Source organism: Pinus tabuliformis, chromosome Q, assembly GCF_031772625.1.
Source record: "Pinus tabuliformis cultivar Carrire ecotype Pingquan chromosome Q, CPIR1, whole genome shotgun sequence".
NCBI lineage: Eukaryota > Viridiplantae > Streptophyta > Pinopsida > Pinales > Pinaceae > Pinus > Pinus tabuliformis.
Window position 1 is genome coordinate 840,152,122 of NC_142296.1, and position 288,358 is coordinate 840,440,479.

At 40.0% G+C, this 288,358-nt stretch overlaps 1 protein-coding gene and 1 pseudogene across 1 annotated transcript; both read right to left on the reverse strand.

Annotated features, from left to right (window-relative positions):
- Positions 1-2,430: 2,430 nt before the first annotated feature.
- On the reverse strand, positions 2,431-129,289 carry LOC149222211 (uncharacterized). Its single transcript, XM_089383061.1, has 5 exons — positions 129,154-129,289; positions 128,622-129,055; positions 20,540-20,623; positions 2,893-2,980; positions 2,431-2,564 (listed from the first exon to the last, which is right to left on the reverse strand). The coding sequence occupies exons 2-4, from the start codon at positions 128,899-128,901 to the stop codon at positions 2,922-2,924; spliced, it is 423 nt and encodes a 140-aa protein (XP_089239187.1). The 5' UTR covers positions 128,902-129,055; positions 129,154-129,289; the 3' UTR covers positions 2,431-2,564; positions 2,893-2,921.
- An 8,341-nt stretch (positions 129,290-137,630) lies between these two features.
- Positions 137,631-138,264, reverse strand: LOC149222212 (pyrophosphate-energized vacuolar membrane proton pump 1 pseudogene; annotated as a pseudogene).
- Between the last annotated feature and the right edge of the window lie 150,094 nt (positions 138,265-288,358).

The following is a 288,358-nucleotide window of genomic DNA, read 5'->3' on the forward strand; positions in this document are numbered from 1 at the left end:
ACCTTCACAATACAGTTATGGATGGAAATTGCTCATTATTTTGGGCTCAGGTTGATGACACATCCTACTGTGCAAGAAGCTTTGATATGGTGGAGCTCTCAGGAAAAAAGGTTTAGATCTATTCCACAACTTCTTCTATGGTATGTATGGAAGTGGAGGAATTGTTTAGTTTTTCAAGAAGGGATGGAAAGCTAGACAAGATTATATCTTTTTATTCTTCACTCCCTACAAAGAAGTCTGTTAAAAAAAAATACAAAAACAAATCCTCAAGGAACAATGCAGTTTTACAGATGGGCTTCCCACGGGCTTTTTTGATGGGGCTTCTCAGCAGGGTACATGTGCATGTGGTGTTTACATTGAAATGAATGAGGAGCAGAAAATTTCCATTTTTTGGAATGGAGGAAAGGGAACGAACAATAAAGCTGAAGCAATGGCTTTGGCTGGTCTCCTTCATTTGGGCACCTTTTTTAATATTCAGAACCTTCATATTTTTGGGGACTAAAAAATCATCATTGATCATGTGAAAAAGAAATCAGTCATAAACCTCCCCATTTTATCAGGGTGGATGAACAGGATAGAGGCTTTATGGAACAGGAAAAAGGACTATAGCATTAATCATGTAGACAGATTACAGAACCAGAAAGCTGATAGTCTGTCTAATAAGGGATTAGCAAGCCAGCTTGACATTTGGAATATGGAGGTACAAATGGGCTCGGACACATTCCAGATAGAAGATTGCTCTTGGCCGGGTACTTGATCCACTCTGATTTTGGTATCTATCAGGTATTTTTCCATTTTGCCAGTCGATTTCTACCTTTCGGCAAAGGTATGATATCTTTACTATCTCTTGATTATTCCAAACTGGTTTTCTTCTTGTTTTATATCCTTATGAAACAGGAGTTTATCCTGGAGTTTTGATGTTCTTTCTGATGCTCATACATATATTCTAGTATACATGTCGGGTCTTTGCCTTGCAATGTATTTTTTATCTCGGTATGATCTGTATTTTCAGTCTACTATTCCATGATGCTGTTAAAGCATATCTCTTTTGTATGTAAATATACCTATATTAATACAAATACTGCTTATTTTTCTTACTGAAAAAAACAAAACCAGCAGATGGACCATGGAATGGAAGAAACAAAAGGCATATACAACTCAGAATGGGAGGTATTTGGGAGGGGAAGGTAAGAAAATTCTGGACATGTAGGGAAGAATCAAGTACCTTCCAGAACCAATAATAAAATATGACTGCAGTATTGTAGAGATGCAAAAACACAAAACATGTCAAAACATACCGTTTAGCAGTGGAGAAATGTAAAGAAATAAGAAAAACCGAAGGGGAAGTTCTGATAGTACCACCTAGCAATATTTCAGTTTAAAGAGGCAAAAGGAAAGGTTTAATAGTTGTGTATGTGATATCTTTTAGATACACCCGCCAACTCTCAGTTCACCAAAAGTAATCTTACTAGAAACTAGTTAAACCTCCTTACTAATAAAAAAATTGATAAATTTAGTTCCACAGACCAATCTTCCTAAATGTTGATGGAGGTGAGAAATACTCATTTCTTAATTATGGATTTCGCCACTTCCCTTTTAGTTGCTTGGTATTGGAGAAATCACTGACACCCAATTAGGAGAATTCTTTGCTTACAGACCAGAACTAGCTTCAGCCTCTGCTGATTCCAATGGACTGTACCTTAGTAAGTATTTTGTAGAGTACATCCTTCGTCTCAGAACTTGCTGTTGAATTTTTGTTGCATAGATCTCCTTAGAAGTATTCCCCGCTACATCCAATTATATAAAAATATTATTTTTTGGATACACCGTACGGAAAAGGCACCAAACATGGAGTAATTTTTATGCCAGAAAATTAAGTGATTCTTTGAAACTCTTGTCAAATGTTCATTGCCAATCTACAGACCGAAGAAAAACCAGGAAGAAGAGATTGCTCATCCATTTTATAACCTTTGCGTCTCCTTCGATCACAGAAGTTCATAAAACTTTTCCAATACAAATCGGTACACTTGCAATGACAATGGTAAAACATCAGACCAAGTTAATTATTAAGGACAAAAGAGCAGCTCAAACCACTTAGCAAAAACACAGTAGGAAAAATATTTCAAAGTTGAATTCCATACGATTATAAAAGTAGTGGAAGTTGGACAATAAGTACATATAATTCTTTGCAAAAGTGAGGAGTGACTATAATCTTGGATAATAACCAAAGGACTTCAATATACCCTTTAAAATTTCAAAAGGTGAATTTAGTTAGCTCATTCAATAGTCATGTAATCACATTCACGCAAACTTAAGTGAATGCAGACACATATCGTATGTATTCAACTGCTGGTATGAAGTACCATTGCTCAGTGATAGAGAGTTCACATAAAATTTAATTATTGACTAGGGATTAACAATCAAATGAGATTGAGAAAGACCATTCACAATCATGGAACATAATGCAGTAACAGGGGTCCAAAGATAATATACACATACATATAGCAACCAACTTACAACTGTCCTTCGGATAATCATCAGTTCCTGACATCCCTTGATACATCCTATCAATCAATGAATTAAGTTGATAAGTTGATTCGCCACTTAAACAATGACATAATTCACTCCATGAACACTCGAAATGAATTTGCTTTTGGTAATATCTACAGTATTTACGGTTCAATTTAATAGGAAAACTATTATTAAAATTTAAAACACACCATTTATGATACCTTCATGATGAAATATAATTACAACGTTAACTATCAAAGAAGCCAACCGATTTCCAAGCATTCTAGTCAGAACAATGCTTCAACATAGCAGTTGGCTACCTGGTAAAATAAATCATGTCAAAATGTGGCTAGATCATTCCAAGGTTTACAATGGAAGTACCTTTTGGACATGATTGCGTTTAATTACTCCTAGCTTGAAACAGCTCTCTTGAAGTTCTCACGGAATGCTTTTGATAGCAAAAATAAAACTGGACATACCAAACACCAATTTTCAGATTATTGGTGTTTTTCTTAGCATGAAAAAATAATAGAAGCGCCTATGGCTTATCCTCAATTGCAAAAAAAATGGCAAGTAAAAAGCACGGGTTCAAGAGTGAAAGCCACTGAAAATTGCATAAACTATATAACCTTTTGAAGTAAATACTTCTGGAAGACAGATCACATGCAACAGTCAATGAATTTTTTATTCAGCAGAGATGATCTAAGTAATGTATTTAGTACTAGCAAAGATAATACTAGAAGCATATTTTCAACAACAAAAGGAGACAGATTTTGATTATTATCTGAACGGATGAAAGTTTAACAAGATTGTCACTAAATGGAAATAATTTATCTTTCCTAACCATCCTTCCTAGTCCCTTGCAAACAAGATAAAAGCAACCCTATATCATCTTCCGTTGGGCAAGGATAGCTTTTAGTCAACTGATTATGTAAGAGTTATTGTGATACACCTCATTTGGTGATGCATGCAAATTCACAATAACTAATGCAAGCATTGCCTTTGTTTCCTTCTAAAATGGAAAATAAACTTTAACTATAATCCCAAGATGCCACTAATTAGAAAATATTTATTATGCATCCATCCCTAATCATTCTCCAATGCGAAGATAAGAAGTAACAATTAAAATAGAAAAGAATAATCCATCCCTAATTATTTTCCTACGTGAAGGGATCATTCTCCCATGTGAATATAAGAAGTGAACATCAACCACTCCTTATCTCAAATGGGTATGGTTGGATTCCCAGAACTAGTGATTTCAAAAATCTATTTTAACTTGTATTATACGGAATAATTTCATCTAAATGCTACCTTTTGGTTTTAGAAAAAGAATCTTCAAGATATATTATATATTTTGATTTGTATTATTGATCCAGGTGGATATTGGTGGCCACCCCCCAACACTGTCTCTTTCAGTTTTTCGGTATCCTTAATTGTAGCATAGTTTACAATTTTTAGCATTTTTTGGGTCCTGAACTTCCAGAGCTGTTTTGAGGCCCTAAAAGGCGTTTTTAGGGAAAACAGAGAGACCGAAAATGTCCCAAACCGGCCTGCCTACTTATTTTTGGCTTTCTCTTCGAGATCTTCGAAACGGGGTATTATGATAGCCAAACAGAGATCGTATGCCAAAGTTATGACCCCAGGAAGTTGATGTACCAATTTACCCAAACGGGGCCCACAATTTCGACGCTTCATCTCCTAGGGTTAGGTTTTGGATGTTTAGGATTTTCCATTCTTTTTGAATAATAAATAAGCCTTTGAGCCTCATTGCAACAGAGTTCAAAGGCATGTAGCCGCCACGTCTCTCCTCAAAGATAAGCTAACATCGCCCGAGCTATCTTATCTCCATTCTGTTTGTAAGCATAGTTCAGTATTTTTCCATTAATGAAATGAAGTGTTTTTATGCCACATCTCTGTGTTTATGATTATATCGGTAAGTTGTTGCGTTCCTGTTTAAGTTTGGATCAGTGGTATCAGAGCGGTCTGCTCTTTCTTTGTTTTTCTTTGCATGTCCCCAATGAGGTCAGGGTATAAGGAATTAGGGCTCAATCTGGTTGAACCATTGCAAGATTAGCCTCGCAAAACCCGACGACCTCCCATGGCGGAAGAAAAGAAAGACGAGGGGGCAGAAGATCCTTTCAAAATGTTGCCCGAATAAGCTCTCGAGCGACAAAGGGACGCAATGACGGTTAACTTTGCCCAGATCCTTCGACGGCTACCCACAAGCGATGCATCTTCATCCAGCAACCACTCTGGAGGTGCCACTCCTTTTAAGGTACAAGTTAACTTCGATATTCCCATATTCGAAGGCCTGATAGATGCAGACGTCGTAGATAAATGGTTAAATCTATTGGAAGGATATTTTTCAGTTCATGACTTTTCCAATCGGGAAAAGATTACGTTTTCACTTCTCAAAGCCGCCCCACACATCAAGGACTGGTGGGAAACCTACTATGAACAAAAGGACAAGAGTGAACCCTCGTTGTTTTCAGTTGCACCCACTTGGAATTCTTTCCGAGACGCCATCAAGGAACAGTATTACCCTGTCAGGAGCTATGAAGATAAATACATAAAGTGGACCACGCTACGGCAGGGAAGGGACCAAGATGTGTCGGAGTTCACAAATACTTTCCATACCCTTCGCACGAAGCTGGGTATCAAGGATACTGAGCGGCATTTGGTGCTCAAGTACCGCAGTTGTCTACACAAGTACATCCAGGACGAGATGGAGTTCTTGGACATTTCCTCGCTCAGCACAGTGTATTGGTACACTGTAAAGATTGAGCAGAAGTTTAAACAGAAGAAGCGGGACTTTGGAGCTGCGAATCCAAAGCAAGGAAAAGGCGCCCCCAAACCATAGAAAAAGGGACCAAGCCAAGGCGAGGCTACCCAAGACAACCCACCGAAGCCACAAGCAAAGAACAACACCACAAAGATGAAGAAGGACACGGGAAAATGGTGTGAGTTCCATAAGAGCTCCACTCATAATACAAGTGAGTGTCAGGCCAAGCAGTCACTGGTGGCCGAGCTGAAGGCTTCCGAATTGGACGAAGGTTCCGACTTTGAATCAGAACCCGATAAGGGGAATGACAAAGGGAAGCAAATCATTGATGCGAAGCCCAGTGCCACCGTAGCCACCACAAAGATCCAGAAAATTGAGCCTGAAGATCCAAAGGAGGGGGAACGCCTCTTCCACTCACAGATGTGGGTGAAGGGTTCTCCGTTGCAGTTCATTGTCAACAGCAGGAGCCAAAAGAACCTCATTTCAACAGAAGTCGTGAAGCGACTGGGCCTAAAGACTACAGCACATCCATAGTCGTACACCATTGGGTGGCTTCACCAAGGATGAGATCTTCGCGTCAGCCAGCAATGCCGCCTTCCCTATAGCATCAAGCCCTTCACGGATGAGGTATTGTGTGACGTTGCTCCTCTTGAAGTTTCTGATGTATTGTTAGGACAACCATACTTATGGAAGCGACATGTTGTATATGAGTCTAGACCTCGCTCTATGATTATTACTTTGGCTAATAAGTTGTACAGGATACCGGAGGTAGCCCCGCCTACCGCCATCTCTTTGATCACTGCAAAGCAATGCAGTAAGATCATTTCCCAGACCAGGAAATTCGTTTTCCTTATGATTCGCCCCCAAGGCAAGAAGAAGGTTGTGGCCACGGCTTCCAAGCAGGCTCCTCTACACAGCAGCAACAGATGGACAAGGTCATGGAGGAGTACAGGGACATTTTCGCCTCACCCACAAGGGTACCTCTGCACTGTCAGGTCAAGCACTCCATCGATCTAACCCCGGGCGCGCCGCTGCCCAATGGACCAATCTATTGACACTCTGTTCTGGAGAACGATGAGATCAAGAGGCAGATTCAAGAACTACTGCAGAAAGGGCACATCAGGCCAAGCTCATCACCCTGTGGGAGCCCGATTGTATTGGTACAGAAGAAGGATGGGACCTGGAGACTCTGTATTGACTATCAGGCGCTGAACAAGATCACTGTCCGGAATAGGTACCTAATCCCGCAGATTGATGACCTTCTGGACCAGCTCAAGGGGGCCAAATATTTCAGCAAGATTGACTTGAAGTCAGGTTATCACCAGGTGCCTATCGAACCCTCCGATGTGTGGAAGACTGCCTTCAAATCCAAGGAGGGCCTTTTCGAATGGTTGGTCATGTCGTTCAGATTGATGAACGCCCCTGCAACCTTCATGAGACTGATGGACGACATCTTGCAACATGGTGGTGTATCTAGATGACATCTTCATCTTCAGCCAGATTTGGGAAGAACACCTCCACCATATTCTGCAGATCCTTCAAACCCTTCGACAACACAAGTTGTGTGCTAACTTGGAGAAAAGCACCTTTGGCATGACCCAAGTTCAATATCTGGGGTACATCATTGATGAGAACGGCGTACGTGGACCCATCCAAGATACAAGTCATTCAAGATTGGCCAACCGCAACCACTCTAACAGAGCTCCGCAGCTTTTTGGGTCTTGCCAATTTCTACCGCAAGTTCGTGTTGGGGTTCTCTCATATCGCTTGACCTTTAAGTCAAGTCACCAAGGGCGGAGCGAAAGCAAAGTTCTTTTGGTCGGAAACCCAGCAGCGAATGTTCTCCAAGTTGAAGAATCGTCTCTGTTCTGCACCAATGCTCACATTACCAGACCTGCAACAACCATTTGAGATTGAGACAGATGCCTCTGACTATGCTATTGGGGTAGTTCTTACTCAACATGGGCATCCAGTGGCTTACCACAGTGAGACACTTTCAGACATAGTCTGAAAGTACCCCACTTACGACAAAGAAATGTACTCCATTGTGCTCTGTCGTTAATGGAAACATTACATTCTGGGGAAGGAAACGGTCATCCACACAAACCACCGGCCTCTACATTTCATACAGACACGAGAAGTTGCAGATCAATCGCCATCAGAAATGGTCCACCTATCTGCAACATTTCCATTTGAACATTAAGTATAAGAAGGGCAGCACCAATAATGTCGTTGATTGCCTCAGCAGACCACCGGTCATGGCGCTGATCACTGTGCTCGACTCCTATGGGCACGAGACATCGGGGTGGCCGCATGTTTACAAGAGCGATCCAGAATTCGGCAGCATATACCAAACACTCCTGGAAGGGAAGAAAGTTCCAAATTTTCACCTTCAGGATGCACTGTTATGCCACTTAGGACACATGTGTTCCTTCAAGTGAGTGTGCCAAGATAATTTGGGAGGCGCACTATAGTCCGGTCGCTGGACATTTCGAAGTAAAGAAAACAGTGGCGATATTGCAGAAGTATTTTTATTGGCCGAAACTTCGTCGGGATGTTGGGAAGTACATTAGATCCTGCACCGCCTACGCCATTTCCAAACCAACCATCAAGAAACAAGGCCTGTATACTCCTCTACCTACTCCTAGCCGACCTTAGGAATCTGTCTCCATGGATTATATGTTGGGCCTTCCTTCTACTAAGCACGACAACGATTGCGTTTTCGTGGTCGTCGACAGACTCTCTAAGATGGCCATCATGGCGGCCTACAAGAAGAGCATCTCAGCAGAGACCACTGCTAAGCTCTTCTTTGAGCAAGTGTGGATACACTTTGGGATCCCACAGTCCATTATCTCAGATCGGGACAACAGATTCCTTAGTGCATTTTGGTCAAGTCTCTGGTCGATGTTGGATACAAAACTCACTAAGTCCATGGCTTTCCATCCCCAAACTGATGGCCAAACAGAGGTTGTCAACAGAATGATCGTACACATTCTGTGCATGTACAACTCAAAGCATCCACGCACATGGGATGAAAGTCTCCCCTATGTCCAACACAGCTACAACAGAGCTCTCCACAGCTCAACAGGCCACAACCCCTTTTAGGTAGGGTTGGGATTTCAGCCATTATGCCCCATTGATGTGGCCATACCATTTACAGCCACTCAGGTAGATTCGGCTCACGTGCAGTCCAAAGCTGAAAGGGCTAACAGCTTCATTGAGCGCATTCAACACATCCGCCAACAGGTCCATGATATATTGGACAGATCCAATGCTAAGTACAAGCAGCGCCATGATCAACATCGAGTGCCGCACAAGTTCCAGGTGGGCGACAAAGTTTGGCTTCATTTGCAGAAAGAGCGCCTTGTTGGGCCCCACTGCAAGCTTCGCCCACTCCGATATGGGCCATACACCATCACCAAGGTCGTCGGTGACAATGCCTTCGAGCTCAACATCCCACTGTTCCTTGGTCTACACCCAGTGTTCAATATAGATCGCCTTCAGCCATACTTCCCACCATTATTGGACACATCTGACATTGCAGAACAGCTCACACCAACAGAGCTAAACCCAGACTGCATGGAACAGGCCACAACTGATCAGATCATGGACACGCAGATTAAGAGCACTCACCAGCAAAATATCCAACTATATCGGGTTGTCAAAGCTGGCCAACTCCTTCACCAAGGGAAGTGGCTCACCAGGGACCAAGTTCAACAAAAGTTTCCCCATCTCATGGAGGCACTCAATGCCATGGGGACCATTGCTTCCTAGGGGGGAGGAGTGATCCAAGTGGATATTTGTGGCCACCTACCTATTCCACTTGGACCCCCAACACAATCTCTTTCAGTTTTTTGGTTTCCTTAATTGTAGCACAGTTTACTATTTTTGACAATTTTTCGGGTCCTAAACTTCCGGAGCCGTTTTGAGGCACTAAACGGTGTTTTTAGGGAAAACAGAGAGACCGAAAATGTCCCAAATTGGCTTGCTTGTTTGTTTTCAACCTCACCCTTCTCTTTGAGATCTTCGAAACGTGGTATTATGATAGCCAAACAGAGATCGTATGCCAAAGTTATGACCCCAGGAAGTTGATGTACCAATTTACCCAAACAGGGCCCACAGTTGCGGTGCTTCATCTCCTAGGGTTAGGTTTTTGGATGTTTAGGGTTTTCCATTGTTTCTCAATAATAAATAAGCCTTTGAGTCTCATTGTAACAGAGTTCAGAGGCATGTAGCCGCCACATCTCTCCTCAGAGATGAGCTAACATCACCCGAGCTATCTTATTTCCATTCTGTTTGTAAGCATAGTTCAGTATTTTTCCATTAAGGAAATGAAGTTTTTTCTGTCGCATCTCTGTGTTTATGATTATATCTGTAAGTTGTTGCATTCCTATTTAAGTTCGGATCAGAGGTATCAGAACAATCTGCTCTTTCTCTGTTTTTCTTTACATGTCCCCAATGAGGTCAAGGTATAAGGAATTAGGGCTCGATCTGGTTGAACCATTACAGGATCAGCCTCCCAAAACCCGACGACCTCCCATGGCAGAAGAAAAGAAAGACGATGTTGATTTGGGGTAGCATCGGATGCGCTCTAAACAAGAAAATTGGTGGAGAGGCTAAAGCACATGAGATCTCCAAGACCCAAAAATGGTTTGGGCAAATTCTAACCTGTTTGAGAGATATTAAAATAATTAATATTTTTAATGGAGTTCATAAATCTAAACTTAGAAAAAATAAAATATTAATGGGTATTAATATAAAACTGGGTTAGAAGGGTCCAAAAGTCATTGATCTGTTGATTTGGGGTAGCATCGGATGTGCTCTAGCAACAAAATTTGGTGGAAAGGCTAAGGCACGTGAGATCTCCAATACCCAAAAAGGGTTTGGGCAGATTCTAAACAGATCAGGAAATATTAAAATAATTAATATTTTTAATGGAGTCCCTAAGTCTAAACTCAGGGAATATAAAATATTAATGTGTATTAATATGAATCTATGTTAGAATGGTCCAAAAGACATAGTTCAAGCCAGATCTAATCTTAGCCATTGATTAGGGACTTAATCTCGGTCGTTGAGATGTCAACCGGAAAAATATAAGAGGAGGCTTGAGGAACACTTGGAGAGTATACCAGAGTGATCAGTCATTCTATTCTCTAGAGCGGGGTTTGCTAAGTGAGATAGAATCAGTGATCGAGAGAGCAGCTGAGGGGCATTGAGTACAGAGAAACAGAGAAGGCAGAGATTGCGTCGAGAGAGCAGCACAACAGCGAAGGAGAGTGACGCAGAGCCAACGAGGGCTCACGCAGGGCCACGCAGAGGCAGCGAAGTGTTGTGCAGAGCACCAGAGAGGCCAACGTGTCTGACACAGAGGCCCAAAACGCTGACGCAGGGCCTTCTGGGGCTGACGCAGGCCAAGAAAGGCTAACGCAGGGCGAGCGTGAGACATAGAGGGGCTGACGCAGTCCAGATTGGGCAGACGCTGGGGTTGCAAAGCAGTTTTGTGCTGAGGAGCTGCCGGAAGGATTTTCTGGGGTTTCAGCCAAGAGATTTCTCTCAAACTGTGAGGTATAGATGCTAAGGAAATTCTCTGTTGGGTAGGCCAATTTCGGCACCCAGATTGTACTCTGATATTGCTCAATAAGAAAACCCTCAGATAGTTACACCGATTTTCCCGCATTGGGTTTTTCCGGGGACATTGGTCCAAAAATAATGGTGTCATGTGGTGTGTTTGTTCTTGTTTCTTTTAGTTGTTGATCTGTAATATGTTGAACATGCACTGGTGTTTATTTTCAATATTTACTTTGTAAATAACTTGTTAAAGAAAAATAACAAGTAGGTAGGAATAAATCAGAAAAAGTGTATGAAGGGTTTTTAAACTAAGTAAACTTAGAAACTTCAACATGGTATCAGAGCGTGATTGCAGATCACAGGAGGACTAAGAGACATCAGCGGAGCGGAGCAATAGCAGCAAAAAAACAGTTGTCTTGAGGTGGCAGACGCTGTTTCTAGCAGCGCAGAAGCCAAGGAGTGTGACGCAGAGCCAGCCAAAGCCACGCAGAAGTCGGGAGCTGCGCAGATCCAGCGAGAACCACGCAGAAGAAGTCGGGAGTTGCGCAGAGCCTCAGAGAGGCCAGCGTTGCTTACGCAGAGGGCCAAAGGGCTGACGCAGGGCATCCCAGGGCTGACGCAGACCCATCTGGGGTGACGTAGAGCTAGCGTGAGGCAGAGGGGCTGACGCAGTTCACAGAGAGGCAGTTGTTGGAGTCTAGAAGGCTGCAGAAATATTGCAGAGTGGAGTTGGTGAGGTATTGTAGTCAGAACAATCCCTGACAGAGCAAGGCCAGAGGAGTTGTTACTGAGGGTTTCTACCCGAGGAACCTGGATCAGCAGTGCAGTTGCACAAGACAATCAGAGTAGGGGGCATCTCGACAAACGACAGAAGGATTTCCAGGAGGGAAATCAGGACTCAGAGGGAGTCCAGAAGAGAACTTCTAGATGGGAAGTAGAGACTCAGAGGAGTCGAACAGAGAACTTCCAGGAGGGAAGTAGAGGAGCATCATGGCACTACACGGAGTAAGAGACCAAGATAGACTGGACGGAGCATCGAACTTCGCAGTCTGGAAGGCCAGAATCTTATCAGTGCTTGACAAGAATCGTGTCAAGAACTTTGCCTTGAAAATTATAGCTATCCCAGTCGACCCCAATGATAACGACAAGTACGAAGAGGTGACAGCGAGGACCAAGTGCATTATCCTTGACGGGGTCAAGGATCATGTGGTACCACATATAGCCGAGAAGGAAACGACAGTGGAGATGTGGGGGCTCTCAAGAACCTGTACCAGCGTACTTTTGTGCAGAGAATAATGTTGCTCGAAAACCAAATGAGGTCGTATCAGATGAAGAAGGGTCAATCGATTGACACCTTCCTCGGAGGACTGAATGAGATCCGAGACCAATTGACTGCTATAGGAGCGACACCGAATCAGAAGCTTATGTGAGGATAGCCCTGAATGTTGTCTCAGAAGATTGGGAAGTGTTTGTCCAGAGTATCCTGGGCAAAGGAACTCTCCTACTGTGGGACGAGATGTGGGCAGCTCTTCGCCAAGAAGAGATCAGACGGTAGTCGAAGATAGGTAGCAGCAGCAAAGGGATCAAGGTCAAGGAGGAGGAGGAGGATGTGGCCCTAGCATCCGAGGGAAAGCAGGAGAAGCAGAAGAAGAAAGATCTCTCCAAGATCAAGTGCTTCCACTATGGGGAGATGGGACATTATGAGACCCAGTGCCCAAGGAAGAAGAGTAAGGGAGAGTCTTCTGAGACTAAGGCAACGCCATCACGGGCAGAGAAAGAAGTTTTTACAGACGATGACTGTGCCATGAGTGCACACGCACCACTTGAGCAGAAGTGGGGAGATATCGAGCTGTAGTCAGATAGACTACAGGCGATGAGGGTCAGGATCCTCGAGGTACCCAACCTCTTAGATTAGACCTTGCTACGGGATCCCCAACGAGGAGTAGCAGGACTGGCTGAGTGGGTAGAGACGGATGCGGATGGAGCGGCAGAGAGAGCTACAATGCAAGAGTCCCAAGACAACACATAGCTAGTAGGCTGCAGCAGTGCGAGAGGCACAGGAGTGTTGCACCAGTGCAGGAAGGCACAAAGAGGTGTGCAACAGTGCGAGATGTGGGGAGTTGTTGCAGCAGCGTAGAGGTCAGAGAGAGGGAGCACTTGTCAACAGCAGAGGGAGCTTCAGCATCAATGGGTGTTTCTAGTCCAATAAGGAGGTCAGTTGGGAGATCAGTTACTTACTTCTCAGTAACTGAGTTGCAATGTAGCAGTGAGCAGCACGATGCAACATGATGAGAGGAGGTGCAGTGCAGATGCAGTGTTGGGAGAAAGGACCAACAGCAGCACAGATGCAGAGGGAGTTGCAATGCAAATGCAGTGCTGGGAGGAAGGACCAGCAGCAGCACAGATGCAGAGGGAGTTGTCGTACAGATGCAGCAGTGGCAATGGCAGAACCATGGGCAACAGTATAGGAGGCAGCAGTGCAGAGGATGTTGGGCAGGAAGGCCTAGCATCAACACAGGTAGCGATGCCGGATGATCAGAGTAATACTCAGTGAGGAGTATTGCTAGAGCACAGTCTTCGCTAAGAGGGAGTGTTGATTTGGGGTAGTATCGGATGTGCTCTAGCCACGAAATTTGGTGGAAAGGCTAAGGCACATGATATCTCCAATACCCAGAAAGGGTTTGGGCAAATTCTAAACAGATCAAGAGATATTAGAATAATTAATATTTTTAATGGAGTCCCTAAGTTTAAACTTAGGGAATATAAAATATTAATGTGTATTAATATGAATCTGTGTTAGAATGGTCCAAAAGACATGGATCAAACCAGATCTAATCTTAGCCGTTGATTAGGGACTTAATCTCGGCCATTGAGATGTCAACAGGAAAAGTATAAGAGGAGGCTTGAGGGTCACTTGGAGAGTACACCAGAGTGATCAGTCATTCTATTCTCTAGAGCGGGGTTTGCTAAGAGAGATAGAATCAGTGATCAAGAGAGCAGTTGAGGGGCATTGAGTACAAAGAAACAGAGAAGGCAGAGATTGTGTCGGAAGAGCAGCACAGCGGCCAAGGAGAGTGACGCAGAGCCAACAAGGGCTACGTATAGGTAGCCAAGTGCTGCACAGAGCACCATAGAGGCCAGTTGTTTGACACAGGGCCAGCGTGAGACAAAGAGGGGCTGACGTAGTCCAGATTGGGCAGACGATGGGGTTGCAGAGCAGTTTTGTGCTGAGGAGTTGCCGGAAGGATTTTTCGGGGTTTTAGCCAGGAGATTTCTCTCAAACTGTGAGGTATAACTGCTAAGAAAATTCTCTATTGGGTAGGCCAATTTCGGCACCCAGATTGTACTCTGATATTGCTTAATAAGAAAACCCTCAAATAGTTGCACCGATTTTCCCGCAATGGGTTTTTCTGGGGACATTGGTCCAAAAATAATGGTGTCATGTGGTGTGTTTGTTCTTGTTTCTTTTAGTTGTTGATCTATAATATGTTGAGCATGCACTGGTGTTTATTTTTAGTATTTACTTTGTAAATAACTTGCTAAAGAAAAATAACAAGTAGGTAGGAATAAAACAGAAAAAGTGTATTAAGGGTTTCTAAACTAAGTAAACTTAGAAAATTCAACAGGATCAAGCCAAATCTAATCTTAGCCGTTGATTAGAGATTTAATCTCGGTCGTTGATGGACCAACGAGAAAAGTATAAGAGGAGGCTTGAGGGTCAGTTGAAGAACATACCGAGAGAGATCAAGAACTCAATTTTCTTGGGCAGGGTTTGCTGAGGAAATTGAGTGAGTGATCTGAGTTGCAGCAAAGGGGCGGTGAATACATAGCAGAGAGGCAAAGTTAGTACCAGGAGGATCAGCGTAGAAGTCGGGAGAGGTTGACACAGAGCTAGTTAGAGGCCATGCAGAGGCATCCAAGAGCTACGCAGAGCCAGAGAGGGCTAGCGTGTGAGACGCAGAGGCTCCAGAGGCTAACGCAAAGCCCAGAGAGGCTGACGTTGGGCCAGAGAGACTGATGCTGGGCCAATGAGATTGACGCAGGGCCTAGAGGCAGCGCTAGGAGATTTTTTGTGGGACAGATTGGAGCTGGAGAGTTGGATAGGGTGACGCAGTCCCTATCAGAGTGACACGGAGCAGCAGAAGTTTCATTGTTGTTGTGGGATCGTTCATCCGGTGATTTAGCCGAAATATCTGTCTCCGACTGAAAGGTACTACTGCCGAGGGCATTCTCTATTGGGTGAGCCATTTCTGGCACCCAGGTTGTATTCTAAAACTGCATAATAATAAAACCCTCTGAATAGTTGCACCGGTTTTCCCGTATTGGGTTTTTCTGGGGACATTGATCCAAAAATAACGGTGTCACTTGTGTGCTTGTTTTCTTTCAATTGATGATCTGTAGATGTTGATACTATACTTGTGTTTATTTTCAGTATTTACATGGTAAATAACTTGTTAAGTAATTGAACAAGTAGGAAGAAATAAACCAGATAGTACAGGAAGAATTTCTAACGGGTCAAACTTAGAAATTCCAACATGGTATTGGAGCGTGGTTGCAGATCAAAGGATACCTGAAGGCATCAGCAGAGCAGAGTAGTAGCAGCAGAAAACAGTTGTCCCGAGTGACAAAATTTGTTCCTAGCATAAAGCAGTAAGGAAGGGGTGACGCAAAGTGCCTGCCTCATCAGTTCAAGCCCGGAGGAGGATCAGCGCAGTGGCAGAGAGGAGCAAACCTGACCTATGCAGTGCCTAGTCATCTTTCTCAGCCAGGAAGGATTGACGTTGTGGCCAGGAGGTGCAGATTTTGCCAATGCCAAGATTGCGCAGAGCCTAGAGGCTCAGTTCTTCTAGTTGCTGAGGAATAGGGGGCTGCGGATAATTTGCGGAGCGAAGCTGGTGGGAAACTGTGGTCAGAACGGTACCTAACAGGGCAAGACCAAGGAGGAGGGATTTCCAGAAACGAAATCGAGACTCAGAGGAAGTCAAACTGAGGACTTCCAGTGGGGAAGTGAAGAGACTCAGAGGAGTCGGAAGAAGAGCAGCAAGATGGTAGTGAATGGGGGTTAAAAAATGACTTATAGTCCCTCAAAAGCCAATTTTCCTAATGTTAGTGGCAAAAATTAGGAAAAAATTCAAAAAAATGAATAAATGGAAAAATTTAGAAATTTTTCCAAAGTCAAAATAAGGCAAACAAGTGACAAGGAAAATTGAGGGGAAGTCAAAGGTGATGTGGCAGTTACATGGGGCCCACCAAAAAGGCGCTAGCTCAATTACAACTCAAGTCAAAGTCAAACTGGGCCCACATTGAGTTCATATGTATGGCCAAAAGTTCACCTTGATATAATTCAAATGTTATGGATTAAATGTGATGGAGTATAAGACTGAAGTTTAAACTTTAATAAAGTGGGTGGGGATTGGAACCCACCTCAACCATATAGTCTATGTAGGAGGCAATCAAAACAGATTTATGTACATGCCACTAAAGATTCAACGCAAAGAGAAAAGAAGGTTCCACGCAGCAAAGGAAACTCCAATGCAGCAACATGATATTACACAGCAGATTTTTGAAGAGATATTTACGCTGCCAATCAAGGAGACAACTCCACGTATGGGCAGATTAGGTACACATTGGCAGTCAAAGATCAACACTACAGCAAGGGAAATCAACGCATGGTTCAGATTTTGTAATAGCAGATCTGATTGCTATTATTTTGGGAGTATATCTCCACACAACTTCACATCCTTTACACTTGTACGCACAGTACCTACCTTAGCCTCTACGTAACAGCTAGTTCAAACTACACGCAGATTTGGAAGGGGCTGTGTTATTTCAGTTAGTGGGGGACATGTGTCAGAGTTTGTCCCCCCACAAAATCAGTCAAGAGATACATGTTGCTAAGTTCATACGCAGAGGCAGCTTGACATCGTATTTTGTGGGGATTGCATTGGAGTTTACAGCAGTTAACTAAGGAGTTGTCTCCCCATTCCACCAGCATTTATACACATGGCAGCAGTGAGGATGTACGCACAGGCCAGCAGAGGGTATTCACAGCAGTTTGATTTCCACACTTCACAGTCACATTGCCACTTGAAACTTGACTTGGTCTTTGGGATTGTCATCAAGCTACACTTATCACTTGGTTTCTCCATTGGGATCATCTCCCATTTTCTTATTTATATGAGTCTTGAGCTCTCATTTTTGTATCATAGAATGAGCTATTGGACTTACGGAGACTCTGTTGGATTTTGTATTCATCTTTCATATAATAAAAGAGACTTTGGGGTACTATTGTGTTGGCGTTCTCCTTCCATTTCTTGAGGTGATGTTATTTCAATTGTTGTGCTTTACATTCTACATGTATGTTGGATTATGCTAGTTATCATTTTGCTACTTGTTTGGATTAACATATGCAAGCTATCTTGTATGGTTTTTGAGTTAGAGAAATACTCTAAGAAGAGGAGCACTAAAAGATTTCTGGTGAAATCTCTAGCCTTCTCCTCCGTTGTATAATCTAATCCCTTATGATTGCTAACATCTTTTTCGAAGTGTGTAGAGATCTTTAGATTTGGTTGAAGGATTCACTTGGCCATGGGGTAGCTCTCCAATAGACAAACTAACTCCCAAAATCAAGAATAGAAGGACCCAATTGGTTTGCCTCAAGGATCTCATCAAACGATTTTGAAAGAAGGAGTTTCCTTTCCTCTAGCCTACTAAGATCACATAAATTTAGATTAAATATTTTTCTTGATCAATATCTTGTGCTTTCAAGGATTTAATTTGCTACCTAGAGCATTGTTTTAACTAGACAAGTATGGAGTACTTGCATGTCTTGATCTAGTTCTTGTACACTAATTGTAGATTATCATTTTGACTCTTCCATGTCATCTTTGTTTCCATTTCAGGATTGCTTTGCTTTCAATTTTTGAAGCATTCTATTTTTGTTTTAAGCAAAATACAGTTTCATTTCTTAAACAGCAAATACTTGGAAGGCACTGGTTGTTTATGTATTTCATGCTTATCTTATGATGTTTATTGCTCATATCAGTTTTTGCTTATAAAATCGTAAAAAAATAATCTATTTAACTCTAACAATTCTCCTAGAAACTCACACCTCTTTTTAACTTAACTTTTCATTAGGGACCACCCCCTTAGCTAACCAAGGAGATAGCTTAAACGGAGAGAGTCGGGATTAGTTTGACAGCCCCTTCTCTAAGTTCCCTGCCACCAACCACACCTTGTGGGGTTGAAGGCTTTTCTCATTGACTTGTAGGTAGGTGTAGGCGGCAACGTCAACAGACCCAATGGACAAATGTGGACCCGAATGGGAAAACACTAAAAAGGGGTTAAAATGGACGGAGGGGAGTGAGATATATGTTGTCTGGAAGCGGGACCACGCAACCAAAATCAGGTTTTCCATGTAGTGTGACTCCTAAGGCTTGTAGCCCGTAAAGGAGATCCCATGGGACTGGGATACAAGATTAACCACCAAGTTGAGGCAAGGGAACACGAGTTTAGTCCAAGCCCATTCTTTCCGCCGAATCCCCCCACTAATCCAAGTTCAAATGTGCCCAAGAAAAGCAAGCATAAACACCCAATTAAATAATGAAAAATCATACCTTTGGGGTTGGAAGACCCACCTTCAAACATATGATCATAATAGATAGGCAAAGACACAAAATGGTTGGCTCAGGTGGCGGAGAATGGTGGCACATCTAGCTATCTGGTGGCTGCAAGGGACTACTAGCTGCCGGCTGAAGACAAATCCAGGTGAAAATTTCTTCTATAGGGGTCACCCACTGGTGGTGGGTAACAAGTCCCATTGACCTATTTTTGTGGTCATTTGTTGAACATTAATATAATTATCTTACCTTATCTATCTCAGGGAAAAAAAAAACTGGTTTGAATCAGATTCAGAAAAGGAAATGCGAGCTAAGCTGTGATAGCAATCAGTGTTATTCATGTGTCTGTATCACTCCTTATCATAGGCAGGTTATGGTTTTCTGTTGGTAAGGTTAGTACAACCAATAACGGTATCAGTAGCTCTGAAGATCCAATGTTGTACTGGGAGCTCTCCTACAGAAAAATGCATTTAAATAAAGATTTTCTTAAACCTGTCTATGGTAGCATTATACAAAAACGACATTAATTGTATGTACTAAAAACTGAAAATCATGGAAGAACTATGGATGTCAAATTAGAATTTTGATTGTCACAATACACTACATCTTAAATTTGAAGATCTTCTATCCTACATTCATATGTCCTTAATTATGTGTTCCAACTATATATATAATTGAACATGAAATTGTATCATGAATGTTGAATGGCATCCTTGTACCTGCACCCATATATAATATGTATAATTGAATCATGAATGTTGAATGGCATCCCCATACCTGCACCCACACCCACAAACCCTGGCTACCTTGTCTATCGCATAAGATTCAGTTTTTAATTTTTGCAAATCAATAGAAAAATTATTTGCCATATCAGTGTTTGTGTGTGCATGTGTGCAAATTTGTAAATACTAAAATTTTGGCAAACTTGACACTTGCATTTCAGGTAACTAAGCTTAAAAACGATACATGGATTAGGTGATTAGTTGAAGACTAAAACTAAAGGAATTGTGTGCCTTTCTTAAAATCTTTACCAATTCATGGAATTGACTAACCCCTGGCAAGGACTTACACTAGGTTGCATTTATATGATAAGAGCAAGGAAAACGTTTCTTATTGTTTTCATTATGATATGTTTCCTTTTACTTGGAAATGACAACTATGCTTTCTTTATACATCATTTTCACTAGATTTGCTGGTAAAGGTTTTAAATCTCTTTGGAAATATTGAATTAAGTAATGTGCTCAAAGCATCAATCAGGCATGTGTGGCTGCTATCTTTTGGTGGTTTATACATGATTTGTTCTTCTTTGAGAAGTTATGCTTATCAATCATAGTAGCTTGCCTTTCTCTTTTCTCTAAATACTTGTGTATTACAGAAGTTATTGTTTGGCACGTCCCTCTAACAACTGTTTCTGAGCCCATGATCATCACTAGGAATGACCTGTGAGGAAACAACCAAAGGTCACGCTCGATTCAGCCAATGGTACAATATCCAACAAATAGTTGGGATGCCTCATGCCAAATCGGCTGAACAACGGTGGCATTTGTCAAATTCCTGGGAAAGGTAAGAATGAGAATAAAAGATACATAAATGCAGTGATAGATTACGCAAGTACCTAATATCAATTGGGAATTGATCCTTAGACACTTCAAAGATGATTACGATACCTTAAGCCAACATAAAACCCAGGGTATGATTATCTCCCAACATAACAGAAATCTCTAAAGACAATCTGAATCTGTTGTGCAAAATTTTGTTCCAAGCATACATAAAAACACATTTCCAGCAAAAACAAACTATATAGAGCCTAGACACATTTTCCAGCAAAAATCTTGTAAATTAAAACAAATAATTGGCAGAGTTGATGACAGTAAATCTATATTTAACAAGTACAAAAAATGTCTTTATATCTTCTATCTCCAGAGAAGGATAGTGGCATAAATAGGAATTGGAGGGTACATTCATGGCATGTTACTACACATTGTAGCCAATAGAAATAGAAGCTACTAAAAAAATGTAAGGTTAGCATCCTACTAAGGTAAAAGGATAAGAAGAATACCTGGCCAGATAGCTGTGAGGCCAACTCGATTGGCTAATGTGTCAGAGTAAACTGTCCGTGAGAATCCTGATAGGAACCGGATAGCTACAAAGAATGCAAAAGTTTAATCACCATGTGTGATTTATATGATCAATACATTTAAAATACACAAAACAAAATCTGGAGGCACAACTTCAAGAGTCATGCTTTGTACAGAGGCAAGCAAGGAAAAATATCATGAATCTGCCGATAAGATAAACAAATAAAGTACATAAATGTCAAACAGCAAGCATAAATCAAATACTTTACTGGTCTGCTTAGCAGTTATTACTTAAATTAGATGGAGTTCTTCAGAAAATGAAGTTAGAACAAACAAACTAGATTCAAGTTTCCAAAGAGGCCTGTTGAAACTTGAGACACCTATTTTGGAACAGGATTTATTTCTACATTCTGGGGGGCAATTTTGGTGAAGACGGAGCCCATTTGTTTTGATAGAAGACTTAGGAGTTAGAGGCAAGTTATTTTTATTTTATTGTGTTTTGTTAATGATATGTGGAGACCATCCACATAAGAAATACGCACTCTCTAAGCCAATGACTCACAATGCATAAGAGCGAAGAAAAGGCGGGAAGAAAGGCTCCATGAAAGTTATAAAAGAAAGGCAGCACACTTCATTTGGCATTCTTGGCTTATTGAATTTGATTTTGTTGCTCGAGTTGTTTAGCCAGGTCACTTGTTGTTTAGCAAGAGTTTTACAAGCGGAGAACTCACCCTTTCTTCCAGGGACTTCGAGTGCCACCCTAGAGAGGTTCATCCATTATCACATGGAGGAGATTTGTAGAGAGATTTCTAGCATTTGTATTCAGTTTGCCCCAACAGTGCGTATTTCTGGAGGACGCAGTAGTGTATCTAGTGTGGCCGTTGCAGCGTTCTACCAAAGGGCTATTGCTTGCCGGGAGAAATAAGGGAAGTAATGGTGGAGTTGATTACTACATGTCTAGAGTGTTTGAGGAGGATTTTGTTGGTGTATTAGCAGATAGTGTGCTTCAGCAGAATTGGAGGGCGTAGGGCCTTTTGGGGATCGATTTTGGAAGGTCAAAAACAGGCCAAACCATTTCTGAGTTTTTTTGGGTTTTTGACAAGGACCCCAGCTATAAATTTGCAGAATTTTCTGAACACCGGAGGTTAGGTTTTCAGCCATATCTTTGCATCAGAAAGTGCAAAATTGCTAGGCACTACATAGTGCCTTTTGGGGGTTGATTTTGTGAGGTCAAAATCAGGCCAAACCATTTCTGGGTTTTTGTGGGTTTTGTGAGAGGAGTCCGTGGCTAAAATTTCTAAATTTTCTAGGCGATATTCAAACTTGAAATCCTGATTCTTATAACAAGGCAAATTGCTAGTTAGCTGGGGAATTTGCACCATTTTGTGGGTTCGACTTTGGCTTGGAGATAGGCCAAACCCTTTCTGGGTTTTCTTTGGTTTTTGGTGGAGAGCTCAAGATTAATTTGGTGGAATTTTTTGAGCACTTTTGGAGGCTCAAACAGGGGTTTCTTCCAGCCAGTAGTTGCAAAATTTCTAGGGCCAGCGCAGAACATTGAGAAGTCTTTCCTTTGCATCCGAGCAGCATTTTTCTCACTTGGGATTGTCTAGCTTGCTTTGGCAAGCCAGGTGCACACATTCCATGCATTGTACTCTCCTTTGATAATAAAATGGCTCAGTTTGGCGCAATTCTGGTGCAATTTTATGGGTGTTTAATTGTTGTCTGAATTTTTCTGTGTCATATGTGTATTTTGCTTGTTTAGCATTGTTATTTCCTTTTTGGGACATTATAGTAGTATCAGAGCCATAGTCTTGGCTCAGCCTGTGGGAACCCCTTCGTTCTATGACAAGACCAAAAAAAAAAAAAAAATCATGGGATCCAAAGAAAGATTAGAATCAACCAACATGGCAATAACCTTGAATGAGGTGATTAGGATGAAACAAATGATGATTGATATGGGGGAGAAGTTGATTCATTCCGCAATTGGGAATCCAGACATTATTGCAATTGATGTGGAGTCATTCGAAGCAAATTGAAGGGCATACCAATCGTTGGGTCATAACATTCAGGCGTCCCTCTCTTTTTGGGAGTTCTATTAACTACGAGGCATGCACCAACCAATGGGGATTCAATGGAATTATGTCGGGATGATGGAGAGGATTAAGGAAGAATACGAGAGTTTCAAGGGGCCATTGTTGGCAACGAGATAGTTGAGCATACACTCGTTGATGAGATGCCATCTGTTGTTAAGGTATCTGTTGATGAGGTATCTCAGGTTGTGACCAAGTTCACAAGTAATAGTAGCGCACCACAGGTTGATGAGGTGTTGGGAGCAATGTCACATGGTTCGGATTCGAGTTTGGATTCGGCAATGATTAGGTTTGGTTTGAGTTCAAATTTTTTGATGAGGTCCGGATGAGGTTTGCCATTAGGTTCGTCTATATTTACATATATTAATTTAAAATGAATTATATGATAAAAAGTAAGAAATCAACATCAATAAACATTAAAAATGCTATCACGGACATGGAAACTGCAAGGAAAAATTACAAGCTTGAGTTGGAACATGAAGTTATGAGTTTTGATCTATGGACTTGGTCAAGGGCTATGAGGTTCAATGAGGTTCGCCGAACCTCAAAACTTTTTGAAGGTTCGCTAAAATTTGAACTTCAAGTTTAAAGTTCGACGAACCTTGTGACATAGGCTGGGAGACATCTCCACTGTTGATAAAGGAGCCAATAGGTACAGAGCCACCCAGATTTATGACAGAGTTGTCGGACGACAGTCACCAACAGCTGACTGGTGAGCATGTCTTGCATGTTGGGTTGTCTATGGAGGAGCAGTCGGAGGTTCGTGTTGAGTCCCTGATGGAGGAGGATGTGCAACCATCCTTTGGGCTAGCCATTGATGAGGGGCAACATAGAGACCACACATTGGTATTTCAGCACAATTTGCTTCAGAGGCACACTGATGGGATCTACAGCGTTATTAGCCCACCCCTATGCATTAGATTGAGAGAGGCGGAGTTTTCTAGACATATCAGAGGGGATGACCAGGTTAGCAGCACTATTGGGTCACCTTTGCCCATTGGAGAGAGGGAGACAGAGCTACCTAGTCAGATCTCATGTGTTGACCTGGATAGCGGGATGAGACGATCAGAGTTGCACAAGGTGCAACATCCGCATGTCAGGGTTGTTCTATGTGCGGGAGTTCGTGCATTTGATCCCTCTCTTGGGGTTGGATGGCGAGAGATTCTGAGTTGGTACCTGGTGGAGTGGATTGGACTCATGGAGATGGTCATACTCTGGAGTAAAGCTCAATGGGAGCTCTTAGACACCGAGGGCACTGGAGGCCCAGGTTGGCATAGGGATCCAAGTGGAGCTCCCTATCTGATATCAGACATGCGGGATGGCTATGGCATTGATGAGGTAGTCTACCCAATGATGGAGCACATCCATTCCCTAGGGGAATTTCAGTTGGCGTTAACGGACAGGCGGTTTATGAGTAGGCTCCATGGATTGTATTGGCATGTTGGTTGCGTATGGAATCGCAAGATGATTAGCATTCTCTGGCAGGCGCTGGTAGTAGGAGGTGGCATGGGTAGGCCACCGGACCGAATATTGTATAGAGATGATGTTCTCCCGTTGAGGTTTAGGACTCAGGGTCACAGAGGATCAGCACAGCAGAGATATCCCCTCTAGCAAGAGTGGAGTTAGGGTGCTCAAGTCTACCAGGATGGACGAGGGGACATCTCGCGTGTCATGGTGGGGTCACTAGCAGAGTGGCGGACACTTTGGCACATACGGGATACCATATGTTACAAAGTTGTATGACAGTAGGCAGTGGTACACAATGTTGATTTGGGGTAGCATCGGATGTGCTCTAGCCACGAAAATTGGTGGAGAGGCTAAGGCGCATGAGATCTCCAATACCCAGGAAGGGTTTGGGCAGATTCTACACAGTTTGGGAGATATTAAAATAATTAATATTTTAATGGAGTCCCTAAGTCTAAACTTAAGGAAAATAAAATATTAATGTGAATTAATATAAAAATGCGTTAGAATGGTCCAAAAGTCATGGATCAAGCCAGATCTAATCTTAGCCGTTGATTAGGGACTTAATCTCGGCCGTTGATTTGTCAACGAGAAAAGTATAAGAGGAGGCTTGAGGATCACTTGGAGAATACACCAAGAGATCAAGATTTCGACTTTCTGGGGTTGGGTTTGCTGAGAAAGTTGAGAGAGTAATCAGAGTTGCAACTGAGGGGCAGTGAATAAGGAAACAGAGAGGCAAAGATAGTGTCAGGAGAATCAGCGCAGCAGCCAGGAAAGTTGACGCAGAGGACAGAAGTCGGAATTGCCGAGAGCAGTCAGAACTGCCGGGAAAGATGACACAGAGGGCAGAAGCTGGAACTGTCGGGAACAGCCAGAACTACCGAGAACTGTCGAAACTGCCAAGAACTGTCGGAACTATAGGGAAAGCTGAAGTAGAGGGCAGAAGTCGAAATTGTCGGGAAAGCTGAAGCAGAGGGCAGAAATCGGAACTGCCTAGAAAGCTGAAGCAGAGGGTAGAAGTCGGAACTGTCGAGAACAGCCGGAATTGCCGGGAAAGCTGACACAAAGGGTAGAAGGGGCTGACGCATTCCATAGAGGCTGGTGCTAGGGCTTTCCGTGGGGCAGATTGGAGCTGAGGAGCTGCTGTAGTGTTTATCCAGGGTTTCAGCCAGAACATCTGTCTCCGACTAAGAGGTGCTACTGCCGAAATTTTTCTCTGTTGGGTGAGCCGGATTTGGCACCCAGATTGTATTCTGAAATTGCTTAATAAATCAAACCCTCAGATAGTTGCACCGCTTTTCCCGCATTGGGTTTTTCCGGGGACATTAGTCCAAAAGTAACAGTGTCATTTTGTGCTTGTTTCTGTTTCCTTTAGTTGATGATCTGTAATGTGTTGAGCATGTAGTTGTGTTTATTTTCGATATTTACTTTGTAAATAACTTGTTAATTAAGTTTATGAGAAAAAAAAAATTCGGCATAAATCACACGATAATACCTTTGTCGACGTGTTCCTGACGATGAACCACACTTGTTGGTTCGAAACGCATCAACAAATGTATTATCATGTGATTTACGCCGAAAAACTTTTTCTCATAAACTTGATATGGATCACAGCAGCCTCAATTCAACAACTTGTTAATTAATCAGAACAAGTAGGAAGGAATAAATCAAAAAGTACATGAAGGGTTTCTAACAGTTAGACTTAGAAATTCCAACATGGTATCAGAGAGTGGTTGCAGATCACAGGAGAACTAAGGACATCAACAGAGCAGAACAGCAGCAACAGAAAATCGCTGTCCCGAGTGACACAAGATGTTCCTAGAAGCAAAGCAGCAAGGGAGGGGTGACGCAGTGCCTGCATCATCAAGTTCGAACCAAGAAGAGGTTGCGCAGAGGCTGAGGGAGGCAAAGACAGGCTCACGCAAAGGCCAGGAGGGCTGACGTAGTTGGCTGTGGAAGCTAGTTTGTCAGTGCTAGGACTGCGCAGAGCGTAGGAGCTCTCACCTTCAGGCTGTTGGGGTTTAAGAAGTTGTGGGTAAGTTGCAAAGTGGAGCTAGTGGAGTACTGTTGTCAGAACAGTACCTAACAGGGCAAGGCCAAGGAGGAGGGAGTTGCTCCCGAGGGTTTCTAGCTAAGAAATCCGGATCAGTGGTGCGGCTGCACATACAATCAGAGTGGGGGGCATCTCGACATGGGCAGAAGGATTTCCAGGAGGGAAATCGGGACTCAAAGGGAGTCCAGAAGAGAACTTCCAGACAGGAAGTAGAGAGACTCAGCAGGAGTCGAACTGAGAACTTCCAGACGGGAAGTAGAGAGACTCAGCAAGAGTCGAACCGAGAACTTCCAGACGGGAAGTAGAGAGACTCAACAGGAGTCAAACTGAAAACTTCCAGACAGGAAGTGGAGAGACTCAGCAAGAGTCGAACCGAGAACTTCCAGGCGGGAAGTAGAGAGACTCGGAGGAGTCGACAGAGGAGACAGATGATGACTGTGCCATGAGTGCTCACACGCCACTTGAGCGAAAGTGGGGAGACATCGAGCTGTAGTCAGACGGACTACAAGCGATGAGGGGCAGGATCCTCGAGGTACCCAGCCTCTTGGATTACACCTTGCTATGGGAGCCCCGATGAGGAGTAGCAGTGCTGGCGGATGTCGGTAGAGACAGATGAGGCTGGAGCGACAGAGGGAGCTACAGTGCAGGATTCCCAGGACAGCGTGAGGCAGCAATGCAAGAAGAACGGGAGTGTTGCACCAGTGCAAGATGGCACAGAGAAGTGTGCAACGGTGTGAGATGAATGGAGTAGTTGCAGCAGCGCAGAGGTCAAAGAGGGAGCACTTGTCAGCGACAAAGGGAGTTTTCAGCTTCATGGGTGTCTCTAGCCCGACAGAGATGTCGAAGTTGGGAGATCAGTTACTTACTTCTCAGTAACTGAGTTGAAGTGCAGCAGTTAGCAGTGGCAGTGCTATGGGCAGCACGATGCAGCAAGATGAGAGGGAGCTACTGTACGGATGCAGCAGTGGTAGACTGGTAGTGCTATGGGCAGCACGATGCAGCAGGATGAGAGGGAGTTGTCATATGGATGTAGCAGTGGCAGTGGCAGGACCATGGGTAGTAGTACGAGATGCAGTAGTGCAAATGATGGGCAGCAGGTCTAGCATCAACACAGGGACTGATGTCGGATGCTCAGGGTGATACTTAGTGAGGAGTATTGCTAGAGCACAGTCCTCGCTAAGAGGGAGTGTTGATTTGGGGTAGCATTGGATGTGCTCTAGCCACGAAAATTTGTGGAGAAGCTAAGGCGCATGAGATCTCCAATATCCAGAAAGGGTTTGGGCAAATTCTAAACAGTTTGGGAGATATTAAAATAATTAATATTTTAATGGAGTCCCTAAGACTAAACTTAGGGAAAATAATATATTAATGTGAATTAATATAAAAATGTGTTAGAATGGTCCAAAAGTCATGGATCAAGCCAGATCTAATCTTAGCTGTTGATTAGGGACTTAATCTCGATCGTTGATTTGTCAACAAGAAAAGTATAAGAGGAGGCTTGATGGTCACTTGGAGAATACACCAAGAGACCAAGATTTCGACTTTCTGAGGTTAGGTTTGCTGAGAAAGTTGAGAGAGTGATCAGAGTTGCAGCTGAGGGGCAGTGAATATAGAAGCAGAGAGGCAGAGATAGTGTCGGGAGGATCAGTGCAGCAGCCGGGAAAGCTGACGCAGAGAGCAGAATCCATAACTCTCGGGAACAGCCGGAATTGTCGGGAACAGCCGGAACTGTCGGGAACTACCGGAATAGCCGGGAAAGCTGACGCATAGGGCAGAAACCGAAACTGCCAGGAACGGCCAAAGCTGTCGAGAACTGCCAAAAAAGCTTATGCAGAGGGCAAAAGCCGGAACTGCTGGGAACAGCCGGAACTACCGGGAACTGTCAGAACTGCCGGGAAAGCTGACGAAGAGGGCAGAAGAGGCTGAAGCAGTCCCCAGAGGCTGACACATGGGTTTTTCGTGGGGCAGATTGGAGTTGAGGAGCTGCCGGAGTGTTTATCGAGGGTTTCAGCCGGAACATCTATCTCCGATTGAGAGGTGCTACTGCCGAGATTTTTCTCTGTTGGGTAAGCCGGATTTGGCACCCAGATTGTATTCTGAAACTATTTAATAAATCAAACCCTCAGATAGTTGCACCGGTTTTCCCGCATTGCGTTTTTCTGGGGACATTAGTCCAAAAATAACGGTGTCATTTGTGTGCTTGTTCTTGTTTCCTTCAGTTGATGATCTGTAATGTGTTGAGCATGTACTTGTGTTTATTTTCAGTGTTTACTTTGTAAATAACTTGTTAATTAATCAGAACAAGTAGGAAAGAATAAATCAGAAAGTACATGAAGGGTTTCTAACAGTTAGACTTAGAAATTCCAACACACAAGACTGCACAGAGTCAGGTCATAACGTCCAGTGTTATATAGAGGGATGTGGCCTGATGCATACAGACCCAATTCTAGGCCATAGCACCCAGTGGTGTGCAAGGCTATGTAGCGAAGAGCAGTGGCCTGCAGAGGAGCATGGAGATGCATGGCGGTAAACCACAGCATGTCGATTTACACTGTGGAGTAGGAGGAGTAACTCGCATCGCATTGAGGACATGCAAGGAGTGACAGGTGCAGTGACACAGGATGGTCCAGGATGGTATAGTCGTAGCCTAGGGTATCAAGTGGCGTACAGGGACAGGTTGCGGCATACAGTGGCATGTCGAGGAGTGCGATGGTACTTGGTGGTATGCAGTGACACATGATGTGGCGCAGCGAGCTCTTAGAGCGTTGCCTCCAGGTAGACTTATGTACAGGGACAGTAGGTGTACCATTGGGCACAACTCACCAAGGATCGATGAGGACATTGTTGAGCATCTAGGGACACCACGTTTAGTGGAGGAAGGGCCTCGAGGGGCTTATCAGCAGATCTGAGGTGGAGAGAGGATCGTCCGTAGGATTACTCTTGAGCATTCCGACAGACTCTTGATCATACTCTTTAGGACGTACCCACCCATCATCGTCTGGTGTTTCTTACAATCGCAGAGGGTTTGGTTGTTGCCCTTTGACACTCTCCATTCAGGCAGCAGGGCATGGGAGGCTCACCCTAGGCAATTGGATGAGACACTGCGTGTCATGGGTCGAGAGGAGACTCTCCAGTTGAGACACTTGGTAGGTGCATGAGTTGACGGTTACAGTGTTAGGGATGGCATGGTTGATTGTCGAGGTAGCATATGTTCCACCCCTAGGCTCACACTTAGGGAGGAGACCGAGAGGGAGTTACATGGTGTTTTTTCAACTGGACAGCTCGAGGCGTTAGGTGGGCAAGAGGTGCGGAGGATGATAGTCCTTGTTGACAGGATGATGCATAGGCTTCCGGCAGTACCCAGGAACATCATCAGGAGTTGGGATAGCAAATCTCGCTGTGTGATTTGGCAAACATAGAGCAACTAGATATTCACGGTACAGGTTCTTGATGCTTGGTCCCTGCCTATTGGATACCTACAGGAGGCAAAGACAAGGCACAGAGGGGTCCCAACAGCTAGCAACATATCACAGCGACAGGGGGAGAGGATTGGGGATTGTGGACCTCCAATATGGTTATGGGACCCAAGGATCAAGTGGATTGGTAGGATACTCCACTCCTCAGCGAGCATGGTCAGGATAACAGGCAGACTGATTCATTCACAGGCGGACACATGGGGGATCACTGAAGCCCTCACCATAGGATGAGGTAGGTTGTGGGTCTAGATTGGAGCTAGCCATGGAGTGATAGGCGCTGGCACTGTTGAGTCGCTTTGGCAAGATTGGCCTAGCCTCGATCATCGCATAGATTATGGCCGAGAGTTATGGGAGAGGAGGCTCTGGTACGAGCATACTAGGCATTCAGTCATGACCAGAGTGATGTCGACAGGATAGGTTCCTTCTGCGACGAGCAGCGGATTCTGGCATAACAGGGCTGAGCAATTTAGCTACCCGTAGAGGTGAGTTGGTTTCTACAGGGAAGGGTCATCCAGATCTTCCATTTGGTTTTAGAGATTCGTTGATGGTGTGGAGAACTTCACCGGTGTGGCAGGTTGATGAACAAGAGGAGATCAGGGGATGCCCGGGTAGACAAGGGTTCAATCCCACCAGGATTGGATTGCATCTTCAAGAGTTTACTCTTGTAGTGCATGAGATGGCCTACTCAATAGGGGAATTTCAAGAGTTGGGCAGAGTCCTACATTATCATGATTCTCTACTTATTGCTAGTATGCAGAGGGCTTATGGTACCTATATATGGTTGGATAGTGAGTGGAGCATGGTGTGCTTCACATTGATTAGGATGGCTTGTGATCCTGGTATCAAGGGATTTCTTCATGTCGGGATAGTGCTGAGATTGGGCATGACTCAATGGTACATTTGGGACCCTGGTATTATTGGTGGTTACAGTGGTGATCAACAGTCAGAGAGGGCACTTGTTCAGGCATTGCTTGAGGACAAGCAATTTTTGGCGGGGAGGACTATAATGTCCCTTCCTAAATTATTTTGGAACAAGATTTATTTCTACATTTTGGGAGCCAATTTTGGTGAAAGGCCCATTCGATTTTTGATAGAAGACTTAGGAGTTAGAGGCAAGTTAATTTTATCTTATTTTGTTTTGTTAATGATATGTGGGGACCACCCACATAAGGAATACGCACTCTCTAAGCCAATGGCTCGAAATGCATGAGAGGGAAGAAAAGGCGGGAAGAAAGGCTCCATGAAAGTTATAAAAGGAAGGCAGCACACTTCATCTGGCACTCCTGGCTTATTGAATTTGATTTTGTTGATCGAGTTATTTAGCCGAGTCACTTGCTGTTTAGCAAGAGTTTTCCAAGCGGAGAACTCACCATTTCTTCAGGGGAATTCGAGTGTCACCTTAGAGAGGTTCATCCATTATCAATGGGAGGAGATTTGTAGAGATATTTCCAGCATTTGTATTCAGTTCGCCCCAATAGTGCGCATTTCTAGAGGATGCAGTAGTGTATCTAGTGTGGCCATTGCAGCATTCTACAGGAAGGCTATTGCTTGCCGGGAGAAATAAGGGAAGTATTGGTGGAGTTGATTGCTACCTTTCCGAAGTGCTTGAGAAGGATTTTGCTGGTGTATTGGCAGATAGTGTGCTTCAGCAGATTTGGAGGAAGTAAGGCCTTTTGGGTGTCGATTTTGGAAGGTCAAAACCAGGCTAAACCATTTCTGGGTTTTTCTAGGTTTTTGACAAGGACCCCAGATATAAATTTGCAGAATTTTTTGAGCACCAGGTATGGGGTTTTCAGTCGTATCTTTGTAGAAGACAGTGCAAAATTGTTGAACACTACGTAGTGGCTTTTGGGGGTCGATTTTGGGAGGTCAAAATCACGCCAAACCATTTCTGAGTTTTTGTGGGTTTTGTGAGAGGAGTCTGTGGCTAAAATTTCATAATTTTTCACGCAATATTCGGACATGAAATCCTTATTCTTATAACAAGGCGAATTTCTATTTTGTGGGTTCGACTTTGGTTTGGAGATAGGCCAAACCCTTTCTGGGTTTTTCTTGGTTTTTGGTGGGGAGCTCAAGATTAATTTGGCAGAATTTTCCAAGCACTTTTGGAGGCTCAAACAGGGGTTTCTTCCAGCCAGAAGTTGCAGAATTTCTAGGGTCAGTGCAGAACATTGAGGATAAGTTTTTCATTTGCATCCAGGCAACATTTTTCTCACATGGGATTGTCTAGCTTGTTTTGGCAAGCCAAGTGCACACATTCCATGCATTGTACTCTCCTTTGATAATAAAATGGCTCAGCTTGGTGCAATTCTAGTGCAATTTTATGGGTGTTTAATTGTTGTCTGAATTTTTCTATCATGTGTGTATTTTGCTAGTTTATCACTGTTATTTCCTTTTCGGGACATTACACTTGAGTTGCTAAATTCATTTGTTAAGACTTTTTTATCAGTGAAACAAATGCAATAAAAATTACCCCTGAACATTCAAAAACCACACTAACTTATTGTTCTTTTTATTTTACTCCAATAGTAAATGGTTTAGGAGAATTTCTGAAATTAGTATTCAGGTTATCTACACCACCTGAAATGTTTTTTCAGGTTAATATAAGCTGCTATATTAGACCTTAAAGTTTTGTTACACTAATTTTTTTCATATGTGAAGTTTCAGTTTGAATGGAAGTAACCAAAATACCTACAGCAAGGCTCTAAACAGGCTTGGACATAAATATAGGTCTCCTTGCATTGTAACATTCACATACCTACATGCATGATGAGACAAAGTCAATTTTCAGAAGCCCAGAAATACGCTAAACTACACAGAAATATGCTACTAAGTGATAAGGTCTGCTGCTAGGGCCTCCTGTAGTGCCAGAAAATTTCAGGAAATTAACCTCGAACTCTCCTCAATATACCCAGAATAACCCACGAAGGAATTGTGCTTAGGCTGACCCCGAAAATTCGGTCCTCTTTTGTCTCTATGGCTCTGCTGTTGGGAAATTCAGCCCTCCTTTCTATCCTGCTGCAACTACGCCCAAAATGGATGCAAACTCCAAGCAAAGGCTCTCTCGGACTCCTCCTCAAACCTCAAGCCCAAACTCCCTTCACAACTCAGCTCACAAGTAAGCCTCCTACAAGCACTACGCAATCTCTGCGCTGTTGAGTCTCCTCCACGCAAAACTCGCACCCCACTACTGGAACAACTAGAAAAGGATGGAACTCCCTCCTCGCGCTGGCACTCGAAATCCACCGAAGCAAGGGTTGAGATCTCCACTCGGAGACACGTGTGCTAAACAGCACTGCAGACTTGGCTTCAACTCAAGCGTGCTATGTCAAAGATAATTTCTGAATAGATGATTGAATGACCAAATGAGTGCATTCCCTTCCTTTTTGTCAAGATGCCTCCAACGCCCTCATGTGGGCTTTCCTCCCACCGAATTTCCCCCAAGGCACGCGTATTCTCCATGTGCGCTAAAATTCTCCAAGTGTGGCGCCCACGCTCCACTAGGGGCTCGATATTCTCCTTCTCCTCTAATGTTTGAGCTTTCTTTTCATCAAAATTCGATGTGGGGTCTCTAAACCCACATTTCCCAAGTGTCAACATGAATAAAGAAAAAATTTATCAAAATTGATATTTCACTTAGCAATAATGCTAAGTGGGAATATCACAGGTGATTTGAATATAGAATCTTAAGGATGAGCCTTATCGATTTCCCTAGTATCATAGATTGGGCCTTTCCTAACAGGAAAATTGATCACTTCCAACTGCCCCTCCTTATGCAAGGGAAAATAAAATTTCTCCTTCCTAAGGGCATCAATGGATATGTCATCATAAATAATACCCGAGAGAAAGGGAGGACCAATTTCAGCCTCATCCTCCTTGTCGGTGTCGTAAATGGGAGCACAATCAAATTGAGGACCAACAATTTCCCATTTCTCCTTTTCAATATGGAAGTAATCTCCAATATCATCTTCTAAGGGGCAAATGGGATCACCTTCCTCAAGGTTCTCAAAAGGAGAGTCATCAAGAGTAATATCCTCGAGAAAGGTAAGGTTAGTCTCAACTTCATCCTTCCCAAAATCATCCTTTTCGTCATGTGGATCCAAGGAGGATTCGTCTTCTTGCTCATTACTTAGATTCTCAATGTCTTGATGATGGTCAATGAAGGCTTCCTCTTGGATGCTTAATGTGGGGCATACTTGAAAATGTCTAAGAAATCCATCAACGAACTCCTCAATAGATGAGATGCTCTTAGGTTCATGATCATGCAGCCATGAGTTATGACCATCTAGAGATCCCATCAACAACAACATAAGGACATCTTGGTGAACAACATCCTCTCTTGAAGCATGTGCATTAAATCTTTCTACATGGTCAATTGCGGAGAGTGGATCACCATCAAACATGGGCACCCCACGTACCATCCTTCCCGTGACATGATTAGGGTGCCCAAGGATGCTAGCAATGTCCAAAGCAGGAAATTTATCAAAGAAAGACAACCTATTTGAGATATACATGAAAAATATGTAGGAGTTGATAGGGTGAACTTAAAGATATTGAGAAACCTAGGGCATGGATAGATAAAAGAATTCTCTACTTGATAATTGCTTGTGATATACTTTTACTTCTTAGCTTATGATCTCTTCTTCATTATATTATTATTGTGTTCTTTTCATCAAGACAATTACCAACAATAAAAGACAAGTGACACATCATATAGGCTTGTCAGCCAGTGCCAAAACCTCTCACCTCTTGAGAGAAAAACCCGATCAAAATTCTTCTTCTAGATCTTCAATTGACAAGTACCAAGACCATAACACAGACCCTTGACTCTAGTATCCTCCCAAGAACCTTGTCATTAACCTTGATGCTCTACCTCTTCCTTTGACTTCCTTCTTGATCTCGAACTGCTCTTCTCGGCTCCTTGCAGAGAAACTCAGTCTCTATTCTTCACATTGCTTAGCTTCCCTAGAGAACCTTGGTCTCTAGGCTTTCACTGGTCTCCTCTAGAGAAACTTGATCTCTAGATCTCAGTCACCCAGAAGAGTCCTTCTCTTGCTGCCCCAGAAGAAACCCTCCTTCGCTTGCCCAGAAGAAACCTTTCTTCACTACCCTAGAAGAATACCTCCTTCACTTGCCTAGAAGAAACCTTTTCTTCACTACTCCAGAAGAATACATCCTTCGTTGATCCAGAAGAACCTCTCCTTCGCACTTCCTAGAAGAATTTCTCCTTCGTACTTCCCAAAAGAATCTCTCCTTCTTAGACCCCAGAAGAAACCTCCTTCACTCTTCTTCGCACTTCTCTTTGTAGCCTTTCTTATTCGCTCTTCTTTATCGAATTGTTTGTCGAATGGCTTGTCGAATTGCTTGTCTTCGAGTGAGGTCGAGTTAGGCTATATATACACTTCTTCTCATGTCCTTTAGGCCGACATGATAGTTGGAGGTTAGGTCAATTTCTTCTAGCATGTTCTACCATCATTGTAGGCCGACTTGAAAAGGATGAGTGACAAGTTCGTGGAGGATACTTTACATAGACAATATTGAGCTTTTACAAAGTGTAACATGACTTCATTACATGACAATGATTCTACCATCTTATGACTAGATGACAAATAATTCTTAAAGACTCTGAATGGGAGTCGACTCAAGAACAAAATCCCTTGCTCATGAAACCCATGAAGCAAGTCAATATAATAGATTTATTTTTCTTCTTTACATCACATTACATAAAATCATAATTACATGTCATTGTGAAGACCGAACCTAGTTACATTTTTCAACACTCCCTCTTAACTAGGGAGGTATTCATAATGGTACTTGGAATTTCTCAATCTAAAGAATTTCTCATAAAAAGAATTCAGATTGGTAACTCATTTGTATAGCATCATATCAACCAACATTGTTACATAGCAAGGCCTTGACTAACAGCTCCTTATATCCACAAGATCTGAGCTCAATGCTGGCAAGACCAATGATTTATAGACACCCTCATCATTGTCTCTCTCGGAACATACCCGACCAGGGTTCTCCCAAGATATGTTCTATGAGGACTATTCTTATCATGGACTCCCCATCCCTCAAAGAATATCGGTGCTCCACGACTACTCTTCCATTGGATGCCCTATCTCATCCCCAAAGAGTATCGAATGCCAAATGATTACCCAATGCTCCATTCTGTCTTCCTAGGTGAAGACCAAAATGTCATGTCTATCTCTCCCTCTCACATAAGGAAAACATATTCCAATAAGGAATGTACTCATTCCTACCAAAAAGGAATGTACCTAAGCTCCCTCTTGGCTTAGGAATTTCCAAGTTTCTTCCAAGTAAGAAACTTCTTTTTCCAGCTCCCTCTTAACTAGGGACCTACAGTAGCTTCTCATGTGGAACAACCAACTGCATTAAGAACTCCTCTTTCTTCGATGTCATCAATTTCTTTTGCAATGGAGTCTTCATCTTTTGGGTCACTTTCATAGGGCACAAACCATCCATCACTTTCATCCATAAGTTAGTCATGTCCTCATCTCATCAAAAAGTGATCCATCAGATTTTCCATCTGGCCTTTGCTTTATGTCATTCTGCCTTCATGCCATATTTTCTAGAAGGATCTTTCATCCTTCAATATGGTCCTTTTGGAAGCCGTCCACAGATCTTCCCTTAGGCATCCCTACATAAGCCCATCCAGATATTAGTTCAAAAATCAAATGAACACTTAAATGAAACATCACCTTTGTGATGGTCTTTCATCATGACATCTTCTTGTAGGTATCAACACCCTGTATGCACATTGACACATCTCCCATATTTATCTATTCTCAAGGGTCTCTATCTTTTTTTGACTTTCATCAAAGTCTTCATATCTTTCCAAAAGATATTCTAGTCAAATCTTCTTGGACTTCGGATGTTGAATGCCTTCTATCTTTGTTGAATATTTCACGATCTCTTCCTTTCTTTTCACACTTAATTCCCAGGAGCTTCCAATCAAAGTTCCTCAATTGTAGTCAGCTTCTTCATGATTCATATGAGAACATATTATGTTGATTTCATCTAGTGCGACTTATGTTTTTCAAATCTTTCAGAGGAGGAGATCCCTTCTTCTCATCGTCATATTTCACAAGATGGAAATAGTGATCCATATTATCTGCAACCATATGACATGACTTTCATAATAATCTATGTAAGCATACATAGCTCATATTTTCCTTCGGTCATCCAGATATCTTGTAGAAGCTTTATTTGAACGAAAGGACTTTATCCTTTAGACTTGCTTTCTAGCTATGTCATCATACCATCATCCCTTGAATCCCATGAGTTGGAATTCCTGATGAAACTTCTTGCTTTCCTTTTAGATCAGTGAATCCTTCAATGAGGATTCCATCATAGAAACTTGAGGATCTTTCATATCCTCACCCAGCATATGTTTCCTTATTGACTATTGTATGATGATCCCAGTCGATGATGACCTCTACTTCTTTCTATTTCAATGAGGTTTCCAAGAGCTCTCATTCTTTGTACTCAATAGAATTTCTTCCAGACATTATTTTTGCTACTCATGTCACGAGCTCTTACTTCTAATGTTTCTAACACGATGCTATTTTCTAATTTGATGCATCCTATTTTATATACATTGCTTCCTATCTATAATTTACAAGTGAAAAGTACCTTCTAATGAAGAAGATCATCTCAATCATAGTAGAGATCCTTTCGCTTCTTCCTTCTTAAGCTTCTTTGTCTCAGGTTCTTTCACTTCCTTAATATGGACTTCTTCCCTGTCCCTCTTGCATTTAGGACAATCTCTTCTATAATGCCCAAATTTATGACAACCATAGCATCTTTTCTTAGCCATGTTCTTCTTCTTTTTCTTTGGAGGATCAAACTTTCCAAATTTCCCTTCTCTTCTCGTCACTAATTGATCCCTTCTATCTGAGCTTTTCTTACTTTCTTTCTTCAACCTGTCTTCTTCTGCCTTGCAGAGAGACCATAATTTGATGAATGGGATGGCTTCCTCTTCACTAGTAGATATGAGGTTACCTTGCTCATCAGTCAATGCATTTAGAATAACGGAGATTATTTTGTTATCAGATACCATCTCTCCTAGATCCTGCAATTGCCCTTTTATTTGAGATGTTTTTGAAAGACACGATGATATCCCTTCATCCTTTGATACCTTCAATTTATATAGATCAGATCTAAGTGATATGATCTTTTCTATCGTGCTCTTAGAGAAAAGTTATATTAGCTTATCATATATTTCTTTAGATGTCTCCAGCTCGGCTACATAGGAAATGAGAGGATCTTTGATAGACTCCTTAAGGAATTTTTGAGCCTTGAGATCCCTTTCCATGCATTCAGATAATGCTTGTTCTTCGGATGGCTTGGAGACCTTTCCATGGACATGATCAATGACTTCATTTACTTCGAGGACTATATCTATCCTTCTTTTCCATACAAGGAAGTTTGATATCCCAACCAACTTTTGGTTCTCCTTGAAACATGAAGTCATTTTTACTAAATTAGATTATAATAAAAAGTACTTACTTGTGAAGATAGAATCTTCAACTTGATGATGAACTTGTTGCTTTAGATGCTCCCTTCCAAGTGAGATCCTTTGCTTCAAGAATCAATAGGGAGAAGGTTGCCTTTTGATCTAACCTTCCTTAGATTTGAAGAGCTTCCACTTCTTTGGTGATATATGATCTCTGGAGTGCTTCTAGGGTTTTGGTCTTTCTTCCTGCTTCCTTCTTGAAGATAATTTCAAGACTCTTGTTAGTGTACATTTTTCAATCTAGGGTTTTGGTCTTTCTTCCTGCTTCCTTCTTGAAGATAATTTCAAGACTCTTGTTGGTGTAGATTTCTTCGATCTAGGGTTTTGAAGATCTTGCCCTAGATAGCCCTTGAATCTGCTATGATCCTTCTATGAAGCTTGATTCTTGTGTGTCAACTTGCTTTGAATGCCCCTTTCTAACTTCAGCACCTAAGCTTTGATTCCATGTTGAGAAATATAGGGCATGGATAGATAAAAGATTTCTCTGCTTGATAATTGCTTATGATATACTTTTACTTCTTAGCTTATGATCTTTTCTTCGTTATATTATTATTGTGTTCTTTTCATCAAGACAATTACCAATAATAAAAGACAAGTGACACAGTATATAGGCTTGTCAACAAGGACCAAAACCTCTCACCTCTTGAGAGGAAAACCCGATCAAAATTCTTCTTCTAGATCTTCCATTGACGAGTACCAAGACCATAACACCGACCCTTGACTCTAGTATCCTCCCAAGAACCTTGTCACTAACCTTGACGCTCTGCCTCTTCCTTCGACTTCCTTCTTGATCTCGAACTCCTCTTCTCGGCTCCTTCCAAAGAAACTCGACCTCTATTCTTCACACTGCTTCTTCTCGGCTTCCCTAGAGAACCTTGATCTCTAGGTTTCACTAGTCTCCTCTAGAGAAACTTGATCTCTAGATCTTGGTCACCCAGAAGAGTCCTTCCCTTGCTGCCCCAGAAGAAACCCTCCTTTGCTTGCCCAAAAGAAACCTTTCTTCGTTGCCCTAGAACAATACCTCCTTCGCTTGCCTAGAAGAAACCATTTCTTCACTGCTCCAGAAGAATACCTCCTTCGTTGATCTAGAAGAACCTCTCCTTCGCACTTCCTAGAAGAATTTATCCTTCGTACTTCCCAGAAGAATCTCTCCTTCGTAGACCCCAAAAGAAACCTCCTTCACTCTTCTTCGCACTTTTCTTTGTAGCCTTTCTTCTTCGCTCTTCTATATCAAATTGCTAGTTGAGTTGCTTGTTCGAATTGCTTGTCTTCAAGTGAGGTCAAGTTAGGCTATATATACACTTCTTCTCATGTCCTTTAGGCCGACATGATAGTTGGAGATCAGGCCTACTTCTTCTAGCATGTTCTACCATCATTGTAGGTCGACTTGAAAAGGATGAGTGACAAGTTCTTGGAGGATACTTTACATAGAAAATATTGATCTTTTACAAAGTGTAACATGACTTCATTACATGACAATGGCTCTATCATTTTATGACTAGATGACAAATAATTCCTAAAGACTCTCAATGGGAGTCTTGACTCAAAAACAAAATCCCTTGCTCATGAAACTCGTGAAGCAAGTCAATATAATAGATTTATTTTTCTTCTTTCCATCACATTACATAAAATCATAATTACATGTCATTATGAAGAACGAACCTAGTTACATTTTTCAACAAAAGATGCCTAGAAAAATGTTTGCTTCACCCTACAAGCATCAACCTTAAAGTTCACTGATGAACTAGGGCTTCGTTCTTCCAGTGGTGTTAAGTTGAGGCAACAATGGTATGTTCTATACTTTAGAGAAATTTTACTTCAATTTCTTTATGAGCCCAATATCAATTTCAGTTTAGCAATCACATAAACATGTAAGTAAAATGTTGATAGAACATAAACATAAACAGTAGAAGACAAGCCAAGACAAGAGGACACAAGATGTAGCACCAGCCAAGGACAAACCCCAACGTAGGGAAACCCTTGATCAAATCTTCTTTTAGTCTTCAATAGTTCAACAGAGAGAGATAGTACAATTTACAAACTCTGATAATTTATAACAACAGCAAAAGAGCCCTAACCAGAAAAGTCAACGTTGGTCAACAGGGCAGATTTGACCCTCAAAGATTCGGTCAACTTCAGTCAACTTTGGCCTCCAAACAGCAAGATGAAACAACCCTCAAAACAATCGAATTCTGCCCAGTCAAAGTTTGGTCAAACAGTCAACCTGCGTTCAGCCCTAACCATAGTCAACATTGGTCTAAACTCCTCGATTTTCATGCCCAGAATTGCGGCCTGCTTAGACAGGGATTCCTCACCCAAACCAAAGTCAAGACAGGTCAACGCAATCAAATAGCCTCCCAACAGCTCGGTCAACGTTGGTTAATGCAGCGAACAGAAACCCTAGTTCACACGTGTGGAGAGAGTGAAAACTGCCTTGGATAGTGTGCCCAATCACAGGAGGAGAGAGCGATATGTGTGATGAGATGATGTTGAAAATGACTTGAGGTCTCCTTTTTATATGCAACGTTGAGGATGAATTGGGGGCTTGTGTGCCTGTTTTGCTTGTTGGCCAACTTAGACAACTTGTCCATAGTATAAATAAATTTATATCTTCATTTGTACATGTCAGAATCGAATGATCTTTAGATCAATCCTACACCTCTCCGAGAGAGGAATCTAATAAAAATATCAGCTGTCATAAATAAGATGACCCATGTGGAGTTTGGCCCTAGTTTCCAACTTTAACACTCTCTCTCAACTAGGGAGAACTCCACCTACTAATCCATCTGCCAATACATACCATCTCTGCCATCCATGCACTACTATACACTGCTCTGCTCTATTGAACTATGAATAAGAAGAAGTGATCGAGAATGTATCATACCATTCTCTATTGATACGAAGTCGGTCCCAATCAAAAGAGAGTGTCTCATACTGCTCTTACTGACTCGAAGTTAGTTCCCATTGATCCCAGATCAATATCAGACATCCTAGCATAGGGAGTACGGCAGTACACGATGCATCCATCAATAGTACTATGGTCACTATCCTCATTTCCCTACTCATTGACCAGATGAGAGGTACTTCCCACGAGGCCCAGACTGCATGGGTAGGATGTCTCGACAGGAGAAGGATGAACCACTCGTCTTGCTCACATGTCGCCAAGGGGTATCACGGGGGAAGGATGAACCAATCACCCTATACACAACAAACCACTAGGGGAAGGCTGAAGCACTCACCCTATGGTTTCTCACCGCTCTAAGAAGTACCCCAAGCCCCCCGGAGCTCAATGTCCATCTAATACAGGACCCTCATAAGAGGGTCTCTCCACAACTCCAAGTCTTTCACAGAAGGCCAAGAATTTCACCTTCCCCAAGGGCTTTGTCAGAATATCGGCAACCTGCTCATTAGTCCGCCTTATTGCTCCTCGTTGGACCATATCCCGGATAAAGTGGTACCTGATATCTATATGCTTGGAACGATCATGAAACATGAGATTCTCTAATAATTGGATCCCACTCTAGTTGTCGCAAAAGCTCACGGTGGTATCCAGCACATGTCCAAATAGATCACTAAAGAGCTTCCTCGACCAAACAGCTTCACAGGAGGCCATACTAGCAGTTATGTATTCGGCCTCGACAGTGCTCAAGGCAACCGATTTCTGCTTCCTGCTCATCCAAAATATCGAAGTAGAACCCAAAGAAAAATAGCATCCAGAAGCGCTCTTGCGATCCACCACATTGCCAGCCTAATCAGCATCAGAATAACCATGTAGCCTCACATTTCTGGTAGGTATCTCAGTCCATGAGTGATTGTGCCCCGAAGATATCTCAGAAGATTCCTAGTGGCAATCCAATGTATATGATGAGGCTCAACCATGTATTGGCTCAATGTGTTAACTACAAAACATATGTCCAGACGGGATTTCACCAAGAACAGCAGTGCTCCTATGAGTTGATGATACTCAGAAGCATTTCCCAATTCAGGTCCAGCAGCACTACCACATAACTTCTTACAGTTAAGTTCCATCGGAGTAGTTACAGGTTTGCAGTCCACCATCCCAAATCTTTCCAATATCTTCACAACATATTTTCCTTGAGAGAGGAAAATTTCACCTGGCTTTTGCTAGACCTCAAACCCTAGGAAATAGTGCATTGGTCTTAGGTCCTTCATCTCAAATTCAGAAGGAAACTCTATCTTACATTTGTGAATAAGAGGGTCTGCACCTGTCAGAAAGAGGTCGTCCACATAAAGTACCAAAATGAGAGGTTTATCATTTTCAACCTTAAAGTAAAGGTTCGGATCGGCTTCACTTCTAGTGAATCCCAACTTCATCAGATAGCTATCGATCCTCTCATACCAAGCCCGGGGTGCTTGCTTCAATCCATAGAGAGCTTTCTTCAACCTGCATACATGAGATTCCCGATCATGAACTTCAAACCCCTCGGGTTGTTCCACATAGACTTCCTCTTTGATTGAACCATGCAAGAAGGCGGTCTTGACATCCATCTGATGTAGGTTCCATCCTTGCGAGGCAGCAAGGGCTATGATCGAGCGGATGGTGTATCGGGCAACAGGTGTAAATATCTCATCGTAATCTACACCTTCCTTTTAAGAGAAGCCTCGAGCAACAAAGCGAGCCTTGAACTTTTTTGCACTTCCATCAGCTCCATGCTTGATTTTGTAGAGTCACTTAGAAGTAACAATCGTATTGTCTTGGGGTCTAAGGACCACATCCCAGACATCATTCATCATAATTGACTCGTATTCTCCATTCATAGCATCCTTCCATACTTGTTGCTTCACGGCTTCTTCGAATGATGAAGGCTCATTTGGAATGATAGTGCTCATGGTGGTCAAATATCCTTGGTACCTGTTTGGCTTCTTGCTTTCACGGAAAGTCCCCCTTGGTGTAATGTGCCTCTCAGCATCTTCGAGAGTCTCCCTAAGCCATGAGGGTCTCCTCTTGGAGGAGGAAGGCTCATGAGGGAGTGGATCAATAGGATTCATAGGTTCATCAACATCAGGCATCGTTTCGTCCTCTTTTTCACCCTGATTTCCTGTGTCAGCTTCTTTGTCCTTCATTAGGATAGGAAGGTTGTTGATCTTCCTGAGGGCCATATCTTCATTGAAGGTGACATCATGACAACTTCCTTTTGACCAGCGACATAAATTCTATATCCCTTAGAATTTTAACTATAGCCCACAAAGATTCCTTTCTTCCCAGATGCACCCAATTTGCTTCTTTTCTCTTTCGGCACATGAAAATATATGGGGCTTCCAAAAATTCTAAAATGAGAGACATCGGGTTTCTTACCAGTGAACATTTCTTCGAGAGTCTTGGAGTCCAATGCTTGTCGAGGGCATTGGTTTTAAACATACACAATTCTTTGCAGCATCACCCCATAGAAACATCGGAAGGCCTTGATCATGAAGCATGGCACGCATAGCTTCTACAATAGACCGATTCTTCCTTTCAGCCACACCATTTTGCTCGGGAGTTTATGGCGTTGTAGTCTCCCTCTTAATGCTAGTTTCTCTGCAATAATCTTGGAATTCATTGGATTCATACTCAGTCCCATTATCAGTCCTCAATATCTTGAATTTCTTCCCGGATTGATTTTCGGTCAAGGCTTTGAAATGTCGGAACCAGGCGAACACTTCATCCTTCTTCTTCAAGAAGTAGATCCAGGTCTTGCGAGAATAATCATCCACAAAGGCAAGATAATATAAGTATCCTCCAAAGAAGTTTACGGGCATCATACCAGATATGTCGAAGTGGATCAATTGCAATATGCCTATGGTCTCGCTATTACTTGAGGGTAATGGTCCCCTTGTAAGTTTTCCTTCGACACATCCAGACATACACCTTCATGCTCTAATTTGAACTCGGGCATACCTGTCACCATCTGTCTCACATCGTTAGGGCCTTATAATGAAGATGTGTGAACCTCCAGTGCCATAGTTCAGATTATAGAGATGTGTCGCAATACATGGCTCCCAATGGACTTCCTCCAACTTGATACAAACTGTCAACCCTGAACCCAAGAGTAAAAGCATCCTTGAAATTTCTTTTCCAAGCACGTACCTTTCCATCGATAAAAGCCGCCTTGAATCCTTTATCATCCATTGCTGAAACAGACACCAGGTTCTTCTTGAGATCAGGTACATATAGTACTTCTTGCAAATGAATAGTGTTACCCTGATTCAATTGAAGGGTAGCATTCCCTAATCCCTTCACGGGATAGGTGGCATCGTCTCCAAGGATGATCTCCAAGTTTGTCTCCTTTTCTATCAAATTAGAGAGGGATTTCTTGTATCCGGTGAAGTGCCTTGATGCACCACTATCAATAAGCCAATTTCCCAAAGTATCTGGAGGAGAGGCAGTGGAGAGGGTCGATATAAGATAGTACTCTTTTTGCTTATTGTTAACAACATTGGATTCATCATACCTGGAGTTCCTTGATTTCTTGGAGGGTCGACCATTTCCTTGATGTCCCGCATTCCTTTTTCCTTTGCCATTGGACCTGCCATTCCTTTGATCGTTGTTGTTGTTGTTGAAGTTGCCCCTGGAGTTGTTATGATAGTCATCATCTCGAGGTGTATCCCTTTTATTATGACACTCCTTTGCATAGTGGCCAAACTTATTGCAAACAAAGCACCTACCCTTCCTTCCTCTCTTAGATCCAGGCTTTCCATGGAAATGACCTTTGGAACCTGTATTATTCCTCCTTTTGGCATGAGTGGAGAATGCAGTGGGGTTGCTTCTATTAGAAGGCATTTCTTGCTCCACCATTATTGTTTCTTCTTGAATGCATCTCGACATCAATTCTTCGAACCCTGGAACTTGATCATTGTTCAGTATAGTGGTTCTAAATACATACCACTCAGGTGGGAGTCCTCCAAGGGTGGTGAGAGTAAGTTCCCTGTCAGGAATGACTTCTCCAATCGAGAGTAGATCATTCTTGATCTCAGTAATCCTCAAGAAATAGGATTGAATGTCCTCGTCCTTTCCCTTCTTAATATCCTTCAACTTATTCTTGAGAAAGAGAATTTGATTAGCATTACTAACCTTGAACATGTCGACCAACCTGTCGTATATCTCCTTGGAGGTCTTCAATTCGGAGATATAGGCCACCAGATGCTTGTCAATGGAATCCCTAATAATCTTCTTCGCTTTGACTTCAGCCTTATTGTACTTGGTCTTTGCAGCAGTCGGTGCATTTGAAGGAGGCTCAAGGATTTTACCCTACACATAATCCATCACTTCCTTCTCTTCCAAGGTCAAATCAAGAGACATCTTCCATCCATGATAGTCAGATTTATCATGGAGCTTGTCTTCAATCGGGAAGTAGGATGAGGAACCCATTGAGTCTTTTGTCCTTGTCCAACTATCTTTGTCTTCACCTCAGCTCTGATTCCATGTTAATTTTAGGCAACAATGGAATGTTCTATGCTTTAGAACAATTTTACTTCAATTTCTTTATGAGCCCAATATACATTTCAGTTTAGCAATCACATAAACATGTAAGTAAAATGTTGATAGAACATAAACATAAACAGTAGAAGACAAGCCAAGACAAGAGGACACAAGATGTGGCACCAGCTAGGGACAAACCCCAATGTGAGGAAACCCTTGATCAAATCTTCTTTTAGTCTTCAATAGTTTAGCAGAGGGAGATAGTACAATTTACAAATTCTGATAATTTATAACAACAGCAAAAGAGCCTTAACCAGAAAAGTCAACGCTGGTCAGCAAGGCGGATTTGACCCTCAAAGATTCGGTCAACTTCAGTCAACTTCGGCCTCCAAACAGCAAGATGAAACAACCCTCAAAACAGTCAAATTCTACCCAATCAAAGTCTGGTCAAACAGTCAACATGCGGTCAGCCCTAACCATAGTCAACGCTAGTCAAAACTCCTCATTTTCGTGCCCATAATTGTGGCATGCTTAGACAGAGATTCCTCACCTAAACCGAAGTCAAAACAGGTCAATGCATCAAGTCAATCCAGTGAAACGGCCTCCCAGCAGCGTGGTCAACGCTGGTCAAAGCAGCAAACAAAAACCCTAGTTCACATGTGTGGAGAGAGAGAAGACTGCCTCGAATAGTGTGCCCAAACACAAGAGGAGAGAGAGATATGTGTGATGAGATGATGGTGAAAATGACTTGAGGTCTCCTTTTTATATGCAACGTTGAGGATGAATTGGGGGCTTGTGTGCCTGTTTTGCTTATTATCCATAATATTAATAAATTATATCTTCATTTGTACATGTCAGAATCGGACCATTTTTAGATCAATCCTACACCTCTCTGAGAGAGGAATCTAATAAAAATATCAGTTGTCATAAATAAGATGACCCATGTGGAGTTTGGCCCTAGTTGTCAATTTTAACAAATGGAGTCGCCGATAATGTTATGTCAATATGTCGTATGGGGAACAAAACACATATTTCGTGTCCCCGGAAACGGCGCCAAAATGTTACCGCTCAAACTAGCAGGGGTCCTAAAAGGGGATCCTTGAAAGGTTATTACTAGGCTAAAGGTAACAATGGAGCGATAGCCCACTGTCACCTCGACTAAGGCTCCCTACTCTTTACGGATTTTCACCGATGGGAAGAGACTCATTATGATAAGGATCACGAAATGGATGGACCAATAATAGGGCGAGGGGTAATTCTGGAAGCCTATTCACAAGAGAGGCTCAAATATGTGGCTTGCTTGTCTTCAAAGATAAGATGGAAGGCTCTCTAGGAAGGGCTTGGGGAAAATCTCTAGGGTTAGTCTTTGAGTATGTGTCTTATAAAGGAGATCCGTAAGTCCTAGAATTCTTGTGGAAACTTGGGTTCCAGGTGATCTTTGAAGAATTAACCTTGATAGTGCACGAGACCACACGGGACCAAGTGGACCCGAGGTTCAATCAAGGGGATAGGATTTAGCAACCAATAATATGCCTAACCTAATTAGGGAGGGGAAAGGGATCAAGGATTGAATTTTCAATGAAAGGCAATGCAAGGATCCCAGTGAGGTTTCTAGCCTAACGGAAACCAAGGGCAAGAATTGGTCTTCGAGCTAGGGCCTACGATATCTCAAGATCTCACAATCAGAATCTCATGAAATTTGCAAGGCTTCTTGAGGACACACAGATGCAGTTGTGGACCAAAAATCGAAGTATTTAGATGGCTAGATCATGGGATAATCAATTCCCTAAGTGACCTAGAGGAATAGACCTACAGAAGAGGAAAGGGGAGAAGGAAAATAGGTTTAAGGTGATCACCTTTGGGTGGACCAGTGCCTAATCCTTTGGGGAGATTGGATTCAAGTAGAATTAGGACTATGGACCTTTGAATGTTCTAGGTCAAGGGGGCCTCAAAGTCAACTTCACTTGGAAATAGACTATAGCAAAAGCATCTTCAAAGACTTTACACTTCGTTTTGCAAGGTAAATGGCTTGTCAAGATGAATCTCAGTAATAAAACATCCTTAGGAACATTCATTCATTATACATGGCCCATATATGAAGCGTTCGCTATCCAGAAACAAAATTTCCACAACTTCGCATAAGAGATGCAACAAAGAAGCCCAAGTATAGTGAAATCGCAGCAATAATGTATGTGACAAAATTAGAAAGAAAGAATAGCATTAAAATGTACTTACATGTATAAGATTATATCCAACCATCCTAAAATTTGCCATCAAGAAGCTCCAAGACATGAAATTTATCCAAACATCAAAATTCATTCCATGCTCCAAAAATTCATCCTCCAAGAAGGATAGCGAAAATCTCTAAAGAGATACTAGTTCCAAATCCAAGGGATGAGGATAAAATGAATCCTCATCACTTCTATTTATACACTTCTAGTGAGTTCAATTTAGCTACTTGGGCCTACATTACCCCCTAAAAAAATAATGTGCAAAACAACTAACTTTTGGTGACAAGCCCACCAAACTAGCTCATAAACAAAAGAAAAAGCCTCTCAAGAGGTCGAATGATCAATAATACATGTTGTTGGGCCTTCTAAGAAGCCTGATGAAGTCCATAAGTGCCACAATGATGAATAGGACTCCCAAAAGTAGTGGACAAGGGGTTGGCCCCTTGTTCTCAAAATAATAAACCTGTGGTGCTCCCAATGGGTGTGAGGGCACACAGGTAACCTCATGGGCCTCCAAGTAGGTCGAAGATGCCTGTAGACCATTTGTAAGGGTTAAGATGATGTTGTAAGTGATGCCACATCAGCATACATGTTATAAGTCATCTTCCAAGTGTATGGTACGACTGTTGATTTGGGGTAGCATCGGATGTGCTCTAGCCACGAAAATTGGTGGAGAGGCTAAAGCACATGAGATCTCCAATACCTAGAAATGATTTGGGCAGAATCTAAACAGTTTGGGAGATATTAAAATAATTAATATTTTTAATGGAGTTCCTAAGTCTAAACTTAGAAAAAATAAAATATTAATGTGAATTAATATAAAACTGAGTTAGAATGGTCCAAAAGTCATGGATCAAGCCAGATCTAATCTTAGTCGTTGATTAGGGACTTAATCTCGGTCGTTGTATTGTCAACGAGAAACGTATAAGAGGAGGCTTGAGGGTCACTTGGAGAACACACCGAGTTGATCAAGAATTCGATTTTCTAGGGCAGGGCTTGCTGAGGAAATCAAATGAGTGATCAGAGTTGCAGCTGAGGGGCAGTGAATGTAGTAGCAGAGAGGCAGAGATAGTACCGGGAGCATCAGCGCAGAAGCCGGGAGAGGGTTGACTCAAAGCCAGCTAGAGGGCACACAGAAGCAGCCAGAGGCCACGCAGAGGCAGCTAGGAGCTACGCAGAGCATGAGGAGGGCCAACATGAGAGACGCAGAAGCTCTTGAGGTTGACGCAGAGCCCAGAGAGGCTAACGTTGCGCAAACGTTGGGCCAGAGAGGCTGACGCAAACCCTAGAGGTTGACGCTGGGAGATTTCGTGGGGCAGATAGGGGCTAATATCTATCTCCGACTGAGAGGTACTACTATCGAGGGCATTCTCTGTTGGGTGAGCCATTTCTGGCACCCATATTGTATTCTAAAACTACTTAATAATAAAACCCTCAGATAGCTACACCGTTTTTCCCACATTGGTTTTTCAGGGACATTAGTCCAAAAATAACAGTGTCACTTGTGTGCTTGTTTTTCCTTCAGTTGATGATCTATATGTGTTGAGACTGTACTTATATTTATTTTCAGTATGTACATGGTAAATAACTTGTTAATTAACAGAACAAGTAGGAAGAAATAAATTAGAAAGTACAGGAAGGATTTCTAACAGTTAGACTTAGAAATTCCAACATGGTATCAGAGTGTGGTTGCAGATCATAGGATAACTAAGGGCATCAGCCGAGCAGAGCAACAGCAGTAGAAACAGCTGTCCCGAGTGACAGAAGTTGTTCCTAGCAGAAAAGCAGCAAGGAAGGGGTGACGCAGTGCCTGCGTCATCAGTTCGAGCCGGGAAGAGGATCAGCGCAGTGGCAGAGAGGAGCAGACCTGACCTATGCAGTGCCCGGTCATGTTTCTCAGTCAGAAAGGATTGACGCTCGTGGCCAGGAGGTGCGGCTTTTGCTGGTGCCGAGATTGCGCAGACCCTAGAGGCTCTAACCTTTAGTTTGTTGGGGCTTAGGAGACTGTGGGTAAGTTGCGGAGTGAAGCTGGTGGGGTACTGTGGCTAGAACAGTACCTAACAGGGCAAGACCAAGGAGGAGGGAGTTGTTGCCGAGGATTTCTAGCCAAGAAATCCAGATCAGTGGTGTAGCTGCACTAACGATCGGAGTGGGGGCATCTCGACATTGGCAGAGGGGTTTCCAGGAGGGAAATCGAGGCTCAGAGGGAGTCACACCAAGAACTTCCAGGAAGGAAGTAGAGAGACTCGAAGAGTCGAAAGAGGAGCAGCGAAATGGCAGTGAATGGGGTAAGCGGTCAGGACAGACTGAACAAACCCTCAAACTTCATAGGTTGGAAGGCCGAGATCTTGTCCGTTCTAGACAAGAATCGTCTCAAGCACTTCACCTTGAAGACAATAGCGATCCCAGTTGACTCAGCTGAGAACGAAATGTACGAGGAGGCAATGGCGAGGGCCAAAGCATCATCCTTGACGAGGTCAAGGACCATGTAGTACCACATCTTGCCGAAAAGGATTCGACAAATGCGATGTGGGAGGCCTTGACGAAATTGTATCAGCATACTTCCGTGTAGAGGAAGATGCTACTAGAAAATCAGTTGTGGTCATACCAGATGCAGAAAGGAGAACAGATAAACACCTTCCTCGATCGATTGAAGGAGATCCGGGATCAGTTGACTTCCATATGGGCCATGCCGGATGAGGAGATGTTGGTAAGGACCGCATTGAACATAGTCTCAGAGGATTGGGAGGTATTTGTCCACAGCATACTGGGCAGGTCGACCCTTCCAGATTGGGAGGAACTGTGGGCGACTCTTCGTCAAGAAGAGATCAGAAGGCTAACCAAGGTGGGAAGCAATAGCAAAGGGGTCAAAATCAAGAAGGAGGAAGAGGAGGATGTTGCCCTAGCATCTGAGGGAAAGCAGGAGAAACGGAAGGAGGACCTCTCCAAGGTCAAATGCTTCCACTCTGGGGAACTGGGTCACAATGCAAGCCAGTGTCCGAGGAAAAAGAGCAAGGGAGAGGCTTTTGAGACCAAGGTTGCTCCAGCAAGGGCGGAGAAAGAACTGGAGACAGATGATGATTGTGCCATGAGTGCTCATGCGCCACTTAAGAAGTGGGAAGATATCGAGCTGTAGTCAGACGGACTACAGGCGATGAGGGGCAGGATTCTCGAGGTACCCAACCTCTTGGATTATACCTTGCTATGAGAGCCCCGAAGAGTAGTAGGACTGGCGGATTTCAGTACAGACAGATGCAGATGGAGCGACAGAGGGAGCTACAGTGCAGGAGTCCCAAGACAACGTGAGGCAGCAATGCGAGATGCACAGAGTTCTTGCAGCAACACAGAGGTCAGAGAGGGAGCACTTGTCAGTGACAGAGGGAGCTTCAACATCGGGAGTGTTTCTAGCTTGACGAAAGATGTCAGAGTTGGGAGATTAGTTACTTACTTCTCAGTAACTGAGTTGCAATGCAACAGTTAGCAGTGGTAGTGCTATGGGCAGCGCGATGTAGCATGATGAGAGGGGTTGCAGTGCAGATGCAGTAGTGGTAGTGGTCGGGCCATGGGCAGCAGCACGGATGCAGAGGGAGTTGTCGTACAGATGCAGCAGTGGTAGTGGCAGGACCATGGGTAGTTGTACATGATGCAGCAATACAGAGGATGTTGGGCAGCAGGGATAGCATCAGCATAGGGACCGATGCCAGATGATCAGGGTGATGATCAGTGAGAAGTATTACTTGAGCACAGTCCTCGCTAAGAGAGAGTGTTGATTTGGGGTAGCATCGGATGTGTTCTAGCCACAAAAATTGGTGGAGAGGCAAAAGCACATGAAATCTCCAATACCCAAAAATGATTTGGGCAAAATCTAACCAGTTTGGGAGATTAAAATAATTAATATTTTTAATGGAGTTCTTAAGTCTAAACTTAGGAAAAATAAAATATTAATGTGAATTAATATAAAACTGAGTTAGAATGGTCCAAAAGTCATGGATCAAGCCAAATCTAATTTTAGCCGTTGATTAGGGACTTAATCTCAGCCGTTGAATTATCAACGAGAAAAGTATAAGAGGAGGCTTGAGGGTCATTTGGAGAACACATCGAGTTGATCAAGAATTCGATTTTCTGGGGCAGGGGTTGCTAAGGAAATTGAAGGAGTGATCAGAGTTGCAGCTGAGGGGCAGTGAATGTAGTAGCAAAGAGGCAGAGATAGTACCGGGAGCATCAGCACAGAAGCTAGGAGAGGGTTGACGCAGAGTCCACGCAGAGGCAGCCAGGAGTTGCGCAGAGCCTGAGGAGGGCCAGCGTGGGAGACGCAGAGGCTCTAGAGGCTGACGCAAAGCCCAGAGAGGCTAACGCTGGGCCAGAGAGGCTGATGCTGGGTAGACATTGGGCCAGAGAGGCTGACGCAGACCCTAGTGGTTGACGCTAGGAGATTTTGTGGGGTAGATAGGGGTTGATATATGTCTCTGACTGAGAGGTACTACTGCCGAGGGCATTCTCTATTGGGTGAGCCATTTTTGGCACCCAAATTGTATTCTGAAACTGCTTAATAATAAAACCCTCAAATAGCTACACCGGTTTTCCCACATTGGGTTTTTCCGGGGACATTAGTCCAAAAATAACGGTGTCACTTGTGTGCTTGTTTTTCCTTCAGTTGATGATCTGTATGTGTTGAGACTGTACTTGTATTTATTTTCAATATTTACATGGTAAATAACTTGTTAATTAACAGAACAAGTAGGAAGAAATAAATCAGAAAGTACATGAAGGATTCTAACAGTTAGACTTAGAAATTGCAACAACAACTATGGGGTTGGCTGGGCATGGGGAATCAGGGCATCTTCCTCGTCTAATAGGTGAATCTCGAGCAATCTCTGGGAATCCATGGAGTGTTGTCTACTGCTGTGGAGGTCCATGACTCTTAACACACACCTTACATGTGCCAATGTAGCCCTCGAGAGGGTTAGGACCCCGTATAGGGAGACCAAACCCAAAATGAAGACCATTTGCAATCCTGCATAAGATCCAATGTGTCCCCTAGCCTTCCAGTACAACAAGTCATCAATGGCATGCCTTTCCATAGTGGGCTTTGGCATGTGCTAATGTCTCCAAGCTCCAAATGGGGTTAACCAAGTATCTTATTAGGTGGTTTCTACCTTTAAAGGGGATAGTATGTCCAAGGTACATCCTTCAAAGGGTGTTGGCATGTGATAAAGAGAGGAATGGAGTAGGGAATGAAAAGGGGCCACCCTGGGCCACATGTTGGGGTACTAGGGTATATAATGTATAGGAGGGGGCAATCGTGGCACATGAGGTGCCTCGGCCTTGATTTTTCCACCCTTCTTTATACGCCTTTTTCCTTTTATGGCTTTTCTTTGATTAACTTCTCGGGGCTCAAGGGATAAGAGCATGATGTGTAAGGTATAGCAGTGGATACCCTCTTTAGGGTAGGGCGGTTCATTTCCCACCAAGGGTTGGGACAATCAGTGGTCCCTGAATGATAAAGGAGGCTCATTTAGGGCCTATAGGAGCCAAAGTGATGGCCATGATAATGGGGTAGAGCTCATGTATTAGCTTTTGCCCACATGCTAAATGTGTTTGTCCCGCCATCTTTTGCATTTTGTGGTACATTTTCCTGTTGAATGTGACCAATTATGCTTTTACTTTTATTTTCAACTGCATCAACCTCTGGGGCATCGTTCCAAGCCCGACCCAAGGCATGGGCAAGGGGAAGGGGAAGGCTAACCCTATGTGGACCCAGTGGAGGAATGTGGACCTAGGTGGGAGGAATGATGAATGGGGTTATAATGAGCAGAAGGGTAGTTATATATGTGGATGAGGGAGCGGAACCACGCAACCAAAATCAAGGTTTCCCATGAAGTACCATCCCTAAAGCCCAAAGGTCAATAAAAGAAATCCCACAAGACTAGGGTCCAAGGTTAACATCCAAAAGAGGTCTAGGGGACAAGAGCATAGACCTAGCCCACTCTTTCCACCTAATCCCCCATTAATCCAAGCCCAAAAGTTTCCATGATAAGTAAACTACAATACTCAATTACCAAATGACAAGACATACCTTCAAGTTTGGGAGTCCCACCTTCAAACATAAGACCATGACAGATGGGTGAGGGACCACATGGATGGCTCAGGTGACGGAGAAATGGTACAAAGAGCTAGTTCGTGGTTGCAAGGGGCTGTTGGCTACCAGCTGAGGACCAACTTCTAGAAAAAAAAAATAGGGATATCACCCACAAAATGGTGGGTAACAAGAACCTTCTTTGAACCTCCATGCACAAAAAGGAAAGCCAAAATCATAACCCTTAACTAGAACTTCATGCCTTTGACAATAGTGCAGCGAGAAAGCACAACGCAAGGAAGAAATGCAGTAAAATGGAGAAGCGCAGCAACAACTTACGGTGATAATGATATGATGAAATCTTTGATGTGACCTTGCAACTGACTTGACAAGACACCACTTAACTCGACTCAATGATGAAAAACCCAAATCCATTATTATCTTCACTCATGACTTGAATGACACATTTTCCTAAACTTACTAAAACTAGACCCTTTAAGACTTTAACTTGATTTTATTTACCACTCAAACTTTAATATACCCTATTGACTTGATCTCAATGAGATCATAGCAACACCTTACAAATTTACCAAAATAATAAAAAGACTAAGCTTGAATTTGATTACTATAACATAGGACACTAAGAGATGCTAATATTGAAACCCTAGTCTACTTAGGCTTGTTGATGAAATCTAGAATTCCTATTCTTTTGATGTTTTGGTATTGTTATGATACAAACCCTAGCCCTTTAAGGTTTTATGTTAATATACTATGTATTGAAACCCTAGATATTTAGGGTTTGTGAACAAAGCCCTTGTAAGTGAGATTCTAAGAATGAAACCCTAGGTGTATATTGGTCCGATCAAAACCCTAGTCTGAATGAAATCATTGTATACCAAATTTTGATATATTGATGTTGTGTCTTGGGTCTACCTAGTCGATATTGTTGTGATATGCTAGTACATGATTATGAAATCCTAGATATGTATATATGCTAACCGAATTATTGATGCTCATAGTTTGTGAATTCTAAGATTTATAACAAAACTTTAGTAAAACACTGATATTCTAGGATATAATGATATTGCTTCCAATATGATTTAGTTTTGTTGATAAAATTTAGGGTTCGCAACAAACCCTAGTAGAGTCTAACATGATCCCTTTGATGCATTGCAGAACTGATATCTAAGGCTTTATGTCTCAAAGATGGAGTCTAGGGTTTGAAATATATCATAAAAGAGGTTGGCATACATCTTTGAAAGTAATATTGAGGCCCTAGATATAATGAGACTAATATCTTGATTAAGTTGCTCGTAGATAAAGTCTAGGGTTTATGTATAGATTATGTGTCTTGTAACTAGGTTGCAGTGCTTGATGTCAAAAGTTTGATGTTTTGATGCTTCCATTATATTAACATAATTAATTTCATGCTTCTATATATTTGTATTTGGTTGTACTTGCTATTAAAGTTTTGCAGGTACATAATCTTCAAGATGATAAAGATGCTTGAATGATATTAATAAGCATGATGAAGGAAGTTATATAAACCTTGATGCCGCCATGAAAGGTTCTCCGATGTTATAGAAGAAGGAAGCAGTTGATCTCCCTAAGTTGAGAGGGAGTCAGGATAGAAGAATATCTCCCCAGTTGAGAGGGAGGGCATATTATGACAATGAATACCTTGAAGTAAGCAAAAGTACTATTGATGAATATGAAGTTGCAAACAAAAGACTTGAGAAGATCTGAGGATGTATTTGGTGTTGCTGAAGAAATGAAAGAAGAAAGCTTCCGACAAATTATATATGAATAACTTGATGATGAAAGGAGGATCAAGATTATTGAGGACCTTGAAGGTTTGTGTTTACTTGTATATATATTTGAAATTTTATTGTTGATTGGGGTTTGTACAGGTAAATCTCTCCATGAAGAAGGATGAACACTTGAGAAGCATGCTTGGACAAATGGATATATCTAGTTTATTAGGGAGAGTTGAAGCATCTAATGGTGGATTCTTGGGAGGACATCTGGTCGACCTATGTGTTGATGTCTAGATCCCGAAAAGGGAGGGCGGCGTTGGTCTTGGAGCTCTAACCTTGGATACTGTTGACGGTGCTAGACCCGCCAACATGTCAAGGGGATCTCCTCGATAAGAAGTCCCAATTAGACCTCAGATCGTTCGGTGTAGGAGTCCCAGCAGTGGATCGTAAGGTAATGCCTTGACTGTGATGTCATACAGAGGCAAGTAAGATAACTCTGTCAGTAGCAAGGGTGTGATTGATGCAGTGAGTCAAGGAAGGTGTATGAGAGGTTTTAACACTTCGAAGGGAGAAGGAGGTGAAGGTGAGTTCCAGGTTGAAAGGGATCAGTCCCAACTCGGCTAGGAACACACAACACAAAAGGACATGCACAGCTTCTAGCAGAGCAGTCCACTCGGATGCGGCAGTCACATCATACAAGGTAAGATAACATGTACATCACTCACGGATCATTCCGAGACGAGTGCGACGGTTGTTACAGCAAGGTTCATGTGAAAGGTTTGTTTGATGTCCGACAGAGCAGTTGCCATGGACAGCGACAACATTAATAACATATCCAACACATTAACAACAAGATTCATATAATTGCATGTGAATCAGTTCATACACAAGTACGTAAGTTAAACAACATATATCACTAAGGCAACCGAAGCAATCCAACTACAATAACAACATATGCATGAAAATGTGTTGGCTCTTATTATATAAAGAAGTGTAAGTCACAATCATACAATACATCCATGTAAACCTACTAGCCCCAACAGTGGAACATTACAGCCACATCCGCCTGCTCCTCCAAAGAGATGTACTAGCTCCGTGCAGTGGAGAAGCCAAGGCGCATTACAATACTATCCAAGCCTTCTTCAAGATAGTCTTAGTAGAAGCTTGGCTGACCAAAAGCCTTTACAATGAGTTATGAGGGACTATTTATAGCAAAGGGTGGGGTGACCCTTGACATTCCCCACTGTGACAGTTTAACTACCCTCGTGACTCTTCACCTACTCTATAGTTGTTACATCCAACCATTGACACTTGACTTACACTCGACATGACTCAACATTACAATATGCACATGTACTCATGTGAGACAACATGGCTTGAGCAAGCCTTGCAAGACATCACTGACACTTGGTCCACTGTGATGAGACCAACTTTTTGACATGCTTGTGATGGTGAAGGTGGTGAGTTGATGCCAAGCTTGGTCGTCCGTGATGGTGTGCATGCACCTCATGGTGACATCTTGTGAAGTGAACTCTTGCCTCCATTGCAACCGGTGCATTGGTTCGCCCCCTTCATCCAACTCGTCTTCTAAAATGCGCATGGTCTTCTTGGGTACGATTGAACCGGCAACACAATGATGCATAGTGTCTGTGTTGATATTCAAGTGTGTGGTGGTGGTCATGCGCATCAACTTGTCGAAGTACATGTTCAACCCTAGTTGGACTTACTTCTTGTCTTCGCCTTGGTGAGTGTGTTGAATGGGTTGGATTACATGTGTGCGCTCAACGAGATTCATGCTATTGAATCCTTTGCATGCGGTCAACAACATTGCTCACCATGTTTGCTCTGTGTCAGCTGTTGGGATGGATCCTTAACTTTTACGAGCACAGTTTCATCCGTGAGTGCATGTTGCGCCCACTGCTGTTCATGTTCCTATTGCAACTCATTCGTCTGTCTGTGCAGCTTCATGTTCTTCCTGAGTTGCTGCTTCAGCACATGCAACTCCTTCTTTGTTCCATCTTCTGCCTTCACGCGATCTTCATGTCGCGCCATCACTTCATAGCCGAAGTCTCCAAAGTTGCTTTCATCATCAATGGACCTGCTTGAGCTTGCAACCTTGTTCCACCTCCGTGTTGTCAACAACCCTCCTCTTGCATTCGTTGCATTTGGTATGCTGTCTTCAGCTATTGTTCATGATGTTGCTCGTTGTGATGTTGCTGCTATCATATCTTGATGTCCTTGTCTATGAACAACTTGATGTCTTCGTGGGTAGGCAAGTCCATGGACACTTGATCGACTGCATCCCCAAGTGTGCTCTGAACGGTGTCTTTGTCTCTGCTCTCCTGAAAACCATTGTACCTGTACTACTGAGAGGCAGATGAACACTTGGGATACCTGGAGACATGGCAACACTCATGGCAAGCAATCTGTCATTCGAAAACCAAAATGAACATGAGAACTGACTTGCAACATACCTAGGTGCATGATCATGAAGGTTGTGCAATTTCGGTCGGAGGTCGGGAGACCGACTGCCAAGACTGCACAAGGCACAATCTGGGTTGTTGGGAGACTGGCTGACTGCTGGAACTGCGCAATGCACAGTCCAGTCTGGTTGCTGACCGCTGGGATTACGCAATGCGCAATTCCAGCTGGGAGGGACTACTAGCCTAAGGACAGATTTGCGCAATTTCTTGGACCAAGCAACCATTGTCCTCCAGAAATGCGCAAAATAGTCTTGGAGGCCAGTGCTGAAAAGGAATGCGCAAATCTGGAGAGGAAGGTGAGCCTTCCTTCCCCATATTGTGCAATGCAGCCTTGGTGAAGGCAGAGTCCAAGCCAAGGTTGGCCCAACTCGCCGACGGGCAACTGAAAGTAACTAAGACAGTAAATGCATGGCGACACTAAGTGATAGCAGAAGTGATTGACAATGCATGCAAAACATGAATGAAATATTCAGCAAACAGATCAACATGCATGTGGATGAGGCAGTTCGTCGGTTGGGCGAACGTCCGTGGAAAACAGTTTCATGCATGCGACAGCAGTGAGATAGCAACAAAAACTGAAACAGAGCTAGGACAAGCTAGTATATATGTAAATGACAGCAAGCATTCAAAGAAATCAAGCAAACAATACTCCCACAAGCGAAAACACAAAAAGCGACAAAAATGTAGCATAAGGCATGGGAAGTGGGCTTACCCCAAAACAATTGGTCTAAATGTGTCGACTGCTCCTAGATTTGATGTGGGATATCAGAGTTGCAAGGTTGATGTGAGGAATGAGCTCTGCAGCGTCTGGTTGATGAGTTTTGATAACATCGAGGTTGTGACATGCATGCCACGAATCTAGGGGAGGTTTTAGAATTGCCCCTTGCATGTAACCTTCAACTGCTAAACATAGATCCCTGAAACAAGGGATGTCTTTGCATGCTGCCTTGGGAGAAGCAGCCCATGCATGCAAGTCTGTTTTGCTCAGTCCTGGAGGGAACCAGTCAACTCCGGTGCGCATGCAAGAGACTGCTCGACTGCTGGAGAAAAAATGTACATTTCTGGCTGGGAGCTGCACTAGCTGCCCAGGAGATTTGCGCAATTTCTAGGCAGAGAAGCTGGTTGCTGCCCAAATTTGCGCAAATTCTGGGTTGAGCAGCCTTGCTGGGGAAATTTGTGGAAATCCTGCTGGGAGTGTTGGCAAGCAGGATTGCGCAATCCTGGAGCTCAACAGGCTGCCAGAGAGGATTGTGCAATTTCTAGAGGGAAGGTTGGTTGCCCTCCAGAAATGCGCAATTTTCAAAGGGAAGTTACTCAGCCTGCAGCTGGAACAAGTCCAGGTGAACAGCCTGTGAGGTGAATGGATCAAGTTATGACCGACAGGCTACCTTTGTGCAAGAAAGACACTGAAACTTATGAACTTGACGAAGCAAGGAAAATTGCTGTGAAGGTTGGAAAGGAGGCTCCAAAACGAGGCTAAGGCAAAATTTTGGAGGGTGGTTGTAGCCGCTACAACAGATACGCACCTAGATCTCTGGGTTGATCATTAGTTAGTAAGTCTGATGGTACCTAGACTGGCTGAAAGCTTTAGTCCATCTTAGTCCCACCCGGATAGATAACCCTAGTCAGGTATCTAGTCTGTGGCACTGAGTGTGCCTGAACTCTTCGTAGTTCATTTTGGAGATCTTCCATGTACCTCTATATAGTTATGAATACCTCCCTAGTTAAGAGGGAGTGTTGAAGAATGTAACTAAGTTCGGTCTTCATAAATGTATTTAAGTCACAATATAATGTATTTGTCAAAAGAAAGAAAATGAAATTTTATTATTATTAAAATTGACTTATTAAAGCATAAATTTCATGCTTGGGTCAATTATTTTTAGGTCAAAGCCTCCATTGCAGGCTTTTAGGGTTTGTGTTAAGTGTCCTTGTCCATGTCATAATGTAAAGAACCCTTCTTGGGAATTATTTGTCAAGAAAGAAATTTATTTTATATTAAAATTAGTCTTCTAGGCCTCCTCCACCAAGTCGGCCTCAAAACTGGACAAGTCAACCTAAAACTGGGCAATAGAATCACTATATAAAGGCAGCAACTCGACCTCATTTGTCACACACTCACAAAAAGATCGATCCGCAGTTTATGGGCTTATAGAAAGTGTGAATTTCAAGGAAGAAGGAGAAGAAGGATAGTGAAGAAGAAGAAGGTCTCTCTCAAGCATAAAAGATCGAAATTTTCTCTCTTTCCCACACATGTGAAGTTGTGTAGCTACTGGAAGGGGGCCGAAATTCTGTTGTTAGGGGTTGAAATTTTGCAACTGGGAAGTCAAATTACTAGATTGAAGCTGCTAGATAAGAAGAAACTACTATATCATCTTAGAAGGTTGACTTAGTGGAGGAGGAAAGTCTATTGGTCTAGGGTCTTGGTCCGTCTCAATTTGAATTACATGAAGAGTTCTTGACTGGGTTGACTGGGTTTTCCCCTATATAGGGGTTTTAGCCCTGGCTGAGTGCCTATATCTGGTGTCCCTAATCTTTGTGTTTTGGTTTTGGTAATTGCTTGATGAACTAAGATAAAAAGGAACATAAGAAAATCAATAAGAATTCAAAGATATCACAAGTAATTATCAACTAGAGAAAATATTTATGCCTTTCTGATTTTCTAACATTTCTCACGACGTCTATTTCCTAGGGAGCATTTTTGTATGAATTATCTGCATTGTCCTCCTATAACCTCCTTGTCAATAAATATCCATATCTTCACTATTCTACCCCTTAAAATCATATACAACAACATGTTTATATCAATCGACAAAGCCGATATGTTATCCAGATGTTTGATCCATGGTACCTTCTTGTGCATGTGTTGCATTCTGGAAACCATAAACAGAATAGCGAGGGGTGTCCCTATGGTTTTGAAAACCACCAAGGTGTTGTTTTTCCATGATACTGGAGTCTAGGTTAAAATCTTACAATCATTGACACTACCAATCCAAGTATCAAAACAAACTACTTTGCATAGCGGAACAATATATAGCAGTGAATCTAATAGTGCACAAAATATATAGACTTTTTACAATCTTATAATAACCCAACTTCATTATATTAATCAAACTGATAATACAGTCTAGGGTTCCCGTACCAAGGATAATGGCCCCCATACACCCACTAGTAGAAGAATACAAGAACAAGATACTTTGGCGATCTAGATGATGTAGTCGACGATCCTAGCTTCTCTTGTCTATAACCACTCCCCTCCCACATTTACCCAATTTCACCGCCCTGTCAGGGTAAACATGAGACGAAGAGTTACTATGACATGACCCGACCTCCAAGCTCCAATTAAGGAAGTGGGGCCTACAAACTAACCACAAACTGACAACTCACAACATCCCTCAAGGCTACAGGACACTCAGGGGCCAAAGGACCACCCCAGGTGACCAAACCCTGAGTTGGGGCTCTTTTTCACTGACCTAGACTCCCAACTGCATGCATGACAAGGCTTGGGTGTAGTTATAGGCCTCCAACCACATGCACAACACTATCTCCATGCGGTTATCACCCAACTTGCCAAGTTCAGAGGGTGCAGTCCTAAGATCTGAGTCGCCTTTCGAAGTCAGCCTCCAGACCACTGCCCAGAATTGCCTATAACTTCTCAGAATGATAAATGACATAATGACAAGGCTAAACATACAAAATTGAGTCAGAAACTTGACCTAGACATACCAGAACATACTAGGCATTTCATCAAACACATGGCAGACATGTAAGCTACAGGTCATGAATGCACATCTTATCATATTAGTCTGAGATTCATCTAAGAACCACCAAGAAGGCTCTATGCCCTCTCCACATAGTTGCAACAACGCTTATTAGTCCATACATTCATCAACCAATCGATAACTAAACAATTCATGACAAGAGCCATAGATAATACACATCATATAACCAGCATATAACTAGAAAATAACCAATATAGAAACCATGGCAACTCAGCCATAATATCACCATCATAATCACTATGCTCATAGATCACAATAAGGAAATGTCTCACATTAACATATGAAAATACCAACCAAGTCAGGGACTTCCACGTACCACACAACCATAGATTGGGTTGAACCAAATCTCTCTTTTAGCCAATCACCCTCGCGCCATATTCCAAGCATGAATGTGGGATCTCATGGAATAAACCAAAACAAAACCAAACCAAGTTTTCTAGAGGCCAAACCACCTCAACCATCAACAACAGTGATTCCACCTCCACGGTCGGACATCACTAACACCAACCAAATCAGTCTCTACCTAAGTTGTCCAGGGCTCCAGGAACTAATAACTCAACCCACAGCATTCCAGGGCTCCAGAGCGTTTGTCCAACCCAACTCAAGAGAACTAGTAACTCAACCCACCAAGGGTTCCAGAGTGTTTGTCCCAACCTAGGCTCCAGGACTAGTAACACAACCCAAGTTGTTCCAGGGCTTCGAGAGTATTTGTTCCAACCCACAGCCATAAGGACCCTGAGAAACCAATTAGAAAAAACAAGTGAAAAAACCCATAACACCATGGCTATCCAAGAAATGGCAAGTCAAGACTAAAAACCATTGTCAATCCAAACAAATCTCCATGCCAATGACAGCACATAACCAGAAAATCACATGCATATACCATGCATCCAGGAATCAGCAATGAAATCACACATGCAACCTATTACCTGCCAAGCAATCTAGTTGTCGCTGATAATCCAATTGTTCCCTTGTGCTTTCCTGCTTTCCTTTGCCTTCTTTCTCTAAATCCAATGTATGCCAAAGTACTCCAAGAATGCTCCAAGAATACTCTAAGTGTGCAAGAATGTGAGATAATGAGAGAATGAAATGGGAGCTCCAAGAGTGAACTGAAAAAAGTTGTTAACTGATCCTCAGAAGCCTTTTTATCATTAAGGCCTCTATTTTCTTCATTTTCCTTCAATTTCCCTCTCATGCAAATCTATCTCTTCACCTTCCTTTTCTCCTATTTTCCTTTATTTCATAAACAAAATGTCAATTATTACCACTTTGCCTTTGCCAATTTCCATAGCCATTAATTAATAACAAGTGATACCCCATCACTATGTTTTTCCCAACATTCAGCTTGGAATACATGTCCCATGACCTTGGTCTTATTTTATTTACATGGAAAATCAAACAGGGGTTATTACATTGTCATACCCTGAACACACTACAGGTCCTTCGCTCCCGTTCTGCAGCATTGCCTCTATCAATGCACCAGCGCCTTTAGGCCACTGAACTCGACTCTCCAATCTGCCCTCTAATGGATCAAAAGTCCATCTACAACCAACACATAGGGTCTCCACGCTCACTAACTTCTCCTTAGTCCTTCAAGGACACAACCCTTTTGAGACTTCTTGCCCACTATTGCACCTCAACTACTTGGGGACTTCTTCCCATTAATGTCTTCGTGCGCTGCCTCCAATGAAGACAAACATAGGGCAGGAGGGTTGCCACCTATCACTGCTAGAAGTCCTCCACCAATGAATTTGGGCTACAAACTGCTCCTCTATGACCTCCTTCTTTTGTCCTTCAAAGATTAGTCAGTGAGCTCATCAATTTTGTCACTCCTAATAGACCTAGTGTCCTTCCTAAGGTTTTCACTTAGGGCACATAAGGCCACTTTCTAACTGCCCTCCAACAATCCACAAGTGTCCTTCCAACTTCTGTCTAATTTGGACCTATCCACTAGCAACAAAATCAACTTAGGCACAACCACACATACCTCATGAGTCTGTGTGACACTGTTGTAGGTTTTGTACTTTGGTTAGGGTTGATAAGATGGTCACTTCAGCCTTGTTCCTGCTCCAAAACCACTCTACTCAGCTGTGACTCCCCTTAATACTCATGTCGCTACCCTTCGCTAGCCCTTAGGGTTGGTCTGCACCCTTTTAAGGCCTCTCAGCCCCCTCAACTAGGCTAGTACAGAACCTCAGCCCCTCCTGCTCCTATAGTCCTGAAGTGTGACCTAATTAGGAGAGGATTTTCACCAGAAAACACCCACCAAACTGCCCAGAAACACTAACAAAAATACTCGGCCAGCTCTTAACTAAATCTACCCATCAAACATAGAAAGAATAACCCAAAACAAGTGCCTTTCCTTCCCTCACTGAGCTTCAGACTTCTACGGCCTATTTCAGAGGTGTGCTACTATGAAGATGTTGCACATTGGATGATTTTTCAAGCCTCAATGTCTCACATATTTATATACTTCTCATGTGGCGTCAACGAACTGTCCATGGGCACACTTTAACCCCAGCCACAAACCCACCAGCATACACAAATAAATTAATAACTTCATTTTTACATGTCCTTTTTCCATGATTTTCGCATCCCTTAGCTCCTTTTAGGGTCCTCTATCATCTCCAAAGGTCACATGCCAAAATCTCCCTGTGGTTTCACACCCACAAGCTTGGGTGCAAAGCCCACACCTTGGATTCTAAGCCAACAAACCCATTTTGTGGTGCTTTTTCTTCCAAATCCCAAACCCTAGGCTTGGAGTATCTCCCAAGCTACCAAAATCAACACTCCCTCTTAGCAAGGGAGGTACTTCCAAGACTAGGAAGTAACACGTCATCATCACAACACTCATCCAACTCCTGGCACTCATAACTGCAGCAAACCTTGGTATGACCTACACCCTTCCCGAAAGTGTCACTGTATTAGAAGCCTCCTACTTCTTCTTCTTCTCCTAAAACGCTTTCAGGTCTTTCCATGATTCCTTCTTGCCAGATGTAGAAGTACCCTTACTCCCCAATAACCACCCACTCTTCTTGGGTTTCACATTCTTTCTCTGAACATGCAAACTCCCTCTAGAACTTGGCTACCTCTAAACCTCTCGAACCTGGACCTTCTTCTCTGGAACCTATGCCTGCACCTGTTTCTCTGGAACCTATACCTTGTTCTCCTTATTCTTCCCATGATATATAGGCTTGCCCGTCAGCATATATAGACCATGCTCTCTAACTCCAATCACAACACCTGCGGAGTTAGAGCCTTTGGGCCTAAGTCTCGCCTTCCCACTCTAGAACAGCACCTCAAACCCCTTATGCTTGATCGCTAAGACAGACATCACGTTATATCTGAGTCCTGGTACAAACAGTACATCCTGAACTTGCATCACCTGACCTGACTCCATCCTAAATGGCACAACACCTGATCCCCTAATCTCCTTCTGACTCTTGTCACCCAACACCATGTGCAACTTCGAGTCCCACTCAGCTAGAGTCTCGAACACATCCTGTGACCCTATCATATGCTTCAATGCACCACTATCCACATACCATGCAGCCTCATCGATGGTACCCTGTGAGAAATGAGAGATCAAAGCAAAGTCCTCATTCTCCAATCTCCTGGAGAGATCACCTATCTCAGCAGAAGTGGCAACACTTGTGACCTGCTTCCCTTTCTTCTTCTCGTTGTCTCCCTTCTTCATCAGACACTTCGTCGAAAAATGACCCATCTCGCCACAATTGAAACACTTGATCTTACTCACGTCCTTCTTCTACTTGCCCTTCATTCTCGCTGCAAGTGCCATGTCATCATTTGAAGCCTTCTTGTTCGGATGAAGATCTTCATCTCGTAACTCTTCCTAAATGAAGTCATCGCACAACCTGTTCCAGTCTGGCAACTTGTCCCTGGCAACGATCCCCTTGATGAACGACTTCCACTCTAGAGTTAACCCCTTCAACGCAATCCTCACCATCTCGGAATCTGAAACAATTTCACCGAAGGCAACAAGCTCATCTCGAACCTGAGACAATCTCGTCAGATACGAAGTCACCCCTTCACCCTATATCATCTTGGTGGCCTTCAACTTGTCCTGTAATACCAATCCCTGGTTCTCGTTCTTATTCTAGAACAAATTATGAAGAGCCTCCCACATCTCATGCATAGTGTTCTTCTCGGATAGATGAGGTATTAACGTATCCTTAACACCGTCTAGGATGATCAAATTCGCCTTCGTATCCAACTCCTCGTACACTTCCAATTCCTTAGGGTATGTTGGCTTCTTGATTACTTTCTCGGCAAAGTCCTAGATCCTATTCACCATCAGAACCAACTTGATCCATTCCTTCCATGGACTATAGTTGGACAACCCTTCCAAAATGTCCTCATATCAAAGACCAACCTAGAACTTGGACATTGTGTGAACCCTTCAACAACAATGTGACCAACTCCCTCTTAAGCGGTACTTCATTCTGCACACTCTGATTCACTAGCCCTTCAACATACTTCTAATACCGTGTTGTTTTTCCACGTTACCGGAGTCTAGGTTAGAATCTTAAAATCACTGACACTACCAATCCAAGTATCACAACAAACTACTTTGCACAGCGGAACAATATATAGCAGTATATCTACTAGTGCACAAAATATACACAACTTTTTACAATTTTACAATAACCCAACTTCGTTATATTAATCAAACTGGTAATAAAACAGTATAGAGCTCCCTTACCAGGGATAATGGCCCTCATACATCCACTAGTACAAGAATACAAGAACAAAATACTCTGACGATTTAGTTGATGTAGTCGACAATCTCAGCTTCTCTTGTCATACCCTGAACACACTGTGGGTCCTTCGCTCCTGTTCTAAAACACTGCCCCTATCAATGCACCAGCTCCTTTAGTTCACTGAACTCAACTCTCCAATCTACTCTCTAGCTGATCATAAGTCCATCTACAACCAACACATAGGGTCTTCACGCCCATTAACTGCTCCTTAGTCCTTCAAGGACACAACCCTTTGAGACTTCTTGCCCACTATTGCTCCTCAGCTACTTAGGGACTTCTTCCCACTATTGTCTTCCTGCATTGCTCCAATGAAGACAAACATAGGGCAGGAGGGCTACCACCTATCATTGCTAGAAGTCCTTCTCCACCAATGAACTTGGGCTACAAACTGCTCCTCTATGACCTCCTTCTTTAGTCCTTCAAAGATTAGTCAATGAGCTCATCAATTCTGCCACTCCTAGCAAACCTAGTGTCCTTCCTAAGGTCTGCACTTAGGACACATAAGGACACTTTCTCGCTGCCCTCCAACAGTCCACAAGTGTCCTTCCAACTTCTGTCCAATCTGGACCTATCCATTAGCAACAAAATCAACTTAAGCACAACCACACATACCTCTTAATCAGGTGTGACACTGTTGTAGGTTCTGTAATGTGGTTATGACTGATAGGATGGTCACTTCAGACTTGTTCCTGCTCCAAAACCCCTCTACTCGGTTGTGGATCCCCTCAATACTCATGCTACTACCATTCACTTGCCCTTAGGGTTGCTCTGCACCCTTTTAAGGCCTCCCGACCCCCTCAACTAGGCAAGTATAGAACCTCGGCCCCTTCTCCTACGATAGTCCCTAAGTGCAGCCTGATTAGGAGAGGATTTTCACCACCAAACACCTACCAAACTACCTAGAAACACTAACAGAAATACTCAACCTAACATGAATTGAATCTGCCAATCAAACATAGAAAGAATAACCCAAAACAAGTGCCTTTCCTTCCCTCGCTAAGCTTCAGACTTCTGCGGCCTATTTCAAAGGTGTGCTACTATGAAGATGGTGCACATTGGATGACCTTTCAAGCCTCAACATCTCACATATTTATATACTTCTCATGTGGGGTCAACGAACTATCCATCGGCACACTTTAACCCCAGACAACCTAACTTGTTTGCCACAAACCCACCAGCATACACAAATAAATCAGTGACTTCATTTCTACATGTCCTTTTTCTGTGATTTTCACGTCCCCTAGCTCCTTTTAGGGTCCTCTATCATCTCCAAAGGTCACATGTCAAAATCTCCCTGTGGTTTCACACCCACAAGTTTGGGTGCAAATCCCACACCATGGGTTCTAAGCCCGCAAACCACTTTTGTGGCGCTTCTTCCTCCAAACCCCGAACCTTAGGGCTTGGAGTACCTCCCAAGCTACCAAACTTAACACAAGTAGGGGTCCACTTTTAACCAGTTGCTAACACGTCACAAAAGCGTGTTTAACAAAACAAGAAATCACATACCCCCCCCCTTTGTTAAACTATGAGCATGCAGGTGAGTCCGCTATTTAACCCCATATGTCGATCTTTGAGCACGAACACCCACCATTGAATGTTGCAAGTCTTTTATATAAAGCGCGTTACCTATTCTGTTGGCAGAAAATGCATTTCTCTTTTGGCATTAAATCACCACATGTACACATTTAACCTATGTTGCCATCATGATTTAGCGTTGTTGTTTATTGTCAACACATTGAACTTTATTGCATGAGTGAGACATATCCCACGTGAATGAAGAATAATACCAACAAATTCTTTATATTTTGTATTGCTCCCAATCACTAAAGACACAATGTGCATAAATTATGCCCCTCTTCCCATAGTATTCCGAGTGTGAGAACTCTAAGCGCTTGCATTGGCTATTGTCACTCGATAATTGGCCCTGTTTCTTGGTTGTACTCGGTGGTCTATAACATAGAAATTGGGCTAGTTGAATAAAAGACCCAATTTTTTTAATAAAATAGATAAAATCTCACATATGCCCAAGAATCTAACCAAGAAAGAAATTGGCAAAATTCGAAAATTTTAGTGAGTCCTTTTGCCAAAAATATGTTACAACAAGTTGGTAGTCATATATCACGAAAAGGGTTTGATCTTCAAAGTCCCATGAGAAGAGCCTCACCCTAAAAAAGCTATAAGCTCAATACGAAAGGCAAAATAAGAAAATAGAAAAAATTCAAAAGGTAAGATAAATCTTGAGTAATGCCCCCTCGTTATGAGGCCATTACCCCGAACCCTATGCAATGAAATGCATATTTAAAGAAAATGGACTAAATGAAAGAAAGAAAAAGAAGAAAGTGAAACAAAGAAAAAGACAAATAAGGAGTTGTAAGAAACAATGTCGATGAAAGGGTAACTCAACACATAAGTGCTCCCTCATTTTCAAAGGCACTCATGTGGATGACTATCTTAAACAACTTGGCATGATTGCATAATGGAACTCATGAAGTTACCCACCAAACCATATGATCTATGTTAAACATGCTCCTTGATTGGTTTTCCTAGGAAGTACTTCTCCTCCTAAGAGTTAACATGTGTAATAGGGGTTGACCGTGTACCCGTCATATCTTAACTTGGTAAATGGTATAAGTTCTATGAGTTATTGTGAAGTTAGAAGGTGATTCTTAATGTTTCTCTACCTAATGGCACTTACATTTGACATGACTCATTTTTTATGTTGCAATGGGATTCTAACAAATATTTTGAAGATGGTCAACCTCAAGAGCAATTATCTTTTGATAGAATGCCTATAATTTTGCCAAACCAATGCCATCAAATGAAAAATGGCCAACGTGGTCAAAATAGAAATTTAATAAAAAATTGACACAATTATGGTGCTTTTAAAATCTACAATGAGAAGATTATTGTCAAAATTTTGACCACTCGTTGGGCACCTTTAGAGGAGGTCATTGAGGCTTTTGAGGAGGTTGCTCCACATGTAAAGGAGGATGACTTGGCACTCAAGGAGAGTTTACTTGATTGGGGAGCATATTTGGGGTCTGTTGACTACTGCGTGTCAACGTGATTGGGGAGCATATTTGGGGTCTGTTGACCACTGCGTGTCAACGACCCATAGCAATACACCACCTTTTTTCGCAAAAGGGAGAGTGCTTGATCGATGTGTCCATGCCATCCAGCTATGATCATTAGCCTGATCATCATGCTATAATGTAAACCCATTCTCCATGTATATAATGTAAATAATCTCAGCAAATCCGTGTCATGTATGTAATGACCTAGGTAAACCTACTTTTCTAGTGACGATCTCCATTTTGGGAGGATTTTTGTCTCACCGATCCATTCTCTAATGGTCAGCAGAGTTTTCCTCCAGTCTTACCCCAAAGCTGGAATGGATTTTGTCGTTAGGATCTTAGGCAAATCCTAGTGTTCTAGATCGAGTCTATGTAGAAGTGATTTAAGAATAATCCTAACTATTTGGTTAGGTTATTTTATTACAAATTGCTTGGTCTGCTGGATTATATTTGTGTCACAGAATGGGTAGTTTGTGAGAGTCTATTACAATGGGTTTTCCCCCTTGTGATGTAAAAAAAAAAATATGAAAATCATGATGTAAAGTGTCTTGAGGGTTGCAAAAATAATTTATCCCCTCATAGGTTAATTAACTAAATTTTTTGGCCAAAAATTAATTAAAATCCTAAACCAAAAATTTAATTAATTCTAGGTCCTAGGTAAATTTAAATTCTCCAAAGACAAAATTTGTCGGTCCTTAAAAATTAAATTTTAAAAGGCCCAGGGACTAAGGTAAATTAATTATTTTGATAAATTTTAAACCTTTGATCCCTGGGGTTAAGTCAAAGTCAAAATTTTGGGGAAATTAACTCAAAAATTTAATTTTTGAGTTAATTAAAATGCATTTAATTGAAAAATTCGAATTTCCCCAAATATTTAAATATTTCGACAGATGAGATTAAAAGGAATTTTAATCTTCATCAACGGTCAAGATTGCTTTGACGAGGATCACTCGAACTAGCCGTTGGAGGATTTATCTTTAAATAGGAAGTCATTCGTCAGTCAATTCATCCAATCTTTGAGTCATATGCTCAGCGGAAAGCTTTTTCCTGGATAATAAAAAAAGACTTTGGGGTTAAGTTTGCTAGTATTACTCTTCATGGAAATACTGTAAGATGTGTTGTTTTCATGCATAATTTTTTTAGCCATTGATGATAGCTTCTGAAGAGTGATTTGAGTACAGGTATCTTGCTCAATCGCTGGGGTTTAAGTGATAATTTAAATTTTGAATGTAATAGCAGGTATCTCTATTTATCTTAATTTTATTATCATTTTCTTGCTCTATTTTAATGGTTGAATTGAGTTTTGCAGGAAAATCTTGATTTTTAGATCCACGGGCGTTAGGGGAAGTTTTCAGTTGGACCAGCCAACTCTCGATCTGTGTTTTTTGAGGAGCCCAGTAAAATTAATCCCGGGCTTATCATAAGATTTTTTTGTTGGTGATGCATGAAGGGTTCGAGTTAGCACCTCCTTAAAATTTATAAAATTTAAATTTTTGCACGGTATAATGACAAATCTGGCTGATTAGAGCCTGCAGTTTGTCAATTCTGTAATTATTTCTCTAACATGAGTTTTTCTGGGTTTTAGTTTTTGTCATTGTATATATTGTTTGGGTGTTTTTTGTTGTCATGAAGCTACAGATCTCAAGAGAAAATTTGTGTAGAGTTCAAATCTAAGCCCTAAAGGCTAAGATCTGGATCTCTGGAGGTTTATCAACGTAATTTTCCAAGGATATTATTCAATTTTGTTACAGTCCAAGGGTTTAAAAAATTTTAGATTTGGAAACTTTCATGAGGGTTTCAAGGCTAAAATCTGAAGCATAAAAAATATATTGACGTGGAATTCGATTTTCTAGGTTTATTTTGGGTTTCTTGAGGCTATCGTTGGCTGCCTGGAAATGCTCCCTGGATTCTTCTTTTTATTCTTCTTACTGCAAAAATTTTGAAGTTTTTTTTGGAAGGCCCACAGCCCTTTGCTGCAACCTACGTGCAACTCCTCCAACACGCAGTCATCTTCCTCCTTCGTCAAAGACTGCTCGCTGCATCTTCGAACTCCTCTCCTTGTCGCCGCCATCGTTCTCTCCATTCCGCAGCCTCCATCTCATACGACCTGCATACACAACAGAACTCTCATTCGACCTTTTTAATTTTTCATTTCACTTTTTTTATTTGTATATGCATTAGAGGTTAGGGTTAGAATATTTTTCATTTTCATTTGAAATTCGATTTTGTCTTGATCTATTTATTTTTCATTTCGATTTGTTTTAATTTCATTTTTTTATTTTTATATTCTTTTGTTTTGATTTCACATTTTCTTTTTTGTTTTTACTTATGATTTTGATTTTTTTTTTTGAAAAATATAAAAATTAAAACATTTAAAAATCTTAAAGATTTAAAAAACATTAAAAAATTTAAAAAGTCTAAAACATTTAAAATTTTGGTGACTTTAGAATGGCTAAGGAATTAAATTAAAAGAGGACTTGCGCTTTCACATTAAAAATTTTAATGTGGCCTATGGCCCATTAAAATTTCAATTTATTAACCCTTTTGATTTACTTTTGTCACATAAAAAATATTGATTTCTTCATTTACCACATTAGATTGATTGCCTAAGGGATAATTAAAATTCAAATTTAAAGTGCCTTGGTGTCATTGGTGTTAAATGTAAAATTTTAATTTTTGTGGTATTGATTTCTCTATTGGCAAGTGCAAATGATATTGCCTATTGGAAAATGATAAATTATTCTAGATCTGAGTTCTTAATGAAAATTGTTTTAAATCTAGAATATCCTGCATGTTAAAGTTTTGAGCGTTCACACTTAATTGTTCATGATCGTCACTTTGCCACATTATAAATTGCTCTGGGTAACTTGTTTTTATTTAGTCCTTGGTTAATTGAATATAAAGGCACTGGTCTATAATCATTTCCATCTTGTGGTTGTGTCTTGATTGTATTAGTGTTTAATCTATTCATCTCAGTTAACCAAGACTCATTTACATTTGTTAAGTTGTCCATCTTTAAGTCTCCTAGAGCCTGTCCCACAGGCTATTCTCATTCATTCACCTTAGGGACTACCCCCTTTGACTTGTCTAGGAGAGAGTCTAAACGAAGCGAGTAAGGATTAGAGTGACAGCCCTTACTCTGAGCATTGTCGTGGTGCCTAAACACTTTGTGCGACAACATTTTTTGGCGTCGTTGCCAGGGATAGAGTTTTTTTGTCCTTGGTCCTCACAACATTTTTCTAATCATCTAATCTTTTCCGCCATTCATTAGCCCGTCAAGCGGCACAACATTTTTTGGCGTCGTTGCCGAGGACATTTTATTCTCGGTGTTTCAACGACATTTCCTCATCATTCTTCTCATTTCTCATCTCTCATTCGAGCCAGCAAAGCCAACACTTCTTGGCATTGCCACCAAGGACCAACATTTTGGACCTTGGCTTTACGGCATTTCATATCCTTTTTCGGGTGTCATTTCGTCTCTCCATTTCTCACCATCCTAACTCTCATCATCTCTCATCTAATCCTCTCATCTTCACTTTCTGCACCTGGACATTCCGATTGGTTTCCTGTTTGGGTGGCGACTCCACTTATTCATTCATTTAATCCCAGACTATCCGTCTACCTCCATCAATTAACTTTTTCAGTTTCACCTTTAGTCTCTTTGTGAGAGATTCATGCTCAAGTGGCGACTCCACTTCTTCCATTTCTTACAAGAATTTCTACTAGAAGTGTGCTTCTTGTAGATATTTTGATTTTCTTGAGCAAGGATCTCTCTCTTTGATATCCATTTGGCACATCTTTTTCCCATCATCATGGATTATGACTTGTTTGCTCCTTGTGATTTTACTAATATTCAGGGAGTTCCACATGGCTATCCTTCTTTCTTTGGTCACGCCATCGACGAATTTCCTCCTTTTCAAGGTAACAATGTTTTTATTGTCGAAGCTCACCTTCAGAATGTCAGCCTCTGTATAAACAAGTGTCTCCCATCTTCTAATATGAAGATGTGCAGATGAAGATTTTCATTCTTACCTTATCTGGAGATGCTTTTAATTGGTATGTTAATTTCCCTAATAACAATTTTGATTCTCTACAATCACTAATTGATGCCTTTGAATATAAATATGGAGATAAAGACAAAGTCAAAGAAAAAGCTGAAGTACAGAAAACTATATAAGTTGAAAATGATTTCAAGGAGTTAATTCAAATGGTTAAAGACATATAGTTAAATCAGGCTCAAGTAAGCAAGAATGCAGAAGTTAATCAGGCTCAACTTATTAAAGATATGGAACTTAATCAAGCAACATTAACAGTTGATCATGTCAGGGGAATTAATTCTATGCAAAGCAAGTTATTAGCCCTAGAGGAAAAGATGACGATCATGGAATTTAATCATTCAGATCAAGTGACTGCCATGGAAGCAAGTTATCAAGAAGAAATAAGTTCGATTCAGAACAGATTGTCAACTATGGATGAAGAAATGACCATCATGAGATTCGATTATAATAATCGGTTAGCTACCATGCAAGCAAATCATAAGAAAGAGAAACTATATGCAAAACTACTTCATGGGCATGAAAGCAAAGAATGATAAAATTATAAAGGGCATGGAAGCTGGTCAAATATGTCTTCAGAATAAGTTATTGACCATGGAGGAAAACCATGCCAAGGAAGTTAGTGCTATGAAGGTGGAACACTCTAACCAGATGGATGCCATAACAATGGAAAAGATACAGGTACAGAAATTCCAGCATCAGTCAGAGGATGAAAGAAACAAGGAAACATCAACAGATCATAAGCCTCCCTATCTGCTGCAACAATCTCCATCTTATTATGAGGGGGTCATTTGTTCCATTGAAAAGTGGCTAATTGAAGGTGACCCGAATAAAATGGAAATTAATAAGAATTAGGTTGATGCTCACATGGTTGATCCACCAGTGATAACAAATCAGGTTCATAAAGAAGCGCAGGTCACAGAAGTCTTGAACATTCCAAATTTTCCATACAAGAGTTTTTCGGATCAAGAAGGGAGTTGTATGCCGACCGCATCATCATCAACATCACAGCTTGCTACAAAGAAAAAGCACAAGAGAAAGAGAATGAGAAAGCGGTTTGATCTATCTGATGGTCGCGAGCAGCTTGATTTTCGAATAGGAAAAAGTCTTTCCGCGTGTAGGATTGGACATGGCATATCTGAGAAACAACCAACAAATTTGCCTGAAAGCAGGCAAATGCTCAGCATGCACTACATTGAACGCATTTTATGCCATGGGGCATCCTTTGTATTGTATTCCTGACCCTACACCCTTTTATTTCTGTATTTTATTTTTGTACGTAGATGTTTTTCATGTTATTAGGATAGTTAATAAATGAAGAGCTTATATCGTTCTTGTGCTTATCGTTATATGATGATTTTTGGATGGACGTTGCTTATGTTATATTGTGTGTTGCGTGGATGCAAATTCTGGATTCTCACATTCCTCCGATGCAGCGACGTGTCCCCAAGTAGAGCCATATGTTGACCACTACGTGTCAACGACCCATAGTAGTAGACCCCCTTTTTTTGCAAAAGGGATAATGCTTGATCGATGTGTCTGTGCCATCCAGCTATGATCATCAGCCTGATCATGATGTTATAATGTAAACCCATTCTGCATTTATATAATGTAAATAATCTCAACAGATCCATGTCATGTATGTAATGACCTAGGTAAACCTACTTTTCTAGTGATGATCTCCATTCTAGGAGGTTTTTTGTCTCACCCATCCATTCTCTGATGATCGGCAGAGTTTTCCTCCAGTCTTACCCCTAAGCTGGAATGGATTTTGTCGCTAGGATCTTAGACAAATCCTAGTGTTCTAGATCGAGTCTATGTAAAAGTGATTTGGGAATAATCCTAACTATTTGGTTAGGTTATTTTATTACAAATTGTTTGATCTATTGAATTATATTTGTGTCGCAAAAATCGGTAGTCTGTGAGGGTCTATTACAAATGGGTTTTCACCCTTGTTACGTAAAAAAAATATGAAAATCATGATGTAAAGTGTCTTGAGGGTTGCAAAAATAATTTATCCCCTCATAGGTTAATTAATTAAATTTTTTGGCCAAAAACTAATTACAATCCTAAGCCAGAAATTTAATTAATTCTAAGTCCTAGGTAAATTTAAATTCTCCAAAGTTAAAATTCGTCGGTCCTTAAAAATTAAATTTTAAGAAGCCCAGGGACTAAGGTAAATTAATTATTTTGATAAATTTTAAACCTTTGATCCCTATGGTTAAGTCATAGTCAAAATTTGGGGTAATTAATTTTTGAGCTAATTAAAATGCATTTAATTGAAAAATTCAAATTTCCCCAAATATTTAAATATTTCGACGGATAAGATTAAAAGAAATTTTAATCTTCATCAACGGTCAAGATTGCTTTGACGAGTATCACTCAAACTGGGCATTGGAGGATTTATCTTTAAATAGGAAGTCATTCGTCAATCAATTCATCCAACCTTTGAGTCATGTGCTTAGCGAAAAGCTCGTGTAATCTTTTTCCTGGATAATAAAGAAAGACTTTGGGGTTAAGTTTGTTGGTGCTACTTTTCATGGAAATATTGTAAGATGTGTTGTTTTCACGCATAATTTTTTTAGCCATTGATGATAACTTTTGAAGAGTGATTTGAGTACAAGTATCTTGCTCAGTCGTTGGGGCTTAAGTGATAATTTATATTTTGAATGTAATAGCAAGTATCTCTATTTATCTGAATTTTATTATCATTTTCTCGCTGTATTTTAATGGTTGGATTGAGTTTTGCAGGGAAATCTTGATTTTTAGATCCTCGAGCGTTAAGGGAAGTTTTCAGTTGGACCAGCCAACTCCCAATCCGTGTTTTCTGAGGAGCACAGTAAAATTAATCCCGGGCTTATCATAAGATTTTTTTGTTGGTGATGCACAAAGGGTTTCAACTCTCGAGTTAGCACCTCAAAATTTAAAAAAATTAAATTTTTGTGCGGTATAATGACAGATTTGGCTTATTAGAGCCTGCAGTTTGTAAATTCTATAATTATTTTTCTAACATGGGTTTTGTTGGAGAATCTAATTCCAACCACTTGTTAGGTGTCAAAACCGTCCCTCCAAGTGTCCCAGTTTAGTTTGAGTTAGTTGAGTTTAAGTCGAGTTTAACTCCAGTCATTTATTAGTGATGTTTCCAATGTAATCTTATTTAAGTGATTTGTAATACTGAGAAGAGTAAGTCCTCTGCTCCACATTTTGTTCTCTTCAATTTTTGTCATGGTATCAAAGCTCAGCTTGTGTAAGACTCCTTGAGAGCAACAGAGAGAGATGAGTTTGCATAAGACTCCGTGAGAGAGCAGCAACGTGAGTGAAGAGAAAGTGTAAGCCTCTTTGAGAGAGCAGCAGAATTTTAGCATAAGCCTCTTTGAGAGAGCAACAGAATTTTAGCATAAGCCTTTTTGAGAGAGCAGCGGAAATTTGAAGGAGTCTGCCAAGAAGCAACAGAGAGAGAGCGAGTTCTGAAGAAGAAGGCCAAGATTTTTTTTAAATCGAAATGCGTCCACAGTAACGCATTAGAGATGTTAATCCAGTGCGTATTAGCGTAGTCCAAAAATTCAACAAACGCGTTAGCGTTACTAACGCTGAACACAACAGTCAGAAAACGCGTTAGTTTCATTTCACTCGCACAGAGCGTTAAGGTACCAAAATTCTGAAATGTCAAAATTCCGCAACCACCATTCACTCTGAAAAGTAAAGTGAAATGCGTAAGTTTTGGTCTCCAACGGAATCTAGTTTGATATTCCAAGGCGAACGGTCAAAGGTAATTTTTTTAATTACGTTAAAAGCACGTTCCATTCTCGTCCATGGTTCATTCATCGTGAAAAGGAAATCGAAGGCATAAGGTGAAAAGTCAATTTTTTTTTAAAAAGGGCTTGTGTCATATTAAAAAGTTAATATGTAAAAGAACTTGGGTGCAAAAGCATTTTATTAAAAGCCTACGTGTGTTAAAAGGTTCATAACTTGAAGTGCGATGGTATTATTTTGAAAAGGGCATTATATTGTGTAAAAGAGGTATTTTTAAGAGTGAATTAAAAAAAAGGATGTGGTGAACCAAAGGGATGTAAAAGGGAATTATGGTTTATATTTGAAAAGTTTTTTTTTTCAAAGGAAGGGTTTCATTTGAAAAAAAATTCAAAAAAAATATTTGTGAAATTTTTTTAAAGAAGGTTCACTGAAGAGTCATAGTTGCTATATTTCAAGTTTGATTTCTTTGTTGAGTCGTATTCTGTCAGCGATCAAATGGGAAAAGCCAAGAGGCTGAGAAATTCAAAGCGACTACAAGAGATGTTTGAGATCTTTTTAGATTTGGAAGCGAAAAGGCAAAAGGATCCTTTTGCATTGAAATGCATAAAAGAATCTGTCAATGACAGCATTCTTCCCCTGATTTCAGAAGCCAAGACAGCCAAGGAGGCCTGGGATACCCTTGAGAGGTGTTTTGGTCCAAGGGGGAGTATTGAAGTTGAAGATGAAGGTGGATCTATAGCAGCAGATCTACATCCAGATGAATGGATTGTTGAAACCCACTGTGCTCAGTCACACGTGGATGATGTCTATGAAGAAGTCGCAGAAGCAAGAGAGAAGGAGCACATAGATGCTCACGAACCCTACTATGCACAGCTACAAGTGGACAAAAATTTGATGATTCCAACAACAGAGCTTGTTGATGACAATATGATGATTCCAGCAACAGAGCTTGTTGATGAAAATTCGGTGAATCCAGCAAAAGAACTTGTTGAGGACAATGAAGTTGTCATTAGAACAGTCAATGATATGGTGAATCCAGCAATTAATATTGTTGATGTAAAATTTGATGAAGAATTGATGGCTAATGATGAATGGTTGCAGGTGATGCAGCAAAAACATCATATTGACATGATGTTATTTGGTGAGACAGTGGAAGACAACTTGTTTGCAACAGCACAGGTTAGTACAGAAGTCAAAAAGACAGACACAGAGATAGAGGCAAAAGCAAAGAAGGAAGCTCAGAAAGAGAAAACAGAGACAGATGCAGAAGCACAGTTGGAAGTGCAACAACTGGAAGTACAACAGGAAAAAACTCTCATTGCAGAGCAAAAAGAACAGAACCAATGTGGACCTGCAGATGTTTTTAACTTACTATTGATTTTAATGTGGCCTATGGCCCATTAAGATTTCAATTTATTAACCCTTTTGATTTACTTTTGTCACATAAAAATATTGATTTCTTCATTTACCACAATAAATTGATTGCCTAAGGGATAATTAAAATTCAAATTTAAAGTACCTTGGTGCCATTGGTGTTAAATGTAAAAATTTTATTTTTTTGGTATTGATTTCTCTATTGGCAAGTGCAAATGATATTGCCTATTGGAAAATGATAAATTATTATAGGTATGGGTTCTTAATGAAAATTATTTTAGATCTAGAATATCCTACATGTTAAAGTTTTGAGCATTCATACTTAATTGTTCATGATAGTCACTTTGCCACATTATAAATTTCTCGGGGTAACTTGTTTTTATTTAGTCCTTGGTTAATTGAATATAAAGGCACTGGTCTATAATCATTTCCATCTTGTGGTTGTGTCTTGATTGTATTAGTGTTTAATCTATTCATCTCAGTTAACCAGGACTCATTTACATTCGTTAAGTTTTCCATCTTTAAGTCTCCTAGAGCCTATGTTCCACAGGCTATTCTCATTCATTCACCTTAAACTACACCCCTTGACTTGTCTAGGAGAGAATCTAAACGAAGTGAGTAACGATTAGAGTGACAGCTCTTACTCTGAGCGTTGTCGTGGTGCCTAGACACTTTGTGCGACAACAGGGTCTTTTGACTCATTCATTCGTGTATCATGGATATTACTGTACAAGTGGCCTAACCACACTCATTAGTTTATCTACCTTTGATCTTATCTTTAGGGTTTGGAAAGAGGTCATGGTTTTAGATTTTCTTTGGCTAAAATATAGGAGAATATTATTTTTATATTGAGACTCAAGAGGGTTGCTAGACCACTTCATATAAATAGAGAAGCACCTTCCATTGCTAGAATTTGTGGAAAACACTACGTGTCTATAATTATGACTCTCCTTTTGCTATGTGGATAACTAGAGAGGATGATGTCTTAAGGATGCTTTACAATTTTCTTGGATAATCTTGAATCTAGAGTTTTGTGGATGAAATTGCTTTATTAAGTGATCTACCTTAATCTTTGTGGATTTCATTTATGAGTCATTGCAAAGTGTACTTGTGCTTCTCTTGTGTTGGTGGTGCGTGATCTTTCTTTTTTTGTGTTGAGATATCTAGGGCATCATGAATTAGGTGATTTCTCTTGAATATTAATTGCTTGTGAGTATATTTTACTTCATTAGATTAGGATCTTCTCTTTGCTTAAGTTATTAGTGTTCTTCTTCATCAAACAGTGACCAATGCATAAACATAAATAGACAAGAGACACAGAATGTAGGCTATGATCCAGGGCCAAAACCTCTAACTCTTTGAGAGTAAAACCCGCACAAATTCTTCTTATAGAGATTCCAATTGATGAATACCAAGGCCAAGACCCTTGACCTATTAGCCACTCCACAACCAAGGTCCAAGACACTAGTTCTCTGCCTTCTACTATTTTCTTCTTCTCGACTCTCCTTCCTCTTCAACCTTCTTAACACTGAGATCATCTCCTCAACAAACTACAGATACACTAGAGAATTCACTGAAACATGTCAATGTAATGTCACCAAAATGTGACTATTGTAGCAGCACCAAAACACTATGGTCTATTACTGAATTGTAGTTCCTTTATATCAATGAACTACAGTCTTATTATTGCACCAAACTATGGTCTCTTCATAGCATCGATCTATAATATCTATATACCCTTGATCGAATATTGTTTCTCTGCTGAAGTACCGAGACCTTACCTCAGAAATCCAAACTATCATTTATGTGATTGACCCTAGACAAAACTTCGTTCTCCCTTCATCTCTTCCTCGTTGTCCCTTCCATCTCTTCCTTGTTGTCCCTTCCATCAAAACTTGTCTTTGTACTAGAGATCTCTGAAATTCTCTTTGTTTTGCCCATCCGAAAATCTCAGAGAGATATATCTGAAAATCTGTCACTGTGGAATAGGTCAAGGTGCCTATTTATAGTGGTCTCCCATGAATATAAACCGACCTTTCTTTATGAAGAGTTGTGTCTCAAAAAGGTGAGCCAACATGAGTATGTTACTCCTTGAAGCCGACATGAAGAGGAGGACCTGTGCTTATCGTTGGAGGGCTATTTGACAATGTTATTGACTCATATACATTTGACACATGCCCAAGAAGGGCTCTTCATAAATGACATTGACTCTTTCACTTTAATGATGAATCCTAAGGCTCTCAATGGGAGCCATCTAAATAAAAACTCTTGCTCATGAAACACAAGGAGCAAGGCATTACAAAAATCATTTTATTCTCTTCTTTTCATCATTTACAAAGATCATAATTACATTTCATTATGAAGACCGAACCTAGTTACACTTTTCAACGCTTCCTCTTAACTAGGGAGGTATTCATAATGGTACTTGGTCATTCTCAATTTGAGGAATTTCTCATAAGAAGAATCAGATTGATAACCCATCTATATAGCATCATATCAACCAGCGTTGTCACATAGCAAGGCCTTGACTAACAGCTCTATCCACATGATCAGAGCACAATGCTGGCAAGACCAATGATTCGTAGACACCATAATCATTGTCTCTCAAGGTACATACTCCACCCGGGTGTTCACAGAGTAGGACCTACTTTTGACTATTCTTATCTTGGGTAATCAGTCCTCAAAGAATATCAGTCCTCTCCGACTACTCTTATCTTGAATGCCCTACCTCATCGTCAAAGAGCATTGGATGCCAGATGTTTACCCAATCCTCCATTTTGTCTTCCCAGGTGAAGACTAGAATGATGTGTCTATCTTTCCCTCTCAAATAGGGAGAACATATCAATTCCAATAACGGAATGCGCTCATTCCTACAGAAGGAATGTACCTAAGCTCCCTCTTGGCTTAGGAATTTGGAGGTCCCCTCTTAATTAGGGACCTATAGCAGCTCCTCAACCAACTGCTTGAAGAGCTCCTTCCTTCGATGTCATGAATTTCTTTGCTAAGGAGTCTTCATCTTTTGTGGCTTCTTCATAGGGCACAAACCATCCATCACTTTCATCCATGGGTCAGTTATGTCATTATTCCTTTCATCAAAAAGTGATCCATTAGTCTTCATCTGGCCTTACTTCATGTCATGTTGCTTCCCTTGGCAAACCTGCATAAACTCATCCAGATATTTGTTCAAAAATAAGAAATGAACACTTAAATCAAAATTACCTTTGTGATGGTCTTTCATCATGACATCTTCCAGTGTGCATCGGCATCATGCATACATGTTGACATATTTCCCAAAGATATCCATTGTCAAGGATCTCCATCTTTTCAGGACTTCCATTAGAGTCGTCATATCTTTCCGGGAGATTTCCTAGTCAAATCTTCTTGGTCTTCTAGATGTTGATTGCCTTTACCATGGTTGCATATCTCAAGATCTCTTCCTTCCTTCCTTCACACATGATATTCCCAGGAACTTACAATCAGATATCTAGTTGTTGTCAACCACCTCATTTTCATATGAGGACATATTATGTTGATTTCATCTAGTGTGACCCATACCTTCCGGAATCCTTTCAGAGGAGGAGATCCTTTTCCTTTGATCATGCTTCTCAAGATAGAGCAGTGATCCATGTTACCAGCAACAATACAACATGACTTTATAATATTGAATACAAGCATACATACCTCATTTACCTTTAGGTCATCTATGCTTCTTTCAGCGGCTTCGTTGATTGAAAAGATCTTCAACCCCTTGATATGCTTCATCTCTTATGTCATCATACCATCATCCCATGAATTCCACAAGTTGGAGTTCCTGATGAAACACTTGCTTCACCTCTAGATTGGTGAACCTTCTGATGAAGATTCCATCAGTGAGTCTTGAGGATCTTGCATATCCTTATCCAGCAAATGTTACCTTTTGACTGATGAATGATGAGCCTTGTCCTGGATAACTTCTTTCTTTTTCTTAAGTTTTTCAATGAGGTTCCCAAGAGCTATATCCTTCATAGTTGACTGCCATTGATTTTGTTCCAGACATCCTTCATGTTTCCTAGGGTGACGTCACGAGCTCTTACTTCTAACGCTTTTCTTCTTTCTTTCAACTTCCTCCACTTCTTCAGTGAAATGGACTTCTTCTCTATCTTCCTTGGTATTGCCCTTCTTAAGATTAGGACAATCTGTAACACTCATAGCATTGAATCTTAGCTATGTTATTCTTTCCTTTCGACAAATGTCTGAATTCTTTTTGCCCTCAACCTGTCTTCTCCTATCTTGCAAAGAGACCACACTTTGTTGAATGGGATAACCTTCTTATCCTCATAGACATTTGTTACCTTGTTCATCAGTTAGTGGATTTACAACAATGAAGATTATCTCATCCCAGATCTTGCAATTTAGATCTTATGAAGATAAACTTTAATCCTTTGATACCTTTAATGACCTTCTTTATCGCATCTTCAGAGAATAGCTCTTATCATATATCTCTTTGATGTCTCCAATCTTGCTATATAAGGATGAGGGGACCTTTGACTGATTTCATAAGAATCCCTTGAGCCCTTTGATCCCTTTCCATGTATTCAGATAATGCTTGACCTTCAGATGGTTTGGAGACTTTTCCATTGAAATGAATTCACTTTCTTCGAGGACTATGTCTATCCTCCTTTTCCATGCAAGGAAGTTCGATGACCCAACCAGCTTATAGATCTCCTTGCAAAACGAAGTCATTTTACTATATTAGATTATAGAATGAAAGATACTTACTTGACAAGTGAAGATGAAATCTTCAAATTGATCACTTTGATGGTGGTTGAAGAAGATGTATTAGTGCCCCTTTTGGATGATCTTCTTTCAAATGAAAATCCCTTCTTCAATAAAAGGAGATTGCTCCTTTTATGATGACAACGCCTTTAGATCTAGCTTCCTTTGTTGATGGTGATTGATGAGGATGTTTTGATGCTTCCTCGGATGATCTTCTTCAAGGGTAAGGAGGGGATCCTTGCTTCAATGAGAGGGAACTTGCTTTATAGCTTTTGAAGATGATGACAATGCCTTCTAGCCTTCAAGATACTTCGACTTTCTTGGTGGTGAATGAGTGCAGATCAGAAATGCTTCTCTTGGATGTCTACGCTTTGTGCTACCTTGCATTGTAGATCTCTTCAACTTGATGAGGGTCTTTGTGGTCTTTTGACGATGACTAGAGGATCCAACACTTTTGCTGGTGTAGACTTCTAGTTGCCTTGATTTGTAGATCTATTTGTTTTGAGTAGAAATAAGGCTTTGGCCTTCTTGAATATTTGATTGATGATCCCAAGACTTCTTTTTGAAGTAAACTTTCTTCTTTGATCTAGGATTTGATTCTTCAATGTAGATCTTTGAAATTTCGTTTTGATATCCTTTGACTTGCTTTGATGCCATTCTTGAAATCTAATCCTTGAGTGTCTCTTTGATTAGATGCCCTTTTCTTGACTTTGACACCTTAGCTCTGATACCACGATGAGAAATCTAGGGCATCATGAATTAGGTGATTTCTCTTGAATAGTAACTACTTGTGAGTGTCTTTTACTTCATTAGATTAGGATCTTCTCTTTTCTTAAGTTATTAGTGTTCTTCTTCATCAAACAACTGCCAATGCATAAACATAAATAGACAAGAGACACAGAATGTAGGCTATGAGCCCAGACCAAAGCCTCTTCCTCTTTGAGAGGAAAACCCGCACAAATTCTTCTTATAGAGATTCCAATTGACGAATACCAAGGCCAAGACCCTTGACCTATTAGCCACTCCAAGACCAAGACACTAGTTCTCTGTCTTATGCTCTTTTCTTCTTCTCGACTCTCCTTCCTCTTCAACCTTCTTTACGCTGAGATCATCTCCTCAACAAACTGTAGATACACTGGAGATGTCACCGAAACATGTCAATGCAATGTCACCAAAATGTGACTACTGTAGCAGCACCGAAACAATGTGGTCTATTACTGAATTGTAGTTCCTTTATAGCAATGAACTACAGTCTTATTATTGCACTGAATTGGTGGTCTCTTCATAGCATCGACCTGTAATATATATACATATATATACCCTTGACCGAATATTGTTTCTCTGCTGAAGTACCGAGACCTCTCAGAAATCCAAACTGTCATTTCTGTGATTGATCCTAGAAAAAACTCCATTATCCCTTCATCTCTTCCTCGTTGTCCCTTCCATCAGAACTTGTCTCTATAATAGAGATCTGAAATTCTCTCTGTTCTGCCCATCCGAAAATCTATCACTGTGGAATAGGCGAGGTGCCTATTTATAGTGGTCTCCCATGAAATAAGCCGACCTGTCTTTATGAAGGGTTGTGTCTCAAAAAGGTGAGTCGACATGAGTTTGTTACTCCTTGAAGCCGACATGAAGGGGAGGACTTGTGCTTATTGTTGGAGGGCTATTTGACAATGTTATTGACTCATATACATTTGACACATGCCCAATAAGGGCTCTTCATACATGACATTGACTCTGACTTTAATGACAAATCCTAAGGCTCTCAATGGGAACCATCTAAATAAAAACTCTTGCTCATGAAACCCATGGAGCAAGGCATTACAAAAATAATTTTATTCTCTTATTTTCATCATTTGAAAAGATCATAATTACATGTAATTATGAAGACCGAACCTAGTTACACTTTTCAACATTCTAGAATAAGCCCTTTGTCAAACCCTTGGAAGATTACTAGTGGTGTATTTCCCCTTCTAATTATATTGAAGTTTCTAAGGCACTAGAAGGATTTGTTAGGGTTTGTAGTGGACAACCCTAACTATCACCCTAGTTTCACTTACACAGTTACACTCCCTCGAGAGGAAACTTCGTTGACCCCGCCTACCTAAAAAAAATAATAGGTACTAGTCTTTTCTTATTTGGTCAATTGTAAACTCACAATTCCAAAATTTATATTTGTTTGAGGATAAATCTAAGGTTTTAACAGCCATTACTTAGTTATCAGCCATCAAAACAATAGACATCTAGGGTTTCCCTTGCATTTTTTTGACCAAAAGATCAATTTATTTGGAAACTTGCCCTACCCGGTTTGCATTACAGCCACTTCAGGGCTTGACATCTTGGTCCTTTTTGGTTGTTCTAGGCTCTTAAAATTTCACAAATTGGCAAGTTGTATACACTCTAGTTTTTTCAATGTTTTAGCCCTAAAAATCACTTGTTTATAATCTCTTTAAGTGGCTGAAACCTAACTCTGTTATAACTTGTTTACTGCTGCAATTTCTTATCTTTTATGCAAGGTTTATGACAGTCTTTAGTAATTTTCAGATATGGACTGTTTTGCCATAATTTTTCATTGGATAATCACTTAGTAAGCCCTATAAAACAGTTGTAAGTGAGAAAACCCTAAATCTGAAATTTACTTTGACTAACCAGCTAATCTCAACTCATATATCATAATCCATTGGTGGTAATTTGGGTAATAACATAGATGATCTTAGAATTGACTTTGTCTTTCCTTAGGAACCCTAGGTGCTACTAGAGAAGCCTCCTTTGTGTTGGACTTGTCCTGAAGTAGTTGTCTAGGTGATAGTGTGTAATGTCCCTGTTGACCACTACGTGTCAACAACCCATAGCGGTACACCCCCTTTTTTCACAAAAGGGATAGCGCTTGATCAACGTGTCCATGCCATTCGACTATCATCATCAGCCTGATCATGTTATATTGTAAACCCTTTCTGCATGTGTAAATTGTAAATAATATCAGCAGATTCATGTCGTATATGTAATTGCCTAGGTAAGCCTAATTTTTTTATGACGATCTACATTCCGGAAGGTTTTTTGTCTCACCGATCCATGATCGGCAGAGTCTTCCTTTAGCCTTACCCCAAAGCCGGAATGGATTTTGTCACCAAAATGTTAGGGGAGTCCTAGTGTGCTAGATTGAGTCTATGTAAAAGTGATTTGGAAATAATCCTATCTATTTGGTTAGGTTATTTTATTATTAATTGCTTGATCTGCTAGATTATATTTGTGTCGCAAAAATGGGTAGTCTATGAGGGTCTTGGTCAAATGGGTTTTCCCCTTGAGATGTAAAAAATGTAAAAAATCATGATGTAAAATGTCTTGAGGGTTAGAAAAATACTTTATTCCCTCATAGGTCCTAGGTCCTAGGTAAATTTAAATTTTCCAGAGGTAAAATTCGTGGATCCTTTAAAAAAATTAGATCTTAACTGGTCCAGGGACTAAGGTTAATTGATTATTTTGCTAAATTTTATGTCTTAGGTCCCTGGCGTTAAGTCAAAGTCAAAGTTTTGAGGAAATAAATGCAAAATTTTAATTTTTGAATTTATTAAAATACATTTAATTGAAAATTTCGAAATTTCCTCAATATTTAAAATTTCGACGGATGAGATTAAAAGAAATTTTAAGCCTCATCAACAATCAATATCGCTTTGACAAGGATCACTCGAACTAGCCGTTGGAAAATTTATCTTTAAATAGGAGGTCAGTGGTCAGTTGAGATAATTCGATCTAGGAGTCGTGTGCTAAGTGAAAGCTCTCTGTAATCATTTTTCATTTGCAATAAAGAAAGACTTTGGGGTTAATTTCTGCTGGTGTTACTCTTCGTGGAAATGCAGTAAAATGTTTTATTTTCATGCATAGATTTGCTTTCAGCGATTGATGATAACTTTATGAAGAGTGATTTAAGCATAGTATCTTGTTTGGTCACTGGGGTTTGAATGGTAGTTTAAATTCTGAATATAATGGCAGGTATCTCCATTAGATCTGAATTTTATTGTCATTTTCTCTCTCTACATTAATGGTTGAATCGAGTTGTGCAGGAAATTTTTTGATTTTGAGATCATCGGGCGTTCGGGGAAGTTTTTAGTTGGACCAGCCAACTACCGATCAGCATTTTCTTAAGGGCCCAGCTTGATTGAATTCCAGGCTTGTCATTAGAACTTCCATTGTTGATGCATGAAGGGTTTTCTCTGAAGCACCTCACTTTAAATTTAAAATTTGAAAAATATGTGTAGCAAAATAATAGATCTGGCTGCTTAGAGCCTTTAGCCTGTGAATATTGTAATTATTTAACTGGTTTTTGGGGTTTTTAGCTTCATATTTTGTTTCTGGGCATTTTGTTTTTGCCATTGCAGGTTGGAGATCTGAAGAGGAGATTTTGTTTGAAGCCAGATCTAGGCCCTGGAGGGTAAGATCTGGCCTCAGAACCAGCTCTTGCAGGGATATTTATTTCAAATCTGGAAAAAAAAAAAAAAAAAAAAATAAAAAAAAAAATTAAAAAATAAAAAAAAAAAAAAATTGTGGAGTATTTATCAGGCAAATCTGAAGCAAGAAAATTCAAAAAAATTATTAAGATCCCTAGAGAGTTTTAAGGGTTTCCTGGGCCATCTGTCTGCTGCCCGGGGTTTCATTTTCACAGAAAAAATTTAGGGCAAATTGTGTAAAACCCTCGCTAGAGTTCAGATCCACGCATAACTCTTCTAGCTCCAAACCTGCATTCCTCACGCAGTCTTCATCACGTTTCTCTCTTCTCTCCCACGCAGTCTTCTTGCTACTCCAAACTACGTATTTTCATCTCATGCGTTGTCACACCCACGTTGTCCATCTCACGCAACGAATACTCATCCGCTGCCAACCCTTCTGCACAGCTCCTTTTCCAAGCCGTCCAATCTGCAAAACAAATCTGCAACCACTTAATACGCCCCTCCAACTCTGCATTTCATTCACTATCGCTGCCATCCGCACCCATTTTTGCCTGCGTCCTCTGCGTTCATCAACAAACCAACCCACTGCCTGCTCCCATCACTCACCAGCGTTTTCGACCTGCTCTTCCTCTCACTGCTTGACCTGCGTTTTCCTTCCCCGTCGATTCCCTCACCGCCATCACCAAATCACCTACACACACACATGCTAAAACAAATAAAGATTGTTTTCTTATGCATGGGTAGGGTTTAGGATTAGTTCATTTTTTTAGATTTCATTTTTATTGTATATAGTTTATTTTAGTTCACATGTTTTAAATTTTATTTGATTAACATTTTATTTAGGAATCATTAGGTTAAATTTTATTTGATTAACATTTTATTTAGGATTCATTAGGATTCATTTTTATTTTCGTTTAGATTTTGATTTTTTGTTTTATTTTGACTTCTTAAAAAAAAATTGTTTTTTTAGTTTTGTTTTATGATTTCAATTTTATAACAAAAAAATCTATAAAATATAAAATATAAAATAAAATAAAAATAAAAATTCCTAAAAGGCATAAAAAAGGGTTAGTCTTTAGGTTTTGATTTATTTTGTTTAGACTTTCATATAAAAAAATAATAACAATAATAATTAAAAAGTCCAAAAACATTTTTAAAAATGTATAAATTTTTGAGCAAATTAGATGTGTTTGGTCACTTTAAAATTGAAAATCTTTTGTTGATCATTTATTGCATTGAGTCTTGCTTAGCAAATTGAAAAAAAGATTTTCTAAGTTTGTGGATTTAAATCTTCTTTGTGCTAAAGTTTTTGTGGTATTCGTCATAGTTAAATGTGCTTAGATTCTTATATTTAAAGATTAACTATTCGAAAGTGGTGAATCATTTTTTGAAATTGGTTAGCATTTGAATTTCATGGTTGAGTAATGAATTCATATCTTTAGAAATTTAATTGTTGGAGCATTGCTAAGTCGTTAAAATTGATCGTTATTGCTTGAATATTCTGATGTTCGTTACATGTTAGATGTTTGGCAAATATTTTCAGGCAATCGTTAATTATTTCCTAAGCAACAGCTGATAATCATTTACTTGGATCATCGATTCCATAAGGCACTAGTGTTAATTATTTAAAAAATATAATCAAGCTCTAAATCTTGTTGAGCCTTAATCAAGCATTTGATTGCCTCGCTGTGTCTCCCAAGCCGGTTGATTCCCAGCTGGTTCTCCTTCACCCCATTCATCCATAGGGTCTACCCCCCTTAGCTTGCTATTGGGAGACAGCTTAAACGGAGAGATTGAGGATCAGGGTGACAGCCCCCGATCTGAGCATTGTCGCAGTGTTTGGACACTCTGTGGGACAACAGTCCCAAATGAGAAAAATTTAGAACAAGCTATTCACATAAAATTTATCATACATTTAACAGAAGATTGCCATGTAAAAATAAGCAAATAAAGCGCTGCAATCTCATAACACAATGAACAGGAAATTCTTAGCTTTATTATATTAGAAGAACTGGGGTTTACATGAAAATACAACCCATATCGTTGAGATAAATGGCCTCAGACAGATCTACAATAATGCCGCAATTGGCCTCCAAAACAAACTGAAAAACCAATACACTACAACCTGTGAACCCTGAATGGATTCACCAAGGGAAGAGATGGGTGCTCGCCCACTCTCACTGAATCACCCGAGGGTTTCCGTCTTGGGGCTACTACTGGAGTAGAGAACCGGGTTCTCAACCTCACATACAAGAAACAATATCAAAACCAAAATGTCCCCCAATGGTCTCCTCCTCCTCTTTTATAGATTGATGGACTCCTCTATAACCTTCTATTTTATTATTATTTTAATCATGGGGCACTTTTCCCTCTTTTATTTCAATTAAAATATTATTTTTAATGCGAGAAAGGGGTAAATTGGCCACCATGTCCCCTCGGGTCATTGAAACTCATATCTAACCATCCCATCTTGTAGATCTTCTCATTCCGGTTTCAACGGGCTATTACACTTAGGTGTTCCATCAATTAATCTCCCCGGAATGCCAACTCGAGCATAATTAATTAAGTTATGCCCAATAATAACGTTGATTTTGAAAGTTGTCGGAATGCGACGGAACAAAAGGTAAACTATGCGGATGATGAAATATGCCAAGCGAATGCCATCAAATCCCATAAAAACTCCTCAAAACTCCATTGGGACCCCTGATGACATAAACCTGCTCCATTGACCTAGTCATCTCCTGCCCTGGAAATCCACCCTCGCTGTACAATGAAGAAGAATAAAAATGGGAACATGACAGTCCTCCCACCCCAAGATTGCTTGCCCTCAAGCAATTCAAATCTGTGTACCAATCTAGTGGCCCAACGCACTAAGACCCAATGCCCAGATCCCATGCAAACCACTGGTCAATGTTGCACGAAGCGGGAGCGAAGCGGAAGCGCGGAGCGCGGAAGCGTCATTTTCCAAAAATCTAGGAAGCGAAGCGTCCGCGGAAGCGTCTGCTATATATATATATTTTTTTATATTTTTTTGCATTTATACTCAAAACAAACATCCCAAATACCAAATTAATTGTAGAAGACATGAAAACATGCATATTTTTGCATAAATCAAGATAGATATGGCATCCATGATTCCATTGTAGTTACTTACTAGTACAACAATCATCTATATTCTAGCTATTACAAACATACATCAAATTTTTAAGCATATTATAAAACATAAAACATTTAAGCATATTATAAAACATAAAACATAGAGCATATTATGATTTATCTAGCAAGTGAGCAACTGTCAACATTTGTCATGTCCAAAATTCAAATAATAATGTTTACAAAATATGTCACTTGGTCACCGCCAAGCCAAAAAGGTTCAAAATTCAAATTCACAAGTCTACAAGTCTAATGAGTAATCTATGACAAAAAGAAGTAGATTGTGAATATATCTACTAATCTCTCCTCCTTCCACCACGAATAGAACGTGATGGCGGGCCTCCACGTGGTGGCAATGAAGAAGATGGTCCCTGTGTAAGTCGTGGCACTGGAACTGATGAAGAAGAACCCCCTGCTGTTGGTGTTGAACCATGGAACCTAGGAACCAAGGGACCAGATGGGGGTGGGGGTGGTGGCATATCAACACGGTCATCATCATCCTAGAATCGCTCAAAAAATTCATGCAAAAAAAAAAAAACACTAGTTAACAAAAAAATTAAAAACATGAATTAGAGAAATGCTTTATAAGGGAAAATTGGAAAATTCATACCACAATGGACATACCTGGATAAGAGCATCCTCTAATTGCTCTAGTCGCAACACTCCATCCTCCAAATTGGGCTCCTCTGGATTCTTGTCCCAAGTCAACAAGTCTTTATTAGACTTTGCATCTTCACAGTAATGGGACAACAATCGCAAGTTGTAATGAACATAAACCAAGCTCTCTGCCCGGTCTAAATTCAACCTGTTCCTTTTAACACTGTGGATGAAAGAATAAGAGCTCCAACACCTCTCTGCAGAAGAAGTGTTTACCACCTGTGATAGCACCCGCAATGCCAAACTCTGTAGAAGTGGAGTAGCCCCTCCATGCATGTTCCACCACTCAAGAGCAGAAAAATGCTCTCGATCTTGAATTGCATGCATGCTCCCAAATGGACCAGTGTTGAGCGTATAGTTGCTCACCTGTCTCCGTACCAATGCAGCCTCCTCATTATCAGGGATTAATCTACTCAATGCAGCCATATATTTTTCGTGAACCTCTCTATCTTGGTGTGGTTTTTTCCTGCTTCCCCCCCCAGGTGCTGGTGTTGAAAGCCATGATGGATGATAGTATTTAGGTGTCAAAACATATGCTAATGCATGCAATGGAATATTTAGCATTTCCCATCGGTTTTGCACCTCTACACGAATATAATTGTACAAGGTGGTATCTCTAGGCTCAACAATGTCTTTAATCTGCCCCAACATGCTATCCATTTGCTCATACACCTCCCCAATTACTGGTCGATCTGAATCTGCAAACTTGATCATGTAATAAATTGGTTTGGTGAATTGTAAAACATATTTAACCTGTGACCAAAAGTAACTGTCAAGAACAGTGTCCTTGACTACATTAGCACCATCTGTGTCAGTGTTAATTTCATCCCATGTTTCAGCACACACCAGATTAGTTAAAGCTTGTCTCACCCTCACTAGCCGCCTAAAGGTGAGGTAATAACTAGCAAATCTTGTCTTTGCAATTTTAAGCAATTGCAACTTGGAGTAAGTGCCATAGAAGTAGTTTACCCTTGTATGCCCTGTGATGAATTTAATGAGCTGCTTCCCTTTCCTGTAAACCTCAGCAATCCACCCACAATCTTTGTGTTTCACAATATCATGCATCAAAAGGTTCAATGTGTGAACCAGGCACCCAGACCAAAAGATGTGTGGATGAGTACGCTCAATAATTTTTCCTGCTGCCTTACAATTTGCTGCATTATCTGTGATCACTTGAACCACATTATTCGGACCAACATCTTTGATTGATTTCAATAGGAGATCTGCAATGTTTTGTGCAGTTGCACTGATGGAGGAGGAGTCATGACATGCAATAAATACTGCACCACTAGAAGAAACACCAAGAACATTTATCAAATGTTGGTTTCTAATATTTGTCCACCCATCTGATACAATGGATACCCCAGAATCCACCCACTCATGTGTAAAACGTGTCAAAGCTCTTTGAACCTTAGCTTTTTCTCTTTCTAATAACACTGTTCTAGCTTTCTCATAGTTGGGGGCCTTGTATCCTTTTGGGGCTTCATTGATGGCCTTTACCATGTCATGCCAATAGGGAGAGCGAAGCACATTGAATGGTACACCGCAAGCACAAAGAAAACGGACTATCTTTCCATCCACATCATCCCTCCCAGAAACATTAAGGAAATCCCCTATTGTTTTTCTACCTCCAGAGGTTGCAGAAGTACCATGAGGAGATGGGCAACTACCAAATTTAGAGGTTGCACTTGATTCAGAATGAGTTTTTTGTTTCTTGTTTTTTCGTTGTGCAGCCATCTCTATTTGGATGTATTTTCTTCTTTCTTCAGTTGAAATGTTTGGGCAAATTTGTACCCCCACAGAACCCTTTTTTTCATCACTGTCCAGCACCCCACAAAGATGCCTCCTCAGACGGGTATATGAACCCGTATATGGTTTTCCTCCATGACAACCATGAGGGCACACAAATTTGTAAGATCCACCACCCTTTCCCCCATCAAGTTTGGTCACATAGTTCCACAAGGGATTTGATGTACCTTTCCCATCTTGTGCTTCAGTGTCCCCTTCAAGTTCATCCCCTTCCTCTTCAAACCCTTCCTCCTCATCATACATTGGGTCACTACTATTAGGACCAAGTTCATCCCCTTCCTCTTCCCCTCTATTCCTCACCCTTGCCATCATTAAAACCAAGAGTGGAATGATACATAGAAGCCAAAAGAACACCATCTTGGAATATGGATATAGGTGGTGGACAACCTGTAAATAAAGGAGCAAGTAGAAACAATGGGAAAGAGTAGGAGAGGGAGGAGAAAAATACAATTTTTTTTTCAAAAAAACAAGGGAGTTTGGGGTTTGAACTTACCTCTTTAGCTCTTGTAGATGAAGTCCTCCAAGCTCTTGCTCCAAGCTCCTCCTCCTTCTCCTAGCTCCTCCTTCTTCACTCCTCCAAGGTCTCCTCTCTTCTCCTCTCCTTTCCTCTCTTCTCTTCTCCTCTCCTCTCTTCTCTTCTCCAACTCTCATAAACTCAAAGTGAGAAAATGAGAAGAGAATGGGGGCTTTATTCTTTTCTAAACTCACCCTAAACTCACCCTAAACTCACCCTAACCCACCCCCTCATGCTAAGTTAAGTTAACTTTTAAAAGAAATTAAAAAAAATTTAAGTTAATTTTTGCTGCCCGCGGGTTGCGTCCGGGTTGCGTGCGGGTTGCGTGCGCTTCCGGGCGGGTTGCGTGGCGCAACCGGATGCCCGAATCGCCCTCCGAAGCGCGGATCCGGGGCAACGCCACCTAAAAACCAGGAATCGTTTTTAAAAAACGGAATCGCGCAACCTAAAATTTGGAATCGCGCTTCACCTGGAGATTCCGGAACGATTCCGTACGGGTCGCGATTCCGGCTTAGGATCCGGGGGGGGGGGGCGATTCCTGCAACTATGCCACTGGTCCATGTCATGCCTCCAAGCTATCGAAACATGATTGGATCCTCCAATACCTGGATCCCATGTCCATCTCTGACTCAACCTGCTACGAGTAGATCCACCTAGATCCCAATGCCACCAAGAAGGAGCACAAATGCTCCATGGCTTCGGTTGAGCTATAACTCCGGTTGTGAATGTTGCTCCATCCACTACGTACCAACTCATCACCTCTCTCCAATCCAACCCTTGGCATAGACCAAGGTCAATCCCATCATGTTGATGTCGTGCTGAAATACTGATGAGTGGCCAACCCACATCCTGCTGCCAACTGAAGCATATGATATCCCTCACCTCTGAGGGCTCCTGCAATACAATGTTCCTGACTAAAAATGATTCTCCATCAAAAGGATACCAGCTCATGATATCTCGCCAATCCAATGCATGGACACCTGTGAAACTGGTCTACACTCAACTCCTGATGCTCTATGTGGACAATCAAAACATGTCCAAGAAATCCTACCTCTCCCTCTAATGGGAAAAAGTGGGCAAACTGTGCTGCAAGCCCCATCTATGTTACTCCTGGAGAGGGTTGTTGTCTGAAAATGTTGCAGCTCATCTGGCTACCACTACGTTCGTTTGCATCTCATCAATGAGTAAACCCAAAGATGTATGCACTGCCACCTCCCTCGACTGATAGGAAGCTCCACACTCCTCCAGTCCACCAATCTCCTGCAAAATTGTCCTATCATACTCCAAAATCTCCTGAAGACATGTGTCTGTGAATACAGCCTCCCTGGAGGCTACCTGCACATATATCTGCTCCACTCCAATGGTTGGCCCTAAGGGTGTCTGCTCATCCTCCATCATGGGCTCGATATAAGCCACTAGCTGTCTCTCCAAAAACGATCCATCATGCACACTATCATCTGACTCATGCTCCTCTTTGTGCTCTCTACGTTGAATCATCAGTCACTCATCTGCTTCTAGATCTCCTTCCCTCATGGGAACAATCAGTTGCTCGCCATACTCTTCTACCACACATGGATGCACATCTGGGCTACTATCACCAACTCTGCGTGACTGCCCGTGCTCCTGAGAGGTATCATCGTATGAACCCATGGACTCGTCCAAAGAAGAGTCATCACCTTGAAAGTCAGAAAGAATCTCCTCCTACTCTACCTCTATCATCCCCCCAACGTCACTCAAGCATAAGTGGTTAGGTCCCTTGCAGATAAAGCAAAGTCCCTTCCTCCTCATCCCCATTCCTGTTGCATGATCCCCCATTCCTGAGCTGCTCCTCCCTGGTCAATTGTCTCCTGAACAACCCAATGTTTTACTCAACCAACCTCTCGGCTAGTTCATAAGCAGCAGGTGGGACCAACTGTTCTCTCCTCCAACGGACAACAATCGAGACTGCAACTCCCGGCAAATGGCATCACGGCCTCGCATACATGATGACAAGATGGAATGTATGTGTGTTATGACTGTGTCAGGATGATGTTTCCTAATGCTGAAGAATCTTTGGAACATCTGCAGGATCAAACCATCAAACTCTAGATCGAACATGATGTAATATGTCCTAGTCATGGCCATAATTTTCAGAACCTGAAGCTTCTCAAATGTAGGACCCATGGAGTTATCCAAATCTTGTAAGGTGTCTACCATCAGCTTGAAGACTCCCCTCATAACATCATCATTGTAGGGAGCTATAGGGGCAGTTAGTCTCATGATGTTACTGAGACAAGATGCAACTGAAAGTCTGACCCCTTCGCAAGGTTCCTTCAAGAACTTGGGTTGTATAAGAGCAAGCATAGCTGGTTTTAGTGCTCAAATCAGTTTTCTCCCTTCTAACGGTTCACTTCAGAAAGGAGTGCATCCAGTTCATCTAATTTGAAAAGAACTTTCCATGTGACCCTCATATTTTTCAAATCAATCCCAAGTGCAAGGATTTTGTGCCATATCTCATGTTTTTCCTGCAAAATTTTTGGCTGCTCTTGCTGCAGAATAGCATGTATCCCCTTTGATCAAGGTCTGTTGTTGGTTGCTGCTGAGTTATGAAGGGCTTTCGTGAAGGTTTCATCCATGGTTTAGTTTACTGATGACAAGTACATCAAGCTTACTTATGCATGACTTTGACAATAATACTTAACTCAATAAATAGATCTCACATTTGACTAGTAGCAGACATGGCATAACACTCAACAATCAAACATTCAGCCTTTTTGTGACAAGACATACTCAGTTCTAGCAACAATACTCTCAGCCGCAATTACCAACAGCAATACATTGACATACCCACCTCATAACACACATCAAAGTTCTATAACAAGACTCAACAAACAGAGTACATGACAGTATTTATAACAAACATGACAGTATTTATAACAAACATTGATTTCACAGGTGTATATATGTATTTGGTTCTGCATCCAACACTCCACCTTCTGCAACTACAGTCTGCAAGGTAATTTTATACCAGCAATACCACATTGATCTGCGCACTAACATTGGTTATATTTTAAATTTCCTTTCGTATACTTTGGATAGCAGGGATAATTTCAGTGCCAAGCTAAAATATGCCAAATAACTTCAGAACTCCATTGATATATTTAAATCAATGTTGCATTAATCGTTATCGGGATTAAATTGGCGCGGGGAAAAAATCGGGAAAAAATCGTTTGGTACAAAAATATTCATTTTTTCCATTTTTTTTCAATTTTTTTAATATCTAAACCATCTACAACATAAAATAAATACATTGACACATAAATATGATAAAAAAAACTAATATATAAGATGTTTAATATCATTTCTAACGCTAAAATCACACATAACATTGAATCATGTCCTGAATAGTAAGTCCTGACTCCCGAGTCCCAACTCAGCCTCAAAATATCAACAAAAAATATGATAATGTATCTCATCATGTCATAATGTCATATACAATAAAATGAAAGTCTAATCCTATTGATTTCCTCTACCCCTCTTGCGAGAAAATGCCACAGCTTTCCCTTTCCCTCTAGATGTAGATGACGGTGCCCGTGTTGGTGGAGATGGCAGTGGAGTCTGATGTGCTCTAGAAGCTGAAGAATTAGAAGTAGGAGCTATAGGAGGTAGACCACGTCCTCTACTGGTGGCAGTGGTAGCCCGAGCAGGCGGTGTCACCTCCTCCTCCTGTTCCTCCTCCTCCTGTTCCTCCTCCTCCTCCTCCTCCTCCTCCTGCTCCTACTCCTCCTCCCCCTCCATTACATCCTGCACTAACCAATCATCAGCAGAATCCATGAGATGCCTCTCGGCCTCAACCCTCCATGCAGCAGTTGTGTCAATCCCATCCAATGAGATGGCATCCACATCAGGTGTCCTCTCAATTTGCCTCACCCTCTTCAGCTTGGTCTCCAAGAGCTTCTCCTCCCTCCGCGCGCCACTGTCCAAATGAGCGCATGAAAAAACCCAAAAAAACGTTATAAAACTATGCTGTCGCGACCCCCGGCGATTTTTTCAGTTTTTATCGCGATTTTTTCATTTTTATCACGATTTTTTCAAAAAATCGCAATTTTTTCAACGAAAATCGGCAACAAAAAAATTCCGACGATTTTTTCGTTTAATTATCGCGATTTTTTCATTTTATCGCGATTTAATTGCGATTTTCACAACACTGATTTACATAGTTCAGCAGAAAACTTCAGGGGAAAAATATATCAGACCTAGAAAATTTGGCCCACATTTGAAGATGGTAATATTCAATCTCAGCGTGAACAATAGTGTCTTCGCTCTCCTGGAAGTCCTCCCATTCCTTGATTGTTGACCACGGATAGCAACCTCTACCCTTGCGTCAAGGTATAGGCCCAGGTTCAATCTCTAAGAATGAATAATAAATCAGTCCTCTTTCTTGTATAACTCTATCCCCTGGAAAATTCGTGGACCAATGGACTAATAAGTATGCCAAGAGTGACAAGCCTTTCACTCTACTACAAAAATCCGCACCACTAATTCAACACAGGTTCATGCGCCAGCAATGGAAGTCATTATCGACTGGGACTGAAGAAAAACTCAATGAGAGTTTCTGTCAAACACTTGTTGCCATACTTCACTCTCTGTTCCGTCGATACCCTCAACACCAGAACTATACAGAGGTGGATTTGGCCTGCTTATTCGCTATCAATAGCAGAGAAAATGCCCAACTCGGCTTCTGGGAATTAGCACAAATTCTGGGCATAAATTTATCTTTGAATCGTGACTGAAATGTGAACCAATTGATTTCTATTTGTTCAGGAAATAAACTACTCTGTCCACAACCTCCTTAAATGACAATTTTGGCTCCCTTTTGGCACATTTATACAAATTCGGCTTCCAAAAAAAAAGACCATGGAATAAACCGCAAGGAATTATCTCGGCCTAACAGTTTGGTGCTTTCAACGTGACAATTTTTTCCTAGCGATCAGACCACACTTACAGCCATCATGGCTTCAACGGTCAGCTACTATTATCCATCACTCCTTACGCCCTTACGCCTAGGCTCATATGCACCCTTTGATTATTTGGAAATCATGTGCCAGCACAAGGAATATACGCTCTCTCTATGCCACATTTCCATGCATATTCAATCCAACTGTCGATTTCGCTCCCCCAGTCGACTGCAGGTTGCACCAGATCACATCATCTTTACACGCATTTCTCCATTTGTGTGTATAGGAACACACAAGCGCATAACTGTTCAGCGCATTCTTTTAATCTGCAGGTTACACGGTATATTGGCTATCCACCAGCAACATCAACCCACGACTGAGCCCATTGTGAACATCCTCTGACAAATGTGAACTGCGAAGGTATTGGGCGACCGAAACAATAGTTGACAGCGTTTCAGATTATTCCTGTTCACTTCTTTATGATCTCGCGGTCCCCATGCACATGGTGTTAGATCGTTGTGGTTCCACGTATGTGATTATAAACTCTGATGTCCTCGGAATTCTTGTACAATAATGATTGGCCCAGGTTGCCCTTATCTCAATGAACCTTTGAAATTTCATGGTCGACTCCTCCACCCATATCTGGACGGCTATGATGGAAAGCACGATTTTTCTTATGGGTACGCTGCTATAAATTTGACCTCCTGGTACGTGGCTTTCAGAGATTATTATTGTTGCCTCCACCAGAGAGAACTCATATGCAACTAACTCGGCCTCAGTGTAGAAAAAGGAAAGATGATGTCCCTTTTATGCACAACAATCACAGAATTCGTTCTTCAACTGGTGGCTCGAAAGTGGCTCCAGCAGCTTCAGAAGGCAGCTTGATTCCAGCTCTATTTGCAATTTGTCCCTACGAACAGATCTCAGCTAGACGGCTAACGTGGCAGTGATCTGACTTCAAGAAAGCATTATGCGTTGGCTCCGACCCTTTGGATGATGGCTCCCTGCAAACAATAATTTCCCTTTGCAGATAATAATCCACCTCTTCACAATAATTTTGAAATAGATCTTCGCAATAATTTTGAAATAAATGTCCTTCCAACTTTGCCAATTAATGTTCACCTTGAATAATGAATAATTGATTCTTTTGCTCACGACCCTCCTAATAGATTGATTTTAAGTTTGGGCACCTTCGAGCAAATGATTATGCAAGAAATAAATTTTTAACCTTGGACAGAGGAGAAATACTTCAATTTGTTACAATGATAACAATTGCGGCCTCTTCAAGCAATTGGCCTTCCCTTGATACAACGATCTACCCACATGAATTTACTGGTGGACTATAGAATGGCTCAGCTTCTTCACTGTATGAAACTCAGCATCTATAAATCTAGTGGCACATAAACCCTAGAATCATAATAGATGCGACTGAAAACTAAGAAACCCGCAGTATGAGCCAAGATCAAGGCTCTGATACCACTGTAATGTCCTAAATGAGGAAATTTTGGAACAAGCTATTCACATAAAATTTATCATACATTTAACAGAAGATTGCCATTTAAAAATAAGCAAATAAAGCACTGCAATCTCATAACACAATGAACAGGAAATTTTCAGCTTTATTATATTAGAAGCACTGGGGTTTAAATGCAAACACAACCCATATCACTGAGATAAATGGCCTCAGACAGATCTACAATAATGCCGCAACTAGCCTCCAAAACAAACTGAAAAACCCATACACTGCAACCTATGAACCCTGAATGGATTCACCAAGGGAAGAGATGGGTGCTCGCCCACTCCCATTGAATCACCCGAGGATTTCCGTCCTGGGGCTACTGCTAGAGTACAGAACTAGGTTTTCAACCTCACATACAAGAAACAATATCAAAACTAAGATGTCCCCCAATGGTCTCCTCCTCTCTTTTACAGATTTGATGGACTCCTCTAGAACCTTCTATTTTATTATTATTTTAATCATGGGGGACTTTTCCCTCTTTTATTTCAATTAAAATATTCCTTTTAATGTGGGAAAGGGGTAAATTGACCACCATGTCTCCTCAGGGCATTGAAACTCATATCTAACCATCCCATCTTGTAGATCTTCTCATTTCGGTTCCAACGAGCTATTACACTGAGGTGTTCCATCAATTAATCTCCACGGAATGCCACCTCGAGCATAATTAATTAAGTTAAGCCGAAAGTTGTCGGAATGCGACGGAACGAAAGGCAAATTGTGCGGATGATGGAATATGCCAAGCGAATGCCATCAAATCCCATAAGAACTCCTCAAAACTCCATCGAGACCCCAGATGACATAAACCTGCTCCATTGACCTCGCCATCTCCTGCCCTGGAAATCCACCCTGGCTGTACTATGAAGAAGAATAAAAGTGGGGACATAACATAGTGGCAACACTTCCATGTTACACTCATCTTTGTACCTTGTAAAGGCTTTGCACTAAGGTACAAGATTGTGTGATAACGATGCCAAAGTTGATTTTGGAGTTGCTCTTAGCCACTAATGCCTGATTCCCAACCATTATGGCAATAAATCAAGACCACTTCTTCAATAACATGGTAGTGGTTTCACTTCATTTGGCCCTTTATGATACACATGTTTCCAACAAATTCAATCTTAAAATGTTTGCAATTTGACATGCTAAAAGCAGATTCTTTAGGCCTAGTACAAATAAGACACACATCTTTGACACCCTACCATTAGGCATCTCCATTAGGATTGTTCCTTGGCCTTTGAATATGTGAACCCTATGGTATCCTAAGCAACTAACACTACTTCACTTTTATTACCATTTGTTGGACACCTAATCCGCTAAGGGTTGGTGTGGAATGTAAATAGTCAAAGGGAGTCCAAGAGCCCACTTGGTATATGGAAACCAAGGGTCATTAAGATGTATTATAAATGTATATCACTTGTGAATAAAGAAAACACATGATTTATCCTACTCTTGCTATCCACATTCCATGTATGTTTAACATGGTATCAGAGCCACGATGTGTGGCCTTCTCCCACCATTAGTTGTGTGGTCTTCTTCAAACTGGGTGCTCTGCCATTTGACCGTTAAATATTCGACCCTTTGTGCACTATTTTAGCTGTCCTCTCTGCCTTCTGCACTGTCCTTCCTTCAAAAACGTTAGATTTACGTCAAGGCGAATCTTATCAACGATATTGTAGTCGCAATTTCTGCCCAGTTCTGTAGTTGCTCTAAGAAACGCCAACGGTGACATATCAATTCACCTAAGCACTTGCAATAATTATCAATCCTGGCATACGCTCAGTCCTTTCATTTCTCTGACAATGTAGACACTTAGTCCTCATTCTCTGTGCATCGATTCATATCCTCTGTGCAAAGTTTCAATCTGTTAGTGCGTTGGTTGAATTTGGTTGAGTGCATTGTATCCATTAAATGCTATCGGGCTTCATAGAAGGTAGCGATGAAGTTGTGAGTCCTTTGTGTTATGCACCGCTGAATAGTTTGAGCAATATGCACATTGAGCCATGAGTCATTCAGTCGGTAGAACCCCTGGAATATTGTGTTAAAACTCCAGGCATAGTCGATTTTCTGTGCATTGAGTTTCGAGTAGTCTGGTCCGTACATTTTGCACCGTAATCCTTCTCCACTATCAGAAATTTCCAAAGGCTATGTTGTTGGAACACTACTGCGATTTCACCTGATGGTTCGCACTTGTATTTCAATATATTGAACCATGGATACCCAGCAACTACGCTTCGTCTCTATGTGCTGATACCATGGAGATCATTCTCTCTTGAGTGTTGAATTTGCTAGGACTGTGTGTTCCTGTGAGACTATCTTTTGAGCGTTGAAGCAGTCCTTCACTAACCCGTGCTGCTTTGGACTGTGCATTGAACGATTCATATTTTGATGGTCATAACTCCCATTTGAAAGTTGTAATCTCACACGAAGTGGTGCGTTCCTCTGCATTGATGATAGTCATGGAGTCTGTGGAATACCAAACATCGGATTACATATGCAGCGCTGTTGTTATGTTGAAACAATGAATGAAGCATTGGTCTCTATGTATAATTCAACGTGGAATGCAACATTGAGAGCAACCTTAAAAATTGCACATTCATTTCCAGTGCATTGAACAGTTTGTTGTCTTGGCTAATATATATGCATGTTGGTTGTTGTCCTATTTAAATATACAGTGAAGTTTGTGCGTTGATTCATATATGAACTCTCATACGTCATTCATTATAAGGACGTGATTGCATCTAAAATATTGGGCTCGAGCTACTGTTAATGAAAGTTGTGTTTGATGTGGTATAAAGAAATTGGGTTCTAGACTGAACGTGCCCAGGTCTTCTCACAAAGGGCCAGTTCCTTGTTCTTGTGTTGCACACGATTGTTGGAGAAGCATTAGATAGCAGGTCTCTCCTTGACATTCAAGCATTGCGGCCCTCATCACAATAGCCCTTTGGATCGTGGACCCTAGAATTGGAGCGAGATCATCCAGATTTCGCCATTGGGTGCATTACGGTGGAAGAAAATTTTGACACAGATGCAAATTGGGGAGGATTTGGAACTCACTGAGATATTAATCTCTTGAATTCTTCCATAAATAATTGTGCCATGAGATAAATTTGTAGCACAAAGAGCAAGTCGAGCTATACGTTCTACCATTGGAATTATATGTTCTACCATTCGAATAGAGCATTAGGCTGCCAGAGCTGTGGGAAGTCGACTTGGTTGGAACAGTGAAGCCAAATTTACAGTGCCAAGTTGATGCCTTTTATGATGATTCCCATTATCTTGTTGCTCGTGACTTAGATGGACACGTGCACGCTTAATCAGCCTACAAGCAAACTCATTTCAATAACAAGAGCATAGGTAAGCAGTTTATGAGCATTGAGGGCCTGGTGCACTCCAGGATTAGCGGATATAAAAAGTTGGTATTGTGGCATTCAATGCCATTGATTATAAAAGGTTGGTATTGTGTTCATGCTATGCTTTGAATATTTTCTGAAGAATGTTTGTGCAAGAAGACGTGATAATTTTGTCTTTTAGCTAGAGGAGTTTAGGGTTCAAAAGTTACTCTCGGCCTTCTCTAGGTGCTTTGAAATTTTCACATATTTCAATCACTGTGGCTTCTTTGTTCAGGTCCTATTAGGATAACGAAAATTGTTAATGCGTTGACCCTAAGTGGTGGAGTTTTTAAGTGGTGGAGATTTTGAGTGCACTATGATTTACAAATTTGTGTCAGGCTTTTATGTTCCTTAGCCTTTTTCGTTGAGGATTTTTATGTTCCTTAGCCTTAAAAGGAGGATATATATTTCAAACATTAGTTGAGATCTTGAAGCTGACACTCTTTATTTGGTAAGTTTGTTTCTTGAGATTGAAAGATGGCCAGACTAGACAATTTGTTAGAATTATTAAGCACTCTAATGTTATCTACTGCTGAAGGCACAATAAGAATGAGCAAAGCTTCTCTTGACATTAGAACCTGTTTGCAAAATGCACAAGATAAAATTGAGTTTTTGCAACTTGAGACAAAGCTACAACAAGAAGAGCTACAACAACGTAAGCATCATTCTAAATTGTTTTTTGTTCAGAACAATTTGTCGTTCCAGATTAAGACAGACTCATGTCAGCAGCAAGAATATAAAGTTCAAGTTGATTCACATTCAGTGCCTAGTACAAGAGCAGATTTGCATGCAGAAGCAGAAATTCAACCTGCACTTCCCAAGTCAATCATCAGACCTTGGGAAGAGCTTGTCAGCAACAAGCACAAAACAGGTCTTGGATATGACAAGGAGGTCTTCTTTCATAGTCCAGATATTCCAAGCCCATTCAATTTCAAAGTGTTGGGTTTCTTTATGGAAGTTCATCTTCACCTGTTTCGTAACTTGCTCCTCTGCCAAAACAGCAGATTATGAAATGCCAACATTCTAACAGAGTTGGCCATGTGAAAGATCATTGTTTTGATCTTCACCCGTGCAAGCATTGTGGTTAGTGTTACCCACCATTTTGTGGGTAATATCCCTAGGAGAAAAACTTTCTCCAAGATGGTCCTCAACCAGCAGCGAGCAGCACCTTACAACCATCAACTAGCTCATTGTGCCATTTCTCCGCCACCTGAGCCAGCGATGTGGTCCCTCGCCCATCTTCCATGATAGTATGTTTGAAGGTGGGCCTCCAGAATCTAAAAGTATGCCTCGTCATTTGGAAATTGATTATTGTAGTTTGCTTATCATGGACACTTTTCGGCATGGATTAATGGGGGGATTTGGCGGAAAGAATGGGCTAGGTCTGTGCTTCTATCCCCTAAAGTTTAAACGCCTTTTAGGAATTAACCATGATTTCTAGTCCCGTGGGATCTCTTTTATTGACCATTTGGTTCCAAGGATGGTATTTCATGAGAAACCCTAATTTTGGTTGAGTGGTACCGCTCCCTTATCCGCTTATATTACCATATTTCCATCCATTATTACCCCATCCATCATTTCTCCCACCTAGGTCCACATTCCTCCATCGAGTCCACATAGGGTCAGCTCGCCCCTTCCCCTTGTCCACACCTTGGGTCATGGCCTGGAATGAAGCCCGGAGGTTGATGCAACTGAAAAGAAAGTTAAAAGCATATATGACCACATTCAACAAGAAAAGTACCACAAAATGCAAAAGATGGTCGGGACAAAAACATTAAGCATGTGGGCAAAAGCCAATACATGAGCTCTACCCCATCATCATGGCCATCACCCCAGTTCCAACAGGTTTTATGAACCTTATTCATCATATAGGAACCCATGACTATCCCAATCCCTGGTGGGTGATGAACCGCCCCACCTTAAAGGGGGAAATTCACTATTTTATCTTATACATCATGCTCTAACCCCTTGAGCCCCGAGCAATTAATCAAAGAAAATCATAAAAAGGCAAAAGGCATATAAAGAAGGGTGGAAAAATCAAGGCCGAGGCACCTCATGTACCATGATTTCTCCCTCCTACACATTATAAACCCAAGTGTGGGCTTCCCTCTTATTAGCTATTGTTGTACCCTAGCATGTGACCCAAGGCTACCCCCTCTCATTCCCTACCTCATTCACCTATCTGCCACATGCCACCACCTTTTGACAGATGTACCTTGACTATATTATCCCCTTTAGAAGCAGAAACCACCTAATAGGGTACTTGGTTAACCCCATTGGGAGTTTAGGAGACATTGGCACATCCCGAAGCCCATTATGGAAGGGCAGGCCATTATGAAGTCCCCACCTGTGGTCCATGATTAGGTAAGTTCATTTGCTCGATTTCTCTAATGACTTATTGTACTGGAAGCCTAGTGGATGCATTGGATCTTATGCATGATTGTAGATGGTTTCCATTTGGGGTTTGGTCTCCCTATACGGTGTCCTAACCCTCGAGAGGGCTACATTGGCACATGTAGGTTGAGCATTAAGAGCCATGGGCCTCCACACCAGCAAAGTTCACTCCATGGATCCCCACAGCCATTTAGAGATTGATCATGGTTCACCTATTGAATGAGGAGGATCCACTTGATCCATCATTCACAGTCGGCCCCAGATCTACACCATACACTTGGCAGATGATCCAGGAATCCTACACCATCATCCTAGCCCTTGAGGGCAACCTACAGGCATCTTCGATTTGTTTGGAGACCCATGAGGACACTTTTGTGCCCCCACATGTCATTTGGAGCACCACATGTTATTACAAGGGGCCAACCCCTTGCCCACTGCTTTTGAGGGTCCTATTCTTCATTGTGGCACCCATGGACCTCATTAGGCCTCTTAAAGGGCCCTACGACATGCATAGAGTATTATTTGACCTCTTGAGAGACTTGCGTTTTCATTTGTGAGCTAGTTTGGTGGGCTTATCACCAAAAGGTTGTATTATTAGCACAATATTTTATTTTCGGGGCTTATGTAGGCCAAGGAGGCTAATTCGAACTCCTTAGATGTGTATAAACACAAGTGAGGTGAGATCATTTCTCATCATCACTTTGGATTGGATCTCTCTCTTCTTTAGAGAATTTCACACTTTTTGTTGAAGCGTGAATTGGAGCATTTGTGGATCAATTTTGATGTATGGTTATTGGTCTATCTTTTCTTGGAGCTTCTTTATTGGCATTTGTGAATGGTTGGATATACTCTACTGCATGTAAGTACAAAATTTTTGATGCATTTCTTTGAAGCATCAAAACTGATAGGTTGTTGACTTCAATGTAAAAATACACAAGAGGTATTTTGTAATAATAATTTATTATATATAAAAATTGTACAAGGGATGAATGTTACAATGAGGACCCACATATATATACCTAAGCAGGTGTCCTTTCGTGACTGGGCATGTCTTTTAGACATACCTTTTCACTTAACTTAATGACTTTTAACATAACCAATATTTGATTATTTAATATTTACATTTATTTTATTTATTTACTTGTTATGAATTATATTCATAACATAGCCCCTTCCTTCAGAAGCTTTGTCCTCAAAGTTGTATTGCTAACAATTTCTTCATCTTGTGTTTGTCATCTCGGCATATGTAATTCGTTGTTCTTCATCTTGTGTTTGTTATCTCGGCATATGTAATTCGCTGAAACACTGTCTGGATCCCGAGTTATTGATTTATATATATATATATATATAGATTTATTTATTTTTTGAAAAAAATAATTTATTTATTTTTTGAAAAAAATAATTTATTTATTTTATATATATATATATATATAATAATACTTTTTTTAATTAATTAAATGATATAATTAGATTAATTAATTTATATGAATTGATTAATATATTTTAATTAATTTATATGAATTTAACCGGATGGCTTACGCTTATACGCCCGAACAAAACGACACCAGTGGTTGACCGAAGCACGTCGTTTAGGACAACCCGATCTTTAACGATGCTATGTGTGTTGTTGTAGTCGGTGTAGGAGCGGAGAACTGGCCATAGGGCACAGCGTGTTGCGTGTGTTGTTGTCGTCGGTACAGGCAGACAAGTATGTGTTGTTGTCATCGGTGCAGGAGCGGAGAATGGTGGAAGCGTTGACGCTGACGGCTCGATAGACCATGCAGCAGAGACAACGAGGGGATACGCAGGTAGTTGCGATGTAACGGGGAACAACTGCGGTTGGGGAATATGGAACTTTGAATTGAAGGGCACGTGGAGTCGTTGGTGTATTGGTTGTTGATAAACGACAGCGTGTAGGTTTTGACAGAATGGTCTGTCGGATGTTCGCATCGAGGTTTGCGGACAACGTCAGGGTTTGTGGACAAAGTAGTCGATGGACTGTTTGAACAGTGCAAACAGTGGTGATAGTAGCGGAGACTGTCGTCACTGAGGCATGGTCAGGGCCACGGTGAGAATCAAGAAAGCCAATGGATATCGTGGTAGAAGACCCGCAAATATTAGGGGACGGAGCTCTAGAACCCCTGTGACGCAAAAAAATGGGCAAATGCAGTCTCATAATCAACCTATTATGATAAGACCATGCAATATTATAATAAGAATGAAATTTCATCAACGCATGATCCGTTGAAGCAAGAGCAGTCTCAGTTAATTGTTCTACAAGAAAATGTTGCCCCGTGAAGAAAAAATGGTTGGCTAAATGATTTAATGCCATTGCACAGTATGGATATAACTCAAAGGCCCTCCGCATTTTTTCCATTCCTTCGTGAATGCCTTCTGATTCATTCATTTGCAAATCCATTATTCCAAGTGCCACCAAAGCTTCCACATTTTCAGGGTCTAACTGTAAAACATGCTCAAAAGCTTGTCTGGCTTTCCTGGACTGACCCAATTTGTACCGACACAAACCTAAACCAAGTCTCATCGCTGTGGGGCACCCGGGATAAACTTGCAAAGCTTTCTTATAAAACTCCAATGACTCGGTATATCGTCCGCGGTTGAATTGTGCACATGCCCTTCCAAGAAGAGCAAGAATATTATCAGCCTATCCATCTAATACAATTTTGAATGCACCATATGCTTGTTCAAGATAATCGTTTGCTAGAAGCAGTTGGCCTTTCCAACCCAAGTAGAACGTTCATGTTTATCAATGTTGGAAGCCTTATTATAATAATGGGTTGCACGAAAGAAAATACTCTTCCTTTTCTCTCTGCTTTGTCTCAATTTTACCAATGTTGCTTCTTTCATGGAAACACCGTAAAGGTACAAGGACTTTAAATGCTAAGTTAGGGAAAGCTACATGATAGTTCCATTGAGCCAAGTGTTCAGTGGGATGATGAAGCACAGAATATACACACTCATCTTGGAAAGCACGAATTTCCAAGAAAAATTTTGGCGACTTTAATGCTATTGGAAAGTCAGAAGCTTTCCCATATCCTCTTGTTGGTGTCCTGTCCAATTCTTTACACTCTATCATATCAAAAAGTAAAGAAGCCACAGGAATAAAAATTCCTCTAGCAGAAGCAAGTGTGTTTAACATTTTAGTACATCTCAGCTTCAAAGGTGTATAGCGTGCAGTAGGCACCAAATGAGCAACTCCAATTACAATCTGATCCATTGGATAGGAAGGAGGTTGGAAGTCAATATTGTTGGCATTGGCACAAAGAAATTTAAACCAAAGTTCAAGGCAATTCATATATTTCCATCTATAAGCCTTCTCCAATGCTTCCTTGGTATTTAATGTGAGAGCATGTCGTAAAACCATTCCCAACTGTTTAATGAATGTAAATACATGTTGATAAGCATTTGATAAGTCCACTCCATAGAGTTCCACAACATAGTTCTTTAGGAACTCAATCTGTTGAAGGTTTGTTGTGTTGACAAAATATGACTTGATGAGACCCTCAAGGTCCTTCCATCGTGGAGTGTCTTTCATTTCTAAAATTGCTTCCCTCTTTCCACCTGACAGAGGCATTCGCAGCAATTTCCTGAATATACCATCAATCTCACCAATAACAGATATCATGATTTTGTTAAAGGTATTGTTGTTTACAATTGTCAAAATTGAAAAAGCATCATCTCTTCTCCCATCCCCATAGTGACATGCAGTTCTAAAATCTTGCAAGAGGCAACGAAGAGCTCCTATGTTTTGTCGCTCCTTTATTTCTTGATACCAAGCATCAACATGAGCCGCTGTGAAGACCTTTTTTGATTTCAAACTTTTGTTGTCGCTCTCTTCTAGTTGATCAGGCTTCAAAACACCTTCCTTGAGATTCTCTTTGTCTTCTTCTTATAGTCATGATTGAATTGAAGAAGTTCCTTTTCATGTTCTTTTAAACATTTCAAAAATTTAGGATCCTTCTATTTAAGCATCTCTTGCTGTTTCTTGTGCTTATCAATCTTTAACTGCAGTGTCTTATTTTGGCCTTGCAAATCATTACCAGCATCATCTTCTTCTTCTGAATATCTTCCACAAATTCACTTCTAAATATATCTAAGAAGTCATTCTCTTCCTCCAAGGGTAGACCATTGCTTTCTGAGACTATGTCCTCAACGGGAGTATCATCTTCAGTGCTTTGTTCTTCCATCTTAACTTTTGCCACAACTGCAGCATCTTTGACCTTACCTTCTGAAATTTCGGCTCGAGAATCTTTTGCAACATTCTCATCCATATCAAGACTAGCTTCATCGGAACCCTCATCTTGATCTATATCAACTTCATCGGAATCATTATCTTGATCTAGATCATCCTCATTCACATCGAGATCAACTTTATCTGAATCCTCATCTTGATCTGTATAAGCTTCATCGGAATCATCATCTATATCATTTTCCTTATTATCAATTTCCTTCCGACATGCTTTAACTTCTGCATATGATTTTTCTAAACGTTGAAATGCTTCTTGGATTTTACTAAACTGCTCCATGAATTCAGGACGTGAATGTAATGGCATATTGTGTGGTGAACAACGTTCAAAGACTCGCATGATTATATTGTGCGCTATGGCCCGATACCACTAAAGCATCAAAACTGATAGCTTGTTGACTTAAATGTAAAAATACATAAGAGTTATTTTATAATAATAATTTATTATATATAAAAAGTGTACAAGTGATGAATGTTACAATGAGGACCCACATATATATACCTAAGCAGGTGTCCTTTCGCGACTGGGCATGTCTTTTAGACATGCCTTTTCACTTAACTTAATGACTAATTAATATTGCCAATATTTGATTATTTAATATTTACATTTATTTTATTTATTTACTTGTTATGAATTATATTCATAACATTCTTGTTACTTTTGTCATATATGTTGGATGGGATTTTCGTTGTTTTAAGGCTAATTGTTGCATGCAAATTATTGCTTAATATTGTGGGATTGTCTCTATTATAGTGTTCCCTCCATGCATTGGCCCATGTAGTATGAGCAAAATCTCCTAGAGGTAAAATTTGACCTTGACAAGACATTCCTCTTGTGCATTTGAAGTATAAAAGCTGCTAGATTGCTTTGACTTGACCTAGAGGGTTTGTGAAGCAATTTTGAGGCCTCCTTGACTAGAAACCAAGAAATCTTACACATAATCAACATAGACTCCATTCTCCCAAGAATTAAAGCATTGATCTACCAAGGGTGGTCACAAAAACTCCTATTCTTTCACCTTCTCCCAAGTCTAGCCACATTGGGGTGTCTAGGGCATCAATTTCCCAACAAGCTAGCCACTAAAAAAATTCGATCTCCTAGGGTCTCCTGTGTTAGCCTTTCCTCTAGCCCTCCAAATTTGAAGACATTCCGACAGTGGAATTGCAAGAAAAGCCAAGCCCTAGCTCCAAGATCAAAGCTTGCCCTGCCATCCCTAAGGCTAGCACTTCCCAGGATCAAAACAACATCATTGAGTGAAATTCTTTCTTTGATCCTTCCCACCTTGTCTAGGGTAAGAAAATCATTGATTATTTCATACCTTCCTCATACCCTAGACCGGGTCCACTTGGCCCATGTGGTCCCGCTCCTTCAAAGGACCATTCTTCAAGAACCATCCGAGATACCAACTTTAACAAGAATTTAGGGTGTGGGGAAATCCTTTCAAAGCCTATTCTCATACACCTAACCACCCCCAAAATCCTCTTCCTTCCCTAGAAGAGCATAGTACCTTGCTTAGAAAGCAAGCAAGCTCCATCTTTCAGAATATTCTGGGAAAGTGTCTAGGTCACTCATATCCATTGACTTATCATTTGTGGGTGACTCCATATATATCGGGTCTCCTCCCATCAGTGAAAGTCCGCAAATAGAAGGGAGCCTTAGCTGAGGTGATAGTGGGCTAAGACTCCATTTTTTTCCTTTGGCCTAGCATTTGCCCTTTAGGGATTCCCCTTAGGTCCCCTGCTAGTTTGAGCGGTAACATTTTGGCATTGTTGTCGGGGACACGAGACGTGTGTTTTGTTCCCCGTACGACATATCGACATATCATTATTGGCGACTCTGCTGGAAGAACGAAGCCCTAGTTCTTCATTGAGCTTTAAAGTTAATGCTTGTAGGGTGAAGTTGTTGAAGGAAGTGTAACTAGGTTCGGTCTTCATAGTGTAATGATCTTTGTAAATGATGAAATAAAAAGAATAAAATTATTTTTGACTTGCATCATGTGTTTCATGAGCAAGAAGTATTATTCATAGGTCAAAGACTTCTTCTTGATGTCTTAAGGATTTATCATAATGGATAAGAGTCATTGTAATGACTATAAAGTCATGTTATACTTGAAGAAGCCCTCGAAAATGACAAGCACCATCCTCATTGTCACGTCGGCTGAGAAAACGAATTAAATATAGTCATGTCGACTCTAGAATAAAGACACAGTAATTCACTAACACGTGTCAACTTATTATGGAGACGAAACAACTATAAATACCCAGCTAGGGTCTACGCAGAAGATGTGTACAGAACTCAGATTCATCAGAGATTTTCGGATGAAATTAGAATGTTGCAGGACTTCGGATAGGTATAGCGAGATCTTCGCATGCAAGTACAGTGGTGCAGGAATTTCAGTTGAAGTACAAGAGTTCAGGTTCTCAAATAAGAAAGGATCTCTGTATGGGTATTACAGAGGTAATGTCTCTGTCTTCTCACTGTCTTCAATACTCACTGTTTCGGCATACTAAGACGCAGACATAGTCTCAAGAAGGATCTCGGTAAACACTCATTGTCTTGGCATACTAAGACGCAATCATAGTCTCAAGAAGGGTCTTGGTAAACACGCATTGTCTTGACATATATTATAAACACAGTCACAACTATCTCAGCATACAGTCTTGATATATTTGTGATGATAAGGATCTCTACAATCACACAATGATACACTCTATCCCAGCTTACATTCTAGATACATTCATGATCCCAGCATAGATGCAATCATGTTCTCGATGGTGTTCTAATGAAGATATCAGTGGTGTAGCAATGATGCAATAGTGACCTCAGTACAGCTCTCATTCTGTAGATCAAGATCTCGTTGTTATGTTGAAGACCTCGGTGAAGGTGCAGCAATGGTGTTGCAGCAGTAATGAAGATCTTGGTGGTGCAGTAGTGATGACCTCAATGGTGCAGCAAAGATAATGATCTCAAGCAGTGACAAAGAAGAGGATTGGTGTCTTGGTCTTGGAGTGGCTAAATAGGTCAAGGGTCATGGTCTTGGTATTCGTTAATTGGAATCTCTATAAGAAGAATTTGTGCGGGTTTTCCTCTCAAAAAGAGTGAGAGGTTTTGGCCCTAGTAGAATGCCAACATCTTGTGTTCTTGTCTCTTTTATTTTTGGTAACTATTTGATGAACTAAGTAGACACACTCTAATAATAAGGAAAGATTGTACTACGAAGAAAAAGTTAAAACACCTCACAAGTAGTTATCATGTTAAGAAGAATCGAACCAAGGAAAGAGGGAGGAACAGATCTCCACTACAATTAAGATGGCCTCCCTCAAGGGTATTATCATAGGCGCCTCGATCTTTTGTTAAAGAGATGACCATGATATTAAGATGCATCGTGGCATCATGAAAGCATTAGTGTTGGACACCTAATCCTCTATGGGTTGGTATGGAATGTGAACAGCCACCAAAGTCCAAGAGACCTTGGAATATGGAATCCAATGGTCATTCCCATGTATTATAAATGTGTATCATTGTTAATAGTAAATGCATTCACTCTTAACCTTATTTGGTTGTCCACATTCCATGTGCGTCTAACATGGTATCAGAGCCGCCAATTCTGGCCCTGCTCAAATCTGAACCACTAATTTTGTGGTCTTTTCTGTGCATTTCAATCCTGCACTTCTAAGCTACATTCCAACTGAATTTTCTGCCTCTCTACCTCTGTCCTATCTATATTCTGCAGAATGACACCTCAGTTCTGCCATTTAAATCTCTTCGCTTCCCTCTCCACAATCGATTTTAATAATAGTCATGTTTAAAATCCCTCCATACAGTGTTGTCATGGCATGGTGTGGCTGATACAGTGAGTTGGTGGGTCTGCGGGGAGAGCTAATCTACACTGAAATCTGTGTTGACTGGAGGTGTTATGCATTGAAACTAGAGGTTGAACGTTGGGCATTAAAGCCGAAAGTGCACACCATTCGGTATGTTACACCTTCCTTGGCACGTTGTATGTGGTTGGTATGCCTTGTAACACTGTTTACTGGTCAAGGTATCTAGTGGTATTCCCACACATTCATGCTTGATCCAATATTTTTATTGTTCCATTCCAAGTCTGAAGAAACTGATTAGTCGTTTCAGTACCTCTGTTGTATTGGTCGTAATACCTCTCGTTGAACAGTTTTCTACATGCTGCTCTCCCACCATACAACATTGCTCACCCCTACGCTGCTCGATGCCTCACCTGCATACCTCGGTTCCTCCCACGCACAATCGAAAACTCCCCTCTGAATGATGGCTCCTACACACAGGTGGTAAATCCACTAGTCAATACTCCACCTCCCACCACAGTTTCGTATACCACTCTGGTGCCACAATTTTCATATATCCACGTTGGTGTTAATATATCCACATTGATGTTAATATTTCCACGCTAGTGTTAATATATCCACGCTAGGGCCTCTACAGAGTCTGGTTCTGGGTTCGAATCTGATCTCGTTTGGTCTGAGAGAGAACGAGTATGCTGTCCTGTGGGATATAATTGCCCAGTAGCACACACACGAGACACCACCGGATCATTGCTCGTCGATAGTGGTCCAGAGGGTAAACGCCCAGGTGGACTTGGTGTGGTCCATGGTGAGTCATTGTGACAAGCCGAGACATACCAAAACTTCATATATAGCTACACGATGATGGACGTTGTTGTTTTACTCAAAAAATTGTTGTGACCATCGCCGGAGTTGGAGGCAAAGATTACGTTAAAGTGTGGGAAGTTGGACGAATGCCTTTTGCGTTTTACTGGCCAGTCATCCAACAGTATTTCGGCAGGGCCAATGTGTCCCCTCTGCCTAGCCATCTATTAGGCCGGTCGTCGGAGGATTCTGTCAATTTAAGAGTAGAGTTACAGTCAATTTGGAATGAGTTTGATCACTGTTCAAAGGCCTGTAATTTCTATGGCTCGACATAAAGATTCCATAAATACAAATCTCTAAGTAACCAATGAGTAACTGAGGGTCAAGCTGAGTCAAGCTACTCTCGACTCTTATGAATTCGACTTTGTGTTGACCCAAATCAAAACATATAATTTAATCTCTACAGTTGTCGAGAAGGCTTGGTCAAAGGCTTTTGAGAGGGGATATGAATTACTTCATGGGGAGGAACATAATGCAGTCGGATTTCCTACACAAGGAGCTCTGTTGTATTTCTTTATTGTAATTTTTGCTCCATGCAATAAACTGAAGTTATCAACTAAAGCAGTGAATCTCGCACTGCTCGAGATATCCGAACTATTTCATGCATAGGACTGAAGAAGGACATTCTCTCGGTGGCATCACTAAATGATTCAAGAAAAATTTATGCCTGCATTATATATTCAATGATGGTTTGATGCACAACTCATATTCTTCATTTTTGAAATCTTCAATAGTTGAGGTTTGTCTAGCCTTGCTACAGTCTCCACTAGGATTGTTGAGCCTTTATTTCTTTGCTGAGAAAATGGCCAAACTTGATCATTTGCTAGACTTATTAAGCAATCTAATCCTGTCTACTGATGACAACATAGTCGAAATCAACAAAGAATCTCTCTTTGAAATTCAAACCTGTCTACAATATGCACAAGAACAGATTGATTTCTTGTAGCTTGAATCTCAACTGCAGCAGGAAGAATTACAACAGTGGAGTCATCATTTTGAACCTGTTCCTGTTCATAACATTGAAACAAATTCCCATAAGTAGCAAGTTAATTCAGATCCAAGGCCCAATGAAGCGGAAAAGTTACATGCAGATGCAGAAGTTCAGTCTGCACTTCCCAAGCCCATCATCAAACCTTGGGAAGAGCTTGTCCATAACAAGCACAAAATCGGTCTAGGATATGACAAGGAATTGTCCTTTCATATTCAATTTGAAAGTGTTGGGTTTCTTCATGGCGGTTCACCTTCACCTGTTCCAGATTCTACTCCTCCACATTCACATCCAAAAGTTGTTAAATGCCAACACTGTGATCGAGTTGGCCATATGAAAGATCACTGTTTTGATCTTCATCCATGTGAGCACAGTCATAAAACCATTCATTCTTCAAACAGATGCTTCAAAAACTAGCCTTCTGCAAGAACAGAGATTCATCTTGGATGAATCGCTTCTTGGCAATGGGATTCAACAGAAAAGAAGATATTTCAGTCATATGTCAGAACTTGTTCTAGAGTATTGAACAATCTTGCAGTGGATTTTTCTCCATCATCTCACCTTGTATCTGACAAGGGGAAAAAGTGATGGTCATCTACAAACTTCAAAGCCACATCAAGCAAGCCTGAGCCGCAACCTGCCATACCAGATTCAGAGTTGTAGCCAGAGATAAAGATGCCCCTGAGCATGCCTTCGTTTGGTGGTGATCCTTAAACCATCACAGGTTGAGACCTCCCTTTTCAGGTTGAGGTTCTCCCTTTTTATGAGGGGTGAGACCTCCCTTTCAAAGTTGAAGGTTTTCCTCTTCAAAACATTAGGAGCACTTCCTCTAGCAGAAGACCTCAGCTTCATGCCAGATTTGGAAGAGTTCCGAGAACTGCACTAAGCATTCCAGTGTTGGTGGTCATCCTTAAACCACCCCCCCTTATACCAACATTTCAGAGAGCACATTCAGCCTAGTGATGGCATGCATTTTTGCACATTTTGTATTACAACTGTTTTCTTGGACTCATACATACCCTTTGAGATTAAGGGGGGGAATGTTGGACACCTAATCCTCTATGGGTTGGTGTGGAATGTCAACAGCCACCGGAGTCCAAGAGACCTTGGAATATGGAATCCAATGGTCACTACCATGTATTACAAATGTGTATCATTGTTAATAGTAAATGCATTCACTCTTTACCTTATTTGGCTGTCCACATTCCATGTGCGTCTAGCAATTAGAAACAAGAGCTTGTGACATCACCATGGGAATCATGAAGTACAAAATCCATAGCAAACAAACATATAGGATATAGCTCTTGGGAATCTCAGTGGACATTGAAGGAAGGGAAGGAGTCATATAGGACAAGGCTCATCATACATCAAATCAAAAAGAAAACATCTGTCGGTTGGCGATATACAAGATCCTCAAAATTCTCTTATGGAATCCTCATTGTAGGGTTCACTAATCTAGAGAGGAAGCAAGTGTTCATCAAGAACTCCAGCTCATGGAATTCATGGATAATGTTATGATGACATAATAATAGAAGCATATCAAGGGATTGAAGACACTTCAATCAAGAAAGTTGTTGGAAGAAGCCTAGATGACCTAAAGGTGAAATGAGGTATGTATGCATGTATTTAATTTTATAATGTCATGTTGTATGGTTGCAGGTAATATAGATCATCACTTCTATCTTAAGAAGCATGATCAAGAGAAAAGGATCTCCTCCTCTGAAAAGATGCAGAAAGGCATAAGTCACACTAGATGAAATCAACATAATATGTCCTCATATGAAGTATGAGGTGGTTGACTACAATTAAGAAACTCTGATTGAAAGATCCTGGGAATGGAATGTGTGAGGAAGGAAGAGATCGATATGCAACCCTGATGAAGGCGATCAACATCCAAAAGACCAAGAAGACTTGACTAGGAAATCTCCTGGAGAGATATGAAGACTCTGATAATGAAGACCCTTGACAATGGATATCTTTGGGAGGTGTGTCAACATGTATGCAGGATGTTGATACCTACAGGAAGATGTCATGATGAAGATCCATCTCGTAAGGTATGATTTGATTTAATATTATGTTTTGATTTCTTGAATAATATCTGGATGAGTTCATGCAAGGCTACTCGAACAAGAGTTGTAAGTACAAGTACAACTAGCATTCATGTGGTGGATGGAAGAAGCATGATGAGAAAGAAGTAGTCATATGAAGAAGGTTCCATATATGTATCAAGAAGGCCACTTTCCATGAAGAAAGGAATGACATGACAAACCAAGAAGGAAAGTGATTGATGGTTGATGCCCTACAAGGAAAAAGCTCAACTAAATTTCATGGCATCAAGGAAAGAAGTTGATCAAGCAACTAAAGGATCCACGAAGAAGAAGTCGCTGATGAAAAAGGAGAGTCTCTTGTTAAGAGGGAGCTCTGACAGGTCCCTGATCAAGAGGGAGCTTGGATTAGGTCACCCCTGATTAAAAAGGAGTGACAATAGTGTTTTTCTAATTCACGTGTCATGCACTAGACTAGGACTAACAGCCATAAGTCTTAGTGAAGGCCATGAAGAGAAATGTAGACACATGATGGATGTACCTTCCCTAGTTGAGAGGAAGAGATAGACACAACATTCTTGTCTTCATTTGGAAAGAAAAAATGGAGGATTGGGTAATCATCTGGCATCCGATGCTCTTTGAGGATGTGCAGGGCATCCAAGATAAGAGAAGGCAAGAGGACCAATATTCTTTGAGGGTTGGGAACCCAATATAAGAATAGCCCTAGAAGTTCATACTCAGTGAACACCCGGGTGGGTATGTACCTTGAGAGACAATGATGAAGGTGTCTATAATCATTGGTCTCGCCAACATTGTAGCTCATGGTCTCGTGGAGAGATGGAGTTGTTAGTCAAGGCCTTGCACTGTGACAATGTTGGTTTATATGATGTTATACAGATGGGATTACCAATCCAATTATTCTTATGAGAAATTCTTCAGATTGAGAATGACCAAGTACCATTATGAATACCTCCCTAGTTAAGAGGGAGTGTTGAAGGAAGTATAACTAGGTTCAATCTTCATAGTGTAATGATCTTTGTAAATGATGAAGAATAAAATTATTTTTGCCTTGCATCATGGGTTTCATGAGCAAGAAGTATTATTCATAGGTCAAAGACTTCTTCTTGATGTCTTTAGGATTTATCATAATGGATAAGAGTCATTGTAATGACTATAAAGTCATGTTATACTTGAAGAAGCCCTCGAAAATGACAAACACCATCCTCATTGTCACGTCGGCTGGGAAAATGAATTAAATACAGTCATGTCGACTCTAGAATAAAGACACAACAATTCACTAACACATGTCAGCTTATTATGGAGACGAAACCACTATAAATACCAGGTAGGGTCTGCGCAGAAGAAGTGTACAGAACTCGCATTCATCTGAGATTTTCGGATGAAATCACAATTTTCCAGGACTTTGGATAGGTATGGTGAGATCTTCACATGCAAGTACAGTGGTGCAGGTATTTCAGTCGAAGTACAGGAGTTCAGGTTCTCGGATAAGGAAGGATCTCTGTGTTTTCGAATGGGTATTACAGAGGTAATGTCTCTGTCTTCTCACTGTCTTAAATACTCACTGTCTCAGCATACTAAGACGCAGTCATAGTCTCAAGAAGGATCTCGGTATACACTCATTGTCTCGGCATACTAAGACACAGTCATAGTCTTAAGAAGGATCTTGGTAAACATGCATTGTCTCGACATATATTATAAACACAGTCACCACTATCTCAGCATACTAAGAAGCAGTCATAGTCTCAAGAAGGATCTCGGTAAACACTCATTGTGTCGGCATACTAAGACACGGTCATAGTCTCAAGAAGGATCTTGGTAAACATGCATTGTCTCGACATATATTATAAACACAGTCACCACTATCTCAACATACTAAACATGGTTACAATATTGGTATATTTATGATGATAAGGATCTCTATAATCACACAGTGATACACTCTATCTCAGCTTACATTCTATATACAGTCATGATCCCAGCATAGATGCAATCATGGTCTCAATGGTGTTCCAATGAAGATATTAGTGGTGTAGCAATGATGCAACAGTGACCTCAGTACAGCTCTCATTCATGTATATGAAGATCTCGTTGTTATGTTGAAGACCTCAGTGAAGGTGCAACAATGGTTTTGCAGCAGTAATGAAGATCTTGATGGTGCAGTAGTGATGGCCTCAGTGGTGCAGCAAAGATAATGATCTCAAGCCGTGACAAAGAAGAGGATTGATGTCTTGGTCTTGGAGTGGCTAAATAGGTCAAGGGTCATGGTCTTGGTATTCGTCAATTGGAATCTCTATAAGAATAATTTGTGTGGGTTTTCCTCTCAAAGAGTGAGAGGCTTTGGAAAGGAATTGTACTAAGAAGAAAAAGTTAAAACACTCACAAATAGTTATCATGCTAAGAAGAATCGCATTAACTCTTATTGCCCTAGATTCTTCAACAGAAGCAAGCGTCTATCAAGGCAGCTTAATTCACCCTGGCGACTCCATTATAATCTTAATATGCAAAATCATAGAAGATGGAGATTTCTCTTGGTCTTATATTTGAAAAACTCAATAACCAAGAGATTCAAGAGTTGCAAAAGAAAGTTGTGGAATATGCAGGAACTTTTCAAAATATGTTGGAAAGCATGGATATGGAATTCATACTCGCGTTTTATAGGTCGCAAGAAGTACAACTCGACGTAGTAAGGTTTGCTTATGAAGAGTATCCTAGTCGTCTCCTTGACCTTGCTCACATAACTTGTGTTGTGAATATTTTGGATAACCTCATTAATATGAAAAGGAATACCTCCTCTGGGGATGACGAAGAGGTGGATCCCAAGAGCCTCCAAATCACGCAAGAAAGGATGGATGAATATAGTAGGTCATGCAGGGAAGCAGTAAGGGAATATAATTCTAATAAAGTTTTCTCTTGCTTGTATGATGAAGCGAAGCTTCATAAGATGAAATGTGAATATAAAGAGAACCCTACTAATGTTATCCTCCTAGAAGCATACTACCAAAATCATGTAACAAATACCTTAGCCATTGTTCTTCAAGAGAAGAGAGAAGAAGAGAGGTCTCACTTGTCAACCAACCAAGATGAAGATGACCTTAAGGACCTCGGTGATGAGTAGGAAGATGAGTCGTCGTTGGGGCTGCAAGACAGGCAGGATGATTTTGAGAGCACATGTGTTGAGGACAATGAAGTTATGGAAAGTAAGGCCAAGAATGACCTTACCTTTCTCAAGGGTATCACTCCTGATGAATCTCCTTTTGAAAACCTTGAGGAAGGTGATCCCGTAAGCTCCTTGGAAAGTGACATTGGAGATTATTTCCTCATTGAAAAGGAGAAGTGGGAAATTATTGGGCCCCAATTTGATTGTGCTCCCATTTATGATACTGACAGGGAAGATGAGATTGAGATTGGTTTTTCCTTTATCCCGAACATTACTTGCGATGACATATCCATTGATACCTTTGGGAAGGAGAATTATTATTTTCCCTTGCATGAAGAAGGACAGTTGGAAATGATTGATTCTCCTTTTAACGAAAGCCCAATCTTTGATGCTTATAATGAGGAAAGCAATGAGGCTCCCACCAACCCACCTCATGACTATGTATTCAAATCACTTGAGCCTTTAAATTGTGGGGAAGGAAATCCCGTTGAATATGACACTTCGCCCTCCCCTTTGCCTTTCCCTCTTGTTCATCACCTTGAGTCTTCCTCAAGTAATTCCCTCGTCTCTTTTGATATGACCTCCAGTGACAATGCCCCTTTTCCCCTTTCTGAATATGGTGTCAAGGAAGAACCTTTCATTGAATATACTTTATCCCCTTTGACCCATCCTCAGGATCATGATCACTTCGCGACCTCCCCTCTCCGTTGTGACCATCACATTGAGAGACCTATTTGTTGCACTCCTTCTTTCTCTCACCCTTCGTTCCCCTCTCATCACAACTATGTGACATCCTCAAAGCATGATATTACAAGCAGTGATTGTGATGAGGAATTCTCGACAGTGATCATTCATTCCTCCATTTTGTACCTAGAAGGAGAGCCCTGGACCTCTAGAATGACCAGTTTTCTTTCTCCTAGGACCTCCCTCTACCTCGAATGGAGATCATATTTTCCTGCCTCTCATCCGCCATGTGACTATGTCCACATTCGATTTGGGGGTTGCTACATGAGTAATCATGCTAGCATGCATATGTATATTGATATAACGATATGTTGGTTGCACTAGCTTTATGATTATACTTAGTATTAGCCTTACTATATGCATGTTAGGGTAGGATGCATTGCATGTTCATTTTCTCATTAGAACTAACATCATATGATATTTCTCATGGTAGATTAGATGCATCTGAATTAAAATTTGCATATTTTATTTTCTGTTGATTTTATGGCCTAACATATTAGCATGTGTGATCATAAGACATCGTGAAAGCATGTTGCCCCGTGTTTTTCCATCTATTATATGTGCAGGTGACAGGTCTATGTTAACAAGAGATTGTTGGAGTTCTTGTGACCTCCCGTTCGAGTAGCTTCGCCCACTTCTTCGAGAGATCATGTCCTAGTTGAAGCCAGATGATACCCACCATTTTGTGGGTAATATCCCTAGGAGAAAAAAATATTCCAAGATGGTCCTCATCCGGCAGCTAGCAACCCCTTGCAGCCATCAACTAGCTCATTGTGCCATTTCTCCGCCACCTGAGCCAGCCATGTGGTCCCTCACCCATCTACCATGATCGTATGTTTGAAGGTGGACTTCCCGAATCTAAAGCTATGCCTCGTCATTTGGAAATTGATTATTGTAGTTTGCTTATCAAGGACACTTCTGGGCATGGATTAATGGGGGGATTCGGAGAAAAGAAAGGCCTAGGTCTGTGCTTCTGTCCCCTAGACCCCTTTTAGGAATTAACCTTGGTTTTGAGTCCCGTGCGATCTCTTTTATTGACCATTTGGTTCCAAGGATCGCATTTCACGAGGAACCCTGATTTTGGTTGTGTGGTCTTTCTCCCTTATCCACTTATATTACCCTCTTTCCATCCATTATCACCCCATCCATCATTTCTCCCACCTGGGTCCACATTCCTCCATCGAGTCCACATAGGGTCAGCTCGCCCCTTCCCCTTGCCCACACCTTGGGTCATGGCCTGGAATGAAGCCTGGAGGTTGATGCAGCTGAAAAGAAAGTTAAAAGCATATATGGCCACATTCAACAGGAAAAGTACCACAAAATGCAAAAGATGGCTGAGACAAAAACATTTAGCACGTGGGCAAAAGCCAATACATGAGCTCTACCCCATCATCATGGCCATCACCCTGGTTCCAACAGGTTCTATGAGCCTTCTTCATCATATAGGAACCCATGATTGTCCCAACCCCTAGTGGGCGATGAACCGCCCCACCTTAAAGGGGGGAATTCACTGTTATATCTTATACATCATGCTCTAACTCCTTGAGCCCCAAGCAGTTAATCAAAGAAAATCATAAAAAGTCAAAAGGCATATAAACAAGGGTGGAAAAATCAAAGTCGGGGCACCTCATGTACCACAATCGCTCCCTCCTACACATTATAAACCCAAGCGTGGGCTTCCCTCTTATTAGCTACCCTTGTACCCCAGCATGTCACCCAAGGCTGCCCCATCTCATTCCCTACCTCATTCACCTATCTGCCACATGCCACAACCTTTTGACAGATGTACCTTGACTATATTATCCCCTTTAGAAGCAGAAACCACCTAATAGGGTACTTGGTTAACCCCATTGGGAGTTTAGGACATATTGGCACATCTCGAAGCCCATTATGGAAAGGCATGCCATTATGAAGTCCCCACCTGTGGTCCATGATTAGGTAAGCTCATTTGCTTGATTTATCTAATGACTTGTTGTACTGGAAGCCTAGGGGACGCATTGGATCTTATGCAGGATTGCAAATGGTTTCCATTTGTGGTTTCGTCTCCCTATACGGGGTCCTAACCCTCGAGAGGGCTACATTGGCACATGTAGGGTGAGCGTTGAGAGCCATGGGCCTCCACAGCAACAGAGTACACTCCATGGATCCCCACAGCCATTCAGAGATTGCTTGTGATTCGTCTATTGGATGAGGAGGATCCACTTGATCCATCATGCCCAGTCGGCCCCACATCTACACCATACACTTGGCAGATAATCCAAGACTCCTACACCATCATCTTAGCCCTTGAGGGAGACCTACAGGCATCTTCGATTTGTTTGGAAACCCATGAGGACACTTGTGTGCCCCCACATGTCATTTGGAGCACCACAGGTTATTACAAGGGACCAACCCCTTGTTCACTGCTTTTGAGGCTCCTATTCTTCATTGTGGCACCCATGGATTAGGCCTCTTAGAGGGCCCTACGACATGCATATACGATTATTTGACCTCTTGAGAGGCTTACTTTTTCATTTGTGAGCTAGTTTGGTGGGCTTGTCACCAAAAGGTTGTATTATTAGCACATTATTTCATTTCTGGGGCTTATGTAGGCCAAGGAGGCTAATTCGAACTCTTAGATGTGTATAAAAACAAGTGATGTGAGATCATTTCTCATCATCACTTTGGATTGTATCTCTCTCTTCTTTAGAGAATTTCACACTTTTTGTTGGAGGATGAATTGGAAAATTTATGGATGAATTTTGATGTATGGTTATTGGTCTAACTTCTCTTGGAGCTTCTTTATTGTCATTTGTGAATGGTTGGATATACTCTATTGCATGTAAGTACGAAATTTTTGATGCTATTCTTGTTACTTTTGTCATATATGCTGGATGGGATTTTCGTTGTTTTAAGGTTAGTTGTTGCATGCAAATTATTGCTTACTATTGTGTGATTGTCTCTATTATAACACTCCCTCCATGCATTGGCTCATGTAGTATGAGCGAAATCTCCTAGAGGTGAAATTTGAACTTGACAAGCCATTCTGCTTGTGTATTTGAAGTATAAAAGCTGCAAGATTTCTTTCACTTGACCTAGAGGGTTTGTGAAGCAATTTTGAGGCCTCCTTGACTAGAAACCAAGAAATCTTACACATAATCAACATAGACTCCATTCTCCCAAGCATTAAGGCACTGATCTACCAAGGGTGGTCACCAAAACTCCTATTCTTTCACCTTCTCCCAAGTTTAGCCACATTGGGGTGCCTAGGGCATCAATTTCCCAACAAGCTAGCCACTAAAAAAATTCGATCTCCTAGGGTCTCCTGCGCTGGCCTTTCCTCTAGCCCTCCTCCAAATTTGAAGACATTCTGACGGTGGAATTGGAAGAAAATCCAAGCCCTAGCTCCGAGATCAAATCTTGCCCTGCCATCCCCAAGGCTAGCACTTCCCAGGATCAAAACAACATCATTGAGTGAAATTCTTTCTTTGATCCTTCCCACCTTGTTTAGGGTAAGAAAATCATTGATTATTTCATACCTTCCTCGTACCCTAGACCGGGTCCACTTGGCCCCGTGTGGTTCCACTCCTTCAAAGGACCATTCTTCAAGAACCATCCGAGATACCAACTTTAACAAGGATTTAGGGTGCGCGGAACTCCTTTCAAAGCCTATCCTCATACACCTAACCCCCCCAAAAAAAAAATCCTCTTCCTTTCCCTAAAAGAGCATAGTACCTTACTTAGAAAGCAAGCAAGCTCCATCTTTCAAAACCTTCTCGAAAAGGGTCTAGGTCACTCATATCCATTGATTTATCATTTGTGGGTGACTCCATACATATCGAGTCTCCTCCCATCGGTGAAATTCCGCAAATAGAAGGGAGCCTTAGCTAAGCTGACAGTGGGCTAAGACTCCGTTTGTTGCCTTTGGCCTAACATTTGCCCTTTAGGGATTCACCTTAGGTCTCGTGCTAGTTTGAGTGCTAACAGTCAACACACTCATTCTTCAAACAGATGCTTCAAAAACAAGCCTCCTACAAGAACAAAGATTCACATTGGATGGATCACTTCTCGGCAATGGGCTTCAACAGCCAAGAAGATATTTTGCTCATATCACAAAATTTGTTCATGAGAACTAAAAAGTCTTATAATTGAGTTTTCTCCATCTTCTCATCTTGTATCTGACAAGGGGGGGGGGGGGGGGGGGAATCGATGTTCATCTACAAGTTTCAAAGATAAATCAAGCAAGCCTAAGCCACAACCTGAACCTGTTGCCTGAGCCTACTATGTTGCCTGAGCCTACAACCAGTAATAGCCATACCCAGATTCTGAATTGTAGCCAAAGACACAGAAGCCCCTAAGCATGCCTTTGGTTGGTGACCTTCCTTAAACCACCGCAGATTGTAGATCTCCCTTTTCCAGGTTGAAGGTCTCCCTCTCCAAAGCATTACGATCACTTCCTCTAGCAAAAGACTTAAGCTTCTTGCCAGATTTGGAAGAGTTCCGAGAATAGCACTAAACATTGTCTTGGTTGGTGGCCTTCCTTAAACCACTGCAGGTCGTAGACCTCCCTTCTTCCAGGTTGAAGATCTCCCTCTCCAAAGCATTAGGGACACTTCCTCTAGCAAAAGATTTCAGCGTCTTTCCAAATTTAGAAGAGTTCCGGGAACTACACTAAGTGTTCCAGTGTTTGTGGTCATCCTTAAACCACCGTCGGTTGAGACCTCAAGTTCACCCACCTTATGCCATCATTTCAGAGAGCACATTCAGCTTATCGTTGTCATTCATTGTTGTATTTTTGTGTTAGAGCTCTCTTCTTGGACTCGTATATACCCCTTCGGATTAAGGGGGGGAATGTTGGACACCTAATCCGCTAAGGGTTGGTGTGGAATGTAAACAGTCAAAGGAAGTCCAAGAGACCACTTGGTATATGGAAACCAAGGGTCATTAAGATGTATTATAAATGTATATCACTTGTGAATAAAGAAAACATGCGATTTATCCTACTCTGGCTGTCCACATTCCATGTATGTTTAACACCATCCAATGAGGCAAAGTACTCATTTTTGTGTATCATGCGCCCTGTGACACCTAAGTCTATTTCACATGCTTCTTTCGATGTATTAATTGCCACTAGTGAAGTAATAAAGCGTTTATGGTCTCCCTTTCCTTCTTCAACATCCCCATTGCTATCATTTTTCTTTTCGACTTTATTGTTTGAATGTTTTTTAGGCACCAGATGAGAAATACCGAACTTCTTTTCCTACAACGCTTCATTTAATGACCAAGTTTCCCAAAATAAAAGAAAATAATATTTTATTGCTTTGGTTAAAGTTACCATTCTTTTAAATCGTTATGCTTGAATTTGCCTTATTTTTGTCTTCTTCTATCATCTCTTTGTTGGCCATAACTTTGCCATCTTTTTCCTTGACCTTGCACTATGAGTGTTTTTGTGTAGTATCAAATTGTGTACAACGTATGCAGACTTGAGAACTTGTGCACACTACGGAGTTGCTTTCTCTCTCGTGCCTTGTATTGTTGATTATATGCATGTGAATTTGCAGTGTTCTGGACTTATACAGTTTTAATGCATAGTACATATTCCACCGGGATTTAACATTCATGCTACAAAGAAGAAAAAGAAAACAATAAAACAATAGTCATAGAAATAGGAAGACAAATGTAGTGTTAATTTTATTTTATTTTTTGGCAAAATTGGTGGTTCAAACATAACTCCATGACTATTATGCATCCACATTCTCATAGTGTATTGGAAGTTGGAACGTTTACACTGGTTGCCTATGAAGTTTCAAACATTATGGTCTACTTGTCCAAGTTACCCTTCCTAAAAATGATTTTTTAATGTCACCTGAAAGGGAGATAAAGGCAGGGTTGCACATTGAGAGTGTATTACTCCACCTCTACCTGTCCTAGAAAGAAGGCAAACCCTAAGTACCATTGACTCGTGAGGGCAGATGACAAAAACTGAAAGTAAGTTAATAATAGTGAGAAAACTTATCTAATTCTTCAACATAAAAATTTGCAGACAATGTGTTTGACAGAACATGTAAAAGATAACCAGCTCGGCCACACTAATTCTTCCATAATTAAGAACTTGACATTTGTCAAAACCTCCCATATTCAGCCACATCATAAAACAGAAGCTCAATTCAATGAAAATTTAACAGTGTTTATGTCTTCATACCTCCAAAGACATAGATTGCCATGAGCAGTGTGGGACTTATAACGAAGTTAAGGACTGGACCCACAACAGGAATATTGGAAACAACTGGAAGCCCAGCCCGAGTTTGTACCCTTCTGGTAGCTGGCCTTCCAGATAACGTGAGATTCCGTCCACCGATGTTCCAAAATGGATTTAATGGAATACCTTGCAATCCTCCCCTTAAACTTGTAACTGTTTTAAAGGTTTCCAACTTCTTGTGTTGGGAGGGAATACAGTGAGGAACGGGATATGCACAGGCCATGCTAATTGCCGATTTACGGAGATTAGTGGCTCAAAATGTTAATATGGGAGAATGTTGCAGTAGGGATGCACTAGGAGTTTCCTTGTGTCCCTGTGTTGTAGATGAAGTCGAGTTGAGCCGCTCACATGCCCGTGGAGTTTGAAATTTATTAAACCTGAAAAAATGACCAAATTAGTGATATATTTTGCTATTATATTAAAGTTAAAAGTAATATCATATTTGTGATACAGCAAAACTTGTAGCTTTCAAAACCTGAGCAAGTGATGGCACTGCTTTTGACACACATTCAAATTTAGAGCTTGTGAAGATGAACACTTCAAACTCTAGTTATCGAACTATCTTCACCAATAAACTAGTTTTTTGCTTCATTTACCAAATTAGAGATCAAAAATATGGGAATCAATGGGTTAATGAATAGTGGCATTTTAAAATAATTATAATTATAATTATATATATATATATATATATATATTTTTGATGCATTTCTGTGAGTAAATAATATTAATAAAAATATAAAAATATTATATTTAATGGAAAAAAAAATTATATAATAAAATTAATAAAAATAAAATAATAGTTAGCTTTGCCACACATCTATATTTATATATGAGGTATTTTTTTTGTTTTTCTTAGAGGCTCAACTCTTATTTTTATTGTCATAAGTCTTGTTTTATTTTAAGAATCTTTACTCTTTTCTAGTCATTAGTAAGGAGGTATAAGGCACTTGCACTAGTTGATGTTCATTTGACATCGTACTTAATTTTACATCCTTGTTTATAATTTAATTCATTTGTTTGCAAGTCAAAGACAAAATTGTAGGTTTCCTCTTTAAACTTTAGTGTCTTTCTTTCATATGGTGAACTTAGGGCTTCAATACTATTACTCTAAGCCAACCATCGTACCTTCAAACTCAAAGCTTAGCATCAACTCATTAAATTATGACATGGTCTTTCATTACCTCGGAATTAAACCTCTAAGTTATGGCTTGTGTTATTACCTTATCCTTCTCAAGTTCTTGATGACTTTGGACCACTCTTGTTTGAAAAATGGTTAATTAAACCTCTTACTTTTATCTCGTCTATTTGAACCTCTTGTGTTTACCTCATCAAACGATTAAGTAAGTTATTTCTCCCCATTTAAGCCATCCCAACCAGATTATTACATTGTCTAACTTGAGAAGGTAGTCAACTTTGGTATCATGCTCAGGATTTAGTGACCAGAATCTTTGAATAAGTTGTCGCAAGTGGAGATTGTTAGACACACTCATCTTCCTAAGTGAGAATAGTAAGTCCTTATACACCTCACTCTCGCTCAAGTGAATAGAAGTTGTAACAATAATATTTGCAGGTAATAATTTATTATTATTAACTAAGATATGAATTGATGATTTTTTACAATGAGGGCCCCTCGTTATAAATACTAGACAAGTACCTTTTCATGTGAAGAAATGTGTTTTAGGGCATGTCTTATCATTAACTAATATTATGTTTGTAACATTGCCACTCCCTTTAAAAATTGCCTTGTCCTTAAAGCAAGGGTAATGAGGTATATTGTCAGTGAAAACTTTTTGTGTCCCATGATGAATCTTCTTCTAGAAGGCTTTTCCATTTGGTAAGGTATTCTTTGATGGTTCTAGAATGTAATATTTTCACCTTAGTTGCAAGAATTCCTTCTAGATCTAAATTAATTATTATTTCATCATCTAAGTCGAGAATCTTTGTTTGAACAAGTTGTGCTTGTCCCAACACCTTCTTGAGGCAAGACACATGGAAGACATTATGGATGCAACAGTTGTCTAGTAACTTCAATCCATAGGCTACTTTGCTATTTTTTTGTTAATTTGAAAAGGCCCATAGAATTTTGGAGCCAATTTGTTTTTTCCTTGTTGTTTAAGTGATAACTACTTGTAAGGTTGGAGTCTTACAAACGCCCAGTCACCTTCTTCAAACTTTCTTTTTGATCTATGTTGGTCTGCTTATTGTTTCATTCTATTACAAGTTGTAGCTAAATTTTCTTTTAATATTTTGATGATCGTTTGCTCTTTGTCAAGTTGATTCTTCACTACTTGGACCTTAGTGTCAATTAGTGCAAATTCCTTCCATTTTAGTGGTTCATAACCATATAAGGCTTGGAAGGGAGTCATTTTGGCAAATGTGTGGTAGGTAGAATTATACCATCAATCAGCTAAATGAAACCATTGGAACCACTTGTTCTACTTATCTATCACAAAACAATGGAGGTAAGTTTCCAATCATTTATTTACAATTTTTGTTTGTCCATTTGTTTGTGGATGGTAAGTTGAACTCATATTATGGGATACCTCAGTCTGTTTGTAAAATTCTCTCTAGAAGTTCCCTTTAAATTTTGGATTTCTATCACTCACAATGACCTTAAGAAAACCATGCAATTTATAAATGTTTTTGCAAAAGACATAAGCAATCTGCTTTGTTGAATCCATTTTACCATAAAATGTGCATATTTATTTAATCTGTTGACCACAACAAAAATCTTATCTTTTATGTCGAACATGGGTAATCCTTTGATGAATTCTATTGATATTTCTTCCCATTTTTAGTTAAGTGTGTGTAAGGGGTGAAGTAACCTGAGTGTTATGATATTCTCATTTTTATTTATTTTACATGTGTCATTCAATGACAAACTTTTGAATATATTTACTCATCCCTTTCCAATAAAAGGCATGTCATGCATTATGGCGTGTTTTATAAAATCCAATAGGTCATGTTGTTGGTATGTGACTCTTTTAATACTGTCCTTTTAAACTTTGAAGGTGGAAATAGGTCAATTTTATTCTTGTGACATAAAATATCATATTTCCATTCAATTCTTGGATTTTGGTCCAAATTGTTGAGTATGGAATAAGATTCATGATCCTTGGCATATTCAATCCAAAATTCATCTAACCAATCAATAATCACCACAGTTGTCACACATGCTATTTTAACATCCTTTTTTGACAATGAATCAACGACTACATTGTCTTTCCTTTTTTTTGTGTAATATTTTCCATCCATTTTTGTTGTTTGATGGATAATGTTTTATGTTGTGATAAGAATTGAAGATTGTTGTAATCTATACATATTGAGAATTCACTCCCTAAAAGGTATTGTCGCCACTTGGCTAACACATGGATAATGGATAGCATCTCTTTATCATATAAAGATTTTAGGCTTTCCCTCTTGTTGAGTTTTCAACTCTAAAAAGCCACCAAATGGTTTTGCATTAATATTGCACCTATACCAACCCTTGAAGCATCACATTCTACCAAAAAGTGTTTTGTGAAATTTAGTGTTGCTAACACAAGTGTAAATGACATTACTTTTTTCAATGTTTTAAAACACCCTTATGTTTGGTTACTCCATTGGAAGGAATTTTTCTTCAACAAGTTAGATAGTGTTGTTGTTAACTAAGCATAGCTCTTGATGAACCATTTGTAATAACATATTAATATTATGAATCCTCTTAGTTTTGATACGTTATTTGGCCTTGGCCATTCCATGATTGCTTTGATTTTACTAGAATCCGCCTTAACTCCTTCCTTGGATATGACATGGCCAAGGTATTCAACTTATTCCTTACCAAAAGTACAATTTTATATTTTTGCATAAAACTAATTTCCTTCTAGGTGTGAAAGTACTTGCTCCAAATGCTTAAGATGTTCCTTCCATGTATTGTTGTAAATAAGAATATCATCAAAAAAGACTAGCAAAAACTTTCTTAGGTAGGGTTAACAGGGTTCATTCATGGTTTCTTGGAAAGAGGCAAGGGTATCGATTAACCCAAACAACATCACCTTAAATTTGTAATGACCTTCATGAGTTTTAGAAGTAGTCTTTGCCACATCTTCTAATCTTACGTGGATTTGATAATACTCTAACCTTAGATGTAATTTTGAGAAATATTTTTCTCATGGAGCTCTTCCAACAATTAATATATAAACAAAATAGGAAACTTGTTTTTTATAGTCATCTTGTTTAGGCCTCAATAATCTATACACAGTCTAAAGGATCCATCATTTTTATGAATCGACACTATTGGGCCTGCATATGGGCTTCTACTCGTTGTAATAATTTCACACCTTAATAAGTCTTGAACTAATCTTTTTATTTATGTTTTATGGTGGTGAGGATATCAATATGGTTTGATATTCACCAATGTAATTGAGTTTGGTTTAACTTCTATCATATGTTTTGTCCTTCTTTCAGGAGGCAACTTCATAGGTAAGTTTTTTAACACCTTGTCATATTTTTGGATTAATGCTTTAATCTCTAAATGTTCAGAATGCACTATTTTTGTGCTATTATCTTCATTTGATAGCATTATGCAATGTAGATGGGTGCCCCCTTTTTAATTAGTTTTGTTATTTGTTGAGAAAATAGTTTTTCTTCCTTCCCATTTGAATTTGATAAATTGTTTCTGGTGGTTTTCATAATAGCCCTCGAGATTTGCAGCCATTGAATTCCCAATATGATGTCTGCTCCTCCCAGGGGCATGGTGTAGAACCTGAAATCTAATTTGTAATCTTCTAGTTGCACTTTGTGGCACTTCCTGAATCCATCAATTTGTTTTCCATTTATGACCATCATTCTTATGCTTGTGACTAGATATACAAATAGATTTAGTCTTTTTATGACATTTGTATTTATGAAATTATGGGTGCTTCCTGTGTTAATGAGTACGATGATATTTTCATTTTTTATGTGCCCTCTTAGTTGCAATGTTTGGGGTTGTGTTGTTCCTATTGTTGTGTAAAGACATATCCTGGGCATGGCGCTTTCATCTTCTGTATTTTGAATATTATTGTCTTCCTTACATTCTACTTCCAAGTCACTATTGGATGTGTCAGATTCTACCTCGACTTCACACGTATATGGTATTTTGTTTTTACATTTGTGCTTGGGTGTCAAGTTGTCTCCACAATATCTACATTTGTTGACATGTTTCTTTTCTAAGCCCTCGTGTTGATTCTCTTATTCTCTTAAGGGAGGAGGTATATACTTGTCAAACTTGTATTTGGCATACTCTTTTGACCTTCAATTCAAGTAATTGTTTGATTTTTCTAGACCTGTAAAAATGGATTGTTGAATTTGTTATTTTATTCAATTAATTTTGTTGCATGCCTAGCATCCTCAATTGTTTTAGGATTCCATAGCTCAATTTCACCACATATATATAATATTTTATTTCACAAATGTACTTTTTTAGCAATTGTTGAGCTATGAATCCATTTTATCTACTTTCCAAAACTTTTGTTTCATTTATATAGTAGTTTATGTTTCCCTTTCATTTAATATGTACAAATCATTGTCTTCTTTGTCATGAAACATTTTTAATAAGGTAGTTGTGAAGGTTTTCCAATGAAAGGAACCAACATCAAATTTGTTCACCCACCATAGGAAACAATTATAAGCTTCCCCTTCTAAATCATCGGAAGTTGTCATTATCTTTCTCTTTCACCTAATGGGAGGTTTGCTTCAAAAATCCTTCCATTTTGTTGACCTAGATGACTGATACTCTATGGTCCTTGTCATCATACTTTGGTATGTCCTTGTTAATTCATTAATGATTTCTATATCAAATTCTTGTGTGATATTGATTGCTTGAAAAAAATACTTCACGTGATTCTTGATGGTCCTATTCACTTGTATTTTGTGATTGTGGGCTTGGTGTCATCCTTTGATAGACCAAGGGTTGTGCCATTAATGCATCTACTTTCTTGATTGGTTGATTAAATTGTTTGCCATGGTAATTAAGTGTCCTGGAAGTTTCGTCCTTGTCATCCTTTCTCATTCTTAAAAACGCTTTCCATCGATATTCAAACTTTGCAAGTAGATTATCATTTTTTGTCTCCCTTCTCTATTAGTTAATTCATTTTTAATGTTGTTAAGATGATGTCTTATGTTATTAACCTCGTCTTTGTATCAATCAATGTCGACAAGTATATTTTCATTGTGAACCACTTTTCTCATTGCAAACCCACTTCCTTTGTCCTTTTATTATTATTATTATTATTTTTAAAGAATTACTTTATAATATTTATAAATTGACTTTTTAATGAAGTGATTTTCTTTCCTTTTTGTAATAAATTTTCAATAAATAATAAACCTTTACTAATGCAACCTTATTCTCATTTTTATGACTTAATATAAGTTAAACTTTGAGATATAAGTTAATTGTACAGGTGGCATATGATCGTGTATATGCAGGATCGTGGGTGCGATTGATTAACAAAAAAAATGTCTAGATAGTATTGTGTTGGCCAAAATAAGGAGAGAATGGACAACGTTGGTGAGCTCCAGTATTGTAGCAATAATGCTACAACTCCTGGGGCTTCCTGTCTCTTAATTTTATCAACCCGGTAGTTCGTACAAACTTGGAAGCGGCGGTGCTGTATGCACAAGTACTAGCTCTTGTCGCAGCTGTCACTTGGTCAGCTGGCACAAGTCCGCTAGGGCTCAAGCCAACTTCTATAGGCTCTCAGAAGAAGCTTGCTAATTGATGGACGAAAGCTAATCTCAAAGGAAAGCTACTTTACTTGACAAAAATGAACTAAAAGCAAATCAAAGCATGTAAACCTAGGAAACCCTAATTTAACTAGTCTAACCTCTACAATGCAAGGAATGTAAATGCAACTTCTACCAATGCTGTCATTACCTCTAATAAGTGAAAATGCATGGATCTAAGCTACTTGCATCATGAAAGTTATGTTTTTGTATTTTTCCTTTAAGTGAATGGAATGATTGTGATCTTGTGCTAACTAGGGTTTGGTTGTGCAGGTGGGATGGAGAAGGAAGGAAAGTGTGGGACAGGTTAGGGAGGCTAGGAGAGGTTCCTAGGGATCCTTAGCATCCATCCACAGAGGTCCCTCACATTCAGAAGCTCGGCAACCGAGTGAGTGGCCTCCTACAGGAAGCCTGCAGAGGATCCTACAGGATACTCTGTTTTCTACAGGATGTCTACAAATGGCTACAGGATGACCTACCGTGAGTGTTTGGCGTGATGGAGGAGTGATGAAATGGTAGGGGGAGATGTGTAAGGTAGGAATAAGGCTGGTGATGGCTCAGAAGCTGGAAAATTAGATGAGGGAAGAGTGTATGCAATGGTTTGATGATTGGAAGGATGGAACCAACGAAAGTTGAAGGAGATGGAGCTATGTGGGAAATGAGAGAGTTGGAGGGTAAATGAGTGAGACAGAGGTTAAATAGAACTTGAGGAGATGATGAAGATGATAGAGATGCCCTGCACAATGCTCATTTAAACGAATCAATGAATTCTTGCAAACAAACCAAGTCCTAGCTAACTTAATCTAATTGTCAATGAAATAAATGAACAACAGCTTTGTTTGGAAAGAGAACCATGTACTTCACGTGAGAAAGAGCATTCCAAAAGATCTAAATGCATAACAAACTCCTACCAATCGATTCTAAGCATAAAAAGCTACGTTACCCATCAAAACCAACTACCATAACAAAGCAAGATCTAAAGAGCAGATTTTTATTTCAAGAACGCAGCAAACACATAAAGATACACAAGGGAGGTACTGGGCGCTTGAGATGGGCCCAACCCCAAGAACTACAGCCTCCCAAGAGCGATTTAGAGCTGGTGCAAAGCTGGATCCATCTTTATTAATCAAGAAATGAAAAGTACATCAAAACTGTCCATAAGGAGAGCTTGAGAATGAGCTGAAAGCAAAGCTAATCCATGGCCTAAAAATCGAACTACAAGCTAGCTAACTAATGGCTAAAACAAAATGACTAACTAGCTACAAAAATGACTACCAACTAGCTACCAAAAATGACCAACCACTAGCTAACCAAAATGAGGCCCCAAGCCTTCTTATTTATACAATTTGAGGACCCAACAGTCCTCCTAAAAGTTAGGGACTTGGCTGCCCAAGACTTGGAGTTAACAGCAGTCCAACTTGACTTGCTTGGCTGCCCTTGAGCTGATTGATTCGGTGGCCCTTGAACTCCGAGCTGATGGTGGAGAATTCGAGGTAAGGGCCCATAAATGAGGGGGACACCTTCCTACAAATCCTCTAGCTTGTTCTCCCACGAATTTGGCTGCCAAGTGCTCATTAAGACCTTCAAATTTGTCTCCAAGTTGACCAACAAGGCTACACAAAGCACCCATTAGACTTGTTGGCATAATGACTAACCAAATTCACTCTATTAACATAAAAATAATCAAAAACATGCAATAAACAAATGAGAATGGTGGACTAAGCCAAATTAGGAGGTTGAATGAGCCCAAATAATTGTACATTTTTGGGGCTCATCGTCACCCCCCTACTGAAAGTGTTGCTCATCCTCTGAGCAACCAAATCTCTCCCCTTGTCTTTGATGGCCCTGGTGACTTCCTTGGCTAATCATCTCGGCCGATTTCTCCTTTGGCTTCCCGCTTTTCAAACTTTCCTGTAGAAACTGTTCGCTGGCTTCCTGTAGAAACAGTCTCTGTCTTCCTGTAGAAACAGTCTGCTAGCTTCCTGTAGAAACAGTCTGCTAGCTTCAATGAACTGCCCGAGAATAGATATTGCATGCCGAAGCTGGATGGGAATCACTGTTTTTCCATTGGTTAACCTTGATTCATGTTTCTGTTCCTGACATGACAATACTTTCCGACTGTGGCAGCTTTCTTTGCTTCATAAAATGCTTACTGCAATAGCAAATATAATAACAGATTTGTATCCCACAGCCAACCCAAATATAACATTAGTTGCTGCTTCCAGTCCTGCATGAATCGGCAACATCTAGGACAGGGCTGTAAGCATTACTAGTGCAGTATTCAGTGACAAAACCAATAACAAGGCCAGACCACAAACCAATAGCACCACAGAAGAAAAGCTCCCAGTTCTTTACAACCTTCTGGGCACCAAAATTGAAGATAGTGAAGGATGAAGGCAATGCAACTAGGCTTACAGCAACAATGCCAATAAACATCACTACTATGGAGATAATACGTTGCTTTTTCAATGCAGGCTCAATTTCCTTCACAGCCTTGATCTCAAATATGTTAGTTGCAAACAGAGTTGTGATTAAGCAAGCAATGATACCCATTGAACTAATAAGCAAGGGATAACACATGGCAGTAAGATCATGAGAGTTTTCAAATGATGATATGGATGCAACAACCAGAGCTGCACAGGAAGATTCAGTCATAGGACCCAAATAGATCTAATCCCATACCAGCGATATCTCCAACATTGTCACCAACATTATCAGCAATGACAGCTGGGTTGCATGGATCGTCTTCAGGAATGTTCCTCTCAACCTTGCCAACAAGATCAGCACCTACATCTGCTGCTTTGGTGCAAATACCACCACCTACGCTGCCAAACAGAGCCATGGAAGAACCACCGAGACCATATTTGAAGATGTTGAAATAAGTTTTGCTAACCATTTCATATATTTTTCTCTAAGATGTTCTGCTAATTTTCGTTTATCTCCATCTGAATTCGAATACACTTTGAGTGAATCATGATCATTGCAACAATTTCGGAGAGAAATAAAACAATCATCAAATGAGTTGATGATAGAGAACCAATTAACTGATTGTGCACACTTTAGTTGAGGACGTGGAAAGTGCCGATGAACAGCAGTTCATGAGTTTCAGCCAAGCCGTCTTCAATTTCTCTGTGATTTGTGATGAGGTGGAAAAAACATGTGCGCTAGATTTTTCAAACTGCAGTGATACATGTCTTCTTCTCTCCGTTAATTAATTGACATCCTGTTCACTGGAGTTCAACTACCATTAACTGTGTGTTTTTTTTTTTTTTTTTTTTTTCACGTGAATGGCTGATCATGCTGCGTGATTTTTGCCTTTAGCGCTAGAGAAGACAATCGGTTGAGCCTCGCTAATCCGTGGCTTAATTCCACCATTTCATTCATTCATGCAGTTTCCAAATTAATTTTATGCAATAGAAGAATGGGTTTGTCACATACCTCGAAGTTGAATGGCTGCCGTGAGCTGCTGTGGGTTGTCATTGCTGCATGCATTTGATTTTATGGTTGCATGATGGCTGGGCTGCTAATCCATGGCTGGTTTTCTTGTGCAGGTGTCCTCTGGCCAGATGCATGCAACAAGAATTCATTTCCACGTTCAGATCTGCATCCTGAACCTGCTGCCATTGAATTTTCACAGGACTAGAACTTCTTTTTTTCATTTCTCCCAAACGGCAAACCGGATTGAGCTGAAACTTGGTGGGCATGTTCCTACCATCATGATGCATCTCCCATAGCAAATTCGTGATCAATGGATGCACGGATTTCGAGAAAATTGGAAAATGGCTGAAGATTTCAGAGCTCGATTTCTCGGAAAACCGTGCATCGGAATTGGATGAAACTGCTTGGGTAGGCTAATATCACCCACGTGCATCTCCCCATGAAACAGGTTTTGAAACGGATGCACGATTATGGAGAAAATGCAAAAATGGCTGATGGTGATGGAGGTTGATTTCTTGGAAACCGTGCACCGGAATTGCATGAAACTGCTCAGGCATGTTGTCATCGACCTTGTACAATCCCCCATAAAATGGTTTGTCAAATGGATGCATGGTTCTCAAGTTATGGCAAAAACAAATTCTGCTCTATGTTTTTTTTTTGCTTCAAGGCATTTTGCATGTGTTTGCATGGTATGACAAAATGAATTTTTGTTGTGATGCAGGTATGGAGATGATGGAGGATGAGTTGGAAGACGGCAGGAGGACTCTTGAACCTTTGAGGAAGCTACCATGCTTGCAAAACCACTTTTGAAATGCAGGCCTAGTTTCCCACAATTTCTACAGGAAGATCCTGTAGAAGCACAATGAGAGGTACAAGGAGGTGGAAAAAGTGATGGATGAAGGCAAGGGATGGACACACAAGTGCTTGTAGGCCTAATCAACTGATTCCCACCATTAGATTCACTTTTGAAATTGTATTTGGCTCGTCCAAAGGTTCTACAGGATGTTTCCTGTAGAAATATAGAGCATCCTGTAGAAAACACAGTTTTGAGGAAAGAAGCATAATGACATGAAAAGAATGATGGAAAAGGGGTGAGGAGTGGAAACATAGATGAGTGTAGGCCTCATGGACATATTCCAAGCCTTCAGGTCCTCTTTGGAGATCAATTTGGCTTTTTTGTAAGCTTCCTGTAGAAGATACGAAACTTCCTGTAGAAGGCACAAAAACTCCTTTGTCTTTGATTTGAGTGCTCCTCCTATCATGACACGTCCTCCTTTAACCTGCAATGTCATTGTTGCAACATGAAATGAAGATTAGCTTTATTTCTCTTTTTCTTTTTTCTCTTTTTTTTTTTTGAAAAACAACTAGGGCGCCTCATGGAGGTTTTCACCCTAATTGCCTGCCTTGGGCGCCTCCAAGGGAGGTTTTCACCCAAAGATCTTATTCTCTTTTCTCTTTTTTTTCAACCCATTGACCGCCTCATGGAGGTTTTCAATCAATGAGCCAATCTAAGGCGCCTCCAAGGAGGTTTTCACCTTAGATTTCTATTTTCCTTTTTTTTCATTTTTTCCTTTTTCTTTTTTCTCTTTTTTTTTTCTTTTTTTCTACCCTACCCTACTTGAAAAACAAAATTCCTTTCAAGTATAAGAATACTTCCAATGGAGCCATGTGCACATCGAGATTAGAGAAATAACGATGTGAAGGCTCGAAATGCATGCTTTGACAACGATCCAGATTTCGGAGACAAGATGATCTGACTTTGAATGGATCAAACATAGATGAGGAAGAGAGTACTGCTGCAACTTAGTGACTGTTTGGAACCATGTCTCAATATAGCTTTGATATCCTTGGTCCTTTTGCTGATCTGGATCATTCTTCATGTCACCTTCTATCATGACCTTCTGATCTTCCTCTTTTTGTTGATCTTTATCTTGAGTACATGGAGGATTTGATGGTAACCATGAGGGATCTCTCTCGATCTCTGATTTAGATCTCTTTTCTTCATCAAGTGCAGCCCATGGTTCTTTGATCTCCTCTTTTGATTCTCCTTTTGATTTTGGTCCTTCAATGCTTTCAAGATGATCTCTTTTTTGCATTACTTTTCCTGAGCTTTGGTGAACATCATTGAGCTCACGAGGAATCATTTGCACATGTTGTGCCTCAGATTTGCAATTGGGTTGAGCTGCTCCATTGCATGGCTTTGGAAATGGAGGTACGGGTAGCTGAGTGGAGGTGTGAAATTGAGATGGAGATGGATGGCATTGTGGTTGGGTAGGCATTTGGGGTTGCCTTGGTGGAGGAGGAGGTGATGGTTGTGGATGAGCAGGTGGTGGAGGAAAATGAGCGGGATGAGAGTTATACTGGGGCCTCCACTCCTGATAAGGTGCATTCCACTGAGGTTGTGGCTGAGCATAAGAGTGAAATGAATGAGCAACTGGTTGGGCATAGTATGGATCTGTGAAGGAACAAGGAGAATATGACCAAGGAGGAGGTGTAGACCAGGAAGGATGAGCAGGGGGATCCCAAGAAGGCATGAAAGTGGCTTGATAAGGGTCATAATAGGTCTCGGGTGTCCTTTGTAGTTCCTGCTGGTAGGGTATGGGTCCATGTGGCCTCCTTTGGTTCATATAACAGAGTGATTCAGTGGCTCTCTTGGCTCTTTGATATGTAGCTTTGATTCTGGGCAAGTAAGGGCACTGATCTGTAGGATGGTATTCCTCACAGATGAAACACACTTCTAGGGAGTGCATTGGACACTCGTTCCTAGGATGCTTTTTAAAGCACCTAGGACAAAAAATGACCAAAGCCCTCTTGGCTTCCTCTTGCTTCTTCTGGATCCGCAAGGTATCCAGTTGCATGGCAAGAAACTGCCTCATATCACTCTTGAAATCTTTGATCTGATTTTCAAATTCATCTTTGGACAAGATGTTGGTCCCAACATCTCTACTTGTAGCCATTTGCTTCAGAGGAATGTTTCTTCTTCTTCTCCCCTAGAGATTCTTCAGATATGTCTTGATGTCCACCCAGGGGTCCTTTCATCACAGCCATCGAAGAAGAACGTTGGCTGTGTGAAGCAGTGGGGGTGTTGTGCAATCATTTTTCTAACTTATCTCTACTCCTACAAAGCATGAAACAGATTGAACTGCAACTAACTATCTTGCGAAATTGAAAGGAAAGCAGGAAAGGACTAATCTATTTTGCTCAAATGAAATTGCAAGAATGAAATGCTAGGCTACGCTTGCGAAATTGAAACACTAATCTACGCTTGCAGAATTGAAATGCGGAATTGAAAGGCTATTCTAGGAAAGCAGGAAATGCTAATCTATGAAAGCGGGAAATACTAATCTAGGAAAGCAAGAAAGGCTAATCTACTTTTGCATAAATGAAATTGCATAATGGAAATGAAATAAACTACTTAGAAGAAGGTTGTAGTAGAAAATAGAAGAATAGCAACAATCACCAATACTTTGCCGCTTCCCCGGCAACGGCGCCAAAAAGATGGTGAGCTCCAGTATTGTAGCAATAATGCTACAACTCCTAGGGCTTCCTGTCTCTTAATTTTATCAACCCGGTAGTTCGTACAAACTTGGAAGCGGCGGTGCTGTATGCACAAGTACTAGCTCTTGTCGCAGCTGTCACTTGGTCAGCTGGCACAAGTCCGCTAGGGCTCAAGCCAACTTCTATAGGCTCTCAGAAGAAGCTTGCTAATTGATGGACGAAAGCTAATCTCAAAGGAAAGCTACTTTACTTGACAAAAATGAACTGAAAGCAAATCAAAGCATGTAAACCTAGGAAACCCTAATTTAACTAGTCTAACCTCTACAATGCAAGGAATGTAAATGCAACTTCTACCAATGTTGTCATTACCTCTAATAAGTGAAAATGCATGGATCTAAGCTACTTGCATCATGAAAGTTATGCTTTTGTATTTTTCCTTTAAGTGAATGGAATGATTGTGATCTTGTGCTAACTAGGGTTTGGTTGTGCAGGTGGGATGGAGAAGGAAGGAAAGTGTGGGACAGGTTAGGGAGGCTAGGAGAGGTTCCTAGGGATCCTTAGCATCCATCCACAGAGGTCCCTCACATTCAGAATCTCGGCAACCGAGTGAGTGGCCTCCTACAGGAAGCCTGCAGAGGATCCTACAGGATACTCTGTTTTCTACAGGATGTCTACAAATGGCTACAGGATGACCTACCGTGAGTGTTTGGCGTGATGGAGGAGTGATGAAATGGTAGGGGGAGATGTGTAAGGTAGGAATAAGGCTGGTGATGGCTCAGAAGCTGGAAAATTAGATGAGGGAAGAGTGTATGCAATGGTTTGATGATTGGAGGGATGGAACCAACGAAAGTTGAAGGAGATGGAGCTATGTGGGAAATGAGAGAGTTGGAGGGTAAATGAGTGAGACAGAGGTTAAATAGAACTTGAGGAGATGATGAAGATGATAGAGATGCCCTGCACAATGCTCATTTAAACGAATCAATGAATTCTTGCAAACAAACCAAGTCCTAGCTAACTTAATCTAATTGTCAATGAAATAAATGAACAGCAGCTTTGTTTGGAAAGAGAACCATGTACTTCACGTGAGAAAGAGCATTCCAAAAGATCTAAATGCATAACAAACTCCTACCAATCGATTCTAAGCATAAAAAGCTACGTTACCCATCAAAACCAACTACCATAACAAAGCAAGATCTAAAGAGCAGATTTTTATTTCAAGAACGCAGCAAACACATAAAGATACACAAGGGAGGTGCTGGGCGCTTGAGATGGGCCCAACCCCAAGAACTACAGCCTCCCAAGAGCGATTTAGAGCTGGTGCAAAGCTGGATCCATCTTTATTAATCAAGAAATGAAAAGTACATCAAAACTGTCCATAAGGAGAGCTTGAGAATGAGCTGAAAGCAAAGCTAATCCATGGCCTAAAAATCGAACTACAAGCTAGCTAACTAATGGTTAAAACAAAATGACTAACTAGCTACAAAAATGACTACCAACTAGCTACCAAAAATGACCAACCACTAGCTAACCAAAATGAGGCCCCAAGCCTTCTTATTTATACAATTTGAGGACCCAACAGTCCTCCTAAAAGTTAGGGACTTGGCTGCCCAAGACTTGGAGTTAACAGCAGTCCAACTTGACTTGCTTGGTTGCCCTTGAGCTGATTGATTCGGTGGCCCTTGAACTCCGAGCTGATGGTGGAGAATTCGAGGTAAGGGCCCATAAATGAGGGGGACACCTTCCTACAAATCCTCTAGCTTGTTCTCCCACGAATTTGGCTGCCAAGTGCTCATTAAGACCTTCAAATTTGTCTCCAAGTTGACCAACAAGGCTACACAAAGCACCCATTAGACTTGTTGGCATAATGACTAACCAAATTCACTCTATTAACATAAAAATAATCAAAAACATGCAATAAACAAATGAGAATGGTGGACTAAGCCAAATTAGGAGGTTGAATGAGCCCAAATAATTGTACATTTTTGGGGCTCATCAAACGTGTAACAACCCCTCCCACATTTACCCAATTTCACCAATCTACTAGGGTAAACGTGAGACAAAGATTTACTATGACATGACCCAACCCCCTAGCTCCAGTTAAGGAAGTGGGGCCTACAACTGACCACCGATTGACGACTCATAACATTCCTTAGTGCTATAGGACACTCAAGGGCCAAAGGATCGCCCCAAGTGACCAAACCCTGAGTTGGGGCTACTTTTCTCACAACTTAACCCCCAAATACATGCATGACAAGGCTTGGGTGCAGTTGAAGGCCTCCAACTGCATGCACAACACTGCCTGAGTGTAGTTGTGACCAAATTGTCTAGTCCGGAGGGTGTGGTCTCTAAATCTAAGCCACAATTCCAGGTCAGCCTCTGGATCACAGCCCAGAACTACCTGAGACTTCTCAAAAACATAAATGACTTGACAACAAGGTTAAACATTCAAACTTGAAGGCAAAACTTGACCTAAACTACCTAGAACATAACAAAATTTCGTCAAACACATGGAAAACATGTAAGCTATTAGTCACGAATGCATATATGATCATAAAAGTCTAAGATTCAACTCAGAATCATTGAGAAGGCCCTATGCCCTCTCCACATAGTTGCAGCAACACTTATTAGTCCATACATTCATCAACCGACCAATATCTAAGCAATCTATGACAAGATCCATAGAAGATACACATCATATAAATAACATATAACCAAAAAATAACCTGCATATAAACCATGGCATCCCAACCATAATATCACCAATATAATCACTACAATTACTCATAGATCACCATAAGGAAATGTATCATATTAACATATGAAAATGCCAGCCAAGTCAAGGACTTCCACGTACCACTCGACAATGGATTGGGATGAACCAAACCTCTCTTTCAGCCAATTACCCGTGCACCATATTCCAAGCGTGAATGTGGGGTCTCATGGAATAAACCAAATATAACCAAACTAGGGCTTCGAGAGGCCAAACCACTTAACCACTCAACTAGTGATTCCACCTCACGGTCAAACATCACTAACACCAACCATATTGGTCTCTACTCAAGTTGTCGAGGGCTCCAGGAACTAGTAACTCATCCCACATCCTTCTAGGGCTCCAAAGCGTTTGTCCAACCCGACTCTAGGGACTAGTAACTCAACCCAACAAGGGCTCAAAGTGTTTCTCCCAACCTAGGCTCCAAGGTAGTAACTCAACCCAAGTTGTTTCAGGGCTTCCAAAGTGTTTGTTCCAACCCACAGCCATAAGGAATTATAAGCACCAACCAAAAAACAATCAAGTGGAAAAAAACCCACAACACCACGGATATAGAGGAAATGGCAAGGCAAGGCTAAAACCACTGTCAATTCAGGAAAATCTCCATGCCAATGACAACACATAACCAGAAAATCACATGCATATACCATGCATCCATAAACCAACAAGGAAATCACACATGCAACATGTTAACTACAAATCAAACTGCTAGTAGTCGTTGATCCAACTATTCCCTTACACTTTCCTGCTTTCCTTTTCCTTCATTCTTCAAACCCAATGTATGCCAAAGTTCTCCAAGAATGCTCCAAGGATACTCTAAGTGTGCAAGAGTATGAGAGAATGAGAAAATGGAAGAGATCTCAACCCAAAAATTGTCAAAAGCTAGCAATTGATACTCATAATCCTTTTTTATCATTGAGGCCTCTATATTCTTCATTTTCCCTTTAATTTCCTCCTCATGCAAATATGTGACCTTTCATCTTCCTTTTCTCCAATTTTCCTTTATTTTCATAAATTAATGCCACTTTGCCTTTTCCAATGCTTATGCCAATTTCCATAGCCTTTGCCAATTCCACAAACATTCATTAATCACCAGTGATGCCCATCACTATGTTTTTCCCAGCATTCAGTTTGTAATACGTGTCCCATGACCTTGGTTTTATTTCTATTTATATAGGAAATCAACCAGGGGTTGTTACAAACCCCTCCCGCTTGGGGAAACACCGTCCTCGGTGTTTAATGATGGTTATAAAAAAACAAAACACATGTTGCCCATGGAGCTTTATAACACAACTTGATGCAATGTTTACATCATATCATATTACCGATACCATGACTGTTGGGTTGTGTTATATTCTTTCCACGTAGTTAACAGGGGGTTTGAGGTGTACCGTAACCCCACTTTATGGGGTCTGGGGCAACGCACCGGAAAATTTTGGTTTTGGACCCTATTTTAGGTTGGGCGGACCCACCTATGGTTTTGTGCATGATTTTCGCACATGTTTTTGGACACAATGGTTTTCGGTCCATGGTTTTGGATGCGATGGTTTTCGGTCCATGTTATTGGATGCTTCGGCATGTATAAATATGTATTGTAACATTGAAAGGAACATAATGAAGAATCAAGCTGGTAGTCTTGGTTTTGGGATCCAGGGGAAAATCTCTATGTATATGTGTTTTATGTGTTATGCTCTCGCATTGTTTATTTTATGTGTTTTAGAATTTGTATGCAGGTAATTTCTATATGGGGTTAAAACCTACATTTGGTATTAGAGCAGTTTCGGCTTCAAGGGGACGCCTTTGTTGCTGAGGGGTTTCGCTTGGGCCTGTGGTAGACCTTATTCAGTGGGAGACCTGCAAGATCGACTCTGGTGGTGAAAGAAGTTGGCGAGCAGTGGAAAGATAGAGATCGAGAAATTTAATGGTCAGAGTTTTGAGTTGTGGAAACTCAAGATGGAGGATCTATTGGTGGATAAAGATCAGTGGATCGCGGTAGATCCAAGTACTAAACCAATGGGAGTGTCCGATGAAGAATGGAAAAAGTTGAATCGGAAGGCAAAGAGCACAATATGATTGTGTGTCTCAGATTCAGTATTGCTAAATGTGTCCGGGGAAGCTACGACGAAGGCTTTGTGGGACAAGTTAGGGACTTTGTACCAATCTAAGTTTCTGGTGAATAAACTGTTCCTGCGAAAAAAACTGTATAACCTGAGGATGAAAGATGGAGACTCGGTGACATAGCATCTAAACGCATTTAATATTGTGGTAAGTCAGTTAGCGTCTGTTGATATTAAAATTTCAGATGAGGATAATTGCATGAGTTTGTTGTGTTATCTACCAGATTCGTGGGATAGTATGGTTATTGCAATAGGTAGCAATGTAACTGCCTTACAGTTTGATGAAATAGTCTCAGCCTTGCTGACGAAGGAGATGAGACGGAAAAATATGGAGAGCCAAAATGGTGATGCCTTGTCTGTACGAGGACGGTCCTAGAACAGGAACAAAAATAAGTCATCAAGTGGGAGATCTAAATCTAGAGGGAGATCTAAATCTCCAGGAAAACATGTAAAGGTGGTGTGCTGGAAATGCGGAAAGGAAGGGCACTTCAAAAGGGACTGTAAATCTAAACCTCCTGCCAAAGGAAAGGGATCTGATGATGCTCCTTCTGCAGAGGCGAAAACCACCTCAAATGAAGGTGGGGATGTGTACTTGGCTTCTTCAAGTACACATGTAGATCATGAGGCATGGTTGATTGACTCAGGTGCATCCTTTCACTTCACTCCCCACAAAGAGTGGTTCTGCGAGTATGAGAAATACGATGGTGGTGATGTCTTCTTAGCGGATGATAGGAAGGCTAGAATCGTTGGTGGTGGAAAAGTAAAGTTGAAATTGCAAGGTGGAAGAGTTAGAACACTTCCAGGTGTTCTGCATATTCCTGCATTGACCAGAAATCTAATTTCTGTAAGCAAGCTGGATGATGCAGGTGTAAAAACAATGTTCGAGAAGGATACCTGCAAGATGGTTCGGGGAGCACTGGTATTGATGTGGGGAGTTCGGATTGGAACTCTGTACAAGCTGCAAGGTAGCACTGTTATTGATGGGTGCAATAGTTCTGTGGTTCCTGAAAGTGGAGTAGAAGATCTAGTGGTCTCTGGAGAGAAGACCATGTTGTGGCATCAAAGGCTTGGACATATTGGAGAGAAGGGCCTTCGAATACTTCATGGTAAAGGTATGGTAGAAGGTATGAGTAATAGCTCTCTGGATTTTGATTTCTATGAAAATTGTGTATATGGGAAGCAGAATCGGGTGAGTTTCCCCTCTAGTAGTAAGAGGGCAAAACAAATATTAGAACTTGTGCAAAGTGATGTGTTTGGACCTATGAAGGTTCCATCACTGGGAAAGTTTGTGTACTATGTATCATTTATAGATGACTTCTCAAGGAATACATTGATATATTTCCTTAAGAAGAAATCTGAAGCTTTTGAGAGGTTTAAAGAATTTAAGGCTCTCGTGGAAAATCAGACAGAGAAGAAGATAAAGGTGCTGAAGACAGATAATGGTGGAGAGTTTTGCAGCAAGGAATTTGAAGAATTCTGTAAGAAGTGTGGTATAGCACGACAGAAGACTACTCCATATACACCTCAGCAAAATGGAGTTGCATAAAGAATGAATAAGACGTTGATGGAAAGGGCAAGAAGTATGCTTAGTGGTGTCGGGTTAGGACAGGAATTCTGGGTAGAGGCGGCGGATACTGCATGTTACCTGGCCAACAGGTCACCTTTATCAGCGTTGGAGGATAAGACTCCACAAGAGGTATGGACTGGTAAGAAACCCTCTCTTTCACATCTGAGGGTATTTGGATGTGATGCATATGTACATGTTCCAAAGGAGAAACGAACCAAGTTGGATAGTAAATCTGAAAAGTGCATCTTTATTGGGTATAAGGATGGTTTAAAAGGTTATAAGCTTTGGAACCCAGTCACACGAAAGGTTGTGTACAGTCGAGATGTGGTGTTTGGAGAGGTAAAAGATGTTATTAAACATGAAGTCCAACCAAAGGAACCTAAGAAGATAGAGTTTGAGCTTAAGGAGGAGAATCAGACTCTACAGCAGAGGAGGAATCTGAAGATGAAGAGCCACAAACTCCAGTTGTGAGAAGATCAGTTCGAGAAAGAAGGCAACCATAAAGGTATAGTCCATCTACTTTCTGTTCAAATTTTGCTTTGTCTGTTACTGATGATGATCCCAGAACTGTGAAGGAAGCAGTGGATTCAGAGGACAGAAAACTTTGGAAAGAGGCCATGGTTGATGAAATGGCATCTTTGCACAAAAATGAGGCTTGGGATCTAGTGGAGTTGCCAGCTGGAAGGAAACCATATGCAGCAAATGGGTGTTCAAGAAGAAGACAAATGCAGAAGGAAAGGTGGAGAAATACAAAGCTCGGTTGGTAGCAAAAGGTTATTCCCAGGTGCCGAGAACTGATTTTGGTGATAATTTTTATCCTGTTGCCAAGGTAACTTCTATTAGATTACTTTTATTTGTTGCTACTGCTTTTGATTTTGAGGTAGAACAAATGGATGTGAAGACAACATTTCTTCACGGGGATCTGGAAGAGGAAATATACATGAAGCAACCTGAAGGCTTGCGGTGAAGGGTAAGAAAGTACTAGTATGCAAGTTAAAGAAGTCTCTGTATGGATTAAAACAGTCACCAAGGATGTGGTATCAAAAATTTGATACATTTATACGGGGACTTGGTTTCACCAGAAGCAAAGCAGATCATTGTGTGTATTTTAAATTAATTGGTGACGGTGTTATTTATCTGGTCTTGTATGTGGATGATATGTTGCTGGTTGGAAATGACAAAGAAATTATCCAGGATTTGAAGACCCAATTGTCCTCCAAATTCGACATGAAAGATCTTGGTGCTGCAAACTATATTTTGGGCATGGAAATTAAAAGAGATCGGGCAAAGAGGAAGCTTTGGTTAAACCAGAGGAAGTAAGTCGAGACAATATTGCAGAGGTTTAATATGCAGGATAGTAAACCAGTGAAGGTTCCTATTCCTGTAGGTGTGAGGTTATCTGCTGAACAGTGTCCCAAGACACAAGAAGAGGAAGAGGACATGTCCCGTGTTCCATATGCAAGTGTAGTCGGTAGCCTGATGTATGCAATGGTCTGTACTAGACCAGACATTGCACATGCAGTGGGAGTATTGAGCAGGTTTATGTCAAAACTAGGAAATGGGCATTGGACAATAGTGAAGCGGGTTTTCAGGTATTTGCGTGGCACTAGTGATTATGGTTTGTGCTACCAAGGAAGACCAGGATTGGAGAGAGTGTTGGATATTCATGGCTTTGTTGATGCAAATTGGGCTAGAGATCTGGATCAGAGAAGATCTACAAGTGGGTATGTGTTTAACCTATTTGGAGGTGCAGTCAGTTGGATGAGTAAGAAACAATCTGTAGTGGCACTACCAACTACAAAGGCAGAATACATGGCAGCCACTCATGCAAGCAAGGAAGCAGTTTGGTTGTAGAGATTGTGTTCAAGTATGGGGTTAGTACAGGAAGCTATAAGGATAGACTGTGACAGCCAAAGTGCAATTTTCTTGGCAAAGAACCCTGCATATCATTCAAAGACAAAGCACATTGATGTTCAGTATCACTTTATGAGGGATATGATAGAAGACAAAAAGGTGTTGCTGGTAAAGGTGGACACTTTGAAGAATATTGCAGATGCATTGACAAAATCTGTGAGCTCTGAGAAGTTCTCTTGGTGTAGAGAGACAATGGGTGTTTCAGGGTTAGAAAAATGACTAAGCTTTCTTGTGGCACCCTGTGGAAAGAAAACAACAAGTGGGAGAATGTTGGGTTGTGTTATATTCTTTCCATGTAGTTAACAGGGGGGTTTGAGGTGTACCCATAACCCCACTTTATGGGGTCCGGGGCAGCGCCCCGGAAAATTTTGGTTTTGGACCCTATGTTAGGTTGGGCGGACCCACCTATGGTTTTGTGCATGATTTTCGCACATGTTTTTGGACGCAATGGTTTTCGGTCCATGGTTTTGGACGCGATGGTTTTCGGTCCATGGTATTGGATGCTTTGGCATGTATAAATATGTATTGTAACATTGAAAGGAACATAATGAAAAATCAAGCTGGTAGTCCCGGTTTTGGGATCTAGGGGAAAATCTCTATGTATATGTGTTTTATGTGTTATGCTCTTGCATTGTTTATTTTATGTGTTTTAGAATTCGTATGCAGGTAATTTCTGTACGCGGTTAAAACCTACAATGACCATCATAACATGAACACCATACTGCTTATTGGAGCTTTATAACACAACTTGATGTGGTATTTACATACATGTGCATAGACATATAGACATAACCAAAACACAACATCAAAACATATATCAGAGTACATTCGCTCAACCAGCAAATAGAGAAGGATACATAGCCTGCATCTGATCAGTCATCTCCCATGTAGATTCATTGGGCCCAAAGTGCTTCCACTGCACTTTAACTTACTCGATTGCTTGATTTCGGGGCATGATCATCTTTCACTGCAAAATGTACTGAGGTTCTGGTTGGAATTCTCCTTCTCGCTCCACCTGCAATACAATCTAATCAATCACATGATTAACATCTTTCGCATACTTCTTAAGAAATGACACATGGAAAACATCATGTACTTTCACTGTCAAAGGAAATGCAAGTCGGTAGGCCACTGGTCCAATCCTCTCAAGGATCTTGAAAGGCTCGCACTACCAAGGTGCTAGCTTGGTACATGATCCAATCCTCTTGGGCTTGATGCACAAGTACACATGTTCCCCAAACTGAAACTCCTTAAATACCTTGTGTTGATCTGCATAACTATTTTTCTTGTCCTATGTTGCCTCCAAATTCCTATTAATAACCTGCATTTCTTGTTCCATCTCTGCCAACATGTCCAGTCTAATCAATACCCTATTCACTCTATCACTCCAACTAATGGGAGTATTACAACTTCACCCATAAAGTTCCTCAAACGTACTCATCTTCAAATATTCCTAATACCCATTGCTATAACCAAACTCAAATAGTGGAAGATACTCTTCCCACTTCTGATGTTGATGTTGATAGCTTGTTGACTTAATGTCGTAAAAATATACAAGAGGTATTTTAATAATAATTTATTATATATAAAAATATATGAGTAATGTCAAATGTTACAATGAAGCCCTGCTTTTATACCTAAGCAGGTGACTTTTCATAATTAGGCATGTCTTTTAGATATGTTTTTTTACTTAACTTAATGATTATTTAACATAATCAATATTTGATTATTTAATATTTACATTTATTTTATTTATTTATTTATTATGAATTATATTCATAACATAGCCTCTTCCTTCGGAAGCTTTGTCCTCAAAGCTTTAATGTTGTGGATTTTCTTCACATAGTGTCTATCGTCTCGATCTATATAATCTGGTCATCCTCTCGTCATGTAGCTCATCAGTAATATTCGCTTGTATTTATTTTCCTTTTTCTTTGTGTTAATAACTCTGATTTTTTTTTTAATAACTCTATTTTTTTTTAAAATCTATTATTATTATTATTTTTAAAATAACTATAATATTTTTTGATTATATATATATATATATATATTATATATATATATATTTAATATTATATATATATATTAAATATATATATGTATATTTTAACTATATATATATATATATATATATATATATTTATGTTTTGTTTTTTTGTTTTTTGTTTTTTTTTTTTTTTCTAAATAGATTAATAAAATTATTTTTTATATATAATTGAATTATATATATATATATATAAGGTTATTGTATATGAGGGTCCCAATCGATTCGTACGGCAGTCACATCGTTTGACTATTATGCAAATATTATAATCGACCACGCTCCAGGGACGATGAAGGAGGGAACCAACCGACAAGCAGTTAAGTTTACGCAGGTTGTCGGGATAACGTTGACAGGTGTTCTAGAAGGACGAGCAGTCCACGGAGCATTGTCACCCGCTACAGTCTCGACACCTTGTATGTGTGTCACTCCAACCCATGTTGCTGCGTTGACTGCTCGCAGGGACAATTGATGAGGCTGCGTGCAGGCAATAACAAATTTTGGCGGAGGCCAGACTTGTGGCAGAGATCACAGGTCAGCTTGGTCGTCGGGTAATGGTGTAGCGAAAAACAAGAAGAATGCATGTTGATAAGGCTTCTTTGGGCCTGGTGGCAGAGCGCGGGCATGCAGAATCACTATTGATAAGGCTTCGTCGGGGCTGGTGACAGAGCAATGGAGACCGGGGTCTGGTGACAGAGCAATGGAGACCAGGGCCTGGTGACAACGTGGATAACAGAAGCATGGACATTGAGAATGGAGAACCACGTGGCAAGGGGTTAGTGGATGACGGATAGCACAGTGGACATCGTATAACACAGTGGATGGCAGGCCAACGGATAGTGGCAGTGGAGTGTTTTTCTTGGTTATGGCAGTCAGAATATGGAACCGTACCGTGATTCACAACTGCTTATAATTATTATAGTCATTATTATATAGTTTATGATTTATAACTATAAGGAAATAGGCGAAACGACTAATGGTGACGGTTGACTGTGTCTGTTGACTATGTATAAGCAGTCGACCGAAGAACGGTGTCGGCTTGTCGGGACAGAGGGACATTGAAACATGCCACATACATACATACATACATAATAATTAACACCATTTCCAATTATTCATCAGTAACCTTCTACAAATCTACCCATGGCATGGCCGCAAATACTATTTCAATAAATGGTACCTCTATTTTCTTGACCTTCTTTTTCACATGTTTTTCCTTGGCATCAATGTCCATCTGGGCAGCTTTATCCTTTACCTCAGGAATTCCATTTTTGGCATCAGTGGTAGTTCTCATTGTTGCAGGTCCAACAACATTTTTGGCATCCTGTTTATTAACTTCAACCCAACTGTATCCTGACGTTTTCTTCACACCTCTATCTTTCATCATTTTCCGCACCTTTTCAGTGTCATCCCACCTACCAGTTGCACCATATATATTTGAAAGAAGCACATAAGGTGCAAAATTATTAGGGTTCAATTCAAAAATGTGTCATGCCACACATTCACTTAGCTCTTTATTTTTATGTATTCTATGGGCACCAATTAGACTACTCCAGACAGTAGCATCAGCTTCCGTTGGCATGTTGTTTATAAATTTTTTTGCTTCATCTAAACACCTGTTTTGTGTAAATCTTGAAATCATTGCATTGCACGATATCACGTTTTGTTGTGGCATTCACTTAAAAAGTTTGAGTGTCTCATCAACAAGTCCATTTTGTGTACATCCTACAATCATTGCATTCCATGATACCACATTCTTTTGAGGCATTTTCTGAAATAGTTCTAAAGCATTTTCTTTTCCAATATTCTTGTCTTCCAACCTGTAGCCATTCATATGTGCAATAGCTTGGGCTGCGCAATTGATATAAAATTTTACAAAACCATAACTTTTGTTTGAACTTTTCACATCGTCTCTGATGATGGCTTCAACTATTTTACCAAAAGGAGGGAATAGCTTAATCAATTGTTCCTCTTCCATGGTAGAAGACAGATATCCCACATATACATTTGAGTGGTCAATTCTTTACCATGATTATGTTCAAAATGAGGTCCTAAACCTACATGGAAAGCGGAAGGACTGTCAAAACTATATTCTAGACCCACGTGTGAAAAGTTGGGGCTATATCCATGCAAACAAGAACCTTGTATAGAATAGGTCCCAAATTCACGACCCTTGCTTATCTCTAGTCTTATTCCAGTATTTCCATTTTGCTGGTTGATTTCAGATTCCTCTCCACCCCAATAGTTGTTGATATCATCTTCATCTTCATGTGAATCTTCTTTATTATGATCAATTTTATCTTCTCCATTATTATATGTAATGTTTTGTGCATTATTCTCATCATTTTCATCATGGTTTTCTTCCTCATTGTTGTGATATTCATCTTCTTGCCTCTCAAGATAGTCCTTATCCACGTCAAGATCAACTTCATTTAAGTTTTTAGCATTATAATATTCTTGATCTATATCAGCTTCATTGAAATCATTATCTTGATCTAGATCATCCTCATGCACATCAAGATCATCTTTATCTAAATCCTGATCTTGATTTGTATAAGCTTCATCAAAATCATCATCTAGATCATTTTCCTTATTATCGATTTCCTTTCGACAAGCTTTAACTTCTGCATATGATTTTTCTAAACTCTGAAATGCTTCTTGAATTTTACTAAACTGCTCAACACATTCGGGACGTGAACGTAATGGCACATTGTGTGGAGAACAACATTCAAATACCTGCATGAATATATTGTGTGCCATGGCTTTGATACCATTGAAACATAAAAACCGATAGCTTGTTGACTTAATGTCGTAAAAATATACAAGTGGTATTTTAATAATAATTTATATATATATAAATGTATGAGTGATGTCGAATGTTACAATGAGGCCCTGTTTTTATACCTAAGCAGGTGACCTTTCATGATTAAAAGACATGCCTTTTCACTTGACTTAATGATTATTTAACATAATCAATATTTGATTGTTCAATATTTGCATTTATTTTATTTATTTATTTGTTATGAATTATATTCATAACAAACCTCCTGCCAAGAAGATAACGTCTCACATCTTTAAGGCATGGATGATAGTTGCCAAATCAAGATCATGAGTCACATAGTTCTACTCGTGCTCATTCAATTTCCTTTACTCATATCATACCACCTATCCTCCCTGCATTAGGACTCCACAAGTCCTCTCTTGCAAGCATATGTACATACCACAAACTCTTTGTCTGGATCTGCAATCTTCAATACTATAGAATTTGTAAGCAATTGCTTCAACTACCAAAAACTAGTTGCACATTCCTCTGCCCATTCAAACTTATTTCCTTTTCGTTGCAAATATGTAATAGGATAGGAAATCTGTGAAAAGTTCTTGATGAACCTCCTTTAATAACCTACTATCCCCATGAATGATATGATTTCATCCATGTTCCTAGGAGTTTCCAACACCATGATAGCTATGACGTTTTCAGGATCCATTGTTGTACCTTCTTTGGAAACAACATAACCCAAGTAATGAACTTTTGTCTAAAATAATCTACACTTACTAAGTTTGGCATATAATTGATGCTCTCTTAGCAATCTCAACATTGCTACTAAGTGTTCTGCACGCTCTTACTCATTCTTAGAATATATCAATATATCATCAATGAATACTATGACAAACTTGTACAGATAAGGACACAACGCACTATTCATCAAACACGTGAAATTAGTTGTAGCATTAGTCAAACCAGAAGGAACCACAACAAACTCATAATGCCCATACCTGGCCCGTAAAGAAGTCTTGTAGATGTCCTCTTCGTTGATGTGTATCTGATGATACCCTAACCTCAAATCAATCTTTGAGAACATTGTTGCTCCCTTCAAATGATCAAACAAGTCATCAATCTACGCCAAAGGGTACCTGTCCTTAATCGTTACCTTGTTCAACTACCTCTAATAAATGCACAACTTGAGAGTACCATCCCTCTTCTTCTCAAACAATATTGGTGCACCCCAAGGCAACACACTTGGCCTAATGTATCCCTTATCAAGCATTTCCTTCAACTGCAACTTTAGCTCCACTAACTCTGGAGTGCTCATCCTGTACGATACCTTTGATGATGGTGTTGCTCCTGGCATCAACTCAATAGAAAAGTCCACTTCCCTGTGAGGTGGTAACTCTAAAATCTCTACTAGAAATACATCCTAAAACCGATGCAAAACCGGATACCTCTTCAAGAATTCAACATCTTCAACATCCTTTCCTTTGTCACTAGAAATATGAACTACAAACAATACACTTACTTTCCTGCTACTGTGCTTTTCCTGCATAATTGTAATCATTCTCACTGATGTAGGTTTCTTCTTACCCTACAAGATTATCTTCTCTCCATCATCATCCAAGCATGCAATAGCCTTACCATAACAATCTACCTTAGTCCCGTGATTGTAAAACCATTCCATACCCAACAACATATTGTATGATCCTAATTGAAGCACATTTAGATGTTTTGATGTAGACATATTGTTAAACTCAAATGCACAAGATCTTACCCAATGATAAAATCTTTTATTGGTACCTATAGCTAGCTGCACCAACCAAGACTCTGCATGCACTTCTTTTTTCAAGCAACACTTATCCACCAAGTGAGGACTAATATAACTATAGTTAGATCCAGGGTCAATCAAAATATAAACAACTTGATCACAAAGCTTACCTTCCATCTCGATAATAGATGCATGTTGATCAACCTACCTATTATCCAATGTTGCATAAATTTGAGGAATACTTTGTCCAACATCCCCAATTGTTTGTGCCTCTTGAGCACTGTAAATTTGTGGTCTACCACCCTGATGTTGTGGATAAACTATCATGCTATGATCCTTGCCACAAGTCCAACACTGTAAAGGCCTCCTACCCTCACCCTTGTTCTACTCCTCAGACTGAAACCCCTATCCTCTGTCAACTGCATAGAAATTCTTGTGCGGCACTACATTCTCCTTGTCATTTGTATCATGAGGTTTTCCTCTCTTCTTAGCCCACTTTCCTTTATTATTCTCATTACCTTTCAAATCTTTCTTAGAATTAGACTTGTGCTTCGATTGCTCATAACAGTGCTTCAACTTTCTAATGGCTTCCTCTAACATTCTAGGTTCATCAAACTCAATCCTGTCTTTAAATGATATTGACAACTCGCTAATGAACCTTTGGATATTTGCTTTCTCCTCCTTAAGATAAGGCACATATCTCAATAACTCCAAGAATATGCCAGTATACTCCTCATTGGTCACAGATCCCATCTTCAACTCATAGAACTCTTTTGCATTATCATCATAGTATATTTCAAATATATACATCTTCCTAAAAGTCTCTTGAAATCACTCCAAGTTAGCTCCTCTTCTCAAATGCTTCTGACATTCTTCACATCTTCACACAAAATGTGTGTTTTTCTTTCAAGACTGAAAGCAGCTATCATGGCTTTCATATTTTCTAAATAATCATGCAATATAAAAAACTTTTTCATCCCAAGCAACTAAGATTTTGCATCTTGTGACTTCTTTATTTCTCCATCAAATGTAGGAGGCTTTGCTTTCTTAAACTCCTCTTGAAAGTACTTCTTCTCACTCCTCTTACACAGATGGTGGCGGTGATGATGATGGTGTCCCTATGAACCATTGGAATAGAACCCATGGTCATTACCCCTTTTGTTAGGTGTATCCAAGAACCTACCATCTCTGACTATGTCATCCATGTCAAACTTGTATCATGATTGAGAGTTGCTACCATATGCCCCATTGGTCATTTCTTATTGTCCATGACTGATCCTAAGTGGTTCGTGTCTCTGCAAATATGATCGACTCTGAAGGATGACTGCATTAACATCTGCTTGCTTCTCCTGTGCCCTAGCAAGTCTTTCCTGTGACTGATAATCCTCACATTATCCACTTTACAACCTCTGATCTTTGCTTTCAAACTTCTCATTGTATATGTTATGTTAGGGGAGTACTCATCGCTATGTTGTTCAGATGATCTATAGGGAGAATCAGCTAAATGGTAGTCCACCATTCTGCTAGTCATCTTGATCTTCTTCTTCCTACAAACATACCATGTCAGATAAACCAAATATAAACATGATCAACATACCTCAGTGAAGCTTAGGGGAGGTTATCTCATCTGCACAATCAATCTAGATTAGCACAACACGTGTATATATAATGAAATCAACATCTAAATCATCTCCACATCAATATCATCAATCTCTACATTACAACACTACTGCAACAATTAATATCATAATCCATGCATAACTAACACATATACAACTGACATGCATGCATGAAAAACACATTATGCCCATCCTGTCCAAGTGTTTGAACCTGGGAGCTCTGATACCAATTTGTGGTATCAGATATCACCCAAAGAGAGAGGAACCCACTCTGATACCAATTTGTGGTATCAGATATCACCCAAAGAGAATGAAACCGACTCTGATACCAAGCTATAGCCACCCCTCCCACATTTACCTAATTTCATTGGCCTGCCAGGGTAAACACCAGACAAAGAGTTACTATGACATGACCCAACCCCTAGCTCTAGTTAAGAAAGTGAGGCATATAATTGACCACCAACTAACAACTCACAACATTCCTCGGGGCTATAGGACACTCAAAGGCCAAAGGACCACCCTAGCTGACCAAAACCTAAGATGGGGCTACTTTTCTCACAACTTAACCCCCTACCACATGCATGAAAAGGCATGGGTCCGGTTGAAGGCCTCCATCTGCACACAGAACACTTCCTGAGTGTGGTTGTGACCCAAGTTGTCTAGTTTATAGGGTGTGTTCCCTAGATCTGAGCCACAATTCTAGGCCACTACCCAAAACTTCACGAGACATCTCAAAATCATAAATGACTTGACAACAAGGCTAAACATTCAAACTTGAAGGTAGAAATTGACCTAGACTGTCTAGAACATAATAGACATTTCATCAAAGACATGGAAAACATGTAAGTTATAGGTCATAAATGCATATTTGATCATAAAAGGATGAGATTCATCTGAGAATCACCAAGAAGGCCTTATTCCCTCTCCACATAGCTGCAACAACACTTATTAGTCCATACATTCATCAACTGATCAATAGATCGATAATTTATGACAAGAGCCATAAAACATACACATCATATAAACAACATATTACCAGAAATAACCAACATATAAATGATGGCAACCCAACCATAATTTCACTAACATAATTACTACAATTACTCATAGATCACCACGATAAAATGCCTCATATTAACATATGAAAATGCCAACCAAGATAGGTACTTTCATGTACTTCCCAACCATAGATTGGGTTGAACCAAATCTCACTTTCAACCAATCACCCCCATGCCATATTCCTAGCATGAATGTGAGATCTCATGTAATAAACCAAACAAAACCAAACTAGGGCTTCCAGAGGCCAAACCACCTCAACCCTCAACTAGTGATTCCACCTCATGGTCATACATCACTAACACTAACCATATCAGTCTCTACCCAAGCTATCCAGGGCTCCAGGAACTTGTATCTCAACCTACAACCTTCCAAGGCTCTAGAGCATTTGTCCAACCTGACTCCAAGGACTAGTAACTCAACCCACCAAGGGCTCCAGATAATTTTTACCAACCTAGGTTCCAGGACCAGTAACTCAACCATAGGGAATTATGAGCACTAACCAGAAAACCTACCACACAACGACTATCTAGGAAATGGCAAGGCAAGGTTAAAACCTTTGTCAATCCAGGAAAATATCCATGCCAATGACAACACATAACCAAAAAATCACATGCATATACCATGCATCCATAAACCAACAAGGAAATCACACATGCAACCTGTTACCTGCAAAGCAACCTAGTTGTAGTTGTTGATCCAACTATTCCCTTACACTTTCCTACTTTCCTTTGCCTTCTTTATCCAAATCCAATGTATGCCAAAGTGCTCCAAGCATGCTCCAAGGATACTCTAAGTGTGCAAGAGTATGAGGGAATGAGAGAATGGAAGAGAGATCAACCCAAAAACTTTCAAAAGGCTAACCAAATTGTCAAAAGCAAGCAATTGATCCTCAAAAGCCTTTTTAACTTTGAGGCCTCTATTTTCTTTATTTTCCTTCAATTTTATCCTCATGAAAATCTGTGACCTTTCATCCCCCTTTTCTCCTATTTTCCTTTATTTTCATAAATACATGCCAATTAATACCACTTTTCCTTTGCCAATTTCCATAGCCATTAATTAATCACCAGTTATACACATCACTATATTTTTCCCAACATTCAACTTGGAATACGTGTCCCATGACCTTGGTCATATTTTTATTTAGCTAGGAAATCAACCAGGGGTTGTTACACATTGTCAATTCAAATGATGAAGCAAGTGATGTATGTGAGGATAAGTGTGGAAACAACGGACAAGGAATGTGATGCGGGAAGGTGGCAGTGGCTGACAGGAAATATGACGCGAGGTGGTGGTGGTGGTGGCACATGGTAGTGGCAATGGACAAAAAATGCATTAGTTAACTTTGGTAGTTATGATGGAGGCACAACAATAGGCAACAATGGAAAGCACAAATATTGGCAGCAATAGTAGGCACTATGCACAAAAAAGGAAGTGGGAACAGGGGGACAACTTAGGTAACAAGAGGTATTTGGTAGAACCAAACAACGTATGATAGCACAATGTTTGGTTTGATAGGTACAATTCAACCACAATGGATTTGATACCATTGTAACAATAATATTTGCACGTAATAATTTATTACTATTGATTAATATATGTATTAATGAGTTTTTACAATGAGGACCCCATGTTATAAATATTAGATAGATGCCTTTTGATATGAAGAGACGTGTCTTTTTGATAGGTCATGTCTTATCATTTACTAACTAACTAATATTGTGTGCAATAGAAGTATTGCTCATATAAACGTGAAGGAATAGTGAAGTTTCATTTTCACCTTCATGTTTTGGAGTTGGGGCCAAACTCATCTTAGCAATTATGAATGCCCAAGTCAATCATAGCCACTTTCATCTAGATGAACCCTAAAACTTGTGCAATACAAGAACCACCACACATCATTAAGACAATGCATATGGAAGGTGATGTAGTCTTAATTTTAACCTACACTTGATCTCACCCATGGTAGTAAAATGTTTTATTAATATGCCTAGCCTACCAAGGTGCCCCCGTTTACATTTCAAACAATTTTCTCACATTGATTCTTCATTCGAAGAGGTTTTAGGTAAAACCATTTTTGGTTTCTTATGCTAGCCTAAGTCCATGCAAGTTAACTCTTTTCCTAGGAACGTGATAGTGTGGAAAGTAAGTTAATCATGCAAACATTCAACAATGTCAGGATGTATAGGAGTTGAGTATTTTAGATATGGTGTTTGGAGTAATAATTGGGACATTCAATAGGTTCTTCTAGAATGCTTTAGGTAATATGACACTTAGATAGAATAGGCTTCTAAGAGATCATTATGAACCTGAATAAACCCTTTGTTTATTCTTGAGTTCCAAGATGTATGGGGATTGTTTCTTCCACCTAACTAACTAATTCCAAAGTTGTTTTTTGGTGTGAAGTGGAAGCAGCTTTTGAATCAAACATGGATTCCAACAAAGAAAATCCAAAGGAAATTTTATTAGTTTTCAATCAGATTATATCTCTGGTTTCCTCCTGCACTTCATGACTAATATTGAGGTCTTCACATTCCCCTTTTCTTTGAAGAAATATACAAAAAAATTTGTTGGAGTCGTAGACTTTTCAAGTGTCAACATTATTAGGTAGTGTATGTTGGAAAGTGTAACTAGTTTTAGTCTTCATAATTGTCATTTTACTTATGTCATTATATATATCTTATGTAATAAGAAAAGTAGAAAGAGAAAATATTATTTTCAAGCATGGGTTTCTTGCTTCTTTTGATTGGTCATCAAGGCTAAGCATGTTATTCATGCTTCTAGGGTTTTTCAAGTCATAAGAATTATTGTCATGAGTCAAGAGAGTCAATATAATTTATATATGACCCTATTGGGCAAGTTGTACCTTGTAAAAGAATCTATTTTGAGTCTAGAAAGTCAAGATTAGCCTCCTAGCACATGTTGGCCCTACCAGTGATTCGAATCAGATCCATAGAAATACTGTCAAGAACCATGACTAACTCAGGTCGAACAAATCTCTAATGAAATCCAAAACAGTATAAAAAACACCCTGAACCAGTGGCCATGGCAGCCGACGTGGAACAACAAGGACCTCAGTCAAAGCGTGCTGACCGAGGCCCATAGAGATTGCGCAGGAGGCCAAAGTAGCCCCTAGGAGCCCCGGAATGGGAAAAGGGCGAAGTTTTCGCTAAGCGAACAGGGCCAAAATGGGAGAGCTCGAGCACCCTGTCGTGTGGGGGAACTGGAGGACTGCTGGCGGGAAAAGGTAAAAGCACTAAAGTACAAAGGCAAGACCCGTGCTCTGGAAACTGAGGGTTTTGATCGGGGCACCCTTGAACGGTAAGAGGTTTTGGATAGGAGCAGAGCGATTCCATACACCGATTGACGCGTAGCAGGCAGAGGTGAGAGAATACCGCCGTTGATTGCGCGCTATCGGTCAAGCAAGTCAACTGCGCGAAACATGCACATGGCGTTGGATCTGGAGGGCCCAGATCGGATGGCTGAGATTGCGCCTGATGGAAAGAAGTAGAATCGACGGGGAATTAAGCCGCGTTCTAAAGGGATTTGGAATCTGTTTGACTGCCATGGTGGAGGAAGGACGCATCCACGGCGTAACTGAAGAAACGAACCGATGAAGCATGTTAACACCATTTAGAGGAGGACAAGTGGCCACTCCCTGAGCATTCATGATGACGCCGAATGCAAGGAACTCCAAGCGCAGCTGCAGAAGATGAATCGACATAGGTGGAAAATGAACCAAATAGGCATAGGGATCAAATAGCTAAAGCCATGAACATAGACAGTCGAATGAAGGGGAATCAGAATTGATAAGAGTCCAAGAAACTAAGAGAGATAGAGAACAACGAACCCTCAGAGGAGGACTGAACACAAGAATAGTAAAGCCAAGCAGAAGAGACAGAGGGCCGAGCTGACCACAGGAAGTGTTGAGCACCAGAGAGCTTGATGATTGAATCCTTCCCATAGAGGAATCTGTCCAGAATGAGCATCAAATTTGGCTCTTTCCACTGTAGACCAAGGGTCATAGAGCTGGTAGGAAGAAGAAGAGTCTGTGTACTCCGAGTGGCTTGGGGAATCCAAGAACCACCCTGCTAAGCAAAATCTGCTTCAAGAGAACTCATATTGAGTCCCTGTATTGTAATTTCTCTGCTGAAAGACACAATAAAACAAGGCCACCAATGAAGCTGGACCGGAGACGTAGCCCTGGAGAATAGGGTGAACTCCTTATTAAAATTGTTTGTGTCTTTGTGTTGCTTACTATATTTCTCTGCTGTCTTTCCCTTTTATTTTCTGTGTATTGGCAATCTGATTGATCTGTTGTTTCAATAACACCGAACACACACACCAGCACGTGAGTCTGTAATACCTTTAGTTCAATAAATCTTTAACTGATGGCACTCATAGGATGAATATCTGATCAAGTGGTATCAGAGCCTAAGGTTGTAAGGTTAGATAAGCTTGTGTTGTATAGCTGTGAATGCTCACAAGATCAAAGCTCAAATTAGGAGAAGGAGAGTTGGTGGAAACTAATCCTGAAATTGGGAGAGTCTATCCTCGAAAGACCATGTCAGAAGAAAGTTCTATAGGGCCAGACCCTCAATTCATAGAGAGTTTCCTAGCTATGAAGTCCATGGTTGAATAAATGTACCGAGACTTTAGAAAGGAAAAGGTGGATGATGCATCAGGATCTAAGCAAGAGAAAGGAGAATATGAGTCTCACTTCCATGACAACTCCAAAGGAAAAGGGAAAGAGGAAAACTTTCTCACACCTCCTAATAGCCCTGTACATAATAAGAAAGATGGAGAGCCAAATGTCGAAAAATTGGACAATTGGATTAGACAAATTGATGTGTATTGCAGGGTACAAAACATAAACTTAAACAAGAGTAAGATTCAGCTGGCCAGCCTATGCCTAGGAGGCACTGCCTTAGTTTGGTGGGTAGGTAGAACCCAAGCTGATATGAAAAGCCATGGTAAGACCATCTCTGTCTAGAGTGAATTCGTTTCTGCAATCAGGAAACAGTTCTATCCATTGGCCTACATGCAGTAGGCCATGATGAGTACAAGGGTATACTCAAGAGTTCAAAAAGAGAGAATTGACGTTGGGTATCTCACTAGACTCACCAGAGACTCTTTTAAAGTACATTGGTGGTCTACACAGCTACATGAGGCATACCATACTCATGTTTAATCCCACTAGTATAGATGAGGTGTCTGTACAAGCTACTCATCTAGAGGCTAGAGGAAAGAATGGCAATCCAGAAGTTGGGGGACCATCCCAACCCACTGTAAGCAAGAGCAAGGAGAAAAGAAAATAGAAGCGGAAAGCAAGGAAGGCTAACACTGCACAGAAAGCCAAAGCTTCATGCACTCATTGTAAAAAGGAGGGGCATGATGATGAGCATTGTTGGATTCTGCATTCAAAGTTGAGACCTAAGAAGCTCGAGGGCAAGAAGAAGAAGACAACTACAGTTATTCAGAGAGATTTGGGGTCAGAATTGGGAGATGAAACAACCATAGCAGCCACAGGTATAAAAGATAAGAATTCTGAAGCATCTACTAGTAATTTTGCTCAATCTGCTATTGATGAAGAAAATGAGAGAAAAAGACATGAGCTTTTCCATATTCGAGTTATTTCCAAAAATCAAAAGATTGATACTTTGTTTGATAGTGGCTCTCAAGTAAATTTGATTTCTAAAGCAATTGTAAAGAAATTGGGATTAGCAACTACACCTCACAAGAAACCATACCCATTAGGATGGTTGAATGATAAAGCACAACTACAAGTGACTAGATAGTGCAAACTCAAGTTTTCTTTTGGGTCAGCATTTGTAGATGAGGTTGAGTTAGACATAATTCCTTTGGATATATGTGGAATTGTTTTAGGAAGTCCTTACTTGTACGATAGAAAGGCTATTTTCTATAGAGCTGAGAACAAGTATCTACTGGTTAAAGATGGAATCGAATACTTTGTAAGAGCTCATAAGCTCAAGAATAACTATACTCTCATAAACTCAGGGCAAATGAAAAGAATGATTAATTCATGCAAACAATTCTTACTGATGGTTGTAAAGGAAAAGAAACCTGATAAAACCAATGTATTTGAGGGCTGTAATGCTGAACAGCAAGCTGATATAGAAAAGGTTGTTTCAGAGTATGATGTCTTGTTTCAAGAACCTAAAGGTCTGCCACCCAAAAAGGGAATAGTACATGATATTATTTTGCAGCAAATTGTTCCATTGCCTAACATTGGGATGTACAGGTTGTCTGCTTTAGAGAATGCTGAAATCAAGAAGCAGGTGCAGGAGTTGCTTGAGAAGGGTTTCATCAGGCCTAGCACATCACCATGTGGGTCACCAATCATTTTGGTGAGAAAGAAAGATGGCTCGTGGAGAATTTGCATTGATTACCGAGCACTGAATAAGATAACAATCAAGAATCGTTATCCCCTTCCTCGCATAGATGATCTCTTAGATCAATTAAAAGAAGTTGTTTATTTCACCAAGCTGGATTTGCACAGTGGATACCATCAGGTCAGAGTTGCAGAGCAAGATGCATGGAAGACTGCTTTCAAAACAAAGCAGGGATTGTATGAATGGCTAGTTATGCCTTTTGGCTTAACTAATGCTCCTGCTACTTTCATGAGATTAATGAATGATTTACTCTGACCTTTTCTTGATGATTTTGTTATTGTGTATCTGGATGACATTCTGATTTTTAGTAAAACGTGGGAAGAACATTTAAAGCATGTTAAGCAGACATTAGATGTTTTGAAAAGAGAAAAACTTTATGTTAAACTCTCAAAATGTGAATTTGGAAAAACATCTCTAAACTACTTGGGTCACATAGTAGGGGGAGGTGAATTGAAAATAGATCCCTCTAAAGTGGCAGTCATTGTAAACTAGCCTAAACCCAGGTCTACTACAGAAGTGAGAAGCTTCTTAGGAGCAGCACAATATTGGAGGAAGTTCATCTCTAACTTCTCCACGATTGCAACTCCCTTACATGCTTTAACAGGATTGAATAAGGTGTTTCAGTGGGGAGGCAAACATCAGAAAGCCTTCGACACCTTGAAAGAAAAAATAAGTACAACACCTGTACTAGCACTGCCAGATTTGCAAAGACCATTTGAGATCCAAACTGATGCCAGTGACTATGCCATGGGAGCAGTGTTGACACAGCACGACAAACCCATATGTTCTCATCCCGAGACTTTTAATCCTGCAGTAGTTAACTATCCTACATATGATAAAGAATTGTATGCATTAGTTCAGAGTGTGAAAAAGTGGAAACATTATTTAATGGGCAAAGAGACAATAATACATACTGATCACTAACCACTGCAATATCTACACTCCCAATCTAAGTTGCAACAATCAAGACATTACAGGTGGATGGGTTTTCTACAACAGTTTCACTTAGTCATCAGATATAAAAAGGGCATACATAACAAGGTTGCAGACATGTTATCTAGACCCATTATAAATGCATCTACCATACTTAAGCATAACTCTGTACTACATGAATGCTATATAGAACAATGTGCTATATAGATTTTAAAGATGTATATGCAACTTTGAGTCAAGGCAAAAGAGTAGAAGAATTGGACTATCATATAAAGACTGACTCTTATACCATTGTGGGAAACTCTGCATTCCACAAACTGAGAGGATAAAGATAATTAGGGAAGCACACAATTCTTCGATATCAGGTCACTTTGGGGTAAGCAAAACAGTTGCACAGTTGCAAAGATTCTGCTATTAGCCGAAAATGAATGAGACAGTTTCCAGATATGTAAGAGGGTGTGCCATGTGTGCTAAAAGCAAGCCCAACAATAGAAAACTAGGCTTGTACACTCCATTTCCAGTCCCTTCTCACCCTTGGGAAAGCGTTTCCATGGATTTTGTAGGAGGACTGCGTAAATCTAGGAAACGTCATGATTATCTGTACGTTGTTGTGGATAGGTTCAGCAAAATGTGCATTTTGATACCTTGTAGTAAACAGGTCACAGCTAAACAGACTGCAAAATTGTTCTTTGAACATGTATGGGTTCATTTCGAATTACCCACTTCCATTGTATCTGATCGAGACACCCGATTTGTGGGGAAGTTTTGGTCTAGTATGTGGGAACTGATGGACACCAAGTTAAAGAAAAGCACAACTTTTCATCCACAAACAGATGGCCAGACAGAAGTAGTAAACAGGACTGTGATCCAATTACTGAGAGGATATTGTAGTAAACATCCTAAGCTTTGGGATGAACACTTGTGTTATGTGCAACATGCTTACAACAGAGCCAAACACTCTTCTACACAGAGATCTCCTTTTGAGACCTGCTTTGGTTTCACACCAAGGTCTCCTTTGGATTTTGTCTTTGGTAAAGATACCATGGTTGATGGGCACAGTGATGTGGATAAGGCAACCAGGTTCATTGAACAGATCTAGGAGATCCATCAGGCAGTATAGGAACAGCTGGAAAAGAGCCAGGCCAAGTATAAGGCTAGGCATGATAAGCATCGGATGGAGCATAGTTTTCAAGTTGGAGACCAAGTCTGGCTGTATATCAGCAAGGACAGGATGCAAGGTGAAGGTAAAAAGCTAAAGCCTATCAGGTATGGACCTTTTAGGATACTTGAGAAGATTGGTGAAAATGCATTTCGCCTTGATCTACCAGCTTACATGCACATCTACTCAGTCGTAAATGCAAATTGTTTGAGATTGTTTGAACCTTCAATGATTGAGGACCCTGAAGAGCAAAGTCAATTGCCTTCTATTGATGACCTGCTACCTGAATACCTCAATGAGTTGCAGGAAGACACAGTGCTGGACAAGAAGGTGAGGAAAATGCACAGGGGAGAAGTTGAGTACCTCAGGATTGGGCTCAAAGGTTCAAAGCCGAGCAGCGCAAAGTGGATTGAGATTGGATGAGTGAAGAAATAGTATCCTCACTTAGTCGATGCTTGAAAACCAACTTTTGGTGGTCCAAAAGCTTTTTCAGTAGGGAGGCCATGATCCAAATCAGATCCATAGAAATACTGTCAAGAACCATGACTGAATCAAGTCGAACAAATCTCTAATGAAATCCAAAAACACTATGAACCAGTGGCCATGGCAGCCGACGTGGAACCACAAGGACCTCGGTCAAAGTGCACTAACCGAGGCCCATGAAGACCGCGCAGGAGGCCAAAGTAGCCCCTGGGAGCCCCGGAATTGGAAAAGGGCGAAGTTTTTAATCGCACATCGCTAAGCGAACAGGGCCAAAATGGGAGAGCCCGAGCAACTGGTCGCGTGGGGGAACCGGAGGACTGCGGGCGGGAAAAGGTAAAAGCGCTAAAGTATAAAGGTGGGACCTATGCTCTGGAAACCAATGGTTTTTATCGGGGTGCCCTTGAACGGTAAGAGGTTTTGGACAGAAGCGAAGCGATTCCATACACCGATCGACGCGTGGCAGGCAGAGGTGAGAGAAAACCGTCGTTGATCGCGCGCTATCGGTCAAGCAAGTCAACCGCGCGAAATGTGCATATGGCGTCGGATCTGGACGGCTCAGATCGGACAGTTGAGATTGCGACCGATGGAAAGAAGCGGAATCGACGGGGAATTAAGCCGCGTTCTAAAGGGATTGGAATCCATTTGACTGCCACGGTGGAGGAAGGATGCATCCACGACGTAACTGAAGAAACGAACCGACGAAGCATGCTGGCACCATTTAGAGGAGGACAAGTGGCCACTCCCTGAGCATTCATGATGACGCCGAACGCAGGGAACTCCAAGCCCAGCTGTAGAAAGTGAATCGACACATGCGGAAGAGGAACCAAACAGGCATAGGGATCGAATAGCTAAAGCCATGAGCATAGACAATCGAACGAAGGGGAATCAGAATTGAGAAGAGTCCAAGCGACTAAGAGAGACAATGAACAGTGAACCCTGAGAGGAGGACTGAACACAGAGAACAATAAAGCCAAGTAGAAGAGACAGAGGTCCGAGTTGACCACAGGTAGGTCGAGCACCATAGAGCTTGATGATTCAAGCCTTCCCATAGAGGAATCTGTCCGGACTGAGCATCACATTTGGCTCTTTCCACTATAGACTAAGGGTCACAGAGCTGGTAGGAAGAAGAAGATTCTGTGTACTCCGAGTGGCTTGGGGAATCCAATAACCACCTTACCAAGCAAAATCTGCTTCAGGAGAACTCATATTGAGTCCCTGCATTGTAATTTCTTTGTTGAAAGACACAATAAAACAAGGCTACCACTGAAGCTGGACCAGAGACGTAGCCCTGGAGAATAGGGTGAACTCCTTATTAAAACTGTTTGTGTCTTTGTGTTGCTTACTGTATTTCTCTGCCGTCTTTTCCTTTTATTTTCTGTGTATTGGCAATCTGATCGATCCGTTGTTTCAATAACACAGAACACACACACACCATCACATGAGTCTGTAATACCTTTAGTTCAATAAATCTTTAACTGATGGCACTCATAGGGTGAATATCAGATCAACCAGTGATAAGTCAGCCTAGAAGTGGTTATTCGACCTCCACATATGTGTATATATAGAAGTAGCTTTGACCTATTTTATCTCCAGTTTCATCTCTCAAGAAAGAAGTTTGATCTGAAGGAAGGAACAAGAAGGAAGTTAGAGTGAAGGTCAAGGAAGCAAGAAGAGAAAGGAAAATTTGTTTTTGGGATTTATTCTCTCACATGTGCACATAAATTAGGGTTTTTACAGTATTATCGGGCCGAAGATTACAGGTCGAAATTGCAGATTCAAAGTTGGGGGTCAAATTTGATATTGGAAGCAGGTTTAATAAGGATTGACGCTTTTTGACTTGGTTGATCTTTGACCTACTTGGAAGAGATTCTTGGAGGGCTGACTTAGTGCTTGGAGGATGACTTGGTCTAGGGTTTTGGGTCTTGGTTTTCTCATTTGAATTAGATAATATAAGAAAATAAGAGATTTTTTCTGGGTTTTCCCTTGGAGGGGTTTTGCCCTGGCTTGGAGCCTACTTCTTGTGTCCATTGTCTTTATTGTTTTTTCTCTTGATAATTGTTTGATGAAAATATATAATAAATAAACATAAGAAGATAACTAAAGTTCACAAGAAATTATTAAGGTTAAGGAGAACTTGTTTTAATAGTTACCATACTACAATCTCCAACATGGTATCATAGCTAGGGTGAAGGAAGAAAAGGTACCTTGAAGATCATCTTGTTGACATAAGAAGGGTTTGTTTGTCAAGGGCAATCATTTGTAAAAGGACACAATGATAGAAGAAGAAGACCTACTGACCTAGAAGGAAGGTTACTACATCAAACTTTCATTGAATGTCTCATCATCTCAAGAAGGGTTAAGCTCTCATTGAAGGAAAAAAGGATAAACTCCCATTGAAGGCTCTCTAGTACCCTCCATCATCTTGAAGAAGAGGAAGCATCAAAGAATCTTGGGATTATAATCCACTATTTGAAGCTATTTAAATACTTTATTGCTGAAGGCATCCTAGAATTCATCATTCCAGTGCATCCTTGAAGTCTCCTTGAAGATCTTGAAAACATCAAGATAGTTGGAAACATCATCAAGAAGGAGGACTCTTGGTTGACAAGTAAGTGTGATATTGTCTTCTATGTCTCAATTTGCAGATCATATGGCTACATTTTGCAAGGAAAGCAACAAGCTCGTTGGATTAATGAACTTCCTAGCATGGAATAAGAGGATTGAAATGGAACTCACAGAAAATGAAGTCATGGAATATGTTCTTGGTGAAGTTGTTGTACTAGATAAAGAGAAGACTAAAGGGTTAGAAAAATACAAGAAGGGAGAAGTGAGAGCACAAAGGATCATTGTTGAATCCATAAAGGATCAACTTGTTCCCTTTGTTGCTGGTGTGAATACATCCAAATCCATTTATGCTAAGTTGGTAAATTGTACTCTATAAGTACATCAAGCTAGAAGATATCCTTGAGGAATCAATATATAGAATAAGGAAGTCAAAGGATGAAGATATGGCCACCTACCTTATGAATATCTCATAAATAAGAGACCAGTTGTAAGGGCTTGGAAAAGTTGTTTCCAATTCTGAAATGTCTACTTATGTATTAAATGCTTTGCCGCCTGATTAGAGTAGTTTTACAACTAGTGTCTATTAAAAGAAGGATACTACTCGTTTTGATGGGTTATGGGCTCAATGTATCTTGGAATAAACTAGGATAAAGGCGAAGGATGACACTGAATCAAATGAAAAATCTCAAGCCTTTATTGTAAGGTCTAAGAAGAAGAAGAAATGGAAGTTTGAAAAGTCCAAAGGAAAGTCAAATATGTCGAAGATTCAATGCTTTGGATGTAATGAGTGTGGAAAATTTAAGAGGGATTGTCCAAACAAGAAAAACAACAAAAGAAAGGAAAAAAATGAAGCTCACATAGCTGAAGAAAAGGGAAAATCTGAGAAGAAGCAGAAAGGAGAAGATCCCAAGGATATTTACTATTGAAGGAAGCTCCATCTCTATCAGGTTCTTCATGAAATTTGTATTTCATTTATTAAGTAGAAAGTATAGTAGCGTGCATTGTTGCATTCTCTAAAAGAGTCTTGGTTTTTGTAAAAGCATGGCATCATAGAAAGAAGCATATGATAGTAGAAAAATTAGATTCTACTTGATAATTTGCTTTGGTAGGAATCATCTAGCTTACAAGAATGAGAAAATTGGGAGCATATTGCATATTATAGTCCATCCAAGAATTTTCTAACATATTGATAGAGGCAGTCATTTTGCAAGAAGGATCATTAAAGACCCCCCTATAAGAACTATCATTTAGTAAGGTTAATGGAAGAAGTATTATGATTGATAGACATTCCATCCAATATGGAAGCAATACTCTTAAAGGATGAAGGAATGCAGATGGTCAAGTTGCAGTATGAAAGGCATAATGGAAGTCTTTCTTTGGAAAAGGAATCTTATCTTCCACAGGTATAAGAAGCAAGCTCATTCAAGAAAGGATGGCTAGATGGTTGTATGGAAGCAAAGGTATCCATAATTTTAAGTAACTCTTATCTAGGGTAGGGTTCATATCTACAAGAATCTTTCAGAAAGAGTTGATTATAAAAGTTTGCTTGATAAGTCTTCCATGTGATTACTTGATGCTTGAAAGAAGAAATTTGATATGCTTCGATATGACTAAAGATCAAGATTCTACCATAAGAAAGCATGACGTAAACATAATGATATTGATCAACATCAAGTATGGTATCCGAAAGAAAGAAAGGGAGTTAATAATGACAATTCCAAGGAATATATTATAGATTGCCAATCAGTTTGATCCATGGGTAGCTTCCTTAAAAGTGAATGCATGGCGAAGGATTCTTATATAATATGGAGATGAATCATGCAGAAATATGTTGATCTCAAATGATTCAAGATGTAAGGACTCTGGACACCACATATCTCCACAATGGTACGATATTGTCCACTTTGGGCCTAAGCCCTCATGGATTTGCTTTTGGACTTACCCCAAAAGGCCTCATACCAATGGAGATATTTGTCCATCCTTATATATCCATGATCCTCCCCACCTCTAGTCAATGTGGGACTTTGGTCGTATACCCAACAATCCTCCCCTCGAACAAAGGACCTTCGAGCCTCCCCTCAAACGATTATCCATCCGTCCACTCTCTACCAACCAGGATTCTCCGCTCCAATGCGTTGGAAGCACACGCCTTACATGGAGCACCACCTGCCTCGAGAGCTTGCTCTATCCCAGGTCAACTCCTCTTCATCGTGTTGGGGCAAGGACACGTCCATGAAGAATCCGAAGCACACCGCCTGTCTAACCGAGCTCATCCACGGATCCCATCGTGATATTACCGGGGCCCACCACCTTCGTTCGGTATTCCGAGGATTCATCCACTTGGCTAACTTTGGGGCATGGCTCTGATACCACTTGTAAGGACTCTGGACACCACATATCTCCACAATGGTATGATATTGTCCACTTTGGGCCTAAGCCCTCATGGATTTGCTTTTGGACTTACCCCAAAAGGCCTCATACCAATGGAGATATTTGTCCATCCTTATATATCCATGATCCTCCCCACCTCTAGTCAATGTGGGACTTTGGTCGTATACCCAACACAAGAATGAAAATACTTTGATGAAAGGGCCATCATGATAAGGTAAATTTGATATGAATATTTTAGTATTAGTTATTTGGTTGATATATATGTTTTGTTACCTGGAAGAATACTACAAAAATGTGTATCAACAATCGAGGCAAGTACAACTGTTAGAGTTGCACTCGATTCAAAGAACATATGGATTGAGAGAATGGTTTTGTTAATCCTTAAAGGATTATGTAGTCAAGATGTTTACATCATCATATTGGGATTGAAAAGGTGGAAATATAAGAGGATAACCTAATGTTCATGTTTAAGTGGAGATCACTTTCATGTTTAGAGAGAGCTATGATTAACTTTATTTTGGAAGGATCAATATAATTCCTTCATTGATGATGATTAGAGGAAATTTATATGAAAGGTTGATGGGATGAACGCTGTCACAAGATTAAAGGAAGAACATGGTTCCATAAACATCCTGGAAGATAGAAGCTCAATATGATGAGATGCAAAGAAAAAGGAGGAGCCATGCATCTATTAATTAAAGATCTCCATAAAGAATTGGTAGCTAATACACTTATGAAGACAAGCTAGAAAGATTGTGGTTATGATTTCCCAATTGAAAAGAAGTGAAATAATCTCCTCTATGGTTTAGAGGGAGTAGGAAGTCTCCTTGAAGAATTTAAAAGGATCAAGGATCAATTCCCTAATCAAGAGGGAATAGGGATCTCCTCTCTAGTTAAGAGGGAGTGATGTTAGACATCATATTCTCTTCTTCATGTGTCATGCACTAGGCTAGGACTAACAAATGTACATCTAAGTGAAGGCCATGGAGGGAGAATGGAGGATTGGATAAGCATCTAAAATTAATACTCCTTGAGGAAAAAGAATCCAAGAAAGGAAGTATTCTTGTTGACAGACACTCTTTAAGGATTGGATAGGTATCTAAGACAAGAGTGGTCGAAGTGGACTGATATTATTTAAGGATTGGGAATCTAATATAAGAATAGTCTTAAATGGACATACTTAGTGAACATCCTGATGGGGTAAGTACCTTGAATAGGTAGTGTGGTATCTCACGTAAATCCTCCCAACATTATGCTTTGATATAAGAAGAGATTTTCAGGTGAAGGACTTACTATGTTGAAAATGTTGGTCATGATGTTGATGCCTAAAGGTGGCTTACCAATCCAACTTTTCTCATGAGAAATCTTCAGTTTGAGAATATCCTTCCACTGGGTGTACAATTATGAATACCTGCCTAGTTAAGAGGGAGTGTTGGAAAATGTAACTAGTTTCGGTCTTCATAATTATCATTGTACTCATGTCATTATGTATATCTTATGTATCAAGCAAAATAAGAAATAAAAATTATAATTTTCAAGCATGGTTTTCATATTTCTTTTGATTGGTCATCTAGGTTAAGCATATTCTTCATGCTTCTAGGGTTTGTCAAGTCATAAGAATTATGTCACGAGTCAAGAGAGTAAATACCATTTGTATAATACTATATTGGGAAAGTTGTACCTAGTAAAATAATTTATTTTGAGTCTAGAAAGTCAAAATAAGATTCCCAGCACAAGTTGGCCCTACCAGTGACAAGTAAGCCTAGAAGAGTTTATTCAACCTCCAAATATGTGTATATATAGAAGCAACTTTGACCTCTCTTGTCACCAATTTGATCTCTCAAGCAAGAAGTTTGATCTGAAGCAAGGAAAAAGAAGGAAGCTAGAGCGAAGGTCAAGGAAGAAAAAAAAGGTTAAGAAGAGAAAGGAATAATCATTTTTGGGATTTATTCTCTCACACATGCAAATAAATTATGGTTTATACAACTATTATAGGACCGGATATTGCATGTTGAAATTGCAGACTCAAAGCTGGGGGCCAAAGTTGAGATTGGAAGCAGGCTGAAGAAGGATTGACCCTTATTGACTTGGTTGATATTTGACCTACTTGAAAGAGATTCTTGAAGGGCTAACTTGGTGCTTGGATGAGGACTTGGTCTAGGGTTTTGGGTCTTGGTTTTCTCATTTGAATCAGATTCTATAAGAAGAAAATATATTCTTCCTTGGTTTTCCTCGTGTAGGGGTTTTTCCTGACTTGGTGTAATAACCTTGAGTTGAAATCCCATGTAATAGATGGGCATAATAAAGGAAAAATAAGATCAAGGTCATGGGACACGCATTCCAATATGAATGGAGGGAAAAAAATTAAAGTGGGCATCATTTGTGGTTAATAAATGGCTATAGAAATTGGCATTAGCATTGGAAAAAGGCAAAGGGAAATAAATGGCAATTAATACAAGAAATAAAGGAAAATAAGAGAAAATAAATATGAAGAGACAAAAATATGCATGTAAAGGAAATTAAAGAGAAAATAAAAGAAAATGAAACAAAAGAGCAAAGGGAAAGGAAGAAACACCAGACATAAATGATAAAAAGGCATTTGAGAAATATTTGACAACTCTTTTATTAGTTTTTATCTTTTGACAACTTTAGTTTTGCTAAGGAACAAATCTAACTCCAAGAGGAGAGAGAGAGCACTTGGACACAAGCAAGTAGCAAGAAAGCAAAGGACATGCAAATGAAAGCAAGGGATCGCAAGGAGAATATTAGAAGAGCAGCTACAAGAAGAAGATTGTGTAGGTAACAAGTTGCATGTGTGATTTCCATGTTGGGATTTGAATTCATGGTGCATGCATTTGGTTCACAGGATTATTTTGCTATCGCTGGCATGGGATTTCCTGGTTTGACAATGTGTTTATATTTGCCTTTCCATTTCTTGGATAACCATGGTGTGATGGGATTCATCCTTGGTTGAGCTTTGGATTGTTGGGCGATTTTGGATCTGGGTGAGGTGGTCTCAGGAAAATCCAAAGGATGGGGGTGGAGATGGTTTTCTCTAGGAAACACTTGACAGGTGTGTGGAGATGGGAAAATTCTTCTGGGTATGTTGAAGAAAATTTGAGGCATCCAAGCTTGTGTTGTTTATGATATTTGGACTGGTTTACGTGAGATAAATGTGGCTAGAGGGTGGAGGTGGTTTAACCTCTGGAGTCCCTATTTGGTTATAATTGGTTTATCCCATGAGATCCCACATTCATGCTTGGAACATGGCACGAGGATGATTAGTTGAAAGAGAGATTTGGTTCAACCCAATCTATGGTCAAGTGGTACATGGAAGTCCTTGACTTGGTTAGATTTATGCATATGTTATTATGTGTTATTTGTTGTTGATATCAATGAGTACATGTATTGGTTATTGCGTTGATTTTATGACTGGTTTGGCATGGCTTCATTTTGGTGAAATGATGGTTATAGGCATGGTTAAATGATGTTCTTTTGTTATGGATCTTGTTCATGATTCAATAAGTTACTGAATGGTTATGCGAATGTATGAGATAACAAGTGTTTGATTTAACTAACTTGAGAGGGCATTGAGCCTTCTTGATGATTCTCTGGTGGAACTAATGAGACAATGATCAAATATGCATTCATGACTTGTAGTTACTATGTTTACCATATATTTGCCTAAATGTTTATCATATGTTTGGCATGTTTGGGCAATCTTTGAGCCTAAGTGTAGGTTATGTATACTTGTGATTATCTTAGAATTGATTATGGAAAGTTATGGATAGTTCTGGGCAGTGCCCTACAGGCTAACCTTAAAATTCAAGCACTGAATCCATGGTCGTGGGCAAAGAATTGGGGATTTTTGGTTGAATTTGCATGGAAGGTGTCTTGTGTGTGCGACTGGAGCCTTCTAGCCATATGTATTATGTACCACTCGTCATGTGTGCGGCTGGGCTGTAAATTCAAGTATAAAGAAATTTCCAATTGAGGGAAGGATCGCCAATGGTTGTTTTCTGGCATCTAGACGATCAAGTTTCCCTCGGAGGTTGTGGTAAAGTTTAAAGATAGTAGGCCCCATTTCCATAACTAGAACTTGGATGTTGGGACATGCATAGTAACTCTCGTCTCATGTTTACCCTAGTGAGATTGTAAAAGTGTGTAAATGTGGGATGGGGTGGTTACAAGGTGGTATTAAAGAAATTGCATTCCCTGTAAACCTTTCTCTAGTACCGATGTTATAAAGTGGTATCAAAGCGAGGTTTACAATATTGGACCTAGGGGTATATGCAAATGGTTATGGTTATCATGCATGCAGTTATTTTTTTGGTTTTGTATTATCATCTTGATTAATGCATGGTATTCATATGTTGTTTCTATTATTATGTATATTGTGCTAACCTAGACTAGATTGTGCAAATGTAATAGCCTCCCCTGAGATACATCAAGGTATGATTTTGATTATGTCTTCTATTTGGTTTATCTAAAATGGTATGTTTGTAGGAAATAGAAGGCCAAAGATGAAGATTAGAATGGTGGATTACAGTGCACATGACTACCCATACAAGGCCGAAGCAAAATCAGTGGAATGGGAGAAGTCAGTTGAGCAACAAGGAGAAGAATATTCTCTTGATATAAGAGATACATTAAGGAGTTTAATGGAAGAGACCAGAAGTTGTAAAGAATATAATAACAGGTTGATTAAGGTATAAGAAATAATTACAAAGGCTCAAGAAAAGCAAGTTAAAGTCAATGCAATTATCCTTTAGAGCCTTTCAGACTTACAAAAGCAGGGATAGTTGGGGATTAGTCATGGGGATAGGCAGGAGGAAAAGACTAATGGTGCAGATGGAAGCAGGTCCCAAAAAAGGTACAGGATGCACAATTATGATATAGTGAAGAGTTGCAGACTCTTGGATACACTTGATGAGAGGACTGATACACATGGGTTTTATTCTAGTTCTTCTTCTAGGAGACACATCGCCATCACCGTCAGTAACATAGGAGGAGCGAGTATTTGCCAGAGGAATTAAAGAAATCCAAGCCTCCTACTTTTGATGGGGAAATGAAGAAATTAGAAGATGCAAAAGCATGACTACTTGGGATGAGGAAATTTTTTAGATTGCATGATTACTCAAAGAACATGAAAGCTAAGATAACCACCTTAAATCTCAAATGAAAAGTAGATATCTGGTGGGAAGATATTAAGAATGTTAGAGGCATCATAGAAGAGAATCTGACTTAGGATGAGTTTGAAAGACACTTTAGGAACAAGTACTCATCTGAGAGCTATTATCATGGAAAGGCTAATGAGTTTTATGAGCTTAGGATGGGTTCCATCACAAATGAAGAGTACACAACCAAATTTCTAGAGCTATTGAGGTATGTGCCATATAGAAATGATGGGAAATCAAAGATCCAAAGGTTCATTTGTGGATTGCCATTGTCATTCAAAGATTAGATTGAGTTTGATGAGCCTTAATCATTGGAGGAAGCCATAAGGAAGATAAAGCATTGTTATGAGTAGTCAAAGTGCAAGCCTTAGTTCAAGAGTGACTGGAAAGGTAATGAGAAGGCTAAAGGAAAATGGTCCAAGAAGCGAGGAAGATATCAAGATGTAGGTGAGAAGCAAAATGTGGCTCCTTATAGGAAGTTTATTGCAGCTGAGAAAGGACAGGGTTCTTAGCCAGGAGAGTAGTAGAATAAATGCAGTGGCATGGAACCGTTGAAGTGTTGGATTTGTGGTAAACACCATCACAAGAAGGATTGTCCATTATACCAGGGTAGCAGGCCACAAATCTATAGTGGAACACCCTCCTCCCACATCTACCCAAGCTACCGACCAGCTGGGGTAAACACGTGATGAGAGGCCACTATGATATGATTCGACCTCCTAAGTCATGTTAAGGAATTGGAACCGGTAGAAACACGCCATACAAACATTCAACGTCAGCATTAGGACCCTCATGAACCAATCCAACCTTCTAGGCAGTTTTTCCCTGGGTCCCACTAAAATTTTGGACAACTTGAGCTCTGGAAGCTCTCACACTATGGGCATGCCAGAGCCTAGGGACCTTTGGACGATCTCATAGGCCTAAAAGCCAGCATCTAGGGACTCTTTTTGTCAGTGTTGTGCCAACATTCCTAGGATTTGAGCCACTTTTGCCTAGGTTGCTACCTAGAATTCAATCACATCTTTAGAATAGTAAATAACAAGGAATTGATAGTATGAAAGCAATTACTTGAATGAGACCTTGACCAGACCCCTACTAGCCATGATAGGCATTTCATCAAACATATCACGAATATGTAATCTACAGGTGTAAATAAAAGATCTGAGCATAGGGGTCTCATATTTAGCTGAGAATTGCTAAGAATTACTGATGCCTCAACACATCAACTGTGTTAGGAAACCAGCTCACAAAAATATAGAAAAGATAGATCAACGCCTTATAAATAAGCCTCTTCGAGGGGGAAACCTCCTTTACATTACACAAATGAAAAATTCTTAGATGATACAAATTACAAGGCCTCCTTTCTATATATAGGAGTCTAAGGGGTCATAATATAATCAGAGTTGACATAACAATAATAATTTAAGGGCACAATAATAACAATAGTGGGCTTCTATGGGGCACAATAATAACTTTATGGGGACTACATGGGCACAATAATATAATAAGGGGGTTATACTAATAACAATAAGGGGTTACACTAGTAGTATCGGGACCTAACATGCCCCTCTCCTTCAAAAAGTGTTGTCCTCAATGCTTGAGTAGTTCTTGATGCTTTTCTATAAAATTCTTGTCCTCCCATGTGGAATCTTCAACAGGTAAGTTCTTCCACTTGATGAGATACTCTGAAATTGATCGATTTCGTAACTATCGAGTTCTTGTTTCTGTGACTGCTCCAGGTTCCAATATGATTTTTCCTTCCCGTCAAGTTCTGGAAATATTGTTTGAACTGGGATCTTCTGCAACTTTTGAACGAGTGGCAACACTTCTTCGTCCTTCTTATTCATTGCTTCGTTTATCCAATCTATTTGGATAATAGAAATAGCATAAAACAATGCTTCCATATCCTCATCCTTTCTTGAGAGTGCATCTGCAACAACATTTTTCTTCCCTTTTTTGTAGATGATTTCAAAGTCATAACCCAACATATTTGTGACCCATTTTTTCTGTTCTTCTAAAGATAATCTTTGTTCTAAAAACTATTTAAGACTATCATGATCCATTTTTACCTTGAAGTGTCTTCCCATTAGGTAAGGTCGCCATTTCTTAAGTGGTTGCCATTTCTTAAGTGCATGTAGTATTGCCAACATTTCCTTCTCATAAATAGCTTGCTTGAGATGTAGCCGTAAAAATACCCAATCGCCTACATCAAAATTTCTTCCATTGCGATGTTGATCTACCTGTTGTTTCATTTGATTTTGCACCAAAGTGGCGTTATCCTTTAAAAGTTGCAGAACTTCTTGTTGATGCTCGATGTGATCTTTCACTGCTTGAATATTTTTCTTTTTGATATGTCATTCTATCTTGAGAGTTTGAGGAGTGGTAATTTATTCCAATGCATTACAAGATATGGTTAGATTCATTTCTTGATGCTTGATGTAATCTTTCACTTCTTGAACATTTTTCTTCTTGATATGTCCTTCTATCCTGATAGTTTTAGGAGTGGTAATTCCGACCAATGAATTACAAGATATGGTCGGATTCATTTCTTCTTTCTCGATGTGATATTTCACTTCTTTAACCTTTTTCTTCTTGATATGTCCTTCTATCTTGAGAGTTTGAGGAGTGGTAATTCCTGCCATTGCAATACAAGATATGGTCGGATTCATTTGTTCTTTCTCTAGGGTTGGTTCCCGGTGTATATCCTCTTCTTTTGATGTTTATTGATCCTTTTCATCATTAGGAGGCATTTCTTGTAGCATCTTTGTCCCGCCTTCCTTCAAACCTTCCATGTCTTTCTTGAAATCTTCCATGCCTTTCTTCCAATATGCTTTCATACCATCGATATCAACTTTCATAGCATAGATAAAACTATTTATCTTTTGCTTCTCTAAAATATCATTTACCCTTAGATTCAATTTTTGAAAGTCCTCAATGTGCTTAGCCATTGAACCCTTTTGTTTGACATTTATCGATTGGCTAAAGAAGGTGTTTCTCTTTGTATCCTCATAATGTGCTATCATTTCCTCCGTGAAAATTGACCACGTAACAAGTGGTTTACGAGAACAAAGCAATTTATACCATAAAAATTGATCCGGTTCTAAATATGAAGATTCAATACATACCTTTTGTAATAGTGGTACACCATGTAGATCAAAATATTTCTCCATATGTAGTATCCAATTTAACGGATCCTTGCCATCAAACTTCCTCATCTCGCTTTTTCTTGATTTTAGGAGCTCGATCTTGAAACGACTGTAACTTTGTAATATCGAATCTTCCAGTTCTAAAATCGTGACCTGTAGTAGCCCTCTGCGTCCTTCTTCCAATGCCACCAGTCTGATCGAAATTGGATTATCCAAGAAAGAGTTATGCACAATCTCCCAAGATGACCTGATTATATACCTTTTCAGAAGAGCGAACTTGTATGAAGTGCCAGGTGTCACTGTTTTGACCTTCGGATCTGAAAACTATACACAGAAGCTACAGTCCGTCCTCTTTCTGTAACTTCTTATGAAATTTCAATCTAATTCTCAGAGAGATAGTTATGACGATTTTCCCCAGGTTACCTATTTAGGATGTAATTATGGCGTCTTCCAAAACCCTAAATTCCTCAGACCATATATTCGCAAATATAGCGAGACAATATCTGAAATTTGGATCCAAGGTTTAGATTGATTACTTCTCAAATGGGTTTTTTTCTTAGCTTTTGAAACTTCGTATCAACAAAGTTATAGCGAAAATTCCACGATGACCTGTTTTAGATGAAATTCAGGAGCTTGGAAAAACCCTAACTTCCTCAGATCATATCCGAAAATATAGCGAGACAAGATCTGAAATTTGGACCCGTGGTTTAGTGCGATTTTTCCTCAAATGGTTTTTTGTTTTAGCTTCTGAAAGGTCGCAAAAAAACAGTTATAGCTAAAATCCCACGATGACCTGTTTGAAGTAGCGAAACCCTCGAATCCAAAGCTCTGATACCAAATGTTAGGAAGCTAGCTGACAAAAAGATATAAAAGATAGATCAACGCCTTAGAAATAAGCCTCTTCGAGGGGACAACCTCCTTTACATTACACAAATGAACAATTCTTAGATGATACAAATTACAAGACCTCCTTTCTATATATAGGAGTCTAAGGGGTCATAATATAATCAGAGCCGACATAACAATAATAATGTAAGGGCACAATAATAACAATAGTGGGCTTTGATGGGGCACAATAATAACAATATGGGGACTACATGGGCACAATAATATAATAAGGGGGTTGTAATAATAACAATAAGGGGTTACACTAGTAGTATAGGGACCTAACAAACTACCATTCCATCCAATAGGTCATAGATACATTGTTCATTCATTTACCAGTAAAAACATGATGAGAGCCATACATAGATACTATCATAAAACACATACATAACCAACATAATAGCAGCAGAAATACCAATGAAATCACAACCATATAAACCACATATAGTTCAGTATAATACTCATATAAATAAAAGTAGGAATAACCTCACATTGACGATGCAAAATCCAAACCCGGGATGGGACTTCCACGTTCCACCCGGCCGTAGAATCATTGAGCCAAGTCTCTCTTCATACATTCACCTCGTGCCATATTCCAACCATGGATGTGGGATCTCATAAAACACATCAATCAAAAACCATCTAGGGCTTCCAGAGGCCATCCACCTCAACCCATCAAACAGTGATTCCACCTCACAGTTAGACATCAGAAAACCATCATCAGATCGGTCTCTATCAAAGCCTTCCAGGGCTCTAGCACATTTTTCCAAACAAGGCTCCAAGACTAGTAACTCAACCTATAACTTTTACTGGGCTCCAGGGCATTTATCCAACCAAGGCTCTAGGACTAGTAACTCAACTCACCAAGGGCTCCAGAGCATTTGTCCAACCAAGGCTATGGGACTAGTAACTCAACCCAAGTTGTTATAAGGCTCTAGAGCATTTGTCCAACCAAGGCTCCAGGACTAATAACTCAACCCAACCTAAGGAAACATGAGAACCACCCAAAACAAAACAATGAAAATAAACCCATAATCACCATGCCTATCCAGGAAATGGAAAGGCTAGGCAATCCACTGTTAATCCTGGCCATTCTCCATGCCAATGGCAGATCACAACCCAAAACCACATGCATATAACATGAATTCCAAAACTAGTGAGGAAAACATACATGCAACTCGGTACCTACAAGTAAATCCTATTGTAGTTGTTGATCCCAATATCCTCTTGTGTCTTCCTGCTGTTCCTTTTGCTTCTTGCTCCAAAAATCCAAGTATGCCACACCCTCCAAGAGTGCTTCAAGAAAACTCTAAGTCTCCAAGAGTATGTGAGAGAGAGAATAATAAGTGATCTCCACAACTGAACTGACCAAGCTTAAACTGACCAAGCCTACCCACTAATCATCACAAGCCTTTTTATCAATGAGACCTCTATTTTCTTCGTTTTCCATTATTTTCCTTCAATTTAATTCTCACACACAACCTGTTACCTTTCACATTCATTTTCTCCTAATTTTCATTATTTTCATAAATAAAATGCCAATAAATGCCTCATGCCTTTACAAAGCCTTTGCCATTTCCTTTACCAATTTCCTTAGCCATAATAAACTGAAATGACACCCCACTAGGATGTCTTGCCCACCATTCATCTTAGAATACATGTCCCATGACTGTGATCTTATATATTTTTACATGAGTTTCTAGAGGTATTACATATAGTGCTTAGGAAGTGCTGACATTTGGGTATGCAGGTCAGAGCATTCCCCAGATCTATGCAACACTTGATAATAGGCAGGAAAACCATTAGGAATCTATTATTGAGATCTAAGGTAAGATTCATGCTCAAGTTTTTTCCATTTTGATTGATCTTGGATCTAATTATATTTATGTTAGTCTTGGCCTCGTGGATCAGTGTCATTTGAATAAGGAAGTGCATGGAGAATCTTGGTTGGTGCAGTTGGCTACAATGACCGAGAGAAGAGTCCATCATTGGGTGAGATCTTGTGCATTTGAGCTTAATGGTATGCCCACAACAACACACCTAAATTTTCTTCCTTTGGGTGCATATAACATGCTTTTGGGTATGAATTGGTTGTTTAAATATTCATAGGACCAAGGTAGATTGTTATGAGAAGACCATTGAGTGTCTGGTTGATGATGGAGAAAAGAGAATGTTGCAGGGAACAAAGAAGCCTACATTAGTGAGAATGGTTACAACTATGCAAGCTAAGAACAACTGTAGGAAAGGGTGTATATTGTTTGTAGTTCATCTTTCGAGTGATAAAGGGAGGGAAGACGAGCATGATGAAGTATTGAGGAAGTATCTAGTCTTGCAACAATTTTAGTGTAACCACCCCCTCCCACACTTATCCAATTTCATTGGCCTGCAGGGAAAACATGAGACGAAGAGTTACTATGACATGACCCGACCTCCAAGCTTAAGTTATAGAAGTGGGGCTGATAACTTACAACTTACAAACATCCCTCAAGGTTTACAGGATACTTAGGGGCCAAAGAACTACCCCTGGTGACCAAACCCTGAGTTGAGTAGCTTTTTCATTGACCTGGGCCACAAGAACATGAAAAAGCCTGCAAGAGTGCAGTTATAGGCTACTAAACACACACACAAGCCTAAATTCTTGCTGTTATAGCCCAAAATTTCCAGTTCAGAGGGTGCAGTCCCGAGACCTGAGCCACTTTTTCAGGCCAACTTCCAAACGAATTGCCCGAACTTCCTGTAACTTCTCAGAATGATAAATGACATCACAACAATGCTAATCATACAAAACTTGAACAACACATTGACCTAACCAGCCTAACCATGCCATTCATTTCTTCAAACATATGGTGAACATGTAAGCTACAGGTCATGAATGCATATTTGATCATAGGAGCTTGAAGCTTATCTGAGAATCACCAAGAAGGTATAATTCCCTCTAATAATAGCTGCAATAATACTTGTTAGCCTATGCATTCATTAACCGTCAAATACTTATCAAATCTTGAACAAATCATAGCTAGATCACATTACAAATATATGCGTATAACCAACATATAACCAGATTATTAACCATGACAAAACATCTATCAAATCACCATAATAACAAGTAAAAGTGCTCAGATATTACAATAGGAAAATTACTCTTATTAACTTATGCAAAAACAAGCCAAGTCAGGGACTTCCATGTACTACTCGACCATAGATTGGGCTGAACCAAATACTTCTTACAGCCAATCACCCCTGTACCATATTCTGAACATGAATGTGGTATCTCAAGACATAAACAACAAGGGATTCCAGGAGATTAAACCACCTCCACCCTTACCCTACCGTGATATCGCTAAACCGGTAAAGAGATCACAAAGCCCAAAAAAAGCTTGGATGCCTATGAGTTTATTCACCATTACCTTGAGGAATTTCCCTGTTTCCACCCACCTCTCAAGGGCTTCCTAGATATTAAGTAACCTCCACCCCCAGCCCTTGGGAATTTTCCTGGGACCACCTCACCCAGTTCCAAAACCTTCCAGGAACCCAAATCTCAACAAGGAAATAATCCCATCACACCATGGCTATAGTGGAAATGGCAAGGAAAGGATGAAACCATTGTCAAACTCGGGAAAACCAATGCCAATTACGACAAATGAACCAAATAAAAAAATGCATGTACCATGCATTCATACATTATCTAGGAAATCACACATGCAACCCGTTCCCTGCAAACTCTTCCTATTGAAGTTGCTTGATCCAACCTTCCTTGTTTATCCTTTGCTTTATTTTCTTCAATGTTAGAGTGCTCCAATAATCCTTTATGTGTGCAAGAGTATGAGAGAATGAGAGAATAGAAGAGAGCTCCAAAACCGAAATGAAAAAACATGTGAACTGATCCCCAAAAGCCTTTTTATTATCGAGGTTTCTATTTTCTTCATTTTCCTCTATTTTCCTTCAATTTTCCTCTCATGAAAATATGTGACACCCCCCTCGAGAGGAAAACCCAATCAACAAATTCTTCATTTCAATAATATTATTTGACACTCTTCACCCTAGACAAAGACCATACCTTCCTTTCACACCAAGTTAGCCTCCCATATCTTCGAACCCTTTCTAGAAACTTCAACTAGGCAACAACTTCTGCCATCATGAAACTTGGAAGACTTCGATCTCCCAATCTACAACATGAAACATAGAGAGAGGCACCAACATTTTGATTTTCTTATTCTCCTTACACTCCATCCAACTCACGCTTATTTTGGCTTCTCGACTTCAGACTTCGCACTTTTTCCCAGCTACAATAGATATTGAACTTCTTATGTGAGAATGTGTTCCAAATGAATTCAATTTGCTTGTATTTATAGGCTCCATGTGAGGTCGAATTAGTGTCCTTAGGCTGACTTGATCTCTTCTAGGCCGACTTGGTGTGGACGATACATAAATTATATTCAAGAGAAGTCACTCAGTGAAACTCATCCTTTGAAATACTCATAAACCTTCATTTTCATGATCGCCATTCCTGAACCTTGTGTCGTTAGTTAAATTCTGTCTCCAAAATCATTACACTCGTTTTGTGTCATTGATGGGGGATACATCAAGGCCCTCCTGTGATGAGTCACTTCTTGTCGACATCAACACATTATCCAAGGAGTTGACTTAGAAACACCCTTCCAATACCTTGAGGCTTGCATACATCAATGACAAGTTTCTTGCTTCCGGCGATAGGTTGACATCACTGGCCTTCGACCGAAAGACTTTGTATGGTGTTCGACATCAAAACATTTATTCACACCATGCAGAATGTACTGTAGTACCTTGAGAATCATTATCATTATCGGTGATCTCTCTCATGTCTATTAATGACTTACATCATTGGCTGGTAATTAGACAGTGTCTTCCCATGTTTGACTTCAGATCACATATTCACATGGTTAGACTCATACTTGAGTGAACAATTGGACGAGATAGAAGACCCCGGATCTAGTTTCATCCATCCGGGCTACGATTTTAGGAGATTACTAAATCATCTGTGCGATGGCTTTACACTGATGGTCATCTCATCATGGGTCTATATCTGTAGATGACTATCTATGTACATGTAATGAAAAGCTTATATGCTGAGTATGGGTATGCCTTCCCTTAGCAATTCATGAAATCCAAAATATCATGATGGTATGTATTGTAATCGATGCAGGTCACCATCCACTTCAGTTCCTATCCATCACATCGTAAATCATATCACTCGATATTATCATTTTCGACTTCATGCTTTAGGGGCCAACTGTTACAGGTCTATTTGGGCACATCACTCCTAACATTCAGATCAATATTTTTAGGGCTCATAAAACCCTAATTTAGTTGTTACATTCCCTAGACAAGTCAACTCATTGAATGCTTCCTTCTATGAAAGTTTCTGAGCTTGAAGCCTTCCTGAAATGCCTCCTTGGGACACCAACGCAGCCTTGGTCCATGGTAACTGCGCTATAGAGCAGGCAAGCCCACTGTGGCCTGCACTGCAGTGCACTTAGGCCCTATTTGACCTATGCTGGGCAAGATTGAGCGAAATTTGCATAGGGTTTTGGGAATATTCCTTCATTCTAGATGATTCTAGAAGGACCCCATCTCTTATCTCTTCCTATGAGCTCGAAATTGGATAGGCTAAGGATCCATTAACCTCCTATCCTCTCATCCCTTGCTCCATGGAAACTAACTCCAAGTTTGGAAGGCCATTCAATACCCTCATTTATGACAAAACCACATCCATTTCCTATAAATTGACCACTCATCATGGTGATTAGGGGACTAGAATCTGAAGTTTGTAAGGAAATTCTGTTGGTTTGAGAATTGAGTTTATGTTGAGCAATGTTATGTTGCTAGAGTAGTGTGCTTTTGATGTGGCAAGGGTTGGACTGAAGCTGGAGGAGTGGCATAGGATCAAACTATATTGGGTGATACTCTTCCTTCTACATTAATAAAGAGCTTATTCCTTTTCTCATATGATTGTTCATATATGTGATTATTATGTGTTTCAATGTCTTCGATTCCACTGTTTTATAGTAGATAGATCATGTATGCTTTGATCATTTATTGTTTCTGTTTCTTTTGATATAGGTACCAATTGAGCAGGTTTAGTTCAAGTGGGAGCGATGAGAGCGATTCAAAAGAGATCAAGGAAGCGAAAGGCTACAAGTAAGTTCCTCCATCTCATCTATCTTCTATAAGAAAAGGTTAAACTACTTTGTTGTTCTAGGTGTAGTCACCTCGGGAAAATGTGTTTATCCGTAGATGCAAATTCCATATAACAGGGGTGGGGTGGTTATACTTGGAGCCTACTTCTTGTGTCCATTGTCTTTATTGTTTTTCTCTTAATAGTTGTCTGATGAAAATATCTAATAAAGAAGCATAAGAAGATAACTAAAGTTCACAAGAAATTATTTAGGTTAAGAATAATTTGTTTTAATATCCACGCTACTACATTTTCCAATAGTGTATGCCTATGTAAGATTTTTTTTCCTTTAATATCATATAAGGACCTAACAAAATTGGGTTTATAGCATGAACCAATCAAGTTCAAGGTTCCAACTAAATGGATTGTATCTATGGGTAGGGCTTAAAGGTTGAAAGATCATAACTTTTGAATAATTTCATTATCCTTAAAATAGATATTTTTAAGGAGGGGGTTATGGATTGCATACTTTCCCCTAATCTAGTTCACAATTAATTGTGAATCCCCACCAACTAAAAAATGGAAAATTCCAAGTCTAAATACTTTTGGAGGCCTTAATTTAATGCTTCATATTCAACCAAGATATTGGTGTTGGGAACTCTGATCGAAAAGAGAATGATCCCTGTGGATATTGGTGGCCACTCACTTATTCCACTGAATCACAACACAATTTTCTGTTTTGACAGTTTTTCTACAATTTTTTTGGTCCCAAACTTTTGAAGCTGTTTTGAGGCCCTAAGTGGTGTTTTTTGGTGAAACGAGCACTCGATAGTTGTAGACTTTCCAGTGTAGTCGAAAAATGTACCTCTCGATTATACATTTCTAATGATATTTTAATCGCCCCAAACAAAGATCATATGCCAAAGTTATGACCCAAAGAAGCTGATGTTCCAACTTGTTAGCACTCCTTAATGTCCCAAGGCTGAGAAAGGAGGCCGATGGAGGTAACCTCAAACAAACTTTGGATATGGTAGCTAGCCCTACCAAATCAGAGAGGGATATCTCTATGATCTCACAACCAATGAGCGACTGGAGAGGAAGATAGATCTTAGGCTAGATATTCAAAGATCAATAGGATTTGATATTAGGGTTTGCTGCATCAGGGTCAATAGGTCTAGGAAACTAGGTCAGGGTTTCAAAAGATGAGCTGCAAAGATATAACAGGGCAAGGTAGGTATGTTCAGTGATATTTTTGAGTTGTCATGGTGATGTAGGGTTGAAAAAGTGAAGGACCAAATAAGCATATGAGTTATGAATTCATTTATCAGAGGAAATTAAATATAAACATGAAAATCTCATCAAAACATAGCATAAACATATGAATTCTGCTTGAATACTACTGAGATGATCATATGAAAACATTAATATGGAAGTAAGGAGAGATAAAATTCATAGTGATGATAAAACAAAGAAGAAACACTGTCACAAAATCATACAATAGGAATCCCAAGATAATAGTTGCAAACTGCCTGTATTACTCCTACAAAAGTGATGGTGTACATTAGCTTCAAAGCCTTTGAATCACAAGCATCCAACCCTTGATTTGACTTGAAACCAAATACATATAGATGAAAAAATACTTTCCCCTTCTCAGGGGTTTAATCCATCATCATAGGAACTGTTTACATCAAAATCTCTAACGATACCTAAAACTAGGGAGTTTAGAAACCAACTCCCTGTTTAGACTTAACTGACTTAGTTGACTTTCCAATGAATTAATTAAAATGGATTTGACATGAAATGGATCTTACCATCACTATGAAAATTAATTACATCATGTAAACTTGTTATAATACAAATTACGTTGACAAAATTTGACTTTGACCAAGCAAAACATGAAAATTGGCTTTCCCACAGAAGTGCGACGTGCTAGTGCAAAAGCGCAACGAACTTTGGAGGGTGATTTGGATGCCTTCCTAGATGCGTTAGCTACTAAAATTGGTATGGTTGGAAATATGAAGAAGTATACTACACAATAGAGTTATCAAGCACTATAAAAACCTGCTCCAAACCCCTGAAAAATTGACTTGAGTTGAACTATCCAGAAGCGAAGCGAAAAAATAGGGGTCAAAGATGGAGTGGTATCTATTTAACCATAACACTGTTTACAAAACAGGGAGAGGTTTTTGTAGATAAGGTTGTTGTTAAGGAAAAAATATCTTGGTTTTGTGAAATTAATTCCCATCGGCTTGGAATATGTGCCATAAAATAATGGCTAAAACAAGCAATTAAATTGGAGAATTTTATTTTCTGAAATAGGCCTCCAAGAAAGTTTGAATATATCCCAATCCATGAAACTGTGTAGAAACCGAAGGCATTTATTGTGATTTGGTGTGTCCTTAACAAAAACATCCTTTGGTTTTTAAAAATTTATCTTCATTTGGTCAGAAAACGCTTTTGAAAATGATGTCCAAAAACAGAGTCAAAAGTGCAGCAACTCTCTTGTAGCAACTTGTATTTTGGCCATTTCTCCCAAATCATAAAATATATTCCAAAAATAAGAGAGGTTATTTTTATTAGTATGGTATGAAAAAAAATCATCCTCCAGTGTTAAAAAATAATCTCCCATTTGTTCATAATACAATCTTGAAGTTCGTGTAGCAAATAGTTGCTACGTTTCTGTAGGATAGCAACACAGAGCTAAAAGCGCAACAACTCGGGGAGAGGGAATGAAGGGGAAGGGGGATAGGATAAATTTTGAAGAAATTATGGGGATTAGGGGAGTGTTTTAGGAAGACAACTAAAGTGGAATTCCTCAATTTAAGTTAGGGAAAGGGGGTGAAAGAGGGAAAACACAGTGATAACCCAAAAACACAACAAAAGCGTAGTGCGAGCTAGGGTTTTTGGGGAAAAATGATGGAATGAAAGAAATAAGTGTGGGAAATTATTGGATAAGATTTGATAGGTGTATACAAGGGAAATGGGGTATAAAAACTAGGGAAATTCTCTATGAGATAAAGCAAAAACCAATGAAAGCTAAAAGCATAGCGAAACCCTATGAGAGGGATTTCAATTCAATTTTTGTGAGGAATGACTGCATGAAAGAGGTGATGAAAGGCTTACTTACTTGCTTAGGACCCTCTGAAACCTGTAGAATGATGAATGAACCTTGTTGTTTCTGTCTTTTTCCTCCAAACCCAAAAATGTGATGTGCTTCCCAGAAGCGCAACATGCTAGATGACAATGGTTTGGTGGTGAAAAACTCTTGGTTTTGATGGTTGAGATGAAGCACAATGGTGGAGAAGTGCTCTTGGAGGATGGAATGAAGCTTTTGAATGTTTGGATGGTACTTTTATTTCTTTAAAGTCAATTTTTTTCTTTGGTGATGTGTGATAACACATTTCCTTTTGAGAAATGACACGATGAGGTAGTGTACTGCAGCTTTGTAACTTTATTAGGCAAAGTTACATCTTTATTGTGTGGTACCTGTACCTTTGAAATCTTTTGAAAACACCTTTCCCTAATTACTAACTCCCTTGATTATGACTATGGCGATGGCATGACTCCTATATGACAATTTGATCATATGACCTAATGATGACACCAAGTGAATATCTAAACCATGATTTGGACCTTTAAACATTTGCAGCATGCATGATAATGATATGATGACTATAATGATGACCAAGACAATATTTGATGACCTATTCGAAGGAAAGATAACATGACCATAATGGAAATTTATGATCTTGAATATGGAGGGAGCAGTAATATACTTAGACATTAACCGATGATCAAATTTTATTTGAAAATATAACAATTTGACCTAATAACCCTATCAACCACATGGAAAGAGTATATTTGATCATTGGTGACTCATAGACACTAACATTGGCTCTAACTGGGGATGGCATCTCCTTTAGGAGGTGTCAAGAACACCATAGACCAAGTAGCCTTGTTCATTGGGCAATGGAGTCACTGCAGCTATAATCCTCAAACTGATTTCACATCAAACTGAAAATTGATCTGTACACCGTCAACTACAAACTGTACTAGAAACTGACACTAAAAAAGATGCTTAGAATTTTGAGCTTATTCATTACACCTTTCCTACTCTAACTAATACATAACGTGCTCACTCAAGTGATACAAAATTTCCAATGAAGCCAAAAAAATAAATGGCCATTCACTAAAATTCTACTCACATCCTCTGTAAGCAGATAAAATGATGTACATGTAGGCAACTCACAATGAAAAGTGAAACCAAGACTTATGCTGACAATAAAAACAACATTCACCTTCTCCGATGCTTGCAAAAGACTGCCCAAGGGGTCTTGAAAATCATGAAGCATTACCTCTTGTGGATCAACAAAAGGAGAAAAATAACATTATTCCCAACTATTGGTTTTTCTTGTACTATGCCATCAGTTTCAAGGCCACTCTCATAGTAAATGGTGACAATTTTTTTATCATCCTCATTATTAACAACAAGGAGAGACTTTGTATATTCTTGAACAGTTTCACAAAAGAAATCCACAACATATACACCAACAATAGTTAAAGATAACCCTTCATGTGATTCTATTTGAAGTGTGTCATATGTCGGGTTGTTTCTTTCTTGCAGCTTTATAGTATGTGTTGCTTGAGTGTCTAAAGTTTCTACATCTACTGCTTTAGAAAACTGATTAAGCCCAAATTGTTCTTGAATCAAAGAATCAGAAAATGACAATCTAGAGAGAGGTATGGATGACTATCCTCATACCTTTGATCATCAAAAGAGTGACAAGTCAGCTGCAAAGATTCATCAAACTCATAGTATGGAAATTGACTATCATACATAAGCACCAAATCTTCATTAAAATAGGGTTGAACATTCCCTTGTTCTTCTGAAATGTCTACAAGATGTTTAATGTCATCATTGAGATCCTGCTCAGTTTCACTTTCATCCAAGGGAGAAGACGTCTGTTCTTCTTGGTGATGGAAAGGGTTCTCATACAAAGCCTCCAAGGTCTCTTCATCACCATAAGAATTATCCAGATTTTGAATGAAAACCTTAGAATGTTCACAACAATCCTCAACCAATAACAAAAAAGGATGAGACTCTCTATATTTTTCAAAAAATGCTAAATGGAAATCTTTAAGAGAATAAATACTAGAAGATGGAATAACCTCATACCAAGATCATGCTTTTCCTTCTACGGTTACCATGACCATCTTCATCATACAGTCTTTAGGAGATTGAACCTTTCGCTTACGCACATGCATATGAAATTTAATGAAATGTAGAGTAGCAACATCTCCTTTCTCGTCTTTGAACTTCAAAAAATAAGTCTGTCAATCTACACAAGGCATGGAGTTCGGAAAACCTGGGATGTGATCTTGTTTTAAAGGATCATACCTTCTGGATATAGAACTCATCTCGATTTCTGGATCTTGCTACCAGTGGAGTCTTTGGATCAAGTTGGAGTTGCCAGGTGAATGGTTTAGCCTTCATATGTGTCTGACTGCTGTCCAACATCAGCAAATCAAATCTAAACTTTGATGATCTTCCCGAGGAAGATTTGACACTTAGTCCCCTAGTATGGTTGCTAAAAATGTTAGCACTCCTCAGTGTCCCAAGGCTGAGAAAGGAGACGGACAGAGGTAACCTCAAACCAACTTTGGATATGGTAGCTAGCCCTACCAAATCAGAGAGGGCTCTCTCTATGATCTCACAAACAATGAGTGACTTGAGAGGAAGATAGATATTAGGCTAGATATTCAAAGCTCAGTAAGGTTTGATATTAGGGTTTGCTTGACCAGGGTCAATAGGTCTAGGAAACTAGGTTAGGGTTTCAAAAGATAAGCTACATTTTTGAGTTGTCATGGTGGTGTAGGGTTGAAAAAGTGAAGGATCCAAATGAGCATATGAGTTATGAATTTATTTATCAGAGGAAATTAAATATAATCATGAAAATCTCATTAAAAAAGCATAAACATATGAATTTTGCTTGAAGACTACTGAGATGATCACATGAAAGAATTAAGATGGAAGCAAGGATATATAAGACTCATACTAATGATAAAACAAAGAAGAAACACTGTCACAAAATCATACCACAGGAATTCCAAGATAATAGCTGCAAACTGCCTATATTACTCCTGCAAAAGTGATGGTGTACACTAGCTTCAAAGCCTTCGACTCACAAGAATCAAACCATTGATTTGACTTGCGACCAACTACATATATATTAAAACCTACTTTCCCCCTCTTAGGGGTCGAATCTGATGAGCCCCATAAATGAGTAATTATATGGGCTCATTTGGACTCCTAACTTAGCTTAATCCACCATTCTCATTAGTTTATTGCATGATTTTGATTATATTTATGCTAATAGAGTGAGTTGGGTTAGTCATTATGCCATGAAGTCTAATGTGTGCTTTATGCAGATTTTTGGTCAATTTTGAGACAAATTCAAAGGTTTAGTGAGCATTTGGCAACCAATATTCAAGGAAGACAAGGGAGAAGATTTATAGGAGGGTGTCCCCCTCATTGATGACCCCCTACTTCGAATCCTCCTTCAAAAAGCTCGGAGCACAAGTAGCCACATCAATGCATCAAAGAGGCAGCCGAGCAAGTGAATGTTAACTGTTGTCTATCTCAAGTCTTGGGAGCCAAGCCTCCCTGATTTTAGGAGAGCTGTTGGGAGCTCCAGTTGTATAAATAGAGAGGCCTAGGGCCTCAGTAGGGTGTTGGATGTTAGTCAAATTTTCGTACTTTTGTTGCAGCTCTTGCTTAGCTCATTTCGACTTAACTTTTGTGAACATTTTTATGTAATGTGACTATTATTTTGATAATGGAGATGAAATATTTTCTGAGCCAGCACTGAGTTCTTTCAGAGGGCTGAAGCTCTTGGGTTAGGTCCCAACCCAAGCTACCCAGCACCTCTTGTTTTGTATTTATATGTTTTGTTTCAGTTCATGAATTAGTTGCTGTTAGATAGATTTCTTCCTTGGTTAGAATAAGTTGCTTTTGGTGATTTACATCGCTGTTTCCATTTCAGTTTGCTGAAGTAGGTTAAATAGTGATAGGAGAAACATACAAAAAGGCCATCAACAGAGCCTTGACCTCCTTTCCTCCCTTTGCGACCATGAGCTGAGGTCAAGACACTCTGGCTGCCATAAAAACACAATGTTGCTTCCTCCTTGCAATTTCTATTGTTACAATTTGATCTAGAGGTTGATGATTTTCTTCAGATCCATTTTTCCATACTCATTTCTATTTTTGCAGTAAATCTCTTTCCATGCTTTCCTTTCCATATAGCACTGTTCATCATTTTACTTTCCTAGATCAAAATTTAGGTTAACATGAGATATAATTCTATTTTTTGGTGCAGCTAGTTCTTTTCTCGCTCAGTTTCAGGATTTGATTTGCAGCTCTCTTGCAGTACATCTCTGCTCATAACAAGTCAATAAAGTAGCCATCACCATCTCTTTTGCTACATTTTTCACAGGTCATTCACAACTCTTCTTAAATCTACCCTAATTTTATGCACTTTTCTCATAAACTTTCCTCTCGACTCTTGAACAAATCCAACCATCATATTATTTCCTAATCCTCCTTGATGAATCTCAGACACCTTAACACATCCCTCTAGTCTTCAACTACCCTTTCCCATGATTTTCCACCTTTAAAACCTCTAAAACAGCCCTCGACATCCTCTTGTAGATCCTCATGTAGATCCCCTACAGCCTCCTGTAGAATTTCTTATAAGTGGCTTTTTGAAGTCCGATTGCAAGGAAAACCTCTAGAAGGTTACCAGAGGCCTCCTAGGACCCCTCCACACCTTCCTACACCTCTGAAAATCCCAAAGTCGCCCTCCATCGCCACCTAATCGCTGCCACATCCACAAACAAATAAATTACATGCATAACAATTTCACATAAAATACATAAAAATCCAAAAAAGATGTTTTTTTCTTATTTCCTTCTAGAAATAGCTTGAATAGGTGTAGTTTACTTCCTCAGTAGGTAATGGCACTCCTTTCCTAGATTTTCACCTCTCTTTTTGCAAAATTAGGGTTAGTTAGTAAATTAGGGTTTGCCAACTTTACTTCACATTTCAGTCTTCTTTCTCTTTCTGCAAGTAGAATAGCCTCTGTAGAGTAAGCTTTCCTTTCTTTCTTCACATATAAAGCTTCTTCTGGAATGCATAGATGTTGGCTTGAGCTCCTAGTGATCTTGCGCCAGCTGACCAAGTGACAACTTGCAGTAAGAACTAGTACTTGTGCATACATCGTCGTCACTTCCAAGTTTGTTATGAACTACCGGGTTGATAGAAGTAAAGTAGGAGGCCCAGGAATTGCAGCATTATTGTTGCAATACTGGTGCTCACCACTTTTTGGCACCATTGCTGGGGAAGTGTAAGAGTATTTTGTGATTACAACTTTTCTTCTATTTTCTACATCAACATTCTGCTAAGTAGTTCATTTCAGCAAAAGTAGACTAGTTGTTTCTTTCAATTTCTGCATTTCCTTGCTTTCATTTCAATTTTGCAATTTCCATTTCAGCAAAAGTAGATTAGCCCTTTCAATTCTGTAATTTCCATTTCAGCAAAAGTAGATTAGTCCTTTCAATTCTGCAATTTTCATTCCAGATTAGTCATTTCCTTGCTTTCATTTCAATTCTGCAATTTCCTTTCAGCAAGTTCATTTCAGTAGTTGCAATTTGTTTGTTCAATCAATTTTAGTTTTGCAGGTATAAGCAAAAAAAAAAAAAAACAAAAATCACCCAAAAAGATATTTCCTTTCATGCCTCGTAGGAACAGAGATAATTCAGGGAAATTCCTACCCAACACCCCCACCACATCACAAAGCCACCCTTCTCTCTTCTTCGGTGGCAGTGATCCAAAAGAAACTTTAGGGGAACAACCAGAGATATTTGAAGAACCTATAAGAGAATAAGAGGAAGAAAACATCCCTCCTAAGACAATGGCTGAAAACAGAAATGCTAGGGGGAATGGAGAAAGAGTAGAGGGTACCTTTCCCATCCGAGAGACCAATGGGGACACTAAAATGAAGAACATCAGCCCTTCAGCCCTACCTCACTTCCATGGATTGACTACAGAAGATCCTGACACCTTCCTGTTTGAGTTTGCTGTTATCTGTCGAACCTATGACTATGTAGAAGATGAGCAGAAGTTGAAACTATTTCCTTCTACCCTCAAGGATGTAGCATTGCACTAGTTCATGGGGTTACCTGGCAATAGCATCACAACTTGGGCTCAGATGCAACAAACCTTTAATAACAAATATCGAGACTATTGTAGGTCAAAAGATACCAAGGAAGAAATTTTCCGAATGACCATGGGAAGTGATGAATCCTTGGAAGATTATGAATAAAGGTTCCAACTTAGTTATAAAAGGGCCAGGTGCACACTTGACCCCGAATCTCTGAAGTTGGTCTTGCCTAGAGGAATTCCGGAAGACCTTCTAGACACCCTCCATTTACTGGCTGGGGGAGACATCTACCAACTACCTTATGAAGATATAAAGACTGTCTTTAGAAACCATTCTAGGGCAACCAAAAAGAGAGCTAGGGGGAGTCAACCCACAGCCAGTACCTCCTCATCTAGTTCATCCCTTAAAGGTGAACTTGGAAACATGCTGGAAGACTTCAAAAGTGAGAAGTTGCAGACTCTTGCCATGCAAATGGATACCTTGCATATCAAAAGGAAACAAGAGGAAGCAGAGAGGGCTTTGGAATTTTTGTCCTAGTGCACCAGACAGGAACATGCTGAACGAATGTCCATGTGAACTCTATAGAGGTTTGTTCAGTCTGTGAAGAAGATCATTCTATAGATAAGTGCCCTTCCTTGCCTAGACTTAAAGCTGTATACCAAGGGGCCGAAGGAGCCACTGAAACACTCTATTTCATGAACCAAAGGAGACCGCATGGACCTAGAGCGTACCAACAGGGAATGCAAGGGACATCTTAGGCATACTACAACCCCAATCAAGCCACTTCCATACCTTCTTGGGGTCCGCCTGCTCATCCTTCCTGGTCCATAGCTCCTCCTTGGTCCCATCCATCTAAATATCATGCCCAACCAGCTGCTCATTCATTCCACTCCTATACTCAGCCAAAACCTCAATGGAATGCATCTCATCAGGGGTGGAGACCCCAGTACAACTCTCCTCCCACTCTTTTGCCTCCACCACCTGCTCAACCACAAACATTGCCTCTTGCTCCACCAAGGCAACCCCAAATTCCTGCTCAACCGAACCTGAACCTGAACAACAGACAGGCTTAGCAAGTATACAGTGGGGAACCATCATGCCCAACCTATGATGTGGAGATTCAGGAGATTAACCTACAATTTGGGAAGGTTCTCCCAGATAGCCAGCCTCCCCCTTAGGAGGTTGAGGAAGATAAAGAGGAAAGTGAACCAAAAGCAAATCTACCCTTTCCTGAGAGACTATTCGGGACAACACCGGCCACCCCAGAATAAACTGAACTTCTGGGAGAATTGAAACAATTATGTGTAAAGATACCACTTCTCCAAGCCATAAAGGATGTTACCATATACAATAAGATGATCAAAGAGAAGTGCTTTAGGCATCTAGGCAGGTGCAAGAGAGATGCCCCATCCATCAATGTCATAGGACAACTGTTTGACCTATTGTTGGGGCAGGTAATCTGTCCGAAATATTTAGACCCTGGAAGCCCAGTAGTTCATGTCCACATCAATGGCACCATGATCCCACATACCTTGATTGATCTGGGAGCTGCCATTAATGTGATGACCAAGGACACCATGCTCAAGCTCAAACTCCAAGGCTCCTTGAGAAAGACCACGACAGTACTGCAGCTAGCAGACCACTCCACCGTGACCCCTGAGGGGATTGTGGAGGATGTGATGGTCTCCATTGATTCTTGGGAGTACCCTGCTGATTTCTTGGTTCTCCAGCCAAAAGAAAAGCTCACTGGGTATCCTCTCATCCTGGGAAGACCCTGGTTGGCTACTGCAGATGCCTACATCAACTGTCGAGCTGGGAACATGACAATCAAGAACGGGCATATGTCCAAACAACTAATCCTATACCCTCTTGCCCAACCCCTGCTAGAACATGATCTACCTCTCTGGTTGGAGGAGAAGGATGAGGATGAAGTCTATTCTGCACCACTATGTGCAGTAGAAACTATCATGGGGGAAAACTGTGAAATGAGGATGATATCATTGAAAATTTAATTCAGAATCCACCCCCTAGTATTTTTCCATTAGAAGATCTAATGAAAGAAACCCAAGACAATCCCTTAACTAATCTCTGTGGGGCCGAACCGACCTCTCTCCGTGTTAAGAATATAGAGTTCGGCCCAGAAAGAAAATTGAAAATCAACTCATCCCTATCCACCTCCCAGGAGAAGGAACTGTGCAGCTTATTGAGAAACCATTTAGATGCCTTCGCTTGGAGTTATAAGGATATGAAGGGAGTTCACCCTTCAATTTTTACTCATCAAATATACATTAAGGAAGATTGCAAACCAGTCAGGCAGCCTCAAAGGAGGATGAATCCAGCCCTCAAAGACATTGTCAAGGAAGAATTGCAAAAGTTACTGGATGCAGGATTCATCTACCCATCTCTGACAGTGAATGGGTCTCTCCTTTGGTGCTAGTGCCAAAGAAAAATGGTAAGTGGAGGATCAGTGTCGATTATCAGGAACTGAACAAGGCCACTAAAAAGGACCATTTTCCTTTGCCTTTCATAGATCAAGTGTTAGATGGTCTGGCGGGGAAAAAGTTTTTCTCCTTCCTAGATGGGTTCAGCGGGTACAGTCAGATCCAAATCAGCCCAGAAGTCCAAGATAATATCAGTTTCACTTGTCCTTGGGGTACCTTTGCATATCGGGTCCTTCCTTTTGGTTTGTGCAATGCTCCCGCCACTTTCCAGAGAGCAGTATTGAGTATATTTTCTGAACTGGTTCATGATGTAGTGGAAATATATATGGGTGATTTTACTCATGGTTCTAACTTCCAGGAAGCTTTATCTAACCTAGGAAAAGTTTTGGACAAGTGTATTGAAATGAACTTGTCCCTCAGTCCAGAAAAATGCGAATTCTTAATGACTGAAGGGACCGTGCTAGGTCATGCAATATCTCAACAAGGATTGCAGGTGGACCCCAACAAAATTTCCATCATCCAAAGGGTCCCACCTCCTCAAAAGGTGAGAGATGTCCAGAGTTTCCTAGGTTTGGTGGGATATTACAGAAGATTCATTAAAGATTTCAGTAAGTTAGCCTCTCCATTGTTTGGTCTTTTGGGAAAATATGTCGAGTTCATATGGACTGACAACTGTCAAGAAGCCTTAGATACCTTGAAAAGTAAACTTGTGACTGCCCCAATTTTGAGAGGCCTAAACTGGGCCCTACCTTTCCACATTCACACAAATGCCTTGAACAAAGCAATAGGAGTAGCCTTAGGGCAAGTTGATGAAAATTTACCTTATGCCATATACTTTATAAGTAAAAATTTGTCAAAGGCAGAGTTAAACTACACGGTAACCGAGAAGGAACTCCTAGCTGTAGTGCAGTCCTTAAATAAGTTCAGACATTACATCACAGGCTATCAAACATTTGTACACACCGATCATGCTGCAATTAGGTATTTAATGAATAAACCAGATGTAAATGCTCGCATTATTAGATGGTTGCTTTTACTGCACCAGTTTGATTTAACCATTGTTGATAAGCCTGGTAAAGAAAATGTTGTTGCTGACTTTTTGTCTAGAATAGATTTGCCTGCAGGTGAGGAAGGAATGGTGGATGATCAAATGCCAGATGAACACCTATTTTCTATCTCAGTACTCTCTCTATGGTTTGCTGATATAGAAAATTACTTGGTGTCAACACAGTTCGCACCACACCTGTCCTCAAAAGAGAAGAGCAAGATCGTGAGGAAAAGCACCCCTTTCACATGGATTGGGGGCAATCTCTTCAAACTTGGCCCAGATTAGATCTTGAGAAGATGTGTTAGGGAGGAGGAGGTTTTTGACATTCTCCTGACCTGTCATGATGGGCCTTGTGGAGGCCATTTTGTAGCAAAGAGGACTGCCTTCAAAATTCTGCAAGGAGGTTACTATTGGCCCTCTCTTCATCAAGATGTGAAGAGATATATCAGCCAATGTGATCGATGCCAAAGGATGGGGAAACCTACCCCAAATGATGAGATGCCCATGCAACCTCAAGTGACTTTTGAGCCATTTGAGAAGTGGGGCATGGACTTTGTGGGTCATATCAACCCTCCTTCAAAGCAGAAACAATACATCATTATGTGCACCGATTATCTGACAAAATGGGCAGAGACCAAGGCAATCAAGGTAGCAACAGAGGAAAAAGTAGTTGAGTTTTAAGAGAGAACATCTTCTATAAGTTCGGGTATCCAAGAAAACTGGTTACAGATCAAGGCAGTCAGTTCACTTCCAATTTGATTGAAGACTTGCTCACAAATCATAAAATCAAGCACAGGACTTCCACCCCTTACCATCCACAAGCTAATGGGTAGGTGGAAGTCACTAACAGATCTTTGGAAGGAATTTTGACCAAGGTAGTGAGCAGCAACAGAAAAGATTGGGCAGATAGATTGGTTGAGGCCACCTGGGCCTACAACACCACATGCAAGACCACCACTGGGTTCACACCCTATGAACTAGTCTATGGGAAGAAGGATTTTCTGTTAATAGAATTTGAATGCAATACACTGAGGATGGCAGCTCAGCTGGACCTAGACCTCAGCCATGCACAAAGGGAAAGGTTACTCTAGCTCAATGGATTGGATAAACAAAGATTGCAGGCCCTTCTCCACACAGAGGTAGTCTAGCTTCAAAGGAAGATATGGCACGACAAAAATATCAAGGAAAAGTAATTCCAAGAAGGAGATTGGGCGCTGCTCTATGACTCAAGGTATAAATATTTCAAAGGCAAGCTGAGGACAAGATGGTTGGGACCCTACACTGTAGAAAAATGCAATGACAATGGTTCAGTTCTGATCAGAACCATTGATGAGGAAGCCATCCCCATGCTTGTCAATGGACATAGGTTGAAAATTTACAAGAAGCCCCTCTCCAAGCGAGAGTTCATTGAATATTTGAATAAGATAGTGTTGGTAGTGGAGTAGGTCTCAACCTCCACTCCACCCACTCACTGAGAAAAAAGAAAAAAGAATAAGGACTCAAGTGAGAACCTTTATGAGGCGCTTGAGTCCCACCATTAGGTTGAAAACCTCTTTTGAGGTGGCCCAGTGATGAAAAAAGCAAAAAAAGAGAGAGAATAAGATCCCTAGGTGAAAACCTCCCTTGGAGGCACCCAGGGCAGGCAAGTAGGGTGAAAACCTCCTGGAGGTGCCCTAGTTGTCTTTTCAAAAAAAAAAAAACAGAGAAAAAAGGAAGAGAAAATTTACTTCTCAAATGCATTGCAGGTTATAGGTGGACCATAGGAAGCAAGAGGAAATGCCACAAAGCCTATTACTCATCCTCTATCCTGTTCTCCATCATTTTTGACCTTTTTCCCACCTCTCTGCGTTTTTTTTTTTTTTTTTGAAGACTGTGTATCCTATAGGAGGCCCTGTGTATTCTACAGGAGGCTCCTATAGAAATCACAGAGAGCCCGAAATAGCTTTTAAAAATAGTTTGAGGAGCTAGGGATTTTCATAGAGAGCATGTGGGCCATCCTACAACTATCCACCATCCTAACCATCCATCCCACACCTGCACCACGTGATTTCCATTGATTTCTTTCCTTCCTGCAGCAAAAACACAGAAACCAGTTTAAAAAAAATGAAATAAAAAAGGACAACACCTCCACAACTCACCTGCAGCTTCCAAATCCTTCTCCATTGCCATTAGGATCTTCAATAGCATCCTCACAGCTCCCAGCACAAGAGTCAGCTAAAATTTTTAGAGGGAGAAGCAGCTACAAGAGCTCCTATAGGATTTCCTGTAGTAGCTGATCCCCTTAAAATCAAACTCCAGCTGCAAAATAGGTGCAACTATAGGAATGCAGAGGATGTCCGATGCAGGATTCAGCTAAAGGGCACCGATACAATACAAATAAGACACATATCGAGAAGCAAAGAGCATATAGTAGAAGGGATACATGCATGCAGCACTGAAATCCGAGCATGCAACAGCAACAGAACAACGGAGCACTGCAGCACTAACATTCAACCTGCAGGTAAGTGTCTAACCCTCTCCTCTATTGCATCTGTATAATTCAAAAATTGCATGAACGAATGAGATGGTTAGGGTTAAACCAGAAAGGTGGCCAGTTAACTGGCCACCCTCATCCAGTTCGACTGCGCTCATCTTGGAGATCCCACACACATGTGCCTAGTCAACTCACAGAAAATCCAAAAAGACAGGTAGTGGCGGGTGTATAAACTCCGATGCAAATGATGGGAAGTGATTGTGGCAGAAGTCATGAGGAGTCATGATGACACAGCAGTGGGGACCAACGGTCTGAATAATGGCAACATACCCTTTTTTCCACCTCACATCATCACCAGAAATATCTCGAGTAAACATAAGTACTCCTCCTCGAACTTATTCACCACCTTTGTTTTCATTTTATCATCGTCCCCGTGGCTGTAGCAAGCTCCATACCACCTCCATAGCCTCGAAACTATCGTTCTCTGTCGTTTTCAGTCCTCCTCCTCCTATCGGGGTTTTACAGGAGCATTATCGGGTTCTACAGGAGCAGTAACATGTTCTACAGGAGAACCTACAACCATTTCTATAGGAGGGGCAGTAAGCAGTTTTACAAGAGAAAACACGGGGTTTTCGCTCAAATTCAGACCTGAAGAGGTAGGCTCTGCACAAACCCACCTTGGATATTCATATGTACAAGGAATGATGCAATTTTAAGGATGAATTAAGCTTGAAAAGAAGAGGAATTGCATTAAAAAATTCTACCTGTTTCTTAAGAAAAAAACACAGTTTTTTCTCTGTTTCCTATTTCTGCAAAAATTGTTGTCTCCTTCTCCACCTGGGGTGTTCCAAAATATTATAAACATAATGACAGGGGGATTCATGAGGAAGGAACCCATAAATTCAGTCAAGCTCCATGAACATCCCGAGGTAGTAGCCATTTTTACCAGAGCCAATTGGATGCCATTTTTCGAAAATTTAGAGGGTATGATGAAGAAGTGACTCAGGAGTTTGCCCTTTCCTTGGTACCCCACTCAAAGACCCATGCCACTGTTACTTTCAGAGGTCTCACCATGGAAATCACCCCAGAATTTATCAGTAGGGTTACTAGTCTTCCACTTGGACTACCCTGGAGCAAAGATGAAAAGCTATTGGGTCAAGTTGCCAAGAAAACCTTCTTCCAACTAAATGAGCATCCTGTAGAGGAAAAAAATGGCATTAGAAGAACAAGCATACCTTACCCTTGGGATGAGGCCAGTTACCAAATTATCAAGTACATTTCCTGTGAAGGGAGGTATAGCATAGTTTATGGTTACCATTTCAGACTTCTGCATGAGCTAAGATATGGCATGGATATTCCCACACCCCAAAAACTTAGCATTCCCTATTTTCTCCTACAGTCCCTTATAGACTCCACCTTTAAATTGAAGGTAGGAGGTCCAGACCAATTGGCTCACCATGGACTAATTAAACTGCCGGTGGAAGAAGCCCTCCACACCTTCACAATCCCCATAGCCTGGGAGATCTTCAGAAATATGACAAGAGAAGATGATATAAAAGCCCTCACATATGACCTCATTCCTTCTAAAAGTGAGGGGGAAAAACAAAAAGGGGAAGATGAGGAGGAAACCAAAATAGAGAAGGAAGAAACCAAAACAGAGAAGGAAGAACCTAAAACAGGGAAGGAAGAGACTAAAACAGAGGAGAAAAAGACCAAAGCAGAGAAGAAGGAACCTAGGATAGAAGAGAAAAAGACTAAAACAGAAAAGAAAAAGACTAAACCAGAGAAGAAAAATACTAAAGCAGAGAAGGCAACAACTAAACAAGATGAGAAGGAAACCAAAACAGAGCTAGAGGAAACAAATCTAACAGAGGCAGAGAAGACAAAAGAAGAGGAAAAATGGGAAAAGAAGACATAAGTGTCTCATGAGACACTAGAAAGGGAAGAACCAGCTGTTCTTGCTGCCCTCAACAACCCAGTTAAACCCAAACAAAAGAGGAAAAGGCCACCATCAATGTGTTTCAGGGCTCGAAAAAGCACAAGAATAAAAATAGGGAAGCCACAACCATCCTCAAAAGAGCCTATCATAATTGAATATTCCCCTACTGTCAAAAGGGAAGAATCTTCACCCAAAACCCCCATTACTTATGAGAGAGGAAGTCCTAGATCTTCCACTTGGAAGGAAAGAATAAAACTACAAGACCCAAAAAAAGTCCTACAGGAGGCACAGACTGCTCTACAGGAGACCCTAACAAAGCTACAGGAGACTGAGAAACTTGAGAAAAGGGCAGAAGAGCAGACCAAGGGGAAGGATGAAACAACAAAGATTCTAGAACCTGACCCCCAGCCTAGTTTGGGCTCTTATTACAATCTCCTTGAGGGGGGGAAATCATCCCACAGAAGATTGCAATCCCACTTTTCTTTGAGCTGGAAAAAGAAAGAGTAAGGAGCCATAGATGGATGCAAATTGCCAAGTCCAAAGGGGTGGAAGACATTGGCCACATGGAGAGCAATCTCAGAGAGATGGGTCAAGAGTTGAGCACTGTAAGACATACAGAAGAAATCAGAAGATCTCACTTGGAAGCAAAAAATGAAATGTTAAGAAAATAGCTGCAAGAAAAGGACACACAATTGGCATGCATGGCCAGCTGGTCTATGGAGGCACTACAGTACAGGCAACCAGCCAAATCATATGGAGTATACCTCAAAGACCAGTGGCTACAGTTTCAAATCAAGACCTTGGCACAGAGAGGCAGCATGCCTTTTCAGGATTATAAACAGTTTACAGGCCTATGTGACCAAAGTTCAGCAGAAGACAAGGCAAAGATAGTAGAGTTTTATTTGCATAACTTGGCCCTCACTGATATGAACCTATGGGACCCCAATGCTAGGCTGGGGGACTTACCGCTGATGACCATGACATCATGGATGAATCATGAGGAGAAAAGGGCGGCAGAAATCAAAAAGTTGATGGCAAAAGAGAAATGAACCCTTAATGATCTGAGTTGAGCCAACAGACCCCATGGCTCTCATCAGTGTCCACCAGTTGCTTGCAAATAATCCTCAAAGTGCCCCTAAGTATATCAATGAGCAGGCCCAGGCCATTGCACATTTTGAAGACATGGAAATATTACTTGGGGAACATTGTATTCATGCTTGTATGAGGAGGTGGAACACTCTCCCACACAGTCTGCAAATCAGGGAGTATCACTCCCCAACAAGGATGAAAGAAGCATTAAGGAGAGTGCTGTTGTACAATCGCTCTATGCAGTGTTTGAAGGCCAATTGGATTGGCCTCAAATTGAGTCCTCCATTGCTGCTAGGCCTACTGGAAGGTGTAAAATAGGAAGAAGAACAATAGCAGTGGGAAGAGGTGGACAGAAAGGAAGGATTCCATGATAAGGAAGAGGATCTCACATCAGAAGCATGGGATGTCAAGGAGGCCATAAGGGCCATCAAATATGAGGAGATGGACTAGTTGCTCAGAGGATGAGCAACACATTCAGTAGGGGGGTGATGATGAGCCCCATAAAAGGGTAATTATATGGGCTCATTTGGCCTCCTAACTTAGCATAATCCACCACTATCATTAGTTTATTACATGATTTTGATTATATTTATGCTAATAGAGTGAGTTGGGTTAGTCATTATGCCATGAAGTCTAATGTGTGCTTTATGCAGATTTTTGGTCAATTTTGAGACAAAGTCAAAGGTTTAATGAGCATTTGGCAGACAATATTCGAGGAAGACAAGGGAGAGGATTTATAGGAGGGTGTCCCCCTCATTGATAACCCCCTACTTTGAATCCTCCTTCAGAAATCTCGGAGCACAAGCAGCCACATCAATGCATCAAAGAGGCAGCTGAGCAAGTGAATGTTAACTATTGTCTATCTCAAGTCCTGGGAGCCAAGCCTCCCTGATTTTAGGAGAGCTTTTGGGAGCTCCAGTTGTATAAATAGAGAGGCCTAGGGCCTCAATAGGGTGTTGTATGTTAGTCAAATTTTCGCACTTTTGTTACAGCTCTTGCTCAGCTCATTTCAAGCTTACTTTTGTGAACAATTTTATGTATTGTGACTATTATTTTGATAATGGAGATGAAATATTTTCTGAGCCAGCACTGAGTTCTTTCAGAGGGTTGAAGCTCTTGGGTTAGGGCCCAACCCAAGCTACCCAACACCTCTTGTTTTGTATTTATATGTTTTGTTTCAGTTCATGAATTAGTTGCTGTTAGATAGATTTCTTCCTTGGTTAGAATAGGTTGCTTTTGGTGATTTACATAGCTGTTTCCATTTCAGTTTGCTGAAGTAGGTTAAATAATGATAGGAGAAAGATACAAAAAGGCCATCAATAGATCCTTGACCTCCTTTCCTCCCTTTGGGACCATGAGCCGAGGTCAAGACACTTTGTCTGCCATAAAAACACAATTTTGCTTCCTCCCTCCAATTTCTAGTGTTACAATTTGATCTAGAGGTTAATGCTTTGCTTCAAACCCATTTTTCCATACTCATTTCTGTTTCTTCAATGAATCTCTTTCCATGCTTTCATTTCCATATAGCACTGTTCAACATTTTATTTTCCTAGATTAGAATTTAGGTTAACATGAGATATAGTTCTGTTTTTTGGTGCATCTAGTTATTTTCTCGCTCAGTTTTAGGATTTGATTTGCAGCTCTCTTGCAGTACATATCTACTCATAACAATTCAATAAATCAGCCATCACCATCTCTTTTGCTACATGTTTCACAAGTCATTCACAACTCTTCGAAAATCTGCCCTAATTTTCTGCACTTTTCTCATAAACTTTCCTCTCGACTCTTTAACAAATCCAACCATCATTTTCTTTCCTAATCCTCCTTGATGAACCTCAGACACCTTAACACATCCCTCTAGTCTTTAGCTACCCTTTCCCACCATTTTTCCACCTTTAAAACCTCTAAAACAACCCTCGGCATCCTCCTGTAGATCCTCCTGTAGATCCCCTGCAGCCTCCTGTAGAATTTCCTGTAAGTGGCTTTTTGAAGTTCGATTGCAGGGAAAGCCTCCAGAAGGTTACTAGAGGCCTCCTAGGACCCCTCCACACCTTCATACACCTCTAAAAATCCCAAATTTTCCCTCCATCGCCACCTAATCGCTGCCACATCCACAAACAAATAAATTACATGCATAACAATTTCAAATAAAATACATAAAAATCCAGAAAAGATTTTTTTTCTTATTTCCTTCTAGAAATAGCTTGAATAGGTGTAGTTTACTTCCTCAGTAGGTAATGGCACTCCTTTCCTATATTTTCACATCTCTTTTTGCAAAAGTAGGTTTAGTCGGTAAATTAGGGCTTGCTAGGTTTACTTCACATTTCAGTCTTCTTTCTCTTTATGCAAGTAGAATAGCCTTTGTAGAGTAAGATTTCCTTTCTTTCATCACATATAAAGCTTCTTCTGGAATGCATAGAAGTTGGCTTGAGCTCCTAGTGATCTTGTGCCAGCTGACCAAGTGACAACCTGCAGTAAGAACTAGTACTTGTGCATACATCACTGTGGCTTCCAAGTTTGTTACGAACTACTGGGTTGATAAAAGTAAAAGTAGGAGGCCCAGGAGTTGTAGCATTATTTCTGCAATACTGGTGCTCACCAGAATCCATCATCATAGGAAATATTTACATCAAAATCTCTAACCATACCTAAAACTAGGGAGTTTAGAAACCAACTCCCTGTTTAGACTTAACTGACTTGGTTGACTTTCAAAGCATTAATTACAATGGATTTGACATAAAATTGCTCTTACCATCACTATGACACTTAATTACATCATGTAAACTCATTAGAAGACAAATTACATTGACAAAAGTTGACTTTGACCAAGCAAAACGCGAACATTAGCTTTCCCACGGAAGCGCAACGAATTTTGGAAGGTGATTTGGAGGCCTTCCTCGATGAGTTAGCTACTGAAAATGGTGTGGTTGGAAATATGAAAAAGTCTACTACACAATAGATTCATCAAGAACTACAAACACCTGCTCCAAACCCCTAAAAAATCGACTTGAAGTTGAACTATCCAAAAGCGCAACGAAAACATAGGTGTCAAAGATGGAGTGATATATCTTTAACCGTAACACGTTTTACAAAATTGGGAGAGGTTTTTGTATATATGGTTGTTTTGAAGAAAAAATTCTCTCAGTTTTTTGAAATTATTTCCCATATGCTTGGAATCTATGCCACAAAATAATGACTAAAACAAGAAATGAAATTGGAGAATTTGATTTTCTGAAATAGGCCTCCAAGAAAGTTTTAATATCTCCCAATACATGAAACCTGTGTAGAAACTGAAGGAGGTTATTGTGTTTGGGTCTGTCCTTAATGAAAACCTCTTTTTTTCCTTTCAAAAGTCATCTTAATTTGATGAAAAAACTCTTTTGAAAATGATGGTCAAAAATAGAGTCAAAAGCGCAATGACTCTCTTGTGGCAACTTGTATTTTGGGCATATCTCCCAAATAATAAAGTATATTTCAAAATGGAGAGACGTTATTGTTATTAGGTATGTTATGAACAAAAAAATCCTCTAGTTTTTGAAAATACTCTCCCATTTGTTCATAATCCAAGCTTGAAGTTGGTGCAACAACTAGCTGTTGCGTTTCTGTAGGATAACAACACAGAGCTAAAAGCACAACAACTTGGGGAGAGGGAATGAAGGGGAAGGGGGATACGATAATTTTTTAAGAAATTTTGGGGATTAGAGGAATGTTTTAGGAAGACAATGAAAGTGGAATTTATCAATTTGAGTGATGGAAAGGTGGTGAAATAGGGAAAACACAGTGATAATCCAAAAACACAACATAAGCGTAGCGTGAGCTAGGGTTTTTGGGGAAAAATGATGGAATGAAATAAATAAGTGTGGGAAATGATTGGGGAAGGTTTTATAGGTGTATACAAGGGTAATGGGGTAGAAAAACTAGGGAAATTCTCTATGATATAAAGCAAAAACCATGAAATCTAAAAGCACAACGAAATCCTAGGAGAGGGATTTCAATTCAATTTTTGTGAGGAATGACTGCATGAAAGAGGCGATGAAAGGCTTACTTAATTTATTAGTACTCAATGAAACTTTTAGAATGATGAATGAACCTTGTCGTTTCTATCTTTGTCCTCCAAACACAAGAATGCAGCGTGCTTCCCAGAAGTGCAATGTGCTAGACGACAAGGGTTTGGTGATAAAAAACTCTTGGTTTTGATGGCTGAGATGAAGAAAAATGGTGGATAAGTTCTCTTGGAGGATGAAATGAAGCTTTTGAATGTTTGGATGGTCCTTTTATTTCTTTAAAGTCAATTTTTTTCTTTGGTGATAGTGTGACATCAGATGTCCTTTTGAGAAATGACACGATGAGGTAGTGTACTGCAACTTTGTAACTTTATTAGGAAAATTTACATCTTTATTGAGTGGTACATGTACCTTTGAAATATTTTGAAAACACATTTCCCTAATTACTAATTCCCTTGATGATGACCATGGCGATGACACGACTCCTATATGACAATTTGATCATATGACCTAATGATGACAACAAATGAATATCTAAACCATGATTTGGACCATTAAACATTTACAGTATGCATGATAATGATATGATGACCAGAATGATGACCAAGACACTCTTTGATGACCTATTCCAAGAATTATGACATGACCATAATGGCAATTTATGACCTTGAATATGGAGGGAGCAATAATATACTTAGACACTAACCAATCAAATTTTATTTGAAAATTTATATTTGAAAATATAACAATTTAACCTAATAACCCTATCAACCACATGGAAATAGTATATTTGATTACTGGTGACTCATAGACACTAACACAACTTACTCTATCAAGGTCCACAATCCTTTTGGCGCTTCATATCATAGGGTTAGGTTTTTGGATGTTTGTGGTTTCCCATTACTTCTATATGGTAAAATGGCCTTGGAGCCTCATTGTAAGACAATATTATGTGTTGATATGTGGTTGTCATTGATTCCAATCCAAGCAACATTAGAATATGTCCCACCTTTGTTGACCAAAATGACATGGTAATTCATGGGGTTTCAAGTCACAAACATATTTGTTTAATTCTCTTCATTGAGTTGATTTCGGTGGTATGTGGCACACCACAAGAGCCTTCACGGTTTGTAAGTTACACTTAATTGAAGATGAACAACCAAATATGTGGGTAAAACCCCCAAGGAGTGGTGGGTGGCAGTCTTCCTTTGGGTATGATAATAAGGCTCTTTCAACAAGAATTAATTTTTTTTTTTGAAGGGTGAGGTATTTTTCTTGAAGGAATTTAAATTTCAACTCAAGATAGTCGTTAAAATTGATTTCCTCTTCATTAAATGGGATTTTGACTTGAAAATAATTTGAATTTAAAATCTAGTTTTTCCTCTGCAAAAATAGGCCAACTGCCCTCTACGTGACATTAATAAAACCTATACAAAAGGAATTAATCCTGACCTTCTAGTATGATCTTCAATGTAAAAATCGTGTGTTATTGCACTGAGATTTTTCAGCCCTTGTGGAGACATTTCTATATCATACAAAGTGGATAGTTTTTGTTTTTATTTTGGGCTCAGGGTTTCGTTGGGCTGATCTCTATGATTCAATCATCATCTAGATAAAAATCTATATGATTGCGGTTTGGACACCCTATCTCAGGACAAACGAAGTTCTTCTCTTGTCACAGGACTTCAAGAAAGAAATTCAGTTTTCTTTTGCAGAGGATAAAGGGTTGGTTGGATTCTGTCTTCACTATAGTTGATTTAATTCCATTTCAGCTTACATTCAAAGCTTATCATCAAATCTTTGGCACAAATTTGTGGTTTTGTTTAGAAGGTTGGAGCTAGTTTTTCATAGGAACCCTACATCACCAATTTGTCAGTTTTAGCAAGGGCTAATAGCATCGTGTTTATGTATAATTTCTCAAATAATGCGAAAATACTCTATGATCTTAGATTGGTGGTTTTTGAGGTCTGGTTTAGCCCATTTTAGAGGATATTTATGTGCCAAGTTGAAACAAAATTCAAGCCTATATTGAATATTGGTTATTGAGATACTATATATTCAGGGTTGCATCCTAACTATACGATCAATATGTCATTATATCTATATGGTTATGACCTTGTGCATAAGGCTAGTGTTATAGACATTTTTGTGCCTAACAGCATGAAGCATGAAATGTCAATAATCTGAGGGATCCAAAGTCCCTAAGCATGTTGTTCTTACCCCTAGAGGAACAAGGTCAGCAAACCACAACACTGAAAATCAGTTCTCCACCTGAAAACACTCAAAAACAGGCTATTTCTGGATCATGTCAGCTGCTCCACTGAGCATCTGCGCTGAAAGTCAACTGCTCCACTCTGTACCTGCGCTGAATGTCAAAACTAATGAAGGCTACCTGCGCTGGGCAAGATTGGCCAAGTGGCACAGTCATTCTGCAAGGTGTCAATTGCCCAGGAAGCTTCCAAACTGACACTTGGGTCAAGGAATTCGCCTTGTGATGAGTAAGAGGGTCTTGATCTCCAAGTGGAAGCAAGAATCTCCAAGTGGACTCAAGAACTGAAGATTAACTAAAGTGGGAGAGGACACTAGTCAGCTTCATGCCAGCCTCAAGCTGACTCATCCTTTCTCCAAATCTCCTATATATAGAGCTCTCTCATGAGGTCTAAGGGGGGTGGAATTTTGTGCAAGTAAGGAAGTGCTGTTGGTTTGTGTATAGAACTATTGGGTGATTGCTTGAAGGAGGTGAAGAGGAGATTTCTTTCTGCTGGGAGGTGTTGCTGGATTGGGCCTATTATGGTTGTAACTCTCTCAGAACTTTACTTCTTCTATTAATAAAGTATTTGAGGTTCTTCTATATGCATGTGTCTTTATGGTGAATAGATGCTTGTATATTTGATTTATGCTAATCCCTGAATCGATTATAGATGTATGCTTCTTGTAGTTTCCTTTTCTTGTGCTTTTACAGGATCTTTGTGTAGCTGGGCCGGTGAAAGAGCAAGGAGCTAGGAGCAAGCAGCAAGGAGTGAGGACTGGATCGACTATTAAGCACAAGATAACGGTTAGTAGATCATCCTTCTCTTCTCTCCCTCATCTCATAAAGAAGTAATCTTGAATAGCTTTGCATTCAGTTGTTGCTGAGGTACTATCACCCTTAGAGTGGGATAGGGTCATTCCGTATTGGATACTTTTCCCAACAACAAATTGGCGACTCCGCTGGGGATCGTATCTTGTTGGTTGATTGTGTTTTTGCTATTCATTTCATAAACAAAGGGAGTACCGAATCGAACTGTGTTTGAATCTTTCAAATACAAAGTAGAGGGCAACTACTCTAGCTCAATTTCTGGGCAAGTTTATGATTTGAAGAGCTGATCCACAAGGACTCTAATAAGCTCTTAGTGATAGCTTTTCATCTTCCTTGTCATCCCTTAGTGTGTCCTTGACTGATAGCTTCTGATTTGAGCAAAAACTGTGAATTTTTGAGCAATCTGTGACCCGGAAACCACCAGAAACGAAAGTTTCGTTCTTCAGTGCAGGCTGTACAAAGGCTGTTTGCATTTCAGCGCAGTTCCCGAAGGGGCTACCTGCGCTGAAGGTCAAACAGGCAGTGTTCCACCTGCGCTGGACCAGTCCTGCCTTGTGCTGCTGGGGTTTCCTGCTGTTTCTTGCCTTGTTTTCACTCTTGTTTTTGCTGTTTGTTACCAGTCAGTAGGCCTATCTGAAACCAACTTTCCTTATCATTATTCCGCCTCGGTTGTATAAAGAAACTGTGTTTGTTCTTTGTGTATTTCTTATACATTTACAGTTTCCCATAACGAAAGTGAACTAGTCTTGCTGTGGCCTCTTAGATCTAGACCTGTGATAAAGTGTCGTTTTGATCTTAAGAGTTAGTTTGTTTGCTGTTCATAGCTGATTGAGCTTTTGCTTTCGTCATATTGGTTTGAATTTATATATTTCTAGTGTCGAAACAAGTAAATCTTAAGGTGTCTTTTGATTTTGGACAAGCTTGTTTGCTTTCACTTGAAATTGAATTCAAAATTATACAACAGCTTTCTTTTTGCATTTCACCAACATTAAGAAAGAGAAAAGAAATACTTGCATTGTGCATATACATCATGACAGTTTGCATGTCGATTTAGGAAAAAGTGCATTAGTGTGTGCTCTATGATCTGTGTGAAAAGGTGTTATCTTTCTTTTCCCTCAGTAGTTAAGGTTTTCAAAGTTGAAAGATTGAAAAGCTTGCTTATCATCTTAGGCTGCATTTAGGAGTGTTATCATACATCTCGTGGTGATCCATAAAGGCAAACTGCTAAACAAGATCAACCTTAAAATAAATTGAATTTACATAACAACGCATTGAAACATAACGCAAACATCTAGAGGTCTAAGCTAGAGACGTGTTCCGGCGTCGTTAAACGTGATATCTTAGCGTTGAGTGGTTGGGTGATTCCTCCACGGTGAAGCGATAAGTATCAATACGGACTTGTGCTCCCACGTACCGTCGCGTATATATTGGGAGACCCCTATAGGAACAAAGCCTTTATCCAATAAGAAACCGTGTCGGCCGCCCTACTGATCGCAATGCAGTGAACACAGCATTCACGAAGATCGACCACCCATACCGTAAAACGTATTCTGTGGTTTTGCGAAAAGTTTGGCACACCCTCTGCCTAGAACTCCAGAGCAGTTTCTTTTGGCCTTTTTCAAACTCTATAACTGAAAAAGTCCATCCGAGCATTTGTCACTTCGGGCTCGTTAAAACATCGAAGGAGACTAGAGTCATCTTTAGCTTTTTCTCGACTCTTAAAAAGTGAAAAAGCAAGTTGTGTCTAAGCGTCGTTATAAAATTTATTTTAAACGGAACATAATCACCTCCTATTCCCGCGTTGATCTTAAGTTGAGAACATGGAACGCCCCAACCAAGGAACTCCACATGATGGAAATCCTAGTCCATTCTCCTCTTGGGGAGAAGTCGGTGCGCCCCACATGGCCACATTGTCGCTTCCAGGACTGACAATTGGCCTGCCTATTTGGCTATTCTCAACTAATGTAGTTCAGACCACCATGGTTCCTGAGCAGTCGAGTCAACAGTTAGATCAGTCTGAGCTGCCCACCAGCCTTCTACTTCTTATAACTCTTCCTCTAATCCTTCATCTTCACAAGGTGGGGCTGGCAAAAGCCAGGCTCCCATGGAGAAGAAGGAGAAGAAGAAGAAGGAGAAGAAGAAGAAGGAGCCTAAGGCGACTGGGGGCAAGCAAAAGACATCTGACAAAAACCCACACACAGCACAGACCGGGCCTAAATCGCCATGTGTCATATGTAGAGGAGACCACTTCCATAGAGATTGTCCCTGTATTCCCCGGATACTAAGGGACTGGTCCCCTCGGTTGCACAATTCGGGAGCATCAACCTCTGATAGCCATGTTGATTGCTTACCGTCAACCAGCGAAAGTGAAGGTTCAAGACGAAGAGGGGGAGCAAGATCCCCCTGCAGACTGTGTGAAGGCGGTCATGCCATCCACCGTTGTCCCTTCTTAGACGAAGCGAAGAGAGTTTTGGAAGATCGTCCGGTTTCACCGGTAATACTTCCTCCTGGATACAAAAAACTCGTGCCAAGTCCTTCGTTGGTTGAAAATACAGCTGGCCTGCTCAAGTGGTCAGCTGAAGCGTCAGTCATTGAAAATGAACCCACTGAATCCAGACCAGACGAAAGTCTAAAGGTCAATACGACAGTTGACCCGGTTCTTCCTTCAGAGGTTTCATCCTCAAATGACACCGTCACTGAAGATTCATCTTCAAATGACACCCTCACTGAAGAGAATAAGGATGACACCATCCAGATTCTTTTCATCAACACAGATTTTGATGAGCATCAGGGCAATGCGCCCATTCCTTTATCGCAGGAAGGAACATCGTCAGGATCGTATCCGGCCGTGTATTCGGTCCCACCACCAAGCAACCTGGTTGTGTCCTTTGATTGGAACCAACTAGGCAGACCCCGGTTACCAGCCAGTATACCATTCAGAATCATAGTCCAAATTTATAGAATGGTAATGGCTGGAACTATCATTGATGAAGGGGCATCTGTGAGTATCCTTTCCTCTATTGCTTGGAAAGCACTGGGTTCCCCAGAGCTTTTGCCTGAGATAAGAAATCTCTCGGGTTTTGATAAAGGAACCAGTCGACCGTTAGGGATCCTCCCCAATGTACCTGTTACATTGAAAGGGAAGACCGTTCAAATGAACGTGATGGTCGTTCAAGGACCCTTGGATTATAACCTACTCCTTGGACGAGACTATATATATTGCATGGGAGCTATAGTCTCCTCACTCTTTAGAGTAATGTGTTTTCCACACGAAGGAAGGGTGGTCAAGCTCGTAGACCAACTTTCATTTCCGGGATCACACATCGCAAATAGTCAAATACCAACCCTCAATGGTCTATTCACCCAAGAAATGTCTCCACCCCCAGTCCTCCTTCCCGATGAGTGCGAGTGATTCGGAAAGATAGGACTGGAACCTAGGGGGCATGCATCCTGGTCTGCTTCGGGCAGAGGAAACCTTGGGTATAAAGTAGAATTTCCGCGAAGGAATATGACTAGTCCGTACCCCGTCTGTGGAAGGAAGAGGGGTTGTTCTAGAACAGGATTCTTTTGTCAAAGTTATGTGTTTGATGATTTCTAGTCATTCACCTTTGTCTAAATAGGTAGGCTACCAAAGAAAGAGATTCTTCTGCGGCAGCAAATTGTAACCATCTTTGGGTAAAAGGCAAGCCTCACCCATTAAAACTAATGTTTTAGAGGATAAGTAGGGGCAGCCTCCAAAGAAAGAGATTCCTTTGCTGCAACAAATAGTAACCATCTTTGAGTAACCTAATGATAGACATCGCCGAAGAAAGAGTTTCATTTGCGGCAGCAAATAAAACCATTTTTTGGATAACCTGAAAGAGGCAAGCCTCACCCATCAAAACAAATGTTTTGAAGGATAAGTAGGGGCAGCCTTGAAATTGTACCTTATACCTGGGGGCATGCAAACCTTTTGGAGTGTAAGCAAAGAGCGGTCATTGATCGTTTCCTAACTTACATAAAGAAAGGATGGGGGGCAAAGGTCAAAATTTGCCAAATTATGGAGCATAGCTTATGTGAGGTGCAAGCTCTATAAAAATTGGAATCTTGCAGGAAGACATTTCTTATCTTATGACTGGTATATCGAGTAGTTTTACTGCGGAATTTATGCTCGTTAAAAAATAGAAAAGCGAGATCCGAGCAGTTTTAGCGTCATAGTTCATGCTCGTTAAAAAATAAGCATAAGCTTTTGAGCAAGTTTAAGCTCGTTAAAAAATGAACTTCCCGGTAAATAACCATTGTGATCGTAAATTTATTAGCCATAAAAGCCTTGGTCGTGTTTGCACCCGCCACCTCCATTTCATTTGGCCAATCGTTCACCTCCATATGATTGTTTACCCATTTTGAGGAACAGCTGCGAAGAGTGATTTCACTTAGCCATCCTTGTGACACTGCCGTGATTGGAAATTCCAACCTGTACCTGGAATCTGCTGCTATCCCTGTTTATCACTCGTTCCTCGAAAGACGAGTCTTCTTTGAGCTCTTTTCTCCTGACTCGTAAAATATGAAAAGTTTGCCGAGTTTTGGCCTTCCAGCTCGTTAAAGTGACCGGAAGAGCTATCCCTCTTCTAGATTTTAATCTTTTTGGACCTGAGGGATTATTACACAAAAAGGTCGAGCGCTTGTTTTATTCGGCTCGTTAAAATTATCAAAAAATCATCCCTTCTGTATTGTTTTATGCTTTTTCGGACTTAAGGGATTAGATGACGAAAAAGGAATTTTGGAGTTAACTTTCTGTACCTTTTCAGACTCTCTAAAAATGAAAAGGACCGAGTTTTCCTTGTCGTTAGACTCGTTAAAATGATTAAATAGCGACAAACTTGTCTTTAGACGAGAACGAGTTTCCCTATCGCTAGGCTCGTTAAAACATAGCGATGGGCTTGCCCGAAGGGCAGGTTATAGAACAAGCATATGTTATCCTCCTTAAGCTTGACAAAAATAAAGAGGTACTGGTCAGAAATGACTGGGGAAAAATTGGGAGAACCTCAAAGCTTTAATGGTAGCAAGTCGCTCTTGAACATGACACTTTGTCCTCCGTATCACATCGGGTTGGGTTGTTTCATTCACCGGTCTCATCACCATGGTCCTCGCCAAACCATCCACATTTGGGGTAATGCTACCGATCCATCACATTAGTGTCGTTATATGTTCAAGAGATGTGTTCAGAAAGAGTCAACCGTGTCCCATCCACTGCCATACATTATCCTTCATCCACCCATGATCGCCACCCTGAATTATATTTCACAGATTGTTTTCGCCTCCACTAAAATCATTAGCTCCGTTCCGTGTCATTGATGTGGGATTCATTAAGGCCCTCCTTTGACGGATCGCTTCTTGTCGACTTCAGCTCATTATCCAAGAAGTTGATCTAGGAACAAACCCCCCAGTACTTTGAAGCTTGCATGCCTCAATGGCAAGTTTCTCACTTCCGGCGACAGGTATACATCAATGACCTTCGACCAGAAGATTTTGCGTGGTGTTCTACGCCAAGCCCTTTATTCACACCACGTGAATTGTACTGCAGTACCTTGAGGGTCATTGTCATTATTGGTGATTCCTCTCGCGCTTGTTAACGGTTTACATTATTGACCGGTAATCAAGCGATGTCTTTCCATGTTCGACTTCAGCGCAATTCTCACATGGATTGACTTGTACTTAGAGTGAAAATCGAACGAGTTTGAAGACCCCGGATCTATTTTCATCCATCCGGGCTGCGATATATATATTCAGGATATAAAGACATTTGTTATGTACATCATTGCAGCAGATGATCATCCTACTCCAAGGATGATAATTTCAGCAGAGAATTATCAGTCTACCATCAGACGATCGTCTGTTCTATGTACCAAAATGAATTTATAAATCTGAGCATGGGAATGCCCGCCTCAGCTAGATCATGAAAGCAGAATGAAAAATAATGTATTGTATTGTATCTTATTACAGGGCACCTCTCAGCGATTGAATGAACTTCGGATCCTCCTAATAAAGCATTTCACCCGATAAACGACCTCATACTTTAGGGGGCAACTGTTATAGACATTTTTGTGCCTAACAGCATGAAGCATGAAATGTCAATAATCTGAGGGATCCAAAGTCCCTAAGCATGTTGTTCTTACCCCTAGAGGAACAAGGTCAGCAAACCACAGCACTGAAAATCAGTTCTCCACCTGAAAACACTAAAAAACAGGCTATTTCTGGATCATGTCAGCTGCTCCACTGAGCATCTGCGCTGAATGTCAACTGCTCCACTCTGTACCTGCGCTGAATGTCAAAACTAATGAAGGCTACCTACGCTGGGCGAGATTGGCCAAGTGGCACAGTCATTCTGCAAGGTGTCAATTGCCCAGGAAGCTTCCAAACTGACACTTGGGTCAAGGAATTCGCCTTGTGATGAGTAAGAGGGTCTTGATCTCCAAGTGGAAGCAAGAATCTCCAAGTGGACTCAAGAACTGAAGATTAACTAAAGTGGGAGAGGACACTAGTCAGCTTCATGCCAGCCTCAAGCTGACTCATCCTTTATCCAAATCTCCTATATATAGAGCTCTCTCATGAGGTCTAAGGGGGGTGGAATTTTGTGCAAGTAAGGAAGTGCTGTTGGTTTGTGTATAGAACTATTGGGTGATTGCTTGAAGGAGGTGAAGAGGAGATTTCTTTCTGCTGGGAGGTGTTGCTGGATTGGGCCTATTATGGTTGTAACTCTCTCAGAACTTTACTTCTTCTATTAATAAAGTATTTGAGGTTCTTCTATATGCATGTGTCTTTATGGTGAATAGATGCTTGTATATTTGATTTATGCTAATCCTTGAATCAATTATAGATGTATGCTTCTTGTAGTTTCCTTTTATTGTGCTTTTACAGGATCTTTGTGTAGCTGGGCTGGTGAAAGAGCAAGGAGCTAGGAGCAAGCAGCAAGGAGTGAGGACTGGATCGACTATTAAGCGCAAGATAACGGTTAGTAGATCATCCTTCTCTTCTCTCCCTCATCTCATAAAGAAGTAATCTTGAATAGCTTTGCATTCAATTGTTGCTGAGGTACTATCACCCTTAGAGTGGGATAGGGTCATTCCGTATTGGATACTTTTCCCAACAACAGCTAGTTAATACGTTTTTCAACATTTAACATCTATCTTGTGAAGAAAATAAAGTGCAGTGGCAAAACTTGGTGGAATTGAAAGTATGCTCTCAACTTCCCTTGAAGGTTTAAAAGGTTTCTCTACAGTCTTCCATTTGAAACATATTCACATATCCTGAAGCAACATTTCAAGTAGAAGTAGATTTCTATATATATCTAAGCCCACAACTCTATTGAGATCACTTAGAAATCAAATTGACTTCATATTGGTTGATGCTGGCATCAAAGCATTCATATAATAGTTCCCTTTTCAAGTTAAACACCGATCTCTACGGGTTAATAACACACATTTCTAAGTATGTCTGATCTCTTCAAGAAACCATAACCATGTACATTCAACTGATAGTGAGAAGTATTTTTTTTATCTAATCACATATTAAATATGAAAGCTCACTCTCATTAACTTATCAAATTGCTCAAGAGAAGTTTGCCAAAAGTAGGGATTTATACCGATAGTTAATATAACAAGAAACTTTAGACTGACATCTATAACATTAAAGGCCATCATCACATTGACATAAGAATCTTGTTGTAAGAATTTAAAAAGGGTATCTCTGTATCATATTTTTCTTTAGATATAGTTGAGATATGCACAACAACTAGGGTTTTAAGATTGTAAACCTATGGAATGTGCCTATAGAAAAAGACAATGATTAAACATTTGAGTTAGCCATATTGATTTTGTCATTAACTTAGCTACACTAGTCTCACTTGGCGGATTTTTAGCTTTCAATGCATAAAGGTAATTCTATTGGCATCATTATATTACAACAATCTCATTTGGTTCATGTTCAGTAGTAAGGGGTTTTCACTATTGGGTAGGTTTTATGGAGCAAGGGTTTCATTACTAGGATGTCATTGTTCTATCAATATTCATTATAAGTGGGTCATTGTACCTGGTATGAGGGCCCACAAATATTATGAAGTAAACTCATTGTAAGTGGTTCATTATCCCTGGTACGAGAGCTCACAATAATTGTCAAACTCTTGTCATTTTAGGGTGGTTGTGTGGTGCTAGGTTGGTGGTTGAAGTCACCCTCGACTTGGAGCCTGAAAACGCTTCAGGGTGGTAGGGTGGTGCTAGGGAAAAATTGAGCTTGCAAGGGTGTTGGACCATTCTTTCAACATTGGCTGATAAAACCAGGGCATTGAAGTGTCCTTCTAGTTGGAACTGGAAAAGTGACTGCTTTTCTAAAGTACCAGGGAGTCGAGGCTTCCATTTATCAGTTGAAGTTGAAGCATTAATGCACTCATAAATTATTAGAGAAACATTCAGTGGCTTTTATCCCGGACGGAGTTTCCACCTAAAAATTCTTATGTCTACTATCTACTGCTTATTTATGTCTTGAATTGATGTCGAAGATTAATTAATGTTGTGAAAAGATTAATAAATTATTAATTGCTAAGAAATATTGATTCACCCCCGTCTTAGTGTTTCCAACACTAGGAAGGCACATAACTGTCACATATATTATCAAAGATAAGCTACAACCATTCGAACTAGTTTGTTTTTGTTCCATAATTATACAATTTCAACACTTTCCATTTATTAATAGAAGTCAAGTTTCATTGTATCTATGTATTTTAGTTACTAATCTAAATATCATTTCGTTCCCTTCATAAATTTGGATTAGTGGTATCAGAGCAGTCTGCTCTTTATCTATTTTTTTGTGCATGTCCCTAATGAGGTCAAGGTATAAGGAGTTGGGACTCGAACTGCTTAATCCCATGCACGATCATCCTCACTAACCCTAACACCCTCCCATGGTGGAAGAAAAGAAAGATGAGGGAGTAGGAGATCCTATTAAACTATTGCTCGAGGAAGTAATCGAGCAGAAAAGGAACAAGATGATGGATAATTTTTACCATATCCTTCGACAAATTCCAATAGGCAATACATATTCATCAAGTGGATAGTTTGGAGGTGCCACCTCTTTCAAGGTACAAGTTAATTTTGATATTCTTATATTTGAAGGCCATATAGATGTGGATGCTATAGACAAATGGTTAAATATAATAGGAAGCTATTTTTTACCAATAGAGAAAAATATTACCTTTGAACTATTTAAGGATACTCACCATGTCAAGGATTGGTGGGAAACTTATCGTGAGAAAAAGGCCACGGAGGAATCTACACTATTTTCAGTCACACCTACTTAGGAATCTTTTAGGGATGTTGTTAAGGAACAATATTACCCTGTTGGAACCTACGAAGACTAGTACATGATATGAACCATGCTACAACATGATAGGGACCAAGAAGTGCTAGAGTTCACAAATGTATTTCATACCTTGCACACCAAGATGGGTATCAAATAATTTGAGTGACATTTGGTGCTCAAGTACCATGTATTTCTACATAGATACATCCATATAGAAATGGAGTTCCTCAATATCTTCTCACTTGGCACAACATATTGATATGTTGTCAAAATTGAGCAAAAAATTAAACAAATGAAGTAAGACTGAAGCAGGGCAAGGGCATCCTGAAATCACAAAACACGGGATAAAGCCAAGGTGTACCACCCTAGGGTAACCCATCTAAGCTATAAACAAAGAATGGTAATGGGAAGAAGAAGAAAGATAGGGGAAAGTGGCATGACTTCCATAAGAGATCCTCTCATAACATTGACAAATGTCACGCAAGACAACCATTGGTGGTTGAGCTAAAAGCCTAAGAGTTAAATGTAGGTTCTGACTCTAAACTAGAATTCAACAAGAAGAAATACATCATCGAGGTAGAACCTAGTGCCACCGTTTCCACCACAAATGTCCAACAAAATTAGCCTAAATATCCAAAGGAAAGTGTGCATTTCTTTCACTCACAAATATGGGTGAAGAGTGCTCCACTTCATTTCATAATTGAGAGTGGAAGTGAAAAGAAAATAATATAAATAGAGTTTATTAAGTGGGTGTGCCTGCCAACAAAACCACATCCACAACCATACACCATTAGGTGGCTCCACCAAGGGAAAAATCTCAGTGTCCGCCAATAATGTCGTATGTTCTACAACATCAAGTCCTTCAAGGATGAGGTATTGTGCAATATTGCTCCCCTTGAAGTTTGTGATGTTCTTTTAGGCCAACCATACTTGTGGAAGAATCATGTATTATATGAGTCTTGACCTTATAGTGTTATTATTACTTTGGGTCGACAACTATACATGCTACTAGAGGTAACCTTGCCTACTTCCATTTCTTTGATCTCTGTTAAGTAATATAATAAGGTCATCTCCAAGACTAGGAAATTAGTATTTGTCCCGATTCACTCTCAAAGTAAGGAGAATATTGTGGCCACATCCATGGCCTCCACATAGGGTTCCTCCACATAGTAGAAGCAAGTGGACAAGGTCATGGAATAAGACAGAGACATCGTATTCGTCCCGATTCACTCTCAAAGTAAGGAGAATATTGTGGCCACATCCATGGCCTCCACATAGGGTTCCTCCACATAGTAGAAGCAAGTGGACAAGGTCATGGAATAAGACAGAGACATCCTCTCCTCACCCATTGGGTTATGTTTGCACTATCAAGTTACATATTCAATCAATCTAAACCTCAGATCATATCTACCTAATGGGACAATCTACCACTAAGAAAATTAAGCGATAGGTGAGGAGATGCTCTGGAAAGGGCACATTTGGCTGAGTTCCTCACCCTATGGAAGCCTAATTGTACTAGTGTAGAAGAAAGATAGGACCTAGGAAACCCTACATTGATTATTGAGACCTGAACAAAATCATTGTTAGGAACCGATACTAGATTACCCATATTAATGATATTCTTTACCAACTCAAGGGGTCCAAGTACTTTAGAAAGATTGATTTGAAGTCTATCTACCACTAAGTCCCAATAGAACTATTTGATATATGAAAGATTACTTTCAAGTATAAGGACGTTCTTTTTGAATGGTGGGTCATTCCCTTTGGTTTGAATAATTCCTCTCATTCCCTTTGGTTTGAATAATTCCTGACAACTTTCATGAGGTTGATGAATAGTATCTTATGACCTTTCATCGAATCTTTTGTGGTTGTATATCTGGATGATATGCCAATCTCCAACAAGAGTCAGTCAAAAAACTTGTAGCATATTCAGTAGGTGATGGATACTCTGTGGCAACAAAATCTATGTGCTAACTTGGAAAAATTCTCCTTCCACATGAAAAAATCCCAATACCTAGGCTACATTATTAATGAGCAAGGTGTGCATGTGAATCCAACCAAGATATAATTCATTCGAGATTTCCCAGCCCCAACGACTCTAACAAAGCTTCACAAATTCTTAGGCCTTGCTAACATCTATTGAAGATTCACATTAGGGTTCTCTTATATTGCTTGGACCTTAAGTTAGGTGACTAGGGTTGGAGAAAAGGAATTTTTGTTTATTGGTTTGAGTCACAATTAAATGCATTCGATGAACTAAAACACCACCTTTGCTCTACACTAGTCCTCACCTTGCCAGACCTGAACAATCATTTGAGAATGATATATGCCTCTAACTATGTTATTGGTGAAATCCTATTTAACATGAATAGCCAGTGGCTTACCATAGTGAAACACTCTCTAATACTATCCAGAGATACCCCACTATGATAAGGATATGTATTCCATCATGCATGATTCCTGGCAATGGAAGCATTATATTTTGGGGAAAGAGGAAATCGTCCACATTGATCATAGGTCTTTATAATTCACCTAGGCACAAGGGAAGTTACAAAATTACTGCCATCATAAATGGTCCATGTACCTACAAGAATTCCATTTGAACATCAAATACAAGAATGGTGGCACCAATCATGTCACAGACTACCTCAATTGGTCCCTAGTTGTGGCATTAACCACATTTCTCAATTTTTGTGGGCACGAGACCTTTGGATGGCCAAAATTATACAATAGTGACTCAAAATTCACTACCGCATACCAGATGTTGATGGCAGGAAAGCAGGTTCCATACTTCCACCTCTAGGGTTAATTGTTGTGCTACTCGGGCCACCTTTGTGTTCCTTCAAGTGAGCGTGCCAAGCTGATCTAGGAGGCACATTAGAGTCTAGTGGCATGGCACTTTGGTGTGGAGAAGATGGTGGTAATATTGAAGAAGTATTTCTATTGGATTAAACTTTGACAAGATGTTGGAAAGCATATTAGGTCCTGCACCACCTGCACCATTGCCAAACTAACAATTACAACACAAGGCTTGTACACCCCTCTACTTACTCCTGAGAAACCTTAGGAATCCATACCAATGGACAATATGTTTAGTATTCCTTCTACCAAGCATGGAAATGGCTATGTGTTTATGGTCATTGATAGATTTTCTAAGATGTCCATTCTAACTACCTTCAATAAGAGTACCACAACAAAAGCCACTGCTATTCTCTTCTTTGATGGAGTGAGGGTACATTTTGGGAGCCCATAGACCATCATATCATTTTGGTATAGTAGGTTCCTACTTGCATTATGGTTGAGCCTCTGGTCATTATTGGACACCAAGCTCACTAGATCAACTGCTTTCCACCCCCAGATTGATGGCCAGACATAGGTTGTCAATAGAATGATCATGCACATTTTGAGAATGTATAAATCCAAGCATCCACATATGAGATGAGAGTCTCCCCTATTTTAACAGAGCTACAATATATCTCTCCATAGCTTAACTAGCCACAACCCCACTCAAGTGGGCATGGGATTTCACATAATGGGACACATCGAAGTCACACTACCCCTTGCAACTACATATGAAGAATACACACAAGTTCAATATAGATCCAACAAAGCCACCAAGTTTATTGATTAATTTGAAATGTCCACCAACAAGTTCTTGATATCTTGCAGAAATCTAATACTAAGAACAAATAGTGCCATGATCAACACTAGGTGCAACACGAGTTTTAAGTTGGAGACAAGGTTTGGTTACATTTGTAGAAGGAATACCTTGTAGCATCCCATATAAATCTTCAACCACTTTTCTATGGACCTTACACCATTACCAAGGATATGGGTGACAATGCTTTTGAGCCATGTATACTCCCCTTCCATGGTTTGCACCCAATGTTTAATGTGTACCTCCTTTGGCCATACTTTCCATAATTGTTGGAGACATAAAAATTCATAGAGAAACAAACACCGATAGATATCAAATAATACTGCATTGAACAAAAAAAAGGTTGATTTAAATCATTGACACAAAAATTAAGATCACTCATGAACACAGGATCCAAGTGTATTGGATTGTCAAAGCATGCCAACTCCAGTACCAATGGAAGTGGCTAGTTCAACAAAATTTTCCCCATATAATGGAGGCACTCAATTCAAAGGAGACCATCTGTTTCTAAGGGGATAGGACTAATCCCAGTGGAAAAGGGGATAGGACTAATCATATAAATATTTTTAACCAAAATAAAAAGATACCACCCAAAAATTTTCATTGTATCTTTTTATTTTGGTTAAAAATATTTATATGATTTTGTTCCTTATATAAATTTTAATAAGAGAAAGGGATGGCCTTCCCCATGGGATGAGAAGAAATTTTGGGACTAGAGCCTTACTTGGACTTGGACCCGTCAAAATCCATGATTTAGATGATTTCCTTCTACCTAAGAAAGGGAATTCAAATATCTTCTTTAGAAAAACCAGTACAAGTACCCATTCCAATGTCTCAGAAAGATACATTTCCAATGTTGTAAGAAGCTACAACAATTTACTCTGGATAATTGGGCTCACTCCTAATGGTGACTTGTGTCACTTTAGGAGGAAAGGAAATGTGCTTCCTCCACAAAGTGACAATCTTGTTTAACCTTAACGAATCAATCCCTTCCCAAAAGAATACCATAAGATTCTCCTATTTATGTCATGATCACATGGATCAGTAACATACTTCACAAACTTAATTAAAAGAAATAGAAAAATCCTCTACATACCCGTTATTTTCCACCATCCTTGAATCTAAGGTAATAGGTTCTTACTAGGGTTGGTGCATTCCAGACCCAATATCCTCATAACTTAAATATGTATGATTTTGTGCTTGGTTCCTTTATCCATAACATAACTATAGAGAAAAAAATTAAAAATACTCACTAAAATATAAAAGGGGGATGAAACTACTTCCTCCCACATTTACCCACTTTCAAGGGTTTTCCCAGGGTAAACATGAGCTGAGGGTCACTATGATAAGACTCAACCTCCTATATGACCTTAAGAAAATGGAGTTGAAAACTTAAGACCTTGCTAACTTCCCTAAGGCGTTACAAGACCACAAAGAGCTACCCAACCCCTCCGGTGTCCAACCCCTGAGCTAACTGTCTTTTTCACTAACCTGGGCCCTCAGTCGCTCCCTTGACAAGGCCTCCAAGTGACTTTAAGCCTCTAATCACTCCCATAGTCCCTCTTCCCAGTGACTATGGAATTTTCTAGCCAATTCTATGTTAATGACCCCAAATTCTGAGACATTTTTTCAGGGCTAGGACTCAGGCCTCTACCCAGAACTCAATGAAACTTCCAGAAATGATGAATAACATGAAAACAAAGCTTCTAAACCAAGAACTTGAGCAAGGACTTGACATGTCCCCTCCCAACTAGGATAGGCATTTTGTCAAAGACATGGTAAACATGTAACCTACATGTCATGAATTCATATCTAAACATAGAGATTTGAAACTTATATAAGGTTTAACAATAGGGACCAATGTCTTCTAGCAATAGTTGCCATAACACGAATTAGGTCATGCATTCATTAATTAAAATGTGACAAGATCCATACTTAAATATGTCATATAACCATGCTTATAACCAACATATAACTAGATATATAACAATGATAGAACAACCATTAAAGCCACATAATAACAAGTACATTTACTCATCAAAGATAAGTGAAACTTAGCTCTTATTAACCATACACAAAATCCAACCATGTCAGGGACTTCCACATACCACCCGACCATAGATTGGGATGAACCAAATATTTCTTTAACCAATCACCCTCATGCCATATTCAAAGCATGAATCTAGGATCTCATGGGATAAACCAATCCATAAATAGTGAAGGGAATCCAGAGCTTAAACCACCTCCACCCTCACCATATTGTGATCTCACCTAAACTAGTCCGGAGATCACAAAACTAAATGGAGCATGGATGCCTCAGAATTCCTTCACCATCCCTTGAGGAATTTTCCTATCTCCACCCATGTGTTGAGGGCTTCCCGGAGAAAACCATCTCCATCCTCAACCCTTGGTATTTTCCTGAGACCACCTCACCCATATCTAAAACCTTATGGAAATCCAAATCTCAACCAAGAAATAATCCCATCACACCATGTCTATCCAAAAATGGAAAGGCAAGGCTAAAACCACTCTCGAAACCCGACAAAACCCATGCCAATGACAAAAAATGAACCAAATATACACATGCACATACCATGCATGCCAAAAACAAACTAGGAAACCATACATGCAACTTGTTACCTATAAGTATTCCCACTGAAGCTGCTTTATCCAACCTTTCCTTGGTTGATCCTTGTCCTTCCTTTGCTTGCTTGCTTTCCTTCTCCTCTTAGTGTTCTTCTCCTCTCCGAGACTAATTCCAAAACAAAATTGGCAAAAGGATACAAATTGATGCTTAGAATCCTTTTTATTATTGATGCCTCTATTTTCTTCATTTTCCTTCATTTTCTTTCAATTTCCTCCTCACATGCAACCAATGACCTTTCACCTGCCTTTTCTCATATTTTCCTTTATTTTCATAAATAAAATACCAATAATTCATTTTTTCCTTTTCAAAGCCTTTGTTATTGCCTTTGCCAATTTCCACTTAGCCATAATAAACAACAAGTGATGCCTACCAGGATGATTTTCCCAACATTCAACTTGGAATACGTGTCCCAAGACCTTGGTCTTATTTTTCCTTTATTAACTTTAGGACATGAAATTTTAACCTGGGGCCATTATAGATCCCTCCCCCTGAGGGGAACACCGTCCTCGGTATTCTATGACACCTACAACGACCAAAACTGTTGAAAACCAAAACATACTGCCCATGGAGCTTTATAACCTAACTCGTTGTAGTATTTACAATAAACAACCTGCTAAAAAGAAAAACCACCATGAAAAACATGACAACCTGACAACCATACCGCTTATTAGATCTTAATAACACAAATCATTGCGGTATTTACAATAACAACCATACATAAATATGTACATGTACCAAATTGCTTTTCCTCAACTGATAAAAATGGAGGATACATAGTCTGCATTTGATCAACCATCTCCCATGTAGCTTCATTAGGCCCAAAGTGTTTCCACTTCACTTTAACAAGCTCGATTGCTCTGTTTCGGATCAGGAGCTATTTCCATTGCAATATGCACTAAGGTTCCAGTTGGAATTCTCCTTCTGGTTCCATCTGCAATATAGAACAATCAATAACATGATCAACATCTTTCACATATATTTTAAGCAGTGAAACATGGAAAACATCATGGACTTTCAATGTCATAGGAAGTGCAAATTTGTAGGCCACTTGTCCAATCCTCTCAAGGATCTCGAAAGGTCCAAAATACCATGGTGCCAAATTGACACATGATACAATCCTCAAGGATCTCTTCTTGGCCTTGATGCATAAATACACATGCTCCCAACCTGTAACTCCTTAAATTCTTTGTACTAGTCTGCATAACTCTTATGTCATTCTTATGTTGCCTTTAGATTCTTCTTTATAACCTACATTTCTTGTTCCATTTATGCCAACATATCTAATCCAATAAGTACCTTCTTCATTGGATTGCTCCAGTTGATGGGAGTATTACAACTTTTCCCATACAATGCCTCAAACAAACTCATCCTCAATGAATCCTGATAACCATTATTGTAAGAAAACTCAACCAATGGAAGGTACTCCTCCCATTTCCTTTGCTGGTGCATAACATACATTCTCAACATGTCCTCAAGAATCTTGTTGACCCTCTTTATATGTCCATATGTCTGCGGATGATAAGCTATACTGAAGGCCAACTTTGTCCCCAAAACTACAATAATCTCCTTCCAGAACTTGGAAGTGAACTTAACATCCTTGTCTGACACAATATTCTTTGGAACACCATGCATTCTCATGATCTCCCTGATGAAGACCTATGCCACCTCACTAGCTAAATAAGCAGTCTTCACTGGAATGAAGTGAGCTACCTTGCTCAACCTGTCAACCACAACCATGATATAATCATGCTACCTAGATGTCCTCAGAAGACCTATAATGAAATCCATGGAAATTACCTCCCATTTCCATTCTGGAATCAGAATAGACTGAAGTAACCCACCTGGATGCTTACACTATGGTTTCAATTGCTGACAGTCCAAACATATAGCCACAAACTCTACCACTTGCTTCTTTAGATTCAACCGATGGTAGATATTCTTTACTACTATTAATGTATTTTGATATCCCTGATGACCTCAATATGGCTTGAGATGAAACTCCCTCAAGATAAGCTTCTTGAGCTCACTGCCATCCGACACATAGATCCTGTCTCTCAATCTCACTAAACCATCTGCTGTGAGATGATAGTCCACATCCTGATCACTTATACCTTGTTGTAGCTTGTGCCTAATCTATTTGTACCTGTCTCCCGCTGTCCTGTCTGTAAGGTATGATCTTGTAAATCTGTCTCGTATGAGCTCACCGCTGCAACATGGTTTATCCGCACTCTCCTACTAAGAGTGTTTGCAACCCTGTTCTCCTTACCCATAATGTATCTGATCTCGAAGTGAAACTCACTAATCGTGGCCAACAACCTAGCCTGCTTGAAATTCATATTCAGTTGTTCAAACAAATATCTCAACCCACTATGATCGCTAATCAATACGAATGTCCTGGCAAGAAGATAATGTCTCCACATCTTCAAGCATGAATAATAGCTACCAACTCAAGATCACGAGTCACATATTTCTACTCATGCTCATTTAGTTTCCTAGACTCATAACACACCACTTGTCCCTCCTGCATCGAGACTCCATCAAGTCCTCTTTTCCAAGCATATGTACACACCACGAACTTTTTATCCGTATCTGCAATCTTAAGAACTAGAGAATTTGTCAACAACTGCTTCAACTGCTCAAAACTGGCTACAGATTCCTTTGTCCATTCAAATTTTGTACCTTTTCTTTGCAATGATGGAATAGGATATGCAATGTGGGAGAATTTCCTGATGAACCTCTTGTAGTAGCTTTCTAACCCCATGAATGATCTGACCTCATCCACATTCTTAGGAGATGACCACTCCATGATAACCCTTATCTTTTATGGATCCATTACTATGCCTTCCTTGGAAACAACATGTCTCAAGTAATGTACCTCTGTTTAAAAGAAACTGCACTTGCTAAGCTTGACATACAACTGATTCTCTCTTAACAATCTCAATACTACTGCTAAATGTTCGACATCCTCTTCCTCATTCTTATAATATATGAATATATCATCAATGAATACAACAAAAAAATTGTCTAGATAAGGGCGCAATACATTATTCATCAAGCACATAAAAGTAGCGAAGGCATTAGTCAAACCAAAAGGAACCACAACAAACTCATAATGCACATACCCGGTCCTGAAAGCAGTCTTGTAGGTGTCCTCTTCTTTAATACGTACATGATGATATCCTAATCTCAAATAAATATTCTAGAATGCTACTGCTCCCTTCAATTGATCAAACAAGTCATCGATCCTCGATAATGGCTACCCATTCTTAATCGTCACCTTGTTCAATTGCCTATAATCAAAGAACAACCTTAGAGTACCATCCTTCTTCTTCACGAACAATATTGGTGCACCCCAAGGCAATACACTTGGCCTAATATATCCATTATCAAGCATTTCCTTTAGCTGCAACTTCAACTCTACTAACTCTAGAGGGCTCATATTGTAAGGTGCCTTTGATGCTTGTGTTGCCTCTGGTACTAACTCAATAGAAAATTCCACTTCCCTGTGAAGAGGCAACTTTGGAATCTATGCTAGAAACACATCCTGAAACTGCTGCAATATAGGGTACCTCTTGAATATTTCTACATCCTCAAGATCCTTATCCTTGTCACTGGAAATATGAACTGCAAAGATTACACACCCCTTCCTGCAACTATGCTTATCCTGCATAGATGTAACCATTCTAATTTATGTAGGCTTCTTCTTTCCCCATTATCATCTAGGCACTCAATGGCCTTGTCATAAAAATCTACTTTGGTCTTATGAAGGTACAACTAATCCATACCCAAAAGTATACTATATGATCCTAATGGTAGAACATTCATATGTGTTATTGTAGGGATACCATTCAACTAAAATGTACAAGCTCTTTCCTAGTGATGAACTCTCTTCTTAGTACCTGTAGCCAACTGCACCAACCAAGACTCTACATGCACTTATTTTCTTAATCCACACTTATCCACCAAGTCAAGATTAACATAACTATAATTAGATCTAGAATTAATAAAAATAGAAGCAACTTGACCACAAAGCTTACCTTCCATCTCAATAATGTATGCCTGGTGATATTCCTGCTTGTTGTCCACAAATACATAAATTCAAGGAATGTTATGACCAACATCCCCAACTGTTTGCGCCTCCTGAGAGCTATAGATATAAGGATTTCCACCCTGATACAATGGACAATACTTCTTGTGATGATCTTAGCCACATATCGAGCACTACAACGATCCCCTACCATCACCTTTATTCTTCTGCTCTCCAGGTTGGGACCCATGTCCCTTCTCAACTGCATTAGACTTCTTGTAAGGAGCAACATTTTCTTTCTCACCTGCACCCTGAGGTATTCCCTACTTTGGTGGCCAATTCCATTTAACTTTCTCATTTCCTTTCAAATTATGCTTAGGCTCAACTTTTCGCCTTGACTGCTCATAATAATGCTTCAACTTCCATATGACCTCCTCTAATGATCTAGGCTCATAAAACTCAATCCGGTCTCTATATGTTGTTGGAAACCCATTGACGAGTCTCTGAATCTTATCCTTCTCATCCTTGAGGTAAGGCGCATACCTCAGTATCTCCATGAACCTACTAGTATACTCATCATCTCTCATAGAACCCATCTGCAACTCATAAAATTCCTTAGCTCTGTCATCATAGTACCTCTCTGATAGGTACTTCTTCTTGAAGAGTCTCTCGAACTCATCCCAAATCAACTCTTCTTCTCGAATACCCTTGATATTCTTCACATCTTCCCACCAAATTTTTTCTTTCCCTTTAAGTATGAAGGTGGCTACTTTTTCTTTTGTGTTCTCTAAGTAGTTATGCAATCTGAAGAATTTAATCATCCCAAGCAACCATGCCTCTGCATCTTCTGACTTCTTCATCTCTCCATCGAATGTAGGAGGCTTGAATTTATTAGACTCCTTAGGAAAGTACTCAATCCTCCTATAAGTATGATGACAGTGATTATGGTGATAATGTCTCCTGGATGAGGAACTAGAATGATGCCCATAAATACCAGTCCTCTTGTCAGGTGTATCTAGTGATCTTCTGCCTCTGACTGTATCCCCTTTATCTAACCTGTATCCAAACTGAGACCTACTATCATAGGCTCCATTAGTTTTCTCTTCCTTCTCTTGAATGATCCTCAACTATCCCTGTCTATATAAATCTAACAAGATTTTAAGAATCACTACATTGAGTTCTGCTTGCTTTTCCTCAGCCCTTGCAAGTCTTTCCTGAGCCTCAACCAACCTGTCATTGTTTTCTTTGCAACTTTTGATCTATGCCCTCAAACTCCTCAATGTATCTGCTATACTCGGAGAATACTCATCTCCTTGCTTCCCAACTGATTTGTCGGGAGATATACGGGAATTGTAGTCTACCATTTTTCTCTTCATATTTGATTCTCTTCTTCCTACAAGTAGGCCATGTCAGATAAGCCAAATAGATACCAAAATCAAAACCTTACCTCATTGACGTTCAAGGGAGGCGTATCTCATCTGCAAAATCAATCCATGTTAGCATGATACATGTATAATCATAATCATATTAATATAACAACATCATACATGACCATACCAATTGTATACCATGACCCCATGCATGACAACCATAATCTTAACAACATCAAATTTTACCCAAAGAGAGCGCAACTCACTTTGATACCACCCTGTAACTGCGTCCTCCCACATTCACCCACTTTAATTGATTCTCCTGGGGTAAACATGAGTTTAGAGTCACTATGATAAGACTCAACCTCCTATATTACCTTAAGGAAATGGAGTCGACAAATTAATAACTTACTGACTTTCCTTAGGTGCTACAAGACCTCGAGGAGCTACCCAACCCCTCCAGGTGTCCAACCCTTGAGTTAACTCTCTTTTTTACTGAATTGGGCTCTTAGTCACTCCCTTGACAAGGTATCCAAGCAAATTTAAGCCTCCAATTGTTCCCATAGGCTTGCTTCCCAACGACTATGGACTTTTCCAACCAGTTCCGTGCTAATGACCTTGAATTCTGAGCCACTTTTTCAGGGCTAGTACTCAGGCCTCTGCCCATAACTCAATGTAACTTCTAGAAATGATGAATAACATAGAAACAAAGCTTCTAAATTAAGAACTTGAGAAAGGACTTGAACTGAACCCTCCCAACCAGGATAGGAATTTCGTCAAACACATGGAAAACATGCAACCTGCAGGTCATGAATGCATATTTGAACATAGGGATCTGAAACTTATCTGAGTTTTAACAAGAAGGACTAATTCCTTCTCACAATTGTTGTCATAACACCAATTGGGACATGCATTCATTAACCAAATATTCATTAATTAAAATGTGATAAGAGCCATACTTAAATATGTCATATAACCATGCTTATAACTAACATATGACTAGATAGATAACAATGATAGAAAAACCACATTTTAGTAATACTGCTGCACTAAGCTTCCCACCCTGGCGATTTCAAACCCCGCACGCGCCTTCCTCTCTTGGTTCTGGGGCTTGCTATCCTGCAGCTGGCCAGTGATGGCCCTTCTAGAGTCTCCTACGGGGGGTGTATCGATCCCTGCATCTCTTCCTAAATCTTTAGCCCAGTTGGTAGAAAACGCAGAAGCATTTGCCTCTTTGATCTCCTCCCTTGGACTGTCACAAAACATGCCTTCAATATCCAAGTTTGTTAAGAAGATTGATGAAATCCATGAAATAATCCTCCCCCCTTCCCTCCCCTGTCGTGCTGCTCTCTTTGTCTAAACGTGGGTTGGTAGGACAATTTACTGGGCTTTGGCCCTCACCCCGATCGGTTCTCAAATGGGTGGAAAGAAACTGGGCCTCCTCCATCTTGGGGAAAATCTCAATCAGATTTTGTGGAAGAGGTTACTTCACCTTCCATTTCGAAACAAAAGAGGACAGAGACTTAATCTTCAGAAATGGACCATATTTCATGGATTCAAGAGGGCTTTATTTAAATAGATGGACTCTAGACTTCGATCCAGAGTTGGACGTGCCGAATGCAGTTCCAGTATGGGTAAGGATCCCACGTCTTCCTCTACATTATTGGGGAGATGAATCTGTTAAAGCAATAGGAAACACAATGGGGAAATATATTGATAGAAGTGAGCCAAAGGAAAACATACGTGCCTACGCAAGAATATGTGTGGAATTTGATCTGGGGAAAGGACTATCGGAAGCAGTTTAGATCAAAGTTGATAGCTAGGTTCACATTCAACAATTGGATTATGAACAAATTCCATTCAAATGCAAGGTATGTCATGAATATGGTCATTTTTCAAATTGATATGCTAAAAACAAGAAACAGAAGAAACAAAAAACCATGAACCAAAATGGGAGCAAGTCAAGAAGAAAAATAAAGCAAACAAATCATCTTCCCAACCCTCTTCAGTTTTCGTTCTCCCTCCCTCGACCCCCCCCTCTTCCTCTCCTACCCGGCCTGTTCCATCTAAATATCTCCCCTCTCCCTCTACATCACTTCCACCTTCTTATATCCCTCCCCCCTTATCAGACCTATTGGTATCTAATCCCTTTGGCTCCCTTGCGGACCCTGATCTCCCCTCCTCTCCTACCCTTCCCCTCTAATCCCTCCCCTTCCTCTCCCATCCCCTCCCATATCCCTCCTCACTCCTCCTTCAAATGAATAATCACTCATACCCTCTCCAAAGAGCTCCTCTCCTCTCTCGACCACCCTAAAAGGTCCAACAGAAAATAGAGAAATCAGAGACGAAGTTGCGATAAAGGAAATGGATCTGGGCACCCAACAACCACTGTATACTTTCTTAGAAAAAAACAAGGAGAAAAATGCTCACCCCATCAGAGGGAAAGGTCCCTCTACCCACAACATCAAGTGATAATGAATATAGTCTCCTAGAATTGCAGAGGAATGGGAAGTATGCCAAAAATTAAGGCAATGAAAGATTTAATAGTTTCAAAGAAACCATATATTTTTATGATCCAGGAGACAAAGACAAATGAAAAGGAAATGGAAACAATGATACAAAAAACAAAAATTTATCAAGGAACTTCAATTCCAGCGACCAGAGCTTCAGGAGGAATATGCACATTATGGAAAACAGAGAATTGGGAGCTCATTCAACAAAAAAAAGAGTTGCATTGGATAAAAACAGACTTGGAAAACAAAAAAACAAAAGAGATATATTGTATTATAAATATTTATGCCCCAAATCATTACAGGGATAAGGAAGTCTGCTGGACCACCTTAAAAAATTATCTTATGCAGGACCAAAACAAAGGCATAATTTTAGGAGGAGATCTCAATTTGGTATTGAATGCAGAGGAGAAGTTTAGGGGAATATACAATGTTGATCCATATAGGGAAATGTTAGAATCTATTATGGAAGCATGCAAATTAATGGACATGCCTCCTAGCAATGGAAAGTATACATGGAGCAACAAAAGAATTGGTAAAAATAACATAAAGGAAAGGTTGGACAGATTTCTAATACAAGACAAAATCGCCAACTCATTCAACGAGATAAAATCCAAAATCATTCATAATATAGCATCGGATCACAAACCGGTGGCACTTTCACTTGGGAAGTTAGAGAACTTCAGCCTAGTCCCTTTCAGATTCAGTTCCACTTGGAATGACAGTGAAGAAGTTAAAAAAATCATTGCTGAAGTATGGAAAAATCCAATTACTAGCTCTCCTAGCTATGTTTGGGAATCTAAATTAAAATCCCTGAGGAGAGAGCTGAAACATTGGGCAAGGAAAAATCAACTAGAAACACAAAAAAGAAAGCTAGAAATAATAGAAAAAATAGATAGAATCCAAGTGGAAAAAGAGCAGCAAGAGGAAACACAAGAGAGCTTATGGCAGGAAAAACAAGTGTATTGGGAGTTGTATAGGAAAAACAGAAAGGAAGAAGAAGAGTGGCGACTAAAATCCCGAAGTCTATGGCTCAAAGCAGGAGACAAGAATACTGCGTTCTTCCATAATACTACCAGAATAAGGAGAAATCAAAATCAAATAGACAACATAAAAGATAACGAAGGAAAAGAAGTTAGAGGACAAGAGGAAATAAAGAAGGAGGCTTATAGATATTACAAAAATATGTTATCATCCCCAACATCAAATAACGAGTATGAAGATTATCTACAACATATTCCCATTAAAATCAGTGAAGTAGAAAACAATGAATTCACAAGAGAAGTTGAAGAAAAGGAAGTTGCTGCTGTTGTTTGGGATTTGCATCCGGATAAGGCCCCAAGCCTGGATGGGTTTCCTATTTCCTTCTATAAAAACAACTGGAGCATTATCAAAAAATATTTGATAAGAATGATCAGAAATGTTTTTGGGAAATTCAAGATAGGAGGATTCACAAACTCTTCCTTCCTCACCCTTGTCCCAAAAGAGTCGAAAGCTAATTCATTTAGTAGATTCAGGCCCATTTCTCTATGTAATTCCTCCTACAAAATTATAACAAAGATTCTGGAAAACAGAATAAAAGCAGTGCTTCTAGAAATAATATCAGAAAACCAAGGAGGATTTGTCCCAAAAAGACAAATCCTTGACAACATTCTAATAGTACAGGAAGCACTGCACTCTAGCCTTCTGAAAAAGGAAAAAGGAAAAAGGAATGATTGTCAAGCTTGACATGGAAAATGATTTTGATAGGGTTAACCTGGGTTTCCTTGCAGCTGTCCTACAAAGATTTGGTTTCTCAAAAAAGGCAATAGATATAATAAAAGCTTGTATTGTGGGACCTTGGATTGCACCATTGGTCAATGGAAGACCAAGTGAATATTTTCAGAGTTCAAGGGGGCTTCGCCAAGGCTGTCCTCTCTCTCCTTTTTTATATATCATAATGGCGGACTCTCTGAGTAGAAACCTTGAGAAATGCAGACAAGATAGGACTATCATAGGATTTTCAATCTCTCCGGAAGTAAAAAGCATAAACCACTCTCTATTTGCAGATGACACCTTGGTCATGGGAGGGGCCTCTTGCATAATGGCAAGAAGAATAAAAAAGGTACTTAACAGTTTTATGGAAGCCTCTGGAGGACTACTAAATAATCAGAAATGTAGAATCTTCGGTTGGAACACACCTCCTCGCACTCTCCAAAAAATCTCAGAAATATTGGAAATTCCTTTTCAAGAAAAATGGAGCCATTTTCAATATCTTGGCCTCCCTATTTCAAAATAAAATTTGAAGACCGAGATATGGAACAAGTACATTGAGAAAATGAAAGAAAAAGTGCAGAACTAGGTATGATCTGGCTTAATATGGTAGGAAGGTTGGTATTAATTAAGGCATTACTCACATCTCTCCCAGTTTATCAGTATGCAATAATACTAGCGCCGACAAGTATACACAAAAAAATTGAGCTAGTAATGAGGGGGTTCCTATGGCAAGGAAGTAAAGTAGAGACAAAGAAGAAAAACCTTCTGAAATGAGATGAAGTAACTATGCCTTATGAGAAAGGTGGGTTGGTAATAAGACATCCTGGGATATTGAACTTTTCACTTGGAGAAAAAATAACATGGAGATTTATAATAAGAGAGAGCAGATGGTGGAAGAAAATCCTGGAAGAAAAATACATGAACCATAATAGAATCCACTTATTGGGAAAAGGTTACCCAACTAGGCCCTGCACCCAAGTCTAGAATCTGATTAAAAAAACTGTATCCCTCATCAAAGAAAACTCTTCCATGATCCCTGGGAATGGTAAACTCATCAAAATCTGGAAGGACAGAATAATGGGAAATCAACAGATAACCTGTCAAGAAAATATTTAGGATCTGGGAAGGTGGATGAAAACAAAAGGAATCATTACTTTGGATGACATATCTCTTTGGAGAGGTAGAGAATGGGGGGATTGGAGGATTCTCAACCTTCCTCAAGGCCTTGTCCCTCAGTGGAAGTCCCTAATCTCTCATCTTAAGGGGGTTGCTCCTCTGAGTCTGGACACAAAAGATACTCTTCAATGGGATCCTGATGGAGGGGATTTCTCAGTCAAATCTGGATATGCCACCTTACATCAGCATGGAAATCGAGACTGGGAATACTGGAGGGTGGCATGGAAAATTGAAACCCTGCCAAAAATCAAAGTGTTCATGTGGACACTTCTTAAAGGAAAAATTATGACCGCTGATAATCTTAAAAAGAAAGGTTATGAAGGCCCATCACACTGCGCAATGTGCCAGGGGAGTGAAGAAAATATTCAACATCTCTTTGTGGGGTGCCCTTTTTCTCGTGTCTGCTGGCAAGGGCTAGTTAGTCCCTTGGAGGTTAGTATTCTGCAATCACAACCTTTACATGAGATTTTATCAACATGGGGAAAAAGTACCCATATTATTTCAAAAATAAAGAAATAGTAAAAAGATATTGGCTGAGTTTTCCCTCATTTATGTGTTGGAAAATTTGGTTAGCAAGAAACCAGAGGATATTTAAAGATCGCACCCCAAACACTAGAACAGTTGTAGCTAAAACTTGGAGCATGTCATTTGAACTCATCAACTCCAAAGGAGCTAAAGCAATAGATGTCAAACACATGCAACAAGAGGAAAGAGTCTGGGCCGAATTCGCGATGAGAAAGAAACAAAAAATAAACATCAGCAAATCTCCTAACAACATTCAGAACTGGAAAATCAGAATTAAAAAAGAGGAATTCAAAACATGGTTAGAAAAATTAAATAGGCCTTTCTTACTGTTTGACGGAGCTTCTAAGTCCAACCCAGGAAAGGCTGGAGTGGGAGGTATACTTTTCGACCCAAGAGGGAAAAATCCCATCACATATGAATGGGGATTAGGCCCTGCTTACTGTTTGACGTAGCTTCTAAGTCCAACCCAAGAAAGGCTGGAGTGGGAGGTATACTTTTTGACCCAGGAGGGAAAAATCCCATCACATATGAATGGGGATTAGGAGAACTAACCAACAACAGGGCAGAAGCATATGGCCTCCTCTTGGGAACGAAAATCTTAAGGCAATGAAGTATGAAGAATCCGGTTATAATGGGGGACTCTTCAATAATAATCCAATCGATGGTGGAAAGTAGAAGCCCCAAGAACAAGGCTCCGAGTCAAATAACAAAAAGGGTGGGAAAAATTTGCAGTTTCTTGGTGAAGTCACCTTCAAGCATATCCTTAGAGAAAATAATTGTATCGCCGACATGCAGGCTAATCTCGTTGTTAACCGTCCTATGGGAGAATCTAGAATTGATAATGAGATTGCTCAGAAACTGATTCCATAGTACCTCATGGCCTCCATGTGTAGAGAATAACACTCAATACTAGAACATCAAGGTGGGAAGTAATCACTTCAACTCGAAAGGATAGAATTCAAAAGATCAGGAAATCTCCAAGAGAAGACAGTATAGTAAGACTACGACTATCAAGAGAATAACAACTACTCAAGCTTCCCGTGAAATGCTAAAGTTCTCTTTCATGAAGTGGCCTGCTGTGCAACTCTATATACTCTCCCTCCGCTCAATTGATATTATCTCTATCATCTTCACCCTCCCTTTATTTCCCCTATGTCTCAGAAGTAAGAATCTAATTTCCTATAACTGTCGCTATGCCCCTTTGGGGAATGAGCTTATCTACTTTGTCTTAGTCTCGTTTCTCCCATTTGCACAACTCTGGTGGATGAATTCCAGAACCATTTGCCTTCGTGCGGCTTTGGTGGCCCTCACCTTCATGCAACTCTAGAGGTTGAATTTCAAAACCATTTGCCTTCGCGCAACTCTGGTGGCCCTCGCCTTCGTGCAACTCTAGTGGCCCTCTCCTTCCAAACTCTTTAGCCTTCGTGCAACTCTGGTGGCTTCTGCTTTTGGTGCTCTGCTTCCCTCTCCCTGGAAGCTGTTGGTCTTTGCGGGTCTATCTAGTGGCAATTTTTGTTTCTATTCTTCCCTTCTTTTGTCTATTGGAACGATCGCTTACATACCTAAGGAAAAATGGAATGGAACCCACTTGCAAATTTTCCAAAGTGTGAAACTGTGCAGTTTGTAGAGCTAAAAAATTCATGATTGATAAGATCAGAGAAATGTCAAAGACTACAAATTTGAAGAAAAATAAGAGAATTCCTTCCTAAAGAGACAACTAAAAGAGTCGAGGAAAGAAATGTCATCTCTAAAACAAAAGTATAAGCATATGGAGGATATGATCATCTATTTGAAGAACTTACTTATTAATCAGACATGAGAAAATTCTAACATTCAAAGCAAAAATAACTAGCCTCAGTCCCATTAGGAACCCTTAGTCAACAAAAAATAGTTGTAATTTATTCATTCCTCTCTTCTCTGCAAAGTCCTTCGGCTAATAGTTTTTTATGTTATGTAAGTATAAACTGTTGTTGACTGAGTATGTAAGTATTTATAAGGATAGTGAAATTAGTAACCTCAGAAACAAAAGGGGAAGGGCTTGGAAGATAGGGAATGTTTTCCCTCTTTTTTTCTTCCAGGATGCCTCTCTCCATTTTGCCTTGATGTAATGGGAGCATGCCTCCCTCTTTTTCTTTTTTTGGAATAGAAATCTAGTAACCGACTTTGTTAAAAAAAAATAAAAAAAATGATAGAAGAACAATTAAAGCCACATAATAACAAGTACAATTACTCATCAAAGACAATAGAAACTTAGATCTTATCAACCATATGAAAAATCCAACCATGTCAGGGACTTCAACGTACCACCCAACCATAGAATGGGTTGAACCAAATCTTTCTTTCAGCCAATCACCCCGTGCCATATTCCAAGCATAAGTGTGGGATCTCATGGGATAAACCAATCCATAAAAAACCAAGGGAATCCAGAGGTTGAACCACCTCCACCCTCAACATACCGTGGTCTCACCTAAACTGGTCCTTAGATCACAAAAACAAATGGAGCTTGGATTCCTCAGAATTCCTTCACCATCCCTTGATGAATTTTATTGTCTCCAGCCACCTATTGAGGGCTTCCTGGATAAAACCATCTTCACCCCCAACCCTTGGAATTTTCCTGAGACCACCTGCCCCGGATCCAAAACCTTCCAACAATCCAAAGCTCAACCAAGAAAGAATCCCGTCACACCATGGATAGCCAGAAATGGCAAGGCAAGGCTAAAACCATTGCCAAAACTTGGCAAAACCCATGTCATTGACAACAAATGATCCAAATACACACATGCACATACCATGCATGCCAATACCATCTAGGAAATCATACATGCAACTTGTTACATGTAAATATTCCCACTGAAGCTGCTTGATCCTTGCTTTCCTTTCTTTCCTTGTCCTTCTTTTTCTTTCTTTCTTTCCTTCTCCTCTTGGCGCTCTTCTCCTCTCTGAGAATAATTCCAAAACAAAACTAAAAAAATGATACAAATTGATGCTCTGAATCCTTTTTATTATTGATGCCTCTAATTTCTTCATTTTCATTAATTTTCTTTCAATTTACTCCTCACATGCAACTTGTGACCTTTCACCTCCCTTTTCTATTATTTTCCTTTATTTTCATAAATTAAATACCAATAATGCCTTTTTCCTTTTCAAAGCCTTTTCCATTGCATTTGCCAATTTCCCCTTAGCCATAATAAATAACAAGTGATGCCCACAAGGATGCTTTTCCTAACATTAATCTTGAAATACGTGTCCCAAGACCTTGGTATTATTTTGCCTTTATTAACTTTATTACATTAACTTTTAACCTAGGGCTGTTATAGGGGAACTTTTGGTTTTAATTGTATGACATTTATGTCTCCTTTAATGGAGAGGAGGCCTCTTTGGAAGGATATTCTCCAAGTTCTGATCATGGGAGAGGAAGAGCTTATAGGACAAGACAACTTATCAAACTTATTTCATTCCTTAAGGGAATCTAATAACATTATGTGAGTAAAAAACTTCGCTAAGACTTCGACCACATTGTGGGGTCCCAACAATGAAAACCATGGAGGAGGTGGAATGTTCAATGAGATTACCTTGTTCAAAAAACAGGAAGATTTGTTGCTTGCGGGGGGAGGAGCTCTAACACTCATGGAATTTTTTTATTTTGGCCTCATCCCCTCCTAGCTTAATTGGTCTTAATCTTTAATTTCAGTTTTTCCAACAAAATTTATGAAAGAGGAAAGTCATTTTCATAAGGCATAGTTTCTTACATATTAATATGATTATTTTGAGAGGTGGAGCCAAGCTTGTTATTTATTTGAGGAAACGAATCTTATCTAATTTAGAAAAATTCCAAATTATGAAAATATGAGTAACAATACTCGAGGTCATGAAAATCTTGGTAAATATGGCACTGATCCACTTCAACAATGGTATGTATGGGAGGAGGAGGCCTTTCCTCACATGTGGGACAAATCACAAGTGCTTAACTTGTCAACTCATGGAAATGATCTATTTTTCACGTTCATTAGTAATTTTAATGTTTCAAAACTCTCACTATCATCATTATTGAAGGTTTGGGTGGTTGAGAAATCATCACGAGGTCCCTTGTCTCTAAATATTTCATTTCCAAGCTTGTCATTAAAATGAGGTTGTGTTATAGATGAGGAAGATTCATTGGGTTCCTCCATGTTTTTTCATTCTTGAGTGCACTTATTTTGTCCCCATCCAAGGTGGTCACTAGTTTTAACATGTGGTTCTCATCCAGATTCATGGTCATTATGTAATAATGAAATAGGTTGTTTCTCAGTGGTTGCAAAGCTTATGGATTTTATCCAAGGTGGCGATAAATCATTGTTTAGAATTTTGATCTGGTTCACCATCATGCTTTGATGTGGTGATGAAGTTGTTAAGCATGAAAACTATATCATCCACCACATGGAAACATTTCTTAAATTCTTGGACCCTAGTATTTGAATCTATATTATTATCTTGAGGGAGAAAGCGATACCATATTGTTTCTTTACCTCTAAAGGTCCTCACAAACATTCTTACAATAACATCAATGGTAGTGGCATCCATGATTCCAAATCATGATAGAAGTTTTGGGATGCTCCTGCGCATTCAACTAACCATTTTCACTAAACTTAGAACCTAGTTTGGCACATCAACATGTATGTTGTAGAAAGGTGGATTTAAGGCCAAATGAATTTTGGGTTACCATCGAAGTGGATATAGGGATAGCAATAATACTTGATACAACTTCTATGGTGATAACATAGGTATTTGTGACTACTAATGGGTTTACTTAAGCTTGTTTGACTATAAGACTTTGAACCAGGGAAGAGAAAGAGGGTGACTATACTTGTATAATAGGTCAACCTTCATTATATAGTTTCTAAACTGAGCATCATGTGTTATTCAAGTTGAAGCCGAGTCAACACTAGAAGCTTATCTCTCTATTTAGGTTGAAACAACCTCAAAGTCCATTACAACGGGTTGAAGTCCCATTTGTCACAGTTTGATAGAAATCTGAAATATTGTTACATGAATAACTAAAATGATAACTCAATTTGGAATACCTCAAGTTTCATTCTTGTTGGATTAACATCACTAGGAGTTATAAAAAGTAGTCTTAGACATTAATTAATGTAGGCCAAAAAAATTGCAGATCTGAATTGAATTTCAGACCAAGCCTCAAAATATGTTATAGTAACCCGATAAGAACCTCATATCTTGTATAGGAGGCTGAGAATATCAGAAATATTGATTAGGGATGAAACCCTATTTTGAAATGAAATGTCATCAAATTCACTTTAAGGTCTAATGATCCATTTTGATCGAATTATAGCAAAGCTTAAATGTCCTTGTACTAATATCTAATGTGAAAGGCTCTAGATGAATAAATCACTTGAATCAGATACAAGAGACATCAAAAAGTGATCAAGAAAAATATTTGATAAGCTAAGGACTAATTCAGTTGAACTAATATCTGAAGGATTTTGAATTCATGTTTGAAGGTATCTTAAACTATACCTTGTTTATCTTGAAGCCCAGATTGTGTCATTTTGGAAGAAGTAGTCCAAAGGAGTTTGAAATAATCCTTGTTCGAAGATAAATCAACAAGTCATCCCTTGTGCATGAAATCTATTTCTAATTTTTGTGTTGTGAAAGGAATTGTACGAGAAAGAAGGATTTGTGCTAATTTTGAAATAATTCATGGACCTTATGCCCATTTATTATGACTATCCTACACTAATGAGTTATTCAAGGAAATGTATGTGGACTCGGAAGTCAAAGATAAAAATAACTACAAGTATGTGATTCAATGCTTGAACTAAATGTATGTATCATTTTATTACAATCTATAATCTTTGTTAAGATCAAGTTCCTATGGTCTATGCATCATACCTATCAATAAGGACCAAGTTTAGGTCTAGTAGAAAGTCTAGAGTAAGACTTGTATCAAATTTATCTTTGGAAACATGATATTAGTATATTGTGAAGGTCTGTACAAAATGCATTAGAAGATTGTATCAATGTTATGGAAATAATAAACAGGGATCTTTAAAGAATCTTTTAAAGCTAGATATGTATAAACTAAGGATGAAAAATCTTATATCTGTATTGAATGAGATACAAGATGGGCCTATTAAGTCTTGAAGAAAGATTGCATGTCACCAATGCAAGAAACAAACATTTGAAAACCTGAAGTGACATATATTAAAATTTTAGAGTTCTACGTTTTCCTTGGAAACATTGCTTTGTATTTTGAACTTGAATGAAACAAGACAATGTCATAAAGCATTGATACTTTGCACTATTAAAGTCCTGGAAAGATGCATGCGATGTCATATTTCAAGGTTGATATAAAAAATTCTCTCAAGAAAGATGAGTAATTTGCAGAGCTTGATGTGCTTGGGTTTAAAGGCTCAAATTCAATAGCTAAATTAGTAATGCTGAAGCAATACTCAAATATGATTGGACAATGGGTGTTTGAATGCTTGAAGATAATGTTCAAGCTCTAAATGATCAAATTTACTCCTTACACATTGTAAGAACAATCACTGCTTCTATAATGTTTTGAAGAAGCCAAGCTACTTACTTTAGGATGATCAATGACAAGAATAACATATCGAATCTAGGGTTTTGAACAATTAAATATCTAGGGTGTGTAAACCCTAGAAAGCAACAAGGTTTGGATAAGAAATCCCCAAGGTTTATGGATAAAACCCTAGGATTGGATTTTTTGCTTAAAGAAGAAACCCTACCTCTTTCAAAGAAGGGATGACATCACGATGATGATAAGGATGAAGCTGATAAAATTGCAAGATGAATTCAAGAAAGCTAAGATCAATAAGGAGCTAGCTGTTAGAGTCGGTCTTGTCAGTGCTCCGTCAGAGATCAAAAATCTTTTTGCATTTCATTTTTAGGTGTCTCGCTCCATTCACTCAGCTGCATTCCGCTAGGGGGCATGCCATAATCTGACGGAAGGGCCTTATCATTCATTCCCCTCATGTCTTGTACCTGCTGGCTTAGGTCTTTTCATCAATGTGTATTAAAGTCCATGACAGTCAATGTTTGATCTTTTAATGGACAAGAGTCATTTCGATCATTAAGTCTAGGGATTAGTCATTTGGTCTTCAAACAATGTCCAATAAAGCCAGCAAGGCTAGAGGGAGGCTCTTATAAAGTTGTGATTCAAAGATTTTCATCGTCATGTTGATAGATTACGACTGTTCTTCAAAACTCTGTTTTGAAGAAAAGTCAACAGTTTGTCATTTGTAATAATTTTCAAAAGTTTCTCAGTGGATTTCTCCAAGCGCAGGCCTGGTCTCCTTAGCCAGATTCCATATCGACTACCCCTGCAAAAAATTGCCAAAAATTTCATCATTTTGGTCAAAGAAATCAAAAGGAAGTGTGAAAAGCAGAGTTGTATTAATTGTGAAAAAGTGCCAAAGTGAAAACATTACAAAATGGGTTTTGGAGAAAGAAAAAATCAAATCCAACTCTTGCAAGATATTTCTCCAAGTATATAAATCACTTGTATCAAGTTACATTCATGAAATATTATAGAAAAGTCGAATTTGGAGGTTGAAGAATAAACTGCAGTTTGAAAGGCCGTCACTGTGTGAAAGGTTGGAGCGCGGCGCACAGGTGGAGTGGCGCGACGCACTGAGGGAGCATGGCGCACTGGGCACGACCACACAATGTTAAATAACACGGGCACGACACAATCAAACGATGCGGCGCACTAGGTATGCTGCGCGGCGCATACACATAAAAGCCCGATTTTGCTCAGAATTGCAACAAATCGCCTTTCAATCCCTTGAATTTGCCAGGTGGGGTCGATCTCTCAGTGTTTCATCCATTTTTATGTTAGTATGATGATGGTTTATGGCTGCTTATGGTTGCACAAAAACTCTTAAACCCTACCACTTAAATTCATCAAAACAAATGCTGTTAGGGTTGCAAATTCATTGTGTTGGCGCCAAGATTCCTCCTCCATTTCATTTTTCCTTCTTTCCCTCATTCCCTTCTTCCCTATTCCACTTTTCCCATTTTTCCCTATCCTAAAATGCTACTGAAATCCTATTCCCTATCCTCTCTGCTCATTTGTCAAAGGTAGAACCCCAAACCCTACCCCATATAAAATTTCCTAACCCCCCTACATGTCCCTAAATAAAATTCCTACCTCATAGTCCCTAATCCCTTCATATTATTCCCCTTCCTAACAGTCCATTGTTGCATTTTTCCCCTTGGTGGCAGATTACAACACATCACAAAATCAACCCAAACACAGTTTTATCATCAACATCTTTTTCTCTAAGACAGTGGAAAAACAATAGTCATGGCATTTGAACATGCATCGGACTATGAAATGGAAACCCAAAGCGACTCATCCTCGGAAGAACAGGCTCCTCGGAGGCATCAAAAAAGTGGCAGACATGTTAGAGAAGAACTGACCACCCTTACGGAATTGCAGGCCTGCCCTCTTGCTATGTCATGTTTCCAGTGTCAGTCATGCTTTGAGTTTTGTCAAAAGGTGGCTAGTGTTCAATTTCATCATGAGCTGGCTCGTCTATTCGTGCTGCACTTACATGGAGGTTAGGCTACTTTAGCTGGTGTCACCTTCACACTTACACCAGAATCTGTCTCATTAGCAACCGGCATACCAAACATTGGAGAACCATGGAACAAGAAGCATAAGATTGATCGGAATCATTATGAGCCATATATTAAAACCACTTTCTTGATGCAGCTCAAAAGGGTCTTTCCATTCCGGTATCTGAAAGATGAATATGCTCCACTAATGAGATTGATTATGAAATACTTCAGCTGTGAAGGACGATTCTATCGTCTTTATGCTTATCACATCAGGTTGCTCATGCATTTCACCAGGGTACGGATGATGAACATCCCGTATTTCATTTGCCAGAACATAGAGAGGATGACCACCTTTATACAGCATAAAACCCCTCAACAACAACTTAAGAATGTTTATCATTTTGCTCTCATCAAGATTTTGGTGGTGCATCAGCTTGATCTACAGGGTATCACTTGGGATGATTTCATCTCCCGTGACTTCTTCCGAGCTTCACAGGGACCTCCAGAGACTAAATTTGAGATAGGGGAACCTTCTCATTAGTACGAGCACCATGAGATCGCCAGTGTGCCGGTATTCGTCACATATCAGAGGGGTGCTAGACATTTGTTTGCAGCAGCAAAGCGAGTGTTATCTCCACCCGGGGTGGAAGGGGCCTCGCTTCCAACATCAGCACTACAAGTACAGGACAGAGGTAAGGAGCCAATGCATGATGAGGGACCATCAAGTGAACAAGAGACCGAATTCGTTCTCCTTCATGATGATGATATAGATACAGATCCGCAAAGTGCACAGCTTAAAGAGATCATCCAGGAGCAGCAAACAGAGATTCAAGCCTTGTCCCTTGATTTGGAAAGAGCCAAATGGAACATGAAATATCTAGAGCAGAGGAACAAACAGCTTGAGGATCAGCAAGTGATCATGGAGCTACAAAACATTCGTGAGCATCGCCAAGCTGCACAAAGGAGAAGAGTTGAGCTCACGTCATTGAAGCAAGAGATTAATGAGGATCGGGAGGCCAATCTCGAGAGTTAACATGCATTTAGAGAAGCTGTTGGACAAGGCCGACAAGGACCATGCATTGCTGAGACTCATGGCTTTCCACTACATGGCGCGAAACAAAGTGTGCAAGGCCCGAATAAGGAATTTGAAGGCGAAATTGAGGAAGGCAATCAAGAAGCAAAAGAGGCAAAGGGAGCTCGATCGACTTCAGATATTGGCCGAAGCCTCTTTAGCCCAGCATAACACTTGATAAGGAATCTCTCCAGCCCAAATTTCAAGAAATTTGGGCCATTTTTGGTATTTTTGTGCGAAAAAAAGGGTTTTTCTCCCTGTGCGATGCACCAGCTGGCACGCGCTTTCGCTAGGGAGCTCCAAATGACAAAAAGTTTACATTTTTGGATTTTACATGGAAAATCATGACTGTTGGTGCATGGACAAGAAGTTTGGGCCAATTTTGAGTCCTCAGGAGGTCAAAAACACCGAAAAAATGACCTCTTAGCCCCTATTTTGACACATAGGAGGTAGTCTTGGGAGATTGCAGTTTTGGAGGGTAAAATGGGCACCAAATTCAGAAATTTCACTTGGGTTGGAAAGTAGACAGGTAGGGCTTTCCAACAAGCACACTTGGGCTCAATTTGGACTTCGGAAAGTGCCTCAGAACCAGCTCCAAAGTTGCGCGATGCATATAGTTTTTGGCACGGCGCACAGAGACCCAAAGGCCAAAATCACTCCTGCTCCGCGAAATTTCGATTCGCAATTTTCTCCAAGTGGGCCCACTCATTTACAATACATTTTTCCTGGCATCAAAGGCAAAGTTTAAAAAACATTTTGGCTTCTATCCAAGTGGCCAAATGAATGCGAACAACCACCCACAAAATCTACGCTCATGTTTGATTTTTTCTAATTGGTCCTCATAGAAAATTAAATGTAATTGCTGATGGTCGGCTTTCCATTTCCTGGGTTGATCGACTTTCTCATGGCAAAGCTTATCTATTGTATTGAGAGTCATTTTGTAAAGGGTTGGAATTTCTGGGAAATTGTGGGAGAGAAACCCAGTCACTCACTGTACATTTTGACAGAGAATTAATGAAAGGTTGCAACTCTGGTTCATGAGATTCCTGTGGCGTGAGTTTAGCAAATGTATCTTCTTTATGTTTCATATTTATTTCATTATATTTCATATTTTCATTCATATTCGTTTCTAGTGAAATCTTTCTAAGTAAGAAAAGGTAGAATTCAATGTACTGCTCTGCCTTGGGATAGTTTTCACGTTCTATGTTTTCTTCTGTTGAAAAGGATTCATGTATTTATGCCCTTTTCACACTCTTAAACAATCTCTCCACTTCATATTATTTCAAATCTGATTGCTATACTTTCTGCCTATCTTGCCTCACGAAATAATCTGCGTCTTTGAGTTAAATTCTCTGCTCATGCTGTTCCTTGGTCCCACACATCCCAGAAAACTCAGTCATTCATCAAAATACCTCTATCATATTTATTTACCTAGCCTAAAATCAGTATTCATTTTTGAGTCATCTCAGACCCTCTTGTTCATTTTCCTGAGTGTGACTCGGAGAGAGCCCTCTCCTGTTCTGGTAGGGCTAACTACCAGACTGAGCGTGGTTTGTGGTTACCCTGAATTTTGCCTTCCCTCAACCTAAGGTAGATTTAGGCTCTAACACTGACATTATTCTCAAAAGATAAGTATTTTATATCTCTCTTCGTTGATTATTATAATTGTTGTTTTCAATAATAGTTGGTCTCTTGTCTTTGTATCCTTTTCTTGGTTGTAATTGTTCTTCTGTGGCATCCTAGTGAGGATTGCAAGTACATATTAAGGTTTCCTAGAATTTGGCATAAAATGGAAGAACAAAGAAAAGTTGTGACAAGAAGTTTCTCCTAGTAATAAGGATTTGTGTTGAGATATATTGTACTAGATGAGATTTGGTCTCAAGATGGAGTAGACAGGTCATCAAGATTGAAGATGCCTTGATCTATGCCGAAAATAAGTTAGTGGATACTTCCAAGATGAAGTATGCATTATATGAAAACCTGAGAGAAGTACAAACCGGAAAAATTTTAAGGATGGAAATTTATCTTAAAGTTTAGAAACCTTGGTGAATCCCACTAGTCCATAATATGAAATCTATAAAATGTTTGGAGATATTTTTGTAAAAATATTCAAATTTATAATATTTTTATATAGTCTATATATAATTTTTTGGCAATTTTTAGGGTAAAATAATTTCATTCTATAAAATTTGGGTGAATCATTTTTACAAAAAAATGGAAATTAGTGAATCTTTTTTTGGAAAAAGTATAGAAAATTAGCCCATGGGCGAATATTAGCCCCTAAAATTTTCCCTGAACTGTACAAAGCAAAGGATTACCTCATTAAGAGAGGGAAGACTATGAAGAGACATCTTGTCAAGTACACTACTGTTGAAAATTTATCATTTTTATGATTTTTGTGGAAAATTACATTAGATGAATGCAGAGATCATCTTCCTCGATGAGTGAAGAAGTGTACATAAAAGCTACCTCAAGCTTGTGAGGTACATGAAGAAGTATTATAGTTGTAAGCATAAGGAGGGCTTTGAATAAACTCCTCAGACTTGATACTCTTAAATTGATGGATCAATATGATTTGATTAAAACATAAGAGCTCTTGTGTTAGAGGGAGTATCTTTGGCTAGAAAAAAATCCCTTAGAGGGAGCAGTCAAGGATTCCTTGGGAACGCTTGTTTTAGCTTCAGAGGGAGTTGAAATCCGACTATGAAATGAAGATAGCTGATGCACTTTAATAACATCAATGATAGAGGTAACAAATCAATATTCCCATCATAGGATCTACTTTAGAAATAATACCCAGTTAGGGATACTAGAAAGTAGTCATTATGATGGACCCAATGAAGGAAGCAAACTAGTTTATGATTGAGCCAAGACATGTCGCTCAACATGTGTTGAAATACCAAACATGGCATATTTGGTCATCGCATAATATAACTCAAACAATGAAGTACACATGCAGGGATATACAGATTCTGACTAGGGAGTGAAAATGATAGGAAGAGTACTTCAGGAGAATGCTTAAGTTTGGGATTTGCCATGATTTCTTGAATAAGTAGGAAGCAAAAATATATCACATTCAACACTACAAAAGTAGAGTATATCACAACCAGTGAGGTTTGTACCGAAGCAACATGGCTTCAAAAGTTGTTTGTAAGATTGGTTGATTAGGTTCATGTGAAAACATGGTGACATGTCAAGGCACCTTGAGATCTAGTACCAATACGTTGTGCGAGAATAATATGGCTCCAATATTATCAAGCATATTGTACCATGACAAGATTGGAGTGATTGATCATGTCTCCCATAGCAAGAGGGATTAAGGAGATAACAACATCCTAAGACAATCATTCTTATGAAGAATGGTTCTATGCCTCTCTTAGAGAGAGTATTGATATGATAACATCATATACAAGAATTCTCTCTATGTTAAATATGTTGACCAGTTGGGGAGAATGGTTTGACAAAGGACAATCATTCTCCTTATGTCAAAGATGTTGACTAGTTGGGGAGAATTGTACCAGAAGCCCAGGGTCAATTAGTTGAGTGTGTGGATTTTAGAATCAGGCTCAGTCTCTCCAGATAGGATAAGAAGATCATTTATCATACGGACCAGTTTCTCAGATAGAGTGTGGCCTTTGGAGTTTCACCAAGGGGTCAAAGGTACAAACCCAGAGAATGCTGAACCAAGACTAGTCTAGGTTAGGAGTACCAATCAAGATTATGGGTCAATGGTACCAATGTCCATAGTTATGATGACTAGTTGGTGCTAAATATTATGCCATGTGTCAGGAGTACTGACTAAGATTATCAATCAGGAGTATTGACCAATTGTGGAAAATAGTTGATGTTGATGATTTATCTTATGTCAGAGTTGTTGACTAGGTTGATGATGATGCTGATGCTGATGATGATGATGAATTGCTATAACCTTTTCTTAGATAAATTTGTCAACATGAGAACATCTAGATAGTCATTATGAATTCCTCCCTAGTTAAGAGGGAGTGTTAAATTTTGTAACTATGGTTGGTCTTCATAATTATTTTTGACCCCTATGTGTTTGTAAAGTATGTTCTTCATGCTTGAGTCAAAAGTAAAATATTGTAAAGCATGTTCTCCATGCTCTTTTCAAAATGAGAAAATTTGAATTTTAAAAAATAGTTTTTTTGGCTCCAAAAGAAGCCAAGTCAGCCTCCTCCTAGTCAAGTCGGCCCCTTCAAGTGATCAAGTTGGCTGAACCCTTAAAGCCACCCAATTGGCCCCTCAAGAAGTATATTTATAAGTGATTCGACCTCTCCTCAAGCACTAACTCATATATCATCTTCAAGACATAAAGGATCTTCTGCTCATACGAAGAAGGAACATAATTAGTTGGAAAAAGAAAAGAATAAGCCTCTCTCTCTTAGCCCTCACTATTGTGGACTTGATCACCTTCTAGGATCTCACATGGATGAAATGGAAGGCTGGAATTTCTATGATGAACAAGAGTTATAGGATCAAATCCATGAATGAATAAGAAGGACAATTTTCTATGGTGAAGAAGAGCAACAAGGATGACCTATGGCATGAGACAAGATTCTGAGGAAGGTAGAAGGCCTAACCTAATCTATGGGAATATGACTTGACTAGGAGGATGGACTAGGTTTAACCTAGTGTTTGTCTTAGATGTATGTTTGTTGAATTAAAGGATTTCTCTAAGGAAAAGATTGCTAGGTTTCTCCCCATGTGGGTTTCCCAGGGTAAACCCTTTTGTTCTTTATTTGGTTGTCTCTTCATGATCCTTCTATCATATATGTTATACTATTGATGTCTTTTGTGTAATTTCTTAATGATGGAATCATGGATAAAAATAATAGAATTCATTAGAAGCAATTATCAAAATAAAAAACCCTATGAAACATCAACAGAAAGTAGACTCTAACAACATCTAAAGAAATTCAATAAAGGAATACCTCACTATACTAGTTATGTTCTTGCCAAAATATGAGAGAAAATAATTAGGGAAAAATGCTTGAAGAGTATTAACCAAGATTTTTGAGTTCAATGAAGGTTGAAATGTGACATAACCATAAAGGAATGTCTCAATCCAACATAAACCTTGATGAATGTTGTAGTGTGACATAAACATGGAGGAATGTTGCTTACAATTCAACATAACCCTTGATGAATGTTTTAGTGTGACATAAACATGGATGAATGTTGCTTACAATTCAACATAACCCTTCATGAACATTACAGTAATGTAACATAACTACAAAGGAATTTCACAATTCAACATAACCCTTCAGGAATGTTATAGTGTGCCACAAAATCATTGAAGAACATAACAAGTTGACATAAGACAACCATTGACTTTACTGTTTGAGCATCTAATGGATCAAAAACATAGTCAATTTAAGGATGACATTTAAACATGTTTAAGCATAGTTGACAATGGTAAACCATAATTAATTATAATAAAACATTGTCAACCAAAGTGTTGTAGCGGCTACAACCACCCTCCAAAATTTTGCCTTAGCTTCGTTTTGGAGCCTCCCGACCAACCTTTCACAACAACATGTCTTGCCTTGTCAAGTACACAAGCTTCAATGATTTTCTTGCAGAATGAAAACCTATCCATCAAAACTTGTTTCATCCCCCTTACAGGGTGTTTCAATGGACTTGGTCCAGTTGCAGCTGAGAGGCTCGCTTAAGAAATTGCGCAATTTTGTAGGGGAACCAACCTTCCCTCCAGAAATTGCATAATTTTGTCTGGAAACCTGTTGGGCTCCAGAATTTTGTAAATCTGCCTGCCACTATTCACTGGAAAAATTGCGGAATTCCTCCTAGCGGGATTGCTCAGCCCAAAAATTGCACAATTCTGGGTAGCAGTCAACTGCTCTACCCAGGAATTGAGTAATCCCTTTGGGCAGCCAGCCCAGCTCCCTCCTAGAAATGCAAATTTTTTCCTCCCAGCTGAGCAGACTGTTGCATGTGTAGTTGAGTTGACCGGTTCCCTCCGAGACCATGCAAAACTGATTTGCATGCATGGGATGCTTCTCCCAAGGTAGCATGCAAAGGCATCCCTTGATTCACGGATCTACTTTTACCAGCTGGAGGTTGAATGCAAGGATCATTTCAGAAACCTCCCACCAAGTTTCGATCTTCCTAGATTTGTGGCATGCGAGTCACATCTTTCAATTTTATCAAAACTCATGAACCGGATGCTACTGAGCTAATTCCTCACATCGACCTTGCAGCTCTGACATCCCGGATTGCATCTAGGAGTCATCAACACATTCAGCTCAATTGCCTTGGGGTAAGCTCGCCTTTCATGTCTTGCATTGCGTTTTGTTGCTTTTTGTGTTTCACCTTGAGTGAGTGTTGTATGCTTGATTTCAATGAGTGCTTGCTATTTTTTTGATGCATGTTAGCTTGTAGAAGCACCGTTTCAGTTTTCGTTCGCATCTCACTTCTGTCGCATGCATGCCATTGTTTTGCACGGCCACCAGCACATGCTTGGAGAGCAACGTAGACACTAAGCATCAACATGTTTCCGGTCCGGTCGCACTAGGATGACCATGCGCATGCTATCATACATGTTGGACAGAGGAGCCATATCAGTGCACTTAGATGCAACGAAGGCAGGAGTTCGCTTCAGCAAGATGTCACCATTGAGTGCACAAACACCATCACAGACAACCAAACTTGGCATTAACTCATCACTTTCGACCATCATAAGCATGTCAGAGAGTTGGTCTCAGCACAATGGTCTGAGTGTCAGTGATGTCTTGCATTGCCTTCTCAAGCCATTTTGTCTCACACGGGCACATGTGCATTGTAATGTAACGTCTTGTCAAGTGGAAGTTCAAGTGTCGATAGTTGGATGTAACAATCATAGAGTAGATGAAGAGTCATGATGGTAGATGAACTGTCTCAAACGGGAATGTCAAGGGTCACCCCACCCTTTACTATAAATAGTCCCTCATAACTCATTGTATAGGCTTTTGGTTAGCCAAGCTTCCATAGGAGTATCTTAGAGAAAGATTGGACAATATTGTAACGTGCCTTGGATTCTCCATTGTGCAGATCTAGTATATCTCTTTGGAGTAGCAGGCAGTTGTGGCTGTAACGTTCCGCTATCGGAACTGGTGGTTGGACATGGATGTATTGTATGAATGGAACTTACAATTCTTAATATAATAGAGCGAGAACATTTCATGCATATGTTGTATTGTACTCTAGCTATCTTGTTTACTCTAAATGACATAGGTATTTGTTTGCTTACGCATGCATGTATGGAATATTCTATATAAGTATGTATGAATCTTTCTGAAATGTGCTGTTAGTTTAACCATCACTTTGGATTGCTTGCTAACTTGACTTCCATGTTGTGATGCATCTTCACATGTGTGTTCCCTTCCAATCCGCATACTATTACAGGTTTCTAAGGGGCGCACTCACCTCACCCTCAATGTGTTAGAACATCTCATGCACCTTCCTTGACTTACTGCATCTGTCACACCCTTGCTACCAACAGGGACATCTTACTTGCCTTTGTGCGAAACCACAGTCAAGGCATTACCATACGACCCACTGTTGGGACTCCTACATAAAACGGTCTGAGGTCTAAATTATTGGGACTTCTTACCGGGGAGATCCCCTGACATGTTGGGGGGTCTAGCACCGTCAACATTTCTGGTGCTAGAAGGATGGCGAGATGACAAGCTGTGCCCTCTCATCCTGTTTTGAACCTATGCATATCTAACATGGAGGCTTGCACTCTCCTCCCTCCACGATGTTTTTCGCATGTCGAATATGTCACCATCACGAGGGATTTCTTTGATCTCTTGTCTACATTCACGTATGGTGGTGAATGCGAAGTGGCCTAGCCTGAGTTCTTACATGACTTCTTCTCCATGCTTCACGAGGAAGATGGATTATCTAACAAACAAGCCAGTCTACTGCTTGCACACACACTTCGCGAATCTCCACATCGGTGGCTGTGTAGCCTACCGACTGACAATGTGCACTCACTTGAACACTTCTGTGATCTCATTGAAGACACTTTCTATCATTTTGATCCAGAATATCTTGACCCCAACACTGTTGCAACAATGGAAGGCTTTGCATGAATTTCCTATGGATTTTTGGTAGCGCTTCTGTGATTTTTAGTTTTAAGATCCAATGAGCCAGATGAAATTTCCTTATCTTTGGGATAGATTCAATAATTATCTTAAGAAATCTGCCAATCCCATGAAGAAGTTCAAGCTCAAACCCCACTCAGTTTACTTCAGTGATGGATTTGTGCAATAAAAAACGAATACGGTCGCTGTCACAAGTGATTGTCCACTGTCCCCTTATCAAACAACTCCATCATCAAAGAGTAATGTGGGAGAGCATGAACACACATTTTTTGAACCTTTACGACCTCTTGACATTGCTCTTTCTGATTTTCGCGCAGACTTGGTTGTGAGTCCCATACCTTTTCACATGTATTTTGTACCTCAACCTCCGTCTTCATATTTTGATCATCCTCCGGATGACACTGTCTTGTGTTCTTCCATTCTAGACTCTACACTTATTTTGAACGAGGATCGATCTATCGACAAAGTTGGTTTTGCACAACCAACAAGCACTGACATCCATGAAGAGCATGCCGATGAGCTTGAGCATCCATCGATAGCAGAGGACCATCCCTATCTATCTATACCTCCTCCATTTTTTCCTGACCTCCTTGATGATCCTGCCATCCCTGATTTTTCATGTGCATCTCCATCCATGGATGCACCCATTGTTGATCATTCACATGACACACTGGATGTTAGTCCATCATCCGACAATGGAGAGGATAAATCATTCATTGAAAATACACTTGATCTTTCAATTGCTTCTTCCGGAAACACAGAGGGTGAACATCCTTTCTTCTCATCTACCCCTATGTGTGGTTCATCAAATCATGAGGATGCCGACCAACATCCTGAGTTTTCTGATCTTGGATGTCGTGATCTCTTTACCTCATCATCTGATCACGATGTTGATTCACTCATTGCTAATCCATCTAAGCCACTGGCCTACGATGATCTATCTATCGACAAAGTCGAAACCCCCCAGACTGTTAAGGCACTTCAGCCTGAGCTGATGGTTATGTCAGGCCCTCGCTGTCTTGAGGTTGGTATCACTTCCGATTAGGAAATTGTTCAAACACCTAAGGCTCCTCATCACTCATCTGTATGCACTGAAGAACAATCCAACACTCAGATTTCACTTCCTCCACTCGAACTACACGATCCCATCACTCATGCATTGGAGGAATCTTACATAGCAAGCACACTTGCGCAACGTAAGTGGTCTACCTTTCTCACGTTTGCTTGCATGTCACGGTCAAGGGAATGCATACACTCAACATCTGCACGTAGTGTAGCACAACACCATGGAAATTCCATAGAGTGCATGTCATGCACTTTCACTCATTTTTGTTCTGTGGACGCTTATAAGCTCAGAGTTTGTCTTTTTTCACTATTGTATCTTTCACATTTGCTGGTTCGCACAACTGGATTTCTCACGGACCGATCCTTCACCAACATGGGTCAACCAATGCATTGGTGGATGCATTGGAAATATCACTTCACGTGATCAGGACCATGCACCATTAGCTTAGGAGTAGGAGTAGTGTTTGCTTTCAATTTGCTTGCTTGCATGCTTGTTTGATTTCTTGCTTTGTTTGCTTGTTTGTTTGCTTGCTTGTTTTCTTACTCACTTTGCTTTTCCATTTATTTCTGCTTCTGCTTTTCTTTGTTGTTTGTTTATTTGTTTTCATTCGTAGGTTAGTTTCACATTAAACCTTGCACGATTCCTGAAACAAGCTGGGTAAAGTACAAGAGGCCTTATGCAGCTATCACTACTTGGTTATCTGTCATCCCGCCTCTACATGAAGAACTTTTTACCTTTAGACCATTATACGTCGATGGAAAATATGTAGTGTTCGAAATGAACCTTGGTGAAAACAAAACACTTGCGTGCTAACTAGTTTCACCTACTCTAGTCAGTTGTTTTTGGGTTAACCCTTGTTAGCTCAGTCAAGTAGAGTAAGGTGATGGGGAAAACCTTAACAGGCCTGCCAGAGGTATATAATAAACTACTTCTGTAAAGGAACAACCTATTCTGCTCTAAATAAGTCAGGATCCCTCTTCCACCTCTGAAATGAATAAGTTCTATGCACAGTTATGAAAAGATGAAAAAAACGAGAAGTGAAAAATGAAAAAAATTTAAAAAATGAATAAGGTGAAAGAAGAGAAAGGCTTCCTGTGTAGAGAGGTGATGCAAGTAACTCCGCCAGCGTATTGACCAGGCTCGCTGGCAGCAGAGCGATGCTTGTGTTCCTGCTTGACTCGCCGGGGTACTGTCCAGGCCTGCTGGCAACAGAGCAACATCATAGATGAAGCTAAGACTCTGGCAGCTATATTGCTTGTGCACCAATATACCCCTCAACCCCAATCGAAACTACTGTTTTGACTTGGCTTGGAGTGTGTTTCAATCAACTAAGAGCTCGGAAGATGCTACATCTTATAATCAAGCAAGTGTGGAAACCAAGATGAACTGAGAACTGAACAATACTTCTAGAGGTGTTAGACTTGCTTTTCACGAACAAGGTCCATTCAGAGAGCTGAAGTTCTACCAGTGTGTCACCAAGTGTTGTAGCGACTACAACCACCCTCCAAAATTTTTCCTTAGCTTTGTTTTGGAGCCTCCCTACCAACCTTTCACAACAACATGTCTTGCCTTGTCAAGTACACAAGATTTAGTGATTTTCTTGCAGAATGACAACCTGTCCATCAAAACTTGTTGCATCCCCCTCACAGGCTGTTTCACCGGACTTGGTCTAGTTGCAGGCTAAGCATATCCCTCAATAAATTGCGGAATTCTGGAGGGGAACCAACCTTCCCTCCAGAAATTGCGCAATTCTGTCTAGCAGCCTGCTGTGCTCCAGAATTGCGCAAATCTACTTGTCACTATTCACTGGAAAAATTGCAGAATTCCTCTCAGCGGGACTGCTCAGCCCAAGAATTGCGCAATTTTGAGCAGTAGTCAACTGCTCTACCCAGGAATTGAGTAATCCCTTCGGGCAGCCAACCCAACTCCCTCCTAGAAATGCACATTTTTTCCTCCCAGCTGAGCAGAATGTTGCATATGCAGTTGAGTTGACCGGTTCCCTCCGGGACTGAGCAAAACTGATTTGCATGCTTGGGATGCTTCTCCCAAGGCAACATGCAAAGGCATCCCTTGATTCAGGGATCTACTTTTACCAGCTGGAGGTTGAATGTAAGGATCATTTAAGAAACCTCCCACGAAGTGTCGCTCTTCCTATATTTGTGGCATGTGCGTCACATCTTCTATTTTATCAAAACTCATGAATCAGACACTACAAAGCTCATTCCTCACATCGAGCTTGCAGCTCTGACATCCCACATTGCATCTATGAGTCGTTGGCACATTCATCTTAGCTGTCTTGGGGTAAGCCCGCCTTTCATGTCTTGCATTGTGTTTCTGTCACTTTTTGTGTTTCACCTTGTGTGAGTGTTGTCTACTTGATTTCAGTGAGCACTTACTGTCGTTTTGATGCATGTTAGCTTATAGAAGCACCGTTTGAATTTTTGTTCGCATCTCACTTCTATCGCATGCATGCCACTGGTTTGCATGGTCACCAGCACATGCTTGCAGAGCAACGTAGACACTATGCATCAACATGTTTCCAGTCCGGTCGCACCACGATGAACATGCACATGCTATCAGACGAGTTGGACAGAGAAGCCATATCAGTGCACCTAGATGCAACGAAGCCTGGAGTTCGCTTCAACTAGATGTCACCATTGAGTGCATAAACACCATCATGGAAAACCAAGCTTGAAATCGACTCATCACCTTCGACCATGACAAGCATGTCAGAGAGTTGGTCTCACCACAATGGTCCAAGTGTCAGTGATGTCTTGCATGGCTTGCTCAAGCCATTTTGTCTCACATGGGCACATGTGCATTATAATGTAACGTTTTGTCAAGTGGAAGTTCAAGTGTCGATAGTTGGATGTAACAATCATAGAGTAGATGAAGAGTCATGAGGGTAGATGAACTGTCTCAAAGGGGATTGTCAAGGGTCACCCCACCCTTTGCTATAAATAGTCCCTTATAACTCATTGTATAGGCTTTTGGTCAGCCAAGCTTCGATAGGAGTATCTTAGAGAAAGATTGGACAGTATTGTAACATGCCTTGGCTTCTCCATTGCGCAGATCTAGTATATATCTTTGGAGGAGCAGACAGTTTTGGCTGTAACGTTCCGTTATCAGAACTAGTGGTTGGACATGGATGTATTGTATGAATGAAACTTACACTTCTTAATATAATAGAGCTAGAACATTTCATGCATATGTTGTATTGTACTCCAACTATCTTGTTTACTCTAAATGACATATGTATGTGTTTGCTTATGCATGCATGTATGGACTATTCTGTATAAGTATTTATGAATCTTTTTGAAATGTGTCATTGGTTTAACCATCACTTTGGGTTTCTTGCTAACTTGACTTCCATGTTGTGATGCATCTTCGCTCGTGTGTTCCCTTCCAAGCCGCATACTATTACATGTTTCCAAGGGGCGCACTCACCTCACCCTCACTGTGTTAGAACCCCTCATGCACCTTCCTTGACTTACCACAACTGTCACACCCTTGCTAGCAACAGGGACATCTTACTTGCCTCTGTGCGAAACCGCGGTCAAGGCATTACCATACGACCCATTGTTAGGACTCCTACACCAAACAGTCTGAGGCCTAATTGGGACTTCTTACCGGGGAGATCCCCTGACATGTTGGTGGGTCCAACACTTTCAACACAAAGACAACCATGGTCAACAATAGTAAAAATGCTCTACCGGAGTCAACCATACTTAACCATTGTCAACCATAGTGAAAGGTAGTCGTCCATTATGAAACATGTTCAACAATAATCAACCATAGTCAAACATAGTTAACCATGGTTAATGATGGTCAAACATATTCAACCATGGTCAAATGTAGCTAACTATGATTGAAAATGGTCAAGCATATTCAACCATGGTCAAATCATTGTTAACCATAGTCAAACATGATTAATCATAATCAACTATAATCAAACATAATCATGGTGAAATAATTTAATATACGAGGAATGAGGAGAAATATATTAAAATATTTGGAAAATGGTGAAATAATGTTAAACTCTTAATTAGAAAAAAAATGGTGAAATAATTTAATATATAAGGGATAAGGAGAAATATATTAAATATTTTAAGAAGAAATATAATGGTAACATTTTTAAAGAGAAGGATGGTGAAATAATTTAATATAAAACCATAGTGTAAATATTTATCTAAAAATACAAATACGTGTCTTTTACACGTAGTAGATAAATAAATACATAACTTATAAATATGTGCCTTTTATACATGGTAGAAAAATAATGCTCCGACAATGTTATTATCCAATATACAAAAATATGGAAATCCAAATTGGTTTGTAAGCATCTAAAATACTTTAACCAGAAACATAATCATTTATATTACATATATTAAATATTTTTTTTTTAAATTTAATTAAACCAAAAATAAAATTTTAAGTGCAATTTTAAACGCCCATGTTATCATAGTAGTGGAAAATTTAATGGAAATTACTCATATAACATTATGGCCAATTAAATATCCCAATAAGAAATCGTAATAGAAAATTACTCATCAAGGTCATTTCTATTTTGATTGCCTCAATCTATGTAACATCTATAATTTTAAACACCATTCTTTAGATAATAGCATTTCTATGAAATAGGGAAACCTTAATGGAAAACTACCCATAAAACATTATGAATCAATTTATGATGCTAATGATAAATTTTAATTTTATTAGGAAATTATTTTTGAAATGGTTGTGTATTTATGAAAGTGAGAAACTTTAATGGAAGATTACAAATAAAATAATATAAATTATTTTAAAAGATCAATGATATGTAATTATTTGTGTGATGGTTATTTATTTATTAATTTAGGATAAGCTTAGCATTATCTTTTGAACTCCTAGATGGGGTGGTAAGGGGAGCAACAAAACCCCAAGTTACTACAATTATCAAGCCACATCCCCAACCCACATTTCAATGAGACAATTGTCTAACCCATTTCATGCAAATAATAATGAGGTGATATGTGAACTAGAAGGAGCACCGACCTCTTATCATGTCATGCAAGAGAGGAGATAGCTCTGGGATGATGATTTGGATAGGAAGGATGAATACATTGAAGGAATGAAGGTAGTGGGTAGGTGATCGAAGTACTAAGACTCCTCTAGTTGCTAACTTCATATTTTATATTATGGTTGCATTGAGATAAAAAGGGAATGAGATACAATGAGTGTGCCCCTTGTGCTACCATATGTCACTAAACAAGGTTGAGATTATATATGGTAACTCATAGTAGGATTCGAGCAAGCTTTGGTTCACAACTCCACTAAGGTATGCAAGTTTTGAAAGAGTTATCATGCTGCAAGGTAGATGAGGGCACCAAGAAAGGTGAGGTTGGGGATGCTACGCTTAGCCTTGACACAATAGGAGGGTGTTGAATTTGTAAGAGGTATTCATAGTAGACTCCACCACAAATCTAGGATGAAATAGAGAACACATAGGATGAGATTTGGTTGGAACGATGATTCATTCAAGTTGCTGAAATCAATAATGAACTAGGGAATAAGATTTTGGACATAGGGAGTACCACAATAAAAAATTACCAAGTACCACAAAACCCTAAAAGTTTACTAGCAGATCAAGACTTTGATGAGAAACTACTACTATAATGAAATGAAGTTTATTAGGAAATTCTAAATCAATTGGATGAACTATAGATGCCAATCAATGTTGTAGATATCAAGGTCACCACCTTAGTAAAGTAGGCACATGGGATGAAGTTTGTAAGACCTAAGAATACCCTAAGGAAAACATCTAGCTCTATGTTCAATATCCCTTTTGAATGGTACTTAGGAGGCATAAGTTCCTTAGTTTCCTATTTACTTTTCAAGCATATGGAACTAGCTATAGTTATCTACAGAACATTTTTTTGTATGTAATTTTGAAAAACAAATTGTCATAAACAAGATCATTGAAGGCCCTATTTCTTTTGCATCTAGTCTAGTTTCCTTATTGGCAAACCAAATGTAATAATATATTTTATCATATTATATTACATTATTATTATATCTTAATTTAATCATTTGTAGTAATTTATCATGAACTAACCATCAAGAAAAACTTTATGTGCTAAGAGATTGCTAGTAACGACATTAAATATATTAAAGTCTCCATATACATCGATAATCATATACTTAACACATACTCTCTTTTTTAACCATAATTGTAAAATTTGCATTAATAAAGTTTGTCTGGGGTCCAACAGTATGTCAGAAATGCAAAAAACAGGCTTTGTCTCCTATGCTCCACCTATTGTTCATGATGATAGGAATATTGGCGTAATAGTATTAACAAAAAAAATAAACCAACAATTTGGTTTATATACACCCAACAAAAGAGCCCTAAAATTAAGCAAACCAAAACGTCCATAGACACTATACTATTAGACAAAGGATTCCCCCTTCTCCAAGGAGGGAACTTGTATCATAGTTGTAGTTGGGACACTTAAGTTTGAAAGAGGAAACTAAGCTAGATTGACAGAGTTGTTGACTAAGACAAGGGAGTCTTTTCCCTCAACTGTTGCAAGTCACATGAAAGATATCCACATTTATAGCATCCATGTAATCATCATCTTCAAATGCCATTAAAAGTTTATAGTCATTACCTCGTTCATCTTCATCACTATTTGATAGACCATCACTATCTTCATGAGTGTAGTAGCTTTTCTTATTTGCATTCTGTTTCTTGCTCCATCTAGCAGGTTCCTTTCCTTTATCCTTATGAGGACATTTCGCAGCATAATGACCTACTCTTCCACAAGCAAAGCATTTAAAAGGCAACTTACCTCTAAACCTTCCAGAACCCCTTTGAAGATTTCTGACAAAATTTGATTCTTCTTCTTCTTCTTCTGGCACGTGACTTGCTTCATAATAGTCTCCTTTGCCTGAGGCCTTGAAAGCAGCTTCTCTTCTGTCTGATGGACCTCCCTTTCTCATTTCATAAGCAGTTAGAATTCCATGTAGCTGAGACATAGTAAGAATTCGTAGATTTTCATTTTCTTCTATTGCAGACACTTTAGATTCAAACATGGGGGACAATGATCTTAGAACTTTTTCAACCACAATAACCTCTTTTATTTCTTCACCCAAGTTTTTCATGCAATTAACAATCTCATATACCCGAAGGAAATAGTTAGCCACACTTTCATCATTATACATTCTGAGATTCTCATACTAAATCCTGAGGGTTTGAAGTTTAGCACGCTTTACCTGTTCATCTCCTTCGTAGCTCAAGACAATCTTGTCCCATATTTCTTTTGCGGATTTATATTGCATAACATTCACGAATTCTGTTTGAGATAAGCATCCTAGCAGAGTATTGACTGCTTTAGCATTTGTTTCATATTTCTTCTTCTCGGCCGAATCTGTAGGAGTAGCTGAAGGAAAAGCGTAGCCTGTATCTATGATATCCCAAACTTCTGTACCAAGAGATTGAAGATAGGCAGTAACTCTTACCTTCCAATAATTGAAGTTTGTCCCATCAAAGATTGGTGGCCTGATTGAAGCTTCCCTCTCGTAGTTGCTCATGATGAATGATCTTCCTCCAAGCGATCAAGCTTCTCTAAAGGACCTGCTCTGATACCAATTGTTGGAAATAATACTGAGAGGGGGGGTGAATCAGTATTATCAAGTTCTTTTAATAAATCTTCCTTATTTATACTTTGAATTATTTTTGCATGTCAGTACCATAAAATAATGAACATGAACAAAGAAAACAGATAGTCACACCAAAGAACACCAGATGTAAGGTGGAAACCCAATGTGGGTGAAAACCACCTGCTGCAATATGTCTCTATCTTCTTTCAAATTAGAAACTTCTTTTACAATGGTTTTGTACTGGTGCAGTCCTTTACCAGTACGCAGGCTGCAACCTGCAGAGAGCTACAACTCTCTCTCGTTTTCCAGTCTCTCCTGGAAGGGAGATACAACCCCCTACTTTTTTCTTTCAAGGACCACTTTTCATAAATTTTCAAATTGGATCCATAAACATCAAGAGATCATCTAGTACAAGTAAATCACCCAGTCAACTGCAGTAACCAGATCAACAATAACAATAAACAGAACCTAGAACACCTTATCAATAGAGAAAAGTCAGCCAACAAAAGATCTTAAGACAGATACGCAGTGTTTCTTTCTCTGGCCTGCGAGCGTACGCACTTCACCTTCTACACCTCTGCGTATACCCGCAGAGACCCTTCTGCCGCACCGCGTACCCACGCACTGTTTCTTCAATCACTCTGCGTTCTGTTACTATAGGTACGCACCCACAGATACTATCGCGCTGCATACTGTTACTGTAGCCATGCACCCACAGATGCTATCGCGCCGCGTACCCACGCACCTGCGGCTTCTAAAGCGCCGCGTACTTTCCCTGTGCCCACGCACCTGAACCTCTGTCACGCTGCGTACCAACGCACTGCGCCTTCTGCTGCTTTGCATACACACGCATTGCGCCTTCTTCTGCTCTGCGTACCCACACACTTGCACTGTTAATCACATGCGTACCTCTGGTTAGGGCCGAAATTGGTAGTCCACCAGTGTGCTATAGATCGTCAGATGCCCAGATCTGTTCATGCGCTCGAGAGATCACCCTTCACAGATTCGCTTTCAACTTCACTTTTATATAGATCAAGCTTTTAAGACAATACCCCAATATTTCAGATCTTAAGATATTCAGTTGTCAAAAAGATACTTAGTCAAGTGATCTCCTTTGCTTTATATAGGCAAGCTCTTCCTAAAATCATGGATCAAAACCATAGATCACCAATACAAGGGGCCCTAAAACATGGGGCTCAATAATAATAATAATATAAAACAATACTACGGGCCAAAACCATAGAATCAAGAACGACGGGCTAAATACTACGGGCCAAACATAGGAAACCCCACGTGAGCGCGCTTCTCTGCCTTGAAGTAAGTGAACTGGGGGTACGCACCTTCTGAACGGGTGACCTGCGTGTCTGGTCGCAGTCCCTTCACGGCGTACCTACGTGTACGCACCTTTTGAACTATTCTCCTGCGTACCTCTTAATTTTCAACATTTTGAGAGCCTGATCAGAGCATTGCCACTTGAGGGTTTTGCCATAAAGTACAACATCTGTAACATAGAGCCATACCAGAATCATAATGCCAACACTTTTCTCTCGACAATCGGAGTAGTAGATCCTAAAAATTCTCTTGTGCTCACTTTTGATGTGTCAAATGTCAAAAAGAGACTTCCCCATCATATGGCTTTCCATATAAAGTCTACATATTGAAAGACCAACATCTTTTGAACCGTTATAGATGAGGGAGCTTCCACGTGTGTGATGTCCATGTCATGTTGGATGGCCATTGGATCACCTCAATTTGTTCCTTCACCAACTCTATTGAAGGCATTTGATGGACATTCTCATAAGCCACACGGGGTTATTCTAGCCTTTCCCATCTGTGTTGGGGGAAAGGTGGTAAATATTGAGGTAGAAATTGTCGATGCGAACTTGGATTACAACCTCCTCTTAGGCAGGAATTGGATTTATGAGATGGATGCCATAGTTTCATCATTATTTTGCATCCTTTGTTTTCCTCATGAGGGAAGGATTGTAAAAGTTGACCAGATGGATTATTCTCGAGGTGACCCTAGCGCATCTATGGCTCTATTGTTCCATTAGTGGAAAATCCTAGGCAACCTATTGAGAATTTAGGAGTTGAGATGTACTCTTCTTTAATGGGTATTTTTGATCTCCCTACTCCTTCAGCTAGAATCAATGCTATTTCATCCTCTAGGGGACCTTCTCGAAAAGAGTTCTTTTGAACTCATTATTTTTCAGACCCTTGGCTCTTACCTTCATCTGCTACCACATTAGATGGAGGGTAGGTAGGTGAAATGGCATTCCCCATGTCTGCAACAGAAATCGCTTATCAGTCTATCATTAACTCTGCAGAATCCCATCCTACTCCTTTCTCACCAGAGGAGTTAGATGGAGATGTGGCTTCGGCCTGGACCCTCGATTCAAATTCAGCTCAGGATTGCCTAGATATAGTCTTACCACCTGAGGAAGCAATTCTGGAGGCAATGATGGGTGTTGATAGACCATGGGATGATTTGCATCATCATTCATATTTCCTCCCTCATTTGCACGAAATTGAGTCAAGTTTGCCCAGTCCGTCTACTAGTGATGTTTATATAGTTTTAAACCCTTTGGCAATAGCACAGTTTTCTGCTGAAGGTAACATGTTAGTTATCTCATGAACTGTACCTGTGAACATCTCTAGGAATCCTAATATAATCGAAAATGTCTTCATTGGAGCTGACTGTTCCCCTGAAGAAATTCAAATTTACACCGATCTCTTCAAAGAGTTTCAAGATGTGTTCACTTGGTCTTATGAAGAAATGCCTGGAATTGATCCATCTATAGTCCAGCATGAGATCAAGACATACAAAAATGCTAAACCTATTCGTCAAAAACATCGATCGGTCAATCCTAGAAAAGCAGTAGCTATTAAAGTTGAAGTTGAAAATATGCTTAAGGCTGGATTTATATACCCCGTTCCTCTGACTGAGTGGGTCTCTAATCCAGTCCCCGTAGATAAAAGAAAGGAACAATCCGAGTATGTATTGAATTTAGGGACCTAAATAAGGCTTGTCCGAAAGACAATTACCCCACACCCTTTATTGATCAAATTATTGATGAATGTGCGGGTAATGAAATTTTTCGTTCATGGATGGATTCTCTGGTTACAATCAAATTACTATCCATCCAGAAGATTAGCACAAGACAACCTTTATTTGTCCTTGGGGTACGTTTGCATACAAAAAGATGCCTTTTGGCCTTAAAAATGCTGGAGCCACTTTTCAACGGGCCATGTCTTATGCTTTTCATGACATCAAACACATTATCGAAGCATATCTGGATGATTTAGCTGCTCATTCTCAAAAGAGAATTGATCATCCTAAACACCTTCGGTTGATTTTTGAACGGTGTCATTTTTATAAAATCTCGTTGAATCCAAATAAGTCTATTTTTGTCGTCACATCCGATCGGTTGTTAGGATTCATCATATCAACAGAGGGGATTCGTGTTGATCCCTTCAAGGTTGAGGCAATACTTCAGTTTCCTCCCTCGTCTTTCATTTTTCAACTTCAAAGCCTCCAAGGAAAGGAAAATTTCCTGAGGAGATTCATAGCAAATTATGCCGAGATTACAAAAGGATTTATGCGTTTACTTAAGAAAGGAGTCCCATTTTTATGGGATGATTTCGCACAATGATCTTTTGATGTTTTGAAAAAAGAATTAACTTCTACTCCATTATTGAGTCCACCCGATTATAGCAGAGACTTCCTTTTGTATCTTGCTGCAGTAGACTCAACCATTGGTATGGTTCTGGTTCATGAAGATGATGCTTTCCGTGAGCATGTAATATACTACCTAAGTCGAGGCTTGGTAGGCCTTGAACTACGCTATTCTCCCATCGAGAAATTAGCTTTAGCAGCTGTCCATGTTGTCCAGCGAATTCGGCATTACATTCTGCTTCGAAAAACGTTGGTCTTAGCAGTCGTCAATCCATTTCAATTTGTCCTTAGTAGGCGAGTGATTGGGGGAAAATATAATAGATGGATTGTTATTTTGCAAGAATTTGATCTCGAATTCATGTCGGCTAAATCAAAGAAATCTTTAGTATTTGCAGAGTTGATATTAGAGCTGCCTTGTGAGGAAGAAATTATTCACGAGGGAATTTTTCCCGATGAATATTTATTTCTCATTTATTCACAAGATCCTTGGTATGGAGATATCATTATATATCTCCATATTTCGAAGTTTCCACTTGCTTTCTCCAAAGATGAGCATAGAAAGTTGCGTCACCTCGCTAAGAATTATGTTATTATAGGTGACACATTATATCATCGTGGGATTGATTTAATCCTTAGGCATTGTTTGACTTTGGAAGAAGCTGAGTTGGTGCTTAATGATTGCCATAGTGGAGCTTGTGGCGGTCATTTATCGAGGCTTGCAACAACCCAAAATTTTTTGCGGGTAGGCTACTTTTGGCCCTCGATTTTCAAACATTGTATTGAAGCGGTCAAAATATGTCATCCTTGTCAAGTCTATACTTGGAAAATGCACTCACATCCAACTCCTCTTTTCCCTGTTATCACCGTTGGTCCTTTCATGAAGTGGGGCATTGATTTTACTACTTGTAATCCGCCTTTGGCATGAAATCACAAGTACATCATTGTGGCCGTAGAATACTTTACAAAGTGAGTTGAGGCCATGCCTACTTTTGAAAACAAAAATGAAACAACGACCTTGTTTCTCTTTAATAAGGTTATTTCACGATTTGGTATCCCTAAAGAGATTGTCACTGACCATGGCAGTCACTTCCAAAATCAACTGATGTTTGAATTGGCTCTCACGTTGGGCTTCCGACAGGAGCATTCATCTCCATATTATCCTCAATTCAATGGGCAGGTTGAAGCTGTGAATAAGTCCCTTAAAATCATCCTGCAAAGGATGATTGAAAAATCTCGATCCAATTGGCACATCATGTTCTATCTGACACTTTGGGAATACCTAACATCAATTAAGAATACCACTGGTTTTACTCCTTTTCAACTAGTTTACAAGTTGGAATCGATATTTCCTATCGAATGTGAAATTCCTTCTCTTAAGCTAGATGTAGAACTTCTTCTAGAGACTTCTAGTCTCGAGGAATGCCTCGTTCATTTGGATCATCTTGATGAGCAGGGTTGAGATGCCGCCATAATAAATGAAGCCCATAAGAAAAGGATAAAAACTTAGTACGATAATGCTGTCTGTCCTCAAAATTTTTTTGAAGGCGACCTTGTCTTGGTCTACGATCAAGGCAAAAACGTCTTGAGGGCAGGAAAGTTCAAATATATGTGGTATGGTCCCTTTATAGTCAAGCACGTTTTGAAAAAGGGGGCTTATGAATTAATTGACTTTGAAGGAAACAAGTTGGTGAAGCCCAGAAATGGGCTCTACCTTAAGAAGTACTTTTCTTAGTGTTCGACCAAGCACTTACTTGTTTGTATATATTGTATGTTTGTACATATCTATCTAGAGGTTTTAGTGATGTCGATATTTTTGATCTTCTTGGTAGGTATTGATGGACGATTTAGTATATCTAGGATTCACTGATGGTGTGAGTAGACATACCCATAACCTTACTTCCGCGACTTGGGTGATTTATTGTCCATCTAGCCAGTTGATGGTTTCGAGAGGAGTATGGATCGGTCCTGCTTCGAATAATATTGCCGATATACTGCCGTTATTAATTTGCTATCCAAAGCAATATCTCTTGGTATTGATTCGTTAATAGTTTATTTAGAATCATAACTGGTGGTATCCCAGTTGAATAACACTTATCGGGTATGAGAACCCTATTTGTATCGCCAATTTTTGAGAGTGAGATTGTTGCAATGATCATTTGTTTATATCACATATGTTCACATTCCATGATCATAAAATTCATTAGCAGGTTCTATTGCTAATCAAGCATTAGATTGGCATATCAATCATTCATTAAATTAAAAAACATAAAAAATAATCGAAAGTGTCATCTGTATATATCATAAAATCGCCTGTATATAGATAGAGTGTTTGTGTAAAAAATAATATACAAAAATTTGGGACAAAATTCCCTACAAAATCTGGGCTTATGCCCATCGTCATGTCCAATCAAAAAAAGATCTGATCATCTATCTAGCTGGCTCAGGATGAGCATCCAAAAAATTAACAACAACATTGCCTACACTGTTGTAGGGAAAAGTATCCGATTCGGATGACCCTATCCCACTCTAAGGGTGATAGTACCTCAGCAACAACTGTAAACAAAACTACTTAAGGTTTACTTCTTTATGAAAGCAAGAGAGAATGAAGAAATGCACTAACCGTTGCCTTGCGCTTAATATTTGCTCCAATCTCTTCTCTTTGCTGCTTGCTCCTAGCTCTTTGCTCTTTTGCTGGCCCAGCTATAATGAGATCCTGCAAAATAACAGAGAAGGAAACTACAAGAAGCATGCATTCATAACTGATTCAAGGATTAGCATAAATCAAATATACAATCATCACAATACATCATTGAAACAAATGCATATAGAAGAACCTCAATAGCTTTTATTAATGAAGAAGTAAAGTTCTGAGAGAGTTACAACCATTGAAGGCCCCAATCCAGCAACACCTCCCAGCAGAAAGAATTTCTCCTCTTCACCTCCTTCAAGCAATCACCCAATAGCTCTATAGTGAAACCAACAGCATATCATTACTTTGCACAAAATTCCAGCCTCCTGAGCTCATAGGAGAGAGCTCAATATATAGATGAATTGAGAAAGGAAGAGTCAGCTTGCAACTGATGTGTAGCTGCCTTGTGTCCTCTCTCTCTTCAGTTGATCTTCAGTTCTTGAGTCCACTTGGAGAACCTTGCTTCCACTTGGAGAAACAGAGCCTCTGACTCATCACAAGGCGAAATCCCTGATCCAAGTGTCATTTTTGGAAGATTCCAGAGCAATGACTCAGTGTGCCACTTGTCCCATCTCACTCAGCGCAGGTGGCCTTTGTTCCACTTGCATTGCAACGCAGGTACACCATGGAGGAGTTGAGTTTCAGCGCAGAAGCCTAGTGGAGCACCTGCTTTGATTTCAGGATTGCTTGTTTTTGAGTGTTTTCAGGTGGAGAACTGATCTGAGAGCTGTTGGTTTGCTGACCTTGTTCCTCTAGGGGTAGGAACATCATGTTTAGGGACTTTGGATCCCTTGGATTATTGACAATTCATGCCTGATGCTGCAAGGCACAAAATTGTCTATAACAGATGCCCCCTAAAGTATGAGGTCGTTTATCGGGTGAAATGCTTTATTAGGAGGATCCGAAGTTCATTCAATCTGCTGAGAAGTGTCCTGTAATAAGATACAATACAATACATTATTTTTCATTCTTTTTCATGATCTAGCTGAGGCGGGCATTCCCATGCTCAGCTTTATAAATACATTTTGGTACATAGAACAGACGATCGTCTGATGATAGACTGATAATTCTCTGCTGAAATTATCATCCTTTGAGAAGGATGATCATCTGCTGCAATGATGTACATATCAAATGTCTTTATATCCTGAATATATATCGCAGCCCGGATGGATGAAACTAGATCCGGGGTCTTCAATCTCTTCCGATCTTCACTCGATGTACAAGTCAATCCATGTGAGAATTTCTTGAAGTCGAACATGGAAAGACATCGCTTGATTACCGGTCAATGATGTAAACCGTTAACAAGCGCGAGAGGAATCACCGATAAGGATGATGACCCTCAAGGTACGGCAGTACAATTCACATGGTGGGAATAAAGGACTTGGCGTCGACCACCATGCAAAATCTTCTGGTCGAAGGTCATTGATGTATACCTGTCACCGGAAGTGAGAAACTTGCCATTGAGGCATGCAAGCTTCAAAGTACTGAAGGGGGTGTTCCTAGATCAACTCCTTGGATAATGAGCTGATGTCGACAAGGAGCGATCCGTCAAAGGAGGGCCTTAATGAATCCCACATCAGTGACACGGAACGGAGCTAGTGATTGTGATGAGGTGAAAACAAACTGTGATGTATGATTCAGGGTGGCGGTCATGAAATGGATGAAGGACAATGTATGGCAGTGGATGGGACACGGTTGACTCTTTGCAGAACAACATCTCTTGAACATATAACGACACTGATGTGATGGATTGGTAGCATTACCCCAAATGTGGATGGTGTGGCGAGGACCATGGTGATGAGACCGGTGAATGAAACAACCCAACCCGATGTGATACGGAGGACAAAGTGTCATGTTCAAGAGTGACTTGCTACCATTAAAGCTGTGAGGTTCTCCCAATTTTTCCCCAGTCATTGCTGACCAGTACCTCTTTATTTTTATCAAGCTTGAGGAGGATAACATATGCTTGTTCTATAACCTGCCCTTCGGGCAAGCCCATCGCTATGTTTTAACGAGCCTAGCGATAGGGAAACTCGTTCTCGTCTAAAGACAAGTTTGTCGCTATTTAATGAATTTAACGAGTCTAACGACAAGGATAACTCGGTCCTTTTCATTTTTAGAGAGTCTGAAAAGGTACATAAAGTCAACTCCAAAATTCCTTTTTCGTCATCTAATCCCTTAAGTCCGAAAAAGTATAAAACAATACAGAAGGGATGAATTTTCGATTGCTTTAACGAGCCGAACAAAACAAGCACTCGATCTTTTTGTGCAATAATCCCTCAGGTCCAAAAAGATTAAAATCTAGAGGAGGGATAGCTCTTCCGGTCGTTTAATGAGCTGGAAGGCCAAAACTCGGCAAACTTTTCATATTTTACGAGTCAGTGAAAAGAGCTCAAAGAAGACTCGTTTTTTGAGGAACGAGTGATGAACAGGGTAGCAGCAGATTCCAGGTACAGGTTGGAATATTCCAATCACGGCAGTGTCACAAGGATGGCTAAGTGAAATCACTCTTCGCAGCTGTTCCTCAAAATGGGTAAACAAACATATGGAGATGAACGATTGGCCAAATGAACGGATGGAGGTGAGACTGCAAGAACACGACCAAGGGCTTTAATATGGCTGTCAAAGGTTACATTTACCAAGGTTATTTACCGGTTCATTTTTTCTGAGTGAGCTTGAACTCTAGGGGAAGATTGCTCACAACTTATGTTTATTTTTTAACGAGCATGAACTATGTGCTAAAACTGCTCGGATCTTGCGTTTATTTTTTAAACGAGCATGAACATTGCTAAAACTGCTCGATTATACCAGTCTTAATACAAGGAACGCCTCAGGTGAGGTAGTCATATTTAAGGAGCTATACCTCACTAGTTACTCCGATTTGGCAAGTTTTAACTTTTGCCCCACATCCTTTCTTTATGCAAGCTGGAAATGGCTAATCCTACGAGTTTAACGGGTTAGACCTACAGGTTTAAAGGGAGGACCTAAAAATTTAAAAAAATAAATAGTCTTCCCGTGCTTGCACTCCAAAAGGTTCGCATGCCCCCAGGTATAAAGTATAATTTCAAGGCTACCCCTCCTCTGTCCCACCTCTGTTTTTCTACTTGTCGTCTTGCTATATTTTTAACGATACTTGTCTTCTCGTTATTTTTCGGTGCCGACGGTACTTGTCTTCCCATCAGTTCACTTTTTGATTTTTGCAAGATCGCAACAGATAAAACATTGGCGTTACGGAGGGAGGTTTGCCTCTTACTTATTATCCGAAAAATGGTTTTATTCGCTGCCGCAAACTAAACTCTCTTTTCGGCGATGTCTATCATTAGGTTGCTAAGGATGGTGACTACTTGTTGCAGCAATTTCATCTCTTTCTTTGGAGGCTGCCCCTACTTATCCTTCAAAATATATGTTTTAATGGGTGAGGCTTGCCTTCAAAGATGGTGGCTACTTGCCGCCACAAATGGATCTCCTCCCTCAGGAGAGCCTACTTTTTAGACAAAGGGAGCGAGAAGCTGATTATCTCACTCACATAACTTTGACAAAAGAACTTTATCCTAGAACAACCCTCTCTTCCTTCCTTCAGACGGGGTACGGACTAGTCCCATTCTTCTGCGGAAATTAACTTTATACCCAAGGTTTCCTCTGCCCAAGGCAGGCCAGGGTGCATGCCCCCTGGGTCCCAGTTACATCTTTCCGAATCACTCGCATTCATCGGGAAGTAGAAACGGGGGTGGAGGCATTCCTTGAGTGAATAAACCATTAAGGGATGGTATTTGACTATTTGCGATGCGTGATCCTGGAAATGAAAGTTGGTCTACGAGCTTGACCATTCTTCCTTCGTGCGGAAAACACATAACTCTAAAGAGTGAGGACACTATCGCCTCCATGCAATATATATAGTCTCGTCCAAGGAGTAAGTTATAAACCAAGGGTCCCTGGACGACCATGACGTTCATATGAACTGTCTTCCCCTTCAATGTAACTGGAACATTGGGGAGAATCCCTAACGGGCGACTGGTTCCTTTATCAAAACCCGATAGATTTCTCATCTCAGGTAAAAGCGCCGGGGAACCCAGTGCTTTCCAAGCAATAGAGGAAAGGATACTCACAGATGCCCCTTCATCAATGATAGTTCCAGCCATCACCATTCTGTAGATTTGGACGATGATTCTGAATGGGATACTGGCTGGTAACCGGGGTCTGCCTAGTTGATTCCAATCAAAGGATACAACTAGGTTGCTTGGTGGTGGGACCGAATACACGGCCGTATACGACCCTGACGATGTTCCTTCCTGCGATAAAGGAATGGGCGCATTGCCCTGATGCTCATCAGAGTCTTTGTTGATGAAAATAATTTGGACGGTGTCATCCTTATCCTCTTCAGTGAGGGTGTCATTTGAAGATGGGTCTTCAATGACGGAGTCATTTGAGGATGAAACCTCTGAAGGAAGAACCGGGTCAACTGCCGTTTCGACCTTTAGACTTTCGTCTGGTCTGGATTCAGTAGGTTCATTCTCAATGACCGACACTTCAGCTGACCACTTGATCGGGCCAGCTGGATTTTCAACTATCGAGGGACTTGGCACGAGTTTTTGGTATCTAGGAGGAAGTCGTAACGGTGAAACCGGACGATCTTCCAAAACTCTCTTCGCCTCGTCTAAGAATGGACATCAGTGGATGGCGTGATCGCCTTCACACAGCATACAGGGTGATCTTGGTCTCCCTTTTCGTCCTTCACTCTCGCTAGTTGACGGACTGCAATCAACATGACTACTAGAGGTTGATGCTACCGGATTGTGCAACCTGGGGGACCAGTCCCTTAGTATCCGGGGAATACAAGGACAATCACGATGGAAGTGGGCCCCTTTGCAAATGACACATGGCGATTTAGGCCCGGTCGGTGCAGTGTGTGGATTTCTGTCAGATGTCTTTTGCTTGCCCCCAGTCGCCTTCGCCATAGGCCCCTTCTGCTTCTTTTCTTTCTTCTTCTTTTCCTTCTTCTCCATGGGAGGCTGAATTTTGCCGGCTCTACCTTGCGAAGAAGAAGGATCAGAGGAAGAATTGTAAGAAGTGGAAGGCTGGTGGGTAGCTCTAGACTGGTCTGACTGTTGATTCGACTGCTCAGGATTAGTGGTGATTTGAACTACATTAGTTGAAAAGAGCCATACAGGTAGGCCAATTGTCAATCCTGGAAGTGACAATGTGGCCATATGAGGCGTACCAACATCTCCCCAAGAGGAGAAGGGATTGGGACTTCCGCCAAGGTGACTTCCTTGGTTGGTGGGCTCCATACTTTTCAACTGAAAGATCAAAGTGGGAATAACAGGTGATTATGTTCCGATTAAAATAAATTTTATTAACGACGCTTTAGACACAACTTTGCTTTTTCATGTTTTAAGAGTCGAGAAAAAGCTAAAGATGACTCTAGTCTCCTTCGATGTTTTAACAAGCCCGAAGTGACAAATGCTCGGATGGACTTTTTCAGTTATAGAGTTTGAAAAAGGCCAAAAGAAACTTCTCTAGAGTTCTAGGCAGAGGGTGTGCCAAACTTTTTGCGAAACCACAGAATACGTTTTACGGTACGGGTGGTCAATCTTCGTGAATGCTGTGTTCACTGCATCGCGATCAGTAGGGCGGCCGACACGACTTCCTATGGATAAAGGCTTTGTTCCTATAGGGGTCTCCCAATATATACGCGACGGTACGTGGGAGCACAAGTCCGTATTAGTGCCACCAACTCTCAGGAGGAATCACCCACCTTCGTAGAGATCGACAGTCACTATGTTTAACGACGTCGGAACACGTCTCTACCTAGACCTCTATGTGTTTGCGTTATGTTTCAAAGCGTTGTTATGTAAATTGAATTTATTTTAATGTTGATCTTGCTTAGTAGTTTGCCTTTAAGGATCACCACGAGATGTATGTAACAAATTCCTGAATGCAGTCTAAGATGAGAAGCAAACTTTTCAATCTTTCAACTTTGAAAATCTTAACTACTGAGGAGAAGAAAGGCAAATCTTTTCGCACAGATCATAGAGCACACACTAATGCAAATTTTCCTAAATCAGTATGCAAACAGTCAAATGCAAAATGCACAATGCATGTATTTTCTTTTCCCTTTCTTAATGTTGATGTATTACAAAAAGAAAGTTGTTATATAACTTTGATTTCGATTTAAAGCGAAAACAAACAAGTTTGTCCAAAATCAAAAGACACCTTAAGATTTATTTGTTTAATCACTGGAAATACATGAAATCAAACCATAATGACGAAAGTAAAAAGACTAATCAGCTATGGACAGCAAATAAGCTAACTCTTTAGACCAGCAAAAATGCCTAACACAGGTTCAGATCTAAGAGGCCAAAGCGAGACTAGTTCACTTTCGCTATGGGAAATTGTAAATGATGTAAGAAATACAAAAGAACAAGTACAATTTCGTTATATAACAGAGGCGGAATGATGGCAAGTAAGGTTGGTTTCAGAATAGGTACAAGACTGACAACTAGCAGCAAAATCTATAGTGAAAACAGGCAAGAAAAAGGGAGGAAACCCCAACTGCACAAGGCAAAATTGGGCCAACGCAGGTGCTGCACAGCCAGTCTGGCTCTCAGCGCAGGTAGCCCCTTCGGGACCTTCGTTGCAAAGCAGGTAGCCTGTGTACTACCTGCTTTGGAAAACGAAAGTTGCGTTTTCTCAGTTTCCGGGTCACAATTTTCTCAAAAATGCACAGTTTTTGCTCAAATCAGAAGCAATCAGTCAAGCACACACTAAGGGATGACAAGGAAGGTGAAAAGCTATCACTAAGAGCTTACAAGGATCCTTGTAGATCAGCTCTTCAAATCATGAACATGCTCAGAAATGAGCTAGAGTAGCTGCCCTCTACTTCGCTTTTGATATAGTCAAAAGCTTTTCGATTTGGTACTCTTTTGTTCAGGAAATGAATAGCAAAATACTACAAACAATCAAACAGATACGATCCCCAGCGGAGTCGCCAGTTTTTGTAGGGAAAAGTATCCGATTCGGATGACCCTATCCCACTCTAAGGGTGATAGTACCTCAGCAACAACTGTAAACAAAACTACTTAAGGTTTACTTCTTTATGAAAGCAAGAGAGAATGAAGAAATGCACTAACCGTTGCCTTGCGCTTAATATTTGCTCCAATCTCTTCTCTTTGCTGCTTGCTCCTAGCTCTTTGCTCTTTTGCTGGCCCAGCTATAATGAGATCCTGCAAAATAACAGAGAAGGAAACTACAAGAAGCATGCATTCATAACTGATTCAAGGATTAGCATAAATCAAATATACAATCATCACAATACATCATTGAAACAAATGCATATAGAAGAACCTCAATAGCTTTTATTAATGAAGAAGTAAAGTTCTGAGAGAGTTACAACCATTGAAGGCCCCAATCCAGCAACACCTCCCAACAGAAAGAATTTCTCCTCTTCACCTCCTTCAAGCAATCACCCAATAGCTCTATAGTGAAACCAACAGCATATCATTACTTTGCACAAAATTCCAGCCTCCTGAGCTCATAGGAGAGAGCTCAATATATAGATGAATTGAGAAAGGATGAGTCAGCTTGCAACTGATGTGTAGCTGCCTTGTGTCCTCTCTCTCTTCAGTTGATCTTCATTTCTTGAGTCCACTTGGAGAACCTTGCTTCCACTTGGAGAAACAGAGCCTCTGACTCATCACAAGGCGAAATCCCTGATCCAAGTGTCATTTTTGGAAGATTCCAGAGCAATGACTCAGTGTGCCACTTGTCCCATCTCGCTCAGCGCAGGTGGCCTTTGTTCCACTTGCTTTGCAACGCAGGTACACCATGGAGGAGTTGAGTTTCAGCGCAGAAGCCTAGTGGAGCACCTGCTTTGATTTCAGGATTGCTTGTTTTTGAGTGTTTTCAGGTGGAGAACTGATCTGAGAGCTGTTGGTTTGCTGACCTTGTTCCTCTAGGGGTAGGAACATCATGTTTAGGGACTTTGGATCCCTTGGATTATTGACAATTCATGCCTGATGCTGCAAGGCACAAAATTGTCTATAACATACACGCCAGAATAGCCTCACCTAGTCCCGTGGTACTCCTACCACACGACGCTGCATCTCCTTAGGTAGATCATCTATGGCCATCATGGGTACTTGGTGAGTCAGCCTCACCAAGTTCCTCTGAAATGCATGAAGAACTCTCTTTGTCTCAGCTGCAGCCCCTTCGGTATCTCTCCCGTGATACTTATGTCTGGGAAATCCATTAGGTCTCACTGGTCCCACATCTGAAACATGATCAATATATTTTGTAAGTGTCTTGTCTCATAAAAAATATTTCTAAGTTCATTAATAAAACAAAAACAAAAAAATCTTAAAAATTAAAAAATTGTTACCTATGGCACCCCATGCTGCATTCAGTGGTAACACTAAATCTAGATCTCCTTGGAAATCCATCCTGACATAGGGATAGTAATTGACTGCAATGACCTGTTGATCCCACCATGTGAAAAACTTGTCGTTAAAAGTCGTCCTGGGCACATCGCCACCCCCAAGGCATTTCATCAGGTCAGCTCACCTACCCATTCGTGGATCTCTAGGCCTACTGATAGTTGATAATACCATGGGTCGAAGCCCAGGTACTTTCTCGAAGAAGAATGTGCATAAGATTGTGCCATACCCAAAATTCTTTGTCTGACCCTTCTGAATGGAGGTCAGTTGATTCTTCATATTGTTCAATAGAGGCGTGCACCAATCAAACACTGTGGTGAGACATTCCACTATGAGGCTCATAGATACCTGTTAGGCCTTATGTAAAGCAACTGAGCCATTTACCCTAGCAATGGTAAATAGTAAAATCTTCAACGACAAGCTCTCTACGTGTTTGATTGGAATATGACTTCCAATCTTTTCAGGATGACCGGAATAGTATATGTGGACGTAGTCTTCTAAAGTAATACTACCCCTCGTCTTTCCGGTTGATTGCATCACCTCTCCCCTTTGGGAAAGATCGGTAATAAAGTATACATCTTCGATCTCGATCCTTAGGGGAATCTGATCGATCATGAAGGCGTCATCCTTTGCACTCCAGTAATGAATCAAAAGCTCAAGCAATCGTGTGTTGGCTTTCATATTTGGCATCTTAATTTTTTTTAGCAAGCTACAACCTCTTAAAGCTTCCAAAGCATTTTGGTCCTCCATTACTTCATTACTTCATTATCTATAGCACTATGCTCTCTTTCTCTCCAGGTGATGGCCATCCTATCCAAAAAGATGTTTCAAACCATTAGTTTTATGTTTTAAAAATTTTACTCATGCACACGTGGGTTCCCTTTTCACATAGTTGCGTGTAGGGCCATCATATATGCAGGTTACCCATATTCAACCCGCGTGTACATAGAGTTGAATTTTTTGACATATTTTTCCACAGTGAAAACTAGAAAAAAAACATCTAAAAAGTATCACAAACAATTAAAAGTAGGATATAAGGGTTACTTGGAAGTTTTGGAGTGATTTGAACGATTCAATTGGTTGGAGGAAGCTTGCTTGAGTTTGTCTCCATAGCTCCTTGCTCAAAACACAAATGAAAAAACTGTGAGTCCAAAAGTCCTTATATATGTTGGAAAATACAAAATATTTTTTCAAAAATTGATTTTTGTCTTATGGAATTTTTGACCTTTTAGCTTAGAGTGTCGAGACTGGGTGATCTTTACAGGAAATTTTGGAGACTTCTTCGAGACATCATTTTGGTCCCATGACCACAGACCCATCATGGCAGGTATCGTTTTCTTACTGGCATATAGGTTAGGGAATACCACTTTCCGCTGCATTTTGCATACTAGCCTCCATACTGTGATACATTAGCCATAGGGTCAACCCCATCGTATCTTGGTTCGCAAACCATTTTACTTGTTGACTTTAAAATTCATGATGCGATGGTAGAACCAACCTTTACATGGGCATCTTAGTTAGATCCTCGCTGACATTGGCTGCCCATGCTGCTATATTGAGTAGGCTCAGGAGTCCTCTTTAGTTTCGCATGACTTGTGCATTGAAAACTCATTCTCATTCTTTTGCGCCACTTTCTGGCCTTATACCGTAGAGGCTCCTTTGCGTTGAGTTGTACTGTTGCATTGGATATTGACTACTTGCACCTTTTGGCCTTGAGCCGACTTTACTTGGACTCGTGTTTAAGCCACTTATCGACCATATCTTATGAAAAATCAACCTTGCAATCACATATCCTCTGCAACTTGACACACCCTTATACCCGTGGAAAGAACATCCCTTTGAGTGTCCTTGACCAGTTTCACCACCTTGTATTAAGCATAGGAATGTTCCCCTCCCAGGAACTAGAGCATCTGCTTTGTACTATAGCATTCTTTTATTCATTTTCAAGCTTCATATAAAATAAAAAGACAAAAAATTATATATTCCAAAAAAAGAGCGGGAACGACACATTATTTCCATATTTTGATGGTAGTTAGAGTCAATTGTGTCGCCCTTGAACAAATCACTCAAAATAAAGTCTTTCCTCCATTGGGGTGGGCTTTAGTTTGACTTAGGAGAGCCTTAACCTTGTTATCAAGTTAGTCCTCCTCCGATTGGTTACCTCTTCCAATCATATGGAGAGTTTTCTTATGCCTCCTACATGACAAACTTATACAAAGTTATCATATGCTACCTTGTAGTCACAGTTGAGTCGTGCTTTTGTTCAAGGGAAGTAAACCTGAGTCGGCCTCTCTGCGGTGTCTCTTGACCTATTTTTCAGTCGGCCATCCCTGGTTGTTAGCGTCATGTTTGTTATCACATCAGTTTTATTGGTCCTTTGCTCATGCCGGTTTGAGAAGGTCTCCATTGACTTCTTACTGGCGGGTCTTGTCCTTATCGACTACGAAAAATTTCTCTGAGGGCAGATCTAGAGCCGCACCCTGGCCCTATTTTCATTATTGATAGGTCACCTTGTGCCCAACATTGATCAGTATCATGGGTCCTTAACTGGGTGGTTTCACTTGTGTTCGACATCAACTTTCATTACCACACATTGCAATTTGTGCAGTGCCTTAGTTTCCATTTGACCCTATTGGTGGATTCCTTGCCTCTGTGTCAGCTTTCATTATTGGTTGGTTCAGAGGGTTTCTATCATGTGCTAGCTACATCTTGTGTATGCCGAAAACGTGCTTCGGTTGGGTTACTACATCTTTGTTCGTCCGATTCCTTCCACATTATTGGTCTATGAGTTACACTTGTGCTAGATTGATGAAGGATGCCTTAATGCCTTCCTTCTAGCGGATATTTTCCCATCGACTTTAGCTCATTGCTTTGGGAAAGGGATCTAGAGTACATTTGTTTGTACCTTAGGGTTTGTAGTCATCAGTGGCAGATTCCTTCACTATCGACAGTGGGAAAATATCATTGTCTCTTGATTGATAGATTTTTTCAAGTGTTCGACTACAACTCATTTATTTGCACTTGTTAGATTGCACTGGGTACCTTGACTCTCATCATCATTATCAGTGAGTAGTCTCGCGTTTGTTAAAGGTATACATCAATGGCCGATAATCAAATGATTTCTCACATGGTTGACTTCAGATCATTCATTCCCATTGTGTAGAAATGTACCACGACAGTCGGTGAAGACCTTAGGTTTGCATCAGCATGGCTTGGTTAACTTGTCAGTTGCTCCTGTTTTTGCTAGTTGACACCATCCACATTATATGTTGCAATTCCTTACAATGACATCTTATATGTTGACACCTGAGTTGTAGCATAATACCATTTATTCCATCATGTTCACTTGGTACTATTTGGATCAGTTTCTTGGCTTCAGTGATCAGTTTCATACTTTAGCATCATTGATCAACTCTTTATATGTGATATTGAGACATGTACTTTTTTTAATATGATCAGATGATCCATTATGTATTTCTAGTTCCTTTACACTTGTATGCATATTGGATCCGCTTGTGTACCTGACATGTGGACATGCTTTACTATTTCTGAGCATGGGTATGCCTGCCTCAAACAACAATTTCTTTCTGATCTCTTTCAATGGCTTGGAAGGATGAATTCTGGTGAACTCCTCCTCGGTCTCAGCATGATTCCTTCCATAAACTTAATACATATTGGCCATCATGTACCCCTTCTGACCTCATATATTAAGGGGCATATGTTATAGTACCATTTACCACTCTTGGTAGATTTGATGCTCTGATTATGGCCTAGGGCAACCCTTCCTTCCACACTTGGTCCAAAATATAAAAAATAGTGTTCTATTCCCTATACACTACTTTTCCCTGTGATAAAAGCGTGTACACGTGGGTCAACATATATCCAACCCGTATACATATGTTAAAACACTCAAAAAAATTAAATTTCCTTAATTTCGAGCGAAGTTCATGGGTTTTATCTATTACTCACCTCCTATTTCCCGTGGTCCAACTGTTTCCCAACTGAAAAAACTAATTTGGAGAGGTATAAATAACCTCCATGGGAAGGCCTTAAGGGAGAAAGGATGAGATATTGATACTATAGTAAGATTATCCCTGATCAAGTCTAAAGATTCCCTGTGCCTCTTGCACTCCCCAAAGCTTCAGGAAACCCTTGTTTCCTTGATTATAGATATCCCCATCTTGCTTGAGATATCCTTGTATTGGTGATGGAGGAAGATTGCTGAAGGCCGGGAAAGGACAGATCCGAAGGACGGTTCTGCTTGGAGCTGGAGAAGGACTCAGGTCATATTTCTCCATCTTATTTATAGCTTAATTCAATAAAAGGAATGTTGTTTTGTTTCCGATATGAAATGCATTTATGCATCAAAATTATGTTGGAATTCATTTATGAATCTTATATTGATGTATAATTAGTCACTCATTTATATGATTTAAAGTTAATATCATGTATATGATTTATGTTTCTACTACTGTGTATGTTTCATTTGAATAATTTTTAGGTTTCAAGAACATTGGGAGTAGCTGAGGGTTTGCACCCCGCGAGATCTACCTAAACGAAGGACATTTGGGTAAGGACACTCCTACACGATTTAGTAGAATAAGGATTTTTGATGATTGTTTGAGCATTTATTGTTGAGGTTTTCCCTCTGCTCTGTTGGGGTTCTCAACCAAAAGCCCTAGGGTGGTTTCACCCATAACATAGATGCATTTGTAGCTATGTGAAATGACAGTTCCCAATTAGGTCCTTGCAAGACCGGAGTTGTCGATACACATCATTTTAGCCTTAAAAAGGCTTGCTCACACTTTCCTGTCCACAAAATTTCAACATCTTTCACGAGCAAGGAAAATAACGGCGATGAAATTTTTGAATTTTTTTTATAAATATCCTATAATACCCCGCATGCCCCAAGAAACTACGTACCTCTTTTTGCGTCTTGGGGGTTGGAATTTTCAGAATTACCTCTATTTTTGTAAGGTCTACCTTGATTCCTTCAGAAGAAATGTAGTGTCCAAGCACGATCCCTTTAGTCATCATCATGTGATATTTTTCAGTGCTCAAAGCAACATTAGTCTGTACACATTGTTCCAACACTTTTTCTAGATTAACTAATGCTGTTTCACAAGCATATCCATAAGGTGTAAAATTGTCCATGAAGATTTCAAGGCAGTCATTCAGAAAGTCAGAAAAAATCCCTAGTATTTACCTTTGAAAGGTTTTTGGCGCATTACAGAGTCCAAAAGGGAGTACTTTGTATGCAAAGGTTCCCCAGGGGAAAGTAAAGGTTGTTTTATCCTGATCCTCCGGGGCAATCTGTATCTGATTGTAGCCACTAAATCCGTCTAAAAATGAAAATAATTTATTTCTGGAAAGGGTATCAAGGACCTGATTTATAAATGGCAAAGGAAAACGGTCCTTTTGAGTGGCCTTATTGAGTTCTCTATAATCTACACAAACTCTCCACTTGCCATTATTGTTAGGAACGATGACAAGCA

Coding starts and splice junctions, on each gene's coding strand:
- LOC149222211 (XM_089383061.1), bottom strand. CDS start 128,901: ATGGCCTGTGCATATCCCGTTCCTCACTGTATTCCCTCCCAACACAAG. Junction 20,624..128,621: donor GGCAATCTATGTCTTTGGAG/GTATGAAGACAT, acceptor CATTCTTTGTAG/CTATCCGGTTCCTATCAGGA. Junction 2,981..20,539: donor CCTCACAGCTATCTGGCCAG/GTATTCTTCTTA, acceptor TGGTATGTCCAG/TTTTATTTTTGCTATCAAAA.